At 46.7% G+C, this 288,358-nt stretch overlaps 1 protein-coding gene across 1 annotated transcript; it reads right to left on the bottom strand.

The window, feature by feature from the left end:
• Nucleotides 1-59,393: 59,393 nt before the first annotated feature.
• On the bottom strand, nucleotides 59,394-266,082 carry CPLX2 (complexin 2). The gene is made up of 5 exons (XM_086931742.1): nucleotides 265,957-266,082; nucleotides 239,722-239,806; nucleotides 197,953-198,065; nucleotides 142,408-142,583; nucleotides 59,394-68,900 (listed from the first exon to the last, which is right to left on the bottom strand). The coding sequence occupies exons 3-5, from the start codon at nucleotides 197,981-197,983 to the stop codon at nucleotides 68,703-68,705; spliced, it is 405 nt and encodes a 134-aa protein (XP_086787868.1). The 5' UTR covers nucleotides 197,984-198,065; nucleotides 239,722-239,806; nucleotides 265,957-266,082; the 3' UTR covers nucleotides 59,394-68,702.
• Nucleotides 266,083-288,358: the final 22,276 nt, after the last annotated feature.

Below are 288,358 nucleotides of genomic sequence, written 5' to 3'. Positions count from 1 at the left end.
GCCATAAGGGAGCATAGCGCTGGAGGTCCAAGGTTCATCCCGAGAAGGGGAAGGAAACCCTTCAACCACGCAAGCAAGCGGGCCAGGAGAGAGGCAAGCCCCAGGGAGTCCACCAGGAGTTGCCACACAGCAGGTTACTGCCCAACGCAACAGGGGAAAAATGTGCGCGCAGTCATCTTCACTCACCAACCTAGTCCCCTTCTTACCCAAGAGGGGCGAGCCAGCAATGCCATGGGAAGACTGGAAGCGGTATTTCCTGAACTACCTAGCTGCTCTGGAGGAAGAAGGTGAAGGGGCGTTCTCCAGTTCAAGAAGGAAGAAAATACTTCTGCACAACCTAGGTCCCGAAGGCATCAGAGTGTATGACAAGTTGGTGAAGAAGGCCAGACTCCCAAATGAAACGGACGAGTTCCAACATGCGCTGGAAGATCTAGACTCCCACTACCGCCCAGTAGTGTGCACAGCCATTGACAGGTGCAATTTCTTCCAAAGGAAACAAAGCAGCGGAGAATCGATAGATGAGTATGTGGCAGCACTACAGAAGTTGGCTGTGACGTGCAAATTCGGCACACTGCACGATGAACTCGTCAGAGATCAGATCATAAGGCACACCGCCAACACAGCGATCCAAGAGAAATTGTGGGTCAATGGAGACGCAACCCTCAAAGAAGTCGTGGCACTTGTGAAGAAAGCAGAACTATCAAAAAGGTGCGCAGAAGCGGCAAAAAGGGAGAGCATCAACAGAACTCCAGTATGCAAGATATCAGACAAAAACATGCCAGAAGCAACACAGCAACAAACACCGCCAAACTCAAGGTACCAGAAGAAATACCCTCAGAGGCCCACGAGAACTCGGAGACCACAAGGAGAAAGCAGAAACACATGCTACAGGTGTGGTAGCCAAACACATGCAAGCAACGACAAGAGATGCCCAGCGTTCAGAGCCAAGTGTTCTTTCTGCGGAATAATGGGACACTATGAAAAGGTATGCCGGCGTAAGCTCAGAAGAACAGAAGTGAAGTACGTCACCCAGGAATTGGACGGAGATGAGGAAGCCCCTGAAGAAGAAGATGAAGAGGACGAAGTCTTGTGTATAGATGACCAAGTTCTTGGAGTAAACTGCAAAAGATCCAGGAAATCCGTGTTACAAATGTCGATCGGAGGAGTACCGGTGAACATGGTGGCTGATTCAGGCTCCGCGTAAACAATAATTCAACGAACCATATGGATAGATCAAGGAGCTGTAGGAAGCCAACTCAACCCCGGTGGGGTCACTCAATTGTTGATGACAGACACAGTCCAAGCATACGAAGAATCTGCGTGGAAGAAGGAATGCCCAGATGTCTTCAAGGGGATGACAGGTCGGATGACTAAATTCACGCACAAGATATGCCTTAAGGCCGGAGTGAAACCAGTAAGCCACAGGGTTCACAACATTCCCTTCAGAAGCAGGGAGGAGGTCCAGAAAGAACTTCAACGCCTGGAAAGAAACATAGTCATAGAAGCCATCGAAAGTGCAGAGTGGCTCGCACCATTAGTGGTCACACAGAAACCCAATGGGAAGGTGCGCCTGTGCGTGGACCTGAGGGAGCTAAACAAGAACATCATGGTGGACAAGTTCCCGCTTCCCCGGATAAACGAAATGCTGGTGAAAACAAAGGGAGTCCAGTGGTTCTCAATGGTGGATCTTACCTCTGCGTACCATCAAATCGCCTTGCACCCATCATGCAATCACCTGACGTCGTTCATCACGCCTTTTGGATGCTATAAATTCCTTAGGATACCATTCGGATTAGCATCTGCCACCGCAGTATTCTAAAAGCTCATGCACCGATTGTTCCAGAAGGTAGATGGAGTGCAATAGTTTCAGGACGACATCCTCGTCATGGGGAAATCAAAGGAAGACCATGATGCCAAACTGCACGCTGTTTTGACCATACTTGCACAAAATGGTCTGACCGCAGAATGGGAAAAATGCAAGTTCGGTGTGGGATCAGTGACATACCTAGGCCACGAGATCAGCGGAAGGGGAATAGAAACGAAATGAGCCAACGTGGCAGCCATCAAAGGTGCGCCCACACCCAAGAGAAAGGAAGATGTCCGTTCCTTCTTAGGCATGGCAGAGTTTTACAGCAAATTTGTCCCTCACTTTGCGTCCAAAACACACCATTTGAAGCAACTCCTGAAGGAGAAGAACACCTTCAAATGGGCAGATGAAGAGCAAAAGGAATTTGATCTGTTAAAGCAAGACATCTGTGCTGCCCTCCCTCTCAAGGGATTCGACCAAGCAGCCCTGTCCATACTAACCACCGATGCCAGCGACAAGGGACAGGGAGCGGTGCTAATGCCGAGATTCCAGGAAGGAGAGGTTACCACGATCAGCTTTGCCTTGCGGTCTCTAGCACCCAACGAGGAGAAATTCAGTGTGATAGAAAAGGAGATGTTGGTGACAGTCTGGGCCATGGAACGGTTCAGACAGTACTTGTGGGGTTCGAAATTCCTACTCCGCACTGATCACAAACCACTGGTGAGAGTCCTCACATCTTGTCGGCATGCACACGCGACTCCCCGTATAGCGAAGATGACCCTCAGACTACTTGATTATGTGTATGAGATGGAATACCTTCCCAGCACCAAAAACAAAGTAGGCGATTTTTTGAGCAGAGCAGCAGCGATGGAGCCGGCAGCAGAGCAATAGCCCTCGGAATGGGAAGGCTACATGGTAGCATTCACACAAGACCATGAAGGAGTGATCAGTGCACAGGAGTGGGAGGAAGCGTACACTAATGATGATACCTTAAAAGTCATGAAGAGTTAAGTAACACAAGGGTGGCCGGACAAGAAGCACCTAGATAGCAATTTAAGGAAGTACTGGGAAGTCCGGGAGGAATTATCCATTGGAGACAATCCAGTGTTCCTACTAAGAGGAGACAAGGTGGTTCCCCCACAGCCCTTAGTGAATCATCTCCTAACCATCCTACATGAAGGGCACCATGGAATCATGAAGACCAAGGCACGGGCAAAGCAGGTGTATTGGTGGCCAGCCATGGACAGTCAACTGGAGAAACATGTCAGAATGTGCGAACAATGCAACCGGGTAGACAAAACCCAAGTACTACTATGCCCGCCGCTAGGAAGATTCGCCTGTCCCTCCAGTCCGTGGGAAATGCTTTCGGTGGACATATTGGGTCCCATTCTGGATACCAATGGCGTGCCCAAATACGCCATAGTACTGGTAGATAGGTACTCTAAGTGGCCGGAAGTAGATGTGTGTGAAGTGGCTGACACAGAGGCGCTGCTATCTTTCCTCACGTCTACATTCTTGAGGGAAAGGATCCCAAAAGTGGTTACATGTGACAATGGACCGCAGTTCATTTCAGCTAAATGGAACACATTCATGGACCGAAATGGAATAGAAGTCAAACACACTCCAGTGTACCACTCGGCGGGAAATGGACTAGCAGAGAGATTCAATTGAGTAAATATGGGATCTGGGCAGGCAGAGATAAGTGCTGGACAAGACTGGGAAAAGGAGCTCCAACGTATGCTATGGGCTTATCGCATCACCCAGCAAACACTGGCCCTATCAAAATACTCTGAGGACGTGACCCCTTCACGAGGGACAATCTAGCGTGGAAACAACTAATTGCCTAAAGCAGGTGGTCTCCGGCTGAGGTGCGTCGCAGCATCGGCAGGGCGCAAGCCTTATACACTGAGTACTACAACAAACGTCGAAATGTCAAGGAAGTAACTCTTGACACCTTTTCATTCAACTTTCTAAAAGTGTTTTGTCAGAATTGTGACTATTTTCCCAGCTCGAGAACGCCAACTTTAAGTTGGCGAGCGTGGAAAACCTTACTCCAGACCAACTCCTGGTGAGATTTCTCAACATGGGCGGTCGCAGGTGGTTGTGACCGCTCGCGTTGAGAAACATTCTGTATGTGTTGAGTAAGCTGCTGCTCGAGAAGAATACCTACTTGAGTGGCAAAAAGAAGCAGTGTCCTCATGGTAGACAAACACCCGGCTCTAAAAATCAGCATGAATGGCGCAACTTAAGACACTTCTCCACTTGTGGAACTCCGGGTAGCGCGCCAGAGTTTTTAGAAACCAGAACTCCGTGAACTTCACCCAGGCCTAGTTATAATGGGACTCTAGTCAAGCCCTGTAGAATATTGTTCTCAGTACAAAAACAATACATTATTGATTGTAGCAGGTAACACGAATATCCAGGAGAGCCAAAACATATTGCCACAAATATAAGATGTTCATTAACAAATATTCAGGGATTAAACGGTCAATTTAATAACAAATATCTGGGTTTAATTAGAGCAATTATTTGAAATAACTATTAGAACAATCAAATCTACTTATATCACTTCCTTTTCATCTGATTTCCCACAACATGTAAAAGATATGTTGGAAATTATTATTGACTCTTTAGACACAAACTTAACTGATGTCTAAAACAAATTTTCAGATAGGTGTTACACTAGTGATATAACAATGATATTACGAATGTGGGTTTTAAAGTAAATCAATGACATGTAATACAACTAGGTATTTATATTCCATAAGCAGTAGATGAAACAATCAATATTAATAAAATAAATACATCTATGATAAATTAAATCCTGAATCTCCATTCCAAATTAGTCCTTGTCACATTTTGTAGTGATATCTCCTTTGTTTTTTTCGCTTTCTGGTAATGCTCCACTTATTCATCTCCCAAAAATTATGGAAAAAACATGCAAGTTGCTTTAATTGCTTTGAACAGCCTGCATCAGTGTAGCACAGTTACAGAAGCTCAAGAGGGGAGGTAGGGTTAATATGTGAAGTGCTTATTGAGGGGGCTTCAGATTGGCTCACAGCAAATGTGCGCCATCTTGTATTTGGTCAAATAGATTAACACTGGACAATTGTTTAGAGCCATAGTTTGAATTCGGTAATTGCTAGGCAATCACATTTTCACTGGTACACTTTTAATTGTGTTGTCTACTACTTTAGTAAGGAATAAATAATTTTTAAAGACATTGGCTGGACATTGCTCTTAGACACAGTCTACAGAAAACCTTTGTTGTCTAATACGCCTCATGTAATGCAAAAAATCGAATAAATATCTATATATCAATATCTATATAGGTGCATATGGAGGGAGCTTTGGATTGGCCCTTAACATTCATTGGTCTGTTCAATTGTAAATTATCTTTATTTCCTTCCACTACAGCACGAGGCAATGGCACAGCCCACTTCAGTCATGGTTCTGCCTCTGTCCATGGCAACACCAATATGCCTGATCACATGTGCAGATCTGTCTAAATAGTGCATTTTAGCACTGTGCTGTTCGGCCAGTATTTTACTCTACCAATGCCTTTTTAATATTTCCATTTTTTATTTTGATTTAAGTCATTATTGTTATCTTTATGTTACAGTAATTAAAAGCCAATAGCACCTTATCTTTGTGCCAGTAACAATAGGGCATATTATCAAGAACAACGTTAAAAATTATCGCCAGTTCAGCAGCAGAAAACTGCTCCTAAATCGACAATAATGAGCTTCATAATATGCCCTTGAGAATTCCAATAAAAGCCTGTGTTCTGGTGTGAACATGGGCTTCTATTGGAATTCTCCAGGGCATATTATCAAGGCCATTATCACCGCTTCAGCAGCAGTTTCTGCCCCTAAACCGGCGATAATTTTTACGCCGCCCTTGATAATATGCCCCATCTTTTTTTTTCTTTCATGTTCATTAAAACAAAAAAGGGTTTGTACACCTATTGTTAAGTCCCCATGCATGTTTGGAAGCACCCAATCTGCTCTATCAAAATTACTTACAATGGTTACATTCTTTTTTAATTAAAACATTTTATTGAAAGCACATGGCTACTACCTTTAGGCAATGGCATCTTTAATTTGTGTTCTTTTTATTTTTGTAGAGTAACCAAAGATGGAGAGCAAGGGTTTGAAGGGGCGAGTCCTTACCCCTGAGGTATAATCAAATAAACAACGAGGACTACCCCACTGGATTGAAGAGATGGGAACTAGTTAGTGTCCCATGTCACCTGTGAGTGTGGCTATATCAGCTAGGCACAAAACGTCTTTGTTTAGTAACCCCTCACACACCAACATGGTTGGTGTCATTCTTCATCATCGGGGTCCAACCAGGCAGCAGACTGCCGCCTGGTTGTGCTTCGACGCCTGACTACAGCGGAGCAGGTGTTGTGCAATAGTGTGAAGTAGGTGAAAGTGAATGTTAAAATACACCTCTGGGGATCCTTGCCTAATTATTTATTAGTGGCGGCCCAGGGTGTGGATAAAAAACTATGTGATGCAACTAGTAGTAAAAAAATTATGATTACTCAGTTGTCTTTTGGTCGCGGTCTACATGTTTCAGTCCCTGTGGGATCTGGACGGGACTTTCTTCAGGACCAGAATGAGTGAGTGGCAAAAAGGAAGGCCACGTGTTTTGATATCCAACACACGCGCTAAGGTGTGTGGAAAAAGGAAGTAAGCGCGTCTGCCAATTACAGGCGCCTTGGTTGAAGCGAAAAAATCATCACTAGATATGAAGGTCCAGAGAATCGGGGCACAGGGGGGAGTCACTCCTGTCACAATTTGTGTCTGAAGAATGCTCCGCTGGGATCCTATATCGTGTCCCTCCGTGGCCCGGCTGGTTATTTTTGTGGCATATGCTCACAATAAAATTAAATAAAAATTACCTACCGTACCAGCTTTCTAAGGCTAGGTCTATAGCTTTGCCAACGCTTGTTTCAGGTTGAAAACGTGTGCGTCATTTTGCATCTAACACTAAATCAAAAGAACCTCCTGGGATAGATTTTGACAGCTCTACCACGGCTACTCTTGAAAGACTCGGGGAAACAAAGGGGCATATTAGCAAGAACTTCGTTAAAATTATCACAGTTTTAGCGGCAAGAAACTGCAGCTAAAACGGCGATAATGGGCTTGCTAATATGCGTTATAGAATTCCAATAGAAGCCCAAGTTAGATGTGCAGGACATCTAACCTGGGCTTCTATTGGAATTCTATAACGCATATTAGCAAGCCCATTATCGCCGTTTTAGCGACAGTTTCCTGCCGCTAAAACGGCCATAATTTAACGAGGTTCTTGCTAATATGCCCCAAAGTGTGTCTTGGCAAATCATTTCAGGAAGCAGCATGGAGGGTCATTTGGCAGTGAGGAGCAGCAACAACAATACCAAAGAATGACACTGTGGAGCGATCTACCTCTCCAAGACTTGGAGAAAAGGCATGACACTTAAATTTCCAGTTAACATTTATATTTGTGCATTACTGTATTCAGATACTTTCTGTTTTGTCGCTGCAATTAAACTAAAAAATATAGAATAGCATATAAAAAAATGTGATTTCAACTTTGGAATTATGGATTAAACGCCAGGCCACCTGTTTTCTTCAGCGACTGCTTAACCACGAGATCAAACCGCCTCCCACAGCCCTTTCTTCCTGTTGATTTAGAAAAATGAAACGAGCTGCGTTTAGCAGTGACAGCCGAACTAATGCGGGAGGCCCCTCTGCTGAGCACGTATTAATTATGTATTAGAAAGACTTCCACGTGCGTCGTGCGACGCAGGCAATTAGCAGGCGAAGATTTCATTAAACACAACTCGGAAGCTTAGTCCGTTCTGTGGCTGACCTACAAAGTCGGCTAATTGGCGACCACGTCTAAAGCTCCTACCCTACTGAGCCGGCCGAGGCCCAGCCTGGACGGGCAAGTGGCCACTTGGGTGGTAGTGCTGGCAAAAAGGGCCCGTTGGGCATGGAAGGCATCTTCGCATGCTACACATCAGTGCTTAATTTGTAATAAAAATAAGTGCCAGGGGTCTTGTTAGGGAGCCACTGTATCTTGCACCATCCCTGGCCCCTGCCAGCACTGCCAATGACAGTACCAACACAACTACTAACCATCACACTCCTACAAGTGTGACAATTCGGACCATTTCAAACGGCCGGGGGTCGTGAGACCCAGTGCCTTCCAAAGAAAACTCCTCGCATCGGCTAATTACTTTAAGGGTTGATGTGGTGGTGCACACGACAGGGAGGGGGTGGTCGGTAGTCCCAGACCATATTGATTGGGTGGCAGGTAAAAGTCATTTAAAATGTATATTCAGTTAATAATCCACTGTTGTTGTGTACATCTCTTCATTGGCCAGACAGTGCCAGCTTGTGGCAGACTGTGACAAGTGCCGGTGTGTCAATTAATTGGCAGTGCCGAGCACCGGAAACCACTGGCTCAAATTAAGCACTGCCCAACACGGGGTGAGGTCTCTGGGGCATCAGATTGCCTTATCCAACCCGTCTAGGATAAAGTTTCGCGGGGAGAAGTGGTAGCAGAGAGGAGCCAGCATGACACACACCTGACAACTCACACAATGACACCGTGTTTCACACAGATGAAGTGCCCATATCAGACAGGGTGCACAAAGTGTGCTGGAAACCCCCACAGCAACTCGTGTTAGGAAGCTCAGGCTACTGGTATTCGATGTCCATCAGGGCTTCTTCAACCTGTCCAGGACGTCAGTGGCAGCCTCAGAAGCCGTTGTTATTTGTTTTTGGGGAGGCTGGGAGGTTTAGCTTGTGCAATGCTGGGAGCTAAGCTCCGCCCCTCCATGCTTTGCCCTGTGGCAATGAGCTCGAAGACTCAACCCAACCTTTTTATTGTTTAAATGTGTTTATCAATTTTTGGTCGGAGTAAAGAGGAAAAAAATACATGGACATTATACACGTGCACTTATCAACAGAATATTTTGTCAGATCACATTCCCATTTTAAATTGAAATAAGGGAAAGAGACAGGACATATAGCATCTACAGTGACTGACTAGTTATTCTGTGAATTGAAGCGTTTATTGTTCCGTGGTGTGTCCAACAGGAATGACACTACATTCTGGTTCCAGTAATGTTCGGGCAAATGTACAAGCCCCTATTGCCACCACAAAGTCACTTTTACGGACGTTGTGGTGGCGATAGGGGCTGCGCCTTATGTATAAGGCAGCGTTAAGTCACTTAATGTGGCTTAAGGCAGCGTTAAGCCACTTAATGTGGCTTAAGGCAGCGTTAAGCCACTTAATGTGGCTTAAGGCAGCGTTAAGCCACTTAATGTGGCTTAACGCTGCCTTGTACATAAGGCACCCTTTCACGCCTGAGCGTTCCCGCGAACCAGTGCTAACACATTCGGAATTCTCTATTATCTTCTCCACACATGCTCCCAGATGAAGGGCATCAGCCTGAAATGCATTGGAGCTGGAGGAAATAATTAATGATTTCAAAATTTAAAATGAGTATGTGAAAAAACATACTTTAATGCTTGTATGGGATTACAACATTATCCACAAACTTGAATAAGTTCACGAAGATTGTTTTTTCAAAAATGGGAGGTATAAAATCCTCCGACACAAGAGTGCCCTAAGGGATGCAATCAATTTTCAATTGACCGTACTTTGTTTTTTAACGCTGCCTTGTACATAAGGCACCCTTTCACGCTATGGTTGGCGTGAAAGGGGCTTTCAGTGGGTGTTGCGGTGGGCGTTCCACCACAACACCCATTGTATTTGACGCTGCCCCCTATGAACAAGGGTGGTGTACATAGGAGCAGCGCCAAAATTAAGACCAGGAAAATCCTGGTTTTAAGTTGGCGAAACAAGGAGAAATGCATTTTTTCTCCTGTTTTTTTGCTTTTTCCATGTTTGCTCCCTTTTGTAGCAATCATGGAAAAAGCAAAATGCCATGGTTTGTTTATGTACAGGAAGGTGTCCCAGCCGGTACATGAACAAACCTTTTAAAAAAATGCAATTTTGTAACTTTCAAATGTGCTGCATTAAGCGGCACACATGAAAGTTATAAAATGGCATTTTAGGATTGTTTATGTGTAGGAAGGGACACCTTTATACACATGACCAATCCTCCCCTGCACACAGACACCCTATGCAAGGGTGCCTGCTTTGGCGCTAAGTTGTTAAAATTAGCGCCATTGCAGGGAGAATTGCAAGGCTGCACCACATTCTTGTGAATATGGTGCAGCGTTGCGTTTCCGAAGTGCCAGAGCTTGTCGTTAAGCCAAGGAGTCTAACGAAACGCTCCGCCACTTCATTGTAAATATCCCCCTTTGTGTCTACGTGCAACATGTGTGGTATAAGCAAGGGAGAGTAGCTGAGGGGCTGTGAAAGGTCAAATGGAAGGGAGGCGGGGTTGAGAGGTAAACAATATTAACTTTGCCCAACTTGGTTTTCTATTGTTCCCCAGCGCCTACAGCTCATTTTAGTGGTTGGGTCAGGTTTATGTCCCTCTTTGCTTCAAAAGATGTTGTGCCTTCGGGGTGTATAATGGGTTGTCTATTGAGTCGCATTTATGCTTCTACTGTGTTACTTGACTTATGGTGGCTGATTTATCACCATCGTCCATGCTGAGCGCCTGGGGCTCTGTTATTGTCTGCCAGGCAGTTCGGAAGTCCAGGAGAAAAGACTCCTCTAACCTTAGACTTTGTCCTTTCCAGGCCCCATGGCCTCTCACACAGTAAATATATTTTCAAAGGTAGCAGGTCTGATGACAGGCTCTACACTGGTTTCTGGACCAGGGTCAGCGGACTCGATAATTCTCTCGCCTCGGTGCCCACTCTGATCAGCGATCACACTCGGCAACTCTGGGCATTAGCTTGCCTCATCTTCACTAACGGCCCCACCAGACCGCCGGGGATGCCTGGTCTCACCCTGGAGATACCCATGAAGGGACCATCTCTCAGGGAAGCCAGGAAGGGTTTCGCAGCGGTCGAAGCGCCTTGGGACCCTACGGGTAAGTAGTGCGCTATATAAATGCCAATACATTTACATTTACACAGTCCGGGTACATCGGGGCACTATGTTCCACAGAGAGATGTATAGCGGGCTGGAGCAAGGCCTAGCTGGAACACCAAAGTGGGCAGTTTGGTCGACTGTGCCAGAGTGCACTTTGCTGGTGTGGCAGCCTGGTAAATCAAATGTGATAGTGCAAATGCAGAGTGGCACTAGGAGCTGTGGCGCACTTCCTGTACTAGAGCAGGTCCTGCCTTGCCAATGCTAAAAATACCTGACAGGCCTGTAGGAAAAGGTGTCACTACTGGCAAGCTCTGTTGGAGATCCTGACCCCGCCCTGGCACAGTCTGATAGGACACAGAGAGGTGCTCAGTGTCCATTGCATTATGAGCCTGGAGGAGATAGTGTATTATCATTGCTAACATTGCAAGGCAGGACTGCGGAAGTGGCAACTCTGGTGGCGTGTGACTGTTCTGCAGTGTTATGTTATATTATATGGTTTGTAAAGCACGCTAATGCCATAAGGCATCTTCAGCTGATGTCAGTGAAACATAGAAATACGGTTAAAAGATGTATTAGGCTTAGGAACTTAGAAAGCTTGTGCCAAGAAGAGGGTGTGTATATGTTTAAGAAAAGCCAGGTTTTTTTAGACTTTTCCTACATTTTAACAGATTGGGTTGGCCTCTTAAATGATTAGGTAGGGCGTTCCACCACTTGGATGCTGAGTTCAGTCCTTGAACATGTGCAGTCAATAGAGGAAAGGGCTTGGGATAATACAGTAAAGAGGCTGTCTGACAAGGACAACTCTCGTCGTGGTCAAGAACAAAATACAGCAGATGCAGGACCTCTTATACTTGGTTCAACAAGAAAGACCCCAACCATTTTACGACATGCCCTCAAGCACCCTCAGCCACAAATCCGCCCATTGGGATAGCAGTGAAGATGGTGTGAAATGCCCTTGACATATTTATAACAATCAGGGCACCGACCTCATCCGCTGCTATCCTGAAGTCACCCAAAACTGCAAACAAAATGGATTCTGTCCTACTGGGGAGACCATAAACCCATCTGTCCCTCTTCTCTAATCCCAGGCTGCTTCAGCAAGTCTGACAGATAATTTGTCACAAAGTTATCAAGGTCGTTTGTAACAACAGGTACCAATGAGCCAGGCATTACAAATGCTTGGACTTTAGATGTCCACGGTGGTTTCTTGTTTTGTTTTTAAAGAGAAGTCCAGGGCAAACCTTACCACTTTCCCTTCGCCCATGTCTCCAATTTTCTCTAACCCCTATTTCCCCCCGGGATGGACAAGAGCGTAGGCGCGCGTTGGGTGGAGGGAGGTTGTAAGCGGCTGGGACAGGTGTTTGACCTGCGGGGCCAAATTCCCTTTAAGGAGCTCTGGGAGGACTATGGCCTTGCGGAGTCAGACCTTTTCCTACACACGCAAATTTTGCATTGGACCTCTAGCCCCCTCATGCGTCCAATGATCAGCAGACAGATGCTACCAGTTGAGAAGTTGCTTTTTCTGAAAAAGGATGACCGCAGGCTTATCACCAAATTGTACACCTTCCTCGCACGAGGAGTTAAAAGTGCTTGCTCCATAGGACAGACGCGGTGGGGGCAGAAATAGGTTGCACCCTTTCAGACAAAGAGTGGGTGGATATTTTTTATAGCTCACACCATTTTGCACACTCCATGGATCCCACAGAGGCTGCATTTGAAATTGTATCCTACTGGTGTTATACCCCGGCTCAAATAACTAAGTGGAGCTCTCAGAGCGACGGCCTCTGCTGGCGTGGTTGCGGGCGTCCGGGTACCCTCCATTATTTGCTGTGGAACTGTGGAAAGCTTACAACATACTGGGACCAAATTGACAGGGCCTTTGACACAACTATCCCTAGATCTCCCGCCTACACTATTTTAGGACTCCCCAATGCTCTGACCTTCCCTTTGCGCTCAGTCAAGGGCAAGCAAATCACCTTGGCTTTGAATGCTTCACACCGGGTTATTCTAGCGGGCTGGAAGATCCACAGGATCCCAGACCACTCTCAATGGCTACTCCAATTATTGTCCCTCCTGGGCAAGGAGTGACTGTCTATGGGACAAGTCTGAATACCCTAAGGTCTGGACTCCCTTCATCACAATCTTATCTTCTGAGTTCCAGGAACTAACATGCCCTGCCTACCTATGGCTCCTAAAGTTGATCCCTGAGAGTCAGGAGGGAAGCTAGGGTGGGCAACCCCTAATGTTTTCAAATATTCTCTGGTGGACTAGCATCCTTCATGTAGGTCCATATGTGTATGTCTGAGTTTATTTGGGGGCTCACTGAGTGAGAGGAGGGATGGGGGTGGGGGAGGGTCTGTGTTTTATATGTTTGGAAATTTGGTTTGTTCTTTCCTCTTTTTTTTTGATTTGTTAAAAGCAGACTTACTTGCTTCAAATGAGCCACAGTGTGCCCTTGTAGCACCGTCATATGTACACGAGTGGTGCTACAGAATTTTCTATTGTTCCCTTCAATTAGTAATAAGATTATCTCATGTTCTACGATATTGAACACGGCCGGCTCGAGATGGGTTGTAGGCGACATTTTGTGTTACTTACTAGTTAGTCGACTCATGAAAGCTCTGTTTCCTGTCCTTTGCTTGTGAGGTCGCCGGCCCAGTGGGTTGTAGGAAAAGACAAACTGTATTTTCTTATCATGTGTTCTGCCAATAAAAATTGATTTAATTCTAAAGAGGAATCCAGCATCCTTAAAAACTGCATTTACCAATGCTTTTGAAAGTAAATCATTGAGGATACATAGGAGTTGATCCCTTTCCAAAGGCTCCAGGGTCTAGCCAGACACAGATTAAAATGAAAACCTTATTTGCGGGTGACAGTAACTGTGCTGAGGTATTCTGGGTTTACTAAACTGTTAGAAAACTAAAGATTTAACTCAGAGGTCTGGTTTCTAGCTGGAACTGCTAAGGCCAACCATTCAAAGTTGTATCTTAAATGAGTGATCTCAGAGTTATAAGGTCCTCCCCAACCCAGTAGCATGTGTATGAATTACGCCAGCCACACAGAGCTTGGTATTACATGTCTTTATTCTGTAGGGCGTAAAAAATAACTGGTGCCTATCTTGTCACACCACCATAGCCAGGAAATCTGCAAAGAGCAGGTGAGTTGGGAGCATGGCCCCCCTTATATTTTTATATCGCCAGTCACCGCTTTGTCTGCGACCCTTTTCTCAACCTTTTCCAGGTAAGTTGGGATGTTCTTAGCACTGTCAGCATACCTTTTAGTCACCTAAGACGATTTCTATTTGTCGGATTCTCTTCTATTTTTTCCCTTTCTGTTTGTGTAACTTAAAGAAATCTTACTTCTCCCTGTATATATGTTTGACATCTTGCCTTTGACAGCTCACTACAATCACCTTGCAGTGGGATCACCTAGAAAAAGGGTAATGCCACCTCTTGTTTCCCCATCACCACTTGGGAAACATCACAGATAATGGCGAGTGTGCCCAGATTAGCTAGCCTAGATAAGCCGGCCCACACCGCTGCTGCCCAGAGGTTCCTTCACATCACTGGAAAGCTGGGAGCTAACAGCCATGCCAGGGTCTGCCCAAGACCCAGGTGCCTCCTCCTCCTCTTCAGGGCCACCATCTTGGTCAGTCTATTAAAGGCATGCAGGTGACCTCCAGTGCCTCCTAATGGGCCAGCCACAGGTCTTCACTTTAAACTAATGGTATCAGCTGTTTCATCATCAGTTAGAGCTCTTGTCTGCAACGGTCAGAGACCTGCAGACCACTGCAGTGGCAGATAACTTGGTACAGCAACTGGAACACTGGAAAGAGCGGCTAATATTGCCACTTTCAGGCTCCAGCGCCTCTATTTCATTTTTACATGTGATGTGCAATGAAGCCTGTGTAATTCATGGCAAATATAGTGTGATTTATACATTCTCTAAGGGGCTATAGTTCATCGTTTAGCCATTGGCTTATTTGGCTGAGGAACCTTCAGCTACTGGCTTAAAACATTGCCAATCACATCTTGAATCAGTCCACAAGAGAATGTAGCCTCACATTCTTTCTATTGTCTGTTTAGTTGCGTCCTGTCGCCTACTCTGGAATGCACTAGGAACTATTTTACATCTGAAAAGTACACTCTATCATACATTTAATTATTTGTCTCCTCCATGGATTGTATAATCAGAGCAATCATTTTGTAGGAGTTTGGCATTGCAGAAGACATGTTCCTTTGCTTTTCATCTGTGCAAGTGAGTTTGATAACAATGATAACATCTCTAACCTCATTAGTCCCCCAAACCAGCCTGTAAATTCTTAACCCAGAGAAAATAGCTTCTGCAATAGCAGGATGATAGTGTTCCCAAAGGCAGTTTTCAGAGACCCGGAAGATGTGCAGTTTCTCGTCCATAAGGAGATTGCAGATTTCTGCGGCCAAATTTGTGCAGTGAACTTCTGCTAAAAGACTGATATTTTTTGACTATACTTCATGATGGTTAGATACCAGTGACAATCTCACAAATGTGACAATTTTTTTATAGAATGGATGTATTGAGACCAGGTTTAATGAAGACCTCAGCCTCCTTCAGCAAATCAGGTAGGCAAGGCTGAGATCTCAGGGAGTTTGGGAGGCGTGAAAGGCCTGGTATCCATCTGGCCCCTGCCACGCCCCAACAGACTTTTCTTTGGCAAAATTGCTGGGGACAGCATTTGCACAGATGTGCAGCTGATGCCCTTAACTGCCCATTGCATGAACTGGAGGAGGAAACCACAGGGTAGTCAGGAAGTGTATCTGAATTAAAGAAAAGGGCTTCTGCTAGAGAACAGTAAGAGCAAAAAAACAAAGGTATAACTACCCAAAACACTAATTATCCAAAGTAACAAGAATGTTTAATAAACAGTAATTAAACTTGTCAAAATTAAAATATGAAGATTCTTTTTGTTTCCTCTCTGTATGATATTTAATGTTCTTTTCTGATGCATCAAAGGGTAATCTTGCTTAGTGTTCCTTCATTTGAAACAGTGCCTACTTCCAGATGTTCTTCAGGGCTAGAGCTTTTCCTAAGATCAGAAGTTCGGCAGATTAACCTGTAAATGTGTTTTGGATCCATGACACTACATTGCTGCCCATGATGCTCTTTGATCAGTGCTTAATTTGAGCCGGAGCTTTCCGGTGCTGAGCACCGGCACCTAATTGGTTTCCGGTGCTCGGCACCAACACCTAATTATCAACACCACACTTAGGGCAGTCTGCCACAAGGTGAGAGATGGTTAGCAGTTGTTTTGGCAGCGAAGACAAGGGCGACGGGTATTGCAAGCTGCAGTGGACTCCTGGTCAGAGTCCTGGCAATTAATATTTTACAAATTAAGCACTGTCTTTGATAAATGAAGTGGGACTTCAAGCGTTTCGGGTGGCTACAAAGACGTGCACCAGACCAAGCTTCCAAAACACACCTCTCCCTGCAGGAGATATTTATGGCCTCTGCCAAGAGCCTGCACGTGCTTTGCCTTCGCAGCTCCTTCTTGTCTTTGATATGCAACACGTGAAAGAAGGAATCGTGAAAAGCCCTTGAAACGTTCGCTTTAAGGGCCGATACTAGCCTTGGAAACGTTTCCTAGCGTGTGTCGCGCTCGCTGGCCTTGGTCCTGGAGAAGCATTATGCCATGATTGTATGTGGTACTTTCGGATTAACAGCATTGACACCTTCTTTGGAATGCCGAATTCTTTCTGTGACGGGCTAAGCACCTCTTACCCTGAGGCGGGCTATTATACTGCATTCCGCTGGCGCTGCGCGCGCACCGCGGCGAACTCCCGCCCTTTCTTCCTCGCCGTTGATAAACGCGCGCGCGCAGGCTCGCGCCATTGTCCCGCTCCCCGCGCACTCGCTGCCACGCTCCCGCCTTTCAGCATAATTACAGCTCTTACCTTCCCATTCTCCAGCAGCAATCAGACTGCATTGTTTTCTAATTTCTTTCTTCCGCCGCCCGATGAATTTGAAGTTGAGTGCTGCAGCATAATGTTTCCCTTTGTCTACACAGATGTCTTTCATTTCGAGAAGCAATAATAATTTACAAAGGCAGTGGTAGCGGCGGGCTAGGAGGAGGCCTGCCATTCATCTCGGTCTGAAGAAATGATGAGGGGCTTTTCTTCAGCCCTCTGAGAGTTGGCTGGGTGGGCGGCGGTGGGGGCACGCTGGGATGGAGTTCGTATACAAAAAGATCCGTTAGTTACATTACAGAAACGTTTATTGTGAGAGGGTGCACTAACTCTGGCACGAGGGAAGCAGCCTTGGAATAATTTCAATTGTGTGATTGCACAAGGAAGTAGGTGGTGTCCTGGAAGTATAGGGCCCTGGCATGGGAGCAGAGAGGTATGGGAACTTTGATATGCCCAAAGGGGGGGGTTGGGTGAGAAGGTGGAGGTGGGCTCAAAGAAAAACCCACAAAATATTCTGTAACTTTTTTTCGGTCTTTCATATTTGGCTAGCTACATATATCTCACACCTTAAATAAAAAATAAATGCAAGTTAAGTTAATCAGTGGGAAATGCACTTTCGTACATTATGAAACCTCTACTGGTTAATGCACTACTGTGTCTGTCAGTAGCGTAACAAAACGTGAGACCCTCCCTTGCAAGATCTGCTGAAGGGGCCCCTCACACTCACATCAGATGGGGCAGTGGGACCAACTTCAGTATGGGTAAGCCTGCCCCCGCACTGTAGAGGCTACGGGGGCCTTTGTTACACCCCTGGTGTCTGTAACTTGAGAGCCACAGAAGTGAATCCTGGTTGGTGCAGTGGAGAATAGTGACTTGGGTATGTGAAGTCTGTGACAGAAAGCACTGTGAATAAGTAAGTCATTATTTTAAACGTGCTTTTCGCACACAATAAGAAAGGCGGCTGCAAATGTATGAAACGGTTTGCGATAAAGTGCTTCCAAAACAAAGATTTCAGTAATACCCAGACTGTACATAGTGCTTTTTTATATAATTGTCCATTAAAAGCACACACTTCACAGCTCAGCTGGTAACTCCCTTCCAATACCACTCAAAAGTAATTGTTCTGTGTCATCAGAAAGCTTCAAGTGATTCCATCAATTAAAGCCAATACTGGATTCCAGGCACCTTTTACATCTGCAAATTAGCCAGTTGTGCACATTTCTCTCAAGCAAGCTTGCACCCTGGCAAGAAGGTTTGTTTAGTTGTCTGCCTCTCTCTTGGTTTCACAGCACAGGACACTCCCTGCCTTACATGTCAGCTGAAGCATTTCAACCCTTGGAATTAACCTTCCCAAAACGGTTCTCTTTTCACAAAAAGTAGAACGTTTTTTAACCCCGTGCGGAGACCTCCACTCCGCCCGCGGAATGTGTGGAAATGTGCCTTCTCCGTGTTCCGCAGAGAATGCAGAGAAGGCAAATCTGCACACACTCTGCAGCGGAGCGGAGGGGCCCAGCCCCCACCTCCACCCCCCATTTTAAAAAGTAACTAAACATTATTAAAAAACTAATTTAAAACCACTTACCTGGCAGGCGACATACCCGGTCAGCCCTCCTCCTCTTATTCGCCCTATCGGTAATCCTTGTGAAAACTGAGCATGTGCATTTCCCGCAAGAAATGTGCATGCACGGGTGCACGCGCATGCGCAGTTCTCACATGGATTAGCGAGACAGCGAAGAAGAGTAGGAGGGCAGCCCGGGGACACCGCATGCCAGGTAAGTGGTTTTAAATTTATTTTTTAATAAAGTTTAATTACTTTTTATAATGGGGGAGTGAAGGCGAGTGGTGGAGAGGAGTTCCACTGAGTTTGTTTTCACACACTATGCCTGGGTTACTGTTTTTCTTAACTTAGAAAGGTATTGACACGCTATGTCCCTCACATCCTGCCCACTTCGACACTGCATGGGAGTTCGGGGGTGAGGGGCTTTGAACTCTGCATTGGTTGAACAACCACAGCTGCCCAACTCCACAGCAAAAGCAATCATCTGGAGCAGACTTCCACATTCGCAAGTAGTTTTAAAAGATTGGGGCCCTCATTGCAGCTGACAATATTCCACTGGAGCGTTGATTCTGGATGTGCATGGGGTGGGAGGCATACCACTGAAGAACATTACAAGTATGCTGACGTCAGAGACAAATCACAGTGCATGGTTGCGCACATGTCATAATCACTTCAGGGACGAGTTTGTGAGCAGGAGTACAGGCCAGCTCCCATACGAGCCCTGCAGCTTCACAGGGAAGCTTATAGTACCCCCCCATTCCTAACTCTACCCCGCTCTGACCTCCTCAGCCCATGCGCACCTGCTCAGGCTCCCGCTGGCCCTTCCGCTGAACTGAGCAGGCAGAAATTGTCAGTGGATTTGTCCTACAAATTGGGGAAAAATTGATGAGAAAGATCAGGTATTCCCAGCTCTTTGTTTTTATTCCCCATTCTGGTGACACATATCGAAATTGTCATATTGTGATGAGAGGATGCCAGCCACAATCAGAGATTCTGACCTTCCAGTATCCGACAGCAGGTTGCTTCCTCAGTCCCTGAGTCTGTCACTGACTCTTGCAAGAGGGAAGCAGCTGAGTCATGCCCAAGGCCCACAGCTTTACTCTGTTTCAATTCACAGAGCTCTGCTTCAATTGAAAAGGTGAGATACTAATCTAACTCTCTGAGTCAGCTGCTGTACACAGGGAGTGGCAGTAGGTACTAGGACAATGAGACCCTCAGGTCTTTAACAGAACTAGGAACTTTGGAGGGAACTAACCAAACTCAAGTCTATGTCCCATGCTCTGTAGTGCAGTCCAGTAACATATCTCAAAATATTAACAGTTACTTGGAATCCATGGGGGTGGTCAGCATCCCATAATATTCACAGGGGGTGTCAATGTACTCTAGACAGGCCTCAGCCAATCCGAGGTTGTTGATGGGGCTGTAGCTCCTATTCGTGAACTGGACCCTCTGCACAGGGATAGGAAGAGGACACAATTCTTTTTTGCAGACGAGAGCAGTGACTTCTTCCTATGGGCACACGTTTATTCTTGTATGCCGTTGGCAGTACTGTTTGAAGTTTTTTTTTTAATAAAGAACAGTTTATTGCTCCATTTAATGTGTTCTCTATTCAAATTAGGCACAGATAACGTCATCTGCAGTGGCCAGCACACAGAAGGCGAGAGTAGTGAGCAGCTTAGTGATTCCCAAGGCAAGCGCCGAGATGCCCTAGGGTAAGTCGAGCGCCATATAAGGACACACATACATACATACATACATGCAAGGAAAAAAGGGAAGACATGGACCAGACACCCACAGGTGTCTCAATGGCAAACAATTAAGTTGAGGCTAAGGACATACATGAGACGCCCCACCCGCAGTAACAAAACATTTAAAATGCACACACACACATGCCTCACACATACATCTCACACTTGGGAGTGAGGAAGGTAGATGTTCCAATAATGACAGAATGTTAGCCTCCTAAACCTGGGGTGCAGGTAAAAAAAGACTGTCCCCCTGACACTACTGATCAACTCCTCCCAACATTAATTAGCATCAACAAAGCGATGGTTATAAGACAAGTTGATGGAAAGTTTACTTTTGGTTAGCCCCAACCCCCAGGAGAACTGAGCACTCTCTCCAGGAGCAGCAGAGGCATCAAAAGAGCCCCTTCACAGTGGAACACCTGCCAGAAGACTTGGGATTGGGCTCCTGAGCAACGAAATCATTTTGATCTCGTAGTAACATCACATATTCTGCGAAAACAACCCAGGGCACGGACAGTTCCATACCCGATGACCCCTTCCCTCCAGCACTGGGAGCAGGGCACGAGTCCTAAAAAGCGAAGTGGGGGGACGCTGGCACCGGCAGTGACGCCACGACAGGAAGTGACGTCACAAAAGGTGCACTCCGATCTCGTCACAGAGAGGCCAAAGAGTGAAGTCCAGCTGTTTGACAGGGGGGACGGCGTCCACCCGGTAAAATAAGTGGGGGGACGCCGTCCACCCGCGTGGTACCCCGACTCGAGCCCTGACTGGGAGAGGGATTTCCATGTTGTCCAAGGCACAGGCAGTCATGTAGGTGGCTTTTTCTACACCACACAAGAAGAGGCCTGAGTTAATCTTGCGTTGTAGGGCTACTCATGCAGGTCCTGCCTTCACAGGTTTTTTTTCGGGCTCTGTAGGACGGGGAAGAAGAGAGCTAGGAGAAAAGCCAAAAGCTGCAGGTCTTTTTCAGTTAGGCAAGAAACAATTTGAACCCCAAGGGCTATTATTTCCTGAAAGAAATCGGGATAATGCAGTCAAATTGGTCCTTCACTTCCTCTTGAAGCCCTTTTCAAAGCAATGTAAACAGGGGTTGTTCAGCAAGCCAGACTCTGAAGTGATGGCCTTGTTCTTTGTTCTCACTGGGACTATTTATTTATTTCTCATTTCTGGAGTGCAACTGGACCGAGTAGGCATTAGCGTGCTGTACAACAGAGCAACAGGCGGGATGGGTTTCCCCCTTAGATATAGCCGACAAGCAACTAATGGAGGCATAAAGGCAAAAAGATAATAACAGCAATTCAAGCACATCTCAGTATGGTGAGAACATTGAGTAAAAAGAAGAGTAAAGAAGTGTAAATACTGCAGGTTTATGAGAGCAGAGGAAAAAGAAGGAGAGAAAGTTTAGGAAATAGGTCATGAGGGAAAGAGCAAGGGACAGGGTTTAGGAAAATGTACCAAGAGAGAAAACTTGAGGTGAAGTGACCTCAATTTGAGCATAGCCAAGAGTTATGTGAAGAATCAGGGTAGAAGAAAAGTGGGATTCGAAGACAGCAAAAGATAAATTGATGGAGGGTTCAACAATGGAATTCAAGGGCAATGAAGGGCTGCAAGGGGAGACAGAGGGAGAAAAAATAACAAGAAAGAAAATAGTTTATTGAGAACTTTGAGTGAGAAACTTCAAGTACAAAGGAGTTAATAGTTTGCGATAGGAGAAAGGGAGACATAGAGTAGGATGTGAAGACAAGCCAAGATGGAAGGATGGGAGGCAAAGTCTGTGGCCCAGGAGATGATAAGGAGGTGGTTAAAGAACCTCTTATTTAATGCTGCAAGAGGAATGGTCATGCAATTTATACACAAAGATTAAATGAGGCCCTATCGGCACTTTTGCACCCCCTGAAGGTCACTTTTTTGACGTTCCGGCGGCGCAGTGTGCCATCGCATATTTATAATACCACGTAATGTCACTTTACGTGGCTTTTCTCGGCCTTATAAATATGTGCCCCTTTCACGCAGAAAACTGTGTGAAAGGGGCGTTCTATGGGTGTTACAGTGGATATTCCCATACAACATCCATGGAACCTGACACATTCCCAGATTTACGAGGCATTGTCGTTAGGGAGGCGCAACGAAGAGAAATGACTTTCATTTTCCTATGTGTGCTGCATTCTGCAGCACACATAGAATAAGGAAAGTGCCTCAATGGATTGATTTTGTGCTGGGAGGGTCCCTTTCTGCACAAAATCAATCATCCCCGCAACACAGACACCCTTGCACCATGGTACAAAGGTGCCTACGTTGGTGCACGGCATCCCATTGTGCGCGGGTGCAGGGGAAAAGGACAGGAATGCACCGTATCATATAGATACGGCACATTCCTGCCCTTTTGTTTTGCCGTAGGACAGCTCAACAGTGAGGCATGCGGCGCTGGCAAAAGCCCACAAATAAGGCCCTAAATGTCATTAAATTATCAAAAAATAAATCGAAGTTGATGAGAAGTTCCGAAATATCATAAAACCACATATAAAGACGATTGAGGCACATTTCTGCCTGTATTCAGCAGTACCCAAGTGGACTACCCCTTGATTTCAAGGAGTATCTTTATTATCTCCCCAAGCAGTATCCAAAGTCAGAGGATACTCCTCAGAAGCACACTCCCAACCAATAGTCTTTTTGGCACATGTGGTGGGGATCATTGTTATATTATTTTATATACTGGCAAACTCTTTTATCGACATACACGAGCTACAGTATTTCTGAGCAACCTTACTACCTCTGCTCAGCAGCTCAGCACTCCAAGCAGCATTGTTCAGTGGTGCTGCTCAATCACAGACCGGTTGAACCTGGATGCAGAGATCACAGCTGCGTTCACTTTGACTACAAAAAGACCACTACCCACAACCACCCTCAACCTACTCAAAGAAGAAACTGGAACAAAATCACCTTCGACCAGATCTCCACATCGCTTCTTCAAAACCCCCTGCCTATTCATCGAACCCTAACCAAGCTGCCATTAATCTCACACAATGGTTAACCAACAGCGCTGACAACCTAGCACCCTTGAAAACACGTCAAATCAAACTTGGCAGCAAAAACGCCCCCTGGTTCAATGATGATCTTAAGAAATCCAAGAAACTCTGTCGCTCCCTTGAAAAGGCCTGGAAAAAAGATCCTAACACTAGCACCAAGGACGCCTTCAAAAACGCCACCCGGATACACCACCAGCTGATCCGGACAGCCACGAAAACAGCATTCAAAAACAGACTTGACAACAACGCCCACAACAGCAAGGAATTATTTAACATCGTCAAAGAATTCACCAACCCCACTGCCAACTCCAACGACATCACTCCCTCCCAAACTCTCTGCGTCTCCTTAGCTTCTTTCTTCCATGACAAAATCGCAAACATCCACAACAGCTTTGACAACCAACCCAGAGACCAACCCACCCAACCTTCTGCCCAACCTTCACCCCCCTCAAACATCCTTTATGACTGGAACCCTATCTCCACTGAGGACACTATACGCCTGATGAACTCCATCCACTCAGGATCTCCCACAGATCCATGCCCTCATCACATCTTCAACAAAGCTGACTCCATCATAGCACCACACCTCCGTGACGTCATCAACTCCTCCCTCAGCTCCGCCACATTCCCGGAAAGCTGGAAACACGCCGAACTCAGCGCCCTCCTGAAAAAACCCACAGCAGACCCCACCGAACTCAAAAACTACCGCCCCATCTCGCTCCTACCATTCCCGGCCAAAGTCAACCAAAAGTCCGTTAACAACCAGCTCGCCGCCTTCCTCGAAATCAACAAATCCCTCGACCCCTCACAGTCCGGCTTCCGAGCCAAACATAGCACTGAGACCGCCCTTATCGCAGCAACAGATGACATCCAAACATTACTGGACAATGGAGACACAGTTGCCCTTATCCTTCTCGACCTCTCCGCAGCATTCGACACTGTCTGCCACAGCACCCTTATACAATGCCTCAACAACATCGGAATCCAAGGAAAAGCACTGGACTGGATCACCTCGTTCCTCGCCGGAAGAACTCAGCGAGTCCGCCTCCCTCCGTTCAAGTCAGCAGCCACCGAAGTCATTTGCGGCGGATCACAAGGATCTTCTCTTAGCCCCACCCTATTCAACGTATACATGAGTCCCCTCGCGACCATCGCACGCCAACACAACCTCAACATCATCTCCTACGCAGATGACACCCAACTGATCCTCTCCCTCACCAAAGACCCTAACACCGCCAAAACCAACCTACATGAAGGAATGAAAGAAGTAGCAGAGTGGATGAAGCACAGCCGTCTTAAACTGAATTCAGACAAAACAGAAGTCCTCATCTTAGGTACTTCCCCCTCCGCCTGGGACGACTCTTGGTGGCCAGCCGCCCTAGGAAAAGCACCCATCCCAACGGACCACGCACGAAACCTGGGCGTCATCCTGGACTCCTCACTCTCGATGACCAAACAATTCAACGCCGTCTCCTCATCTTGCTTCAACAATTTTCGCATGCTCAAAAAAACATTTCACTGGATCCCCACCGAAACCAGAAAAACGGTCACCCACGCACTGGTTACAAGTCGCCTGGACTACGGAAACACCCTATACGCCGGCACCACCGCAAAATTACAGAAAAACTCCAACGCATCCAAAACGCTTCAGCCAGACTCATACTAGACATCCCACGCAAAGACCACATTTCTGATCACCTGAAAGACCTCCACTGGCTCCCCGTCAACAAGAGAATAAATTTCCGCCTCCTAACCCACGCACACAAAGCACTTTACAAACTTGGACCCGATTGCCTCAACACACGACTTTCATTCTACACCCCCACCCGCCAGCTACGCTCTTCCAACCAAGCCCTTGCTGCTGTTCCGCGCGTCAACAAAACCACCATGGGAGGAAGATCTTTCTCCTACCTGGCGGCAAAAACCTGGAACTCCCTTCCCATTCACCTCTGCCACACGCAAAACCACCTAGCCTTCAGAAAACACCTCAAAACCTGGATATTCGACAAGTAATTCCCCACCCTTCCTCAAGCGCCTTGAGACCCTATGGGTATGTAGCGCGCTATATAAATTATTTGACTTGACTTGACTTGACTAAATCCACACATGTACCCAAACGTCTCAGCTAGAAGTCTCCTGTCCAAACAGCCAGGATTCCATCTTTAGTTATTAATATTCTCCATCGGGGTGCGTATGGATTAGTTCTAACACTTTCACTGATCAGGAAAGTCTTAGTACCCTGAAGCTGCCAGTAGGCAGCAAGCACTTAACAAACACTGTTAAATAAAATACTAAGGGGCCCATTAGGATGTCTGGCGGATCGCCACCGCCATGCGGGCGGTGGCGATCCACCAGACATCCTTACCCGCCCGCCACCCATTTCCCCCTGCCATAATACTATGGCAGGGGGACCACAGCAGACGGAAAGACCGTCCGCCGCTTTGTGGCGGGCGGTGCTGAGAGCACCGCCTACCACAATGTTAAAAATGCAGGATGTGCCCGCCACTGTGGCAGGCGCATCCTAATACCCCCCTAAGGGACCCCCGCCCTTATGGCAGGCGGTCCCATTGTCCTAAGTTTTCTTCATAAAATATGGTCTATTAGGCGTTTACAAAATAGTTTGGGGGAAAGGCCAACTTTATTCTCAAAGAGGCTAGTCAAATTTCATGGTATGGCTACACTGGTAGAAAATACAGTGCTAGTGCACATATTACGGCTTGGATGCTTTAGTGGCGTGCGCATCATTAAAATATATTTGTGCCAAAGGAGAAGCAGTGACCATCTGATGCAGTGTACCCCACTGAATAAAGACAAAGCTGACATCCTACCACAGAGGACATAACAGCAAGTTTAAATACTGTGACGACACAGTGTCAAGGAACTTGTGACATCTGAGAACTACTGAAATAACAGATGGTTCCATTTTTTTGACCTGATGGGTATTTGCACCTAGCTATTGAGACTGTGGAAAAGAAAGCTAGGTATCCAGTGCTTAATTTAAGCCGGTGGTTGCAGGTGGGGCCCATCCACATTGCAATAGGAGGACCAGGACCTATTTTTCATCATCAAACTTTGACCTAGAACAAGACACTATAAGGCACAAAAAGAGGAAAGAAGGGATAAGAGAAAGACGAGGAAAGAGTGGAAAAAGAAGAAAGTTGGGATGCAAAAAAGAACTGTGATAAGCCGAAGACAAGGAGTAACATGTTTGCTGATGAAAAAAACATGAGGTTGAATTGAACAGGCAGCCTTGAAATTTGATAACCCCGACATTTGGCTGCACCACAATGGGGATCTCATGGAAAACTTTGGGCACTGGCACCTATCATTTTACAGATGAAACACTGTACATGTCAGACCCCTTCTTTCAATACTGTATACTCTGAAGCCAGTTCATTATTGTGTTCCATTTTCAATGTTGTCTCCTGGCCTGATGTAGGGGTTAGTTTAGAACTGCAGTTGGTGTTAGGCAATTACCGCCTCAAAGAACCCCATGAAAATAGTGAACAGCTGATGAAGGGTGAGAATGGAAAGCTCGCTTAATGGGGGAGAGGGGGGTCCCCAGCCCTGCAGCTCCACACTCTCCACCTGCTGTGGCTTTGAGCCAGGGCCGGACTGGGAACAGAAATCGGCCCTGGCACACTGCTCAGCCAGCCCCTCCCCGGGTTGAGGGGGAGTGCAGCGGAGCAGTTTTCGAGGGCCGGTTTCGGCTGATTTTGTTACAGGGGGCCGATATTGCTAACCCCCAGTAACAAAACCGGCTCCCCAGGGGCCCAAAATCGTCCTCCACTCTAGCGGCCTACCGGGGAAATGCCCGGTGCTCGCTTTGGCCAGTCCGGCCCTGCTTTGAGCGCAGTATTAGAACTCAACTTGGGTGTGATGTCCTGTTCTCAATGCTGCACCCAGAGAACTTCTGCTACTTTTAGATTCCACTAAGAATTGAGTGACGTCTCTTGTTCTGGGGCCCCTACTAAATTGATGTGTCCAATTTTGGAAACCTCATTTGGAGTTCTGTGGCCAGTTCTGGAGAATGTGAGTTTAACACTGATATTCAGGTGTAACATAACTGTGGAAGCTAGGAAGGCAGCCCAGGATTGCAAACACAGCACTTGGGAATATTACGGATATGATGTAGCCTCACACTGAAAACAGGTCAATGCTCAGTTTGTAATATTTTATGTGCGTCGCATCATTCAGTCAACCAATTTACCATCCATCTTAATTTTGCTACTCAAGGAAACAGGGCTTAGCAATTGCTTAGCTCTGTGCAGAGATTGTGGCAAATAAATAAATCCCTATATTTGCTGCTGAGTAGCCATCCAAAGTGTGAAATATAAATTTCATATGCAAAAAAACGGAGGTGTCAAGAAAGAAAACGTAAGAGGCTCTCACGATATAGAAATGTGGATATTGAAGCTGAGTATTATGTTGAAACCCTCACACTTGAAACTGTAAAAATGAAGAAACAAGAATATGAATACATGAGGTAAGGAATTAGTGCGAAAGAGTGGAGGTGATGAAGGCAAGGAGTGAAAGAAGCTGAATGAGGGTTAGTTCAGTTGAGGTTGAGGAAGAGCTGTGGTTCAAATAAGATTGGCATGTTGGGTGAGGCTGAGGTGATAAAGGACAAAGCTGAGGACTGAGGTGCCATGACAGTGAGAGGAGGTTTAAGGTGACCTGATGTGAGGCTGAGGTAAGATCTAGGTTAGGTCAATGTAGGCAGATGGTGAAGTTGCTGTGATACTAGGTGCTACTGGGGTGGGGTGAGACTCAGGTTGGGAAAACAATAGGATGAAAAGAGTGAGGTTTAGGTGAGGTTAAGGCAAGGGTGTATTTGAGAAGAAAATCGGTTGAGGTGAGGTGGATGAAATGTGGAGGTAATGTTACGTTTATTGTAATGTTGAGGTTAACGGGAATTTGTTGAGGGGATGTTGGGGTGAAATGAGGTTGGGGTGAGGTGACATTAACATTAAAGCAGAAATTAGGGGAAATAATACTTGAGGTGAGGAGAGTGTAAAGTTGGGTCAAAACAGAGGAGAAGCTAAGGTACGTGAGTTTGGGTTATGGGTGGGGTGAGATAGAGCAGGATAGTGTTTCACTGGGGTCAGCTAGTCCAAATGGCCAGTACTGGGTACAACAAGGGCAGACTTGCACCAGGAACAGGTGAATAGGGGCAGATTGGCAAGAAAGTGATGCATCTGTAGAGATGTGTCACTTTCCCTGCGCCACCCTGAGAAACCCTTGCACCACCATGGAAGCACCATATTTACAATACAGCACACCATGGCGCAAGGATTGACAGATGCTTCAGTAATTCTGATGCATCTGTTGGAGCAAAAGTCACGCATTGCTGGAGCCGTGTCGCCTGCACGACACAACTCCGTCAATGCACAGGGATGCCCATCCTTATTGTGCTGCGCCACTCCGTACATCTGCTCCAAGCAGGCATAAGGTTTTGACGCAGTGGCATCCTAGACGTGGTGCAGTGAAATCTTGTAGATTTCACTGCGTCACTTCTACGAGGCTTTTTTGCATGAGAACGCCCGCCCTGCATACATTATACCTGACACAGGTTGTTGGACTTGGCCCTTCTGGCAGGTTCACCCCTGAACTTTTTGCCTAGTGATTTCTGGTCTTTGAGCACTTTGATACTGTGGCGCAGTGTAAAGTGCGTCCTCTCCCTGAGTGCGTGTGTGAGATTGGCCTGCTCTCCCATAGGAATGCATGGGGAATGTCTGTGTCCCTGGTAGTTCCTGATGCGTGAGGCGTGCATGGTCAAGCTTGGTATGTGCGAACTCGTGAGAGTGAATGCTGCGCAATGGTATGTGCAGCGTGTATGTGTCTTGTGCGGAAGCGCCACTTCTAGACATGGCTGTGAAGGTGCTGGCGTGTGATTGGCTGGAGCTGGCTGGGATGCCAGGCTCCAGGAAGTCTGTGTGGGTCTGCCCCGGTGGTGAATGGAGAGATTAGCATGCTGATGTGAGGGAGGGGCTGCGCCTGTGTCCTGAATGAGGCTGGGTTTCCCCCAAACAATGCTGGCTCCGCCCCCTGTGGTGCGACTGATGACCCTAGCCTGCCTGATGAATGAAAGGGGTGGTTGAGCCATCAACAGTGCTCACAGACCGGCTGCGACTGGTTCCGCCCCCACCCTGCACCTACAGACAAAGGAAAAGGTGTATAAAAGAGGGGCTGTGACCCCATGAAAATGTTCTTGTTTACTGCTTGAATCTGCCAGGGGCATGCTGCTGCTTGGGCCCAGGGGAAGGCTTGCCTCCCCTGGGCTCTGCCCAGCCCCTGGACTCCTGAGGACCTTTTGCTGGACTTTTGGGTCAACTAGTGCTGGGGAGCGCGTTCTCTGGACCCTTTCCTGATTTATAGTGCTGGGAGCGCTGTATTCACTTGCCTAGCGCCTGGGAGCGCTTTATTTCACTTATTACGCTTGAGAGCGCTTTATTTTATGCCCCTAGCGCTTGGGAGCGCTCGTTGTGCAGCCGGTGCCCACCCGGCGTCTGCCCGTTTAATTGTGCCGATTTTCCGACAAGCGAGTGCCCACCTCGCTTTATATCTTCATTGGACGCCGGTGCCCACCCGGCATTGCCCCGTCCTGGGATTGTAATTGATCACGGGGGAGCCCACTCCTCGGATCAAGGGACCCCGCCTGCCTATCTGAGGCGAGCCGCCGCGCTGCCCGTGGCGACCCGGAAGTGCTTGGCCGGCCGGCCAATCACAGCGCGGCCAGCCGGAAGTCCCGCCCCCGGAGCCCGAGGAAAGCAGGAAGAAGGACGGGAGCTCACCCCGCCTCCCTCCGACATGCAGCATGAAGAGTGAGGCTGGGCGCAAGGTTCCACAGGGCAAGAGAGCCCCGGAGAGCGAGAGGAGTCCCGCCCGCGGCCCCAGAGCGACCGCCGGAGAAGTGCTGCAGGGAGCGAGGCTCTCGTGGGAGGAGGAGAGCCCCACCCGCCAGGAGGAAGCCGGTGAGTGGGGCCCCGGGGGCATTCCTTCTTTGAGCTGGTCGAGGCTCCAACATCCAGGCAGCTTTGTTCATAGAGCCACGAGGGCTCTAGTGCCTCCCTGTTACGCCGGGTCCCCTGAGAGGGACCCCACGACCCGCATTTGTTTCCTGAGCCCTGAGAAAGGCTCGAAGTGCCGATTTGCTTTGCGAGCCCAGAGAGGCTCTTCAAGTGCTCCTAGGTCCCCCGTGAGGGATCCCACTGCCCAGTAAGGCGGCAGTCTTGTTCGAGAGCCTGTGAGAGGCTCAAGGGGACATTTTTGATTTACTGAGAGCCCACGAGGGGCTCAGGCGCCACCAGTATCTTTGAGAGCCCAGCGAGGCTCCCCCATTGTTGTTCTTGAGCCCTGGAAGGCTCAAACATTGTTGCACCAGTTGCCCAGCACTTTGTGGGCAACTGCCACGTTTAGGTTTTGGCGCAGTGGCGCAACCTGGACCCTGGACTTTGATGTAAGTTCTGGCTAATGTGATTCTGGCGCATTTATGATTTATGTGCTAATGTGATTTATGCGAAGTGTTCTTTGCTGCACCTCTGAATGTGTTGTAGATGCATCATGTGCCTTGTTCCTTACACCGCTGAACGTGTGTTGATGCGTCATGTGTTCCTTACACCGCTGAATGTGGTGTTGATACATCATGTGTTTTGTCCCCAGGTCTATACCCCTAAATGTATGTTGATATTTAGTTGGTTGTTCTTGCTAGTGCAGGTGGTGCTAGTAAGGTCCTGGTTCCCTGCGTGACCTGTTCCTAGGGGCTTTACAACGTGAAGCATCTCCCTAGACTCTCAGGCCTGAAGGCGTGTTAGCAGCCTCGGCCTCGAGGGCTTGCCTGGCCCGACTCCTGTGTCTTCAGTGGGCTATACGAAGACTGAGGCTGCCCCCTGTGCCTCGAGGCGCCTCCATGACTGCAGTCACTGCCCCCCCGCTCCGGTACTGTCGCCTGGGGAGCAGCCTAGCAATGTGCCCTCAACCCCGAGTGACTGCCCAGGCCCATCTACACACCTAACGCTGTAAGTCTGAAGACGGAGTTGCTCCTTGAGCTTGGTGGCACCCGCCGCTGTGGAGACTGCCTCCCCTCCGCTCCGGTAGCACTGCCATGTCTGGGGAATGTGCTGAGGGGACGGCAGATCAATGGATGATTTCTGGGCCCAGAGGTGTGCCTTCAACCTTGGCCTAGAATATCTGCCCAACCCCACCTACTAACCCAGCAGGGGTAAACGGCTAAGCTGGTACTGTCCCGGCGTCTGGTGGCATCCTACACTACGCTACAGCACAGATTATTTTCACCCTGGCGAGGGAAGGGCGCCACTTGCGTTTTCAGGCACCCCCCCAGCTTACAGTAGTGCCTGCACCATAGCCCCTTTTCCTTGTGAGTTGGAGGGGAGAGACAGAAGCAGTGAATGCCTACTGGAGGTACAGGAGTACCCTCTTCACAACCCAGCAAAGTACTGTCTTCAGTCCTCCACACGCTTATAGAAGTCTGCCCACCAACAACAGTGAGTGCACTATAGATGGCCCGGCCCACTCCCTACGCAGCCAGCAGGAACCTGAGGCACCTGGTGCGCGGCAACAACTCCGGGGGTGGTATCACCATACTTGCTCCCCTCCCCGCCCCAGCGACAATAACATCATCCCGGGGTGGACCCTGATTAGCAGCCTAGCTCCGCCTATCATATTAGAACCCTCAGCCTCCGGTGGCCAGCACCAGTGAGGACGGCGTAGCCTCTCTCTGGCTTCCATCTAATACGTCCCCCTAGGGTGGTAAGGGTGAATCTTGGTACTGGGGCATGAATGACCATGGCAAAACAGGAGAGCAAGACCTCCAGGCAGCTCTTATTCATGGAGGCGCTGAAGCAACACCCACGTACAATGACCATGAAAGCTTATGACCAACTGGCAAGAGGCTCCCTGGCCCCCTCAACGGTCCTGGAAGCAGGAGTTACTATGGACCGCATCCTACAGGAGATCTCCTCCGTCAGTCAAAGATTGGAGGGGATGAATTCTAATATTTCCAAACTGGCGGATGAAGCTAAATCGATACGAGCGGACCTGGCTGGGTTCCACTTCCGTGCGGAGGGGCTGTATCAGGGGCTGGCGGCGGTGGAAGGACGACTGAATACAATACCAGACAGAGATCGTGAATTCCTCCTCTTGTGCAGCAAGCTCGTTGACTTGGAGAACCGCAGCTGCAGAGACAACGTCCACACTTTTGGATTTCTGGAATCTGTTGAGGGTCCAAATGCCTCCGTGTTCTTGAAGGACATCCTCCTGAAGCTTGTTGGTGCCACCTTCGATCCACCCCTGGAGATACAAAGGGCCCACCGCATAGGACCACACCACAAGGACTTCAACGCATGGCCACAGCTGCTCATTGCCTGTTTCCTGTGCCACGACCAGACTAGGCCAATCCTAGCAGCAGCGCGTACACTGTTCATTTGCCCGCGATGGCTACAACATCCGGATGCCTGGCAATTTCTTTAAGGAAACAAATGACCGCCGCAAAGCTTTCCTGTCTTTCAGACCCGGGATCCAGCAGCGAAACCTTAAATATGGTCTCTTTGAACCAGCGAGATTTCACATGACCAAGGAAGGTAATTCCAAGGACTTCTATGACCTGGAGGACCTACGCCTGTTTCTGGACAATGTGATGGGACAGAATATGGACACATCTAAGGGCGACTCAGAACCCTCCCCAATGTCGGACCCAGCTCTGTTGATGGAGAGAAGAAAAAGGATCTCTAGAGGACTGTGGCAACGTGGTAGAGAACAGGACAGATTGGCACGTATGCAACAGGACAGAGCCTCCGCGCTCCATGCTGCGGCCGCCTAGCCCAGGAGTCACCGAGGGGCAAATCTCGTTCACCTTTGAAACCAACACATGGGCCGACTCAGAGGTATGGAGATCCCGTACTGGAGGGCTCTAGCTGAGGACCCCCACTACAGCTGCCTCTGCAGCCGGTGATGCAGTGGGACGGTGTTTGATCAACGGACAGCTGAGTATTCTATGCACTGTATTGTATTGACGGGTGTTTTAAACCTCGAAGGGTTATACTGTTTCACCATATTCTTTTATATTGTTCACGTGAGTCACAGAAGTTTTTTAGATGTGTCTAGGTTTTGCATCAAGGCAAAAGTAGATTTAATTGTTCGAATAATAGCATTGTGTGGTAGTACAGCTCCCATTCACATATGTTGGTCCCTCCCACTGCCCGACTGACTAGTTCAGCTTCACTTCCATCCTCCTCCTGCGTACATGTACATATAGGCACATGAAAAGGGCCTGCGGTCCCACACATGGCACAAACGCCCCTCTAGGGAGCCACATTATTATTAGTATACATCATTATCCAATGCTATGCACCTCAACTCACATATTTACATGATGGGCGGACTTTTTGGCCCCCTCATGCGTCACCACATGTAGGAGTTGAGGGATGCCCCTTCGTGCGTTGGATGTCTTACACCCTCTTTACCCCAGCCATCGGGCCCACCGCTCGTTCACCTTTTCTCCCTTAAATCCCTCCTCTATATACCATGATGAGATTCTTCACAGCACCAGCCCACCCCGCTACAGGAGGTTGGTGCCCGCTCGGAGCGGCGCTCCGCCAAGTGTAGACCCGTGGTAGACAGATAAGCGCTCCTGTTGAGCAGAAACGGAGATGGTACCCTACTTCCGGTGTCCTATTGTTTCCCTCCCCCTTACTCTTTACCTTTTCTCGGTTGTCCTGCTCCCCTACCCCTTTTTTCTTTTTTCTATAGCGCATCCAATTCAGGAACCACATACTCCCCTGTGGTAAAATGGAAACTTTCTGCTGTGCCTCCCCACCGATTGAGGCACCCTAACAATACAAGCTACCCTATAGGTCTCCTTATAGCCCGACAACAGCCCCAGCGACCTAATAGATCTAGACCATCAGGGATGTGCCAGAGGGTTCCCGCACACTCACCCCCCATCCCTTCCCTTTTGTGTTGTTCCTTTTGTCTCTTGTTTCTTTTTTCTGGTTTGGTTGTACTGTTTTGCAGTTTCCCTGTCTCTTCCCATTCTTCTCATCTTCTACCCTCTTCTTGATATTCTCCTTTCTCTCACTCTCGCTCTCACTCTTCTTCCTTTGGATTTCTGGAATCGGGTCACTACTCCCTCTCGTCTTGAAACATCCCCCTGCCAGTACCTCCGCACAGTACGATTTGTAATACTTTGGGAGACCCGAAACCTCTCCCTCTCGGTTGACTCCACTCTTTCATTGCACCCACCAGCAGGGCTCACCACACACTACACAGCGCCAAACTCCCGGATCCGCACTTGCTACATTGAACACTATGACTTCTCCGCGCCCACTACGAGCGATCACTTGAAACGTCCATGGTCTCACACACTACATGAAGCGAAAAAAGATTTTGGTGTATCTGCAATCCAAATGCGCGGACATTGCCCTACTGCAGGAAACACACCTAGACGCTGTAGAATCAGATAAGCTGCAGCAAGATTGGATAGGGAGGGTGATACACAGCAGTGTGCAGGTTGAGGCCTCTGGGAATGAGGGTCCACCCCGCAAGTGCGGAGTGGCGATTCTTCTCTGAAAATCCCTTCCAGCGACAGTGAAAAAGACTTGGACGGACACTGATGGCCGATACGTTTTCGCACGGCTCAAGATAGGTGATAATCATATATGCGTGGGGTCGGTATACGCTCCAACAGGGGTGCAAAAAACATTCCTCTTGCAGTTAAATAGATTTCTGTTGGAAATTGGTGCTACCCAACTCCTTATAGGTGGGGATTGGAATCTAGCGAGGGGACCGATCCTGGATAGGACCGGACCACTAGACAGGAAAAATGCAGCTGACAGGGCATTGCTGGAAGATGTGATGCAATATAACGGACTGATAGATCATTGGCGCTTGAGTCACCCCACAGATACGGAATACACTTTTACCTCTCAGGTACACAGTACATTACCCCGCTTGACTTACTTTCTTACCTAACACAGAGTAGTACAGCTAACCTAAGAATCCCAAATCTTGGAGGCGGCTCTCTCGGACCACTCCCCCGTCCTCCTCTCACTGGAAGTAGGACTATCCAGTCCTGGGTGCAAACCCTGGTGACTGAATATCCAGCGCTAACAGGCCCGATCTGGTAAATCTCTCTCACAGACTCACGCCACAGAGTTTTTAACGGGCAATCAGGGATCAGTTGACTCCAGCCGAACTCTCTGGGTGGCAGCAAAGGCCACCATACCTGGCAGACATATGAGGGACTCAGCTCAAGCCAACAAGCAGAACCGAGACAAACAGAAAGTGCTGGAAGCCCAAATATGGAAGTATGCTCGCCTACATTCAACACGTCCCACGCCACAGCACCGCAAAGCTCTGGAGCAGGCAAAGATGGCTTTGAATAGCCTCTTCACAACCAAAGCGGAATATGCTCTACAGAGAATGAAGGGGAGGCACTATGAACACAGGGAAAAAGCAGGGAGGCTTCTGGTAGCTCAACTTCGCCAACGCAAGGCGTCCATGGCTATTCCGGCTATTAGGTCAGCGGTGGGAGATACTTTAACTCAACCTCAAGATATAACAAACAAATTTGCTTCCTTCTACAAGACCCTGTACACTCCAGGCCTGCCAATAGAGATGGACAGACTGACTTTATTTCTGCAGGAGGCGAAACTCCCTTGCCTCTTGGATAAAGGAAGGGAGCTGTTGGAAGGGGGGATCAGCAAAGAGGAAATCTCCTCAGTAATAGCAAAACTTCCCTATCATAAAGCTCCTGGTGAAGATTGATACCCGGTGGAGTTTTACCGCTGGGCGGGGGAAGAGGTGATCACTAAGTTGCAGGTGGCATTTTGCGAAGCAGAACAGTCAGCCTCCCTGGGCCTAATTTCCAATAATGCTGTCATAGCTGTTATACCCAAATCCGGGAAGGACCCCGTGGAGTGCGGGAGCTTCCGACTTATTTCGCTATTAAATTGTGATATAAAGATACGGGCAAGTATACTAGCTGCACGACTCCGCATAGTTCTGCCATCCATGGTACGCGCCTCGCAAGTGGACTCAGTCCCAGGCCAATCCTCCAGGAACCATTTGCGCACTCCCGACCATGCTCTGTGGGCATCCAAGGAACTCCCTGTGAACGCCATTGCCCTCTTCCTTGATGCAGAGAAGGCATTTAACCATATTGAGTGGGAATACCTTTTCTGTGTGATGGAACAATGTATAGCTAAAGTACGCCTCCTCTATGGGACTCCCATGACACAAGTGAACTGTGGTGGATTTGTATCCGACCCCTTCCAAATACGTAGAGGGATGCGTCAAGGATGCCATTCTGTCGCCACTCCTCTTCCTATTGGCCATGGAATCACTAGCCACCACCATGCGCAATTCAGCTGCCATCGCGGGAGTTCCACTCCCAATAGGGGAATCCAACCTGTATCTATATGCGGATGACATCTTGTTTACCCTCATGGACTTACCCCACTCCCTCCCATCCCTGCTCCAGATTATCGATGACTTTTCCTCTCTCAACGGGTATAAGATCAACTGGAGCAAAAGTGAAGCACTCCCCTTCTCGGCGGGGACCACGAAAGCGGCAATACTCGGATTCCCCTTCCGATGGCAAAACTGGCGCCTTAAGTATCTGGGAGTTCTGTTCAATAAAGGCCTAGCAAACATGGTCCAGAACAACCTTAACCCGCTTATAGCCCAGATGCAACGAGACTTCCAAAATGGAAGGTCTTGGGACTCTTGTTGTGGGGTAGAGTGTAGACAGTCCGCATGGTAACACTACCGCGTTTCAACTATACCTTGGGGATGCTGCCAATGCAGGTGTCTCTCACACTCTTGTGGCCGATAGATTCCAAGATACGGTCGTTTGTGTGAGGCTTCGCAAAGCCGTGCATTGCTGCATCCAAGCTGCATGCCCGCCACACTCACGGGGGACATGGCCTCCAATCAGTAGAACTTTATGCATAGGCATTACACCTCTCCCAACTGGCGTACTTCCTACCAGGTTTTTCAGAACCATCGCAATGGGTTCCGCTAGAACGACACTTAGTTTCGGCCGAGGAGGGACTCTCTGTATTATACATGTCGAAACCCGGGAACAGAGGTACAATGCCTCCGATTGTGTCTGGCTCGTGCAAGGCCTGGGATCAGGCCCACAAGCCATTGGGGGAGCATCCAAGTCTGCATGAGAAGGCCTCATTTTGGGGAAATTAAGCTATTTGGATCGGAGGGAAGGGTTTGAGATGGCGGGTGTGGCAGGCAGTGGGTATAAATTCCATTGATCAGATTATCTGCAATGGTTCCCTGAAACCGCTGGCACAACTTGGAGAGGAGTATTGTCTCCCCACGACACAGTCTTCGAGATACACCCAGCTACAACACTGTCTGTGGGAATGCCTGGGGGCTCCCACCTGGAACTTGGCCCCATCTCCTGTAGCTCCATTTCTTCTTGTCTGGGGATGGTACAAGGGGGTGATGTCTGGACTGTATGGGGTGCCAGCGTCGCACCACTTCTCGACCCCCTTAGGCACAGATGCTACGCGCCAGGTGGCAGGAACAGCTGGTGATCCCGTATGAAGACGACAAATGGGGGGACATACTAGAATCTCTAGATAAAGGAGCAAGGGAGTCATGGATGAAATGCTGCCTCTTCATAGTCTTACAGGACTGGTACTGGACACCCACGAAACTGCACAGGGCGGACATACTCCCCCACGTGAACTGTTGGAGATGTCCCAACTCCCGGTGCGACATAACACATATCATTTGTGACTGACCCTCAGTGCAGGCTTTTGGGTGTATGTGGGACGGACCCTGAGTGCTACCATGACACTTTATTTACCGCGTATGCCCCCCTGAAGTACTGCTGCATAATCTACAGCGGTTCCCAGACCTATCCAGACCACAACACCGCCTCTTTCATACAGCTGTAGCCATGGCGAAGCTTTGCATACTGCGCCAATGGAGGGCTGTGACCCTCCCCGACACAAGAGTCCTGTTGGAGAGTTTTGATCCAAGCGGCTTCCCATGAGAGGATCATATATAATCTACAAAACCAGTCAGAGATTTTTCTAGAGGCATGGACATCCTTTCTGCTTGCAGAGGCACCAGACGTGGATGGAGATGGGTCAGCAGTGGACCCCAGTGATTAAATGAATAGCACGTTGCAGCTGCTCCACAGACCATCACATCCCCCCAACCCTCACCTGCACCCCTCGGCATACTCTCTTCTCGCTCCTTCTCTTTTTCTTCTTTCTTTTCCATTTTTCACTATTTGATAAATTGTCTATTCTCAATGTTCCTTCCTCATCAGTACTTTCTCTAGTTCCCTTTCTCCCCTTCCCCCCTCCACCTCTCCCATAATAAGTGCTTTCCTGAAAAGAAAATAATCAGAGCATGCCGAATATGAAGTGGCAGTGCATTTCATTAAAGAGGGGCTAGGTAAGAGAACGGCCTGCCACCAGAGTGGAACTTTCTGACCCGTGGACAGTTAACAGTGATTTATCACTAGATCTGAGGAGTCTGGAAGGGCAATAGTAGATACGTTTCGAAGCTAGGTACCTGGCACATTTTCCTGTCAGAGCATTGTGAGTGAGGCAGCAAATTGTCTTCAACAACGGTGGCCAATGCAGGGAGCGCAGGAGGGGAGCATATTCCGCCCCGGATGGAAGATCGCAAATGAAGTGGGCTGCGCTGTTCTGAAGAACTTGTAGTTTTTATAACAACATCTCATTTGCCAAGGTCAGTCGGGCATTATCATTGTCCAATCAGCAAGTAACCAGAACCTGAAAAAGGGGTTTCCTTGCTGTGAGTAGGAGGAATGGAAAGGCTCTTCTAAAACAATGCCAAGTTTGAAAGGAGGAGCCAGGGAGGTACAGAACCTGTTCTTCCAAGGTAAGAGGTTGGTAAAGATGGTCTCCCAAGTTATTGACTACCCGTTTGGGCGAAGGTGCCAAGTTCTGAGGGCCATCAATCAGAGGCACATAACTGTTGGGATTTCCCAAACAGCGTAATCTCTGTTTTTCCGGCATTCAACTGGAGACAGTTCTCTGTCATCAGGCAGCAATTGCTATGATCCCAGCTGAAAAGCTTTCTTTCACTTTGACCAAATCTTTGTCAAAGGGGGTTATAAGCTGTGTGCTAACAGTGTATGATATTAGCTCAAACCCAAAGCCTTTTACTGGCTTGGCGAGGGGTGCAACATGTATGTTGAAAAGCTAGGGGCTGAGGCAAGAGCCCCTGGGCATCTCCTTGTCCAACATCTTGGTGTGAGACGTATAAGAATCCAGAGTGATGGTTTGGGTTCTGTTGGAGAGGAAATCGCCAAGCCAGTTTCGCTCTGTTCCATGTATTTAGGTTTAAAGTATTTTATTGAAGGAGTATACAGATAGAAAAAACATTCAAGCAATGCCATCCGTGCTGTAGACCCGGGAGCCCCTCTTAAAGGAGTGTCAAACACCCCGCGACTGTAGTAAAGCTGTGTGTGCTCCGCACCCATATGCATAACATTAAACAACACCCTGAGGTAGAAAAAGGCTCTCTGTACACACCCCATTTCCTAGAAACTGTTCCCCCCAACTCCCCCCCACCCTGCCCCTCCCTCCCTCCCCGGCCCCCCGTCCAGTGCCCTGCTCAACTAAATGTACTTAAATCCGCCCGACCCTCCCCTCTCACTCCCCCAGGTTCCATGGCTGCTAGGCAGTGTAGTCGATCGGTGGTGTGATTCTCAATAATCTCAAGTATCTTGGTTAATTCCTTGAACTCGGTGGCTAATAGTGCTTGGAAGGGCTGCCAGAGTTCTTCAAATTGTTCCACCTCCCCGGCCATCATAAGTGACAGTTTCTCCATGCCCAGGACATGCCACAATCTGTGCAGCCAACCTGTAATGGACGGGACAGTGGTAGTGCGCCAGTGTATTAGGATGTTTTGAATCGCCGATCCTAGTGCTATGGCAATTTGTCTGCCCCTACGTTATTTCAGTGGATACATCAACCCATTAGGTAATCCCAAGAGGACATATGCTGGGAAGCGGGGCAACTCTATCGCAAAATGGGCATTGATCTCTTCAAGCACCTCCTTCCAGTAAGGAAGCAATATCGGGCAGTCCCACAGAACATGTGTCAGAGTGCCAAGTTGTCCACACTCCCGCCAACAGGTTTTATCAATATGCCTATTCATCTCGTGTAACCGTTCCGGGGTATAGTACCAATAGGTAGATACCTTGGTGAAGGTTTCAGTCAGTCCTACATGGAAAGCGGAGTGTCGTGTACGATACGAGACCTGGTCCCACTCCTTGTGTCTCAATGTCCTACCCAGCTCCCTGTTCCAGCGTTCCCTGCCAGGATTATGAAAGTGGGTGGGGTGGGGGGGGGGGGGGGGGGTTGCAACATCTTATAAAGATCCGTGATTAGTTTTGCATCCGAGGTGCGTGTCGCCAACCATTTCTCGTACGGCAGTAGCTTCCTGTCAGCCAGGTCTCATACCTGTGGCTGTAAAGCCCAGTGTCGCACCTGCCAGTAGCGCATCCTGTCCGTCTCTAATAACCGATATTCCTCTTTGAGACTCTGAAAAGGGAGGACCCCTTCCGATCCGTACAGATGGAAAAGAGCCCTGCATCCAGCCGCCCGCCAGTGTGTAAAGGCACCCGGGGTAGTCCCCGGCGTGAAGTCAGGGTTGTCCACAATAGGCGTGAACGGGGAGGGAAACCTGGTGAGCTCGTGTGTCTGATTGGTAGCATCCCACACTCTCAGTGGGACCCGCGTAACAAAAGATGCATAGAGGTTCGGAGGACGATGCGTTCTGCGCAGGAAGGGCACTTCCTGCAAGGGACGGCCCGCCACCGCCTGGTCCTGCAAGAGCCAGTGCTTGTCCAACTCCCACCGACTCCATTCCACCAGGTATCTCAGCTGCGCCGCCTGAAAGTATTTGCGCAAGTCTGGGACTCCCAGTCCCCCCGACTCCGGCGCCAACATGGAGAGAGCCCTCTTCATCCGAGGTCTGCGGCCCTGCCAAACGAAGTGGGATAAGGCCGACTGCGTCTGCTGGATCCAGCCTTTGGGTGGTTGCAGCGGCAGCGCCCGGAACAGATATAAAATCAGTGGGAGGACCGTCATCTTAACCGCCGCCACTCTCCCAAGCCAGGATATCATGCCTTTACTCCATCTCCCCAGTTCCTCTTTAATCTTTCTAGCCAGAGTTGCATAATTAGCCGTCACCATTGCCTGCAGCGTGGGCGCCAGCAGAATACCCAAGTACTGGACCTGACTGGCCGACCACTGCATGGGGAAGAGGTCTTGTAATCCCAGTCGCGTTGCAGGCATAAGAGAGCGATCCAGGGCCGCCGATTTCCCCATGTTCATCCTGAACCCCGCCACCCGGGAGAAGGCCTCTAGTTCGTCAACGCACGCAGGCAAAGCACACCTCGGCTCCTCTAAGGTCAGTATCACAACGTCGGCGTAGAGGCTGACCGTGTGTATATATCCTCCCATTTTCACGCTGATCGCGTCTGGGTTCTGCCGTATTCTCTGGGCAAAAGGCTCCATATACAGAGCGAAGAGGAGTGGGGACAACGGGCATTCCTGTCTGGTGCCTCGCTCAATATTAAACCTCTGAGAGTTGCAGCCGTTCACCCGCACCACCGCCGACGGGAACCGGTAGCAATTAAACACCCACGAGCGAAATTTCCCGCCGATGCTGATCTTCTCCAGCACCCGCTCCAAATAAGGCCAGTGCACCCGGTCAAACGCTTTTTCCGCGTCAACCGCAACGCCTTTTCCAAGATGTGTACCACTCTCTTGGTGTTATCCACCGTCTGCCTCCCGGGCACAAAGCCGGCCTGATCCGATTCCACCAGACCCGGCAGATAGAGCGCCAAACGGGCCGCCAAAATTCCGGTGTACAGTTTGAGGTCAACGTTTACAAGGGAGATCGGACGGTACAAGCTGCACTGGGCCCTGTCCTTCCCAGGTTTGGGAATGACCGACACCGTGGCTTGTAAAAGATCCGGCGGGATCGCACCCAGTTTGGAGAAGGAGTTAAATAGTTTCGTCAGAATAGGCGCCAGCGTGGCACTAAACGTCTTGTAAAAGAGCGCTGTATAACCATTTGGACCAGGGGCCTTACCGTGTTTAAGCTTAGAAATGGCGGTAATAACCTCCTCAGTCCGGATCTCTCTTTCAAGATATTCCGTTTGGGACGGTGCTAGGGACGGTAGGGTAACCGAGTCTAGGTAGTCCTCCGTCTCCTGCGCCATCAGGCCCTCCCCTGTATACAAGTCGGCATAGAAACGGCGGAAAGTTTCTCCTATCTGTGCGTCTTCCGAGACCAACCTGCCATTCCCCACCGCGATCTCCTTCACCCGCTGGCGTTCGTGGGTCACCCTGAGTTTGCTCGCCAGGAGGCGACCACACCTGTCCCCCGTATAATAAGCATGTTTCAGCTGCAGCGCCGCATATTCCGCCCTATCCATATCTAAAGAGGACAGCAGTTTCCTCGCTGCCTTCAGCTGCTTCCAGATCCTGGGGGCCCTTGTGCGACGATGCACCTCTTCAAGTTCCTTGACATTTTGCGTAAGTTCGTCCCGTTTCTGCCTCCGATCCCTATTCTCTGCCGAGGAGATTGCGATGAATTCCCCTCCTTAAGTGCAGCCCACTGAGTTGCTACTGAAGTGTCTGTGTTGTCATTGTGTGTTTGGAAGTCCCTGATTGCCTCCATAACGCGCTGCACAACAATTTTCCTATGTAAGAGAGCGTCTCTAAGGCGCCAGACCCCGCGAATAGCCCGATCAGCTGGCAAAGAGAAAGACCCCGAGACCGGCGCATGATCCGATAAGGAAATGACCCCCATCTCCGATGTCGTGGCCAAAGCACGGACCGGGCCAGTGACCAGTAGGTGGGGCAGCCAGGCGTATGTCTTATGCGCGTGAGAGTAGAAAGAGTAGTCCCGGCCTGCAGGGTGCAAGCTGCGCCAAAGGTCGTGAAAATCCAGGTCTACTATTTGGGATTTTGTCAGCTGTGATAGTTCCCCCGACTGTGGGGACCGCTGGGCTGACCTGTCTGTAGCTGAGTCAAACACCATATTTAAGTCACCACCCAAAATAATGTGTCTGTCTGGAGATGCTGTTATGTCTATTAGTGCTGAGCGCAGGAAGCTATCTTGTTGTTCATTCGGACAGTATATCGTCCCGATGGTAAATGTCAGGGTCCCCAGTTTAAACCTGTGCGCTAAGAGTCTCCCCTTCTGCTCTGCGAATTCGTGTAATACCCCCCCCTAAACGAAGCAGACACTAAAATCGCTACCCCAGCTGTTTTGGTGGTGTTTGAGGAGAAAAACTGTGTGGGGAATTTGCGTGACCGTAATCTATGGCAATCCCGTGTGAGCAAGTGAGTCTTCTGGAGGAGACAAATGTCAGACTGAGTGTTCTCTAACAAGGACAGGACCGCCCTCCTCTTAACCGGGTTGTTAAGCCCTTTGACATTGAGGGTCACAACCTTAAGGGACGCCATGAGAAGTCAGAACAGAGTGACATACGCAGCGAATCCACATTAGGGAGGGTCGGTGTGTGAGCCTGCACAGCGACATGACCCTCACCGGGTCCTCGCGGAAACAACAAGAGCACTGAACGGACTGAACCCACCCCACCCCCCACCCAACACCCAACCCCCCTGTCCCCCAACTCCCCAACTCTCCCTCCTCCTGCACCCCTCCCGTACCCCCAACTGCCCCCAACTCCCTCCCCTACCAGGACCCCCAACACCTTCTGAAGAATTGTCCCAGCCATGTCCCTGCGGACAAGTCCGTGGTAAAGTATCGAAGTGGACGTCCAGCCACACCCTTCCACCCTCCGCTCCCTCTCCGCCCTACAGAATCCCAAGCCTGCGATAACTGCAATGCTATGTCGTTCTCCCCCGGAGCAATCTCACGCTGTCAGCGCGACACCATCACTCATCGTAGTGTCTCCAGCAGCCGCTTGGATGGCGCTTGCCATTTCGGCCCTGATGGTGGGCGAACTGGGACGTTGAGGCGCCGCCAATGTTCTACGTCTCGAGATCCTGCGCCATCCGTCTTCCGAGGTGCGTCTTCTGCGCGGCGTAGCGGACTCCTCCTCCTCCGCGGTGATCCCCAATACCTCACATGTGTCCTGCAGGGACCTCAGCTGATGTACCTCCCCGTTCCACTTAAAAATAAGGTGGAAAGGATGACCCCATGAATAAGGCGTTTCGTGTTGCTTGATGAAGTCTGTTGCGATCTTAAACGCTTTACGTTTTTGTAGGGTGATCGCGGACAGGTCCTGGTACAAGGCCACCGGATGCCCTCGGAAGGCCAGTGAGGGAGTCTTCCGGGCCTCCACCATGATTCGTTCTTTCAGTGGGAAATCAGGAAGAAAGGCCAAAATATCCGGGGGTGGGGCATTAGCACGTCTCCGGGGTCCCACTCTATGAGCCCTATCAATCCTTATTGGGAAATCATCCGCTTCGCCCAGGATGTCTCTGAAGAGTTCCCGCAGGTATCCCACCACATCCGATCCCTCTTCCGCTGATGGAATTCCTCGGACCCTTATGTTATTCCGCTGGGAGCGGTTTTCCAAATCCTCATTCTGGGCCTGGAGGTCCATCTGCTGGTCCCTCAAGCTCAGCACTTCTTGCTGTAGCTGCATGATTTCCTCGTCCTGCCTTTGCGTAGAGCATTCTGTCGCGGCTACTCTCTCCCCCAGGCCATCCACCTCTCTCCGGATTTCACGGACTTCCCCGGCAACTTCCTGCTTTAGCGTTTGAAAGTCATCACGCAACGTGCCGATTGAGAGCCACTCGCTGCATTCGGTGATGGCTGATGTCTGTCCCCCCTGTTCTGGGACCTACCAAGCAGTTCTGGGAGCGTGTGCTCATTCTTCTTACTACCTTTCTGGTTCATCATTCCTCCTGCCAGGCAGCACCGCCGCCCACCGCCTCCGCTGTCAACCAGGCCTCCGATCTGTGACCACACGCGGCTCCACTTGATGGGGTCGTAGGGATTCGCTCGCTCCCTGTCCAGTTGTGCCACCCCAGAAGGCCCACGCCAGCGTCCGTCCGCTCCCCCGAAGCGCCCAAAGTCTCCGGCCACGTGGCTGGCCGTCCAGGGCCCCAACGGCTACAATGTCCAGAGGCACACTCTATGCGGTAGCTGAGGAGCCAGGCGTCTGTGCAGTCCGTTCAGGCCCTCGTGCCCAATGGATCCGGGAGACCCCCTCACTCCCAGGCCAGACCCCTCGACAGCTGCGGGTCCGGTCTCCTCCAGCTGCTCTCAGTAGCCAAACCACGAGTGTTTACAGGTGACGCCCCTTACCCCTCTCTCCTGGGGGAACCGTCTCAGTGGGCCTCCCGTTGCCATCGTACCACGTTGTCCGCCACGGAGGAGCACTGCTGCCGGGCCACCAAGGCTATGGGGCCGCCCTCCTTGGTCCAGACCCCACCTACAGTCCACGGGGGTGTAGCGAGCAAGCGCAAGGCCCGAAGCCCGACCAACGGCCTCGTGGTGCAGGCCCCACACTGCCAGGATCGCCTCCTCCCCCTGCCTCCTCACTTGTGGGTGTTCCATGTATTTAAATCTCCTGCAGCCTGCGAAGTAACCTAGTATGAGACACAGTATCAAATGTTGCGGGCAAGTCCAGCAGCACAAGCATGGATGGTAGACTAGCATCTAGAGAGCATCTAATCTGGTCAGTGACCACTACCAAAGCTGTCTCTGTACTATCAAAAGCCAGACTGAGACTCCTTGCCTTCACCTCCTCCACTCTTTCCCACTAAGTCCTTACCTCATGTTTTCATATTCTTGTTTCTTAATTTTTAGTTTCAAGTGTGAGGGGTTCAACATAATACTCAGCTTCCATATCCACATTTCTATATTTCGTGGGATGCTCTTACGTTTTCTTTCTTGACACCTCAGTTTTTTTACATATGAAATTTGGATTTCACACTTTGGATGGGTACTCAGCAGCAAATATAGTGACTTATTAATTTGCCACAATCCTGGCACAGAGATAAGCAATTGTGAAGCCTTGTTCCCTTGAGTAGCAAATTAAGATGGCTGGTACATTGGTTGAATGTATGATGCGATGCACATATAATATTACTAACAGGATACTAATTGAGAATCTTATACATTTTTAGTTAATTTTAGGTACTGTGAGTTTTTTATTTATTAGTCTCTCGAGTAACTTGCCCAGTGAAGGAAGCAGCAAGATTGACAGATAGTTGGTAAGGTTGATCAGAGCCAAGTTATATTTTATTTTAATTGATATGACCCGAGCAACCTTCCAAGTTGATGGGGTTTTCCTGGGGTTAACTGATAGATTGAATAAAGAACAGATAGCTGGGGTGAGCTGCTTGGAGAGAGCAGCAGAAATCTTAGGAGGACAGATATCTAAAGGGGAGCCTGATTTGGCTGATGCAAGAGCTTTCTGAATTTCCTCTGGATAAAAAGCATTAACCTTTCCTAGGCTTGTGGCACTGTCAGAGGAGGGCGAGATGAGATTAATCTCCTCAGAGGGGCTAGGGAAGTCCTGGTAAATATTGTAAATCTTGTCTTCAAAGTGATTGGCCAGCGAATCAGAGAGTGCTTGTGATGCTTGTATTTCTTGAGAGCAGGCTCTAGGGTTTATGAAATCGTTGAACACTTTAAATAGCACTTTAGATACATTTCTGGCCTGGGAGATTTGGCTTAAGATGTAGGTTTTTCAAGTAGTTTTTATTTTGTAGTGGTAAGGTGTTAAGACTGCTCTGTAAACCTTATTATCAATTGAGTTTCTGGTTCGTCACCACCGCCTTTAACATTTTTTACAAGACCCTTTCTCATTGGATTAGTCCGAGCAGTCCTGGGTGTGAGTTCAGGTTTTGTTCCTGAGATCCCCCAAGTGTCCCTACCACCACTGGCCTGTAATCATCCAAGACGGAACTAGACCAAGTCATGTGTAGGAAAGGCCCTGGGGTGGCGTTACATCCCAGGCATCCGACGTGCTGGGTGAGGAATAGCCTGTGGAGTGTCTGGGGCATGAGGTATGTTTGGTGTAGGAAGTGGAATTGTATTCATTTAAATCTGGCATTGCATGCCGCTTCCGTCATTTGGGTGCAGGCTCTGCCCCATTCCCTGTCTGTTAACGGATCCTCTAGGTCCATATCTATTGGTGTTGTGCCCCTATCGGGTTGCTGCTGTGATCTCCTTTTAGAGCAGTGTCGATGTGCAGGATCATGCCCCTGCTGGACCTGATGTGCAGCATTATCTGCAGTGTCTGAGATTCTGGAGTTTCTATCAGAAATTTAGATGGCTGGCGTTTGACCATTTATTTCGCTGTCTCGTGTTGTTACAGCGCCGGGACACCTCCTTTGGGAGGTAGCTGTTTGCGCTTTACAAATGGCTGTATTATTATTGTATTATTATGTGCGGGAAGTTCCTTGGGACCTGTGAGCCCCGCATCAGGTATCATTGGGGTACTGTCTCCTTGAGTATTCTACTCAACAACCTTTTCTCCTAGTTCTGATCCTCATCGCATCCTAGAGCTGCATTTTCACTACGGGCTGCTTTATATAATTATACTAAATATGGTATTCCCAGTCCCCCGTTGTCTAACTCTAACTTCAGAACGTCCATTTCCAGACCATATCAACGATGTCAGGAGGCTGTACCACAGTGCAGGGTACAGCCCAGATGGTTTTTTGTATGGTATAAAGGCATTTTCGTAGCAGCACAATCTTACTCAGTGCCACCCTGCCTATGATAGATATCGGCAGGGTGTTCCAGAATGCGACGGAACCCTTGAGACTGCACAGCACCCTACCCATATTATATTCATATTGCTGTTCCAGGTTGTGGGCCACCTGGAGACCCAAGCAATGAAACACACGCACTTTCCAGTTACCCATATCTGGTAGCGCCTCTTGGCTCCTGTCCACCAGAACTCCCAGGAAATAAACAACTGGTTTTCATTTGTACACTCGGAACCTGCAATAGTATGGGCTCTGAAGTATCCGGCTGCCTTAGGTACACAAGGGTGTCATCCGCATACATCAAGACAACATGTGTTTCTGTGGCCCACCTGTATATCCCCATCAGGCCATCTGGGTTCTTAGGAAGTTTGCCAATAGCTCCACTTTCAGTGCAAGTATCAGCGATGACAGCGGGCAGCCTTGTCTAGTGGGCCGTACCATCTCTATCGTTTTGGACACAACATTTTTCTTGGATGCACTCTAGCCAATGGCGCCTTGTAGAGGAGTTTTACCCTTCATGTAACCGTGGCCTGAATTTCATCCTTCGGAGGGCCTTCCACAGGTACTCACAGTTCAGGGAATCAAACGCTTATTCTATTTCAAAGGCCACCAGTGCCCCCTTTATCTGTTCTTCCCTGATTATACGCATTATATGGGACAATCGTCGGAGATTCCTATGCGTTCCCCTGCCTGGGATCAACCTAAATTGGTCTTTGTGCACCAAATGTGTAACCACATCAAGTAGTCTAGTGGCCAGGGCTTTTGATAGGATTTTTATGTCAACATTCATCATTATAAAGGCCGGTAGGACCCTGGATCCATAGGATCCTTATCCAGTTTCAAGATGATCACTACAATCAGTGCTTACCGCATAGATCCAAGTAATATACCTGTGTGGTTTACATCTTGGAACATCTCAAAGAGCCTGGAGATCAGTATTATTGATATCATTTTACTGGTAGGCCATCGGGGTGCACAGACATAATAACGAGTCCAAAATATCGATAGGACATAATATCGAGTTTTTAATATAGACTGGACTAAATATCGACAGGACATAATATAGATAACAAAAATATCGTTTTTAAGGTAAGTGAAGTAATATCGACTGTTAAAAATATAGATAGTTAAAATATCGAAGTATATAATATAGATAGTTAAAAATATCGAATTTTTAATAATATATCATTTTGTATAGTGTATTTTTATGTTATAATATGTGTGAAAAGTGTGTATTTATGTTATAAATAATTCTATTTAATGAATTTTGTTTTCATAATTATTGCGTAATTTAATTCTGTAGCGGGTTCTGGGTTTATAGGGGAATAGGGTGGGAAATAATTTAATTATAATTAATTAAATATGTAAATTTATTTATTGATAGTAATTTGTAATTAATTGTTAATTAATTTATATGTGTTAATTAATTTAATTGTAATTGGAAAATAATTATTATTAATTGATTAATTGGTAATTATGTACATTTTACTAATTTAATTCTGTAGCGGGTTGTGGGTTTATAGGGGAATAGGGTGTGAAGTAATTTAAATATAATTAATTAAATATGTAACTTTATTTATTGATAGTAATTAGTAATTAATTGTTAATTAATTTATATTTGTGAATTATTTCATTATAATTGTTAATTAATTTTTATTAATTGATTAATTGGTGATTATGTAAATTTTACTAATTTAATTTCTGTAGCGGGTTGTGGGTTTATAGGGGAATAGAGTGGGAAGTAATTTATTCTTAATTAATAAAATAATAAAATTAATTAAAATTTATGTTTTCGGAAATATTTGTAAAATAATTTTTAATTATTAAATAATTAATTGTTAATGTTTAATTAATTTGTATTAATCGATGATTAATAGAAATAATTATTGTCAATTAGTAATTTTAAAATATTAATTATTATATTATATAACATTTTTATATATTTTTAATTAATTATTAATAGATATTCATTTTTAGATTTTTGAATAATATATGAAATATTTACTTTCCCTAATGTTGTATTCTCTGGAATAGGAATAGTAATTTTAACCCCTACGCTATCCAATGCTTTCCCTACTGTTGCGCCCACTGGAGTGGGAATAGTAATTTTAACCCCTACGCTATCCAACGCTTTCCCTACTGTTGCACCCACTGGAGTGGGAATAGTAATTTCAACCCCTACGCTATCCAACGCTTTCCCTACTGTTGCACCCACTGGTGTGGGAATAGTAATTTTAACCCCTACGCTTTCCAACACTTTCCCTACTGTTGCACCCACTGGAGTGGGAATAGTAATTTTAACCCCTACGCTATCCAACGCTTTCCCTATTGTTGCACTCTTTGGAGTGGAAATAGTAATTTTTACCCGTACGCTATCCAACGCTTTCCCTACTGTTGCACCCACTGGAGTGGGAACAGTAATTTTAACCCCTACGCTATCCAATGCTTTCCCTTCTGTTGCACCCACTGGAGTGGGAATAGTAATTTTACCCCTACGCTATCCAATGCTTTCCCTACTGTTGCACCCACTAGAGTGGGAATAGTAATTTTAACCCCTACGCTATCAAACACTTTCCCTACTGTTGCACTCTTTGGAGTGGGAATAGTAATTTTTACCCCTACGCTATCCAACGCTTTCCCTACTGTTGCACCCTCTGGAGTGGGAATAGTAATTTTAACCCCTACGCTATCCAACGCTTTCCCTACTGTTGCACCCACTGGAGTGGGAATAGTAATTTTAACCCCTACGCTATCCAACGCTTTCCCTACTGTTGCACCCACTGGAGTGGGAATAGTAATTTAAACCCCTACGCTATCCAACACTTTCCCTACTGTTGCACCCACTGGAGTGGGATTAGTAATTTTAACCCCTACGCTATCCAACGCTTTCCCTACTGTTGCACCCACTGGAGTGGGAATAGCAATTTTAACCCCTACGCTATCCAACGCTTTCCCTACTGTTGCACTCACTGGAGTGGGAATAGTAATGTTAACCCCTACGCTATCCAACGCTTTCCCTACTGTTGCACCCACTGGAGTGGAATAGTAATTTTTACCCCTAGGCTATCCAACGCTTTCCCTACTGTTGCACCCACTGGAGTGGGAATAGTAATTCTAACCCCTACGCTATCCAACGCTTACCCTATGCTTGCACTCTTTGGAGTGGGAATAGTAATTTTTACAGTTTTGTTATTGTACGTTAATAATATTGGCTATTTTTTAATTATATTTTGTTGCTATATATATATGTTTTAAGAAATATGAATTAAAAATATTTTTTTACATTCATTAATTATTTAATTATTATAAGTTAATTTAAGTATTTTTAAGTATATTTTAGTAATTAATTTTTAATATTAATTTAATTTAACATTGTTTTTAGTAAAGTCAATATTTTTTATAACTATATTTTTGTAAACGATATTTTTAACTCAATATTTTTGTACTTACCTGTTTGTAGATAGAAACTCGATATTTTGTCAGTCGATATTTTGTCAACGATATTCTTGATGGTCGATATTCTGTCTGTCGATATTATTTCAGTGATCCGGCCATCGGACCACAGAGCTTGCACCTAGGCATTTTCTCTACAACCTCCTCTAGTTCTTCCCAAAGGTCCACTTCTAGCTGTCCATATTCTGCACCAGTTAGAATGGGCATCGCCACTTGGTTAAAAAACTCCTCTATCCCGGTAGGGGTGGCAGGCCTGGGCTCCAGGAATATATATCTCTCAAGTCTTTGTGTAGTAGCGTGCTCATGTTCATTTGTGTGCATGCTGCTGGGCCATCAGAATAATAAAGGCACAATATCATGTAGTGGAACGCTCCCTCTTTAGTAGCCAGTGTTCCCGGCTTGTCTCCTTCCCTATGCAATTTCTGCCCAAAGTCTTTCGGTATGAAGCTATCTAGCCTGTTCCCCTTGTGCTACCCGCTTGACCTGCAATATTTGGGTGTCCCCCATCCTGCTCTGTGGCACTGCTATGCAGTGTCACCAGTCATTTTTTTCTCTTCACCAAGTCATCTTCTAGCTGGTGACGTGTTACACATATTTTGGAGAGGCACTCCCCTCGGGCGTCCACCTTGAGAGTGTCCCATTCCGTTCTGCGTGTACCCACAGAAATCCAGTTCACCTCAAAGTACCCAGTGAATGTTTCCTCTAAGCTCTCCTCAAATGCTTTATCTTGAAGTTTTTCAGTTTGAAGTCACAAAAGTGAGACTTTAGGTCTTGGCATTCTCCCCCCCTTCTCCAGCAAGAGCGGGGCATTATACGAGAGGAATCTCACTAGGTTCTGTGTCTCCCTCACATCGTGCGCCACAGCCCCCGTCACTAGAAACCTGTCTAGCCTACTGTAGGTGTCATGTACCTGTGTGTGGCAGGAGAACTCATTCTGTGTGAGTTGCTGGACTCTTCAAATGTCTATGCAATTGAGGTATGCCATAGTATCCTGCAGTTCAACTGTCATCTGCAGATTCGTACCTATTTTGGGATGGTGTCTGTCCTTCTGTCCATCTAGGATATAGTTAAAGTCTCCTGCCATAGTGTGGGTGTGCCTATATAAGTAGTAATAGGGCTCTAATCATGGCATGGAACTCCCTATCATCAATTATTGGGGGTGTATACGTCCAGCATGCAGATCTCGCTGCCTTCCAGTGACCCCTGGAGTAGAACATACCTCCCCTCTATGTCAGCCTTGCAATAAGTCATCCTAAATGAGACTCCAGGGGCTATTTAAATGTCCATCCCCTCGCATTGCATGAATAGGTGGAGGAGCACACTTGACCTTCCAATTGCTTCCCCAGCTTTTGGGCTTCTTCATTTAGCAGTTGAGTTTCCTGTACTAATGCATTGCTTATATTCTGGCATCTAAGCAATATGTGTATTCTGTATCTCTTTACAAATGTTTTAGGGCCCCACACATTCCATGGGATCATTCTTAATGGGTTTGCCATGTTGAGCTATACTTCATTCTCCCCTCCCTCTTCAGTTTTGACTGGGATGGTCACCCCTGCCCGCCCTCTCAGACCTCAGCTTCATGTTGCTCTCAATAGCCACTGTCAACTGTCTCTTGTTGTGCTGCACTGCCTCAAACTAATCATACTCCCCATTCCTCCCTCCACCCCTTAGGTAAACACTTCAGCCTCCCAATCGTGTCTTTATAAGCATGTAGCTATGCATTCGAAACCCTCCCCGTCTAACTGTCCCACAAACAAATGTTGTGGTGTTTAAGTCCTTTCTAAGCTATGTTATTTCTTTGTTGTGGTCACTGCTCACACCTGTCCCTGTAGCTGGAGAGCTTGCAGCAGCGAGGTTTGGAGTCACCCCATAAACAACTTAAACTAAATCTCAACCCCTCAATGTCTGCAACATGCTGTATCGTTAAGAAAATTTGAACAGTATAGAAAGCTGGAAATAGAAGTATACCAGCCAGTCATCCCAGAAGAAGGCGTGAAGTGTAGAAGTTTGGAAATTAGCTCAACAAGTGGGGGCCTGGCAGATGCAAATGGAGAAGGGGCTCCCACTCACTGGCCACGTGGCAGGTAGGAGCTGCAGAAGTCCCTACTTCTGCAGGGGCCCGTGTGTTTCCAGCTACTGGATGGCCGGTAGGCCTGACAGAAGGCCCAAAGGTTCTGTGGAGCCACAGTTCCATACTGTCCAGGAAGTGTCTCTGTTAGGCGCCTACAAGGGTCTCGTCCCTAGGTGGGGTGGGGGGATGTCTTCCGTTGCTCCCGTTGTCACCGCCATCACCAGGGCCCTGGCCTCATCCCTTTCTACATTCTGCTGTTCGATGTCAAGTGTGCCATCCTGGCATGCAATGATTAACTCAGTGGCTTTAGTGTCCTTACGGTTCACCCGGGCAAGCCACCCCCTTGATCTGGTCCTGCATCCTCTCAGCCTTCATGTCATGGGGGAGCCCTCCGCAGTGGCTGGGATGCGCACTCCCAGGTTTGCCTCCTCGCAGTGCCACTCTCATCTGGAGTAATAAAGAGGTAGGCTTGCCTCCCACAAATTACCTACAGACAGGCAGGGAACAATGGCACATAACGCAGGACCAGGATTCTCAATTGTTTTACTGTGGTGAAGAACTGCTGGAAGAGCTGCACCCTCTGGATGTAATCTGGGGAGATGCGAATGGTGTGCTTTTTGTATTTGCGGTTGCCTGTAGAATTGCGTGTCTGTCATGATAATTAAGGACTTTTGCTGTCATTGCTCTTGATTGTGCTCGGGGGGGTGGCCTAGGGGTTAGGGCATTGAGAGCTCTCTTTATGACGAAGAAAGGCAACGAGGTGGTCAAAGCTATAGTTCCCATGTTCCATTTCTCCAGAAACACCTGAGATGACAGCCTTTACACCCTCAGGATATCCCACAAATCTCAGGTTCCTACCTCTTGACCTGATCTCCGTGTTCTTGGCTCAATCCTCTAGATGTCTGACAGTGCCAAAACCGTGGCCGTGAGGTTTTTCATTTATTCTATCAGGGCTAACACTGTCTGTTCCATTTCCTGTGACCTCTCTGCTACTTTGCATAGGTCTGTCCACAGGAGGTTACCATCAAGGGCTATAGTACCAATCTAATTTTCAAGCGAGGATCTAGAGCGGTCTATTGCTACAAGAATTTGGACCTCGAGTAGCCTTGTGACACTGCTTCCTTTTCCCCGCATTTGTCTCAGACGGCGGGTCACCTTTATCCAGTTCAGGGTCAGTGTATTGATCCATTTTGGTCTGTTGAGTGCTTCTGAGTTGTACATGGTTATCAAGAGACTGAAAGGTTTGGTTCTTTCCACAAAGGCACTTCCTCCCATGGTAGCGCAGGACAGGGAGTCCCCTGAGACTCGGCCTCCTGGCCCTGGGCCTTGCTGCACCCCTTCCCTGCATCTGGAGAGCTTTTGCTATTAGGTGCTGCATCTCTCAGCCAGGCCAGGTCAGTAGTGCATGTCGTACCACCACGGCAGAGGGTGAGGCACTCTCGCCCAGGTCACCTGGCATCTTAGCAGGGCTTTTCCTCAGGGTCCAGTAGTTGGAGGGGTGGATTCCTCCATCCCCTGCCCTTCTCCCATGCTTCCTTCTCCTTGATTGTCCAGCACTGCATGCTAGTGGGGGCCCCACGACTCTCAGCAGTTATCGCCTCTCAGGGTCCTATTTTGGGGGCATTGGCTCCTGGGGCCTCTATTTGGGGGCCGCCGCTACCGACTGCAGGGTAGGTTGGTTCCAGCATTGTACCCTTGTCTCTGGAAGCTCACATCTGTCCCCACTTGAATCCTGATTTGATCACGGTTCACCAGTTGTCACGCCCACTGTCTGTCAGGCCGGCTCTCCCTTCTCAGTCATCCTCTGATATTGTGCTTGGTCAGTCGCTGCTCTGCACCCAGCTTTCTCAACAGAGTGCTCCCCAGGGTCCGTCGTAGGGGTCAAACTCCTTCATCCACGAGCGTTCTCCTCACCTAGCTAGACAGCACTGTCCTAAGGGGAGGGGGTCCGCACAGCTCCCATCCCTCGGGGCCTTTTTGTAGGGGCTGTCGTCTCCGATTGCACTCACCGAGAGTCGCTGCAACTGTCAGCTGTAATGCAGTGTGGTGCTAGAGTAAGGTGACCAGGAGTCCTTGATTTGCCCTGACGGTCTCAGTTTTTCACCTGCTGTCCAGGCAGATTTCAGGAAATGCAGTTTCTGTCCCGGTTTTTAGAGAGTGGTGACTGAAAACTGTGGGAGGTGCTTTTTTATATTATACAAAGCAGGGATAGTTAGCAGTTGTTTCAAGAAAGCAATTTAATTACCAGGCAAACTACCGGTTTTAAAAATTGCATTTTATATATGTTCTAACTGCCTGTTCTGTAATTCTCTGCTGAGGAGCTGTCACTCTGTGCGCTGGGTTGAAGTAAAACTGTAGCCCTTCTTCTATTTTTGTGAAATGTCTCGGTTTTTGGCTTTAAAATTCCGGTCACCCTATGCTCGAGGGCTTGCCACCACTGTTAGCTGTAATGCAGTGCGGTGCTAGCGGGTCTCCCCTCTAAAATGGGGCAGGGTCGAGCTTTCCCTCTGCTTCGCTTGTCACCCGTATGTTGTGCGGCCTGTCGGCAGTCGCGACATCTGTCAGGGCCCCCTCTCTGCTTCTCCCTCAGGTCCCCTCAGACTGTGGGCTCAGTCAGGCTTTCTCCACCACTCTGCTCCCACAGCAGGCTGCCGAAGCAGGACCGTGCAGGCTTACCACCGGGGGCTCGGGATCCTGAGGCTAGTACATATTGTTGGTCATCTAGCCAGCCATGCCCCGAATATTCGTGTTCTAATATTTTTGTAGTGCGATATTTAGGCGTCAATAATCCTGTAGTATACCACACCTGGCCCTAGTCACAATACGATTAGTCTTGGCCACTAAACGGAAAAAAAAGAACAAATACAGAAACAAAAACTGTGATGGGAGGGCTATGCTTGGTCACAGAAAAAGGGCTGTTCATTTACAAAAAACAGATGGAGCACAAAAGCATATCCTTTGTTAGTAAATTATTTTTTAGTAGATGATTGTGCAATCTTAATGTAAATAGTCGATATATATGTCAGATTATAATCAAGTTCTTGCAGGTAAGAGTGTTATATCGTTTCTAATAATGCCAATTTTAGGTATAAAAAAGGTAAAGTGGATGCAACTGCTCTACTCCCCATTCTACTTCCAGATGTAGAACAAATTAAAGGGAGAAATATGGAATGGAAATGTGAGTGTGGTTTTATCTAATAGTGTAACATAGCACATCTTGTTGTGGGTACAGCACGCATTACCTCTGGTTGTGCACAGAAGTATTGTCTCTGCCTGAGAAAAATATGCGTTATGCGTTGTGTGAGCGTGTGTGTTATGCGTTGTTTCGGAGTGTGTTGATGTGTATTACACCTGCGTACACTGCAGTGTCTCATCTGTATCAGAGAAGCTGCATCAGTGTGGCAGGTTAGCATTCTTATAATGCCTACATTCAATTTGATGTCTCTCTGGGGATTTCTAGCTCAGGCAAATTCAGTTTCTGGGACTCCGATTGACTAGAGTAAAGGTGTTCTGCTGACCTGGGGCAAGGTTTACTAAGCCGTTGCATCAACCTTGCGACACGCAAGGCGAAGCATGGCAACACAAAGGCTTATTTGGGATTTACAAAGAAACGCAGTGCCTAACGTGCGTGGCTTTGTAAAGAAATGTAACACAACTCAGCTGCTTGTGCTGCCTTGCGTTATATTTCTTAGTGGTAGGCATTTCATGGGTGAAGCAAGGGCACTCATGTACATCCACCCATGGATTTTATGCAATTCTAGATTTACTAAGGTTTGTAAAGCTGGAATTGTATCATATCGGTACGCCTACCACAGAGAGGTGTAACGAGGAAAAATCTCTTTATTTCTTCTCATTATTTCCACTTTCTATGCGTGGTGCATTCAGCATCAAACATAGAAAAAGGAACATGTCTCTCTGTATTGTTTTTGTCTGTTTTTGTGCAGGAAGGTATCCCGTCTAATCCTGCCCTAATGCAGGCACCCTTGCAGCATGGCTCAAGTGTGCCTGCATTGGTGCTAGGCAGCCACAAGTGGGCCAGCCCTGAAAGAGAGCTTACGAGTGTCATGTCTTTGTAAATATGTTGTTCTTTATCTCTTGTCCATTCAGGCAACACAGTAAAGCAACTTGACTTGCTGCTCTGTGTTATGTGAATTCTTAGCTGCCCCTTGGTATTTTGGTGGTTTGCAGTGATTGAAGATACAGATACTTTAGGGCATATTTGAAGAGAGTGGCAACATTAAAATACCCACTACTTTGATCCAAAGGTCTGATGGCTCCAAGCAAGGAAAACAAGTGAGTCCAAACCTGCCAGCAGAGTTCCCTTATCTCTTCCATTTAAGCATCTATCCATTCACCCTTCCACCCCTCCATTGCCCCGCTGGTACCCACCATTTCATCTTTACATTCTGTCAAACATTCATTCTATCATCCAACTTTCAATCTTTCATCATTGGCTATTTCATCCACCTGTTCACACATCCATCCTCTACGCATGCATCCATACATACATCCATCCTTCCATGCATCCACCATTGGACTTACCCATCCATCAATAAAACATTGTATCCATCAATTGATCCTTTTGCCCATCTATACATCTATCCTTCCTTTCAGATTTCCATTTACTCTGCCATCCACCAATCCAGCCATCCTCTCTGATTTCCATTTACCCTGCCATGCTTTCATTGGGCCATCTACCCAACCTCTCATCCACTCATCCACCCATCCTTTTACCCACTCATCCACCCATCCTTTCACCAAACCATTCATCCATTCTTTTACCTTCTCATCCATCCATCCTTTTGCCCACTCATCTAACAATCTTTCTACCCACCTATCCTTCTTACTCATACACCTTTTCACCTACCCATCCTTCCACTCGCTCATCCACCCATTCTTTCACCCACTAATCCATCCTTTCACTCACTCATGCATCCTAAGTTACAGGTAGAAGAGGTGCGGTTCACAACGCACCTGGCATATGTACTAATCTTTCATGCAATGCCGGGAAGCAAGGAAAGTTGCAGTGGCACATTGCATGATAAGGAGAAAGCCGAAAAGCTCCATATTTACAAAGATATGAAGCACTTCTGCTGCCTCCTTGTGCTGGCCCAAGGTTTATTGTCTAGTGTCAATGAAGGCCCCCTTGCACCATTGTGAAAGAGTGCCTGTATTAGGGGCAGGGTGTATTTTGTGCAGCAAGGAATATCTTCCTGCACAAAAACAAATCTTAGATGCATACCCACCACACATAGAAAAAGAAAGTAACAAGGAGAAATTAAGATACTTCTCATTACGCCTCGCTTTTGATGGTGTAGCATTCTGACACACTCCCCGGTTTACACGTTTTAGTAAGACCGGGAATGTGCCAAAATCCGGCTGGGTGCATAGGAAAGCCCATGCTCCACCAGGGGAACGCCTCTCTGCTTGAAATGTAACATAATGCAGGGAAGCTGCTGCGTTGCGATAGATTGCTGTACAAAACCACGCAAGGCAGTGCAAATCACCCCCGCGTGGCTTTGAAAATATTACTGAAGCCTTTACGTTGTCCTTGCTTCGCCTAATGAAAAGGCTTGATAAACCTAGGGCTATGAGTCTGTTCTGTCTCTGATTGTGTATTATATGCACAGCTTACATTGAATATACCCTTGAGGTATTTAAAAGGGCAGGTTATTTCAAAAGGTGTGAAGTGCCGAAGTAGGCGTTGTGTGTGTGTGTGTGCAACAGGACCCCTTTGTGGGGGTGTAAAGCAAATAATGCCTAAATGCACAAGCTCTAACTTTGCGTAATAGAGGCCTTCTGATAGTGAAATAAAGAATGGACACTGAGTGAGTGTGTGTGTGCGTGTATGAGGCGCTGAAGTATACAACTATATTGCTCATGTGGGGGTCGCTTCATGAAGCATTTATGAGCACGCCAAATAGTACTCACAGTGCCTTGGTGAATCAGCCCCAAAGGGTTTGGAGTAGATCTTTCAAATTTGTCGTGTGTTAATTTTAATATTAAATTCATTTAGTCACAGAATTACACACATCAGGAAACCAAAGGCCTTTATTTTATACAATTAAAAGTGTCTGTACTTGCTCACTCACACATGCGCAGTCCAGTTACATGTAGACAACGTTTCCAAGTGTGTTTTTCCAGACATTGGAGCACTTGGAAAAGTAATGATTGCAAACACAAAACAATCGACAAATGCTTTTTTTTTCCTTAGATCAAAAAACAAGTTGCGAGGATAGTCACCACAACCTGGAATCACCAGAACGCCCCTGTCATTATGTGCTAGAATTGTATTCCCTTATCCTAATGGCTGTTCCTACTGACAGGCTGGACGCTGGCAAAATAGATGAGGGACATTTGTTAAAGTGAAGGGCCACCAGGAAACTATACTCAGCAGCAGCCACCACTCTGGCCTCTGAAGGTGCAGACTCCACTCCAACATGGCGCTGCTCTCCAGTGGTGAGGCTGCCACTCTTGCCCCTGAATAGTGCCTATGGTTTGATAGCATCTAGGCAACAGTGTAGACAGAGATCTCAAGGAGACTTTTTCTTGGTCCATGTTGAGTTGACTAATAATTCAGAAATCTATATTTTGGTTTAATGTGCTCCATGAAACCATGGCCAAAGGTGGGCGCTATAACACTTACACATCGCAGACAAGTAGGTCTAAGGGAGTTTCAAGGCCTACCACTTATTCAATAGGCACCCCAGTGCATATCACTAAGTCTATACATGGGTGAGTGATTGTCACCCTGTTTTTCCTAATGTACATCTGCCTGTAAAAAACGCATATAATATAATCTTGTTTTGCTCAGCCCATATAATCTTATATACAACGGTGCAAATAACATTGTATAGACCAATGTATGTAACTTTGCATGGCCCAATGCTTTCACAGGTTGTAAAGCCGAAGGTAGGGACCATTGATAAGCAAGCAGTGTGTAATACTGTATAGCTTACAAGCTAAACTTAGTCCAGGGTACCGGTTTCATGCCAGAACTTCAGGGCATCCACACAAGATAAATTAACTTACATCTAAATATAATTAATTTACATTGTTAGTGGTTATTGGCTTATGATAAACAACCCTGTTTTAAAAACACACTCTATGAAACAATATCTCATTTTCCTCCTCTCCTCAGGCAAATAAATTTGGGTTAAAAAAAATAATCGATGAAAATACTGTTTTTAAAAAAAGTGATCCTAGTGTAATATAACTTTCACAGCGCAGCCATTTCCACTACTTTGTGCAGTTCGCATCAGGCACGAAACATGAAGATTCTCACAGTAAAGTACACTTACAATCACTTTTGTATACAAATACACATGCAGACGTAGAAAGAAACAGACACGCCCACTGAGTGCACATGCATTCGCACGCTCACACAATAACTGGTCTTCTGAAAGCCCTTTTAGTTGCAACAAAGTCTACCCTTCCTTTCCAACAGTTTTCTGTCCACCATCTTGTCTCGCTCTCAGTTCCACAGATGTGTGCTCACCCCCACCGTTCTCCATGTTTTGAGGCATGGCACATGTGCTGGCCCTAAGGATGAGGGACGTTTTCTGGCTATGTGGGAAATAAACAATTCCCCTTTGCAGCATCCTCATGGCTGCATTTAATGCAAGGACTGTTGCACTTAAATTCCACCGTTCCATGGTGTAATTCCAGTGCCCTCGCTTTACAGCTACTTCAGTGTTTCCTCACCTTCACCAGTCGCCATCTTTTTACAAACCTTCACCACCAAACCCCCAAACTTCTCCTTCATTGATACTGGTGACTTTCTGTTGTTCACCCTTTGTCTCCCTCCACACAAGAGCGCTCCCTTACATGGAGGGCCTCTGTCCTCTGACCCACGGCACTTTCCCCCGACATCATTTCTCTTGGAACTTCATGCCCCCCCTTTGTCTCACAATCAAATTACACCTTTCTTTTTAGCCCACTCATACCCCCCTCAACTTCCTCCCAATCGCTACTGGTACTTCTCTAGTACGTCCTGGTGACCATCTTGCTCCTCGTGGACAAGGAGTATTCACGGACGTAAAGAGCTGAACTGAGTGCACACTCCGAGAGCATTCCCTGCTACTGGGGGAAGCATACGTGACTCCCTCAAACATAAATACCCGCATGGCCAAACACTGGAACACACCCCAGTCAGAGACAGGGTTAACAACTACTCATGACACACAAGGACAGGATGGTAGAATGACACAATGGCTGGAGTCCGAACCTTGACCAATTCTTCACATCACTCTTCACCACCACATGCTTTTTTTTATGTATTGCCCCTGACTTTTATGGCTTTAGTGGTTTGAAAAATGCACAGGGGGGGTGGACAGACTCGAATCAGTGACTGAGAGTAAAAATGCGAGGTGCACAGAAAAAAGCAGACGGAACCTGGTGGGAGCTTCCAGAACATTCTAGGGCAGATTTACAAGAAACTGATGCATCTGTAGAGATTCATCAGTTTCTCTGCGCCAGCCTGCGAAACTTGCGCCACCATGGATGCGCCGTATGTAGAATACGGGGCACCATGGCTCAAGGATTGGCGCAAAAGTCATGCATTGCTGGAGTTGTGTCGCAAGCATGACGCATCTCCAGCAATGCATGCTGAGGCGTATTCTCACTACACTGGGTCACTCCTTACACCTGCTTCACGCAGACGTAAGGTTTTGATGCAGAGGCGTCCTAGAAGTGGTGCAGTGAAATCTTGTAGATTTCACTGCGCCACTTTTACGAGGCGTTCCTAGGTGGGAACGCTCACCCTGCATACATTATTCCAGACGCAGGTATAATGTGATGCAGGGCTTTACAACATGACACATCTCCCTAGATGCGTCACGTTGAAAATTGGCTGCATTTTTTATGCTGCCGCTGGGTCACAAAAGTGATGCAACGGCGGCGCAAAAGTGTTGCAAGGGACTTTTAAATCAGCCCCCTCTGTAGGGAAAAATAAGCAAAGAACCAAGAGCATGGCTTGGAGATGAGAGACGTGACAGGGCTAGACAATTCTGTAACACGCACTAGCTAAAAACAGAGCACAGCGACCATGATGCCAAAAAGCTGTTGCTTGTGAGTAAAAGAAAAGCATTTTGACAAGGATAGGATTTGGAGCATGTTATAAATGCAGCACAATTTGTTCTGCTTCTTACTTGTGCTTAAAATAAGGTTTGCATTGCAACTGCATTTGTACAATGCTTCATACAAGGTTCCAAAGTGCTTTATCAACTCAACCACCGCAGATAAATTGAAGCACAGTCAGACCTTGATTTAACGTTTATATAGTCAGGTAGATTCCAGAGGAAACGGAAACAATGTGTGTGCTCTTCGTGGTTTTTAATACCTTTCATCTGAAACCAATGGCAAATAATCATTCAATGAAAAGACATAATTAAAATCAACCGAGAACTGAGCTTTTGGAAGCAACAAAAATGGCATAAAGTCGATAGACTCCAATTTTTCGAAAAAGAGATCATCTTGGTGCCACGAAGTGCTTCTGTATTCGCACAAGCTGCTTTTGTGCGGCCACAGAAACACCGGACACAGCAGAAAACAACATGTAACTGGAAAGGCCTTGTGATTTCAGACCCTTGTCAAGATGTCAACCATCACAGTGTTTCATTCTGAAGGTTCTGTCTACAGATCCAGTCACATGAAATGTGATTTGGGGCATTTAACTTAAATTATAGTAAGAAAGCCAGTGCTACTACAAGTGAAGGCTAGCATGGCTTCCATCTTATTCGTGGCAGCCAATCAAATTCAGCTTAATCATCCCTGCTCTGATAGTGTGCATGCTTGTGTGCTTTCGTGTGCCTTTCTATATGTATTAGTGTGCCCGGTTGTGTACGTAAGTTGCCTGTATGTATGGGAACAGGTGTATGTACTTGTATATCGGCCAGTGTGTGTTCACTGACCGTGGCTGTACAGGGAACAGCAATGTGCTTGACCGGCCCCAGGAGCGGGGGTTGGGGGGCTAGTGAGAAGCACCACTCATGGGCAATGGGTCCAAAACCAGCCCTCACCCTTCTGGCCCAACTGGAAAATTCCTGGTGCCCGAGATGGCCAGTCCGGCCCTGTAACTGACTAGCATTTGCAAATTGCACAACATATCTTTGCTGGGCACTACATATCCACACAAGGGACGTTGTGCTTGTGTTTAAGTGAGTGGTTGTATGCGCAGTTTAAGGACACACCACTGGCAGTGAGATTACTAGTTGTACCCTGTCGTATAGCCTGGAAAAGACATACATTTCCCTTCACACTAACACAAGCAATTAGCTCAAGTGCATAGTGGTAGAAAAATATTGCAAACCAATACCTGAGATTTCTTTCATTAGCCACCCCCTCTGTGTATCTAATGGCAGCATGGGGCAACCACAACTAGATATTGGATGGCACAAGGCTCCCAGCCACAGAGAAACAACATTACTTTGGTTCAATAGGAAACAAGAGCACACAGAACCTGAAACAGAGTGCAACAAAAAAAGCAGACGAATGGTCACCAAAGGTTTTGGCCTTCAAAATGACAGGCGAGTGAACAAAACGTTTGTATACATATATTCCACCCCTCAACCCTTAGAAAAATCTATACATGATTAAAGTGAATACAATGGCACAGATGGAGGGTGTGAATTTGTAAGCAAGCAACGTTGCTGTTCCAATGTGGCACAAGATGCCGCAGGACATGGGACTGGTGAACATCATTCAGTGTACGAAAGCTCTGGTAGGGCCTTGTGTGGTCAATATATTTACATGAAGGACCGCTCTAGGAACTTCCGCAACAACTCATAATATAAACACCTTTTTTTTAAGTATACAGCAAGCATGCAATCAGCTTTACAGTCATCGGCATGTACAATAGAGACTATTCTGGCAGATACTACAGGTCATCCTGTTTAACTCATGTGGTTTTTGGTCCCTGGACCAGCATGTTGGACAGAACAGCATCCTTTTTTTTTCTTACAAAATCTTATTCTTGTTTGGTTTGCCAGTTAGGCGCAGAATCGGAATGTGTAGAGAATAAAACAAGTGGACTGCTTCCGGTTTCTTTCTGTCAGTCCCCCGGGAAGCCATCTTTAAAAATAGTCTTTCCTCCTCGCCAGTTGCTTGACACTTTCATGGCTGGCCAAGTGCCTGCATTTTGTTGGATATTTTTGATGACGTCATCTGCCCTGACTCATGTCTATCAGTTCAATATCAGTTCACAAGGCAGTACCTCGGGGACGTTTCCATCTCTATTGCGACTGGTCTTGGGTAAGGGTGGTCTGCAGAACCATTAGAAAGTTGAAGTGGCACCAGCTTCAGAAATATCAATGGGCAGTGGGGCAGCCTTTGCTTTCCGTCAACATCTGGTTGGAAAAAAAACTCATACAAACAAGTGCTGATTTGAAGTTATGCAGATAAACCATCACCAACTTGCCAACGCCCTTGGAATGATGGTGGCAATGTGCAGGCCCTGGATAGATGGCAGCTCTGTTGCTCTGACTCACAGCTTCAATGGCACAACAAGAAGCACTTAGTCACTAGGCCACTTTCCAATGCACACTGGTACCCAGCCTGGCAGTCTTTTAGACAATCACCATCTGGAGTTGGCAGGGGTGCAAAAGGCGGTTACATTTCCAGAACTTTGGTCCTGTGTCAAAGCCTTACAAGAAAGGCCATAGGAGGAATGTTTGAAGTTTAAAAAATGTTGAAGTTGTGAACGGATGTGGCCCATGGGAGGTTGGTGTATAGGTGGCATTGGTAACATGCCGCTACATGCAACTGTGTTTAACCACAAGCTAGTAATGCAAATAATATATGATTTTGAAGTGTGAGTTTCCTGGGCTCATGAATCTTCTGTCCTCTATGCCTTGAGTTTTGACTTCCGAATCGAAACATAGGTAGCAGATGTGGGAGTGTCAGTGTTCACAAAGAAATATAAAGCAGTGCCAACATCCACATTACGCGTGGCTCTGCTGGGCACAGATAGATGTGTTTCAATGTTATTCACCTATTTCGTATGTTTTGCTTGGTTGTATGACATAACCACGCTCTCCTTTCCCACCCGTTCCTTAACAATGCGGGCGGAACAACGAATGTGTCTGAAGCACGAATTCAATTTACAATGCAAGTCGTTACAATGACTTGCCATAGAGGGGCGCTGGACCGTGGAATAGTATAATTTACTACTCCAACTCAGGTCCCAGCAACAGTAGGGAACGCTTTGGACTTTAAAGTCCAACAACGGTTTACTTAACGCATGTCGTTGTAATGACTTGCATTGTAAATGGAATGCATGGTTCAGATGCATTAGTTGTTTCTCCCGCATTGCAAAGGCAACGCATTGTTCAGCAATTGTGGTATTTGCTTTTTCCCGTTTTGCTCTACTTGTCATTTATCAGTGTGCTGTCGTTGACATGACCTCAGAGCAACAATGATGCTTACAAGATAGATATTTGCATTACTGGGTTAATGGTTTCTGACCGTTCGAGCTTCCTTGGCGTGAAAGCACTCAACTTCACCGCAGTAAAGAAACCTCTAACAGGTAAGACAAGTGTGTGCTTGTTGGATACTATTAAAACTGCCTTGCCTTGTCTAACAAAGTCTCCATAAATATAATATTGTCTTACAACTGTGTAGTTTTCAGCTGTCTCTGTTGATTTTGATTCAAATAATGGATGCATTCATTTGTGGTAGTGTAATAGACATGGACACACAGAATGTGTATTCTTTGGTTCTGGGATGGCGTCTATGAAGGAACATAAATGTCCCTTTTAAAGACCACAGCACTACAGTCTCCTACTTAGACATACTTGGCTGGTGTACACCGCGTCATAGGCATTTCAGTCGTTTAGTTTGAGGTCACAGTATCAGGCAATCAGAAGCATTGGTTAGTTGGGACTTCTGTACAGGGATGCAAGGTACGGGGAGTGAAAGACGAAAGGCTACCTATAGATTAGGTTGGGCAACAGTAATACCTTGGTGTATGGTCTTGTCTTCTGAGTGCTGGGACCTTCATCAAATAGCACATTTGTCTTTAAGAAAGAGAAAATAAGTGTCTTCTTTTGGCGTTGGAACTAGTAAATACTAATAGAGTCGACCTTGGAGAACAGAGACAGGTCCAGTAGGATTTTATTGGTTAAAGTAATTTCCAATCTCACCTTTAGTTGTGAGAAACCAGCATAAGGTAAGGAATTGTAGCTTTGCTAATGTGCAGTTTCTCAGGAGAAGCTAGGCGAGGCCCCCATTGGAGAGACAAACAGAAACAAGGTCACTCAGTGTCCACCGGTCAACATAGGGAAGGGTGATTATTCTCGAGGAGGCTTGCTAAGCCACAGGGAATGGTCCTCTCATGCATGCCACCACATGTGACCTGACAGCCCCACATCACAGCTTCATGGAACGAGGCACACAGAACAACATCTATCTAAGATGGATGTCTGGGGTGAAACTGCCCCGACAGAGAGAGGGTAGCAGGGAGACCCTAATTCTTACACCCACCATACGTGGTGTATGTTGTTGCTAAGTCGTAGCAGAGGTGGTGGAATCAACTTCCTAAAAGAGTTTCCATAAATATTTGTCCCTTTGACACAAATTAAAAGGCACACTCAGAACCTACATAGCAAGATGAGACTAATAATTTGGGGCTAACAAGTTTATCTATGAAGGAGATTCAAGTAAAGTGCATTAGTTAACCAAGGCTTGTAGGGAGAAAGGTTAAACTGTATTGTCATTGGGGCTGATTCACAGAACTAATCTGAGATAAAATCTTAAACTTACTACTTTTGGTATTCACAGAAGGCATTTAGTAGTAGTAAAGTTTGGACTCCTAACTTTACTACTACTACTAAACTGAGACAAAATCCTAACTTTATGACTTTCAGTATTCACAAAAGGCATTTAGAAGTAGTAAAGTTAGGATTCCTAACTTTACTACTACTAAATGCCTTCTGTGAATACCAAAAGTAGTAAAATAAGGATTTTATCTCAGATTAGTTCTGTGAATCTGCTCCTAAATGTTAAGTTAAGCAAAGATGTGCATGGGAGTAGCTCCACTGAAGTGTAAGGTGGTTAGCAAGCCTGACAATGAATCAGACTAGACCTTTGTTTATGGGGTTAGTAAGAATACCCATGATTAACAAGCTTGTCAGTGAGTAAGACTCCAATGCAGTGTATTGATTAGTAAGACTATTAGTGAGTGAGAATGCAGTTTAGTGTATAGGTTAGCACGGTTGTCACTGAGCGACGCAGCATTTCAGTCTGAAGTGGTACCAAGACGTTTAGTGAGAGGGAATCCAGTTTTGTCTAAGAGTTAATAAGGCTGTCACTAAGAGCACACTTCGACTCTACTACAGATGATTCTGTTAGGAAGGGGCTCAGCAAGCAAAGCCCACTGCAGTCATCTGGTCCACAAAGACTGCAATGAGTAATGCTCTTTTTAAGTCTACTGGGATTGTAAAGGCTGTCAGTGAGTAAAGATGCCACCCAAAGAGCGAGACTTCTACTTATCAAGGATCCCTCAGGAAGTGTGGATTTTCCAGTGATCCCTGGTAATTTAATATCTTGTGTTCTCTTAATGTGATTTTTTTGTTCCCAAATAAAGGCTTTTGGGTTTTGATTCAAAATTACTGCCAAACAGGGTAGCTCCTAACTGGGCACTGTTCACTTATTCTTGGCGAGTGAAGATGACAATTTAGGAAAAGCAGCGTTTGGTGTCAGAAGTGGGATTACTCATCATGAGATGCTCAGCTAAAGCCTTGTAAGGTATTGTTGAGCCTTGTTGAGCCTTGTAGGGAGATTGTATTGTAAGGTATTGTTGAGCCTTGTAGAGAGATTGTATTGTTGAGCCGTGTAGAGAGAGTTTTGAGAAAGTTTAAATGCATGTATGCACGTGCGCATGCTTAAGTGGTGGGGGAATGCCATATGGATTTTGTATGCAGTAAAAAAAAATATGAAAGTAAAGCTGGCTCTGTCTTGTTTCTGAAAGAGATGTGCTGGCAGTGAAGAAACAAAGTCAAGAAACAAAAAAATATTCGGCTCTTGTAAAAAAAAGCAGTCCAGGCTGGGGACAGACTTACACCATTTCTAGGTTGTGAGAACAGATTTGTGTCTTTTCATTTGCTGAGCAGAGATAAAAATTTAGAAACAGGCACCGGATATAACAGTGAAGCGTGTCCTTCAAAGTATTCTCCATAGTTGCAGAGTTGGTAGACAGAGACTTTTGGAGTCCTCAGTCAAATAAACAGCAACTTAAAAAAGGTAGATCATGGGTGTTTGTCAAAGTCTGAGGGATTCCATAGATTGGGTACGGCTTCCCTGTTTGTTGTGGGAGAACAAACAAGTGGGTCTGACACCATGCCATCTTTACTTTTTGAACATGTCCTGCAGAGGTCCTGGCAGGTACTTGAGCACGGTGTCCAGGATGCTTTCCTCCTCTTCATCGTCCTCGTCGCCGCAGCCCGCTGGGATAGCTTTCTTGGGGCGTGTGAGACTGCCTTCGCATGCCTGCTCCATGGCAGCCTTCTCCTCCGCCTCCTTTTCCTCCTTCTTCTTCAGACCGTACTGCAGCAAGGATGAGAGCAAAACAAAGTGAGGACAGTGGAATGTTACATGTGGTGAATAAAGCACTCTAGCCATTAACTCAAACTAAACTGAAAGTGTCAAGACCTATATAGGCAATATCCTGGGAAGTGTAGGGAGAAAGCCATGCCTGCAACTTACCACTGCAAGGGGATAATGACACACCCAGCCTAGGACTATACTGATCAACCCAATAATTGGACCTAAACTGAGTGGAAATAACCAAACACTTAACTTGCAACTGCCTGGGGGGCGTAATGCATTCAAACCAATACTTCATTTGCAAAATAATAAGGGCTGGGGCCCAAGGTTTTGCAGAAAGGCCTACGAATGGCACTTTCGAAGGTCGGGGTACCAAATACCAAGGTTGTGTAGTCTTGATTGCACCTCATGCCTCTTCCACCCATGACCAGCTACTCACTGCTTCTTTACCTCACTTCTCCCGGTTCTTTTTCATCCCTGCTATCTTTCTTTTACACTTTTTTACAGTCTTTCTCTTCCACCTTCTTTGCCCCTTTTGTGTTTTTTCTCTCCACTGCTTTTGGTTCAAAGTCCGATGAGGAATAATAAGTGTCAGCCAGTAAAAAGTGAGCGTTGGACGGTCCCACCTGAATCTACGGGCGCAAATTACGCACTGACCGAAACTACATGTGCACGGAGCCATCCAAGAATTCAACATAGAACATTCAACCACGCACTCAACATGACCTACATAACGCTAGCCAGGAACTCAAAGTAGAAGCCCATGGAACTAACCAATAACTCAAGCTAGAACTATACAGAGTCATCCAGTGTTTCAGCTTAGAGCTCATTAGGGCTAACCAGACTCGCATACTACATGCCATACTCCCACCTGTTGTTTTTGCAAACTCGCTATAAGTGTACTGGGGATGCCCAGACGTGGGTCCCAGGCACTCCACACCACTGGAGTCAAGCTAGCCGGGCTGATGAGAGGTGTTACCTCGAAACCGGTCCGGTCCTCGGATGCTTGATTCCGTTCTGGGAAGGACATGGCTTTTGTAGTTCGGACTGGACTGTTCCCATGGGGCACAGGGTCAGAGCTGATTTGCATATCGCCATTGTCTAACCCAGGGTGGTGTGGAGTGCAAAAAAACGATGGATTAGGACCCAGATCTTTTGACTGGGTTGAATGTGTGACATTGATCCTCATTCGGTCCATCACCTGTTGTTTTTGCATACTCCCATCCTAGACAACATATAGCGCGATCTACACTCAGCACTCAACACTAGCTGCATGCAGCTAGCCATGTACTCAACCAAGAACTTCAAGGAACAAATTAATAACTCCTTGGAATGATTCCTGAACTCAAACTGGAATTACGTATAGGAACCAATGACACGGTCTAGAACTGAACAGAACTACTGCATACTCAGAATGGAATTGAATAATACCAGTCAGGAACTGAAAATAGAATTGCATTGAATCATCCAACCTCGAACTGGACAAAACTAATAACATATTCAATCTGGAATCACATTTAAATAGCCTTGAACTCACGGCAGAACCACATGGAGTCAACCGATAACTCGATCCCCAGCAGTATAGAGTAACCCACACACTGAGCATAGAACTCTATGATACTAGCTTTGGAATGACTGAAATTACAGTGCATTGTGGGATTCTGGAGGAGCCTCACTCCTTTAGAGTGGCAGAGTCCGATTCCTTCCCCTAGCTTTATCGGCCTTTGTATTTCCTATACATTCTATTAAAACCATTTAAAATACATGCAGTGGAGCTTGGCTTTAGAATATAAGTTTCACAAAGTTTCATATCAATTTCATGTTAATTAAAAACAGTAAAGCTAATTGATATGAAAGCACCGAAAAGAGAAATTGCTGGCGGGTAAAAATGTTCGTGATTTCACAGATAGGCAAATACATTTAGTGATGTAAATTAATAGGGAGTCCATGCTTGAGAAAGTTACTAATGCACAAAATACTTCAGCAAATGTCGCTTTCAGAAGCCATCAAGACCCGAGCGTTTGATGCAGAATCCATTTCACTGGAACTTTTATTTGGGACTTCAGCTGCAGCCACTCTGCATATTAAGAAATGGAAGACTTATGGATGTTTCCCTTGTACCATTGGTCCAGACAAAGACTAGAAAATAAGGGCTATACAGTTACTGCATAGTATCCTGTCATTTCACTGGCCGACTCCATTTTACTAAGGGTCCAACTAGTAACCGTATAGTAATAACCAGTGATTCAGAGACCAAATGCAGCTAATTAACCAAGATTTCCCAATGTTATTGCATGGTAATAACCAAGGATTCCCGGCGTTAACGCATGAAACTACCCTATGACGCACACAGTAAACACATGAGAATTACTACGGGTTCACAATGTATCTACATGAAAATAACCAAGAATTTACTGTGTAACCGACAGGCAATAAAGGAGCATTCACAATGTATCTGCACAAAACTAACCCAATACTTACCCCGAAGCTGACAGGTGTCGACGGAGCATTCACAATCAAACTAACCAAGTATTTACCCTGTAACTGACAAGCAATAGCAGAGCATTCACAATGTAGCTGCACATAACTAATCAAGTAATTGTTCAGCAACCCACAGGCAATAACTGAGCTTTCACAATGTACCTGCATGAAACTAACCGAGTACTTACCTCATAATTGACAGGCTTTAGCGGAGCATTCACAATTAAACTAACCGAGTATTTACCCTGTAACTGACAGGCAATTACGGAACATTCACAATGTATCTGCACAAAACTATCCAAGTATTTACCCCGTAGCGGACAGGTGTTGACGGAGCATTCACAATTAAACTAACCATGACAGGCAATAACAGAGCATTCACAATGTAGCTGCACAAAACTAACCAAGTATTTATCCCATAACCCACAGGCAATAATTGAGCTTTCACAAAGTACCTGCATGAAACTAACCAAGTATTTACCCCATAATCGACAGGCATTAGCGGAGCATTCACAATTAAACTAACCGAGTATTTACCGTGTAACCAACAGGCAATAACGGAGCATTCACAATATATCTGCACAAAACTAAGCAAGTATTTACCCTGTAACTGACAGGAATAACAGAGCATTCACTATGTATCTGAATGAAACTAACAAATTTTGTAACCAACAGGCAATAACGGAGCATTTACAATGTATCTGCATGAAACTAACCAAGTATTTACCCCGTAACGGACAGGCAATAACAGAGCATTCACAATGTATCTGAATCAAACGAACCAAGTTTGTAACCTACGAGCAATAATGGAGGATTCACAATGTATCTGAATGAAACCAACAAAGATGTACCCTGTTACCAGCAGGCAATAACGGAGCATTCACAATGTATCTGCACAAAATTAATCAAGTATTCACTCCGTAAACCACAGGCAATAATGGAGCATTCACAATGTATCTGCACGAAACTAAGCAAGTATTTACCCTGTAACTGACAGGCAATAACAGAGAATTCACAATGTATCTGATTGAAACTAACCAAGTTTGTAACCAACAGGCAATAACGGAGCATTTACAATGTATCTGCATGAAACTAACCAAGTTTGTAACCAACAGGCAATAACGGAGCATTTACAATGTATCTGCATGAAACTAACCAAGTATTTATCCCGTAACCCACAGGCAATAACAGAGCATTTACAATGTATCTGCATGAAACTAAGCAAGTATTTACCCCGTAACTGACAGACAGTAACAGAGCATTCACAATGTATCTGAATCCAACTAACCAAGGGGCATATTATCAAGGGGGTTTATCTCCGCTTTTTTGGCTTTAAAAGCCAAAAAAGCGGAGATAAAATTATCTCCCTATTACCAAGCTGTCGCTAACACCAGTTAGTGACAGCTAATAGGAGATAGCGACCATCTTGGGCCCCGCTTTGCATGTCAGTGATATTTATCACTAATGACATGCAAAGTCTAAGCGCGAATATCTCCAAAAGCTAACACCCGCCCTGAGCAGTTCTTAGCCATGTTATCCAATGGGAGGTGGATAACATGGCTAAGAGCATTAGCTCGGTAATGCATGAATATCGCTGACTTTCCAGTGATATTCATGCATTGCGGCCGTTTTTTATCGCATTTGCGATAAACCTTGCTAATAGCAAGGTTTATCTGCGATAAAAATCGTCGATGTGCACGAGCAATAATGGAGGATTCACAATGTATCTGAATGAAACCAACAAAGAATTTACCATGTTACCAGCAGGCAATAAAGGAGCATTCACAATGTATCTGCACGAAACTAAGCAAGTATTTACCCTGTAACTGACAGGTAATAACAGAGCATTCACAATATATCTGAATCAAACTAACCAAGTTTGTAACCAACAGGTAATAACGGAGCATTCACAATGTATCTGATTGAAACTAACCAAGTATTTACCCGGTAACAGATAGGCAATAACAAAGCATTCACAATGTATCTGCACGAAACTAAGCAAGTATTTACCCTGTAACTGACAGGCAATAACAGAGCATTCACAATGTATCTGCACGAAACTAAGCAAGTATTTACCCTGTAACTGACAGGTAATAACAGAGCATTCACAATATATCTGAATCAAACTAACCAAGTTTGTAACCAACAGGTAATAACGGAGCATTCACAATGTATCTGATTGAAACTAACCAAGTATTTACCCGGTAACAGATAGGCAATAACAAAGCATTCACAATGTATCTGCGCGTAACTAACCAAGTATTTACCCTGTAACTGACAGACAGTAACAGAGCATTCACAATGTATCTGAATCAAACTAACCAAGTGTGTACCCTAATGGAGGATTCAAAATGTATCTGCACACAACTATTTACCCTGTAGCCGACAGGCAGTAACAGAGCATTCACAACATATCTGAATCACCAAGTTTGTAACCTACAAGCAATACACAATGTATCTGAATGAAACTAACAAATAATTTACTCTGTAACTGACAGGCAATAACGGAGCATTCACAGTGTATCTGACTGAAATCAACCAAGTTTGTAACCTACAGGCAAAAATGGAGGATTCACAATGTATCTGAAGGAAACTAACAAAGTAAATACTCTGTTAATGACAGGCAATATCAGAGCATTCATGGTGTAACTGCATGAACCTACTCAAAGCGTCACCCAGTAAATGCATTACAATAAGCAAGGATTCGCAGTAAAACTGCCAAAGATTCGCCCTGTAACTGAGTGGCAAATTCCAAAGACCCACAGAGTAATTACATGAAAATTACCAGAGAGTCAGTCAGTAACTGAAATGCATGAAATAAATGGAGGGGGTTCACACTGTAAGTGCCAGGCTACGATAGGGATTCACATTAACCCCTTAGCTGCAGGGCGTTTTCACCTGCTGTGCGCGGGGGAGGGGGGCTGCGCGCGGCGCCGCCGTGCTTGTGACGAGCCCAGCTCGTCATGAGGCGCAGTGGAGCTGCACTCATGACGAGCTGAGCTTGTCACGACCACACCCGCTTTGGAACGTTCAGCACAGCGGGGAAATTATCCCCGCGTGTGGACGTTCCAACGGTCATGACGAGCTCAGCTCGTCATGAGTGCAGCTCAACCGTGCCTCATGACGAGCTCAGCTCGTCATGAGCATGCAACGGGTGAAACTAGCCAAGGATGCACACGTACCCTTAGGGCAGCAAACAAGGATTCACAGTACAACTGTATATAAAATAATCACCCTTGTGCTATGAGGGACCATCAGTGATTGATAGTGGAAATGTATGGAGTGAACCATGCATTGACCAGGAAACTGCACAAAGGTGAACAAAACCACTACCTTCCACTTCATGGAAAGAACCAAAGTCTCATCTTGGAACTACATGGAGCTTATCATTGGCTGATCCGGGAACTGAACCGAATTAACTAACGACTGACCCAAGGGCTTCATTAACCCCTTACCTGCGGTCGGAATTCCGCTCCTGTACGGCACATTCCGATCGTGGGCGTGGTCGTGACGGGTCCCGGCCGTCATCAGCACACGAGCACTGTGTGCCATGACGGACGGGAGCCGTCACCAGCATGCAAGGGGTTAAGCTAGTTGTGACAAAGGACTTCCAAGAACTCAATGAAGCTTTCCGGGCAGAAACCCAGGAATGATGTATGAGGCACAACAAAGACTAGTTTTTGAAATGCAAAAGAACTGTTCAAAATCTCAACTTGGAACTGCATAGACTTATTTGGCGAACCTTCCAGAAAATGCATGGAGCCAACCATGGACGCATCTAATCCTGTAAGAAGTTACCCAAGAACTCACCGCTGCACAGATCAAACCATAAAGAGCACAAAATACAAGAAGATAACTGAGCAGTCATGCTGGAAGGGTGTAGAAATAGACAATGATTCATCCACGTACTGCATGGTGGTAATCAAGCACTTACTCTACAACTACACAATATAACCAATGACTCATCCTCAGAATGCGTAAACCTAACCAAGGACCCGCTCCAGCACTGTGTGGTGCTAGCCAAGTACTTACCATGTGAGTGTCTAGAGATAATGACAGACTCCCCCGGACATGTATGGAGGAAATCAAGGACCCACTCCAGTTTTGTGTAGAACTAACCAAATGCTTACAGTGGGAATGTTTAGAAATTGACAAATACCCCCTCAGAAGGGCATAGGGTGACCCAAGGGCCCACTCCAGCACTGTGTGGCGCTAACTAAGTACTTCCCATGGCAGTGTTTAGAATTAACGAAAGAGTCCCTCGGAAGGGCATAGAGTGACCCAAGGACCCATTCCAGCACTGTGTGGCCCTAACCAAGTTCTTACCGTGAGAGTGTCTAGAATTAATGACAGACTCCCCCAGAAGGGCATGGAGCGACCCAAGGACCAACTCCAGCACTGTTCCGTGCTAGCCAAGTGCTTACCACAGGAGTGTCAATAATTAATGAAAGACCCCCCCTCCTCCCAGAAGGGCATGGAGCAACCCAAGGACCCACTCCAGCACTGTGTGGCACTAACCAAGTACTTACAGTGGAAGTGTAACTGCAGGCTCCCCCAGACAGGCATGGAGCGACCCATGGACCCACTTCAGTATTGTGTGGACCTAACCAAGTGCCTAACCTGGGAGTGTCTAGAGACAGTGGAAAGCTCACCGCAGGACGGCAAGGTGTAAAGAAAAGACTCCCCTTGTACCTTATTCTTCCAGCAGATCTTAGCCTTGTTATCCAGGGCCCAGCAACCTTTTTCCCATCGCCCGTCATGATGAAGAAGGTAAAGGCACTTTATTGGGCACTTTATTGCACATGGCCCATCTTCCCAGCCTCTGTTTTTCAGGACTCGTCTTTTGAAGAAGGTAGGGCTGGGTGAAAAAAAGTGAGGGATTGTATTTGCTAATCGCAGAGTGCCCTAAACTTTCCGAATTACCATCTCATTTCACTTCTCATTCAATCCTCCCACAATGAAAAGGTATCATCATAAAATGACACTCTCTGCTTTGAAAGGAAGAGCAGGTTATTGCCGAGATCCGAAGTGACTCATCCTCTTTGTCTGGCCCGCCGGGAGCGCGAGATATCTCCGAGGCGGGCGGCGAGCGGCGCGCGCTCCCGCAGATTAAAGATGATACCTCCAGATCAATAAGCAAATGCAGGCGGCGCGGGGAGGTCTGGGCCGCGATAACCAGCTTATTAAAGATCGCTGATAGCGCCACCTTTCTCCCCCAGAAACGGAGGGGTCAGAGTGTGTGGCCGCCTCGCAGAACCCAAAGGGTCTGTAAAGGGAAGTGTTTACGTTGGCTGCCTAATAACGAAAGTACATACGCGTAAAAGCGAAAAGGCTGCATGGAACTGAGTGGTTACTGGGCTGGCTGGTTGCTGAGGGCTACTGACGTGTCATGGCGGTGGGTGGGTGCAAAGCCAGAGAAGCTTGGCTAGCTGGTAACAGCCACAGCCAGTGTGCTCCTTTTAGAACACTGCAAGCAATTGTCCGAGACAACATCACAAATGCAACAAGAGGAAACACAAGTATTTACTAGCATTGGCCTTACCACTATCTGACTCTGCTAATCTGCTTCTGTGGGGACCTGTCTGCCCATATGTCTGCATACCCGCGGATACAGAGGAAGACAGCCTCATCACCATGCCTCTGGGGTGGAGTACTTCCGGCTTGTGCGTTCTCTGTTCCTCTAAGTACCAACATCGACATCTGTGTATGTGGGGAGGGGGGAAGGGGGTAGACTGGAATGGACAGATAGACATTCTCCATGTTAGGGATTTCTGTAACCCGGGGCTGCCTTCCTTTGTGCAAAAATTATTGCAGTAAGACATAATGGTAGTCCTTGTCAAGTAGGACAACATCTCCTGATACTCACAACAAGGCAGTGCGCCCTGTCCGTCAGAGGCGACGCAGACACTGGATTTGTTCTAATGGGTGAGGTTCAACCTTATATCAATTGCCCAACATCTGACCTCTTTCAAGTTTTACAGCTGTGAGGTACTCCAGCACTGTGTGGCACTAACCAAGTACTTACCGTGGGAGTGTCTAGAGTTAACAACAGACTCCCCTGGAAAGGAATGGAGCAACCCAAGGCCCCCCTCCAGCACTGTGTTGCACTAACCAAGTACTTACCGTGGGAGTGTCTATAATTAACAACAGACTCCCCTGGAATGGCATGGAGCAGCCCAAGGCCCCCCTCCAGCACTGTGTGGCACTAACCAACACCGTGGGAGTGTCTATAATTAACAACAGACTCCCCTGGAACGGCATGGAGCAACCCAAGGCCCCCCTCAAGCACTATGTGGCACCAACCAAGTACTTACCGTGGGAGTGTCTATAATTAACAACAGACTCCCCTGGAACGGCATGGAGCAACCCAAGGCCCCCCTCAAGCACTATGTGGCACTAACCAAGTACTTACCGTGGGAGTGTCTAGAGTTAATAACAGAATCTCCATAAGGGCATGGAGGGACCCAAGGATCCACTATATATCATATCCTGACATAGTATCATGCCCTAAATACTTTCTGTGAAATATCAAACCTAAAGGAGTTAATAAAAGAACATTTAGACCCTAAGGCATGATATTTTTGTACACAATAATTAGGACATGATATTTATATTAGATTATATTTTTCTGCATGATATTCTTAGCTACACCCCATAACTGCGATAAAGGGTTCCAAGCTTGTAGAGAATAAGGGGTTTTGTTAAGCACTCCTAACATTTACCTTTTGCTATTTAACAACTTGCAGTTCGGGACTTTATTCACCCATCTACAAAGAACAGTTCTGTCATTTCATTATTCAATTTGAATTATTTTTATGTTAAAATATTCCTTAATGGTTAAGTTTTATCAATGTAGCTTTAGCAGAAAATCCTGCCTCAGTTGACATGTGTTTCGCTCTGCAGCACAGTAACCATGAAACTTTTTCAAGGTGGAAAAGGATCAGCAACAAAAAAGTGGCTGGAAATTTCCTCCAGAAAATAACAATAATCTACCACCCCGCCGGAAGATGAAGATGCTCTGGTCAAGACCAACACATAAGAGAGTGAGTTTTCAGCCAAGCCGCCTTTTCTTTTGGAGGCATATTTGTCATTCGATGTGGCTATGTTGCTGTTCTCCCTGGTTCTTCTGTCGAGCACGTTCATATGTAAAACTTTGTGTTTAAGTGTCCAGGGCAAAGAAGGGAGGGACAAAGAGAACCGTCCATCACCAGCCAGACGGCTTTATAATAAAAAACAGGACAGGTATTTAATGAAACAAAGAAGAGATTCCCTCTGGTATCAGAATAATCTGGAGTGGCTGAGGCTGTCTGATGAAAGCTCACACTGGAGGTCTCTCCTACCTCTGGCAGGGCCCAGCTGGAAGAAAAACTACATAGCGGACGTTCTGTTGATCTGCCTGGAAATGTACAGAGAAAAAACAAATGGCTGAGAAAGGCAGACAGCATCCAGTGCTGGGTGCTGTTGACTAGAAGGTGCAGGAGAAAGATAACCCTGGGTGGAGCTGACTGAGCGGGACTACGGGGAGGTCCACGGAGTTGAGAACAAACTCTGTGGAACTCCTCTCCGCCGCCCGCATCCACCCCCCTTACTAGTAATTAATTAAAAATACATTGAAAGGTAAAAGAAAAAAGACTTAACTTGACTGTGGCATCCCCGGGCTGCCGTCCTCCTCTTCCTCGTGTCTCAGGGTGATCTGCACATCCACGAGCGCCTGCGGATTCCTTGCGCAAAATGCGCGGGGGCGCATGTATGTGCAGATCATCCTGAGACGCGAGGAAGAGGAGGGCGGCCGCCCCGGGACACCGCAGTCAAGGTACGTCTTTTTTCTTTTACCTTTACAACCTTTAAATGTATTTTTTATTAATTCTTATGAGGGGGAGCTGGAGGTGTCCTGTCCTGAAGAAGACCCTACTAAGACGCACTACTCGCTCCGCTATAATTCGGGTCGAAACTTCGACGCACACAATATGTCTTTACAATGCCCATGTATAGAATGAAACAATTGAATTGAGTCTGGGCTTTATGTACAGAATTGTTAAGACAAAGCAGAAATTACTCTCCCTGTTCACTGCACTGCATTTGTGTACTGTATATAGTGTGTTTTTCCTTTCACCTATCACCACAAGTCACCACAGTCACTTGATTACCTTTTGTGCTTAACTAAATATATTGTTCTAACCTTTAATATTTGATATGAAACTCAAATATATAACTTGAAACTTGTTTCCCGGTGTGTGTTACATTGTTCTTTCACTTAAAGATTTTTTATTGTGATTACATGCCAGTAATTTTTGAATCTACAAAGAAATTGTCATAGCCGACAGGACCACCATATATCTCTTATATAATCCTAATCCCAGGTCCCGAGGGACACCGGGCAACCCCATTGTTATTTTCTAACGCTCCTAGAGAAAGACAATGCTGGAGGGTCTGAGAAGTTATGAAGATTGAAAGATACTAGAGTAATGTAGGTCCGACGGTGGACTACAGTGGAGAAGAACGCTGCTCTCACACAGCTGGTCCTACAGCACTGCTATGGGAAGCTGCCACTGGTGGAAGGGGAGCCATGTTGGGGAGGCAGTTCAGGTTGGCAGAGTCGTGTGCAGGGTGCATGAGAGAGGGAGACAATGCGAGAGAGTGCGAGAGGGCAAGAGCAAAAAGGAGAGCAAGAGAGAATGAGAGAGAGAAAAGAGATAGAGGCAGGGTGAGCCGAAAGACAGACGGAGAAAAGAATGAGCAAGAGCGAGTGCGAGAGAGAAATGCTAAAAAAACAGAGGCAGCCTTGTAGCCTCCAACCGCCCGCTTCCATCATCGCCACAAACACCACTCACACTGAGTAGCACTTTACAGGTTATTCATTCACAGGCCTTTCATACACCAATATCAGTTTCACTCTGTCTCTTTCTCAAAGACTCACCACTTCAAGGCACACATCAATCACAAATACATCATTCATACTCACACACTATTACACTATCCACACACATGTGCACACACACAGAATATAACCAGCCCAGATGTGCTGCACTATTCTCAATTTTGTTGGAGTAAACACATTCTGTGGAGTGGGCATCAATCCCTTTCTTCACTAGCCTGATTTAGATTTTGAGTATGGGTTACCCCCAGTAGCGCTGCTACCAAGCACGGGTGGGAAGGCAAGGGGGGGGGGGGGAGCAGAGGGGGAATACAAAAAATAAATAAACTGACTTACCTTGGATTCGCCAAGTGCTGCCGCCTCAGCTCCGTCTCCTCTGCGCCGAAACAGGAAGCTTCCCGCTTCCCAAAACCCCCTGTCCAATCACAAAGCTGCCTTAACCAGCTTTGTAATTGGTCTGAGCGCCGTGGACCAGCACTCGAGCAGGGGCTTTGAGGCTTTACATGGTCCTCACCAGGCTGTGTAATACAGCCTGGTGGGGAAGATGCAAAGTGCGCATGACAGTTTGGCCGACCAAATCGTCATGCCCACTTTAGAGTGTGCTTTACACTCCTCCCTCTGCCTCTGCACTGGCCAGCCTGGCCCACCTGCCCCACCCCTTACCCGAGCAGGAAGGAAAACGAAAATAACGTTAGTTATTATTGTTTTAGTTTTCCTTTTTACACTGCTCGCAGAGCAGTGGGGCGACGCTCCTCTGCCTTAGAGGAGGAGCCGCCGCTGGTTACTCCGTCACAACGGTGACGGATAGCCCATCCGCCGAAATATAAATCCCATTATATCCTATGGGTCTTTATATTTTGGCGGACGGGGTATCCGTCACCGTTGTGACGGGGTAACCGTCCGCCAAGATTTAAATCAGGCCTAAGCATTGAATCTCTTACTTTAACCTTATAATTATCATATTTGAGCATACATAACCAGGTCGGTTGTGTTTTAATAATATACATTTGTGCTCATTCGTTATCTGATTTTTGCATTCTCAGACCAGGAAAATGTGCTTAATAATGTACGTCTTTCTTCAGTTTTTGGTTAAAAAGTATTTGAGGAGTGCAGAGGGAGATCCCCTTCCAGAAAATGTTTATTAAACATCAAAAGACTTTTACACACATTTGTATCCAGTGGCGCTTTAAAAATTACCAGTTTTGCTATTTCTTCCTGAAAATTCCCTCTATAGATCAAACAACCTCCTTTTGGAAGTGTTTATTTGGATCGGTCAATATTCACAGGGACACACTACCACACCCTGGTCCCACATGATTTTAGCATTTGTGGCCTGCATCGAAGTACAGAGAATTGGGCTTATCTGAAAGAGAAATCCGAGCACTGCGCGTGATTCCATACAGAGGGGCGTGGCCTCGCCCTAGCACTTTAGTGACGACTGTCCAAGGGCCCATACTAATTTGTGTATCCATAGTACCTGTCGGTAGAGCCACAGTGAGCTAAGGACTGAGTGTGGCCCATATCAATTAACCGAGATTCAGTCAACCCTTCCTTGATTCAATTGTTTTGTTTTTGCTCATCAAGAAACTGGGCCGTTGCAAGGAAGAACGCCTCGCTGTGCACCCAAGGAAAGGCCGAGGCGTCTTCACGGGAAAAAGTGCAGAGGTCACAAGTGGGACTTAACAGCTCTTGGCGTATCACACCCAGTCTGGTGACATTGCCCATTTGACATCATGCAATACTCTGCGTGCCTAGAACTATTGTTGAGCCTGCGTTCTTGTTAGGGTTTAATGAGGAAAGTACCCGTTAATCCACAGGCTTACAGATTTTACCAACAGCGATTGTCTCAAAGGAATGAATTTACATAGGGGCAGTGTTAACGGTCCCACGCCCTATCTTCAAAAGATCTCCCCGCAGGGAATGCCTGAAGATCAGATGCAGGCAGGACTTTCAGCACCTGGACAGCTCCCAGCTCGAAAGTGTCGGAATTGTGCAAAGGGCTTTGAAGAAGAGAAGTGTGGCTCAATGATTAGAGCGGCAGACCCTGATGCAGAGGTCTAGCCCGGGACCAGGGTTCAATTCCCCACCTCGGCGGGTCTTGGGCTCAAAAATTCCAAGGACCTGATAATTCTCGCCTCGGTGCCTATTCCAATCATGGAGTCCCAATCTGCAACTCTGGGCAATAGCTTGCTTAATCTCCACAAAGGCCCCCACAACGCTAAGGATGCCTGCCCTCCACCTTGGGGGTGCCCAGGAGTGGACGCCTCACAGGGAAATCCAGGATGGGTTCCACAGCGGTATTTGTACAAGCGCCTTGAGACCCTTGCGGGTGAGTAGTGCGCTATACAAGTATCAATTTACATTTTGTCAGCTCTACCTCGCCCCGCCCCGCCCTCAAGCTCCGAGACAACTCCCCGTGTAGGTAAAGGCTGGGAGTCATGCTTACAGAGCCTACTGCACCCGGAACACTCAATTTCCGGAAGGATGTTAAGACCCTACGGAAATGACGGACAGACTGAGATCCATTCCATCAATGGGCAGTTCCCTATAAAGGGACAGGTCGAAAAAAGTGTACAACACAACTCTCCGCAGAGCTTACAAGTTTACGTAATTCCAGCTCATTCAAAAATACCAAGGGACTTATTTACAAGCCTCTTGCGTCACTTTTACGTAATTTTTAACATGGGAAAGGTGACGTATGGGTGGCACAAGAGGCTTATAAATAAGCCCCCAAATTTCCAAGCATTGCTTGCAATGACTGAAGCTCAGAAGCGTATGTTCTCGAGCGAGAACGTTCATAATCTCAGTTTCGGACTCAATTTTGGGTGAAATGTCTCCATGAATTGTAATGTGGTGTTTGAGATGAATTCTGGGATTCTTTCTTTCCTACTTTCTATTGCACATAGAGTAAATGCTTCCCCGAAGAAGCCGACCCCTGCCCGCCATCTTGTATGATCACAATAGGCAGCTGTATTGGAAATGTCTGGCTTTAGGCTAGAATACACAGTTTTCAGTTTTATTTTCAGTTTTAGTTTATTTGATTCAGTTCTCTTAAAAATGATACACTTTGATACACACAAATTCATTGGGTGGAGCATTGCATAGGATAATCACATTCTGAACAGAATTTATATTACATTTGATTTTGATCAGTGTTATGTATCTGTTCCTGGCAGCCACAATAATCGGATTTGGACAGGCAAAGAGAACATGTTCCACATCTTGACTGCCCAATCCAATTTACCACTGGGGATGAAAAAATCTAGCCTCCCCTGAGTGACTAGCTGCGTAAATATACATCTTTGTGGACTCTCTACTTCCACCTCCAGTTTTCAGGGGCATAGTTCCCTTCATTACCCTATGAATTGGTCCTTTTCTAGCCACAGGCCTCACAATTTGAGATCAGATTAATCCGGGAGACCAACAAAAACTGTTTTGCAAGCCTCCCTCATCGCTTTTCAAGCAGGAACATCAAGGTTCTGCTACTCCGCAGCTCGCAGGAGCACAGGTGCCAGCGCATTCACCACTAACAGGCCTGTGGGGGAAAAAAAGGCAAAGCGTGGAATGCCTCTCCCAAATCCTTTTGAAAAGTGAGCATTAAAAGGATGCTGATGCATTAAATATACATTAACAAAAACCCAGCTTGCTTTAATGAGCTTGCTTGTGAGCTGGGGGATTGTTCTGGCTGCGGGGAAATCTGCATCAATTTTGCAGCATTGTGTCTGTCAAAAGCTGCTGATTGATCAGGCCCGGGGCTGAAGGGAGCGTCGCTTTGTTGCTTGGGGCCTGGGGAGCATAGAGCATTCTGGGAGAGCTGCAGCAGGTCTTGATCTGGTAATTCTCTTGGTCGCCTAATTCTAGCTGGATGGCGATCTATTGAATACTCACGCAAAAACCACAGTTGATGGACAGAATGCAGAACAATGTCATACATTCACCCCAGTACAGAGATCTGGGCCTAAATCCATCGTTTTTTTGCACTCCACACCACCCCAGTTCAGTTTTTAGTCATATGCAAATCAGTCTGACCCTGTGCCTCATGGGAACAGTCCAGCCCGAACTGCCAAGCCATGCCTTCCCTGGACCGGAAACAAGCTTCCGAGGACCGGTTTCTGGCATTCCAGGCGTCTTCAGCCCGGCTTGCTTAAATCCAGTGGTGTGGAGTGCATGGGACTCACGTCTGAGCATACCCATCCTTCTCGGGGTGACAAATGCAAAATATTGCAAAGTATTGAATACTCAGTCATCAGTATAGATCGTACTTGCATATATTAATTCACCTAAGCGCTGCCGGTAGTGGCCTACCCACACTTTGGGCTCTGATGTGATCACACAGTTGACCCTTCACCCCACCGTTAGTTGAGCAACAGGCTCCTATTAGCAGCTTGGGAGCTTTGGAAAAAACACATTGTCAAATCTAGAAAGGTAAACATGGTTTGAATGCTGAGGGGATAAGGTGCCCAAGGCCCTTATTACATTATATGCCTTGGTTAGCAACGGGCATGTGCACCCACTTCTCTGCCCGGGACACTTTTGTATTACACAAGTGTCACCAATGCTTCTGCGGCCCCTTCTGTGATACAGATCGAACTGACGATACATGTGGAGTGCTGTCATGCAGGTGAGGAATCATTTTGCCTCTCTGCCAGTACCATATCACAGACGCGTGTGCAGAGGCAAAGAAGCTGTCATTCATGCCTGATTGCGCCCCACATACAGATGACATGCAGACAGACCCATGAAAGGCGGTCCCGGGGACCCCCATCCAGATGGTTGCAGTCCCTCCTTGCACCGGTCTGCAGTGGGATCCCTGCCCCTCTTAAAAATGTAGGCTGAGTTGCCACCTGCACAGTGAAAGACAGACCAGCAGCTTCAAACAACCAGTCCGACTTTCACTAATGCAATGTTCCCAGAGCAGGGGCAGCTTTGTGCCTGCACTGGGAAAAGAACATCTGTGCGCTAGGTGCAGAGTGGGACAGCCCGTCACACCCATAATACACTCCCAGATGTTGCAGCTTTGCTGGGACAGTCCTGGCGTTCAGTTGTCAGGCACAGCAACCTGACATTTTTCAGTTTATTAAATAAATTTCAAGGTTTGGTCAAGTAAGTGTACACATTAGCCACTAAAATGTTGTGCAGGGTCACATTTCCGCCAGGCATCTCTCCTTGTGCCGCAGCACGGCAAGAAAGCAGCATTTCTAGAGACTCAGCTGATGCAGTATTGCATCCCCCTTCATGAAGCTTACATTTTTTAAGGAAGGGACAGCACCAGCTGAGGAGAAATTCAGGAGGTCAACTAGAGTTTGGAGTAGAGGGAGCACCCCCCTTAATCAAAGGTGCTCTTGCCACACCAAACTCACAGTTTCCACACTCTCTTAAGGGACTGGGAAGCACTTAGTTTCTAAGTGCAGGGTCTCATATAGGAATGACGCCGACTTTGCTTAATTTGTAAAGAAATAAGTGCTTGGGCTCGCGTAAAATGGCCACTGCAGCTTGTACGGCCATTTGCCCCAGCCATGGTGCCAATGACAGTAACAACACAACTACTAACCATCACACTCTTACAAGTGTGACAATTCAGATAATTTCAGGCCCCCACAGCTATACGATTTGCTTGGGCAACAGGTAATAGTTATTTTTTTAAATATATATTGAATTAATAATTAACTACTGTCGTGGTCACCTCTGAATTGGTCAGACAGCACCACCTTTTCGCAGGCTGTCATAGCACCGGCTGCTGGATAGTTAAGTGCCGGTGCTGAGCATCGGAAACTAGGGCTCAAATTAAGCACTGCATGTTATAAACCTTTGACTGGACAGCCCATATGCCACTGGTCATAGTGATGGCCGCCCCCTTCTATTTAAGGCAGGGCGTCCATGACCAGTTTTCCACATCAGCTACATCTAGTCTGAAGGCCTGAATCTTTTTCTTTTGCTATGGAATTCAACTACTTATCATTGGAGATGCAAGTGCCCTCACCACCACCTGCCCATCTCATGACTACCAGAACCACAAAATGATGTCTCAAGCTTTTTTAAACAGCACACTTCACCTCAGTTAAGTAACGTTTGTATTTTACCTTGGCTGACCACTTCAGGCTCGCTCTATGTCAAATCACTTCAGGCCCATTCTGCCTCACATATATCTGGAGATGAAAAATCAATGAGGTAAGCGAGCAACATGGACTCATTGAAATTCTATCACTTTTAGCCAGCAGTGTGAGCTCCCCCAACAATGCCCTGCCACATAATTACCATCAAAGATTATGTCACTACTTTGAAGATGTTTCATGTCAGGGGTAGACGCTTATCCTATCACAAATGTATCATTTGTGAGACGGAATTCTATTTTTTTGCCAAAATAAATGCACAAGCACATGTCCCAAAGTGCAAAGAAAAGCAGGATTGTATGAGCTATTGATGTATGACATGGAGCAACTTCAGATCTCCTAAACCTTGTCTTAGCTAAGTCGACACTTGCTAAACCTCAGGATCACCAGGCTTCTTTGTCTTTCTTCTATTTTTGTCTTTTGGGTCTTTGGGACGTGCCCCTGTATCCTTAGTTTATGTCAATGAAGGTTGTTACTGTACTTCACCTGCCTCCTTTATTACTGTCAACAAAGGGCCTAGTTTACAAGAAAATGAGGCAACGCAATGCTGTAAGCCATTTTGCTGCACCGAGCTGCGTCATTTTCAAAGCACACGGGTGAATTTTATTAACAGCAATACGACGCATCTGTGTGCTTTCCCCTGCACTGGCACACAATTGGCTGCTTTGCTCCAGTGCAGGCAGCCTTGTGTCGTTTTGCAAGGTTGCCTGCGTTGCAGAGATTATTGTTTTTTGCACAGAAAGGAACATCTTCTGGTACTAAAATAATCACTTGTGGCATTTTGCTCTTTCGGTATGTGCTGCGGAATGCAGAATGCATCACACATAGAAAGAGGGAAAAACAAGGAGAAATCAAAGTTTTTCTTCTTGTGGCGCCACTCCTACACCTCCCCTGGGGAGTCTTAGGATTTTGACACATTCCCAGGTTTACAAAACGTTGTAAATCTGGGAATGTGCCAGGATCCATGGATGTTGTGTGGGAACACCCACAGCAACACCCACGGAATGCTCCTTTCATGCAGAGTAATGCGTGAAAGGGGCCTATATTTACAAGGCCTTAAAAAGTCATGCACAGTGACTGTACATGGCCTTGTAAATATGGGCAAACTCATTGTGCCACGGGTGCGTCAAACAAAGTGACGCACCGGCGGCGCAATGGGCTTGTAAATAAGGCCCGAAATGTCCTTCTTTTATGTCTGTGACTTGTCCTGGTTTTTGCCATTCGAAACCTGGTCACTGTAGTTGTTTACTTTATGTCCTTGCACGTGCAGTGCCAGTTGTGACAAAGTCAAGCCAGGGGTTCAGTTGCTCCCATTGGCTACCCCTAATTATTATCCATCATTGAAGTTCCCCCGTGAGCTTGATGGCCCTCGACAGATGTGCTTCCTGGTGCAGCAGCACAAACTATGGTGGCTGTGACTGGACTGCATTCTTGTATGCTTGGATAGCTTACAACATAGGCACCGGGCCACCACCATAATTGAAAGTGTTCATCAGCCCCTATTAGGTAGGCTTTTGTTGTTAAACATAGGTACAGTAGATATTAAGTGGTCTAAAATAGGATGTCGAATTACAACAAGCTAGCGAGATAGCTCAGTGTGCTAAGCACACTCTGCTGAGGGAAAACTGCAAACGGCGTGGCACTATATCGAAGTCCATAGCGCAGGTACTGTTAATCCTTAACTGCTGAAGTTTGCTCGGAGTGGGAGGGCGTGACGGAAGGCGTCATGCATAATGTCAATGTTATAATAATTATTATTATAAGTATATGACTCAGTGCAGGGGCGCAACACCCATTGGGCTCAGGGGGCTTCAGCCCCCCCCCCCCCGTCGTGTGTGTCAGCCCGGGCGGAGACAGCTTCACGGGCTGGCGAGCATCTAATTGCAGCCACACCTGAGTACTTTACAGGTCTTTAACCCGTTGGCTGCGGGTGTTATTCTCCTGCTCTGCTGGGTGACGCGCACAGCGCCCCGTGCTCATGATGAGCTCAGCTCGTCATGAGCCACGGTGCTCGTGTGCTCATGACGAGCTGAGCTCGTCACGGCCACACCCGTTTCCTTAGAACGCTCAGCACAGCATGGGAATTATCCCCGCGTGTGAGCGTTCTAACGGCCGTGACGAGCTCAGCTCGTCATGAGCACAGGAGCACCGTGGCTCATGACGAGCTCAGCTCGTCATGAGCATGGGAGGAGTTAAAAGACCATTTACTTGTAAACAAGGCTTTTATTGTGTGTCACCCCTTCTTAGAGCCACTCTGACCGTGGTTGGAAGAATTAGCCCCCCCCCCCCCGAAATATTTTCCAGCCCCTCCCCGAAATTTGGCTCTAGTTGCCCGCCTGACTCAGAGCCCAAGTCACATCTGCAGTCATGTCATACAGGTACCTTCTACCGTTTAATGTAGACTTGCAGTGGATGCAGTGGATGTCGGGTAGACTTCCCCGGGGCAGTGGAAAAGGGATTCAGTTGGTCAATACAGAGACTTTGGAACCAGGAGCACGAGGGCAGCTGCAGTCAGAGCTCGAAAGCACCGCAGGTTATGCTGTGGGTCTGAAATGCAACCAGTGCTTGGAACTGCTCAACGCAGTACAAACCCTGGCAGTGTGCCCAAGATGTGTTGTGCAAATGCGACTGCCTGGGTTGTAAATCACTCTTCGAGCGCACTTTAGAAATGGCGGCTGGGCCGCCTTTTTCAAGAGTCTGTGACAGGAAAAAGCAGAACACGTGCGGTTGTCCAGGTACACACCGTAGCTGCTTTGAATGTCTCGGTGACATTAGAGGACCGGAAGCTGTGACCCGGGAGGACTTCATGTCAGGGCCTAGATTAACTAACAATCCAGCAGCGTTGTTTGAAAACTAGTATTGCGTTCAGAGAGTGGGACAACATTGTCCTCGACAGACTCAGCACGTCTTGGGCATCGGTGATGCCACGTCACACTCATGCTACAATGGCGTTTAGCCCTTGCTAAGAACTGCGCAAGGCAACTCCGCGGTGCCTCCGGTGCATCATTCAATGCGAGAACAACTCCCTAAGGGTAAGCCCTAAACGATGACAAATACAAGTTGACACCTAAAAACTTGGAGCCAGTTAAACATAGGTGAATGGCATCTTGTGGCGACAAAGTACTGGAAGCCTCAAATACAGAAAAGGAACTGTTTGTCTGACTACCCACATTATTTTCCCTATATGTGTTTTAGAGACATTGGGGCAGATTTACAATGACTGGCGCATCCCCGCATATCAGTAGAGATGCGCCAGTTATTTTGTGTAATGGTAGAAACCCCTTGCGCCACCATGGATGTGCCACCCCTTTTTTGTAAACATTTACAATGTGGCACACCGTGGGGCAAGTTTAGACAGATGCGGGATGCGTCTGTCGGCGTAAAGGTGACGCAGTGCTGGAATTGTGTAGACAGCGTGACGCAACTCCAGCACTTCTCAGGGGCATCCTATACTTGCTGTGCTGTGTCACTCCTTACGCCTGCTACAAGCAGGCGTAAGGTTTTGACCCAGCGGGGACATAAAAGTGACTCAGTGAAATCTTGTAGATTTCACTGCGTCACTTTTACGGGGCTTCTTTGCGTGGGGACGCCCACCCTGCATATATTATACCTGACGCAGGTATAATGTAGCGCAGGGCTTTACAACAGGACGCATCTCCCTAGATGCGTCACGTTGTAAATATGTTGCATAGTGGCGCATTGTTTAAGCCGCCGCTGCATCACAAAAGTGACGTAATGGCGTCATAAAAAATTTGCAAGGGGTTTGTAAATCTGCCCCACTGTATGTGCACCGACCCCTGAATATTCCTTACCATGAAGAATGCTTGACATGGAGACATAGTCAAAAGGTGGAAGGAGCCGAAGGTGGGAATGGAAATACTCTGGTTACACTGGAAGTGTTCATGACCTGTCCATGATGGGCCAGTATCTGCCTACAACAGTTGATTCCCCACCTGGAAATGTACAAGAGGGCAGGATTATTTACTATAATCAATAATCCAGACTTGGGCCTGGTAGCATAACCCAGTTATTTGATAATTGTAAGGATGTTACTTCTTTTAACGAAAGGTAACCAAGGCGCACACAGGACATCATGGCAAAGTTAGGCCTCTAGCGGCAGTCACATCAGGATTACACCAGTCTTCAATATGCAAGAAAGAAAGGCTTGCTGCATACCTGGGCAATTTTCCATTAATGTGTGGTTGGTTTTCCATAGGGGATGGGAAGGGGAATGGAGATCAAAGACATACCTTGGAGGTCTGTGTTGGACACATTTAGCCTTGCATGATTCAGAGCTGACTCCAACTGAATAAGGCAAAACCAGCCAGTATCCTTTATGACCCTCTAAAACAGGGAATAAAGGTGATCCGAATAATCTCCCTGAGAAGGGCCTCGTGTATTATCCAAGCAGATAATACTGGCAGTGGGGGAAAGTGACAGGATTTCTACTATTTTTCTTGCTAATAAGGAGCACCTTTCAGTAGGGAAAATGCTTAATAACCGACTGCAATATTGCAATGCCTGACATCAAAAAATTTCCAAGAACTATCTTGAAGATGTTAAACAAAGAAGCACGGCTGCTGACGGATCGGGGTAAAATAGACGATGCTGCTGAGTCTAGGTGTCAACTCCAACGGCAGCCTGTTTCTGAGCAAGACATCATTAAGACTCTAAATTTGATCCGCTGACTCAATCAAGGGTGGCCCCACTTTATTTATCCTAGGAAGCAAGCTTGTGCTCTCACTGTCAGACCCTAAGATGTGTAAAAGGAGACTTCTCATTATACTCATGGCTTGATGTGTCACCCATACGATGGCTAAGGAAGGCTTCTGATTATCCTCATGGCTTGACGTGTCCCCGAGGTGACGCGAGATCTCCCCGATAGTGGATGATGCTCTTGAATGCCATACTTTCGACTATTTAGGAAATTACTTCAACCCCCTCACTTTAGAAAGGAATGTCTCCAAATGCAGTGAGTGGCACCCATACATTTCAAAGGATAAGCACAGTGCATAGAAGTGATCAATTTCATTAAGGCACTTTACAAATGTAACCAAATACTTTTCTATGATAGGTTTGCTAAGAGGGCTGTTAAACTATTTATGAACATGCTGAAGGGCTCGGCTCATGAACGGGCTCTAATATCTGAGTCGGACCCTTGGCTTGGCTATCCCTGTTAATTTGTTGGCTCGCCCACCTCTAAGAGGTAAGACAGTTGTCATGTAAACCCTCTATGTGGCCCAGATAATTATAGAGCAACATTATACTCTAAAAATCTAACGCGAACTATCAGAACGGGCGATAGAGCATTCTCCAAACTCGGTCCAGAAACGTGGAACTCTCTTCCTATCCAGCTACGCAATGAACACAATCACAAAAGGTTTTGCAAACTCCTGAAAACGTGGCTCTTCCGGCATGAGTCGATCAGCCACTACATCCCATTTACACCTGCTGGCGCTGTGAGACCTAAGAGTGATACATGCGACTAACAAATAACAAATACCATACCATACCATACCATACCAATACAATAGATTTTTGTACAACTGGTATTCTGAACTCACGTTCTTGTAAGTGCTCTCATACGTGTTAATGAAGAAAAAGGAGTTTTTGTGAAATAAAATATTGTCTAGGATCACACAATTTAGGAAGGGAAGCCACCATTTATCCAGGGTTTCTGTTTCACGCTGTATAAATTAGCTAGTACATGGGTACATAGTCTCCCCCTATGCTGACTCTTTGTTTCTACCTCTTGTGCATTGTTCTGCAGTTTTAATAAAGCGCACACTCCATCAAAGGTTTTGAAGCACTTTACAGTACACAAGGTCACATTCATTTTTTACAGTCACAGGGGTAAGAAGTGATTTTCAACACTCACAGGATGTTGAGCCAACTCCAGGGCTCAAAAGTGGTTTCCCAGTTCCAAAATCTACAACTATGGTCGTAACACCACATCCTGGGCAGAGGAAGCGATGCAGGTAAAATACACATTAAACGGCTCAAGGTTCAAACAGGACCTCGATCTGAGCCAGAGCCAGGCTTCAGGCTCAAGCTGTCAGTGGCTCGCCACCTCTATTGAGTGTGTGACCGGGATTACTTCTATCTCCATAGCCAGGGTAAGAGAGACTAGATTGGTTGAGACGGAACTTGTTGCAGAGATTAAAGACCTAGAACGCCAGGACCATGCCACCCCATCCCAGCGCCATTATTGCCAGCTGACTCTCTTGTGGGGTCAACAGTGGACTCACCACACGAACAAGGTGAAACATACTCTCTTTGCGCTCAAACAAAAGTACTGTGAGGGGGTAATAAGGTAGGGACCCTTTTGGCACGACTGCATCAACAACATCGTGCCCATGCCCATTTCCCAGGGATCCAGACAGCGTCAGGGATCTCGGCCACCACTAAGGCACTAAACAACAAGCCTTTCACATTTTCTACCAGGTCCTATACACAAATTAAGAGGGTCCTCCTGCTGCTATTAGGGCCAAGTCCAACAGTCGATTACCAAGCGGTGTGTCAATAGGACCATCTTGATGCCTCCCACACGGAACTGCTAGAAGCCCCCATCTCTTTGGAAGAGCTCCAGTGAGCCCTGAGAAGCCTTCCACTTGGCAAGACCACCGCGCCAGATGGCCTGCCTGTAGCTTTTTACATAAAGTTCCTCCGCGATTACAAGGCCAACTACTGGTCCTGTTCAACATCTTCACAGCAGCCTCGGAGCTCACTCCTACTATTCCCGAGGTGGAGATTTCTTTGGTCCTGAAACCAGGCAAAGACCTACGCTGTGTGCCCCGTACCCTCCTACTGTGTTTTTGAACACTGACCCCAAATTATATACTAAAATCTTAGCTAACAAACTTGAGTTGCATCTCCCGGGTCTTATAGACCTGTACCAGGTAAGCTTCATCCACAATAGTCAGGGAGAGGACAACATCTGCCACCTGGCCCACTTGGTGGTGACATCTTATCACCATGCCATCCTGGCAGGCCTTTTCTCGCTTGATGCAGAGAAGGTGTTTGATAGGGTCAAATGGTCCTTCTTAAAGGCTGTTGCTCCAAATTATAGGACTAGGTCCTAGATTGATTGATAGGACCACGGCCTCATGTGCCTCCCCGACTGCAAGAATTCATGTCAATGGAGGCCTATCCCAGGCTATTTATCTCCACTGGGGCACTAGACAGGGCTGCCCCCTTTCGCTCCTCCTGTTTGCCTTACAGGTGGAACCTCTGGCAGCCACTGTTCAGCAATTGGAGGATATCATAGGGATACCCTATGGGGGACGCGCCCACAAGATCACTCTATTTGCTGACGACCTCATTATGACTCTCACCCAGCAATGAAAATCACTTCCGGCGCTGGCTCACAGGCTTTTGAAGTCATCTCGGGCTTCAAGGTCAATCTGGCCAAGTACGAAGGTCTGCATTTAACTAGCCCCCAGCAGACCTCCCTGGGCTTCAGTCCCTCCCACCCTTCCAGAGGGGTCCCAAATCCATTCAATACCTATGCCTTTGGCTCACTCCAACTCTATCTACCTGGCCAATGGCCTATTGGCCAGACTGTCGGATGTCTATCCTGAAAAATCACCACTGGTGAAAGCCCCTGCAGGTCTCATGGTTGGACTGTTTAAATGCGGTCAAGATGTACCTCTTACCCAAAATATTATATCTCTTCCAAGGCTTACCCACACTGATCCCTCATAAGGAGATCTTATGCCTCCAATGGGACATCCGCTTCTTTATCTGGTGGGGGGGGGGGGGCACCCCCGCTTCTCCAGTATAGTGTTGATGCTCCCTCTGGATCGAGGAGGGTTGGGATGCTCTAATCTCCTTGAATCCTATTGGGACTCCCATCTTCGTTTCATCTCAGAGTGGGTGGTAAGTGAATGCAACAATCATTGCTTCTATATTGAACGTGCTGTGACCTGCTACCCTCTCTGGGACCTGGCCTGGCTCCCCAGACCTGCGTGGCCCGCAACTCCTATATAGCCACTCCCACAAAAACAATCTTAACCCTTTCGATGCTGATGACGAGCTCAGCTCGTCATCACCCACGGGTGTCGTGTGCTGATGACGAGCTGAGCTCGTCATAGTGCCAGCAAAAGTGCAAAATCCAGCACAGGGGGGGAAAATGGCCAGCAGTCATGTGGTTAAAATATGGGACGAAGTTGCGAAGAGACGAGGCCCTATTACCTTTCCCTCACCCAACACCCCTGGAATGTAATCTTGATTTTACCCCTGCTCCACAGCCCTCTGCTTATAGCCATTGGAGGAAGGGCAACTGCTGCACTCTCTGGGACCTCTTTGAGGTGGACTCCTTTAAGCAATTCAAAGAATGTCATCAGGAATTCCGGCTTCCCGAGTCCATCAGACTGCAATATTACCAGCTCAGCCACTGGCTCCTAACTCCATCAAATACACAGGGGACACCCGTCAACTAACAGCTTTCGAAAAACCGGTCAGGTCGTACAATGGATCCAGTGGGCTCATCTCGCGCACATATCAGGTCCTGTAACACTCCACCCCCATAAAGACACATCCCTATTAAACACAATGGCATACTGACATTGGGGATGAGCTGCCCTCATAACAATGGGGGAGTTAATGGTGCAATGTTCCAGGGAAATTGAAAAGTATACCCCAACAAGAGACTGTGTACAAGGTAATGATGCACTGACTTCACACTATTTTTCCCTCAGCCTCTCACATGTGCTGGTGATGCACCTCGGTGCCAGGAGACCTATTACACATATGGTGGTCATGCCCCAGCATGACCACCTTTTGGAAGAAGATCCTTATCCACATTAGGGGGGACTGTAGGTTACCCAATCCAGGACGTATATTCAACAGTGTTGCTTGGTACTTATCCAGCATTTGCAGGCCATGGCACACGCGGAGTGGCATTTAATCTCCCACATTTTGGGAGCAGCCAATCAACTTATTGCATCACATTGGAAACAACCTGCTGCCCCCACAACAACCCGATGGTGCACACACCTGTGGCAAGGACTGGCCATGGTATTGATTTTTCACAGACTAACCCACACAGAGAGTACGTTTAACTGCATTTGGCAACCTCTCCTATAATTTTTCTCCTGTTTAGAATCACCTTGGCTCTCACCAACTAGACTTAAAGCTCTCCAGTTTTTTGAGTGATTCTAGGTCCTTACTGCAATCCTGGTCTTCTCGCACCTCCCCCCCCTTCCCTTATACCCCACCGTTGGCCCCTCCAGAGGTATATATATGTACACCGCCCGCCTTCTTACATGTTGTGCAATGTACAACTGCCTTTCCTAGCTGTGGTGATGCCTGTCTACCTTCTAGCACTGAATCATTGTGGCCCTGACATATTGTTCCTAGATATATTGGTCTGTGATACAATTTTTTCTCTGTTTACAAAAATGATGTGATAATTAGACAACTGTATTTTTTAAAGACACGTTTTGATTAAAACGCATTGTGATAATCAGATGAAATGCTATGATGGCATTTAACAAATTTTAAATATCGAAAACATCTTTTGTGTTTTGTATGAAAAAAAATGCATTTTATTCAAATAGACTTGTTAGACATTGAGTGTTGGATTGTGGGATTTGGTTCACTGTATACTACTTGAGGTCAGTACCACGGCCCATAAGAGAATCTTGTTTTTTATAAGCTCTAACTACCCGGTCCCTTTTTGGTCTAACTGGGGTAAATCTCTCTTTTTTTGTGGCCTGCTGCGTCCAAGGCATCATGCCGTTTTCACTGCAAACTTTCAATACAGTGATGTTTTACAAATACATGAAGCCTTGGTACTCGGCAATCCAGACATTCGGTAGTGCCCTGACAGGCTCTGAAGGAAAAGATTTGCACCCTGCATTGTGCCAACTTTAGGATTTTTGGGTGGTTCTTGACAAGACATATTTTGGGCCTCCCGTATTTGCAACAACATTACATCTTCACTCATTCTCAGCTAATTCAAACCTACATGATGCCAACAAAAACGGAATTGTAGTTACATTTTCAGAAAAAAGATCTGAAAGCTTAAACTCTATCTAAGAGAAAGATTGAACAATTATTTCCTAGGGCCCTTTCTTTTTGTGCTTGTTCCACGGATATTGTTTTATTGCCATATTTTACATGCAATTCAATGTACAAGAAGCCTATTTCTCCCATTGTGGGAAAGATAAAATAAGGGTAACCTACTGGATGTTTAGTAGACTTGTCCATAAATAACAAGCATTAGCACAGCCAACAGGTCTTGGCAATGTAAGAGCTATTGGCTTTGACAATGTGGATGTCTTTCAGCCATGTTATATAGTAGCGTCATAGAGCTTCCTTACCCTACTTTTAGCCATACTGAACAGCAGCCATGCGGCTATAAAACATGGCTAAAAGACATTGACAAAGACAATTGCCCTCGCATTGCATTTTTTAAAAACTCAGTTTTAGCCTTTCTGCACAGCATCTGCGCTGCTGTACAGCATGGCTGCAAAGCATTGCTAAAGCCAATAGCTCTCATAAGCGAGACCTATTGGCTTTGCCAATGTTTGTTGAGGTCTGGGGCTTACTTTTCATCCTCAGGCATTGACACAGGGCAGGAGCAAGAAAGACAGAAAAGTAAAAAAAAAAGGACAAAGATAAAAAGAGAAAACCAGTGACAAAGGAAGAAAGCAAAGATGAAAAAGAACCTAGAGAGTAACATAAACAGGTAGGAATTGCGGTGGTAGAAGAAAGAGGAATACAATTAGATTAAAAACAGGCATTCTTGGTACATGGTACCCCAGAATTCTGCAGCGGTAGCAATGGCCATCTGCCAAAAATAAATGGCCCTCAAATTATTATTTTATTTATTTATGTATGTATTTAAGTGGGTCGAATCTCCCCAGGTCAGACCTGGCAGTTTTTAGAGCAGACATTGAAAAGGGTCCCTGTGGGAAAAATATTCACGTCCTTTATTTTACAGGGAAAAATAATTATGATTTCAGTACAATTGATGAAACTGTAATAAATGTTCAGGTAATGCATATCAGTGATTTTGTTCCCATTTGTTTTTCACATTTTAAAGAATTTTGCACTCCAGTAGTGTTTTAGCTATTGCCTGGATGTTGAGTGTTTCTATTTTTAGGTTGTTTGCTCATCTTACTGATCTTATATAGTGCATGCTTTAAGATGAGTCGCCTTCAGGTGTTTATAACGGGCACGATTAAGAGGTCAAGAGCTGAGGCTGAAGGCAGTGTGAGTTTCACTGGGTCAAAAAGGTGGTGACAAGACATGGGGCCATATGTATCAAGCCTTTTTTGATTCGCAAAGGCCCGAATTCGCCGAATTTCGGCCTTTGCGAATCGCAAAAGGCTGTTTTGTATTTTTTGATATGTATCAAAAAATCGCATCTTAAGGAATCGCAAATATTTGCGATTCCTTATTTTGCTATAGCATTTAAGGAATCGCAATTTTGCGATTCCTTAAATGCTATGTATGAAGCATTTTACTGTAGCGAATTTAGCTTAAGAAATCGCAATTTACCACCAACTTTCAGTTGGTGGTAAATTGCGATTTCTTTTCAAAATAAACTAATTGGCATTTTTGAATGTGGCATGTGACGCACATACATGCCCATAGGGCATGTATGTGCGCCATATGCACACACATGCTGATTTCAGGGGTGCAGCAGGGTGTCCTTGAGTCACCCCGGCACCCTTGAAATCAATCTCATTTTGCGATTAGCAAATTGCGAATCGCAAAATGAAATGCATTTCACAATCATTCCTATGGGCCTCCTGGCCCATAGGAATGAATGGGAAATTATTCCTTATTTGCGAATTCGCAACTTGCGAATTCGCAAATAAGGAAGATTAAGGAATCGCAAAAAAAATGCGATTTTTTTTCATACATACCGTTTTGCGATTTCTAAATAGCGATTCCTTAAAAATCGCTATTTAGAAATCACAAAACGGAACTATGATACATATGGCCCTAAGTCATCTAATCCTTGGCTTTTCTCCAGACAGAGAGCACACACACAGCTATTGACAAAGTCAATAGTCCTGGCTGGTTTTAGGTGCACCTCAGTTGCTGTGTTATTACCAGAGCCACTGGAATTATGGGGAAGGGGAGCACCAACGTATACGTCAGGGTTGACTGAATTATATGGCAAGAAAAGGCAATTGTGCTGCATAATGAGTCACATTTTTTGATAGTATGATTTGATTATTTTGTGATATTTATACATGGTGATACTGTCTGGGTAAAGATTTCACCTCATTAGTACCAATGTAAGAACCAAATACAAAAAAAGTAGCTGAAAGGTGACCGGTTAACCTTTGAGCAGGGCCTTTCACTACACGCAATAGCGTCACCATATTTTTAGTAACTTTTGATGTGTTTGAGCTAAAAACAAATTATGTTGGGGATAAAATCTGCAGATTATGCAGCAGGTGATGGATAATATGGCAAATGTGGAGAATCCATAATTCTGTCAAAAAATGTGCTGCCTCAGAATCACATAATGCTAGTGGTCCTGGTTATTGTTGCTGATTCTGCAGATTATGCAGCAGATGACTGGTTATGTGGCAAATGTGGCGAATCCATAATTATGTGGAAAAAGTTGCAGCTGCAGAATCACATAATACTAGTGGTCCTGGATATTGTTGCTGGATGCAATAACAGAAAGCTCAGAGAGCCACTAAAATACTGGTTGAGTGCCACACTATGGGAATCACAAATTTAGTTTACCTGGTTAAGCCACGCCTATAACTACAAAGGCCACACCCTTTTATGGACTCCCCACTTTTTTCATACCACTCAAAGCCCGGAATATATGTGCTTATTTATTTATTCACATGTTAAGCAATATATTTAACACTGTACTCAGATACATTTTTGTTGTATGTCCATCGTCCTTCTTTCCCTTTCCTTTCTCTAGTAAAGCAGCATTCCTGGGTATTTGGTTTGAAAACCATGTTACCACGTACAGCCATTTGCTTGGGATTTAACAAGCAGTACAGCTTATTTTTTCCCACAAGCCTGTTAATGATGGTTATCTCTAGACACTAGCAACATGCTATTTTTGAGGTGGAAGCAAGAGATCGGAAGGCTCATTTCACCATGGCTCAAGATGCTTCCTTCTTACATGACCGGACTGGCTGCAGTAAACACAGGGCGTTTCCCTGGTGGGTCGGAGGAGTGGGGCCCAGTTTTGTCACCAGTGGCGGCTCGTGTAGGGTGTGCTGTAGGGCGGTGGGGGGGCACGGTGGGAGGGCGGTAAACTCAGACATACAACGGAACGAAGGATAGTAATCATTACTTTCCTCCTGCCTGTCGTATGTCCGAGTTTACTACCCCCCTACCCTGCCCCTACCCCACCTCACCGCCCCTCAGCACGCCCTATACGAGCCGCCACTGTTTGTGAATAGGGGCCTGTTTTGCACAGTGCGTCATACTAGCACCCTCTCTCACATCTCCCGGGGACGGTCGAGCAGCAATATGCCTGGGCTGGTTGCTGTTCCCAGTCCGGCCCTGCCTTCTAAGATAATTCCTTGGCACAAATGCGTTAATATTGTAAAACAGTTTTCTGATCTATTGCCTAGGAGTTGGTTTGCACACATTACGAAAGCTCCACAACACGCGAAGTCCTCCCAGAACAGCTTGCAGTAGCTTGTGGCATTAATGAGTTAGTTGGAGAGGTACACTTACAAACAACTTGAACCTTTGAAACAATCGCTGACTTTTGTTTACTTTTTTTTGTAATGTAATGTTACAACCTGTGTAAACATTGAAGCATAAGTACCTTTATTGTGCTGTTCTTACTGTGCATACACAAAATGTGGTAGAGGTGCCAAGATAACAGAGAGAGAGGTTAAAAACAGACATGTAGGGAAGATTTCTCATGGCGGGGAAGGTGCCGGCGTAAAGAGGGCATGGAAGTGACAAGTCCATTTTTAGTTTTACTTATAAGGTCAAGTTCACACAAAAAACGGCAACGTTCACAGATACAACATGAATGAGGGCGGGTGGGGGAAGTTTATGAAACAGGGAGTGGGTGGTTGAGGGTTTAGAAGTAATAGACCGGGGCATGGGGGAAAACACTAGCATTCATATGGAGTGCTGAAACATAAAAAAAGTACCTCCAAAAACGGGAGCAGTAGAAGGAAGCAAGTACTTGGTCCATTATCTAGGGGAGGGCCAAACACAAGAAGAGTGCATGATACAGGCATGCCTTGACAAACCAGCACAAGGGAAATGAGAGTGATGCTGAAGCAAACCAATGATAAGCATTGGGTGGGCTGTAAGCCCACTGTGTGTAGACAACATGTCTCAAAGAGAAAGTGCATACGCTATGTAGCCGAGACCTTAAATGTAAAACAAATGTGTATAAACAGACAATGGTTCGACAGCTGTCCAACAGGATCACATCAAAATGGTGACAGCGTTTAGTAAATTCACGCTAAGGAGCAGAATACATAGGGAATTTATACAATATTCATTTATTTATAATTTAATTACTTCGTAAAAAAAGTTCCAGGTGCTCATATAAGTGACAGTGTGCAGGACGTGACATAAGTGAACAAAGTGAAACCAGACATCACAAAACAACAAGGTAAATCCACATAAATATATACAATAGAACAGGGGAATTTTCTTGTATGAGTCGACGGCGTTTCGATCTATATGATTCTAGATCATCATCAGGACGGAAAAGGAGCTTCCTGAAATCAGAGTCTTAATCCTATTATGTACTGTTCTTAATGAATAATTTACAGTGACTGCCGGAATTTTGGCACAAGAGAATTGGAGACTGCCCTGGTTTTTCAATATGTTCACAAGGGAGCAGATCGTTTTCTTAGTTGTGGCTTGCTTTGTTTCGTGCAAGTCTGAAAAACGGAGCCATAGTCCTCCGGAAACTGAGCTTCCCTTAGCGAGGGCAGTACTTGGGGGTCTCAATGTGGAGGCGTCTCGCCTCCGTAGTACGTGACGCCGTACGTGAGGCGTCACGTACTACGGAGGCGAGACGCCTCCACATTGAGACCCCCAAGTACTGCCCTCGCTAAGGGAAGCTCAGTTTCCGGAGGACTATGGCTCCGTTTTTCAGACTTGCACGAAACAAAGCAAGCCACAACTAAGAAAACGATCTGCTCCCTTGTGAACATATTGAAAAACCAGGGCAGTCTCCAATTCTCTTGTGCCAAAATTCCGGCAGTCACTGTAAATTATTCATTAAGAACAGTACATAATAGGATTAAGACTCTGATTTCAGGAAGCTCCTTTTCCGTCCTGATGATGATCTAGAATCATATAGATCGAAACGCCGTCGACTCATACAAGAAAATTCCCCTGTTCTATTGTATATATTTATGTGGATTTACCTTGTTGTTTTGTGATGTCTGGTTTCACTTTGTTCACTTATGTCACGTCCTGCACACTGTCACTTATATGAGCACCTGGAACTTTTTTTACGAAGTAATTAAATTATAAATAAATGAATATTGTATAAATTCCCTATGTATTCTGCTCCTTAGCGTGAATTTACTAAACGCTGTCACCATTTTGATGTGATCCTGTTGGACAGCTGTCGAACCATTGTCTGTTTATACACATTTGTTCACCCCTGGTTCAATTAATGGGGTACCCTTGTTCTTAGAACTTAAATGTAAAACATGCACACAAAATATATCTTTAATTGATGTAAAATTATAATCACAAATAAATCCCCCATCACAATTAGATTTATTGCTGTGACAGGGAAAATCAAAACATTGCTTCCTGGAATTTCTCCAGTTCATTGGGTGAAATCTGAATATTTGTTTTTTAAATCTCTTCCCCTGGCTTGTCCCTTCCCAACTCTTTCAATATGTACACTTTTCCGACTAAACAATGATATCTGGCAGAACAGTTCTGCGTATGAGAAATGGGAGCTGGAAGGAGACAGGTAGGGAGAAGGTCAAGTAAAGAGTGTTGAGGTAGAGAGAGGGTTGAGAGACAGAGTTAGAGATAGATAGAGATAGAGGGGTAGGGAATATAATGAGATGGACCGAGACATAGAGAAGTTAGGTAATGGAAGACGAGGTTGAAAGAGTCGAGGTAGATGGAGGAGAGTTACAGGAAGGTGAAATTGAAACAGCAGTGTGGAGACGAGAGAGGGGTGAGGTAGAAAGAGATGCGATAGACAGAAGAGGTAGAGGTAGGCACAAAGACTGGTAAAGAGACAGGTGAGATAAGAAAAGGCTGGAAGAGAGACCTGAGGCACAGAGGTGATGTAGAGAGAGAGAGAGGAGGGATAGGTGCATGGATATGTAGAAAAAGAGAGAGAAGGGTGAGTTAGAAGAGGTGAGGTGAAGGAGAGCGATGGAATGGAAAGAGAATTTATATAGCGCAATGGCTACCCAGGGGCGTCCCAGCGCTGCAGAGGAAAGTAGGTTGAGCAGAAGAGGCTGGATTTTGAGGAGCTGAGGGAAGATATGAGACAGAAAGACATTTAAGGCAGAGAGAGCGATAGAGGGTGGCAGAAAGAAATGACTTGTGTTTTCAGAGAGAAGGGGCAATAGAGAAATGCAGGGCATTTGTTATTGGTGAGGTAGAGAGTTTTTTTATACAACCAGATAGAGTGGTACAGAGGGTTGATGTACAGAAACATGAGCTGGACAATGGAAAAGTAGATAGAGAACCAAAACAGACAGAGTGAGGTAGTAAGTTAGAGGGAGGTCGGCAGAAGTACAAAGAGTTAAAGAGGGGCAATCAAGGTGAGGCGAGAGAGACAAGGAAGAGATAGGCGACATAGAGAGAGCATGTCAGATAGAACATAGAGGCTGGATTGGTCTGGGTAGATAGCGAGAAAGTCAGAGGAAGATGAATCAGAAGAGAGGCTGAGAAAGAGGAGAGAGTTTTTTACTCTCCTAATCACTGAACCAATAGGGGAGGGGGGCTCCTGTAAGTTGAGGTCCTTGAGCTTTTTCCCACTTTGTCCAGGCCTTAAAACTTCCATGAATGGCCCTGCACTTTCCTTTTTAGAATATTAAGCAATAAAGCTTCCTCTTACACACTTAAGACCTTTGGTGCCTGGCCTCACTTTGATTGGAAGTCATTATGCCCACCTACTATTCCTGGGCCAAAAGCAGCAGACAAAATATGGAAAAGATGAACTGTATACATTATGCTTCGTGTGACAACTGGTTACTGCTGAGGAATGTATGACGTATACATCTGGCACGTCACAAGTTGGAATCCTGTTGTCTTTGCTTTACCTTCCTTTGAGTTGGGTAATACTAGCATCTCTATCTGTGTGCACTGAGACTTTGCTGCGCCTCAACACACTGAAGGAAACATATAGCATCGCTCTTTGGGGTTTTTGTTCTTGTGCAGGAAGGTTCACGATGGCCATATTTGGCTAACCAGTCTCCATAAAAGTCCTGGTCCAAGGGCAAACACTGGAGAACTCCTCCCTCTGCCCACTCCCCAGAGAGCCGCACATTGTGCTAAATGGGAAACGTGATAGACCCAATGAACTAGTTTTCAAAAAGGCAACTTGCTCCGCCTCTTGGAAAAAGTCAAGATCAAGATCCTGATGGGAGGTCAATTCCGGGAAGTTTGATCCAGTCCATACAGTCTGCAACTATGTCACAGGTCTTCCTGCCCCTCATTGATAAGTGCTGTTCCTTGCAGTGTCACCAGTTTCAACTTTTCAATTGGGAATTGTCTTTTCACATGTACTGTAATTTTATCTGATGCCATTTTGCAAAGTTTAAATACATATGGCTCACCTAAACAAGGATGAGTTGAGATTTAAGGAGATCTATGGAAGTTCATAGTACCCCACCTCCTGTTGCTTTAATGTTAGAAACCAAGGCAGACATTGCTTAATTTGAGCCGGTGGTTTCCGGGGCTCGGCACCGGCACTTAATTGGTTTCCGGTGCTCAGCATCGGCACTTAACTGTCATCACACACTTATGACACTCTGCCACATGGTGACGCTGCTCATCTAATTTAGAAATGAGCAGAACATTGGTTGTTTATGAATACATAATACAGTAACAAATACTAATTCCTGCCTCCCCAGTCATTCCTTTAGCTCTGGTGACTCTGAAGAATAATCTGAACTGCCTCACTTGAAGGTGAAAGAGCTGGTTAGCAGTTGCTTTGGTACCGTCCTTGGCAGCGATGATGGGGCAATCGGTGGTGCAAGCTGTAGTGGCCTCCTGGTCAGAGCCCCAGCACTTATTATTTGTACAAAATAAGCACTGGACTGGAGGCAGAGAACATGATGTCTGACTCTCCTTCTATTTTATGGGAAGAAAAGTTAACCATAATCTAAATTCTCAAACATGGTCTCTTTAAAAAAGAAAAATGTTTTACCCTTAACCCATTTAAAAGGAATATTTTCATAAACAACAAAAGAAAAGAAGCAACTACAATATATACGAAGGGTAAGCGATCTATTGAATTGACATCATTTTTTAATTTCTCCTTTTCCTAAAAGGGAAAACAAAACAGGAAGATGCCTAATTAAAAAGGAATTTTGTACTGTCACTTCAAGACAGCATTTTACCATAGCACCCCCGCAGGCCGGGCAGCAACCGTGAAATGTACTTCCTTTGAGAACCAATAAGCAGTGATTGACTCTTTTTTGGCACATTATGCAGAGTCTACCCTTTTCCTCCACTACAAAAATTCACTTCAAAGTACTGTACTTCATCTTCGGCGACTACACTCCGCCTCCCTCACACTTGCCCATACTCCCCGCATCTTCCGAAGCAGAAGTGAATGACACTCCTTCTCCCACATTGCCGTAAAGATCTGGAAGAGCCTCCCCACGCACCTCCGGTCCATCACCTCACTTCTGGAATTCCGAAAGGCCTCAAGTCCTGGCTGTTCGAATAAGCCTCGGGGACCTGCAAGCGCCTGGATACCCTATTGGTGATTACCCGCGCTTTATAAATACAGATTCATTGATTGGTTCATGTTCAAAATGTATAATACACCTGCACCCTGAGAACTGTACTCAACTGTGTTTTATTATTAGCCAAAATTAAAACCTCACTTCCTTATCTCGTTAAGTTTGTCCCTACAAAACCCAGAACAGATGGAAGTAAACTGATGGAATTTAAACATATGTAGATTTGGGATCCTCTTCCTTGAGTCAGTTCTCACCTTGGCCCACATTCTGAATATTGCTTCTAATCTCAGCTTTCCTCCTATTATTGATCTGCCTTTTATGCTACAATTATAGTTATCTTCTTTCCCATGATTGTATTTAGACCCCCTGCTTAGCACTCCCAAATTTCTCACTATTGATGCTGTCCTTGAGGTCCAATTTGTTGTTGTTGGTGTGCAGCAAAGAATCAATAAATACATTGATGAAAAGAAGAAAACTTGCTGATTCAATATAACCTCGCAGGCTGTACCGGGGAGGATGATGGGCGTTGTGTACATTTAACGAACACACACGTTTTGGAATAATAACGTTACCTTCTTGGTGACTCTGTTATTCCAAATTAATAGGCTCTTTCCTTTTTTCCAACTTTGTGGATGCTTTGTCACATAGGAATGGAAACTGCTCCCAAAGCTGTGCAATCTGAGCTCACTCTTCTAGGGTGTACACATTCCCCTTGCTCTTCTCATTTTCAAGAAGGAGCCAAGAGTGGGGTGTTGTGGCTGATGGCTGAAGAGTCAACTAGAGTGTTCTGAAAATGGGAAAGATCCTACGAACTAAGAACAGTACTTTATCCTACTCTCATGGCGGGGCTCTTACCTTGTCGTCCCAACTTTATGGATATATTGAACAGGAACTGAGAATGAGAAATGGAGGGGGGAAAGGCAGAGTATGGCAGGGTGGACTAAGAGGCTGTTCAACAAGTCCTGGACAAACTTAGCTTTGCTCTTGAGGTAATATAAATTTTCTGGTCAAGTTGTGTTCCCTAGCGAGTACCCCACCGACTCCGTGTACGAGTTAAAGTGCATGTAACTTCCCTCCTGTGTCAGCTATGAAGACGCAAATACATTTGCGTCCAACGTTAACATGTCCTCTTTCAGACCCACCATGAATGGGTTGAATGGTCCGCTCCTAAGTATGCTATGCCAACGTCTTTTTGTAGTGTACTCCTATGTTTTTCAGCCCTGGCTGAAGTAGGCCCTGAATCTCTGCCACCGAGCCTCTTTTCTGGCTTCTGACTCCGAGAAATCTCTGCCCAGGCAGCCCCCGTACCCGTGAACTCTGACTTACTTCTAGCGCGGCCCTCCGTGCTTGGCTCAGCCTGCTGCCTGCCAAGATTGACTATAACCTTCGAGTTATCTGTTTCCCTCCCCGAAAATACATTCCTTCCTGCTAGCTTCAGTAAACATCCTTCCTCAGCTGCAGGGCTAAAGGGCCGACCTGTCTCTGTGCAAGTAATTCATAGCTTCGTTGCCATGCTTCCATGGAAGGCCCCATGCCCCACGCCTCTCATACAGACACTCAGGCGCTTATACACGCACTCACAGCAAGTATAGAATAGCTTCTGCTCTAGAGACCTTTCTGCCCAGATAGCTTAGTTCCTAAACATCAGATATCAGATATGATAGAAGCACAAGTTGATCTGACATGCCAGACTTCTGTCTCTTTCCGTCAGTGTAAATGTCAAGTCCCCTGCACCCCTCCAATTACACGTCATACAGCTGCGCACGCATCCAAGCTTCCGATTTCTGCTGACATTGCCACATTTTCTGTTAGTGCCACCCCTTTGTGACACCTATCAGTGACGTTTCCAGAACACACCTCTAGTTCACGCCTCTTGATTACGCACATGTACCACGTGTATACTATTATCTTGCCTTCTCTCAGCTGTTACGCCTTCTATACTGTTTCCAATGATGCAAAATAAGTATATAAGCTATGTACTGTTAATAAAATGTAGCGCTCTATCCCTTCTGACACCCTGTGTGGTGGTCAGAACATGATATCTTGGCCAAGACCATTCCTTTTTAAGGAATAAAACCCCTTAGAACTCTCACACCACGGACTCTGTCTTTTTTCATCCGATCTGAGTTATTATTGATTAAGTACTTACCTGCATAGAAATTAAGAGAGTAAATTAATTATTTACGTCATTTTGGCGCCCGAATAGGGACCCCTCCCCCACCTCACGCGCCGGTTGGCGCATTGCAAGCTCTGTCCCCTGCCATCAGTTGGAAGGAACATACGCGTACCGGCAGGATTTCCTGCATCTCCCTCTGACCCACGGAGGTGACGAAGACTGCGATCAGTGCCCAGACGAGGCGGTGAGGAGTGCGGAGGATCCCGACCAGAGCCTAGCCGAAAGAAGCAAGGTCCGAGGTGTCAAGAGGCCCACCAGGTTTCCGAAGTTTTCCGAAAATTTCCGAAGTTTTCCGAAGTTTTCCGAAGTATCGAGTCGAGTCCAGTCGAGTTTTCCGAGGCCTTCTGTTTCCGTGCTTCCCGGTGAGTACCATTGCTGGGTCGTATCTAGACGGGTTTGGGTACGCAAGTCCGGTCTGCACTGTTTTTAGGCAGTGTATCTGTACTGTTTAGCAGTATATCTAGTATTCCGAATTTCTGAATTTTTGCACTGTTACAACAGTGTATCTGTACTGTTTAGCAGTACATCTAGTATAGTGGGGTAGTCATCTATGTTTTAAATGTTTTTGTGATTAATGTCGTGGTATGAATGTGATTGTTTTCCTTGTGCATTATTGTGTTTTCTTGCATAAATAGTTACATTCAGAATTAAGTATCAAGGATCGAGCATTTCAGTATCAAGTAGGCACAATGCCGTTTTTCAACAAGTTAAAGCAGATAGGAACTAGGAAAGGGATGTTAGAGGAAGAAATTCCAATCCCCCCTAGGGACACTCCAGGTAATTTCATGTATAACAAACATGGCATAGACGCCATATTGTATCTAGAGTTATGGACCGATTATACCAAGCACCTAGAGGAAAGATACCGATGGCCAGTTAACGGAACATGGGATGCCGAGTGCATCATAAAGGTAGAAGAAGCATTACGGAAAAAGAAAGCCAGACAATCGCAGAAAGACGCCATAGAATTTTGGCGTAAGGAATCACATAAACGTGCTGAAAGGGCACTCCGTAGAAAAGACAGACTTAAAGAATCAGAAAAGGCCCAAGAAAATGAATTAGTTATTGAAGGAATTCGGATAAAATCAGAACAAATAGATCGCATCCGAAATAGCCAAGTGAACAACATGTATCTTTTGGCCGAAGGTACACCTGACGCCATTTCAGAAATACCGAAAAATTTACCGTCACCATTAGTTCCAACTAAAGTAATGCACAAGACTACTAAAGACATATTCCTAAATTCATACTTAGACGATGTAGCACCAGCTTACACCAATCTGCCAGTTCGTGCCCTGCCTATTGACAGGGACGGGGGTGGCACTCCACCCCCAGGTCACGTTCCGCCGGTACCGCAACAGACCTCCCCCGTTCCGCCAGCCCCGCCACTTCCCGTACTCAAAACTGACCTACCGAAACCACGTTTGCCTGATCCACCTAAACGACAAGTTCAAGTTCAGATACAGACTCCACAGGGAGGTAATGTACAAGCGTCCGCTTCAGGAGGTGCGACCGCGGGTCCTCAGACCCCGCCACCAACTCACAGATTCAATCTCAGAGATATGCAGAGTCCTCTCACGTACAGGTCTCCCCACTCCTCTAATTCATCCCGCCTTGACGCATTAAAAGAAAACATGTCAGTTTGCAGATATGATCCAGTACCCGGAAAAGACGATTTAATGATATTGGCATCATTACGGTTAAGATCCGCTACTGATAGCTTGTTATGCTATGCAGGAATGAAGGATCGTCTAGACAGAATATATGAGTTCGTTCAGACAGGAAAGGACTCTGACAGTATTAAGGATGCCATGGAGAAACAGAAAGTTGGCATGCAAGCACTGATACTACGATTTTTCATAAATTGTCTAATAAGAGAACGAGACAGGCCCGGAACAGATCAGAGTGAATTAGACGCATTGAACAAGTGGGGTCAAAATATAGCTGATGGAAGACATGACAGACAGAATTGCATAGACTCTATGTACAAGAAGATTAAGAAAGCAGTGATAGCAGTACACCAGAAAGAGAAAGAAAAGGCTTCCTCCGAGGAGGAAGAAGTACAGGAAGAATCCGAAAGAAATATAGGCACCATAGCATATGTAGGTAAGGGAACTTACCTTAGGAAGGGTATCCGTCCAGAGAGCAAGAGAGTTTTTTTCTCTGCCTTAACAAACCCGAATTCTGCTGAGCATCAGTTCCAGGAAACTGATAAAAGGCTTCGAGATCGAGTTGGGTACCATGTACTCAATTCTATGGATGAACAAGAACTAGCCCGATCAGCTGTATCATGGGCCGAAAATGCAGACATATATAATGATGACACAGTAGCGCAGACATTTCTGAACCTCTCCCCCGACGAACAGAAATTAGCAGGTGTATACATGATTCAGCACCTTCTCATTAAATACAGAAAACATTATTCCGATCCGGGTCCCTTACACGAGACACTAGAAGCACTACTGATGGATAGATGGAGAGGTCTAAGCACTAAATTAATTCAAATAATTCTAGAACAACGACACAGATATGATACCTTTGTAAGCTCTGAATATGTTCCCGCCCCACCTCCAGAAAGGAAAATGTACCACATGCAATGCGGGGGTGGTATTGAAAGTCAGAACCCCTTACGAGAAGTGCACCCTGTTATGGGTGAGGATAAAACTTTGAAACGCGTGTATGTACACACGCCTCTGACTAAATTAGAACTGTTAGAAATGAAGAAACTAGTACCATGCCATGATAAAGACCCTGCAGGGTTCCATAGAGAGCTTAAAGACATGTTATTAATGGGGGACTACACATATGATGATATCATGAAAATGTTGAAAGTATTATTGCCTACGGGTATATTCGAGAAATTAAAGGAAAAGGAATGGGAGGTGGGAGACACAAAAATTGCCTGGGCAGAAATAGAGGAAGAAGAAAAGAAACGGGTCCCAGGGTTAGGCCTTGGGGACAAAACTAAAGCATTACCAGGTTTGATAGTACAGGTCCTGCCCAGATTATTGACAACTAGAAAGGAGGATTGGGATGCAATCTCGTCCTGTAAACAGAAACATGATGAAGATACTAGTGACTTCTATTCAAGATTCGAGAAATGTTTTATTATTAATAGTGGCCTCCAGCCAAGTAGCGAGTCGTACCCACATCTTTTTGTATCAAAGTTAGTCGAGAATTCCCTACCGTTAGTTAAAAATAGAGTGTACAAGGTCGAGAGTACATGGCAAGCAAATACGCCATCCCAGATGTTACAAATGTTACAATATCATCAGAACAGAATTAGAGAAGAACAAGATCAGGAACAAAAACGCATGAAAGACACAAAGATGAAAATGTTAGTAGCTCAGACAGTCCCATCCGACGGACACAGAAAGGGTACGACCCAGACAAGTCACACTGCAGCTCCCGTTAAAGGGACATGCAATTATTGCAAGCAGCCAGGTCACTACGTACACGAATGCCCAGTTCTGAAACATAACATAGCGACCGGTAAAACTAAAGAAAGACCGCATCCGCCTAGACAAGACCATAACCAGCATCAGTCTACACAGAATACACAGCCTATGCATGCTTCCTCGACTCCAGCACAGACCGTAGCAGTACCACAGCCACAGCCCATTGCCGCAACTCAGCAAGTTTCACAGCAGATGTACCAGTATGCCCAGTCTGCTTACCCCGAATATTCCCGATATACATGAAACAGCCTAGAGAGGGAAGGTGGCTTGCCTCTTATTGAGATTCCTGTAGATCAAGAAGGTCCTTATGTACACAGTCAAGTATTGGGAAAAGACAGAAAGTTTTTAATTGACACAGGGGCAAGTCGCACTACAATAAGTCATGATGAAGTTCCAGGGGCACCCCTCTCAGGCTCACAGAATGTTTCCCTGGGTTTTTCAGGACAGCCTATTGTAAATGAAGTATCCGAACCAGTCCCCCTGGCTGTGGGTCCATTATCACGTGTTACAGACCTGTTACTCACGAAATCATGTCCAGAAAATCTGTTAGGAATTAAAACATTGAAGGCTCTAGGAGCTATAATATGCTGTTCCCCGGAGGGAGTTAGACTCTTTCTGCGGGATTTCAAGGGTCATTATGTTTTGCGTGAATTTGATGTCAGATTAAAAAATGTACCTGATTACTTGTGGGCAAAAGGCCCAACTGATGTAGGTTGTATGCACATTACACCATACCGCGTTACACTCAAGGCAGGTGTTGTATTACCCAGAATCAGACAATATAAGTTACCACCCGATGCTGTAGTGGCTTTACTGAAAATCATTGAAGAGCTCATTGCCCAAGGAGTGGTCGTCGAGACCGACTCCAATATCTGTAATTCACCCATCATTCCGATTCTTAAACGTACTGATCCCAATGCACCGCCAGTATATCGGCTGGTGATTGATCTTCGAGAATTGAATAAATGCATTATTCCACAGTATTCTGTGGTCCCCGATATCTCCTCTCTATTGACTGCTATTGATTCAGAAGCAACGTTCTTTACTGTAATTGATCTCAAGAACGCCTTCTTCAGCGTGCCTATTGATCCAGAGAGCCAATATCTCTTCGGATTCAGTTTAAATGGACGCAGTTTCAAATTTTCGCGCGCACCTCAAGGATTCACAGAAAGCCCCAGCATCTATAGTCAAGCACTGAAAAGACAACTAGATTGTATTCAAATGCCAGTTAACACCGCTTTACTGCAATACGTCGATGATCTGCTGATCACCGCACGAAGTGAGCCCGACTGTGAAAAAGCATCACTGACAGTCCTACACTTTCTGGCCGACAAGGGACACAAGGTGTCTCCTTCGAAGCTACAATTCTGTGTTCAGCAAGTTGTGTACTTGGGTCACTTGCTGTCCAAAGTGGGGAGACAGCTCACTCCCGATCGCATCCAGTTAATTGCAAATATGCCACAACCCCAGACACAAAAGGAAGTGCGGGCCTTCATAGGCCTCACCTCGTACTGCAGACAATGGATTCCCCAGTATGCATTTCTAGCAAAGCCACTCATCCAGTTAACGACACAGGAGGCAGCGACTTCGACTGCCCTCCCTTGGACTCAAGAACACACACAAGCTTTTGAAGACTTAAAGAAAGCCTTATGTCAAGCACCAGTTTTAGCAACACCATGTTACAGCAAACCGTTTACACTTTTTGTTACAGAACGTGACGGTACAGCGTTGTCTGTCCTCACTCAAGATCAAGCAGGTTCACATAAGCCTTGTGCTTATTTTTCTAGTACATTGGATTCAGTAGCCCAAGCACTCCCTGCGTGCTTAAAGTCAGTAGCAGCAACAGCGTTAGCAATAAGACAAAGTGATTCAATTGTTTTAGGTCATCAGTTAACAGTTCAAGTACCACATTCTGTAGAGGTTTTGTTAAACAGAACCCAGACTCAACACTTGACTATAGCACGACTGACAGGTTATGAATTAACACTATTCCAGCCACACATAGAAATCAGACGCTGCAGTATCCTGAACCCCGCAACACTATTACCAACAGTTATGACAGATCCAGCCCCACATGATTGTATAGAAATCATTAATGCAGTAACAAAGCCTAGACGAGATTTAACAGATGTCCCATTGACAAATCCAGACCTGACACTTTATGTGGACGGTTCATGCATGAGAACAAGTACAGGAGAATTAGTGGCCGCGTATGCCGTGACCACTGAAACTGAAGTTAAAGAAACACATCGTATTGATACACTGTCTGCTCAAGCAGCAGAGCTCATCGCTCTGACCCGAGCTTGTATACTAGCCAAGAACAGAAATGTTAACATATACACTGATTCCCGTTATGCCTTCGGAGTTGTACACGACTTCGGAGTCCTCTGGCAAGAACGAGGTTTCCTGACCTCTCATGGGGCCAAGATTCAACACGGTCCCCTCATTCAAGCACTGTTAGAAGCAATACATTTGCCCTCGGGCATATCAGTCATGAAGTGTAAAGCACATACTAAAGTTACAGATTCTGTTTCCCAGGGTAACGACCTGGCAGACCAGACAGCAAAACATACAGCACTGACTCACATCCAGATTACTGATGTGACAAAGACAATAGTACCGACAAAGTGTATGACAGTTAGAGATCCCGCCCTAGACGTAATTGACATTCAGACACATGCTACTCCAGATGAAATAAAGAAATGGACTGAACTAGGAGGGATTCAGACAGATCAAGGTTGGGTGACGAAGGGAAAATCTATATGGTTTCTCCCTGACTCAATGGTTCAAGTCATGATAAATACAGCACACAGCCCGGCACATCTAGGAGAGAAGGCGATGTTAGACAGTTTACAGAATCTCTGGTACAACAAACACTTACGAGCAGCAGCAAAACAGAAAGTGCGTACTTGCATGATCTGTTGTCAGTTCAATCCAGGTAAAAGCGTCCCTGTAGAGCAAGGAGGATTTCATCCTCCCGATCACCCTTTTGAAATCCTCCAGATGGATTATATCCAGATGAACAGTTGTCGAGGTTTTAAATATGTCCTTGTAATCGTTTGTGCTCTGTCCCGCTGGACCGAAGCATACCCAGTCCCAGACTACACTGCTCCGACCACTGCCAGACAGTTGGTTCGTGAATTCTTCCCACGGTACGGTTTGCCCCGTGTCGTGTATTCAGATAACGGACAGCCGTTCTCGTCCGAGTTGATGAAACAGGTTTCCCTTTTGCTAGGATATCAGTGGAGGTTCCACTGTGTCCGACATCCCGAAGCAGCCGGCCTTGTAGAAAGGCATAATCAGACACTAAAAATCCGCCTTGCCAAAATCTGTCAGGAAAAAGGGGTCGACTGGATAGTCGCCCTGCCCGTGGCACTATTCTACATGAGAATGGTCGCCCATTCAAGATCAGGGCTATCCCCGTACGAAGTGGTCTTTGGCAGACCACCGAATATGTGGGGGACGCCCATTCCGAAGAAAATAACTGATGTTGATTGCAATATGTTGACAGATTACCTTGCCTCCTTGATGTCTGCACTCCAATCATGTCGTTCACAGGTTGCCGCAGCCTTCCCTGACAACACCGATGTAAAGGCGCATGAGGTCCGTCCTGGGGACCTGGTACTCGTCCGGAATTTCGACCGGAAAAGTCCGCTGGAACCCCGTTGGAAGTCTCCGAAGACCGTCCTCCTTACAACCAGGACCGCCGTGAAGATAGAGGGGAGAAAGGGGTGGGTCCATACGAGTCACATCAAACTTTGCAATGAACTAAAAAACGGACTAAAACAGGACTCTGACTCGTCCACCCCCACCAAAGACTGTGTTGAGGAAAAGGACTTTACCGTTACCGAACGAGAAAAGACTCCCCAAGAACTGTACCGTATGAAGCTCCGATCTAGCAAGTCAGACAGTTTAATTGTTTAAGTCCTCCCCTAGGTGAATCGGTTAAATAGTTTCTGACATGTATCCCCTAGATCGAGATAGAGAGAGAGAGAGAGAAGCAAAGAAACGTACATACTGTAAATCACTGCGTAGTCACTGTATAGTGACGTTGTTAATAATGTTTTTTCTAAGTATTCTAATTATTATTGCCAGCATTCTGCTACCTATATATTGGCCTATTTTCAGGCGTGAACAATCTGTTTACAATGTCTCTGCTGAACACACTTTTAGTGAACTTCCTGCACATGAACTCTCTTACAGACTTGCGCTGCGCAACAATACATTCATTAGTATGTTACACCACTCCCATCAGACAAATAATGCTACAGACTGCTGGATATGTGGCCGACTCCCTCCCTACCAGAATTACAAGGGAGCTCTGCCCCTCTTTCCGTACCCGTTCACTCACAATGGCTCCTGTGGAGCATGGTTTAAAATAATTAATTCCTTAGATCCTGATATTGCTGTTTTCGATGGGGGCTGGGTTTGGGGAAACTTGAACTTAGTCCTGCTCAACGTCTGTTACCCTGATAAAGAGGGACTTCCCACTCGAATAGGAACTGATCTAGAAAATGAAGTATATGGATTAGGTAATTACACAATTAGCCTTATGATCCTTACTGTTGAATCCGAAGCTGCTCCAGTTCTGCCCCATATGTTAGTATTACCAGTCACAGGTGAACTATGTGTTAGCAAGAAAGGTTCAGTACACGTAGGTCATAGTAAATGCACTACTGTGGTCGAATTCAGTGACCATGGTAAATCGTCCTTTAAAGCTACCAGTCACTCCTATTTTGTTTGTGGTCATACCGCATACATACGTTTGCCTCCAGATTGGGATGGTACCTGTTATATTGCATTCCTTCTGCCACCTGTTTTTCTAGCTCCCCCAGATTACCATAGAAATACGAATCTAGTACAGAATAGACCCAAAAGAGATATTCCACTTGTCGACTACACAGAAACGGCATGGGAACAGTACACTGATTTCAATAAAGGATTCTTTTTCTTTCTAGGACCTGTCCAAAACAGTAAATTAATACGTAGATTAACTAGAACACTCGAAGCAGTAGTACATGAAACTGCCTCCGCCTTAGGTAACTTAACAGAGGAGCAATCTGCTATACGGGTTGTTGTCCTTCAAAATCGTCTTGTAATTGACGTCATCTTGGCAGATAGAGGTGGAGCCTGTAAGGTCATCGGGTCAAGTTGCTGCGTTTTCATCCCACAAAACGCACCATCTGTCTATCAAGCTATTACCCGTCTGCATAAAATTGCAAAACAGATACATCAGAATCCAGGCACCTGGACTTGGTCCGGTTGGTTCTGGACTACGTTAACAGCTTGGGGATGGAAGATCTTATCATTCCTAGGCATTGGCCTTGTTATAGTATTCAGCTGCTGCCTGTGCCTACAGTGTGGGCCAGCGATATGTGGACTGTGTGCCACATCGTGCATTGAACATTCCAGTTGTCTCTCGAACAGTCAAAGAAAGAAAGATGAACATATAATGTTACAAGAACAAACCGATCGATTTATGAGGATCGATATATCATGAAGGGTCCGTAGGGAACAAGGAGGGAATGAGGTAATATAAATTTTCTGGTCAAGTTGTGTTCCCTAGCGAGTACCCCACCGACTCAGTGTACGAGTTAAAGTGCATGTAACTTCCCTCCTGTGTCAGCTATGAAGACGCAAATACATTTGCGTCCAACGTTAACATGTCCTCTTTCAGACCCACCATGAATGGGTTGAATGGTCCGCTCCTAAGTATGCTATGCCAACGTCTTTTTGTAGTGTACTCCTATGTTTTTCAGCCCTGGCTGAAGTAGGCCCTGAATCTCTGCCACCGAGCCTCTTTTCTGTCTTCTGACTCCGAGAAATCTCTGCCCAGGCAGCCCCCGTACCCGTGAACTCTGACTTACTTCTAGCGCGGCCCTCCGTGCTTGGCTCAGCCTGCTGCCTGCCAAGATTGACTATAACCTTCGAGTTATCTGTTTCCCTCCCCGAAAATACATTCCTTCCTGCTAGCTTCAGTAAACATCCTTCCTCAGCTGCAGGGCTAAAGGGCCGACCTGTCTCTGTGCAAGTAATTCATAGCTTCGTTGCCATGCTTCCATGGAAGGCCCCATGCCCCACGCCTCTCATACAGACACTCAGGCGCTTATACACGCACTCACAGCAAGTATAGAATAGCTTCTGCTCTAGAGACCTTTCTGCCCAGATAGCTTAGTTCCTAAACATCAGATATCAGATATGATAGAAGCACAAGTTGATCTGACATGCCAGACTTCTGTCTCTTTCCGTCAGTGTAAATGTCAAGTCCCCTGCACCCCTCCAATTACACGTCATACAGCTGCGCACGCATCCAAGCTTCCGATTTCTGCTGACATTGCCACATTTTCTGTTAGTGCCACCCCTTTGTGACACCTATCAGTGACGTTTCCAGAACACACCTCTAGTTCACGCCTCTTGATTACGCACATGTACCACGTGTATACTATTATCTTGCCTTCTCTCAGCTGTTACGCCTTCTATACTGTTTCCAATGATGCAAAATAAGTATATAAGCTATGTACTGTTAATAAAATGTAGCGCTCTATCCCTTCTGACACCCTGTGTGGTGGTCAGAACATGATATCTTGGCCAAGACCATTCCTTTTTAAGGAATAAAACCCCTTAGAACTCTCACACCACGGACTCTGTCTTTTTTCATCCGATCTGAGTTATTATTGATTAAGTACTTACCTGCATAGAAATTAAGAGAGTAAATTAATTATTTACGTCACTCTGGGCGGAAGTCTTGAGGGTAATGTTGGAAAATGTGTGTGGGGCAGACCATGGTAATACCTGGCATGTGTTTCTGGCACCTGAGGGAGGCTGGGCCTCATTCATTGTGTAGGGCACAGCATGTGACTGGTTAGGCAATGAGGCCTTGGCAGCTGCTGAGCCGATATCATTGTCTTCAAATGTCAATAATAGTTGCTCAGTGGTATGAGGTCTGTTTTAGTAACAAGATAAAAATGCTTCCGCAACTGACATGAGGATTTGGAAGGGTCTCCTGTGTCTTGGAGACATGTGGACATGGAAGCACCTGTTGAAAGAACAAAGTATAGATTCAAATAGAATTTTAGAAATATCTTTGGTACAAAGGTGAAATGAGCTCTAAGGTCATGGTGAAATACTGTGAACTGCTTGGGGTGCAATGGACTTGCAGCTCACTATATGCAACTGATCACTGCCATGGCCCAGAAGAAAGAGATCTTTCACGTAATGCCTATGGCTGAAATGATGCATGGAATAGCGTGACCATAACCACGTTGAGGCCACAAAAGACCATGGGTCACTTCTCCAGAGCAAACAAAGGCATCCGGCCATCCAGTGTTAATTGATGACCACAATGTCTTTGGAGAAAGACTCCCCTAGCCTCTCCCAATACACCCAATGGCATTAATGGTAAGTTTTGAAGGTGTCCATTTGTGCACCACCTTCAGCCAGATGAGTTTTTGACACTGCCCAGTAGTGAAATTCCAGCCATTGCCCCTGTACTAAATGCTGATGAAGGACTTCCTTGCAGCTGACAGGGCATTCAGTATCTCTGCAAACATGTCTGGGTGAACAATGAACAATGTAGGCAAGTTGAGTGATGGTGGAGAGGGATGAAACGTACTCCCTCCATCCATGGACAAAAATATTCACCTTCAGAAGAGGCAGATGTGGTCAATTTGACATATACGGATCATGTCACAGACCCAAACATGGGCGAAGGCAACAAGGTACAACTTGGATGACCAATTACTCTTCTGTTTAACATTGGGCCATCCTAACAAATTCAGTCCCTATGCGTCTTATGCACTCGTAAAGATATTACTCGTAAATCCCTTTGTGAATAGCAAACAATCGTAAACTTATACGTAAGTGTAGTTTAAAATGTGAATTATGCTCTCTGGCCTCTACGAGTTTGGAGTCTCTGTAAGTAAAAACATAGGACTTTTTATGTGGGGTGACTCTGCACTTGCAGATACTACTCGTAAATCCCTCTGTGAATAGCAAGCACTCGTAAACGTGCACAAAAGTGTAAGATTGCTTTTGTGAATCAGACACTCTGTGTCCAGCTCCCAGGGTTAATGGCAGTAGACAAAGTGAGAGTGACAGGAGGAGAGTGAAAAAGAAAGACAGAGAGAGAAAAGAGTGAAAGAAGTCAAGAGAAAGGAAAGAGACAGGAAGGGCGGAGTGACTGTTTTGAGCATTTTTCACATGCTTTTGGTTCCCTGTCCATCTCTGGTGAAAACCCGGTTCCCAGCTGATTGGTAAGGGTGCTGGTAGTCACGTTGGCTGGATGGCTGCTGGGTGCTTGACCAAACGTATTTGAGATCGGGCAGAGAGGCAATGTGCCACATACCAACCCCTGGCACCCTGCAGCCACCCACCTGGACTGCACCGCAACGCTGTATTCTTCTCTGTTATCCAGATTTTCCACTCAGCCGCCTTCGCCTATGTTTGCTGGCTGTTGGGGGAGTTTCTTGCTATGCACATGTGGATAAACCTTTGGAAGGCCATAGTGAATTCCCTCAGGCGGGAGTGGCATGACGCTCAGGATGATACAGGCTGCCTTGGGTATAATTATCACAGAAAAAAATGAACATCTTTTCACACTGGGCTGCAAGACGAAGAACCAAATCAGAGAATCTAAACCGTAGAAAGATTTTTAGATTTGCATTTGAACTGTCAGTCCAATGTACAAAAACCTGAATTTTTGCAAATGTGAAAGAAATTAACGTCCAAACTAGCTTTGTTTTCTCCTGAAAACTGCAAAACTACACAACAGCCATCTGGAGAGGACTTTGGGGAATTCAAAAAAGCTAATTATTTATTCAATTTATTTATTAATTTATGAGGATTTGCCTTGCACATATCTGCATAAAGCCTTGAAGAAAGTTCCTTTTGAAAAACAATGGAGGTGGATTTTTAAAAAAGCTGTTTACAGGCGGCGGAGGGCCGACCATATTTATGGAACGGGAGAAAGAAGATTTGAGTTAAAAAAAAAAAAAACATCCTCTGCATTTAGGATTTTACGGTATCCGCATGCTGAAGATGGCGCTGACTCCCACACATCCGGTGGCAGAACGTGCTGTGCAGACGCTCAAACATTGTTGCACTCTGGCCACAAACAGTTGGAGGATAAAGAAAAGCCCTCACCCACAGGAGCAGTGCCTGGGTGCATAGCCGCCATTTTCCCTCCTAAACTGACAATTAATGTTTGAAAAGTTTATCCTTATGCTGAAGCTATCAGTTTTTCAAAACGCTACCATCTTAATTGAGCATGCAACCATGCTGACACCTATAAAACACACTTCCTCGAATATTGGAAACCAGGATGGAGGTCAAAATATTGCAGAATGATAATATTGCATCCGTAACAGCACCTTTTGCTGCACTGTAAGGTAAATCTATACTGTTATTGTTTTTAACTCCACTTACACTAACCTGCAGAGCTAAATGTCAGAGGAGTCAAGAATAGTAATATCCACTGAAAAAATAAAGGTTAACCCCTCCCACGCTGGAGACGGAACCGTTCCGTCACGCCCCTCAGGTGGGCTGTGCTGGTGACGGAACGGTTCCATCACGGCCCGCTCGCCGCGCCTGCGCGGTGCTCATTTCGCGTCTGCCCGGCACGTTCTATTGAGCGGGCGGGGCCGTGACGGAACCGTGACGGAACCGTTCTGTCACAAGCACAGCTCACCCGAGGGGCGTGACGGAGCGGTTCCGTCACCAGCGTGGGAGCGCCGCGCGGCCCCCCCCCACCCCTTAGCACTGCGGCGGAATAGCCGCCGCAGCGAAAGGGTTAAAGTGACGTTAACGAAAAGTGTTAAAATGAGACAAGAACTAACATTAAAAATCCAAAAAACACAGAAATATGTCAGTTATAGTTTTGTCAATTATGCATAATTTGAGCCCCTATCATGCTCTGCTTATAGTCTCACATATTACATTGGAGACCTTGGTACTCGTTAGTATTTTAAACAAAAATTTTCTATAAATCTCATTAATTATGTCATCAATAATGTCATTTAACGGCATGAGTGATGTAATATATGAGGTCATAAGTAGTGCCTGATGGGGGGACAAGGTATATCTGATATAGTTATAGAACTGGGTAATGTACTTCTCCATGTGAGTATTGATGTTAAAATCATGAACTTCGTGCCCCATTTGAGTTGCTTTGAAAAAAGAAGATTACTAAAATCCATCATGTTTCGTAATCATGAGACAAATGTTTTTAGTTACTAGGACGTAGAAGAGGAGCTTGTGTGTAGGTACAGCCCAATTAGGGGTAGAGCTACTAACGTGTAGACTGTAGGCTGTCTGGCTACTAAGATGCAGACTGTGGTAGAGCCGCTAAGGCATAGGTTAGTGTAGCAGCACAGGGGTATAACCAGGGGAAGTGATACTATAGTATTTGTAAAGGTAGCATTCATTAAAACTGTAGGGATAATGATATGCACATTATGTTATAGGCATGAGTTGAGGTACCATAGCATGGGTAGGAATGGGGGACCAGGGTACTGATACACTGATGTAGAGGTACAGAGATATGAGCAGGGGTCCGAGGGTAGAGGTAGATGTGTGAGGTCTTAAGTAGGGGACCAGGTAGTAGGATACAGACATTAGTAGGGATGCTGTGGTACAGGAGGAGGAACTAGGGTATTGATATGGATAGAGATAATAGGATACAGGTAGGGTAGAGGAACAAGGGTATCGGTAGGGGAAAATAACTATGATATAAAAAGATGTCCTAGGTTATAGGCTAGGGCAGAGATACTGGGGTATAGGTAGGAGTAGAGGACAGGGGGAAAGAAAATAACATAGTTGAGGGAGATGGGGCAACTGGGGTATGGGGAGAGTGATATAAAGATAGGGGTGGCTCTAGGCTCATGGCGGCCCGGGGCAGGGAGCGTAGGTTTACCTACGCTCCCTGCCCCGGGCCGCCATGAGCCTAGAGCAGCCCCTGTCTTTATATCACTCTCCCCAGGCCCCGGAAGAGGGAGTCCGGGCTGGGCAAAGCACAGAGGCCAGTGAAGAGGGGAGGGGTCGGGGTGTTTGGAAGTGGAACAGAGCAGGAGGCCGCCAAATCCCTGCCAGGGGCTGCCACGCAAATATGTATCTATCCTCAGAGGATTATTATATTAAGGATATAAATTGGCGTGGTGGCCCCTGGGGTTTGATGGCCCTGTGCAGGTGCACAGCTTGCACATGCCTAAGGCCGCCCCTGAGAAAGAGGACAAAACAAAAGACAGGTTCCACAGGGGAGAGGAAAAGAAAGAGCAAACAGGAAGTGGGATGAAACAAACTTAAGGGAAATATTTAGGCATGAAGGGCTTTCAACAGGATGGATTCGACATCTTGGGGTTGGTATTCATTAGAGAAACATGTGAACACTCCTCTGGATTTCGTTCAGTTTCCTTAAGTGTGAATATCTCTGGATTCACATACAATTGAGAAACAAGCAGATCCATTTTTAGCATAAACGTGCAGGTAACATTGGCAGTTTTTGGGGAACACCTATGCCAGGCTATAAATGTAGGAAAAGCAGGAAACTCTGTGAACTACAAATAGGCCAATAATCATGACTACTGCAAGACTTTGCTTTCTTAATAAAAACTTTGCATATTGCAAAAACCACGGTTAGTTCAAGTGAATGTTTCTATATACCCACCAAACTTTCCACATAGAAGCACAATGACTTTAAATTTCTTAATAATTTAAAGTTGGGGTACTTTATTCCATTTATAATACTCAAATAAATAGGAGGACTATATTCGGCAAAAACTTTCAGCTATACTGTGAAAATAATTTTGAAAAGCCTCAATGCAGATATTATTGGTCACCTCCTAAACTCAGCTATAAAAATAAAATGTTGGAGGCAGTACCATAACTCATATTTTTGATCTCCTAGGCTCACCCTTAGCAAGAAAAGTACATAGGATGGATTTGTCGTGATATTTTTGGGCACTTGCGACTCAGAGGAGTGACCAGCTGACTACAAGAGAGGCAGTGGTCATTTTTCAGAGGTCTTGGGATGGGGGCAAAGTTATACCATCTGGCCAATAGCTCTGCCCTTCGACAGCAAGGAGACTATGAAGCTGTCCATGTGTCGCAAGCAGTGAGACATTTAAAGGAGCCAATTTAGTGTTGCTTTGAGGGTACATTGGAACGCCAGTGATATCTGCAGACCTCTCGGGCTGAATAAAGGGATTCCAAGGGATGTTTGGAAGAAATACCACAGCCATGCTGTGGGAGGACCTCAGTAGAGACTAAAAGATGCCTGACACTGGGAAACTGGCTTATTTGTGCAATAGAGCTGCAAATCTTACCCCACGCTGCCTTTCATTGTTTTGTCAGTGTTATTTGTTGATTTCCACTAGATATTCATGTATTCTCAGGGAAAGTCTAAGGCAACATAGAGCTGTAAGAAGCCCCATCACCTAATAAAGGGTCTACAAGATTAGTAGCCAGGATTTCCTAAAGTGGGCCCAAGATATGAATGTAAATGCACTCAATTTCCTTCAGATCAGCTAAAATCCTGAAGGCATGTGGGGTTAGCTGAGTAACACTGTTGTAAATAGGTTACGTAGGAAGCAGGACACGACTTCAGGATATTAAGTTAGGTTTATTAAGTTACATAGGATAAGGCAGCAGAGCAGTAAAACCCCACAGCTGACCAGACCAACTGCCAACTGCCAAGGTTGGAATCCACACACACCAGATAGAACACACTTAGGTACTGTGGGAGATAGAGAAGGTAGGAACACTAAGAAAGGACTAACGACCCCAAGTAGTCATATTGAACCAAGTAAGAATATACAACAAACACACTGTCAGACATAGCGAGTAAGAAAGCCGGCCGAAGCGTTATGGAGATGTGGCAAGACTTGTTATGCGACACTAGAAATGGCACTACACCTGGTTGCGTTTGTTCACTCTGGAAAGTAAATCAGCTTACTTTAACTGGTTGTTTTGCTGGCTACTCCCTGGATCATCTGTAAGTTAACCAAAACTTGTGTTAAATAAACTTGTAACTTGATGTTTTCTTTCAAACCATAGCAGGTTCACTTTTTTGGTTGCTGAATTCGCTCAATTATTAGAACCTACTGGGGCAAGTCTAGCTTTGTTGTAGGAACCCTATGCGAGGAAAATGGCCAACGCTGAGATTGGCCAAGAATCACCACCTGCTCCTCAACATGGAGACGAAGCCAGCCCACATCATGACTAAACTAAATAGGACAAAGTAACATGTACATGGACAAGCATGATTAGAGGGGAACACACGATGACGCTTTAGAGCACATGGCATATCATGTCACTAGGTTTTAATTTGCGCAAATCACCTGAGACAAAGAGCAAAAACACCATTATACGGAAGGCCTACGGTACAACGCGACATCACTGTTTGAACATCCGGCCTTTTAACTTTCCACAGATGGTGTTCTTCTGCTAGGCTGCAGAGATGTAGGGACTCACAGATTCAGGCCAAATACATACCATTGTCCTGCAATATACAGGTGTAGGAAAACCTGAGATTGTTGGACCATTTGTAGAAGACTTTGGAAAAATATATAAAATGTAAGGATGTGCAATTGTTTTATTATGCCATTGAGGTCTCGCATAGATCGTGATTATTAAGTTACCCATAGTTCATTTCTGTTGTTGTTAAATTTAAATATTCCAAGCCGGGATAAAATTAAATAAAAGGAATACATTTATCACAAAAAAAAAGTTACCCATAGTTCATTGAATTACCTGTTTCACCTATCTTTAGGCACGGGCATGATTTTTCGCCTCACAAGCTTGAAATATTTCATTATTATCGCCAGATGGCAGAGAAAATGCATTGTGGAAACAGTGTGGGTGTAATGTCTGTTTCGTGCACATTACCAAATGCAGTTTGGAACTACCCTGTACATCAGAGTGCACGTGCATCTTTCCACCACAGGCAGGCAGAACCTGAAGCAGTGTTTTTCAGTATTTGCCTCGGAGCCCATTTGATTTGTAAAGCTGTAGGGTTAAAGGGACACACTCAGACATTTCAAATGTTTCTCGCTTGACAAAATAATCTATACGTGTGTGAGAAAGGTTCAACCAGGGCAATGTTTTGACGCGTTAAGTTGCACCTCTGCTCAAATTGTGGCTACGGAATAGTTCTCTCCTGAAGGTTGACAGGAGGGCTGTGATTTGATCTCTGGGGCAGAGTTCTCCTGTGGATAGATGGCTGCCCTGGAACAGCTTGGGCGGTTTTGCAGCGAATAGAAGAGCGCGCGCTATACGCTCACGTTGCCCGGGCCGTGACCTTGAGCGTGTGCCGTGCAGCCCGGAGTCCCGGACATAAAGCAGAGGGACTGCGACTCGGAAGAGCGCGCGCGGTGCAGGAGGTCAGGCATGTCAGACTTCAGCCTGCACTCGAGCAGGGGGAGGGAGAGAAGCCTGGGGTGTGCCTGTGAGTGGTGTCCGTCCGTTTTAGGAGAGGCAGTTCCAGATTACCAAATAGGCAAAGTAGGCAGCGGCCTAATGGACCACTGTTTTTAGGGGCCCTGCGACAACGGATAAAAATACAATTTAAAGTACATAAACAAGAGACATCAGTGTCACTTAACCTCATCCGTGCGGTGCAGATTTACCGCCGGTGCTGGGCCCTAATGAAAATGGGTGTGCTCATGACGGAACCGTTCCGTCATGAGCATCGAAGGGGTTAACAGGTTGTCTCTTAAAAGCTCATCTTCTGGCAGCTGGCAGTTTGTAAAAAACAGTCCGATGCATTGGGTATTAGGAGATAATTTGCGGGGGAGGCAAATATCAACTGCCTAGGGGTCTCCACAGGGTTTAATGCGGCACTGACAAGAGGTTAGAGTTGGACAGGAGGGCTGTTTTAACATTTTTATGGCATTACATGGATCTGGTATGTCAGGTGTCTCACATAATAGCAGTGCACTTTGATGCGTAGAAGGTGGAAGAATTGTTTTCTTCTGTACCAGGGACACCTGGGTTAGATCACATTGTTGAACCTAAATAGTCCTGCTTGGCACGCTACTGTATCATGCCCGGCCCATTATGCGGGCGGGCTTTGTAGTCAGTGTTGACCAAGCTCCGTGGCAATTGTGTATTTGGCTAGAAGGCACGCCTTCCGGTCACTGGTAACCACTGCAAATCATGATCTCTGCATAGTGAGGGCAGGAGTACTGGGCAAGAGCTGGGGCCAAAGGGAATGTGTTCTGCTGGGCAGGAGATAGTGTCCAGCCAGAGTCTTTTAGCAGACAGGGCACTGGGGGCAAAATGGGAGTATGAGCCCGTTTTTTTGCCCCAGGGGCACTGTGCAATAACAGAGGGGGCTGCAGATACTTGTGCTGCTCCTTCTGTAATAGAAATGTAAAAGTAAATGTGGGTGTACTTGTAAAGCGCACTGCGACTCCATGGAGTATCCTGGCGCTAAAGACCGCTGGGGAACCCGTCCTGGTTTTCCCTGTGAGATGGTCCCTTTCTGGGTATCTCCAAGGTGAAACCAGGCATCCCCACAGTCTGTGGGGGGCCGTTGTAGAGATGAGGCAAGCTTAATGCCCAGAGTTGCCGAGTGTGTTCCCTGATTAGAGTAGGCACCGAGGCGAGAATTATCAAGTTTGTTTTGACCCTGGTCCACGACACTGCCGCGTCGGGAATTGAACCCTGGTCCCAGGCTGTTCTCTGCTTACGGGTCTGCCACCTCTAACCAGTGAGTCACACCACTCCAGAAATTGTGCTGGCTCATATGCAGCACCAACACTGACTTAAGCAGGCATTCCCTCATTTGCTTGGAGGTGTGGCACAGTATTATGGACGGCAACAGCCTGCAGAGGCAAACCGACTGTGAGGCGGTGCACTGATTGAGCACCACAAACAGGTGGCAAATTGTCAACGTGCCCCATGGGCTACCAGATATGGCTATCGGATAGTGGAAAGAGGGGCTCCCATCCAGAGTCACCCACTGCAACTGCCCACACAGGGATCTCTGACTCCCTTGAAAGTGCAGGCCAGGTGCTGCCTGCACTGTGAAAGACAGACCGGTTGCTTCAATCAGTAAATCAGTCAGTAAAAGGGTACACTATCCCTGTTTGGGCCCACATCATCTAGGTAAAGTGCAAAAAGGGTAAGTCAGCCCTCACTGTCATACGGCCCCTGATAAATATAGGAAGAACCTGTAAACATCAATCTGCCAAGAGATTCTCAAAGGCTTTCAGGTTCAATCGATTTGCGGGACATGTAGATTTCCTTGTTTTATAGGCTTTGACTTAATAAACATTCTATCGAATTATTTGCCTCCATCATTTTATTTATTTTGTCTCCAGGTGATCACTATGTAAATTTCTATAGACAGTCAGTCGAACTGCAGTCTTACATCACTCTTTAATCATTCTGAGAAGATCTGTCATCAGTATAACTACAGCTTTGTGGTTCCATGTAATCTCTGTGGGGGCATCACTTGACTGCAGAGGAAAGGCAGCTGCTTGTCTAAAAGGGTTTTGCTGTGAGGACAACTGGCGGCTTTCTGGTGAAAGGCCACTTTTGCCTAAATGCATTCCCCGTGAAGTCATATGCTTGACAGTGGAGCAGCAGGTTTTTGGCAACCTTTTATTTTTGTGAGGATACCTATTGGCTGTTTTGGATCTGCAGTATTTCCTCAGCAAGTTTCTGTTGTATGGAAAGCCATATCAGGGTTTTAATTGACGATGTCATTGATGAGTTCACCTGGGAGGTAATAAAGGCCTCACTGGGTGTTATGATTGCATTGCTCATCATAATTGCAAATGTATGTGCTTGAGGGTTTTGTAGCCATACTGTCAATTGGACCAATGATCCCAAAGATGATCTCATGTGGGGGGTCATCACTGTAATTTATGTAATGTGAGGAACAAAGCATGGGGTTTATGATTGCACAGTTCACCATTACCTGTGGATTTTAGTAGGTTTTGAATTTTAACCATAATGCCCTTTCAAGTGGAGATTATAGGGAAATGATTGTACGTTTTTTGTAACATATGCTAATTAGCTATTTTCTGAAATGAATAAACATCCATAACCTCGTTTTAAGAGAGTTTTTGTTTTTTAGTGTATGTCTTTAATTTTGCTCTGATATATGTACTTTGGCCCCTGCCCAAAGTATCCACTGAGTGTGGCCTGTCATTATTTCCAACAGTATAGGATGAAGTCTTTTGCGATGCTCATTGCTCATTTCACTTGCCCCCCAAGACTGGCAACACAAGTCCCATGGCCGGTATCAACCACACTTTGCATCTAGCGTCCCTCCCACCGCTCTCTCTGGGAACAGACTTCGGCAAAGCCCAATAGTCCTTTTTCTTGGCTAATCCCTGTATCCAGTCAATCTAGGCACAAAGCTCAGAGAACATGGTCTTCCTGTTTGCCCAACAGGATGCTAACGATTGGGTGTACCCTTTGACCATGCCCTGAGCCCATGCCTTACACCACCAGTGTCTTCTGTCCTTTGGCATGCCCAGAGGGCTCTTGGTACATCACTTGCCCCTAGACTTTGATCGGCACAAAGTCCCTTGGGTGTCAGTGCCCGGTCAGCTGCGGCCCATGCAGGTAAAAGCGGTGGGGCAGTGGGGCCGGGTGAGGGGGATTTCGACAGACGAGGAGGAGGGAAAATTAACTATTTATTTAATTTTCCTTTGTGGTCGTCTGTCAAATTACCCCCCTCAATCCGGCCCCACCGCTCTTACCTGCACGGGGTGCAGCTGTGCCCGGCAAGAATCATCCTATCCCCTGCACCCCGTCCCTCTGCCATCAGTTCCTGCTGCCCAAATAATTCAGACCCTCCTTCTTGCCAACTTGTGACATAGAGCTGCAGATTCACAAATTATGGCTGTTTGTTTGCGGCTCATGAGTCGGAATAGCAGACTTGTGAGTTGACCTGCGGCTTTGATCACAGTACTGGATATAAATATGTTCGTTGTTTTGTGAATCAGCTTTCCTGGCTCTTTTTCACTGCATGCTTTTGATATGTTTTCCTAGAAGGTAAGGGTGTAATGCACCCATCTGATGTATGACTTGGTTACATCTGTGTTTGGCTTTTGTCAGTCAACTCAACAACTGGCGAGATCGCTTTGCTGACTCACAAGTAAATATCTGAATTATCTGGTCTTCGGATTGTTGCCCATGTGTTGGAAATCTGATTCCTGATGATTTTAAGAATGCATACCAAACCAAAAAAGTGCATAAAAGGCAGTGGCATCTGTCCTTAACCCTTTCGATGCTGATGACGGAACGGTTCCGTCATGAGCATCGGTAAGGCTGTGCTGATGACGGAACCGTTCCGTCATGACCATGCCCGTTTTCATTAGGGCCCAGCACCGGCGGTAAATCGTGGCCGCACGGAAGGTGTTAAGCCAAATTTGGTATCATTTCACCTAGTGATTTCAATTTTTTTCCCCATGTTTTCCTATGAGACGTTGAACAAAAAACAAAAATGACAAGAGCCTCAAATGTTTTGACTCATTGACCAACCCCATCAAGCTTTCCAAAATCACACGCATGTGGAAGTGCTCTTAATTGGGAAATTTTGTGCAGCTTCATTAATATATTTCCCATAGAACATTTACATAGCTACGAGTTTCTATATGAAACATAAGTTGGGTGGCTGTGTATTGCGGTGATAATACATCACTGTGTCCATGTCTGAGGACATGCTAATACTGGAGCAAGAAAACACGTGCATTGCATCAGGGACACACAGATAAAGGGACATGAAGAAATGATACAGTGAAGTGAAAGTGATGGAGCAAGGATACAAGAAAACGAAACTTGTTAGGAGAAATCCCTCATTAACTTTTACTAACAGTTAAAATCTGTAGAATGAGACGAAACTACTTCACACCAGACACAGAAACGCCGGAGAAAAGCTTTATGCCAGTTTAATTAACATGGAATAAAAGCAACGCAACTAAAACTCGCTTTAACTTAGAAAAAGGCTTTGCTCCTGTGCAAACCTGAATTACGTAGAAGTAACATGACTAACCCGCTTTGAGAGGGAAAAACTTTCACGTATGTGCAAGAAGGACTAAAATATGGTTGTGAGGTACCACATGTCCGGCATCTGCTTGCTTGATTTAAAAAGAAAGCTGCTAATATTAATGCTTTTGCTCAAGAGAATAATAGTCACATGGTATAGAGTAGAAGTGGGTGGTGAACAGTGAGAACTATATATTTGAGAAATTAACTTCTGTTTATAATTCCTTTATTGGTAGTGCACATGTGGGCCTGCTATCGTGTATGAACAAAAGAAAATGGCGCTGGATGAAATGGGAGAAGCGCATGCTCAGTGGATTTGCAACGTGACCTAATTACCACCAAGTTGAATGCCTGCCAAAGAACAAGGACAGAAGTCGTGGGGAAGAGGATATGCGAATCCCTCATCCACGGAGCCTGTATTAAATGTCAATAAATATTCTAACAATACAGATATGAGAATTAAAGTGGTGAATGAGCTAAAGGGGAGGGGTTTATAGGACAATAAAATATTAATAAAATGAATATGCCAGCATGGTGTGATGAAAACTCCCATGGCCCCTTTCAATCATATTCAGAATCTCATCAATATTTGCAACTTTTGAGGGTGGGACATGTAGAAATCAAGACTATAACTAGAGTGACTTAAGTTAGGAAGAGGGACATTGATGCTGAGAGAGAGAGAGAGAGAGAGAGAGAGAGAGAGAGAGAGAGAGAGTTAGAGGCAAGAGCTACTAGAAGAAAAGGAGAGAGAGCAGACTGGGAAGATTCAGATCCAAATGACAGCCTGATTAGATTCAAAATTTCAGGAAGAACATCGAGGAGGTAGAGAGTAAAAGAGAGGGATGCGCCCTGGTGCGTCGGTTTATAGAGCAGTCTAGTAAGTATCTGTCCTGTCCTGATCCTGTCCCATAGTCTTTGTCTCCCGATCCTAATTCAGGGGACCCCAACTGTCCTTTGGCCAGAGGGGGGGTTTCAGCATTTCTTTAGGTAATTATCATTTTGTCTCAGATTTGAATATTTCTTTGCAAATGTATTTTATCTATATGCCTTTTGTCTCTACATCTATCCACTCCTTTTGCATTTTGATTTGTTGAATGATTTCTGTGTTAATCAATGTTCTTGCTAAATTCATTTTTCTCTCCCATGATATGAATGATGGTTCTTGCACTGTGAATTTGTAAATGAGCGTTCAATTTTATGACAGAATTCTTAGATAAAGCTTATGAACCTTACCCAGAGTCTGTGGTTATTTCACTGAGATATGTGGATTTGTTAAATATTTCTTAATATCACCATCAACTAACTCAATAATTGGTCCATTGACCAGAGAAAACAGTCTTGATTTGTGAAGATTAGCTAGGCATTGAGTTTTATTTTCAAACTATTATGTTTCACAGAGAACTAACTAATCAGAACTTAAGCAAAATATACAACTCGACCCCCAGTGGATTGGCCAGGGAGTTTGAATGAAACATTCGGATAAATTAGTATGGGCCCATTGAAATATTTGGTTTAGTGAATTTTCCAACCTTGGCCTTCCGCTAGATCATAGGTACTGACAATGGTTGAGGGACAGCGCTGGGAGAAGGACATACAGTTTCAGCAGCCCAGCGATTTTCTATTGCTCTGTACTTAAACTCTACCAGTGTTAGCCGATCGTGTTTTCATATATGTAATCCACATGATTCTTATTTCATGGTCGTTGCTTACCACTCTACATCATTCTCACCCCACTGTCCCTTTAATGGGCAGAGGCTGGTGTTGTGCAGTCTTCCTCTGCTCCTGCTAACATTGTGCTTTATCCCCCCCAAGTGTCTATCCGTCAATCTATCTATCTATCTATCTATCGATCTGTCTAATAGTCTATTTATCTTTCTGTCAGTCTATTTATGACATCTGCAATATGTAATTAAAAATCTAGTGCCTGATTATCCATGCAGCAACTCTGTCCATTCCTTACCTGTGCTCAGCAGAGGCAGTAATAAAATGCACATGCAGACTGCGAACCTTATGCTGGGAATAAGGGGCAGGGGCCAAACCGAAAGTGAGATCATGGGTGAGGAATATTTTTCTGATGTGCTATGGCTGTGAGAGGTAGTGAGGGGAAGGGAGATCATTGCATTCCAGGTGTTGTCTGAACGGCTGGAGACCGAGAAGGGGAGAGGTGGTGGTAGTGATGGACCATGGCTGACGGGAACCATTATCCGAGGAGGTGTCTGCTTTTTGCAGGCTTTGCAGCTCTTTGAAGCCCTGGAAGTCTATTGATGATGAAGCTCTAAACTTATGGCAGGGTTCAGGAAACATTGTGGTGGGCTTGGTGTTGTAAAATTCACACTCCTGGTGGAAGGGGGTGAAAGGGTCAGCTGGGGGCACTTGTGATGTGTGGCATGTTGTAGAAAATACTGTGGAGGGAGGGGGATTTAGTACTACTGATCATCAGCTTGTGGCAGTGTGTGCGTTGGGGGTAAATAGGTCTCCCCGGTGCACCAGAGACGAGCCCTATGTTTTGGGAGATGCCCTGAATGTGAGGGAGGTCCTTGGGTGCACTCATGATAAGTGACCAGCTCTACTTGTACGTTGAGGGTGAAGGAGGCTCTTGGATGATCTAACAAGCTCTTAGGTGCAGGAAATGCACTGCAGGTGAATGAGCCCTAGGAAGTACTACTGACGACCTCCATTTTGTTGAAGATGCAGTCAGCATCAAATGAAACCTTGGATTTAGGAATTACAAGGCCACTGGAATTTTGTGATTTTGAAGCGGCAGCTTTTTTCGCAATAACTATGAATTTGCCAGATTTGACACCTAATCCCTATCTGCTGCATACTCTGCATATTTTAACAAATAAATGTTTCTGTTTCTAGCTCAAACAGAACCGACATTTCTACAAACGTTGTAACATGTGTTGCCAGGCAGTGGAAGGCCCCCCGGCAGAGGTTCACTGGCCACATTTCTGTTGCTTATTGCTCTCCTTAGGGGTCAAACTGGTACTTATGATGGGAAAACTTTGCACTGACAATGTAAAAATGGTAAAATAATGAGGTAATACTATCACAAAATGTGACGCATTATGCAGCATAATACTCTTTTCCTTGCTGCATAATTTAGTCAGCCCTGCTGCATAATAGGATCCTCCGCCACATAATTCTAGCGACCCTAAGTAACGATGAGCTCTGTTGTAGAAGAGATATGAAGAGGTCTTTGGAGGGATTAGTTGTGAGCTTTCAGTTGCAGATGATGTACTGAGGGTGAAGGTTATCCTTGGTCTGGTGCACTGAACTATACAGCAAGAAAAGGTCAATTATGCAGCGTAACACAACACATTTTGAAGCAGTATTACTTCACTATATACGCATTTCTGCAAGTTAACATTGTATAGGCAAAGATTTCACCCAGGGCCAAACCGGAAACCGAAAACGGTTCTAGCAAACTGCTCGGTTGGCCCCCGGTGGGAAGGGTGCTGCTGAGCTGTTTGCTAGGGCCGATTTCAACTGATTTTGTTACAGGTGGCTGATATCGCTGGCCCCGGTAACAAAAACTGCCCCCCAGAGGTCTAAAACCGGCCCCCATCCTGGCGGCCCACCGGGAAAATGCCTGGTGCCCGCTACGGCCAGTCTGGCCCTGGTTTCACCTCATTCACATCAGTTTAACATATAACGCACCAATCAGCAACTGAACGGTGACCTACCGCTGAGTGACAAAAGGCCTGTGGCTGCGTGTCAACACATGTGGTAGCATTTTTTGGTACCATTTGATCCATTTGAGCCAGAAGCAAACTTCTCAAAAAAAATCTACAAACAGTCCGGAAGATGAAGGGTTATGTGGCAAGTACAGCAACATCAGATTATGCTGAAAACACCACAGCCGCACAATTGCATAATGCCGGTGGGCCTGCCCTTGGCTGTTCAAGTGATGAGCTCTATGTTGTAGAAAATGTATAGAAGATTTTGGCGGCTCCTGGATCTACGAATAGGTTCCATGTTGTAGAAGAGACACTCGGCAAGAAGGGGGTCCTCCCAGATGTACTGTTGACGAGCGCCAGACTGATCGCTGGATCCTGGCATGAATGTCCGATGAAATCAGCGCCAAAGAAATCATTGAACACAATGGGAACCTCATTCTTGTACCATGGCTCCCATTTTATTCAAATGAATCCTAGAACGCAGCAATTGTCCACAGGCTGTAATGTCCATGGGGAGTCCAGGCAGGCATCTGTAAAGAACCACTCACACAGCAGGATTTTGGTCAGACAGTCTCTATCCACAGCTGTCCTCAGGACAGATGTGAACCAGGGCTATTGATTCTCCCCCTCTTTCTAGAAAAGTATGGTTAATGCATGCAGCTACACACTTCAAACACTTTAACAGTAGCAAAGGAGAGGAGTCTGTCCAATAAGTAACGTCCATCCTTAGGCCCCTCCTTTCTGCTACCGTAAATATTGGAGCAGACGTCACCACTGATCCTGGAGTTACAGGCTTTGGTGCTACTCCGCACCTCCTGGCTTCACATGTCCAAACCATGCATCACTGGACACATGAGCCCATTATAACCGTTCTAAGACGTTGGTATGTTGCCCAGGCTTCCGACACTCCTCCTACAACATTAATTAGGGGACACATTTATCAAAGCAGGTGCAAAGTTTTTTAGTGTTCCTGGAAAAAATGCTATTTTGCACGAGAACTCTTCATACACTGAAAAACTGACTTTTCCTATTACATGGCTCTGTATGTAGGTGGCGCCCTTAGGCTGCAGTCTTACAGTGACTTTAGGAAGAGCAGGGCCTGGCTATTGGCCTTTCCGGCCCTGATTATGGTCAGGCGGAGTGGAATTCAGGCCCTGTTTATGGTCAGGCAGAGTGAAATTACCTTATAAAATTACAGTCTGCCTGATTCAGAGTGTGATAGTGTTCCCTTACCTAGTGTTGCAAGGTGTGGGAACACCAGACCCGATTTTTCCAGGAATTCATTTTATCCAGAAAAATCTCATGAGATTTTGGCTGCAGCATTGCAATGTGGGAGCATGTACTGCACCCTGCTGCCAAAGCTTACCTTTCACTTCTTTCCCCTACTTCTCACTCCTTCTCACTCCTTCTCTTTCACTCTCACCCAACCCTGAAGCAGAGGCATACCAGCGGCCATATTCTAGAGAGTACCCTTGGGGTGCATCGGGCATGTGCACCCGCTTTGTGCACCGAGGCACTTTGGTATTACAAAGGGACTGCAGACGCTTGTGCGACCTCTACTGTAAGACAGATAGTGCTTGTGCTACATGTGCACCAGCCCTAACATTAGAGGGCGTTCCCTCATTTGCATGGGGGCGAGACCCCATGCAAATGAGAGAATCACTTTGCCTCTGCACCTGCTCCGAATCATGGACGCGAGTGCAGAGGCAAACATGCCTTTCTCCTGGAGGGGAGAAAGGGGGACCCATGGACCCCACAGACATCTCTTTGCAGGCAGCTACAGTCACTCACTGCACCTGCTTGCAAGGAGAATCTCTCTCCCCTCTTCAAAATGTGGAACACGGAGCAACTTTGAAGCAGCTGCTCCGTACTTCACCTGAATATGCTATCCCAAGGGCAGTGCGAGTTCAGGGCTGCCCTGGGGGTAGCGCATTCTACATGATTTAGAAAGGTACACAGTGGCGCAAGCAGGGAAAGTGCGCCATATATATACACGGTGGTAAATGTATGCATTAAACCCTACAGATTTGGGAATTCCTTGAGGTTTTACAACCAGTAAACTTAGACCCATGTTGCAATTCCTTTTGTATTTACACAGTACTGGAGTAGTTTTGCTGCATGGCAATGGTAAATTCACATGCATGTTTACTGCCCCACCAGTACCGAATACATCAAAATCAGGGGGATGTATGTCGTTACAACGCATACTTTTACAACGCATACCTTTACAACACATTTTTTACACCGCAACATCCATTACAACGCATTCCATTACAATGCATGCCATTACAACGAATTCTTTGAAACTACCTTTACAACGCATTCCACTACAACGCATACTACATTTACAACGCATACCATTACAACGCATACCATTGCATTGCATATATGGTAAGTATTGGATAGTGTAGGGGTAAAAATTACTATTCTAACTCCAGGGGGTGCAACAGTAGGGTAAGTGTTGGATAGTGTAGGGGCAAAAATTACTATTCTAACTCCAGGGGGTGCAACAGTAGGGTAAGTGTTGGATAGTGTAGGGGTAAAAATTACTATTCTAACTCCAGGGGGTGCAACAGTAGGGTAAGTGTTGGATAGTGTAGGGGCAAACATTACTATTCTAACTCCAGGGGGTGCAACAGTAGGGGAATTATTGGATAGTGTAGGGGTAAAAATAACTATTCTAACTCCAGGTGGTGCAACAGTAGGGTAAGTGTTGGATAGTGTAGGTATGTGTTGTAATGGTATGTGTTGTAATGACTGCGTTGTAATGACATGCGTTGTAGTGGTATGCTTTGTAGTGACATGCGTTGTAATGGTTGCGTTGTAATGGCATGCGTTGTAATGGATGTTGCGTTGTAAAAGTTTCGTTGTAAAGGTAGTGCATTGTAAAAGTTGCGTTGTAAGTGTTGTTTCCCAAATCAGGGCCTCGGAGTGACAAGGAATGTTGCCAGCTTTCATTTACCTGACCCAGTCCGGCTTCCTTCCAATGCCTGTAATATGTGGGCGCAAACTGCAACATCTGCCACAAACAGACTGAAACCCCCCTCCCACTTAGAAGTCAGGGTTTCCCTCCACTATAAAGGAAGACGCCTGTGCTCCTGGAAATCTGAACCTTTGGCACCGTTCTTAGCAGTGGTTTCTTATTGTACTGAGATTTATTAAAATGTATATGACTTTTTATGTTAAAAACCACATGATATGTTATGTTAGGAAAAATTATACAGCGCACAGCTACTCACAAGAGTGTCCCAATGCTAGAGACGTACGGCAACAGATTATGAACCTATACAGACTGTATGAAAAGCCAGGTTTTCATATTCTTTTTAAAGGCGGGAAGGTCACATAAACAGGGGCAGAAGGAAAAAACATACATGAGACTTATAAACATGTTTCTGTGTAGCAGCTTGCCAGAATGAGCCATGGGTGAATTCATGGGTTGCCATTGTCAAAGAATGCGAAATGGAACACCCACTCCTGATGCAGGCAGGGGTATTATATAGTGACACTGTTTTTTATGTCGTCACTTCCAATTACAATATTGCACATTCTGTGTCATAAGTAGCTCCTACTTGATTATTTTAGGAATTGCATCATTCTTGTACAATGTACTTATTTGTACATAGGATGGCCCCCAGACTGGAAGACTGCTGCTTGCCCTAGAAACTGAGAAAAGGAGTTTGCCATCCCCCATACCCTGTGACAAACTTTAGATATATACTGTTCACTAGTTATGGGACTGGGCATTATTAAGAATTATTGTCTTGAAAAAAAGGAAAAGGACATGCTGTTAACTAATGCAAACACGTAGCCTTATCTCAAAATGTCAGTTTAATCCTCATTGGATGCAAAGGACAAATCCAATTAAGAAAGAAGCACTGACTCCAGTACAGAGTGAGCAGCTCAGGAAAAGTCTGGTCAAAGCACTCCTTATCCCAGTGTATATAGTACAAAAGGAGCTCTTTAAAGACAACTACACACACCGCATTGTCCCTTCTTGTGACTTTAGAGGCAGAATAGATACGTCTTGAGGATGCACTGTACGTGTGTAACTGTGAAACCTAGCTTCATATCCCAGAATCCCCACTTGGCTAAATCATGTGAACGTGGGCAAACCATTTTACCTGAATGCATATCATTTTCGACATCTTCGTCTGGTTTTGTGCTTTCATATCTGAACAATGTTCCATGGTGTTTTTTCAGTCGTTGTTTGACGCTTTTTAACCCCTCCCATGCTATAAGCCTCAGTTGCTGTGTGCTCATGACGAGCTGAGCTCGTCATAACAGCTCCAACGCTCGCACGCGGGGCTAATTCCCCTGCTGTGCGAGCTTTCCACGGAAATGGGTGTGGCCGTGATGAGCTCAGCTCGTCATGAGCACACGGCCGCCGTGGCTCATGTCGAGCTGAGCTCATCACGAGCACCGGGGCGCTGTGCGCGCCCCCCGCCCCCAGCACCGCGGGGAATGACCCCCGCGGCCAAGGGGTTAAGAGCATTGGGTTGGCCTCACATTTGACTGCGAATAGTAGCCTCGTTGCGGGATCTCTTGCCAATGCCTATCACAGAGTATATTTCCTGCCTTCCCAGTGTTAACCACGGGGCTACATGTAAAGTGCAGTGATGTCACTTCCGGTAACTTCACATTCTCGTGATGTCAGAAGACTAAAGTTAAGCCACTTCTCAATCCCACTTTAGGAAGCTGGCACCACGCTCGCTCTTTTGTAACTGGTCAGATGTGTTCTCGGCACCTGACCGGTGACCTCTTCACCTGGTCCGTGACCTCTTCCACTCAGTGACTTCATGGGCTCACCGTTCTCTTCTGGAAAAATGGCGCTCACAGTTTACTGTTTTTGTAGGACTAACCTAGAGACAGCTCTACAGTTCGCCAGAGCTTTTTATTGCGTCATGATTGCTACGGTTTTTCTTTATCGCTGTCACAACTACCTATGCTTTATTTTCTGCAGAAACTCTCCCTGACATTATTATTGTCGAGGTAATTCCATGATTCATTATTGTGAATAGAGGCCAGAGACTTTAAACAGTAATTTATGGATGGAAGACACTGTCAGAAATATTATTGCAGAGAAACCTAGTTGGTCTTGATTGATGCCACAACCGTCCAAGGGTTTATGACTGTATTCCATTACTATGGTTAGGGCTGGCTCAGGCTTGTCTGCTGCTAGAAACCTGGCTGCGGGCATCGTCCTTGCAAAGTGTCCACCCTCATTAGCGTCCACCTGCTCAGCAACTCTGGGTCCTCTCTCGGTGCCTTCATATACATGAAGTGACAGGCTGTGCCCGTAGGCAGTTCCCACGGGGACTCCTGGTGGTGTCCACTCAAGAGTAATGCGAAATGTGCATTAGGAGCTATACGCGAGTCTTTCCCCCTCCAAGCCAGGAGCGGGCAGGCCCACACGCTGTTTTCAATGTCCTGTTTTGCTGGCAGCACTCACGCTTTCTGTGGTCGTGCACCTGCAGAAGCAAGCCCAATCGGGCCGCGAGGAAGTTTATCACGGGGTCAGTTATCCAAACGAATGAGAACGCATCCCTTCCAGTTTCAGCGACCCAGGCTCCTGGCTCCAGTTCTAGCCCATTTCCAGGAGCCATATGGATCCTCGGGCCATGATCTCAGTGATGCTGGCAGGCCACCTCCATTACCATTGCCATCAGCGTTCAGCAACTTTACCCTCCACATTACATCATGAGAAGGGATGGTGGGTAGGGGGGACTTTTCTGAAGCACCAACTGTATAAAGGGCAAATACACCTTTCTGCCACTCAATCTCATTTTTTTCGCAGGGGTCTCTATCCTTTTCTGTACTGAGAGCTACTTATGTTCAATGAAACGCATTGAGAGCTACTAATATTATTAGTCTTGTATGATATCAATGTTTGCTAGGAATATGTATATTGATTCAACCAAGTAAAAGATTTCTAATTTAATAAGGTGAGCTACTCAGGTGTAGCTTGAGAGCTACAGTAGCTCACAAGCTACTGTTTGGAGACCACTGGTTTACAGTATCTTTTAGAGTTATCACAAGTCATCAACAGAGCCTTTCTAGCTCTTGTACCTTTACTCTCCCACCATGGGACTAAACCCTAGGCTATATAAGTTTGCAACATGCTTTTCAATAACAAGTGAATTAGAACCATAAAGCAATTAATTCATAAAAACACACACCCCTTTCACAAAACCTCCTATGGAAAAGAAGGCTTGTCCAAGTTTGACAACACTAATACTAGGGTAAAAAATACAAATACATCATCTCAAGTCGGGGCGTGGCATCCAGTGCATTGCTTGCCACATTTTACGCACCTCTAGAACTAGTGGAGAAACACGAGTCTGCCACATTTCCAAATTCATTGATGCAGTGCCACGCAATCTGTCGGTCTCATTATTATGAATAAGCCAGGCATCTTTGCTTTGGGATATTATTCCACACAAAGGGGTGTGCACCTAGACGTAAAGCTCTCATGCACCAGAGCAGGGCCGGCCTTAGGCATGTGCAAGCTGTGCACCTGCACAGGGCCACCAAACCCCAGGGGCCACCACGCCAATATATATCCTTAATATAATAATCCTCTGAGGATGGATACGTATTTGTGTGGCGGCCCCTGGCAGGAATTTGGCGGCCTCCAGCTCTTTTCCACTTCCAAATACCCTAACCCCCCTCCCTTCACTGGCCCTCGCACTCTGCCCCGCCCAGACCCCCTCTTCCGGGGCCCCCTACCTACGCTCCTTGCCCAGGGCCGCCATGAGCCTAGAGCCGCCCCTGACCAGAGGAATGTGGTACAATTAGGCTCATGGTGACTTCCAACTCTTAAAGACACTGAAGTGGCTAAGCAGATTGTCCTATTTAGGCCTAATAATCATAGGGAAATGAATCAATAGTGATTAATTCCCCTATGATTATTAACTTCCTATCTCCTTCGTAATGATGTAATACTGATAGGGCCCGTAACATAAGATATTGGCCTCATCAGAGTACAGATATCTGCAGGATCACTATGGAACTGGTGAATTTCACTTTGAGATAAGAAGGGGACTTGAGCGTGGTGTTACTGATTCCCATGGTCATTCCTCATTTCTAAGAGGACCCCAGGGTTCCCCTTATAATGCCCAGTAATACCATCCCACAGAGTTACCAATGCACCCAGTATTACAGGTCAAACTGCAGGGTACTCACAATCAGGCACTTAGTGAAAACCCGAGGGGGGAGGAGAGAGAGAGAGAGAGGGGGAAGGAGAGGGAGAGGGAGGAAAAGGGAGTGGGAGAGGAAGAGGGAGAGGGGGAGAGGGAGAGGGAGAGAGAGGGAGGGAGAGAGAGGGAGAGGGAGGATAATGGAGTGGGAGAGGAAGAGGGAGAGGGAGAGGGGAGAGGGATAGGGATAGAGAGGGAGGGAGAGAGAGGGAGAGGAAGAGGGAGAGGGAGAGGGAGGAAAAGGGAGTGGGAGAGGAAGAGGGAGAGGGGGAGAGGGAGAGGGATAGAGAGGGAGGGAGAGAGAGGGAGGGGGGAGGGAGAGGGAGAGGGAAACTGTCTCTAGGGAGCAGGCTCAATCACAGGGCAACAATGTGTCTTGGTATTAGGTCAGGTCTCATGTCTCCTCCACAGCTTGCCTTCTGCTTTAGAGGCCACACAACCACCTCACCTGTCCTGTAGGCCAAGACAGTTCCACCATACTACATCTTCCACCCTTTCAAAATGCACCTTTGAACCAGACCACACTTCCCGAATAACAAACCTTCTCTAAATCCCACTGCATCCAGACCAGACATTTTCACTAAACCCACCTTCTCCTCTTGGTAACATCCACTCCTCAAGAGAACACACATGTGTTCATACTTCTTGAATTGCCTTTGTTGACACCACACTTCCTCCCTTAGATCACACCTCCACCTTAATTTCACACCATTTTTATCCAGACGCAATTGTCTAGGAAACATCATCTCTTGCAGACCACACATCCAGCTGTAGGCCACATCTTGTCAACTAGACTTCCTCAGGGCATAGGAGATGCCTCTGGGTAACTTTGGTCTTGCAACGAGGGAGGAAAGATGTACTCTGATAGATAGAGAGAGTGGGGTCATATGATCACAGAGTGAAACATATAATAATGTTTGCATCACACTTCAGACACTGGAGCTTTCCTCTTCCTAAAAGATTATTCCGAGCATTGTGGTCTTTCATTTTATCATTTGTTCCCAGAATGTAGCAAACTCAAGCACATGACGTATATAGCATAAGTGTTTGTGCCAGTTCACAGATTGTGCATTTGCCACAAAACATCCAGTCCTACACCAGAGAAAAAAAGAAATGCACATCGGCTTCTTGTAAAATGTTTTTGTGCAAATAAGGAACAGATGTACCCCCATGCATGTGCTCGTTCTGCAATCTGCACCCCAAACACATCTTTCTGCTTTGGAACTCATCCAATGGCACACCAGGCGCGTACTCTGATAGGTGCACTTCTGGCTGCTCCTCACCGGCCAAGCAAACACAGGTCGCTTGCCTGGCTGTCCGATGTTTGTGCTGGTCACACCATGAGCAGTGGCCCACGTGCATAACAGGGTTTGTCCGAAGGGATAAAGAACATCTGATTTCAAGAGCACATCAAATCCATGTCAACATCTGGGCAAAATGTTTGAATGGCACTCATCAAGTCCCCTGTCAGCTCTATCAGAAGGCAGATGTTGGTACCGAAGAGCTGTGAATACCCTCTACTGATCCCTCAGGCTCCAGAGCATGAGGGTCCTAGACAAACCTGCATAGGGATGATTATTACTGCGTATAGAATCCTTCTCTCAACATGCGATCTCCTGTGATTGATAAAGGTGGTGCAGGTTTGATACTCCGGAGCACTTACCTTATCTCTGATCTGTTGCCGGACCTTTTCCCGTTCGGCCTCCATCCGTGCATGCTTGGCCTTACGCTCCTCCTCCTGCTGGCGAAGGGCTTCCTGCCTTTCCTCCTCCTTCTTCTGAGCATCAGGGTCCTTCTCCTCCTCGCCTCCCAGCATCTTCCCCATGTCCTTGGTGGCACCTTAGAAGATGAAAGGCATGATCACAATGAAGAGAGGCAATCCCTTCATGGGCAGCTAGGCACTGAACCTCACCCTTGGCAGGATAATGCAGGCACCAGAAGAACATGAACAAACAGAAAATATTGTATGTTTGATGACATATTCATCTAGCACTGGGTATATTTGCACATGCGATCTCACCAGAAGCCCAGAATTGGGAGAATATGTCCTGGAAGCAGAAGTCACACATTCTCTACCAGAAATTATTGACTTCTGGGGTGGGTTGGCAAACGAAGATAAGCAAGAAAACCACATACAGGACAAATCTCCCCCATTGGATGACTCAGACCTACTGGCATTCAGACTCCTATCTTTTAATGACAGATTCCAGCAAAAAATGTCAACAAAATGGTTGTGATTGAGAAACCATGTGCATCTGAGAACCTTCATGCATATGAGATTCAGGCACCCTGGTGGATTCATACAATCCTCCTATGTCCATCTCGTTGTTAGAGATGCTAACACACAAATATTTTAAATAGATTTTTGTTTGGGAGTGTAAAACAAAAGTTACTAACCTGAAACATTGGTTCTCAAGTGTGTGTACCTCCACTACAGTTGAATGCTTGATTATAAACCCCAGCAGGTCCCTGGTGAGCTGTGGTTATGTTTGGGGACCAAGAGCCTTCCCTAGGTTTTGCTTCAAAAGTCTCTAGCAGGCGCTTTGTGTATGATTTTAGAGGTGGAATCGCTGGGGGAGCTCGTTTATGCATTTGTAGCTCACATAGACGGGTTTTCAATACAAAGAGGTCTCTGACTTTTGACTGGGTGGCAGGAAAAGCATGACATGCCGAGGAGGGTAGTTTTCCAGAAAATCACATTTTAAATATTCTGTTACAAAAATAACATAGATGGAATGGTACATAAACGTGGAGTTAAGAATAGTAAATGTATACTTTTACCTTCCGGAATTGAGTTAGTTTATAGTTTGGCATCGATATTTTTGTAGGATATTTGTTTTTTTTATAAGCAGTGTTCTGACATGGAACCACTGGGGAGATCTGGCCTCTACAAGGGACAAAAAGTGCCTTAACTGCTGCCTTTTGTGGTTTTTAACATGGGTCCATAAGGTTACTAGGAATTCCCCAGAACGTGCGAGACAATAAAACAGCCGAGCATTAACCACAGCACCAACCCCCAATTAGGGTGACCAACTGGCATTGGTGCATATTCAGGACGGTGAGTGTAAAAATTCAGGACAAAGGGTCAAAATTCAGGACACAAATTCAGGACAGGAGGTCAAAATTCAGGACAAAACTTCAGGACAATTGTATAGGTTTTACAGACACATCAGAGGTCGTGCAATTGTATATAAATAAGCCCAGCCATATCTAGACATATTCAGCCACTTGCAAACCTATCCATCATGTATCCTTCTATCTTTCATTTCACTCATCCATCCCTTCATCCATCCTTTCACTCATCCATCCATTATCCATCCATCCGCCCTTTCACCCTATCCATCTGTATACTCAGCCATTCACTCTTCTACCCATCCATCCATTCACTCATCCATCCAGCGATTTACCTTTTCACCCATCCAGCCATCCTTTCACTTACTCATCCATCCACCCAGTCACTGATCCTTCCGCCCATCCACCCTTTTAGTCATCCATCATCCTCCCTTTCTCTCTCCGCCGACTCTTTCACTTAGCAATCCTTCCTTCCTTCCATCCATCCATCCATCCACCCACCCTCCTTCCATCCATCCATCTACCCACCCACCCATACATCTACTCATCCACTCATGAATCCATCCATTGACCCTATCACTCATTCATCCTTTCTCTCGTCCATTTATCCTTTCACCCCTTCACTGGTCAATACATCATTTTGTCCATCTACCTTCCCGTTCACTCACTCATCCATCCTTACATCCACCCTTTCACTCATCCGTCCATCCATTCACCCTTGCACTTATCAATTCATCAATCCATCCATCATTTCACTCATCCATCCACCCATTCATCATCCACCTTTTCACTCATCCATCCTTTCACTCATCCATACACCCTTTTACCCATCCAGCTACCCTTCCACCCATACATCCAGCTATTTCCGTTTTCTCTCCTCCATCCTTCCACTCACTCAACAATCCATCCATCCTCTCTCATTATCCATCTATTCAATCTTTCATTCATCCATTCACCCTTTCACTAATTCATCCAGCCATCCCTTCACTTACTCACTCGCCCACCTTTTCATATTAATTTTGAGCTGAGCCTTTTTGAGAAGTGGCCCATCAAGAACTTCACCCTCGCTGCAGGAGACATTCTAGGACTGGGACAGAAGCCACCCAGGGCAGAGACAGGATCCACTACAGGAGGGGACAGGAGCCATCACAGGCGGGGGGGGGGACAGGAGCCACCACATGGGGGGACAAGAGCCATCACCGGAGGGGGGGGTGGACACTGGGGTGGGTATGCAGTATTCTAGTATCATCTTGGTCTCTTCCAGGGTGGGGGAGGGCTCCTTACCCCCACCTGGACAAGACAACGAGAAGACAGGCTCTGTTTCCAAAATGTTAGTTTTGCCCCCCTCCCCCCACACTGATGTACAGTACTGAAAGGAGATACTCCAAGAGAACTGATTTAACTGATTGTCCTCCATAGTTTGTTAATCAGTGTGGGTGTGATTGTGCCATTTCTCTATTTTATTACAATATAGACTGCATGTTTGAAGAATCGAGGTTTGTTTACAATTTAGTGACATTAGCTCTGTGAAGTGAACCACATGCTGCCTTGGTGTAATCAGGGCCGGTTCTAGGATATTTGGAACCCTGGACAGAAAGGGAATGTCTCACACCAATTGAAGATACAAGACGCATTCAGTGCTGTTTGCATCTGAATAGATGCCCCTGCTCCGAAGCTGCCGCCTCTCCCTCTGTCACCTTCAAGCACCTCTTAACAGCTCATCAAGGTCTGAAGGTGTGAGGGTTGCCATCCCGCTGTGCCTCGCCAATGCTGATGGGTATCTGAGCTTTTGTACTGCCTCGGAGTCTGTTACACCCGACCTCAGCAGCATCGCAGTGAAGAAGGGAGGTGGGGGCCAGCTGTGCCGGTAGTGCGACCAGTTAAAATTAGGGACAAATGGCATCCGTTAAAGAATCCTTCACGGACAACGGACAGACGGACGAAATTACGGACTGTCCGTGAAATTTACGGACGGTTGGTCACCCTACCCACAATGCACAGCCCTAATGACATACGCTGTGCCACAAACCTCCCTTTGCCAGCCACAGATACATCAATGCCGTTAGAACAGCAGCGTGTTATGCCCTGCTTTTAAAGGCCTGTCACTGGAGCAGCTTTCACACAAGCCAAGAACCTGTAATGACTGCATTTAAAGGCGCCCTCTCAATGTCACCTTCCATAAATCCACATTTGACTCTTTCTGATGCCCTCTGAGGTGATTTAATCCCATTACTTATGTTTGACCTGTGGAATGCCTGGGAGGTACGGGCTGCACAGTTTGAATTTCCCACCTAATCCCTGCACCCCCTGGGCCTAGCATCCGTGCTTCGGATTAATTATCCAGTACAGCTCTGGGGGAGCCGCTGTCGACAGTGAAGAAGGACAAGGGAAAGCACCGATCGCGCCATAGGCGAGCAGTAGAACCCAGGGCTGAACGGAAAATACTGCATTTATGTAGCGATTACTACCCCTGACGAGGCATCGAAATACCAAAGAGGCATAGAGAGGCAGCGTTTGATTGGCAACGCGGGCACTCAGGCAATGCCCGTGGGGACAGTATCCGAATTCCAGCTGTGGGCTGCCTTTTTGAGCAGCCTGGGGGCCAATTTGGGCAGTTTCTGCGTTGTTCAATGCCGCCAGCGGCTCAGTGGGTGCCTGAGTGGCCTTTCTGAAGGCAGATGGGCGTCCACTACCTTCCTTTTATCAACGTGCAGAGGTGTCACTCCCTTTCTGTCACTGGGCCGGCCCATTAATATATGCATATTGAGCGGAGGCAGGGGCCTGAGCAAAAGTGGCCTCACTTGTTTTCAGGTGTATTTCACCAGTGTAAACTAATCTGTGCATTTTTTTTAATGCCCCCCCCCCCTTTATAAACTTTCGCCAAAGTAATGTTTTGCGGTAAGGCAATATGCAAATCTGGGACTCTTTTTTTTTAGCGTACCCGGGCCGATTTGTAATCCCAATCCAACCCTGCAGAGAGGAGAAGGAGAGATTGATAAGAAGAGAGAGAAAAAAAACTGTAAACAGATAACCAATCAATGAATTAAAGTAAAAAAACCAAGATAACCAGAATAGAGCAATAAATGAAAGAGGCAGCGAAGCAGGCAAAATAGCGAAGGCTAATAAGATAAGGAAAGAAATGGTAACCATGGAGAGGGCAGGAAGCGAGAACTAAGAGAAACTGTTAGACTGATAGACTGGGAGAACAAAGAACTAGAGGGTATAGAAAACTGTGAGAAGGAAACCAATGCCTTAGACGCGGCAGTGGCATTAATAGCTAAAGACATCTGAGGTAAGTGCCAGGTGAGAGTCTGGCACGTGCCAGGTGCACCAGGATGGTCTTTTCGCGCATGCCAGGGTCCCACAGGTATGGTATTTGGCAGGTCCCTGCTGCACCTGGCTGGGGCTTGCCCTGCGCCAGACACACAGTGGGGCACCACTGTATTTTGGCATAATCCAGGTGCACTGAGGCGTTTGTCTTCTAAGCGCCAGGCCTGCAGTCCAGTGAGTGCAGGTGGCTGCTGAGTCACTGCAGACCTGGTGGTGGCAGAGAGAGTGCACAGTTTGCCCAGATGTACTCTTCACTGGAGCTCTTTCCGTCTCCACTGACCCAGCAACCAGCCATCTGCCTGCGGGCACACAGTGCCCACCCGCAGGAACATCACGCAGCTCCCCCGCCTGCACCTGCTGATGAGGAAAGCTGACAAAGAACACTCCGACCGCTCAAACCTCTTCTTCATGCCTTCCCCTCTGGCCTGCATACCCCGGGCAGCCCTACTTTCGGCATCCTGGGGCCACAAAGAATGAATATAAAGCCTGCAGCCCTAGGACAAGGCAACAAAAGGACCAGACCAATGTGGATGTTGATGACAACCCTCTAAAGGGGGGGAAATCCTATGGAAGCCCCAGACATTCCCTTGCAGGTGGGTGCAGACACTCACCGTCCTGTCTGCAAATGGATCTCTAATCCCTCCTCAAAATGCAGGCGTGTTGCCGCCTGCACAGTGAAACACGGCACGGTTCTGAAGCATTGAAGCATTTCGCTCGAATGCGCTGCCCACAGGGCAGCACATGTTCGCGGATGCCCTGAGGGCTGCGCATTCACCATAATAGGGCGCGCTCTCCCTGTTTGCGCACTGTGCACTTATTTAACCCCTTCGCTGCTGATGACGAGCTCATCAGCCACGGTGGTCGTGTGCGGATGATGAGCTCAGCTCGTCATGTAATGCGGCTTTTAGAAAAAAGCCGCACAGCAGAAAAATAACCGCCGCAGCGATGCGGTTAAAGAGGTGCACCGAGGCACAAACAGGAAATGTACGACCGATCTGCAATAGGGCCCCTGATCTCTATTTATGAGGTGTACAGCCCCACGTCTTGGTACCCCAATTTCTGTTAAATAGGAAGGGAATGAAGCAAGGAATACGAGGCCTTCCCACTTCCATAGTCAAGTCATGGGCCGCCCCATGAAGCCCACTCTTGGCCTGCACGGCCAAACCTCTCCAATGAGCTCTAAATTGTTGGAAGAGAATCGTCTTTCTAAAACTCCTCCTCCAAGTGGTATAAACAATATTCATCTTCATAAACGAAAAAGAAGTAAAGCTGAAAGCTGAGACGACTCTATGTATGTTGGCACCCTTGGCAAGAAACATTTTTGATTCTGTTATTTTGCTTTACAGGGAGGAAGAAGCTTTGTGCTGGGTACCACCAAACTCTGGTATGAACTACCCCCTCCCATCAGCACCATGCCTAGCCTACTGGTATTCAGGAAGGCACTCAAAACCTGGCTTTTTGCATAAATCAGCTGTTAATCCTATCCTGCTGTTAGGAGCTAGCGCCTTGACACCTCAGGGTATTCGTGCGCTTAAGAAATGTATTAACATAACATAAAATAACATAACATTTTACCCATGTGCAAAATATACCATGCTCCTCCTTTCCTAATGGATAGATAAAGCGGTAATATTGATTTACTGTATGAGCTTATTTATGCTGTCGATAAAAATGCAAAAAAAATGTACTCTGAATCAATAAACCAACAAGTGAATTTGTATCAGTGAGGCAAAGGTTAAATCATTCTACAATGTGCACTATAGAAGCAATCAATATTATTATTATTACATGTGGTGAAATATTATAGTCCCCTGAAACATATTTATACAGGGTTTTTGCTTGCAATGCACATTCTTCGAACGGAATCGTTTCTGCTCCCAATTTTGACATTTAGAGCATATGAGACACAGAAGAAAGGTGATTTACCAGGGCCGAATAAAGAAATCGGAGGTTTCAGCCCATGTTTCTAATTTCACAGTACGCATTTTAGACTCTGAACTGTATGCCCACCAGCGTTTACCTTTTCACATATGTACCATCTTTATACTGTCTTGTCTTTTTGGAACTTAGTCAAAATTTAACAGGAGGTTCTCCTATGTTGTCATCACCACGTTTTCTGCGCTGTTCTACAATACATTAACATAAATGGTTTTGGAAAAGAAATACTTTTTTAGATGTTTTTCTAGGAAATATTATGTGGAAAAGTCACTAATAAATATAAATAACATTGCCGAAAATAAGTTATTTAAATTGTAACACCTTCGCTGCGGCGGCTATTCCGCCGCAGCGCTAACTGTCGCGGGGGGGTGCGCGGCTCACCTGCGTGGGTGACAGAACCGTTCCGTCACGGCTCGCGGGTGAGCTGTGCTTGTGACGGAACGGGTCCGTCACGGCCCCGCCCGCTTAATGAAACACGCCGCGCAGGTGCAAAATCAGCGCCGCGCAGGCGCGGCGAGCGGGCCGTGACAGAACCGTTCCGTCATGAGCACAGCCCACCCGAGGGGCGTGACGGAACGGTTCCGTCAATAGCGCCGAAAGGGTTAATATTCGTGTTTCTTTTTGTAAACAGCGCAGGGAGAATATGAATGATTTGACTACATGGCAATAAACAAACTTGAGAAATAATGAAAACGCCTGATCAACCACCTAAACACCTTGTTAGGCTGTGGACAACCAGGCCAGGGGCATGATGTCAGGTCTACAATGGAAATAAAAACAAGCATTTGCAATGCAATAGGTCTCATAATTTGTGAGAGTTTAAGCTTTATGCATTGTAAATGATAATGCCTTTTATTTATCTGTTTTGCCAATTAACACATAAATAAAGGGCATTGTCACTTACAGTGCAATAGCTCAAACTCTTGTATATGCAAGACCTATAAGTGGCCACCATTGTCCCAGGCTGCTCCGAAAGTGAAATCGTGCATGGCGCACTGAATGTTGCAAGAAAGCATGCCGTGCCTGCAGTAGGAGAAACTCATTAAAGAAAATAGTGCTTACAGACTAAAAAAAGATGTACTGTGTAACAGCCGAAGTAAAAGGCCAGTCCTCATGTGAGGTTCCAAATGAAGACAAAGCAGTGCTAAGGAGGGACTAACAAGCCTAGGAATGAATCAGAAGCCAGCATTTACGAAGGTCAATGACACAAGCCAATGACAAATATGGGTGGAGAGTGGGCAGGGCTTCTATTCCATACTCCAATACAGCGTGGCACGCTGAGCAGCGCATGCGCTGCCCAGGCTTGACCTAAAAAGGCTCACTGAAAAGTCAGAAGCTCAACATCTCCAGTGCCGTCTCTTTCTGTTTGGGCTCTTTCAAATTTATTAGGATCCACAGGGCAGCACTCAGTCAAAATCACGGCAGGAGTACAAATAAGAGAGCCGCTCCTTCAGGACTTCTCATTTGGGCACTGATGCGCCCTGGAAGGGAGACTCCGGAGGCGACTGTGCTGCCTTTGCCTAGGAAAGACCCTAGCTGAAGGCAAAGGTGAATTGGAGACAACACTGCTCCTCTTTCTGGAATCACCAATGACTTACTCTTGACGTCAATATTTATAAACAAACAAGCACTGCTGGAAATCCACACTGGGCTGCATATGAAATGCAGGGACTGGAAACCAATTGCTGGCAAGATCCTGTTGGTGTTCTACAAAATTATTGATGTATTTAACACCAACCTGTACTTACACATACTCTTACACAGACTCTACAATGTTGAACTACAACATACCATAAATAGTAGTAAATGTGGATGTAGGAGTAGTTAATCCAGCCTTCTCTCTGTGTGCTTACTATCGCGATATGTTGGCAGTCGATGTTCTTGAGTGGAACGAGTGTAGGTTGATATAGAAAAAACTTGATATTTTGACACACAGCAACTTCTTTAACACTCCAGAAACATGCAGTCGCCATGATAGTTCTAGGCTACCAAGCTCAGGGTTGACAGAAGGGAAATTATTCCATGTTACGATCCATTTGTTCCTCGTACCTACACTACCAATATGTGGAGTGAGCAGCCATCCCAATGTATGGACACCACAAGGGCATAGTAGCATTTCTTATTTTAATGCCCTAAATGATAAACGTATTTTCTTAAGCCATTTCTTAGAGAAACTGTGTTGGAACGAAGAAAAGAGTTGTCCCCTCACTCTGATCGTGGCGTATACCCATTGGAGAGTGCCTTTTAACCGCGGTCCGGGGAGAGACAGACGCTATGAGTCCCGCGCGTTAAAAGTAGAAACTAGCAATGAAGGCAATGAGACTAGAGTCTATAACAGTACCTGGGAAAGGCTCTTAAGCCAATGGACATATTGACTCGTGTTTAAGGTACACATCACTATACTGAGTTTTTACGATAACCCCTATGTCCCGAATGCTCTGATTTCAATTGTGTGGCTTTAATTATTTTTTTAACAACACCTTTTATTCAGTTATTCCAGTGAATTTTGGGCTGCAGCCCTACAAAAACCTGTAGGAAATAAAACCTGTATACAGTTTTGTGGAAAATGCTACAAAAATAACACTGTTAGGGAACACCACACCAGTGGGGTGTGGGAGGAGGCTGGCCTGCATGGCAAGGGAAACAGAGAATGATGAAAATAAGGGCAAAGGCAGGGACAAGGGTGAATAGAATAAACAAACATCCAAGAGAATGATAAGATAGACAAAAATGAAGATGAGACAAAAGATGGCTAGATTGTAACAGGAAGGAAAGAACTGGATGAGAAATTATGGTTGGAAGGAAGGAAGGAAATGTGAAAGGAAACAAGGAAGAAACAATGAATGGTAGGATGGAAGGGTGAACAGAAGGAGGAAAGAATGAATGGATGGAAGAATAAAAGGATGGATATGAAGAGTAAAAAGACAAATCGGTAAATGGGTGAATTGATGAATGAATGAGGAATGTCCAGAAGGGGAAGCATGAAAGAATAGATGATGAAAGGGTGGATATATGGACACAAGTATGTTGATGGGTGCATGGGTGAAAAGATGGTGAGATAGATACTGGTTACATAGATACATGGGTATATTGATAGGCTGGGTACATGAGTGAAAGGATGGAAATGTATAAGAAAGGATTGATGGATGAAAATGTGAAGGCCTGGTCAGATGAATTAATAGATCAAAGGATGAAAGGATGAACGGCTAGATGGATGTGAAGAGAATGAAAGGGTGAAGGGAATCCTAAGGAGTGATGAGTTGAATCACTTGGTGTCTTGGTGTGATTAGAGGAATGGTTCAAGTAGGGGTATTTTCATTTCCTGGCTACTCAAACAGGCCTCATTTACAAGCCCATTGCACCACTGGTGCATCACTTTTTTGAGGAACCAGCTGCGCAATGGGCTTGTCCATATTTACAAGGCCAGCAAAAGTCACACACATGACTTTTCATGGCCTTGTAAATATGGGACCCTTTCAAGCATTACTCTGCGTGAAAAGGGAGTTCCATTGGTGATGCTGTGGCTGTTCTCATGCAACATCCATGGAACCAGACACATTCCCAGATTTACATCATTTTGTAGAGCTGGGAATGTGTCAGAAGAGGTAAAACGAGGAGAAATACATTTATTTCTCCTTGTGTTTTCCTCTTTCTATGCCTGCTGCAGAATGCCATCAATATTGGATTGTTTTGCAGGAAAGCGTCCCTTCCTGCACAAAAACAATCATCCCCGCAACGCAGGCAGCCTTGCACCATGCCACAAGGGCGTCTGTGTTGGAGCACAGCTGATGTTTGTGCGGGGGAGAAGGACAGGAATGCCCCGTATCTCGTAGATAAGGTCCATTCCTGCCCTTTTATTTTGACACACGGCAGCGCAGCAGGAAGGTTTTCGGCGTTGCCGTACATCAAAATATAGTAAATAAGGCTGGTGAGTGATAGATCCTCGATATCATTAGGGGAGAGGATGTAGCCTTACGACTAGAGCAGTCGACATCGAAGATGGGGAACCGGGATCGAGTCTCGGCAATGACGCTAAACATCCTGTGATTCTGGGCAAATCACTTAATCTCTCCGTGCCTAACAAAAATGAATGTGTCGACATGTAACGAAACTAGTGCTCTTGTAAAGCGCTCTGATACCCGATGTCTCGGGTCTAGTTCGCACTATATAAAACTCTAAAAAAAAAATTGTTAACATCTGACGAACATTGCTTCATAATCAGTTTAACAGTAAGTCCCATCACTGGGACGGCATTTTGATGAATCATTCTTTGGAGGGGCAGCCTCAGTTCCTTTTTAACATACTCATTTGCTTTGCTAACCCCAGGAGCCTCGCCTCAGGGCAGGCATTTGCCTAGATTTGAGCTTCTTCCAGAGATCATTACCTTTAGGATTTTAGTAGAGCATGGAAAACGGGTCGTGCTGTGTTTTTATTAAATCCTGAGGGATCCGCGGGAAGCTTGAACGATTCCACCTTGTAAGGCTAAAGTGAGAGGAAGGAGGAAAGGAGGTCAGGCCCCCCACTTCCAGTCCCATACCTTACAGGCAAGGGGAGTGTGGGAGAGCTGAAAACAACCCCTGACAACCATGGCAGCAGAGAGCAGGCAACACTTCCGGGTTACATTGAAACTTCCAAGGCAATACCCTTGTCTTTGACAGGAAACAAAACAAAGCAAATGGTTCCATTGAGGTGGAAGTAGGGTCCGCTAATGCACTGTGTTTAAAAATAAACAGAGTGAGGGAGACCGCCCCCTTTAAACCAGATCAATAGCACTGCAATAATGATGATTAAATATGTATAGAGTGGACGGAAGGGGGAGGGACATGTATAAGAGCTACTTGAAATAGCTCTGGGCTTTAAATGGAGCTCACTGAGACAAGCAAATCACAGCAGACGCCTGGCTTTCATCAAGAGAATGGGGTGGCAACATTAGGCTTGTGTGTGGGAAAGTGAATGTGGGTGGGCTCCAGAACAAAACTTCTTCACGAAAAGTGTGGTAAATGCATGGACCTGTCTTCTGGCAGGAATAAAGCTTGGGAGACGAGTAAAATTCAGCAACAATCGAAAGTGCCTTGAAACAGACAGAGGTGAGCAATTGTTGGGAGTGAAACAGTCCCCACATGGCGCTAGTGAGTGTGTGCCTCTGACTTGACTTTCCCATAACGAGATCTGCAGCGCTTCAACTTTTTGTGTCAGCGTACACGACAACCACAAGTGTGCAGAGGGTGCTCTCTGACCAGCAGCGGCTTCTCCGCTAAGGCGGAGGAGCGTCGCCCCACTGCTCTCAGAGCAGTGGAAAAAGGAAAAATGAAATGATAATAATAAAGTTGTGATTTTATTTTTAGTATGGGCTACAGGGCCAGGTTAGGGTGGGCGGGGCTGGTGTCACAGGCAGGAGGAGTGGTTGGTGCACCATAATTGCGCATATGGCTGGCCAAACATTCATGCGCACTTAGCATTTCTCCACCAGGCTGTGTTGCACAGCTGGGTGGAGAACAGTCCCAAGGCCCCCAGGCACTGTCACTGCCTCAGCGGCCAAACAGGTCGCTCAGACCAATCACAACGCTGCTGTCATGCTGGTGACATGCTGGTGTCATGATTGGCTTAGGAGAGCTTGTGTGCTGCTGGGAGCCAGGAAGGGAAGAGGACGGAGGAGAAGCTGCGGCCATAATCGGGTAAGTGATATAATATATATATATTTTATTAATCCTCCGCTCCCCCCCCCCCCCCCACCCCCGTTCTGCAGAAGCTGTCAATGTCTCTGACATGGAAAACAACCCAGATTGGTGATCTGTGGTTCAGAGGGGCACTCCATGAGCACCTTTCTATGCCTAAACGTGAGTACCATCGCGTTGAGGACTGAGATTGGTGGTAGTGAAAGATTAAACAGGTCAACTGTCAGGAAGAATCACCTCCTGGCCTCTCAAGTGTTTATAAATTGGCCTGCCAGTCCACTGCAAATGGGTCCATCGCTGCATCCACTGGGATGTGTGCACGTGCAACTTCTGTGAGTGCTGCACACTGTGAGTGGAGTGTGTCTGTTACGTATTGCTGTGGATATAGAGGAATTAATTTCATTCATTTACTTTAGTATTTGTAAAGTGCTGACAAACACCAAACATACCTAGGCGCTAATATGCCCTGGGTGTAGAACGTACCGTAAAAACTTAATAAAATACTTCAACGAGACATTAGAATGTGGAAAATTATCACAGAGTCAGTAATTTCCTAAACTTTGGAAGAAAGAATTCCTTCCTCAGCTGTAGAGGCATCTCCTTCCAAAGCTTGCCCACTGAAAATAGGAATGCTTGGGATCTATTTCCACTTACAGAACCAAGGCGGATTGAGATTGTAAATGCACTCTGTTAAACTATGTATCTCAGGGGTATGAACTGGCAGCTTTCTTTCACTTCTTGCAGTATTATCGGCACTGGTGTACCAATAATGCCACGGGCCCAAATGCAAGCCAGGAATTTGCGCGCTTTACCCCATGTTTGGTGATAAAAAGAGACTAATTGGGGTGCAGTGGGTCCTTCAAATCCCTTGGCCCTGGTGTACCTGCACCTCCTGTACTATTGATAACTGTGCTCTCAGTCGTCAGTTGGAATACCTGGGACCCTACTTATATGTCAACGTCTTTCCGAAAGAGATACAAGTTCATAGTGCGCTGACAACGTTGAAGTCTCGGAGTGTCACCCAGACACAACCTCCTCAATACTGAGACGAGTGAGAGACATACTCAGAGTGTGTGGTATTACAAAGACGTGGTTATTTAATCAAGCAAAACACCATCAGAAAACAAAATGGCAGTCCTATAGGATTAAGATATGATATGCAGAGAAATACGGAAGGCAGCACCCACATTGTACAGCATGCGTCTCTTGAGATAAATAAACCAAAAATATATTTTGCCATGATTCCTCAGTCCAGTTATAAACAACTCACAAATGCATTAATTGCAGCCAGCAGATTTGTTCTATTTACATACCCTGCAGGGGCAGGCACCTAGTGCCAACAATTCTCTTTCACTACTAAGGGTTCTTGAGCAAATAATGTCATCAACATCCATTTATACAACACTTCACCTCTGACTTGGCAACAGATGAAAAATACACACAATTTGATACAAAACACAGAACTCCAGGGCACTGCATAAAGCACCATCCCTGCAGTATGACCAGGCTCCTTGCGAAGCCCCATCTACAATCAACTCCAGACAATCCAGGGCATGGCTGAAACGTCAAGGACCACCAACAGGTCAGTCCCCAGCTCTCCCACAAGCCAGCCCCATGCCCGCCAACATCATTAACCCGTTACAGGGTCAAAACCAGATTTCAGTCTAAAGTATCTGGTAGGCCCATTCTCTTCTGACCAAATCTCCACCTTGTGGTCTTGGTGCTGTTTGCATTAAGCATGGGTGGAATTTGCGAATTTGCGATACGTGAATTCGTGCGAATTCATAATCGCGATTCGCAAAAATCCGCGAGCTTGGGAATTTGTTTTTCAGGAGTTCGCTAATTTTTTTTTACTAGTTCGGGAAAGAGAACTTGAGCATGCAGTCACAAGGGTCGCAAACATGTTGTTTCCACTTAATCAGCCTGCTTGTGATGCCTTTTTCCTGTTTCGGGTCGCAATGACGTGTTCGCAATTTCCTGTTTCGGGTCGCAATGACGTGTTCACAATCGCAGCGTCACTCGGCCAGCTAACAAAATCTCGCAGCGCACACAAATAGAGCGGAAAACTCATCAGCGAACGCAGAATCATGGTAAGTCAATGCCGCGCGCGCGAGATTGTATTTTTGAAGCTCGAACAAGAACAAAAAATCTCCAACTCGCAAATTGCGGATTTTTGGGAAATTTCGTGTGATTCGCGGATCGCGAAATTGCCAAACATTCGCAAATTCCGCCCATACTTAGTTTGCATCCGATGAGGCCCCTGTTGCAGGTCCTGATCCTTTGGAGGTGTTGACTGCCTTGGTGCAAAAGAGCCAGTTCCCCAGGTCAGGAGAGCTCTCGAGATGCGTCACACGCATTGAGAGAACGGGAAGCCACCTGAGACCCTCCTGCAAGCTTCCGCCCGTGGCCTGACAAATGGCGGTCCTCTGCTATGTGCCGGGGTGTCAACCCATTAATCTTGCTTTTGGAAAGATCTTTATTTTTCAAAAAACCATTGGAAGGCAAACGTAAAGTCTTTTGCTCCTGATTCTTACAGACTGTAAACTTCAAAGCCTGCCACCAGGAAAGAGGGGTCATCAGCTTTTTTAGGAAGGATTCATGGCTACGGAAAGGGACCAGATGCGTGCTGGGTAGCATGCATAATATTGTTATTCAGCTAAGAACTGGTAAATAAACACCATTATGGATTGAATGCCCCCAGCAGCTGTCATTTACCGCTTCCGGAGTCACCATACTACCGGAATCTAACCTCTGTGCTCCAAACATCCGCCCTTTCTACACGTGCGTCTGCGTCTCCACTGCCTCATTTAAGAGGTGATTTCCCGGGGGCCTCTGAGAGGTTGGATTGGGGGGAGGGGTTTGGATCACGGGCTTTTGACCTTCTCCACCTCTGCTGTCAGAGTGAGCACTGAATTGGCGGGAGCACAGGGTCAGCAGCCTGACTGCACACTGGAAGATAAGCCTAACGGGCAGGTTGCACTCTTGTTAGAGGGTTTTTACAGGTTAATCAATATCTGATGGGGCGGTGGAGGTGGTCAGCTACATTATTCACAGAATGACCTTTCCTCCATGCTCTCTCAAGCCTCCCGGCTCTCACCGCGGTCACTGCACAGCACGCTCCATTATCTTAAAGGAAACGCTCTCTTTCTTTTATTGCATGACCTTCCCCCTAAAAAAATCCAGCACAGGTTCCTTGATAACCTCATCTCAATATGTTCATACCATGTTTGATAATATGTGGTTTAGATTATACCTCGGACGCAAGGTAAGTGGTTTTATTTATTTATTTATTTATTTATTTGGGGAGAGGAGTTGGACTAACGGCTAGGGCGGTCGACCTCGAATCTGGAGAACTGGATTTGAGTCTCGGCAATGACGCTGAACATCCTGTGATTCTGGGCAAATCACTTAATCTCCCAGTGCCTAACAAAAAATGAATGTGTCCTCATGTAATGTAACTGGTGCTATGTAAAGCGCTCTGATACCCGATTTGGGTCAAGTTGGTGCTATATAAAACTCTGTATGATACCCGATTTGGGTCAAGTTTACGCTATTTAAAACTGCAAAATAAAAAATAAAAATTGAATATTACTTAACCCGTAGTCTGTCGGCTTCCACCACCCCACCCCCCTGCTCATACCTCTGCGAGCCGCTAGTGGGTCTAACTTGTGATGCCGCAGTACATCCACATCAGGCAAACCACTGCAGGAGTCCTATTACTCTTGTACGTTGAGCCTGTGAATAATTCTTATTTTGGCCTGAGTTTTCTCTCTTTCGGATTTCCAGGAAAAGTGTCATTTTTGCAAGAGCAGTACCGAAGGTGTCCTCGACGAGCGGCCTCATCTATCAGACTTTGCTTCTCCATCTTGGACAAGTATAGTTATAAGATTTGGGTAGTTGCTTCCAGAACATGTTCTTTGTTTTTTTCTTTGTATATATCAGCCCAGACCCGAACTAAAATAAAATCCCGGAACACAGTTCTCAGATGCCGCTGAAGGAAAGACACTCTTGTCAATGGCCGACTATAGTTATCACGAGGTGTCTCCGCTATTTGTAGAAAGAAGGGTGTAGTGAAGACCAGAACATCGGAATCTGTAGTGCCGTGTACTAGTTTTCTGCCCGCCCGACGACGTGAAGGACGGACTTCTCGCTACTAATAGTTATGGCGGTAGTATCAATGTGTAAGAAACCACATCTGTGATCCTGCCCGCATGATAACGCGACTGAGAACTGTGTTCCGGGATTTTGTTTTAGTTCGGGTCTGGGCTGATATATAAATTTTCGTGCCTATCACTAGGCCCTCTTTATGAGAATTACGGTACTCCTGCTTCAGTACTACCTCCCCTGGTGTTACCAATGCTGTGGAACAGTCGCACACCATTTCCGAGAAACTGCGAATTTTGGAAACGGGATGTGGTATAACATTTGGCAATTTGTGTTACCACATCTATTTATACAGAGGATTCCCGAATTCCCCAAAAATGTTAAATGTTGAACATGGCCTCATAAAAATATTGGGCATTACTGCATGTCCAATCCACTGTATGACAGTTTGGCCGAATCTGGATTTATGGGGCTTCTATTTTAAGGGGTTACCAAGAATGGGCATTATTGCCTTTTTTTGCAGTTTTTAAACCGAGCGAACTCGACCAAAGGCAAGCAGCAGTTACATTACACAAGAACACATTCGTTTTTGTTGGCACAGGGCGATTAAATGATTTGCCCAGAATCAAAGGAAGTTGAGCCGATGCCGAGACTCGGATCAGGTTTCCTAGTTCCAACATCAGCAGCCCTGGCCTAGGCCATCCCCTCTCCCTTTTTTGTAGGCTGAACAATAATGGAGTGAAAAACCCAAACAATGATAGCAGGGTGGTAAACTACTTAAACAGAGTTAAGTATGCCTACATCTGCATCGTGCTGTGAGCTGCTTAGGAAGCAGGAAGGGAGCTTACACATCAAATTGCCGAACTTGCTGCCTATTCCAGCAGTAGGCATTCCTACTTCTGACTTATTAGATCACACCAGTGGCGCAACTAGAGCCAAATTTCGGGAGGGGGACCTAAGTCTTCCAGCAATAGGCAGAGTGGAGCTGCAGGGGCTCTAAGAAGATGTAAAAACACAACAAAGCCTCCTTAACAAGCAAATGGTCTTTTAACCCCTTCCGTGCTCGCGTCGGCCAACGGCCGTCGCGAGCACTACATCGCTAGTGCTGCGCAAGTCCGTTGGCCTACGCAGCCCCGCCCAATCATTAGAACTCCCACACCACTGCGGAATTTGCGCCACGGTTAAGTAGTTAAAGACCTGTGAAGTACTCGGGTGCGTCTGCAATAAGATGCTCGCCAGCCCGGGCTGACACACACGAAGGGGGGGCTGAAGCCCTTTGAGCCTAATGGGAGTTGCGTGCCTGGCTAACACCCATTATGAGAATTGTTGCTTAGACTCACAAACATTGTGCCCTGGGAGAGCTGCTTCCGACGCTTGCCCCAGTGTTTTCATTGTGTTAGCAGCAGCTGTTGCTGCTCGATGATAGCCCTCTGCTTCCCCACACCGTTCGCCTGCAGAGGTTTTGCAGGGGCAGCAGTGGCTGGCAGACGCCATTCATCAATCTACGTGTCACTGCTCAGCTGATCAGCCATTCTGATCATCGAAGCAGGCACTTTCAGAGATGGAGGTCATGTGGTCAACCCCTTCGGGTGTCACAGCCGAGAGGATCCAAGCCCCCCTCAGGAGAGCAGACAGCAAAGCGAGAGAATTGGTCGCCGGATGCATTGGGGGACGGGAAATCTGTGAAAATGGAAAGACGAGCAAAAGGATTCTGGGTGTGGAGGACATCTTTCTTCTTGTGCAGTGTTAGCATCTGGAAAGAATGCCTTCTTGCACAAGAGGTAATGGTGGTGCGGCCTTGTCAAGCACCCAGTTCTTTTATGATGGAGGCGTACCTATGGTCCCCATCACAACTTGATCATTAATAAGGTTCCAGTTTTTAGATTCTACTGATAAATGCATACAAAAAACAATGCGTTTCCTGTGTGTCTTTTTTAACGCCTTAACCGCCGCGGTTTTTCTGCCACGGTGCGGGCGTTCTAAAGGGTGGGCGGGGCTGCATCGGCCGTTGGCCGACGGCAGCACTAGGGATGTAGTGCTGCCGTCGGCCAACGGCAGCACGGAACGGGTTAAATGCGGAAAATACTGAAAATTGTGCTTCTTGTGAATGACTTTCCCTGCTGTCTTTCGTGAATTCCAGGACAGCAGCTGAACAGATAGACAGCACTGGGAGTTAAAAACATTATGAGATTTCCTTAAATAGAGGAACATGTTAATACAGGTATTGAAGTATAATGCTGATATTTGCCTGCGGGTGTGGTGTTTTGCTATATTTGGCTGTTTAATTTGCCAAAACGCAACAGGCAGAAAAATATGAGCACATGTTTATCAGTTAAACAAATGTGGAACTATACCATTGTATGACTCTATTTATTCACAAAATACAAAATAAATATGAATAAATACTAATTAGATGGTCACAAAATTAATACGAATAAATGCAGATGGATATGTTAAAAAAGAAATACCATTAAACCGGGAGCCCTTATCATGAACAGATACACATGTGCGGGTCCTACGTTGGAACGGAAGAGCGTTGCCCCACTTAAATTACTTGCAAAGCCCCAGAGATGAAAAACGGAATTGTAATTCATCACCATTTTATTTTTCATCCCCTGTCTTGAACAGAGCGTCAGCAAGTGGGCGGGGCAACTGCTGATTGACAACAACAGGGAGCAGGGTCGACTGTCAATGCACTGTTTAAAGCGGGCATGTCTTTTTGGCCAGCTATCTTGTGACAGCCTGCCACACATGAGCACTGAAACATCTCTAACCACACCTGGGTTAGAGCACGTGCAGACCTCCAGAGCGCCGTAGAGCGGCGAGTGAGGCCGCTGCCTCCTATCAGGGCGCTGTTCTCATGGTATGAGAGCAGCACCAAGATTGGTCAAGGGAATTCCCTGGTGACCAGACTGCAGAAGAAGAAAGAAGAGGAAGACGTATGGTGCGTCTCGGTAAGTGTGTCATTTTATTTATTTATTTTCAATTGTATTGATTTTGTATTGTATGTGCGCTCGCGTGCGCCTGCCCCCCCCCCATAAATGCCAGCTGCCATTGTAGATACATACATTTCTGACTCTGTGACATGGGGTTTGGGAGTGAGACCTCAATTTCAGTATTTTAACGTTTCATGGAACGAATGCCGAAGAACACACAAAATATGGTTATATTAAGGGGGCTGCCAACAAAGGGCACCTCTGTTTCATAATTGTAGTTGTGAGATATCATTTAAATATTTTACTATAAATGCCTGTTTGATCATTCTAGGTTACATAAAAGGGGGACATATGCAGTGATTAGGGTACTGACTCCCAAAAGGGTGGCAATGGAGAATCTGCCAAAAGATGGACGATCCTCCTCGGCACCCTATGAATATTTTGCTAGATGGCCAGCTGACCACCAGCCGAGGTGCCTCGGCATCCATCATCAGCTCGAGTGGTGGTACTGCTTCCCAGTCTTCTGCGGCTGATGACCCAGAATCAAGTCTGGCAGAGTTAGCTTAATTAAAGACAGCATGAAAATGATGGTGGACTTTCAAAGGAAGTTAAACATGATGTTCTTAACCTAAAGGGAATACAAGTCACAATATTAGGCAGAACAGACATGTAGGCACTGACAATTTAATCCAGTTTTGTGGCTGTACATCTCCTACCCCACATTTGGTGGTCGAAATTCCAAAGCAGTGAAATATATTGTATTGTTCCTACCTGCCATACAGGCAACTTTTGGGTAGGGACTGTAAAACTTTGGGACAAAGGGTGAACATCCAGGAGAAAATGTTAATTGAATGGACACATCTTTGTAAGTCAAGCCATAATGTAACAATAAGTAAAAATCCTCAGATCCTTCTGCCCATCCTCCATTGTTAACTTACTCCACAAGCCCCTCCCACTCACCCTCCATTGTCAGCTTGCTCCCCCAGCCTCTCCTGCCCACCCTAAATTGTGAGCTTTCTGCCTTGGCCCCTCTGGTCTAACATGGTTTGGCTAGTCTCTCCCACCCTCGTTAGCTTGCGGACCATCCTCTCCCACTCACCCTCCGATGTCTGTTTGCTTCCCCAGTGCATGCTGCCTTCCTTCTGATGTCCTGATACCTCTGCAGCGCCTTCCGCCCACCCTCCGTTGTCCATGTGCTTCCACATGATCTCGTGCATGTCCTCTCCCTCACCTGTGTCCTTCTCTACCGTCCTTCCTCCCTCCCTAAACATAACATATGTATTTGTAAAGCGCACGTTCACCCAAGGGTATATTGACTCCGAATAACAGATGTTTATTGTTACCCAACTCAAAGGCACTCAATTTATCGACCCCAGAAGGATGAAAGGCTGAGTGAACCCACTGGGATTGAACCTGTAACCAATAGGTCCAACTCAGGGCCCTAGAGTGGGTGCATTAGTCCACTAAGCCATAGGACCAGCCTCATGTTTGTATATTAATAAAAAAAGAAGCACATTAGCTCTGACCATGTCCTGGCACACTTTCTCTTAGGCGCCCTGTCTTTTTATAATTTTTTCTTATTAACGCACAGTATCCGCACTGCTGTACAGCATAGCTCAATCTCGCTGTCAAAGCCAATAGCTCTCACAGGTGACCTAATAGCTTTGCCAATGCTTGTCTTCCTGTAGTAGTCAAAGGTTATACAGCTCATTGCAGGAGAGGGCATAGCTAGTCTTTCAAATATAAATATGATAATCTCACCCCTAATAGCCTATCATTAACACCCCTTGTAAAAACAGTGTTCTAAATCAGTGGTTTTAGGGTTGTGGATAACAGAGTTTTTATCCAGATACAGGGTCTTCAGAAGGCAGATGCAGGCACTTGGGGAGAGCCCACCCGCCCTTTTTGAGCCCTCTAAATAAGATAGATTTTCTACCTCTGCTTTGTACGACTACGCTTGATTTCCTTCGCTAGCATGTCCAACCCCTCACTGCTGCACTCATTCTCTTTCCTGGCAGGTAGCAATCAATTTGAAGGTAAACGCAAATTGTGTTATTTCTCCTGTCCTTTTTTTCTGGCACACCACTGAACTGATTAGAGGTGAGATTCGATTTTCCCCGCTTCTTGCCTTTTGCATGAAAAATATTGGTGCATATGGTTTAATTAGAATTAGCTTTTTCAGCATACTACCTAAAATATTTAATCTAGGGGAAATCTATTTAGGTGCTTTCTTCACAGCTACGCATTTTCGAAAGCATGCTTAGCAAACTTCTCCCACGGCCCCTATTTGTATATATATATATAGTGACCCCTGTTTTGTCTTGTTTACAACAATCAGTCAGTATTTGCACTTTAAATATTATTATTTGTATTTTATGCAAATATGGGCCGAGTTCAGGGATTTTCCCGTGATGTGTCTTGCTCACAAACTGTCGTCTATGTCTATGACTCTGTATGACATGTGACCGTAACCTACCAATGTGATTGTATTTCACTGAGCACTAGCACTTTAAAAATTGCCTCTTCCCTAGCGTGCGTTATGTGATCAAGGCCTCTGTGAAGGCCGAAACGTCATGCTGTGGTGTGCTGCTTCCTCGAGGAAATAAAAATTATCGCTCACTGCACCTGAGGTCTCCTCTCTTCTTCCTGCGCAGCGGTATCCAGGACTGGGCTCCGGGCGAGAGGTAGCAGGGATTGTTACATATATATAAATATATATATATATATATATATATATATATATATATATATATATAGCAACACAGGGCTCTTTAAGTGGGATAAAAAAAACTGGGGGGTCTCTCAAAGGGGCGTGGCAGTGTAATTAGGGGCGTGGCTTTAAAACACTTATGCAAAAAATCTGTGTTTAGCATACTGTGCCGTCCGACTTGTATATTGCTGTTTCTGCCATTGCATCCAGGTATGTGATACAACAAGTAGCAACTTACCTACAACAAGTAAGGACTATTGGCTTTGTCAATTGTTATTCGTTGCATAAGATAAATAAGCTGCAACTATGGCTTGTTACATATAATATTGAAAACGCTTCCAATTAAAGCCCTGGTGAATCTACCACAATGTTGCTGCCCTTGCGTTTCAGAAAGAGAATGGAAATCTAGAAAGAAAATGACTCTTTAAAAGGATTTCCGTTCCCCCACAACCCTCACCTGGCATGACGTCATGCCGTAACTTCTCTGCTAGTGAGAAGTGAGCAGTGTGGGTAGCACACATCGAGGTGCCTGCTCTCTCGTAGCGGGTCTCTATTGGGCTGTTTTGCGCCCTGGCTCTTTTTTCCTGACTGCAGTGACAGCAAACTGCAGTCACTGCAGTCCGGAAAAAAACGGACCGTCTGTGCCAGGGCACAAAACAGATCCCGATAGAGACCCGTTTCGAGGCCCCTTTTAAAAAACTGCCGGTGCTCAGACCCCTGGAGACCCGGCCCACTTAAAGCCCTGCAGCAACAGCAGTTTCCAAAGCTCCGCATATACAACGACCCAGTAAAACCACACGAATCCAGCGTAAATAAAGGCACAGAGTTTATTAAAAGCTTGAGTCCAACAGAATCTGACGAGTTTCGGGCATCCGCCCTATGTGTGTGTGTAGGTCCCCTTAGACTCCACACTGCACACAGGGGTAGGCATCCTTCTTTTTGGATTTTAGAACATCACATTTTCTTCAAGAGACAGCTGATGAGGTCAATTGTAATATAAGGCTTTCTTCGACTCTTAGAACGCGTGTGAGCACCCATGGAGACACTTCTTGGCTCACTTTGGAAAATATACTGTTTTTTTTCTTTCAGACCTTATAGTGGAGGTCTGTACATATATTTCCCCTGACTGACTGAGAATAGAACTTTTATTCGAGAGATGCTATCTGGTTGACCCTTCACAACTCTCCTGATGATGACTTTATATATTTGGGACAAAAGGGGATGAAACTGTGACTTTTAACATTTTTAGACTTTTAATGGACCTCAAATACCCCTGCAACCCTGGTCAATTGAATGACACAGTCCCCTTAGTTACTATAACACATATGTGGTATGTATACAAATAAGTAAGGAGACAGTTAGCTACTTTTCACTTCACTCTGTCAGCCTTTTAGTAGCCCCTCCCTTTCCCACCCTTCATAATGGTGAGTTCCCAGAGTACTTTTTTTTCCATTTCTAACACTGATCCTCTGCAATTATATGTTCATGTATTTTGCTGTCCTGTAAAGAGAACATATCCGCTATACGTATATAGCAGTTATGATTATTGACTGTCAACAGCATGCCTGTTAGAGTGGGGTCCAAACTGCTGACAGCATGATTGGATTTGCTGTCAATAAACAGATGCAGCCCAGGCAGTTCAACTGTGTGATACCCATCACTTCTGTGGGCATTCATGTTTTCTGTGCCACATGAATCATAGCAACTTTGTTTTATATTTCAAGTTCCTGTCTATGCTAAAGATTCAGTGGCACAGGCCCTACTGGTGGCTGTCGTTATGCACAAGGGAAGAGTGTTCAGGTGAGAATGCTATTATGGCAGTGACTGGAGCAGCAGTTTAAGACAGAGGCTGAGCACAGAGGCTGGCCTGATCCTAATGGGAGGGTACAGTATTACATGTATGTACTTTAACTCATTTATTAGTGAACATGTACAAGTAACCAGTGTGTGTCCAACATCCATGTACCATGCCAGAGTGTTTAATTGAGTTGGTGATGAGGCGTGATAGACTTCATACAAGAAACAGAATATGGTCTTTACACCACCACCAGGGTCAATTTCCAGTTGACAATATTTAATTTATTAATGAGTAGTGGACCTCCTGAAAGTGAAGCAGGGCTACAGTAGCACAGGCAAGGTCATTTCATGCACACCATGTCAGTGGGTCCTCTTGGGAGAGAACAGAAGTGCTGCAGTGGCACTCTTCAGTCTGAGGAGGAGTGTCAGTGAGAGCTGTTGTAAATTAATCAGGAGCCTGCCAGGGCACTGGGCATCCTGATCATAAGCCCCTTTGGATTCTTTAACAAGAAGCTAATGGTTGAAAGCATTAAAGGACTGCAGAGCTTGTTTATTGGATTAGCAGGGATTACCATCATTCAAACCACCTCCTTTAGATCGTAAACCTCGAACTGCTGTGTTACATGGTGTGGTGTCAACCACTCCGAAGGAGCCTCAAGGATTGGGGCTATGGTCTTAGATCTCTACGGAGCGGAGGAAGTCAGCAAAGAGGAGACATGTTCTTTCTTCCTCATTCTTTCTCTGATGAGGAGGGTACTATTCCTGCCAGGCACTCCAGAATGGAGGCGGTCCTACAAACGATATCCCATCTCTCGTGACGAAGGATGAAATAATAGCCCGGAATAAGGCAGCTGTCTCAAAAGCTATGGCAGCAAAGCCAAACCAAGATTTAATGGGATCTGTCCATGACTTCTGTATTTGATAGTGATCAGGGAACTTCAGACGTGACCTGTCAACATTATCTGGCATATGTGTAAAGAGAGAGGAGATGTGGGCAGCCCTCTCTCTGGTAAGGAATAATTTAGGGTTTTCTATATTCCAGATTCACGAGGGAGGTGCAGGCCTGTTCCCCCAATATGTGAAAGAGTCTATGTTGTCAATGCTCTTCCATGGAGGATTAAAGACGAGGTTATGGGCTAGTGGAATAGTCTGTACAAAGCTGCAGTCCCGTGCTTCTTGCTAAAGCTCTACTTACCGAAGAGAGATGATGTTTTGCCCCATGCTGTCAAGATGGATGCAATTCTTGCCGCCTTAATTGGAAATACCTCAATTAACCCAGAGAACTGTACTCCCTATGATCCTACCGACAAGAAGGTGGGTTCGGGATTGAAAAACGCTTCCACTGAAGAGAATCTGGTCTTGAAAGCATGGATGCCTTTAGCTTATTCTTTCCAGTCCAGGATACTAGACTTAGAAAATTGGCGGTTGCTATCCAGGAGGGACAGGAATGTTCAGATTTCCTATAGCGATGGAGCAACAGGCCAGGCTATTGGCTGATATTTCATCGGACATTATTAGAACTACAGCTATGTCATCTTGCATTGATGGTGGCCAGAAGAAGCCTCTAGGCGAGGGAGGGGAGAGCGGATCCAGCAGAGAAAGCTGTTCTCATTAAAATGCCCTTTGAGGGACAGATGCTATTCGGAGATCCGTTGAATGTTGTGATTTTGAAGGAGTTCAAGGACTGCAAGCACACCCTACTATATAAAGGAAAATCCAGTAGCAAAACATTTAGGGAGAGTTCCTCAAAGACGTCCCTAAAGAAAGAATCATATACGCCATCCTTCAGTAAGGATGTCATCAAGCAAAAGGAGTCAAATAAAAAAAGGTCCCAACAATTAGGGTTCATCCGATCTAATTCCAGTGGGTGGAAGAATTCAGCACTTTCGTCAGGCATGGAAAAAGAATGTCATAGTTGGACAGACTTTAAAATTGTATAAAGAGGTTATACAATTGATTTGTTTTGATTGACCGCCGGAAACTACTGATCTGACAATTGCTGGATAATTAACGCCAGGCTGGTTGACAACTAGACATTGAGGCCTAGAAAACCTCACTTGATTGGATGCAGATTTGTTAGAGAACCAAGCAGCGCTGAGAGGACAGCCATGCCATGCTGGATACACCACCATATTTTGATCAATTTGGAGCATTAAGCATACGCACCGTGGAAAGACAAAATGGTTCACAGTATGGCGGAAATTAACAAAGACCCGCAAAAACTAGAGTAGAAGTAGAGGTAAAAAGTTGACCAGTGAACAGGATGAAACTTGGGGTTAAGGGTCAGAAGAACCACTGAGGTATGTAGAGGCCTGACAACTACAGCTCGCACCAGCAAGCCTTGTCAAACACATTACTTCATTCATTAAATGGCCTCTCGCAGAAGAGTCAATATCACACGATGAACTGGAAACCCTTGCACTCAATAGGTTTCCAGGTCAGGGTTGAATGTTCCGCGCAGCTGACCTCCATTTTAAAACCTCCCTGGACATGGGAGATGGCTAAAGGGGATTTTGTTCTCACTGGGGTTAGGTGTGGATGATAAGGTGGTGCACAGACTCCAAAACCCACTCTACATGGCCCCTGCCCCCTCCAAAGTTCCGCACCTTCCTCCTGTAGTGTGACACTATGAAAATGTTTCTAAAGTTGGAAGGTTTGGGTATAGCATATGATGTTTCTGACTTTGCCAGAAAATACTTAGAGTTTTAACGGTATATCTGAGGGTAGAGTGCGAATATCGACTGTCAATCAAGGCCTTGTCCTAGCGTCCCATTCGCCTTTCAGGCTCCCCAACTTCAAAGGCCTGCTCGCTCTCAGTGTATTTCATGCAAATCTTTTAATAAATGTTTAATGCTAATTTGCAAGAGGAATGTTGCTTTTCAGATAAACTCCACTGGAATATTTGATAAGGATGGATGCGGGGAACATGCCTGCTCAGCCATTCGGATGTCAGGACGGGCGGGATTGGCAAGTGGGGCATCAGATGCCGCCCTAAATAATTCAAGAACTGTTCCTGAGGCCAAGCAGATAACAGGCTCGGGGAGGGCACATCTCCTCTGTGGGAGTAAAGATGTAGAGTGGGAGGGGCTGCAGGGGCGACTGTGGTGAAAAGCTGAATACAGGGGTTTGTGGAAATCCACTTTAAGTCATGCTGTTCTAAGGGATCTTCTCTCCATCTGCTAAGATAATATTCAGATTCACTCTCTCCTCGACCCATTCTACATCGGCTTGCCCTTAAGTTATTTCTTCTTTCCTTCACATTTGTGCCAACTTTTAACCATTATCCTATTTCACTGCATCTCACGATTTATCTTTTTAGCATTCCTCTTCTTTTCACTTGTTCTCCTTTTCACTTTCCTTTTCTTCCTTTCCTCTTCCCCTTTAACCCAACCCTAGTCTCATCTCATCTTTCTCCTTCACATTTTTAATACTCCTCACCTTTCCTCTTTTATCCCAAACTTCACACCCCTTCCCCTCCACTTTTCTTCCTGCTTTTCGCTAGTTGCCTTATTTTATACCTACTTCTCTTTCCATTCCTGCTTGTCTCTTTTCTGTCCCCTTATCACACTTAAAACGTCACATATTTATTGTCTACAATCCTTCTGGCCCCGTCCTCTCTCTTATTTATTGGCAATTTCTTTCCACTATTTTCTACTCCCTCTCCCTTTCTTCTCCCCCACCTACTCATCTCTTTATCTCTCGCATTCGAAATCGGGTTGCAAAGCTTTCCTTCATTTCCCTGTCTTTTCCCACTCCCACAACGCCCTCCTCTTCCATTCCATCTCCCATTCCTACCACTTCCTCCCCTTACCCCTCCCTTGTCTTCTCTTCTCTTTCCTGTTTCTCTCCTACTGCCTCTTTTTTCTCCTCAGGCCCCTGCCCCCCCCCCCCCCACACACACACACTGTCTCTCTCACATAAGCTTTTCAAAACGTGGCCTAAAGAATGTTCCAGTGTGTGTACAGCCAACAGCTCCTCTGGGTCCTACACCAAGGCCTTTTATTGAACAGCTTACTTTTTACTTATCCTGAGCTAAACTACTCCGGCGAAGCTCTCCCACACAACAGCCAGAGGCTACCAATGACCCTCGGTGCGAAAGTAAGACACATGTTGATGATACAAAATCAATTTATAGACTTAGCAGTCCTACACAGAAACGTAAACAGAACGAATCCAGCGAAGAAAGCTTTGCCCCGCTGCGTTGTGTTTTTCCCGCCTCTTTGGTTGCTTCTGCCAGGCGTTTCTCTCTCTCTCTCTCTCTCTCTCTTTCTGCTTCTCCCCAGCGACTCTTCAGTGCAGCTCCGAACACAGAAAATCATCCCCATACAAACAGACACTAGAGAGGCGCCCAGAGAAGTGAGGCGGCTTATGATGAAAGGCGGGGGCTGGAGGGAGACAGGAGGCTCCCACTGAGGGCTTCTCCAGACGCTCCTGGTCCTCCGACTCAAGACTATCTGCAGAATCTCTGCAAGGAAAGGGCGGGAGGCAGGGCAGAGGTTCAATGCACTTTTATTTAGATTGAACCGTTGTTCTTTGGCGCTTGTTCCTCAGCTCCTGAATTGGAGACGCTGATGGGAAAAACAATTTAACATTGTGATTCGCAAAATCACAGGGTCTGCGACCACAAAAGGTGTTTTGACTGAATAAGAAGGTGTTGTGCAGGGCACAAGTCGTAAAAAAAGAAGTGGGGGGGGGGGCTGTCGCCGGAAGTGACATCACGACAGGAAGCGACATCACGAAAGGTTCCGAGCTCCTCTCCTTGAGAGGCCAAAGAGTGAAGTCCAGCTGTTTGGCAGGTGGGACGGCGTCCCCCCCGGTAAAATAAGTGGGGGGATGCCGTCCACCCACGTGGTACCCCGACTCGAGCCCTGGTGTTATGTCGCAAAAGTCCTTCATGCTCATAAAAGGGGTTTAGCAAACTCATTATGAATCACAAATGGGATTGGGCGTGATAGGGGTGCGCTCATGCCGTGAAAGTAGCAACAGAATGTATCGATGCTTGGTGATTGCAAATGCGGTCGCAAACTACTGATTAGATACAGACACCTCAAAGAGAATTAGTTAAGGGGAAACTGTACTTATGGGACAGCTTTCCATCTATGAACTGAACTGGGCGGATGCGGGGGGGGGGGGGGCAGGCCAGTGCACAGTGGCGGCTGGTGAATTTTGAAAGGGGTAAGGCATAAACCACTGCCCACATTTCTCACACAACTGAGTGCAGCAAGCAATGCAGTGCAGAGAGTGCAGTGAGTGGCTGGCCCATATAAAGTGGCTTCTGTGATATTTTTCAATGGGAAACACGTGGACATGCAGGCATTGTACAGCACTTTGGACATTGATTGACCAAATAGCGCTAGGTTGTACAAGGAATTTGAAATGACAACCTTTGACTATTCCAGTACACCATATTTTATTACGAGGAATGCTGGTGGTGTCTTACCACACCCACCAATAAATGAAAACAATGGATGGAAACTGCACAATTTCTCTAATACAAAAGATAAAACGCTATATTAGTTGCTCATTTTCTGACAGCAGCGAAGCAAGCTTTACTGAACACACAGGTACAGTACGTGCAGCAATAAATCCAGTATCTTTCACATACACAATTTCTAGGCAAAGTCAGTAACAATTCAAGCTTCCCTTATACACAGTACAAAGGCCACACACGCATCAGCAGTGCTCCACTCACGAATACAAAAAGTTTCACGAAGGCAAAAGCAGTGTACTCTTAACTAGTCTTGCAAAGAGAAAGGTAGTGTTCAAGCAGCGGTGTAAGGGTACCTAATAATCACAGAAGAAATGCAGTACTGGAAGCACAGGTGCATGCAAGCTTCCATCATAAGCTGCAATCTAACCTGCTCCTTCAACATACACACAGCAGGGTTGTCACAGACGTGGTGCATGCTTCTGACTCACACAAAGAACAGATGCTGCTGGGGAACCAGTACAGCGAGCTGGCCTAACCCACAGCGAGCAAAAGCAACAAAGGCAGAATAGAATAGCTGATGCAATTTATAGAGCAAAATACAAACTGATGGCAAGATGTGCAAAGTGTAAAAATACAGCAAACGATATTTCTGTAAAATGTAATCTTAGCTGGAAAGTCTCCCCACTTGCCCTGATGCTTGACTTCTTCAGATAGCCCTATTTTGTAGTTAATAGTCACTTTCCTGCTGTACCGTAAATATTGAGTCCATACCTATAGCATTATAAGCAAAACTATATGTCCCAGAACGTAACTTGTGTAACTAGCTAAAAAGGCAAGACGGGCTGAAAGGGCCACTGATGATAGATCAACCTCTCATTTTCAGGCTTTCCTGGAGGGGGGGGGGGGGATTTTGACAGACGACGACGGGGGAAAGTTAATAATTAATTTAATTTTCCCTTGCGATCATCTGTCGAATCCAGGGCACCAGTCCTAAAAAAAGAAGTGGGGGGACGCTGACGTCACGAAAGAAAGTGACGTCACGAAAGGTGGCTTGCACCATCAGACTCATTGCCTCACATCGCTCACCCCTTAGATGCGATTGCATAAGAGAAGCCAGCACGTGAGCAGCAATCTGTATGGGCTCTGATCTCGCCCGAGAGAGGCCAAAAGGTGAATGTGTGGCTTAATTTGCTCCAGTTAATCGATCTCCCCGTAAAATAAGTGGGAGGACGGCGTCCGCCTGCGTGGTACCCCGACTCGAGCCCTGGTCGAATCCACCCCAACCCGGCCCCGCCGCTCTTACCTGCATGGGCCGCTCCTGCCTCATGCACGTTTACATTCGAAACAGTGAGGCCTCGGTGTAGTTACTCGTACTTACAAGAAGGAAAATTAACACTGACTGTGACCACAGAAAATCTTTCTGAAAGTGCCCTTTATTTTTACTAAAGCGATACCAAAGGATCCGTCCATCATCCCCTTTGATATCGCTTTATTTTTACCAGGCCCTTCACCCATCTCTAGCAACGAGGAGTCACTCACCAAAGTTTTAACTCGAATGCCCTTGCAAGACCATTATTTGGGACACCCTAAAAATGAGTGCACTCCGGACGACAGATTAGGCCAGCTCCATTGGACAGAATAAGAAATTAGGCCAGCTGCTTTGGTCGATGACGTCGGCAGGGAATTGGGTTTCGGAAAGTTCCAGATTTTTGAGAAGCCTTGTGGAGGTCGGGAGGCAAGTTTACCCAACTGTTTCCCACAGTGTCATAGGGTGGAATCTGTGATGCTTATGGAACCAACCCCCTCCCTATGATGATTTTGGGAAGAGTGAGGTTGGGAGGCAATAATAATTGGCATGCAGCCACGCCCCGGGCTGATGCTCATGCAGCCCGGGGCTGCTGGAAAAAGTGACGCTACAGCGCGTCATCTAGGGGAGGATACTAAAGACCCCAGATGATGCAGGCCAGGGCTGTAATGACTTAAGCCCTTGGATCTCCATGATGGCTGGCACATGCGCACTAACACATGTGTCTGTGGAAGTGCCTGCCTGCCTGACCCTAACGGTATGACGCCAGTACTAGTCTGGGAGCACTCAGCAGTCACTGGCAATATGACATCGGCATTGGGTGTCTTCAAGATACGTTTTCCTGTTTTATGTGTACTCACACTAATAATTAAGCCCCTGGCAGGCAGAGGTCCAGATAACTGCTGCTTGTTCCCTTAATGCATTCCAATATGGTTATTTCTTTTTGAAGCAGCACATGTCCCCTTAATAGAACCAGACAACTTAAAACAAAAAAACTGTTTGGGACAGCAAATGCAAGAAAGGTGGCCTGCTGTCTTTGACAGGCCACCATCCCTGCATTCACAACCATTCACAGGGGGCAGCTAACTGCGATCTACATACTTAATATACATTTGGCAAATAATTTTATGACCACTTGGGAATGTACAATGTGCAATGCGACCTATTATTGTATAGGCTCGCACTGAAATTTGCATAGCAAGACCTGTTTCAGCCTCCACCCTGGAGCCTATACAGGCCTAGGGCTCTTGTTAGTACATAGCTCCTGTCGGAACTGCATAAAAATGAAGTACTGGGAGATGTTTGATATCTGGCAGGTGGTAAGTGAAGAATAAATACCAATAAAACACAATCAATCAATCAATCAATCAATCAAAGACATTTATAGAGCGCACTACTTACCCGTAGGGTCTCAAGGCGCTTGGGGGGGGGGGGGGGGGTGCCGTTACTGCTCGAACAGCCAGGTCTTCAGCTTCTTCCTGAAGGAGAGGTGGTCTTGGGTCAGGCGCAGGTCGGTCGGCAGGGAGTTCCAGGTCTTGGCGGCCAGGTAGGAGAAGGACCTTCCTCCTGTTGTCGCTCTTCAGATGCGGGGGACGGCGGCGATGGCGTGGATGGCTGATCGGAGGTGGCGTTTGGGAGCATAGAAGTTGATTCGGTTGTTGAGGTAGCTCGGGCCTTGGTCGTGAAGGGCTTTGTGTGCGTGGGTGAGGAGACGGAAGGTGATTCTTTTGTTGATGGGGAGCCAATGCAGGTCTCTCAGGTGTCTGGAGATGTGGCTGTTTCGTGGGATGTCGAGGATGAGTCTGGCTGAGGCGTTCTGGATCCGCTGGAGTCTCTTCTGGAGCTTGGCGGTGGTGCCGGCGTAGAGGGCGTTGCCGTAGTCCAGTCGGCTGGTGACGAGGGCCTGGGTGACGGTCTTCCTGGTCTCGGTGGGGATCCACGAGAATATCTTCCGTAGCATGCGTAGGATGTTGAAGCACGCCGAGGAGACGGCGTTGACTTGCCTGGTCATGGAGAGGGAGGAGTCCAGGATGAAGCCCAGGTTGCGTGCGTGGTCTGTCGGTTTGGGTGCGGTGCCAAGGGCGGGGGGCCACCAGGAGTCGTACCAGGCGGAGGGCGAGGGGCCCAGGATGAGGACCTCCGTCTTGTCTGAGTTCAGTTTCAGGCGGCTGGTCGTCATCCACTCGGCTACATCTTTCATCCCTTCGTGCAGATTGGCTCTGGCGGCGGCGGGGTCATTGGTCAGGGAGAGGACCAGCTGGGTGTCGTCGGCGTAGGAGATTATGTTGAGGTTGTGTTGGCGTGCGATGGCCGCGAGGGGGCTCATGTAGACGTTGAAGAGGGTGGGGCTCAGCGAGGATCCTTGAGGGACGCCGCAGATGACTTTGGTGGCCTCTGACTTGTACGGTGGTAGGCGGACTCTCTGTGTCCTTCCGTCGCGGTAGGAGATGATCCATTCCAGTGCCTTCTCCTGGATTCCGACGTTGCTGAGGCGCTGCACTAGGGTGCGGTGGCAGACCGTGTCGAATGCCGCGGAGAGGTCTAGGAGGATGAGGGCCGCTGTGTCTCCGTTGTCCATCAGGGCTCGGATGTCGTCGGTGGCAGCAATGAGGGCGGTCTCGGTGCTGTGGTTGGCTCGGAAGCCAGACTGTGAGGGGTCGAGGGATCCATTCGTCTCGAGGAAGGCGGCCAGCTGCTTGTTGACGGTCTTCTCGATGACTTTGGCTGGAAACGGGAGGAGCGAGATGGGGCGGTAATTCTTGAGTTCGGTGGGGTCCGCTGTGGGTTTCTTGAGTAGAGCGCTGAGTTCGGCGTGCTTCCAGCTCTCAGGGAAGGTGGCGGTGTCGAAGGAGGTGTTGATAATGTCCCGCAGGTGGGGTGCGATGACAGCGTCTGCCTTGTTGAAGACGTGGTGAGGGCAGGGGTCGGTCGGAGATCCGGAGTGGACGGAGTTCATCATGCGGACGGTGTCTTCGGTGCTGATCGGAGTCCAGGCGCGGAGGGTGGTGGTGGGCGGCGTTGCTGTGGTCGTGGCGTGCGTCGGATGAATGCTGAAGCTGTTGTGTATGTCTGCGATCTTGTTGTGGAAGCTGGAGGCGAGGGAGTTGCAGAGGTCTCGCGATGGGGTGATGTCGTTGTTTCCTGCGCTGGGGTTGGAGAGCTCTTTCACGATGTTGAAGAGTTCCTTGCAGTTGTGTGCGTTGTTGTCCAGCCGGTCCTTGAATGCAGTTTTCTTGGCGGCGCGGATCAGTTGGTGGTTATTCCGGGTGGCGAGCTTGAGGGTGGTCATGTTGTACGGTGTTGGTTCCCTTCTCCAGACTTTCTCGAGGGCTCGGCAGTTCTTCTTGGAGCTCTTGAGTTCGTCGGTGAACCATGGGGCTTTCTTGCTGCCGGGTCTGCTGGGCGGGGTCCTCAGAGGGGCGAGTTCGTCCGCGCAGTTGCTGATCCACTTTGTGAGGTTGTCGGCGGCCTGGCTGGGGTTCGCTGAGCTGGCAGGAGGGTGCTGGCTCTGGGAGGCGGCGAGCTGGTCGGCTGTGATCTTGTTCCAGCTTCTACGGGCAACCTGTTGCTGGTGGTGGTGGATCGTCGTTCTTTTGAAGGTGAAGTGGACACAGCTGTGGTCCGTCCAGTGAAGTTCTGTGGCGTGGCTGAAGGCGATGTCTGTGCTGGATGAGAAGACGGCGTCGAGTGTGTGTCCGGCGAGGTGGGTGGGGGTGGACACCAGCTGCTTGAGTCCAAGGTTGGCGAGGATGTCGAGCAGGGTGCTGGTGTTGCGGTCGTTGTTGTTCTCCAGGTGGAAGTTGAGGTCCCCCAGGAGGATGTAGTCAGCGGAGGGGGGGCATGCGGGCTGACGAAGTCAGCGAAGTCCTCGCTGAATTGGGTGCGTGGTCCTGGGGGTCGGTAGATCAGGGTGCCTCTGAGGGTGGTCTTCGGTTCGGTGTGGATCTGGAAGTGCAGGTGTTTGGCGGTGGTTAGGGAGTTGTCGGTGCTGGTCGTGATACGGATGGTGTTCCTGTGGATGATGGCGATGCCTCCTCCCATCTGGTTGGCGGTGCGGTCCCTCCGGGTGATCTTGTAGCCCTCAGGGATGGCGATGGCGATGTCGGGCGCTGAAGAGGCGTTCATCCAGGTCTCCGTGAGGAAGGCAACGTCCGGGGCTGTGGTGTCTAGGAGGTTCCAGAGTTCGATGGCGTGTCTGTGGACGGAGCGGGTGTTGAGGAGGATGCACTTGAGGTGGTTGCTGCTGGTGTTCGGCTTGCCAGGTGTTGGTGGCGGGCAGTTGAAAGGAAAAATGGTTTTTAGAAGTCAGAGAATTGGCGCGCTGCCAGTATGGAAGCACTATAGGATATAATAGAAGGTGGTGCAACTGGGTGAGTGGACAACCATATAACCACTCAATGGAGAAGTCAGCAAGCTGTACTAGTCCAAAGCTACGAAAAAAGACATACCCTATGCACACACTCGGTAAGTATAAGAAGGTCACAATGTGATCATAAACAATTTTACAATTAAGTGCAGAGAAACAATAGTGAAATACAAGGTAATATACAGTTGGTACAAATAAATAGACAAAAAAGTCTTGGTCTCCTTGTTTAATATATTACAGCTTTAGAACAACCAGCCGACACGTGTTTCATCGCATCTCGCGAATCTTCAGGGCTGGAAACAATACAGAAAAATAGGGCTATTCTTGGGAATATATACAAATGTACATGGCAATTGAAATCCTCAATACCACTTTGGGCCGGCTATCGAGACAAGCATCAAGTGAAATAACTTCATGCATGGGTCTATATTCTTGAGAAGGTATGTGGAAGACATCCTTTGGTGTGCTCAGGTGCTCTCAGTTTCATCATTCACTATATACCGGCATTGTGTACATTCCATGCGGATGATTGAGCACTCGTGCACATTGACACCCCAACAAATTGTGTTCGGTTTATGTGCAGTAATCTGTGATTCTATGTAGAAACTGTATTAAGTGAAGTGCTATACTTAGTTCGAGGGTAGTGTGAGAGATCATGCGTATAAACAGTGCACCGTAATTTGATGAAAAGCATTCCAACACATACCTGTTGGTGGCGGGCAGGTCCGGATGCAGGTGAACTTGCAGGCGTGACAGCTGAAGGGTCCGTGGGAGCGTCGTGGGGTGGCTCGGTAGCATCCTGGGAATCGGCCGGTGTTGAGTGCGATGAGGGTGGCGGTGGTGTACGTCAGGCGGGTTGGCCGGGGTCCTCGTGGGCCAGGGGTCCTGGCGCTGGGCGCGGTCCGGTCGCGGACGGGCTTACCTTTGGCGCGCCTTCGGCGCACAATAGGCGCGCCCGCTGCGCGTTCGCACGGTCGCCATATATGGCCAAGTGAGCGGGGGGCGGAGCAGCTGGGAGGCGGGAGCGGGGAGGGTACAAAAGGAAAAAAGGGGCGGGGTTTAGCGGCGGTGGCGGGAAGCGGGGAGCGGGGAGGGAAGACGGAGGGCAGCTACTGACAGCAAACGGCAAACAGCAAAACAGGCAATACAGGCAATACAGAAGTAAAGATAATACAATTCAAAACAGTTCTAAACAATGATGACACCAGGGTGAGAAGCGGCGAGCACGGACCACGCCGCTCGATGGAGGGGGCGTGGTCACGCGGCGGCAGCCGGGCAGCGAGGCAGTTAGGCGGGGAGGCACACGCAGCAGCTGGTGGCCGTGCGGCGCGGTGGTGTCCTAGAACTAGGTCACACTCACCTGCGTCGCACGGTCGCCATATATGGCCAAGTGCGCGGGGGGCGGAGCAGCTGGGAGGCGGGAGCGGGGAGGGTACAGAAGGAAAAAAGGGGCGGGGTTTAGCAGCGGTGGCGGGAAGCGGGGAGGGAAGACGGAGGGCAGCTACTGACAGCAAACGGCAAACAGCAAAACAGGCAATACAGGCAATACAGAAGTAAAGATAATACAATTCAAAACAGTTCTAAACAATGATGACACCAGGGTGAGAAGCGGCGAGCACGGACCACGCCGCTCGATGGAGGGGGCGTGGCCACGCGGCGGCAGCCGGGCAGCGAGGCAGTTAGGTGGGGAGGCACACGCAGCAGCTGGTGGCCGTGCGGCACGGGGGTGTCCTAGAACTAGGTCAGTGTGGCACGGTTACATCATTGAGCCAGGGCACAGGAGATGGAGAGACTTTCTTCTTGGCTTGCTGACCCCCAACTATGGGTAAAGTGAAGCCCATTGGGGTATAGTAGAGTGGAAAGCAGATGAGGTCTGAGCAGGAGGAACAGCTATGGCGGTGCCAGTGGTGGCTTATCGGTTTATAGAGATGTTCCTGGTAAGAAGCCTCCTCTACCGCTTCAATATGGAACACCGTCTTCAGCAGGAACAGTCCTTTACCAAGAAAGCAAGATAGCTCCTGGGTACGGTAAGTGGTTAAGAGCTGTACTTTGCAATATGACAAAGCTTAATTTGAGCCGGTGGTTTCAGGTGCTGAGCACCGGCCCTTAATCATCAACACTTTTCATGAGCACCAACTAAGGACAGATTCTTTTATGGTAGGCACGGGGAGATTAAGTGATTTGCCCAGAATCACAGGATGTTGAGCCGACGCTGAGACTCGAACCTGGTTCCCCAGCTCCGAAGTCGGCAGCTCTGGCCCTTGCACCACATCCTCTCCCCACTTTCATGGTTAGTAGTTGGTTCTGTTTTAGGCGGCGCTGACAGGAGAAATGGGCTGGTGCAAGCTGCCTCCTGACGAGAGTCCCAGCACTTAGTTTTTTTTTTACAAATTAACCACTACAATAGGATCTCGCTACGTAATTAGTTTCACTTTAAACCTTTGTGTGAGCAATGGTGGCTGTGGTGTCCACTCTCTTCTAGTACAATGTGACATCAAGTATAACTTGGCTAAGATGGTGCTTGAAACTCCTCAGTAAGTTCCTTTCTAAAATGTCTTCTGTGGTCCTTTCTGAGGAAGAGCTCTTCTCTGCTTGGTGATTGGCTGTCAGCCGGTTTAAAGAGTCTTCCTTGAGGGGCCGCTCCTAATATCCATATATGTTTCCACTAATGAATGGCTGGGAGGGATCCGAAGGTGGTGGTCTTACAATGAGTTTCTTTCCTGTCAAATCCAGATCTTTTTTATAACCTAAACAGCAAAAACGAGCCTTACATTAAATAAAACAAGTAGAAGATTAGCAGCTTAGGGTTTGCGCCCAGGAGAAGCTGCCTCTGTTTGACTCATATTTTTGGGTGATCTGTGTAGACTTTACGATTTATAAAATGTATCAAAACTGAGGTTTTGGAACAAAAACTTTCTGACACATTTATCGATATCGCATTCAGTCCCCCGTACCCTAAAGCTACTGGTATTTAATTTATGTTTTCATGAAAGTGGCATTTTATTCAGATGAAAGGTTGAAGCTTTGCCTTGAGATACTGCTAGTGAGGGTATTTCTCAGCACTAGTCCAGACATTGAGTTAATGTACCGCAGTGCCAGGAATTCTCCAGTGCCAAGGTAAACTAAGAAAGCAGTCGTTTAATGTAAAACTGATTGAAGATACTTTAGAATTGAAGGAACAGAGAAACATCATTTAATGAAATCTGTTCCTATGACTACATTGCTGATGGCAGCTGCGTGGCAGGATAAGCATTGGCAAAGCCAATAGGTCTCAGAAGGAAGGGTGGGAGGGAATGCGCAACGGGCAACTGGATGGTAAAACAAAATCGCTATGCCATGGAAACACAGGAGGAAGCACCACAGGTGAACTATGTAGAAGCAACAAGGGGATGGAGGACGAAAAAATAGAACCTCAAGCTCAGTGGGAAAGGCTGAAGCAATCAGTACTTGTTCCATGCCACACATAAAAGAAGAGGAAGTGAAGCCGGCCTGCGCTGAACAATTAAGAGGCAGCAAATAAGAGTGACAATGAAGCCAACAAATGTGAAGCAATGGGTGGGCTCCAAGCCCCTTGTTGTATACAATAGCTCCTGCAAGCGACCGTGCATGGCCCTAAGGCGAGACCTAAAAATGATTCAGACTCCTGCTGCTTTGTGTTCTGCAGGTCCCTTTGGCCATGCAGTCAGATCGGCAACAATGGATGCATTGGAGTTATGTTGGTTAAGTGCCTACAGTGGAGAAAGATAAGGGTCAATCATGGCTAGTACCTATTTTGTTTCCCTGTCGGAACCTACTCCTGGCTTGCAGAGATCACCGATATGAGAAGGCAGAGCCAGACACCATTGAGTCACTGCAATTTTCTCAAACAGTTGAACATCGGGCTGATAAAGTGCAAACTAATGAAATCCTCAGGCCGGGTGAAATTTCATTTACGACCGCTTAGTGACATTTAATTTCTAGAATTTCACATTATGATTGTTACATAAAATGCGTGAGATTGATGTAAAACATTATTTTGCTCCAAAATATTGTGCACAATGCTGAAGCCAACATTTTGTGGAAGAATGTGTAATTTAGTGTCACTTTTTTGGCCATTTTGGGTAATTTCCATAAAGGAAATGACACAAATTCCATTCCATTTTTCTCACCCCCACACAAGATAAGGATGCGTTGAATGTTTTTTTTGGTAACATATGGTGGCATTAATTATATATTCAACAGAATAGCATCAAGACTGTTCACATGTGTAAAATATTATTGAGCATTTTTCATCAATAAAATGAACAATTACAAGGAACCCCCCTATTGTGATGTATGGCTCACCTTTGCCCCCATTGTATCCCATAAACGTAAGAGGTCAAATGAGGTCAAGTGCTATATTTCTATCAATATCTGCAAAGCCATTCCTTATGAACGCGTATAATACATATATATATATATTTTTTTTCCTGCTGCCCGGTACAAAAAGTACAGCACTCACGGGAAACTGTTTACCCCGATTTTATTTGGGTATCCAAGCACACAAAAGACGTATTTTGGCGACTGCCTTTGTCAATATATATATATATGAGCAATACGTGGTTTTTAAACCTTGTTTGAGACGGTCAACCCTTTTTTTGCATGTAAGATTGATGATGTTAATAGAACGCAACATTAGTTTAGTTATGACATTTGTCGTGGATTAAATTCATGTTGCATTTTTTGGTGTTGGTGTGTTGGGAGCTGTCAAGGTTAGAATCTCAGCCTCCACCAAGGGATTCATTTTTCATCACCGGAAAATTGTATTAATCATGCAAAGCATTGTGCCCCATATTTATCCATGTGACGTAAGGGGTGAGGGTCTAGTCCGCTATGTCAGCCCTGGGGCGATTAGTCTGCTTTTGTACGGTATATATATATCTGTCTTGCCAATTAAAGAATACCTTGATTTTCTACCAGAGGTGTAGAAGTCCTGTACATTTGTGAGTGTGTGTATGTATATATATATATATATATATATATATATATATATATATATATATATATATATATATAGATACAAATATATATTCACTGAAAAAAACATAGGTTTCAGAGGCGTTATAGTCAGTTGGACATTTCACTTGTACACAACCATAGAAATTCCCCCGTTATAGTTAGTTCAGCTAACTATAACTTGCACGTCCGCAATGCACTGCTGATGACGTCACATATTACATCACTCATGACATGGTCAGTGACATCACTCATGACCTCACTGATGACATCTCAAATGACATCACTGATGACATCATCCAGTGAATGTGTGTTTTTCTTAAATAAATATGTTTTACATATGTATATCTCATGGTTGATGGAACAATAAATGGGTATATAAGTGTCTAAATTGATGATTTTTTTGTTGTAAAATTGATTGTATAGCGGACTGATTAAGTGTATCTTAGTGGATACATGGGTTAGTGACTAATGTTTAAATATCTGTATCAGTCTCTCACTTTGTGTTTAAGTGACTGCATGGGTTGGTAAGTAGCTACATGAGTGTCTATATAAGTTATTACTTGTTGTTTTTTTAGTATCAGTATGAGTGTTTGAGTGTCTGTACGGTTCAGTGGGGGGTATTACTTAGTGCATAGATGCATGAATGAGTGAGTCACTGTTTGTATGTGTTGAAAACAGCATGTGTTCAGGACTGTATGGGTGGATGAGTGTGTGTATGGGTGTGTTAGTGAGTGAATGACTGTCTCAATAGTGTCTTTATAAGTAACTACATATATTTTAAACTAGTATATGTGAGTATTGGTGTATATAAGTGAGTATATGTGAGAGTGAGAGATTGGAAGAGTTTCTGTATGAATAAGTATATGTTTCTCTAAGTGGTTGTTTAAAAGTGTACGAATGTGTACGTTTCTGTATAACTAAGTGTGGTGGTGTGTGTATACCTGTATATGCAAGTAAATGGATGTTTGATACTTTGTTAGCATGTGTGACTATGTGTGTGAGTAACTCTATGGATGAGTGGCGGTGTGTAACAGGATGTATAGGTGTATGAGTACATATGATGAGTGAGTACATGTATGAGTGACTGTATAGGACTGTTGGTGAATGAGTGGATGTGTATGTAGATCTTGGAATTACTGAATAGGTTGTTGTAACTGGTATTGGTATGTCAATTTTTCTGAAAAATGAAGTTTCTATTTTTGAGTGTGTGTATCAAAGGTTATATTAGGGTGAGAGGAGGTCTGCCACTTTATCACAAGGATGATGTCATCAGCGATGTCATTTGAAATGTCATCAGTGATGTCATGAGTGATGTCACTGCCCATGTCATGAGTGATGTAATATGTGACGATATCAGCAGGGCATTGCGGGCGCGCGAGTTATAGTTAGTTGAACTAACTATAACTGGGAAATGTCTATGGTTTTGTACGAGTGAAATGTCCAACTGACTACAATGCTCCTGAAACCTATGGCTTTTCAGTGAATTTCTATGGTTTTTTAAATGCTAATTTCCAACTATAATGTGCCTGCAACCTATGGTTTTTTCATTGACTTTCAAAGGTTTTTTAAATGCTAATTTCTAACAATAACATGACTAAACCTATGGTTTTTTAAGTGAATTTCAAAGGTTTTTTAAATGTTAGTTTCTAACTATGCCTACAGAGGTAGGACATATGAAGAAAGAAGAAATATGCACAGAAAAAAAAGAAATGTAGAAAGAAGCAACAGAAGTCCTCAAAGATGAAGGAAAGTGCAGGACGAAGAAAGACTTGCAGAAAGAACAAACAGAGGAGCAGAAAGAGACCTTGTTGCAAAATCATCCTGTACCCTCAACTTTTCAGATGGGTACTGGTGGTAACTGACTCTGACTAACCAGTCCTAGCGCCAGTGCTATGCCAAAAGACATTTAGAATACAGTGAAAACACCTACATACACTAGGGAACACTATGCGTTGAGGTACCCCTGTGCTTACCATGGCCTCCGCTGTAAGACCCTAGTACATAATAGGGCAGGGGATTAAAACTACCTCTTAAAACGCACCACAGGGCGCATTTGCACACTGGTGAATGGAGGGAGGGGCCTGAGGTGACATGTGTGCAAACACCCCCAGGCCATTTTAATTTTGGGGATAAAGTCCCCTTGAATCCTGGGTGCCCCTTGGGTCCAACTAGCCCACCAGCCTCAGGGCTTGTTTGCACATGTCACCTCAGGCCCCATCCCTTCCCTTCACCACTGTGTAAACACGTCCTGTGGACATTTTAAGTTGGAAGATTAAGTTCCTTTGAATCCTGAGGCTCCCTAGGGTCCAACTAGCCCACTAGGTACCTCCAGTAAGCGCCACAGAGCTGCGTTGCAGAGAGGTGTAAAAAGGGGCACAGTCCAGGACCACCTCTCTGCAACGCTGCTCATTGGCGCTTACTGGAAGCACCTGGTGGGCTAGTTAGCCCCCAGGGGCCCTCAGGATTGAAGGGGAATTATTTCCCCAACTTAAAACACGCCACAGGACATGTTTGCACACATCACCTCAGGCCCGTCCCCTACCTTCCCCACTGTGTAAACACTCCCTGTGGCTGTTTTAAGTAGGGAAATTAAGTCCCCTTAAATCCGGAGAGTTCCTAGGGTAAAACTAGCCCACCAGGTACCACCAGTAAGCGCTGTTGCTGAGAGATTTAAATAGGGGCACTGCCTGGACCACCTCTCTGCAACGCAGCGCAGTGGCACTTACTGGAAGCACCTGGTGGGTTAGTTGGCCCCCAGGGGCCCTCTGGATTGAAGGGAAATTATTTCCCTAACTTAAAACACACCACAGGGCGTGTTTGTACATGTCACCTCAGGCCCCGTCCCCTCCCTTCACCACTGTGTAAACACGCCCTGTGGCAGTTTTAAGTTGGGAAATTCAGTCCCCTTGTATCCTGAGGGTCCCTAGGGTCAAACTAGCCCACTAGGTACCTCCAGTAAGCGCCACAGAGCTGCGTTGCAGAGAGGTGTAAAAAGGGGTGTGGCCTCTGAACACCTCTCTGCAGCGCAGCTGCCTGGCGCATACTGGAGGTACCTGGTGGGCTAGTTGGCCATCAGGGACCCTCAGTATTGAAGGGGAATTAATTTCCTAACTTACAACTCGCCAGGAGGAGTGTTTGCACAATGGTGAAGAAAGGGGGCGGGGCATAAGATGACATGTCTGCAAACACGCCCTGTGGCGCTTTTTAGGTTGGGATATTAATTCCTCTTCAATCCTGAGGGTCCTTGGGGGCCAACTAGCCCACCAGGTACCTCCAGGATGCGCCAGAGAGCTGCGTTGCAGAGAGATGTTAAGAGGCCATGACTCTTTTTACAAGACTCCACAACGCAGCTCCGTGGCACTTACTGGAGGTACAAGGTGACTAATTGGCCCTCAGGGACCCGCCGGATTGAAGATAAATTAATTCCCCAACTTAAAACACGCTACAGGGCGTGTTTGCACACATGTCACCTTAGGCCCCGCCCCCTCCCTTTACCACTGTGCAAACGCAAAACGTGGCACGTTTTATGTTGGGGGATTAACTCCTCTTGAATCTTGAGGGTCCGTGGAGTGCAACTACCGCACCATCTACCTCCATTAAGCGCCAAAGAGCTGCGTTGCAGAGTGATAAGGGGCGTGGCCTCAGAACACCTCTCTGCAACACAGCACCCTGGCGCTTACTGGATGTTCCTGGTGGGCTAGTTGGCCCCCAGGGACCCCCAGTATTCAAGGGGAATTAGTTCCCCTTCTGCAAACGCGCCAGGGGGCGCGTTTGCAGAGTGTTGCAGGGAGGGGGCGGGACCTCCAGCGCGATGCCGGTCTTTTAAAAAAAAAAAAAAATTAAGAAGGGGGGCTGTGTAGCCCCCCTTCTTTTCCTAATTTATTGGCCCTGGAGACCCTATCCCCCTTGAAGGGAATATTTTCTGTGTTGTTTCAAATATTTTAAGGATTGTCTAATGTGAAATAATTGTCATGTATTATATGTAAAAAGTATTTGTACAAAAAAAACAAAAAGGTGTTGATATATGTATAATTAATAGAAATGAAATAAGAGTAAAAAGAAAAAAACAACAGAAAGATGAAATATAAATAAAAATGCATAACAGAAGCTATCTGGTAGAATATTGATTTATCCAAATACAACGTCTAGTTTACTCAAAAAGTATAAGTGTACATAACCCGAATAACTCTTTACAAAAAAATTACTAGACCTTGCTAGGGTTTATCCTTTTAGGCAGGGGCCCCAATCTTCCAAAACAAAAAGACCCTATCCCCCTGGCCCTGACCCCTTTTTCATTTATTTTCTATAAAAATTTGGAAGGGGGCCATGTGGCCCCCATCCCGAGACCCTAATTGGCCCCGGGGACCCCATCCCCGGGGCCTGGCCATTTTTTAAATTTAAATTATTTATTGGAGGGGGCTGCGTAGTCCCCCTCCTAAGGCCATTTATGGCCCCAGTGACCCCATTCCTAGGGCTGTTCGTTCATTTTTATTACAATTGGGGAGGGGGGCCGCATGGCCCCCCTCCCAGGCCACTTATGGCCCAGGTGACCCCATCTTCTGGGGCTGGCCCTCTCCATTGGGGACCATGGGGGGTCCCCAATCCCACACGGTCCTTCCGGCTCCCCACGTCCTGCGGGAGCCGGCATTGCTTTTCCACATGGGGAGCTGCTAAGATGCTGCTCCCCATGTGGAAAAGCAATCAGCTTTGGTTTTTGGAAGAGAGATCATGTTTCCTGCTCTCTCTTCCAAAAACTAAAGCAGAGATTGCTATGGCCATAGCAAACTACAGTGTCCTGGGGGTGGGCACCCCGGGACACAGCAGAAGCCAGCCCTGGGGGGTGGCGGTCCCCTGGGCCATCAAGGGCTCCAGGAGGGGGGCAGTGCAGCAGCATTTACAAAGCCCAGAGGGGTGGTGGTTCCCGGGGCTTAGGGGTCCGTAACGGACCCCCAAATTTAAATACTTAGTGCCCTGGGGAGGCGGCAGTCCCCCGGGCAGTGAAGGGGGCTCTAGCCCCCCGACACAGGTATTTTTTCTTAAAACAAGCCCCAGTGGGTGGCGGTCCCTGGGGCAGCGGGGGGGCCGTGTGCCCCCGAAGAATAATTTCAGAAAGCCTCAGAAGGTGGCGGTCCCCGGGGCATGGGGGGGCTTTGAGGCCCGCATAAAATTTTAAAAAGAAGCCCCGGGGGGTGGCGGTCCCTGAGGCTGCGGGGGTCCCCCTGGGCCTTGCAAATATTTTTGGTTATGCCCCCGGGACTTGGCCCACCTGGGGTCTAATTAATACCGAAGCACAGGAGTCCCTGCTTCATTTTTTTTTTTTTTTTGCCGGATCCGCAGATCCTCTGCGGATTTTGCCGTTTTAAAAAAATAATAATTTTTTGGGGACCTCGGGGTCCTTGTGGGACCCCCTGAACAGGCCTAGGGGGTCAGGGTGTTTCTACCCTGCCCCCTTTTCTTTTTTTTTGCGTTTGTTTTCCTGATTTTTTGCCAACACTTCCTGGTTTGGAGTGTTGACAGCCAATTAGCAGGAAGCTTGTGATAGGGAGGATGCCCGGATCCTCCGTGGCCATAGATATCACTATATTTTCTATATGTATATCTCAGCAACTACTGAATGGATTTACACCATTTAACAAAAAAAGTTCTTTCTGAACCAAGGGCTACCGTTTTGCCAAATTTGGTGTAATTCCGTTCAGCAGTTCGGGCTGTAGCCGCGGCGAAAGTTTCCTATGGAAAATTGCATAGGGAAAACACGTTTTGGGACCCCCCCTATTTTCTTGGCCCCCGCTTGCCGAATTACCCCGAAACTTTTAAGATAGGAGCGGACCGGAGCGCCCCACAAGTTTTGAAAATTTTGCGAAGATTCATCGATCGGCGACAAAGCTATTGGGAATTGAATGTTGCGATTTTCCTATGGTAACTAGGTCCTAACTATAACTACCTAATATATATATATATGCAAATGTATGTGTGTGTGTGTATATATATATATATACATATATATATATATATATATATATATATATATATATACATACATATAAAATACATGGGATTCGGTAATTCCTGTATAAACGGTAGTCTCTGATTTCTGTATAATCAGCAACTTGTGACACACAGAGTGGCCGATTATAAAGATAAGATGTTAGAACTCGGCTGTTATAAGTTATGACAGTCGACTTCTTGTAATGCCTGCTACCAAGGCCATCAGCCAAGGTGAAAGGCAGGGGAGGTCATGGAGCATAACTGAAGCAGCTGTTTAAAACAACAAAACAGAACTCATTTTCTTTCTTCTACTCTATTTTTCAAGTTTACAATGACAGGAGGAGCGAACATGTTTATTTTTTGCACTCCTTGGATAGTTAGAGAAAAGCTAGAATCTTTAAGCATGTTTCTGTACATTCCGAGCTACTGCAGCTTTTTCTTATTGTTAAACTAAGTTGAATTGAACTGTTTCTAATATCCGTTTGCAACATATATCGACCAGGTTTTTGATGTGTTTCTTATGCACTAGAGGCTTTTATCTCTATTCTTCATATTTGTAAACATGCTCGCTCTTTCATATGAAAGAGCTACATGCCAAGGTTTTAAGTGGTCAGTAGAAAAGGTGATGGTGTGACCATGTATCATGTGCGATAACGTACCCCCTGGTGTACATGATAAGGATATTGCAAGTCACCTCGGAGTTCCATGACCTTATAAAGTAACTCAGCCTTAGGCCTTGTTCTCTCTTTGGTTATGGAACTCCTTGGTGACTTGCAATATCCTTAAGAGAGAGAAAGGTTATTATTGTTTTCCAGCATTTTTAAAAGGATTCTTAATTGTATGAGATAAAGGAAGAGACAATGAGACATAGTTCTCAAGTGACCTTCATTTTGAGTCTAAAATTGGTAAATCCCCTGCTGCTGTGTCCCATATCAACGATCCAATTCATTGCATTCAAATATGTCCTATCAAGACCGGCACTTACATGTCATTTGACTTTCACTGCTGCAGTGACAGATTTTGGGCAATGTAGGTCCCATGCATATGAAGCGGTATTCGCCACAATAGCCATCTTGACTTGGCGAAGAGGAAGGTTTTCAATGCTTCTTGAGGGAGATGATACTTGGGGGAGAGCTGACTAGTCGGACGGTCTGTTCCAGACTCGGGTGCTTACCCCGTGAAGGGTCTATCTTCCCAGATTTCGCGCTTAGATTAGGGGATGTAGTGATTGAATTTGCTGATGCAATAAGGAAATATCCCTTTAAAAAAAAGTCAATGTATGTTCAACTTTACTCTGACTGTAAAAGAAAGCCTGTGTAGTCTTTGGAGAATGAGGGGCTCTCTTGCCTCCTTTTTTCGGTTAGGATCCAAACTTGCAGAGGCATATTGTACTTTGTGTCTCCTCTTGGGCTCTTTCAGTGCTGGTCTAATCCAATTTGGAGTTGAAGACAATGCATCCTACTGCATTATGAACTATTGGGCTCTGTAGCAAGGCTTCTTTATGTAGCCACGGCTAGTGCAGGTAAGAGCGGCTGCGCCAGGTTGGGGGGATGCAACAGATAACCATGAGGGAAAATTAAATAAATAACACATTTTCCCTCGTCGTCATCTGTCGAAATCACCCCCCCCCGCCTCCTCCGCCTGGCTCCACCGCTCTTACCTGCACGGGCCGGTGCTGTCTTTATGAGTCTCCTAGCTGAAACAAAGCTCTTTTTTGCACTACTCAGACCTGAGAGGATATAGTAGGGATGTAGTCCATGTTAAGGACCAGTTCATTCGGGAAAGGTGATTCGTGGGCTGGGAAGGCTTGAGGTGGTGGTTAATCATAGATGAGGGCATGTGCTGCAGGTCTAGTAAAAGGCCATGTTTGTATACATTTTGGATTGACTGACTTTACGGCCGCCTCTTCCAGCCATGCTGTGATGAGGTACAGGTCTTTATTGAGGTGAGTGAACTGCTCTCAAGCTCTAGACCCGTAGGTAAATCACAGAACCATTCTCATAAGTGCAGGAGGCAAAGTTGTTATGGGGCACGTTATAAGAGGATGATATGTGTGTTGAACACTACGGACTCGAGAAGAGGAACGCCTAGGGGTGCTACTTGAGAGACTGATGCATCTGGTGAGCAACAGCTGTATTTGACTTGCGGACCCATTCCCTTAGCGGCAGCCTGAAAAATCCAGTCTTTACACTGGACATGCCAGAGTGATACTTCTATCTTCGAATGTGCTGGGAAAGAAGGTTTAGAAAATTGGGCAGAGCTCAGGAGAAAGATCATGATAACAGAATCAGTGGAGGAAGACCATGAATGAATGAATAAATGCAAATTTATATAGCCCAACAGCTGTCCGGCAAGGGTGTCCCAGTGCCAGGTAAGTAGGGCAGATGCTAAAGTGGACACAATGATGTTAAACGGTTTGGAAGTTGTTTTTAAAGTAAAGTTCAGACGGAAATGATACTCATTCCACAGCCTGGCTGCAAGGAAGGAAAACAAGCCCCCCCCTAGCATGTCAATGGAATCTGTGATGGCTTATGGGAGGACGGTACCACAAATTTCACATGGGTTGGTTTGGTATTCTGTCGGGAATACAATTGTAAGGGATGTCAAGAAACTTTCTAAATGTGATATTTTAATATTTTCAGCGATCCATGCTTGGGAGGCTTCCATGGCGGCAGTAGTTCTCACACTCCACTGGTTCCAGAAACAGCTTTTTAAAGATGAGTCTGAGACATGGTGCCCTGGGCTGGGGGCTATTGATGCTGAGAAATGTGGAGATGATCAGGTTGGTTTTAACCCATGGTGGTAGCATTGCCATATAGGTAGGTAAGCCACTGAAGGCTCGAACCAGGTGATTGGGTCTGGCTCAGTCTGAGGTTCTGAACCAAGCTGTGGGTGACTGACTTTCCCAGCACATGGTGTGAGTCAGAGAGGGATCATGTGAGATTGGAGTGGAAGAAACAGGAAAGAGTAGAAAAGTGAGACATAAAGGTGAAGGTGGATGATGGTTAGGAAGAGGCAGGGCAGAGAGGGAGATCAGGTGACAGTCTGCTAAGGAACACATGAGGAAGAAAGGAGAGGAAATTTGACCTTTGGAGTGGAGAGAAATGAGAAAGAACAGGAGGAAGAAGGACATGCCATAGTAGAGAGGTGAGACTGTGACGAGCTGATGTGACAAACAGGTAGGTCTGAGGCAGGCAATGGTGTGACATGTGACTGACAGTAACAGCGCGCAATCCCAGCCTCACAGAGGCTTCAGCCTGTCACAGCATGCATATCTCCATCATAGGGTCAGTCCACCGCGGCCTTCCCTCCGCGCCTCTCCGCCCCCTCCCCCTACCATCACAGGCTTTCTCAGCATGACTATGATTTTGCTGGCTCGGTTCTTTGGCTCCTAGTGGCAAACTCGACCCCTGGCTCTGACCTTCCCGTACATTTTCTGGCTTCTCACCTCTACATAGTCATGACCCGTAAGTTCTAATGGTCAAATCATTCAAAGACGCCCTATATCTCATCTAAGACGCTAGGAGTGAAGCCGATGTGGGTTGCTGAGCTAGTTGGATGGCAGTGCCTTTTTGAATTTTTTATATTTAATCTCTCAATCACATCCAGTCCATTAGACCGAAACGAATCGCCCCCCTTACCCCCACCTGCCCCCCCCCCCGCTTGAAGGAACTTGATGGGTCCGGCAGATCGTTCCTTTGTGTAGGTCGGGGGTCTTAGTGTTTGTTTTAGGGGGAGCTTTTTGTTGCATTTATCTGCCTCCCACTGCGCTGCGAATCAATATCTATGCGCAGTGGGTGGGATTTGCGCATCAAAGAATCATTGATCATGTGATTGAGTGAAAGCGCTTTGAAGGAGGCCTGGGAAGGAGTGGGGGATTCCACTGTAGTGGGATGTGTTTTTACCCGGGTTGTAAAGAGATCCAAGGTCAGAGACGGATCTGGTGCCTCTGGGAAGGGGAAGGAGGGGAAGGAGAAGGAGAAGGAGACTTACGAGCTCAGCTCGTCATGAGCACAGCGCGACAGTGCCTCATGACGAGCTCAGCTCGTCATGAGCACGGAATGGGTTAAATCAGGGAAGTTATACACATTCGAAGTAAACAAGGTGTGTGCAATGAAACTGAAGACACTGTCATCCCTATAGTGTTGCATGTAGGGGGGAAACCATACACAGGAACAAGACAAAATGTTTCAGAGCACCCCCCACAAAAAAACACAGCATTAAGGTCAGTTGTTCTGATGGGTCATGACGAGCTCAGCTCATCATGACCGTTGCGCAGCGCCCACGCAGGGATAATTCCCCTGCTGTGCTGGGCGTTCCATTGGAACGGGTGTGGTTTTGACAAGCTCAGCTCGTCATGAGCACAGCGCCACCGTGCTGCATGATGAGCCAAGCTCATCCTGAACACTGCGGAGCTGCGTGAACCACCCCTCGCCCCAGCACAGCAGGGGCATTAGCCCTGCGGGGGTGGGGTTAACGTATGTGCTAGCATCTTGTTTACCATTGTCATCCTTTTGCTTGTAGGAGCAAAATATGTTGTATGGTTGACCAGATCATGCAACAGGAACAGGCAAACAATGTGCCAGAATGGGTACATACAGTAGTATGTCTCTATTTTGCCATTTTAAAACACATTGATGCTGTCTGGACATATTTTTCACTGCATTATTAGCAGTTTAACACCTAAATGCAGCCATCAGAAAACATCAGAAAACAAAAGATGACAAGTTAAGCTTTGCGCAGGGTCTGCGGTGCCATTATGCAGCACCGCATGCAGATGATTGGCTATGTGACAACTTCGGAAAATCCATAACTGCACAGAAAGTGCAGCAGCTGCAGAATCGCATAATTCCAGTGACCCTCAGTATAGTCCCTTAAATAACCAATCCAGTCCGTGGTCAATTAATTTGGACTGGTCTCTTATTAGGAATGATACCGCTGCTACGACCTGATGTTATTAAGAATGTGATACTCACCCACTGCTCAGTAAAAGCTAAATGTCTGCAGGTGGGCTCATTCTGAGGCACTGGTCTGGGTCAGTGCAGTTTCTAAACTGGGGTTAAAATCTTTCACTGGGCTCCTTGGTCAGCAGCATGCATCGAAGTACTGAGGGCAGGTTCAAAGGCAGCAAGATCAAATGGTTTACCGATTTAAAATTTGGCTTTGGGTTTCTTCGCTCGAACTAGTGGCCAAGACAGGGTTAATATCTCGGCACTCTGTAAATTAGTTTATAGATCACAGGCTCTGACGGGCAATTGCAACTACCTCGTGCATCTAGAGAGGAAGAGTGGGCATCCATGTTGCAGTTCCAAAATTGAGTCCTCAAAGAAGTTAGGCCTAAATTTAATCGTAGGAACATTTTACGTTGTCGGTACTAAATCCAGCACAAATGCCAAAAGGTTGGCTTAGTGGGATAAGTCCTGTTGGGCATGCCACTAACCGACACCTACTCTTATCATACCCTGTCCCGGATCCATATCAGTCCCAATCTGGTGAACGATGGCTAGGTCCAGCAGAGTTTTTAACCTTCAGCAAGGTTGTTTTCTGTGCAGGGTGTGTAAGACGCCGAAAGGTCCCCTGCACCGATGGATTGCGACACAATCCTGGTAGTCAATAGGTGCGGCCAGTACAGGTAAGAGCAGTGGGGTGGCGGGGCAGGGGGAGTCAACATACATACAGGAAAAAATACATAGATAAATACATACCACTTACCTTGCGCTTACCGCCTCGCTGAGTCGTATGTCCACTCCCCCAACCCAACCCAGCCCCTGCCCTGCCCCACCACTCTTACCTTTATTGGGCACACCTGGTAGCCATGATTTGCATCTTCATACTTTTGAGGACCATATATGGCCCATCTTAGGGTCAACGGCTGTCACAGGTGGTAGGAATGGTGTAACGTGAGAGAACTACAGAGAAAGTGCAGGACCAGATATCTATTTTTGCACATGCATGGGATCCGCGTCTTGGTTTCTGTTGCACTCACCAGGTATACAAGTTTCAACTGTTATTGCAGTTGCTCAGACACACCTATCCACAAAGGAGGACCCGCCTGATAATACTTTGAGGGGCACATGTCTTTGGCATTGGTTGTGCTAACAATCCTTTATGGCTGTTCTGATTGCTACACTTAAACTGCTACTACAGGGAAGCCAAGCTTCTACCTCAAAGACAAAGAGCAATCATTTTATTGTTTTGGTTTATAGGGGATCCCCAATCTTCCCTTTCTTCTCATCCACTTGTCTTTCGAAGGGACTCTTGATATTCTCAATTTTCCCTCAGACCCCCAAGTTCTATTCTACTGCCCCCTCCTCCCGGGATGCTACCCCCTTCCTATTTACTTTCCCCTTTTCCTTCCATCCTTTAACTCCTCTTTGACAGTTCACCATCTTTTTATATGTCACCTGGTACCTACAAACATCACAATGTCGATTTTACTGTACCATTTTGTATTTGTGTGAACTTACATTGGTATCTTGACTGCTTCCGCCTCTGTATCTACTCTGCGTTTAATAAATAAATAAATTAAGATTTGTTTCAAAGAAAAGGACATATGGGAACACACTCACTATTCGTCCTGCAGTGTAGAAGCTGTTTTTAAGTTACATTACAGACAGTGCTCTATGCTCTAGAAGCCTTGTGCTGTAGTGTAAAATATACTCATTGTATGCTGCAGTGTAAATGCTGCCTTACAGTTGCAGGGTAGAATCTACCTCTTTGCTGCAGCATAGATGCTGGTCATGCTGCAGTGTAGATGCTCACCCTGATGTAAGTTAGAAGAGAGAGGGAGACTCTGATGTGCTGGGGGAGGTTGTTCCAGGCTTTGGGGACCAGTTACAAAAAGACTAGACCTACTCCTTTTCTTTTGTGTATATGTGGGGTGTGTGCTAGTGAGAGACCAGCAGAGCGGAAATGTCTGGAAGGTGGAAGAGATTGCGGATGTTCATCTAGGCAGCGTCAGTGCTGTGGAAAGCTTTGTAGGTGTGGGTGAGGAGCTTAAAGAATCTGCGCTTGTGTTTCGGGAGCCAGGGTAGTTCCCTAAGGTGTTGTGTGATGTGGGCTTGGCGTGGTAAGTTAATGACTAGTTTTGCTTTTGCATTTTGAATAGTTTGCAGTATCCTTTTGAGCTGGCTGTTTAACCCTGCATACAAGGTGTTTCCATAGTCTAGTCTGCTAATGATGAGTGCTTGGGTGATTGTTTTCCTGGTGCTGTCTGGTAGCCATTTGAAGATTTTCTTCAGCATCCTTTGTGTGTTGAAGCAGGCCGATACCACTGCATTGGCTTGGGTGGTCATGTCCAGTTTGTTGTCTATGATTATTCTGTGGTTTCTTGCTTACAAGCAGGTCGTGGGTCTAGGTCAGTGGGATACCAGGTGAAGTTCCCTGGTGAGCCGTTCTTACAGAAGACTACCACCTATGTCTTGTCCAAGTTGAATTTGAGGCAACTGGATTTCATCCAGATAGCTACTTCTGTCATGCATGTGGTGAACTTTTTCCTGGTTTTGCGCGTTTTGTCCGAGAGGGGCAGCATCAGTTGTGTGTTGTTGAAATAAGTGAGGATGTTTATGTTGTGAGCTCGTATGCTGTCAACCAGCGGGGTCATGTAGATGTTGAAGAGCATTGGGCTGAGCGAGGAGCCTAGCAGGACTCTTCAATAAGATCGTGTACTTCAAAGGCTTCCTGTGGAATGTCAATGGTGTTCTTCAGGTGAGAAAGGAGCAAACCCATTCAAGTCCCTAGATGGCTGGTTCTTGAAGTCGTTGGATTAGGATGGGGTGGGAGACGGTGCCACAGGCTGCTGATAGGTCTAGAATGAGGAGTGTTGTGGTTCCCCCTTGTCAAGGAAACCATTATAAGGGCATTTTCCATGCTGTGGTTGGGTCTGAATCCTGATTGTGTGGTGCAATCCTTTGTCCTGTAGTGGGAACTGTAGCTTTGTGCTTCAGCTTAAATGCTAGCTTTGTGCTGCAGTCTAAATGCTCACTTTGTGGCACAGTGTAAACACTGCCTTTTGGGTGTAGCATGAGCACCAGTTTTGTCTTAACCCCTTGTATGCTCATGACGGAGCCGCTCCGTCATGAGCATCAGCTGAGCTGTGCTCATGACGGAGCGGTTCCATCATGGCCCAGCCACCGCGCCTGCGCGGCTCTGATTTCGCGCCTGCGCGGCGCGTTCTATTAAGCGGGCGGGGCCATGACGGAACCGCTCCGTCATGAGCACAGCGCAACGGCGGCTCGTGACGGAGCGGCTCCGTCACGAACATGCGGGGCCATGACGGAATCGCTCCGTCATGAGCACAGCGCAACTGCGGCTCGTGACGGAGCGGCTCCGTCACGAGCATGCGAGCGCCGCTCGGGCCCCCCTAGCGCTGCGGCAAAATTGCCGCCGCAGCGAAGGTGTTAAACTTTACATGCTAGCTTTGTGCTGCAGCTTCATTACTAGCTATGTGGTGCAATTAAACACCGCCTTTGCGCTGCAGCATGAACACTATTTGTGTCCTACAATGTAATTGCTAGTGTTATCCTCCAACATCAGCTGTAGCTTTGTGATGTGGCGTAAGAGCTGCAGTGTTTTCCTGGCAGTGTAAACATTGCCTTTCTGCTAGAATGTATGCAGAGCCACAGTGCTGTAGGGTTGAAGCTGCCCTTTGCCCTGGATTGTAGAAGCTGCCTTTGTGGCGAAGTAGGAAAGCTGCCATTTTGGTTTGTGGCAGATTCTCTTTCTGTGCTGTGGAATAGAAGAATAATGTGCTGTGTTTCCAAGTATGAATGGGTCTATCTCATATCTCTTATGTGATATGGACCAGAGCTCAGATTTCAGCGAGCGAGGCGAATAGTTGTCAGTGAACCAGGGCCGTCTAAACAGCATTACAGGCCCCCACGCAAAGCAGTGCACTGGGCCTTGCCTGTACAACCACTCACAGGTATAAAAATATTTAACCGAAAACGTGTGTTATATTCTGGCCTGCATGGGGCCCCTATGCTCGTGGGGCCCCCGGGCAACTGCCCTGTGTGCCCATGTGCTAAGATGGAACTGCAGTGAACCAGCTTTTACACATACACAAAGTGCAAATTTATCCTGAGTGCTGACACGCCACCAATAAATATTTACCCCCAGTGAAGACGTGGCCTCTATAAAGGTGTATGACAGTATATCAAAGACAGTAATATTAACCTATATCACGTTCTGTATATTGCCTACCGCTACACTGCCAAAATGTATTATAATGTTTACATCTATGGCATCTACTTGACAACATCAACTATTATAGTCACCTATAGTAGCTAGGTCAATATAGTGGATGTGATAATATTGCCATGTGATATAATGCATGTGACACAGTGGGTGTATACTATCTCCTGGTACAAAGTTGCCCTCCAGTGGAGATTCACCTTGCTGCGGATGCTCTCCTATGCAGATTTGCTCTAGTACAGATTGCCTTCAGTGTAAATTTATCCCATTACAGAGGTACATTCAACACACTTACCCCTTTTCACATTTACCCCAAAGTGCAGAATTAATCTCACTCCAGAAGTGCCTCCATCGCAGAATGAACCTGCACTACCCCCAGCCAGACTTACCCCCCAGAGCCTGCTTCATCACAAAGTCCATGGCTGCTCTTGGATCTCCTCGCGGTACAGGTGGTACGTGCTCTCATCCAGGGAACTGCAGGGATTCTTTACAAATGGCCACTCTGGAAAGAGACAGAGGGTGTCAAGATGGGCGTCGACTGTGGATGCAGAAGGCATATACTACCAAAAGTAGGACGTGCTAAATTGGGCTTTGGACACCTCTGTGACTTTATCTACAAATGTCAGTGTTCCCAATGTCATAAGGATATATATATAACCACCCTATACACAAGCATCCATCATACGGACGGTATTAGGGCTACTCAACATTTTCTAAACAAAAGACCAGTGAAATACAGTGAACATTCCAAGATGATTATTGCTATGATCTCCATGTGTTTAGATAACAATGTGTTTTTATTCTCAAACCAGTTGTTCATGCAGACTAGAGGTGTGGCTATGGGGGCCAGCTTTTCTCCCAGTTATGCCTGTCTACACATGGGCTACTGGGAGGAGCAGGTCCTCATGCCCAACCACACCGCTGTCATGAACACACAGGTCAAATGCTGGCTCAGGTATATTGATGACCTCTTTTTTATATGGGATGGCTCTACAAGTGAAGTGACCATGTTTATTGAACGACTGAATATTAATGACTCAAACCTTCAGTTTACAAGTACTATCAGTGCTCAGTCGGTGGTGTTTCTGGATGTTGAAATGGTTGTTGAAAATAACAAACTACAGACCAGGCTTTATAGAAAGCCTACGGCTGGCAACACGGTGTTGCACACCACCAGCCACCACCCAGCCCATCTGATAAAGAGCATCCCCTACGGGGAAATGCTCCGCATCAGGAGAATCTGCAGTGATGAAATAGGGTGTTTTCACTCCCAAAATGAGAGCAAGATCAGATTCCTAGCCAGAGGTTACAACAGGGCTACTATTGATGAGGCCATTAGTAGAGCCAACAGGCAGGAAAGAAAGCAGCTCCTGAGCCCTGCGGATGATTGTGTTAAAATCTCTAAAGTTACAACCGCCAATGAAACACATTTTATCATTGGCTGTAGTAATCAAGACAAATCAATTTGCAAGATATTCAAAGAGAACTGGTCATTTTTTACCAGTGACCCAATAGTGGGTAAGATGGTTACTAAATCGCCTAGTATAACATACAGGAAAGCCAGGTCAATGCAGGATAGTTTGGTCTCAAGCAGCCCTGAAATAGTCACGGGCTCGTGGCTAGGTGGAAGTAGGGGCTTTTTGAGGTGTGCTTCCTGCAAAGCCTTCTAAGAATGGTGTTAGCAGAACTGAGTACAAGACACCGCTTTCCCCCAAATCCATGAAAATCAGAGAGAAATTAAATTGCAGGTCAGAATACGCAGTGTATGTTTTAGAATGTCCTTGCGGCCTAAGATATGTAGGGAGCTCAAGACCACAAGTGCATAAAAGAATACTGCAGCATTTAAGAGCAATTAGCAATGCAGACCCTACATACCCCGTAGCTAGGCACTTTGAAAAAGTACATAGGAAAAATCCAACAGGACTAGTTTATTTTGTAATAGACTGTGTGCCCCCTCAGAGGAGAGGTGGCGACAGAGAATCCCTACTACGCAAACTAGAAACCAGGTACATCATTATGCTAGATACTAAGATGCCTAACGGGCTCAATACTAGTGAGGATTGTCACACTTACCTGTAAATCGTATAACCTGTCATTATATATGTACTCAGCCTATGGATCTGAAGCTGTATCCGAAATACTCATAGAACTACCCTGGTCCTCCACACTATGTATATAACTTTTTGAAACATGAGATATTTTATCTATTTCACTTATATTTATATACACATTTTTTCCTTATAGGTAGCACATTGATTTTACTGTTGCATATTTTGCACATTCAGCAAATTTGCACATCAAGATTGTATATTTTGCACAAGAAGTAGGAGTAGCCCACATGGGCATGATCACCTTCACGGCTTATATCCATGAAATGTACTATCCACATTGCATGTTTTGCACTAATGCCCCTGCTGCTAATTATAGCATACAGTGGGTTTTATTAAGCATTATTATATACCGTGACTATTAGATATTCATTAAGATATTAGTACAGATTAGTAATATTTATACGTTTTAAAACATTTTTACTATTTATGTTTTATCGTGTTTACTCTGTATTACTAACATCGTTTTTATCCTCAATTGTGCAATATATTTATTCTGATTTTAGCGTAATGAGGTGTTATTAATGTATTATACAGTTATAAAAGCATCAGAATAAGCATGTACCACCATTTACGTATTACGCTATATGCATTTATGCAATGACTCATGTAGTATTTCTATATCTATCTATCTATATTTCTATATCTATTATGCAACAGGCACTCTTGCACTTTAAAAATGGGTGGCAGGCCCCCACGACGGTGTCATGTGATCAAGGCTTTTGGTAGCCGAAACGCGTCATGGCTGACTGGTGTTGGGCAATAAAATAATATAATTCACACCGAACAATTGGGTCTCGCTTCATCCTTCTGCTCGTCTGAGTAGGCTGTGTTTGGACGACTACGTACCGAATATATATATATATATATATATATATATATATATATATATATATATATATATATATATATATATATATATATATATATATATATATATATATATATATATATATATATATATATTTTGTTCCCAAATGTTCCCGTAGCAGAGGGAACTGCTTGCGTTGGTGCCCGCGTTTGGAGACCGGGAGCGTGTCTCCTAGTTATCCGAAAACAAAGGCAAGGACACGGCACTCTTCTTTTCACGGTAGATTTATTTTTAGGTCTCAAGCAAAACTCCTACGCGTTTCGAACAAACGTTCTTGGTCACGGCAGTGTTCTACAAATGTCCCTTTTCTCTTTCCACATTTTATACTTTCTCACTTATTCATACCAAGTGAGGGATTGTGGGCCTTGTAGTTTTTTTACATTAAGTGCATGTTAATTCACATTTTTTAACATTTTTAACATTTCTCATTTGAAAAGGGTAATCGTGTGGGTAACATTTCGTAGAGGAGCTTATCATAAGATGTATCACCAGAATGAAACATGCATTCAAATACATAAATGATTCTTACTGTCCTATTAGTGCTTATGGTTAGGCACAACATTATGGACTCATCAACATTTTGATTTATCTGTTGCTTGTTTTACGGGCTGAGTGCCCTATGCCCCACATTTTACCCATATTAAAGTCACATAGGCCTTATTTTCGATATTCAGTCACACAGAATTCAATACCAAGGTCATCATTTTCAGTCTTTATAAGTGTACATGCATCTCCTCGTCTGCATTCAGCCCTCTATGCTGTTTAGTTTTAAACTTGATTATCAATTTGGACTCCAGTCGTCTCAATTTCAACAGTCTATCACCCCCCCTTTCCTGTGTGGGGATGGACGCTAGTCCCAAATATTTAATATCTTGCCATGTTTTTCCCATATGTGTTTTAAGATGTTTCGCCATGGCATATGTGGTGTCGCTGTTTTGTATTGCCCGTATATGCTCTAGGATTCTTTTCTTTAGAGCGCATTTCGTACTTCCTATGTACTCTTTTCCACACTGACATCTCAGCATGTATACAACAAATGAAGATTCACAAGTTATTTTTGTTTTGATCGTGAAGGTTTTTCCAGACGGATCAGATAGGACCGTTGTGTTTTGTCCTATTTTACATGCTTTGGACGTCATGCATTTTGTGAAGCCGAGGAGATGCATGTACACTTATAAAGACTGAAAATGATGACCTTGGTATTGAATTCTGTGTGACTGAATATCGAAAATAAGGCCTATGTGACTTTAATATGGGTAAAATGTGGGGCATAGGGCACTCAGCCCGTAAAACAAGCAACAGATAAATCAAAATGTTGATGAGTCCATAATGTTGTGCCTAACCATAAGCACCAATAGGACAGTAAGAATCATTTATGTATTTGAATGCATGTTTCATTCTGGTGATACATCTTATGATAAGCTCCTCTACGAAATGTTACCCACACGATTACCCTTTTCAAATGAGAAATGTTAAAAATGAAAAAAAATGTGAATTAACATGCACTTAATGTAAAAAAACTACAAGGCCCACAATCCCTCACTTGGTATGAATAAGTGAGAAAGTATAAAATGTGGAAAGAGAAAAGGGACATTTGTAGAACACTGCCGTGACCAAGAACGTTTGTTCGAAACGCGTAGGAGTTTTGCTTGAGACCTAAAAATAAATCTACCGTGAAAAGAAGAGTGCCGCGTCCTTGCCTTTGTTTTCGGATATATATATATATATATATATATATATATATATATATATATATATATTCATAAGCAAATAAACCTTCATTCAAGAAGACGCCGCACACCGCTACAAAGATTATTTCAGTTTATTTATTTCATGTAGGTATTCCCCACCTACGCGTTCCGGACATTAACTGTCCCTGGTCACGGTTAAACATATATATTTATAGACACACACACCAGTTGAAAATATTCCACAAGATGCTTTTGTGAGACCTGTAAAAATGACTCCTTAAGATAAGATATCACTCAAATAACAGTTATGGATAGCTTTTCAACAAAAAAATTTGGGGGGAAATTTGGTGAACATTTGTGTAGGTGATACATTTTGCAGTGCTAAAAGTATAATTTAATGCATGCCTACAACACATCTACTTCAAGGACAGCAATTCAGTGTACAATAATAAAAAAAATAACACGTTAAAATAACGATACAACCGACAAACACATTACACGCAAAAGATAGGGAAGACTATGCCTTGCAGGCATAATGAAAGAGCAAGGGCATATTGAGAGTTGGCACTAATGGAAATGTTAAATTGTACCTTTCTGTAAGTAAAACCCAAAAAATAAGCATTTTAGATGCAGAATAGAGGTTTTCCCCATGGAATGGGTTTGTCGTATGTGACAGTAATTGGTGCTCCAGACTTTAGCTCCTGCCTGGGCTTTTAGAAACATGTATCTGAAGTCTCTGGGGATGCTGCATTAAAAGGCTTTATTGATTCCCTTTGAATTAAAAAAAAATGCATAAAGCGTCTACTCTATATCCCCTCTGAGTCTCTTATCGTCAGGCCACTTCCGTCTTACATAACACTGGCTATCAGTTACTTCGTAACAGAATCATTTTTCCCCTACCATACTACACTCTTCTTATCACTTCTATCTCACTCACTAACATTCTCTTCCATTTCTAGACCTCATCCTCCTTCTCCAACCTTACCACTTCCTACTCTCCTTCCCTCACTTTCTGTACCTTACTGTCCATTCTCTAGTTTGCTCGAAGCCCTGCTCAGTCCCCAAATTGTGGCTTTCATCTCACACCATAGCTACTCCCCTTGCTCTCAACTTACATCTTTTGCTCACTGTTTCCTTTTCCTCCACCCACTTCTCTTGCATACCCCTTTCTCGCCTTTTTTCATCTGTCTTCTACTTTCACTTTTTTATTATTTGCTCTCTTTTGTCTCCATCTCTCCCCCACACCGCTCTCCTCCTTGCTATCGCTTTTGGTCCTTTCCTATAAACTCCTTGTGCGCTCTCTTGCGCTTCAGGTGTTTGTCTTTAAACCTACAACAATTTTATTTTAATTTCAAAGGACCTTCCATCACTATGTGTATGCAACAGTCTCTTCCATACATCTTCCTTTCCCTCAACACCCTCCTTTCCCTCTTTTACTTCTCCCTCCATTCTCTCACCTTTTCTTTTCTTCATCTACTCTCCATTTTTTCATTTCTCTGTCCCACTTTTTTCCATCGCTCTCCTATTTCTCTTATCCTTTATTTATCACCTACAAAGTCCCTCCACCGAGTGGCTGTGGCTCTTGCTTTGTTCTCTCCTCCTTTTTCCTCTGCCTTACCTCCCCATTTTCTTATTCCACCCTCCCCCTCCTTTACATTGTTACTCGTTGCACTGAGCTCGCGTTTATCCATCAATCTTACTCACATGTGGAAACATGAATTATTTACAACCACCCTCCCCCTCTTAACCTTGATCTGACCTGGGCAAAGGTAGGAAATGAGAATAAATATTGCTTTTCGACTCCCATAGCTCGCCTGCCTCTCTCTGTAAATTATACATTAATGCCCACATATGTTTGTTGAAGTACAAAGAGTTACCCTTTTAAATATGAAATAACATTTATTTTCTTTGCCGGAATTATTGAAATCACTCAAGAACGTCTGCAGCACTTTTGTTTCATCTTCCAGATCAGATGTGCGTCCGTTTTACTCCTTCAAGGTGCCCACCCATTCACACTTGTTTTTTCCCGTGCCTGTTTTCTGACTCTTTTTTATCACTAATTGTCCTGACTGTCATTGTGTCATTTCGGGTTAGGATTTCATACCATAATCCTTTATTAATTTGTTTACTTGCCACTTCAACGACTCGAACTGAACTTCAATTAGTGACAGGAATTAACTGAAGAAAATTGCAGGGGTGGGAAATAAAATATCAGAAAAGAGACAGCTAATGAGTCACGGAGGCGAAGTGTTAACATTTTGGATGGAAAGAGGGAAAGAAGTCACAGAGTAGGAACTAAACGTACTAGACAAGAAGGGGGGTGCATTTCAGAGAAGGGACTCAAGAAAGGAAACAGGGGTCTTTGTACAAAACAATAGAAATACATAGGATATATTTGAATACAGGGAAGTCGGAAGATTTGTCGGCCGGCAGATGCCTCTGAAAGGAATATAAGGTTAAGGTTAGAGGTCAATCACGTCAAAAGTGTGCCTCTAAAGGGTCTGCATGGATGAGGGCTTATAAAACCCACCTATGCAAACTGAAGCGCCACAATGCATTTAGTATTGGAGGACTGGGTACATAAAAGGAGTGTGTTGTTTAAAATACATTAAGAGTTGCGACACAGTCAGTCATATATAACATCACGGACTAAGAGATGGCTTTCAGCAATGAGGTGTCATTTGCAAGACAGGCCAAAGCTTTTGAAAGGCCTTAAGGCAGAGGTCTTCAAACTTTTTGATGCCGAGACCCCCTTGTAAAACCTTTTTAGGGGTAAGGACCCCCTTCCGACAAAAGTTTCTAGAAACTGATACTCATCAACATCTTTTGACAACCATAAATGCGCCTGTTAGACCTCATCACATCCATCCATCATTCATCCACCCACACTTTCACGCATCCATCCATCCTTTCATCCTTCCATCCATCCTTCATCCATCCACCCTTTCATCTTTCCATCCATACATCCATTCTTTACCCATCCACCCTTCCATCCATCCACCCATCATTCATCCACCCACCTTTACACACATCCATCCATCATTCATCCATGCAACCTTTTATCCATCCATACATCCATCCACCCTTTCATCCCCCCATTCTCCCATCCATACATCCATACATCCTTCATCCATCTTTTCATCCATCCATCCATCCACCCACCCTTTCATCCATCCATCCACCCATCATTCATCCCCCCACCTTTTCACACATCCATCCATGCATCATTCATCCATGCAACCTTTTATCCATCCATCCATCCATCCATCCTTCATCCATCTACCCTTTCATCCTTCCATCCATTCACCCTTTCATCCATCCATCCTTTCATCCATCCATCCACCCTTTCATCCATCCATTCATCATTCAGCCACCCACCTTTTCACACATCATCCATCCTTCATCCTTACATCCATCCATCCACCCATCATTCATCCACCCACCTTTTTCTCTGCCTCTCTCATGGGGGGGACGGAGGGGGGGGGGGGGCAGTATCTCTCTGTCTTCTTCCTTCTGGGGGACGTGTCAGGGAACCCACAGCTCCAGGCGCGCAATATCCATTGACCTCAAAGGGCTACACTACAGCCTGCTCCCCCACCCCCCCTCCGCCCCCCCCCCCCCACTTCCCCTACTCCCCAGCTCGAAATGGCTTCAGGGACACACACACAGCCACACCCGAGTACTTGACGGGTCTTTAAAAGACCTTTTACTTCTTAATGAGGCTTTGATGTTTTTCACACCTCGGTGTGAATTAGGCCTCCACCGTGAGCACCCTCGATCATCTGACAGAATCTGCGACCCCCTTGCAAGGACTCCACGACCCCCCTGGGGATCGCGCCCCACAGATTGAAGACCTCTGCCTTAAGGTCTTGGGAAGAGACAGTGACATGTTGTTTGCGAATGGTAGGATGTTTTCTCCTTCCATCACTGAAACTGCCTTTGTTCACAATTCCCTTTTTAAGATTTCGGAATGTGTATATTTAAAACAAAACACTTTCAAACATCGTAATTAAATTAGGGAGAATGTAGATTTCTTGCTGACATATTACTACTGCAAAAACAACAGTTGAAGGACAGAATGCAGAACAATATCATACATTCTCCCCAGTACAGAGATCTGGGCCTAAATCCCTCGTTTTTTTGCTCACCATGCCATTTCAGTTTGAACCCAACCATATGCAAATCAGTCTTGACCCTGTGCCCCATGGGAACAGTGCTGCCCGAACTGCCAAGCCAGGTCCTCCCTGGACTGGAAACAAGCATCCTAGGACCGGTTTCGGGCATTCAGCCCTCATCAGCCAGGATAGCTTGATTCCAGTGGCATGGAGAGCACGGGACTCACGTCCGAGCATACCTGTCCCACTGGGGGTGACAAATGCAAAAACAACAGTTAATGGACAGAATGCAGAACATTGTCATACATTCACCCCAGTACAGAGCAGTGGGCCTAAATCCATCGTTTTTTTTGCTCACCATGCCATTCCTGTTTGAACCCAGCCATATGCAAATCAGTCTTGACCCTGTGTCCCATGGGAACAGTTCAGCCCAAACTGCCAAGCCAGGTCCTCTCTGGACAGGAAACAAGCATCTAAGGACCGGTTTCGGGCATTCAGCCCTCATCAGCCAGGATAGCTTGATTCCAGTGGCATGGAGAGCACAGGACTCACATTTGAGCATACCCGTCCCACTCAGGATGACAAATGCAAAAACAACAGTTGATGGACAGAATGCAGAACAATGTCATACATTCACCCCAGTACAGAGATCTGGGCCTAGATCCATCGTTTTTGTGCTCACCATGCCATTCCAGTTTGAACCCAGCCATATGCAAATCAGTCTTGACCCTGTGCCCCATGGGAACAGTCCAGCCCGAACTGCCAAGCCAGGTCCTCCCTGGACTGGAAACAAGCATCCTAGGACCGGTTTCGGGCTGTCAGCCCTCATCAGCCAGGGTAGCTTGATGCCAGTGGCACGGAGATCCCGGGACTCACGTCTGAGCATACCCTTCCCACTCGGGGTGACGAATGCAAAAAAACAGTTGATGGAAGGAATGCAGAACAATGTCATACATTCACCCCAGTATGGATATCTGGGCCTAAATCCATCGTTTTTTTGCTCACCATGCCATTCAGTTTGTACCCAGCCATTTGCAAATCAGTCTTGACCCTGTGCCCCATTGGAACAGTCCAGCCCGAACTGCCAAGGCAGGTCCTCCCTGGACTGGAAACAAGCATCCTAGGACAGGTTTCTGGCTTTCAGGCCTCCTCAGCCAAGGTAGCCTGATTCCAGTGGCATGGAGAGCACGGGACTCACGTCTGAGCATACCTGTCCCACTCGGGGTGACAAATGCAAAAACAACAGTTGATGGACAGAATGCAGAACAATGTCATACATTCACCCCAGTACAGAGATCTGGGCCTAAATCCATCGTTTTTGTGCTCACCATGCCATTCCAGTTTGAACCCAGCCATATGCAAATCAGTCTTGACCCTGTGCCCCATGGGAACAGTCCAGCCCGAACTGCGAAGGCAGGTCCTCCCTGGACTGGAAACAAGCATCCTAGGACCGGTTTCGGGCTTTCAGCCCTCATCAGACTGGATAGCTTGAATCCAGTGGCATTGAGAGCACAGGACTCCCGTCTGAGCATACCCATCCCACTCAGGTGACAAATGCAAAAACAACAGTTGATGGACAGAATGCAGAACAATGTCGTACATTCACCCCAGTACAGAGATCTAGGCCTAATTCCATTGTTTTTTTTGTTCACCATGCCATTCCAGTTTGAACCCATCCATATGCAAATCAGTCTTGACCCTGTGCCCCTTGGGAACAGACCAGCCCGAACTGCCAAGCCTGGTCCTCCCTGGGCTGGAAACAAGCATCCTAAGACCGGTTTCGGGCTTTCAGCCCTCATCAGCCAGGATAGCCTGATTCCGGTGGAATGGAGAACTCGGGACTCATGTCTGAGCATACCCACCCCACTTGGGGTGACAAATGCAATAACAACAGCTGATGGACAGAATGCAGAACAATGTCATACGCTCATCAAAGTACAGAGATCTGGGCCTAAATCCATCATTTTTTTGCTCACCATGCCATTCCAGTTTGAACCCAGCCCTATGCAAATCAGTCCTGACCCTGTGCCCCATGGGAACATTCCAGCCCGAACTGCCAAGCCAGGTCCTCCCTGGACTGGAAACAAGCGTCCTAGTACAAGTTTCAGGCTTTCAGCCCTCATCAGCCAGGATAGCTTGATTCCAGTGGCATGGAGAGCACAGGACTCACGTCTTAGCATACCCGTCCCACACGGGGTGACAAATGCAAAAACAACAGTTGATGGACAGAATGCAGAACAATGTCATACATTCACCCCAGTACAGAGATCTGGGCCTGAATCCATCGTTTTATTTGCTCACCATGCCATTCCAGTTTGAACCCAGCCATATGCAAATCAGTCTTGACCCTGAGCCCCATGGGAACAGTCCAGCCCGAACTGCGAAGGCAGGTCCTCCCTGGACCGGAAACAACCATCCTAGGACCGGTTTGGGGCTTTCAGCCCTCATCAGCCAGGATAGCTTGAATCCAGTGGCATAGAGAGCATAGGACTCCCGTCTGAGCATACCCGTCCCACTCAGGTGACAAATGCAAAAACAACAGTTGATGGACAGAATGCAGAACAATGTCATACATTCACCCCAGTACAGAGATCTGGGCCTAATTCCATTGGTTTTTTTGCTCACCATGCCATTCCAGTTTGAACCCAGTCATATGCAAATCAGTCTTGACCCTGTGCCCCATGGGAACAGTCCAGCCCGAACTGTCAAGCCAGGTCCTTCTTGGACTGGAAACAAGCATCCTAGGACCGGTTTCGGGCTTTCAGCCCTCATCAGCCAGGATAGCTTGATTCCAGTGGCATGGAGAGCACGGGACTCACGTCTGAGCATACCCGTCTCACTCAGGATGATAAATGTAAAAACAAAAGTTGATGGACAGAATGCAGAACAATGTCATCCATTCACCCCAGTACAGAGATCTGGGCCTAATCCATTGTTTTGTTGCCCACCATGCCATTCCAGTTTCAACCCAGCCATAATCAAATCAGTCATGACCCTGTGCCCCATGGGAACAGTCCAGCCAGAACTGCCAAGCCAGGTCCTCCCTGGACTGGAAACAGGCATCCTAGGACCGGTTTCCGGCTTTCAGCCTTCATCAGCCAGGATAGCTTGATTCCAGTGGCATGGAGAGCACAGGACTCACGTCTGAGCATACCTGTCCCACTCGGGTTGATAAATGCAAAAACAACAGTTGATGGACAGAATGCAGAACAATGTCATACATTCACCCCAGTACAGAGATCTTTGTCCCGTGGTCACTACACCACTAGAGTCAAGCTATACTGGCTAATGACGGCTGATAGCCAGAAACCGGTCCTAGGATGCTTGATTCCGGTCCAGGGAAGACATGGTTTGGCAGTTCGGGCTGGACTATTTCCATGAGGAACAGGGTCAAGACTGATTTGCAAATGGCCATGTCTGAACTGGGGTGGCGTGCGGAGCAAAATAACAATGGATTAAACTCAGATCTGTGACTGGGGGTGAATGTTTTTCCACTGTGCAACATTCCGTCCATCACCTTGTGTTTTGCTGTTCGCCCTGTGTGGGAAGGGTATGCTCAGACGTGGGTCCTGTGCTCACTACGCCATTGGAGTCAAGCTATCCTGGCTGATGACGGCTGATAGCCAGAAACCGGTCCTAAGATGCTTGATTCCGGTCCAGGAAAGACATGGCTTGGCAGTTCGGGCTGGACTGTTCCCATGAGGCACAGGCTCAAGACTGATTTGCATATGGCCATGTCTGAACTGGGGTTGGTTGGTTACAGCCAGGTTCTGAAACTGGGCTGGTGCAGTGAGCTAAAAAACGGTGTTGGATCTAGCCCTGATCTCTTGACTGGGTGAGAGCTTTCTGCTTAATTCAGAGACTCTGTCCCTCACCACCCCTTGTTGTAAATATTTTTGTCCACCCTAAGCGTGGAAGGGTATTCTCAGATGTGAGACCCTTGCTCATTGCACCATCAGGATTCAAGCAAACCGGGCCGAAGACGGCTGTAATGCCAGAAACCGGTCCCCGGGAGCTTGTTTCCTTCCCAGTGTAAGAATTGGCTTTTGTAGTTTGGTTTGCCCTGTTCCCATCATGCACTGGGACAGGAACAGACTAATTTGCATACAGCCAGGTTCTGAAACTGGGATGGTGCAGTGAGCTAAAAAACTGTGTTGGATCTAGCCCTGATCTCTTGACTGGGTGAGAGCTTTCTGCTTAATTCAGAGACTCTGTCCCTCACCACCGCTTGTTGTAAATATTTTTGTCCACCCTAAGCGTGGAAGGGTATTCTCAGATGTGAGACCCTTGCTCATTGCACCATCAGGATTCAAGCAAACCGGGCCGAAGACGGCTGTAATGCCAGAAACCGGTCCCCGGGAGCTTGTTTCCTTCCCAGTGTAAGAATTGGCTTTTGTAGTTTGGTTTGCCCTGTTCCCATCATGCACTGGGACAGGAACAGACTAATTTGCATACAGCCAGGTTCTGAAACTGGGATGGTGCAGTGAGCTAAAAAACGGTGTTGGATCTAGCCCTGATCTCTTGACTGGGTGAGAGCTTTCTGCTTAATTCAGAGACTCTGTCCCTCACCACCCCTTGTTGTAAATATTTTTGTCCACCCTAAGCGTGGAAGGGTATTCTCAGATGTGAGACCCTTGCTCATTGCACCATCAGGATTCAAGCAAACCGGGCCGAAGACGGCTGTAATGCCAGAAACCGGTCCCCGGGAGCTTGTTTCCTTCCCAGTGTAAGAATTGGCTTTTGTAGTTTGGTTTGCCCTGTTCCCATCATGCACTGGGACAGGAACAGACTAATTTGCATACAGCCAGGTTCTGAAACTGGGATGGTGCAGTGAGCTAAAAAACGGTGTTGGATCTAGCCCTGATCTCTTGACTGGGTGAGAGCTTTCTGCTTAATTCAGAGACTCTGTCCCTCACCACCCCTTGTTGTAAATATTGGGGTTGGTTGGTGAGCAAAATAATGATGGATTCATCCCAGGTCAGTGCCTGTGGAAGAATTTTTTGCCAATGTGCAACATTCCGTCCATCCCCTTGTGTGTTTTGCTGTTCGCCCTGTGTGGGAAGGGTATGCCCAGAAGTGGGTCCCGTGCTCACATCGCCACTGGAGTCAAGATATCCTGGCTGATGACGGCTGATAGCCAGAAACCGGTCCTAGGATGCTTGATTCCGGTCCATGTAATGGCAGTTCAGGCTGGACTGTTCCCATGAGGCACAGGGTCAAGACTGATTTGCATATGGCCATGTCTGAACTGGGGTGGCGTAGTGAGCAAAATAACAATGGAGTAAACCCAGATCTGTGACTGGGGGTGAATATTTTGCCAATGTGCAACATTCCGTCCATCACCTTGTGTGTTTTGACATTTTACTCCTGGCAGATGCTTTCTAGTAAATGTTCCTGGCTTGGTTGAGTTTGAGCGTGGAGACTGCATTCTAGACAGTATGCTGGAGAGACCTCCCTATACTGCTCTTGAAATGTTAACAGCATTTTTGTTGGAATCCAGGTGGGAAATGTTCCAGGATCTGCAGATCGAAAATAACTTTGCAATGGAACATAAAAGCAAAAACTTGCTTCATTCTAATTTCCAGTGACTTCCTCGTACTGCGTGTAGTCATTACTAACAACAAATGTTGTGTGTAATTTCTAGAATTTTGCGAAATTGCCCATTATGCTATATCGGTAGGTTCAAGTAAATAACACTATCGCAGGAGCACAGGAACAATGTGAATTATCAGAACGCGAGCGGCGGTTGCTTGCAGTGTTGCCATGTTTTCAGCTCATGTAATAGTACTCAATTTTCTGATATTTCATGTTAATTCCGCAAAAGAAATTCACACATCCCTCGTCCCTGCACCCAGTTCCATAGGCCAAGGTCTCCAGCATTGTATCGGAGCAGGTGAATGGGGGGCAGCTCTAGCCAATAGGACACCTCCCGGAAGTCCTACTACCGACACTCTGGACGCAAGGTAATTACATCTGTGGTTTCTTTCCGATGGCAGGAGAGCGCGGTGCTGTCCAGGTCGTGGCAGATAATGGCTCATTAGCGTGATGAGAGAGCTCTCTTCCCTGACAGTCGGTAATGCCTTCACACTCGCCACTTATTCCTTTTTGAACGCCGGCTGATGGGTAATTTGTATGTAATTTGCATTTGTCTTTTTTCCTTTTTCCTCTTATGATTTAAATTCTTTCCTTTGGATTTAGAGGGCTGCTGGCGGGTTATCCATCCTAGATCTAGGAGGACTGTATCCGTACCAGGTTTTCCGAATGCCCACCAGTTCGAACAGCATTGCATACATTTCAATGGAAATAATTGACATAACCAGTGGGTATCTCTGCCATGGATCCGCCACTCTTGGACCTGCAATGACCACCTCGTGACCATAAAAAGATGCCCCCCCCCCCTGCAAAAGATGATAAGGCGCCCCTGAGTCTCCCATATCTCACAGATATTAATGGATCCTGGCTGAATGGGGCACCCTTGAAGAGTTGGGGTCCTCTCAAGGTTGGGATCCCCTTCCACCACAGGGGCTTTAGGGGTCCCTGTTGCGCCCCTGCCCGGGGCAAAAGAAAGGAAAGGAACACATGCAGAGGTTTTCCTGAAAGGACACGTCTGAAATATCCTTTTCTCTCACTGCAACAACCACAAATGTGACAGCCTATTGGCTAGGAAAAGAGGGTGCAAAGTTGCAAATTTGAGCGGCTTGCAGCTTTGTGATTTTTTTTTCAAACTTCAGAACCTTCATGAAGAGTAGATGTCGTAAAGGTGCAAAAAACAGAAGGGACAGCTACTGCGGAGTCAGGCAGGTTGATAAACACATCATCAAAATGCAAGCTTTCATAACATAAGAATAAATGATGCTACAACCCATAATATGCCCCCTGCCAAAGTGCAGAGCTCAAAGGTAATACAAATAAAAGTAAAACCTCTCCCCAGCCACTGAAGAAAGATTTTCTTTTTTTTTATTTCAGAGAGGACAAAGAAACAGTGGGCACTCCAGACGGGGTAAGAATGAGTTCTTACCCCGAAGATGAAATATATATTTTTTCTTTTTAAGGTGCACCCCAGTTGAAATTGCAGTTGAACTTGCCTCATATATCCAAACTCTGCTTTTTCATCTGCAAAGTTCACATTTGATTTCATGTATAGTAGACATTCTCTGTCACCATTGTCCATATTCAGGTGGATCCCAATATTTCCAATATTTTGAAATGATCAATTTGGCTACTGTGGTTGCCACAAAGCATAAGTGTACGAATAAAGATCTGCATGGTGAGTGTAAATGTAAATGTATTGGCATTTATATAGCGCACTACTTACCCGTAGGGTCCCAAGGTGCTTCGACCGCTGCGAAACCCTTCCTGGCTTCCCTGAGAGATGGTCCCTTAATGGGTATCTCCAGGGTGAGACCAGGCATCCCCGGCGGTCTGGTGGGGCCGTTAGTGAAGATGAGGCAAGCTAATGCCCAGAGTTGCCGAGTGTGATCGCTGATCAGAGTGGGCACCGAGGCGAGAGAATTATCGAGTCCGCTGACCCTGGTCCAGAAACCTGCCGCGCCGGCAATCGAACCCTGGTCCCGGGCCGTCCTCTGCTCTCGGGTCTGCCGCCTCTAACCAGTGAGCCACACTACTTCACTGCAGACCCTTTGATCATAATGCAGAGAAATATAAAGATATATTGTAAAGTGTACTAAAATAATGTATGATCAGCAGGTGAATCTGGATAAGCTAAATAAAAAAAGTTAAATGTACAAAAGACACTGGGAGAGGTGAGGCGCAGCGGCCAGGGCAGCTGACTCCGGAGCGCTGGGCTCACGGTTCGATCCCCGGCGGCAGCTCAGCTCAGCACCATGTGACTCTGGGCGATAGCTCACTTAATCTCCACGACAGCCCCCAGCGCCTTGAGACTCTTAGGGGTGAGTAGTTCACGCTCTACAAATATTGGATTTAATTTTAACAATTACAATGAAAAGACAGTGAGCACTATTGGTACAATATGGACGAGGGCTGTGAACACTGCAGACTGATGGGTCCACAACAAGCTAGAAAATAAAGCAGGATTTTATTAGACTGCTCAAATAAAAAAGATATGTAGATACACGCCTGCGTGTTCCTTAGTTCCAGCATTAGGGATGTGCAATCAGGGGCCGCTTCACAGGGTTCCAAGCTTAAGGGGGCGCTCCTAGCATGACAGGCTGAAGCGAGATAAGAGCAGTTTGCTGAGATCTTTGTGTGCCTGGCATTTTTCAGTGGATTATAACAACAGCATGAAACTGCTAGTGTAGAATTCACTAGACAAAGAGACCTGTGATTTCTATGGTCATAGTTTTGACTCATAATAAAGTAGCATAGAGGGTTAATGTTCCCACTGCAAAGCACAACGTGTAACATGCAGATCACAGATTTATATTCTATGTCGATAACTCAGCGGCTACTGCTTTTGTCACAGGGGTCCTTACTTGGAGTTCATGAGTTATGTTCCTTCCACTATAGAACATTGAGCAATGAACAGCCGGAGATCGGATGCTTAAAGAAATGCTAAAAGAAAAGTGAAGTCATTCAACCAGACGGATGGAGCATCTTGATTTATTCATGCCAATCTCACCCAAACCATTGGATTAAGCCATAGATGTCTACATACAATATAAAGAATCTGTAACTCTCTGCATTTGGAGCCTTCAGGCCCAAGCTTGTTCTCTCCACCACATGGCTAGGTGGACTAAGGGTGCCCCTATAGTCCTGATGAAGACCCTCTTGTAAGGAGTGAACTTGCCTACACCGACCCTGGGTCGAAACGTCGCCAGCTCTGTGTTCTCTGTATTAAATGTGGACAAGAGTGATAGATTCACTGGGTTCTATTTTGACATTCTGTTCTTGTAAATAATTTATCCTTGGTTAAGGCTGGTTAGGCCTTTTTATGCGTCTTTGATGTACACAATGTTCACTGCCCTCCCTCCATCGCTCACCCTCACTTTTGCACATTGATGCACCTATTCCTCCCTTTCCCTTTCTGGGGCACCTATGCAGAAAACCATGCGATAAATGTGCTATGTTTGAACATGAGGCATTATATGTTCAATGTGATTAAATATTTTCAATATGCTTAAAAATTGGTTATAATTGATTTATCAGGTGACGTTGATGTCCATTCAATATTGCATTACCACTGGGACCACCTCCCTTATTGTACTGCAAATTGCAAGGCATAGGTTTAGAACCTTATTGTTTTTTAAGTCTCACCTACTCAGTGCATGTGCTGTGCTGGGAGACGCAATGATTTCAATTCAGTGGGCTTACAACCCACCCACAGCATACCATTAGATGTTTTCATTGTCACTCTCATTTGCAATTTTGTGATTGCTTAGCTCCTGTTGGCTTCCCTTCCTTTCTTGTGTTACTTAGCTCCGTCCTGGAGCATGAACCAAGTGCATATGTTCTTCCTCGTCTTACTTCTTCCTTGTCATTTTGCAACTATTATGCACTATTATTTTTTATTTAATAAGCATTTCTATATTATTTCTGGACGTGCAATATGCTTTCCTACTTTTAACAAAGCCATACAGCTTCCTATTTATGTTGCTTTCATTCTATCTGCCATCTCTAGTGACGCTTCAGTCACTTATATCTACAACTGTACTACTTTACATCACTCTCCCCTACACTATTGCACTCTACACCACTCCACCCCACTCCTCGTAACTCTAAACAATTCCACTCTATGTCACTCTACTCTGTGCCACTCCACTCTACACCACTCCACTCTATGCCACTCTATGCTACACCACTCCACTCTACTCTTTGCCTGTCCAGTCTATGCAATTCCACTCTACACCACTCCTTTCTACTCTATGCAACTTCACTATATTCAAAGCCACTCCAATCTATATCACTCCAATTTATACCACTCCACTCTACGCCACGCCACTCTACACCACTTCACTCTATGCTACACCACTCCACTTTACTCTTCGCCTCTCCACTCTATGCAATTCCACTACACCACTCCTTTCTACTCTATGCCACTTCACTATACTCAAAGCCATTCCACTCTATATCACTCCAATCTATACCTCTCCACTCTACGCCAAGCCGCTCTACTCTATTCCACTCCACTCAATTCCACTTACTCTATGCAGCTCCACTGTACTCCACTCAACTGTACTCTATGCCACTCTACACTAGTGCCAGTCTACAACACTCTATGCCACAAAATTCTGTGCCACTCTATTCCATTCCACTCCACTGTGTTCTACGCCACTCCATTCTACACCAGTAACCACTATACCACTCCAGTCTGCACCACTCTATTCTACATGCCACTCTACTCCACTCTACTTGATGCCATTCTTTGCCATGGCACTCTAATCTACACCACTGTAATTCTATGTCAATCTACTCTACACCACTCCACTCCAAGCAAGGCCACTCTATGTAACTCTCCACCACTTTGCTCTATGCCACTCCACTCAATGTCACTCCACTCCGCTCTATGTATTCCTACTTTACACCATGACAATCTCTGCCACTCTATGCCACTCCATGCTGCTGTATAATATGACACTCTACACCACTCTACTCTATGCCGCTCTACTTCAAGTCTATCTACTCCATGCCACTCCATTCCACTCTACTCTACGCCACTCCACTTTGTGCTACTCCACTGTAAGCCACTCTGCTCCACGTCACTCTACCACCCCACTCTATGCCAGTCTATTACATGCCACTCTAGCCTACTCCATGCCACACCGATCCATGCCATGCCACTATATGCCACCACTCTACTCTATTCCACTCTACTCTACACCACTCCACTCTAAGCCACTCCACTCTACTCTACGCTACTCTATACCACTCTACTCTACACCACTCTATGCCACTCTACACTCACCTCCTGTGTATGCCATTCCACTCTACATCACTCCACATAATGCCACTCTATACCATTCCACTCTCTACCACTCTACTAACACCAGCCTTCGCCACTCTACTCTATGCCATTCTATTCTTCATTACTTCATTCGACGCCTCTCTGCTGTCCACCACTCCATTCCACTCTATGTCACTCTACACCACTCTACGCCACTCTACTCTATGACTATCCACCTTACGTCATGCCAAACTTTGCCACTCTACTCTAAGCAGCTGTACTCCAAACAACTCCATGCCTCTCTATTCTATGCCACTCCAATCCATGCCACTTTACCCTAAGCCACTCTACTCTACGCCCGCCACTCTACTGTATGCCACGCTACTCTACTCTATGTCGCTCTACTGTACACCACAACACTCCACTTCAATCCCCTCCACTTTACACCACTCTACGCCACTCCACTCCATGCCAACCTACTCTACGTCATGCCACTAACTTTTAGCGATGCTGAACAGCAGCCATGCTGCTGTATAACATGGCTTAAGGTCATTGGCAAAGCTAATAGCTCTCACATAGGCAAGACTGATTGACTTTGCCAATGCTTGTTTCCTGAATGTTTGTTATTCCAAGGTAGCTAAAAAGGGTTGATTAGTGCAGTTATATATTTGTATTATTATGACACCCCCATTGACTGTTATGTTTCAAATCTGGAGTTTAAGGGGCGGATTTACTAACATTTAACACCAGGTTTGCACACAAAATTGATGCACACCTGGTGCGAAGTGTTTTTTTGGAGATTACTTTCCAGAGAAAATCCTGAATTGCTTTGGAAAGTAGCCCTAAAGTAAAACAAAAGCCAAGGAGGTGTACCATGAGTGCTGCATCAACGTTTCCATTCACCCACCCATGGATTTTGACGCTAATCTCTACCTACAGACTTTGGCGAAAAGGGATTTGCATGATAAAATTATGCCTCCTTGAGGCAGGCGTAAAGCTGGAGAAAACATTTATTTTCTCCAAACCTTGTATGTATGCTGCATCGTACAGCACACATACAAAGTTGAAAAGTGTTGTCAAAGCATGGAATTTTGCGCTGGAAGGGTGCCCTTCCAGTAGAAAACCCATACCACCCCAAAGCCAATGAATATCTGTAAAGTATAGGAGATTCAGGGTCAGCTTCACATTGAGCAGGAGAGGCTCCACAATTGTATGTTATGCCAATGCTTCAGTCCGAATGGCATAGTGCCAATGAGATAATACCGTCTTTAAGACAAACACTGCTTCACATGGCCGGACTGGCTTTTTATACCCTCACCCATTTCCATGGTGTGCTCGAGCCAATTCTAAAAGCCCAGAGCTGCTGCTGATTCTTCTGTCAGGCACAGGGGGCTTCAAGCTTCAAAAAAGAGGGAGAGACAGGGAGAGGGAGATATCAGAGAGGTAGAGGAGTGAGTGAGAAGGGTATATGGAAAGAGAGACATTGCCTGAGGAGGACAAAGGGAAAGGGCTGGTTTGACCATTTCTACTAGGGCTGGTTTTGGTTTCCCAGTCCGGCCCTGTGGCTCTTGTACCCCTGAGGACCATCTGGTTCACAACAGTAATTATTACCTGGAGCAGCCCCATGCACAGTTATAGTGACCAACTACCCCTGGCAACAGTGATTGCACTGAATAGCACCGCCTCTTGGTTTTCTGACGGTGCATTGTTTCCAAATTTACCATGTGCTTATTTGCTACAGGTTGCTATGGTTCTTTTTTAGGGGGGAGTTTAATATACTGCAAACTCGACCCGAAGATATAAGGTATCAGAGAGCTTCAGATGAGCACCCGTTTCGTTACAGATCGACACATTCATTTTATGTTAGGCACAGGGAGATTAAGTGATTTGCCCAGAATTACAGGATGCTGAGCATCATTGCCGAGACTCAAACCTGGTTCCCCAGCTTCGAGGTCGACCGCTCTAGCCGTTAGGCCACATCCTCTCCAGAAACTTCCTTTACAAAGTAAATACCTCTGACTGGACAGTCATACTCATTGGCTTTGGGAGTGCCTGTATAGTTTTGTATGTTATACCATCTGGCTTTGAAATCCATGTATTCACTGCTCTGATGTCACTACAGTTAGTTTGGGTCCGCTTTGTGCTCCATAAATGCAGCAAGGGTCTGGGGAAAAAGGTTACACCCTCTCTACCTTTTCCCTGTCCCCAGGCTTTGATTTTTGTTCCCAGATTTATATATTTTTTGTAATGTAAAGAGACATGATACTAGCGGTGTCTGGGTGGATCTTTTGGATGGTGGAAGCATTTGAGCGGTATACAACGTTTAGCACGCATTTTTTACAACGCACTACCATTACAACGCAGGCATTACCACGCATACCATTACAACGCATTGCGCTGGGGGGCGCTCTAGGATAGGGAATAAGTTTAATTTTATATCCAACACCTTCCCTAGTGTCCACGGGGACTGGAGTTGGAATATAAAATTATACTTATCACTATCCAGCACCTCAAAGCGCTGTGCGTTGTAACGGTATTCGTTGTAAATACCGCGTTGTAAAGGTATGCGTGGTAATAGTATGCGTGCTAACGTCATACATCCCATTTGAGCATATCATAGAGTCTAGAAGCACGAGGGGGCGCTCTGGGCCAGAATGCCCCTTTTCTATGCTCTTGTATTTGGCATCCATTTTGTCATCATGATCACATAGATTTTCTCTATGAAAATGTAGGTAATCGTGGCTGTTCCCTGCCTGTCGAGCAGAGACCACCCACCGAGTGGTCAGTAGGTGTCTGAATGAACTGACTGACAGCTAACTAATTAATCCATCTGATTGCCTGTCCGCTAGGAATGATCCTCTAATCTCCAGGATGGCTCCTCTGTTCTGCCTCCACCCCATTCATTTGGCACTAACTTTAGGCAAACAGATGGCTTTTCAGTCTTTCCTTTGAAACACAATCTGGGGCCCTTTTACTCCACATTCATGGCTTCTGGATGTTTTCCACCAGGTTTCAGACTGTCTGAAGACTTGTTTGTACCAATTTAGACGATAAAAGTCCAGGCAGTGCAGCCAGATTGGAGGGAGCGCGAGGAAGACATCACATCATTTCACAGCCACTCAGTGCATTCATCACATTTTACGACCAGCCAGCACTTTAGTCATATTTCATATCTGCTCAGTACTTGAGTCACATTTTAGGAAGAGAGTTTTTTTATGAGTTCTGATGAAAAGTCAGACCTAAAGACCCCTAGACTCGCAAGAAATGAATAAGCCTTAAGGTTTCTACTGAGTAAAAATGTGAACGGAGACATTGGTTTCCAAGTGTCCTTACTGGGGAGGATTTATGGTGTTTGCTGCAGTGTGCTGTGGGGTGTGATGAGTTATCTGCTCGGGTGTACTGTGAGAACAAACGAAAAATGTGCTCACTGTGTCTCTGGATTCAAGCTAGCCTGGCTGATGTGGGGTGATACCCCGAAACCGGTCCTAGGATGCTTGTTTCCAGTCCAGGGCATAGGTGCCTTGGCAGTTCGAGCTGGACTGTTCCCATGAGGCACAGGGTCAAGACTGATTTGCATATGGTGTTAGAATTTGGCAATTTATGTACTTACATGGTCTGGGTTTATGTTATGTTATGTTAGCATTTAGAAGGCTATGATTAGCAGTAACCGCTAAACATAAAATGTACCCCACCGAGCTACCTTTATAATACAAGCTTAGTGTAGTATTTGGGGCTCCATTTAATAGTTTGTAGGTCATGTTAGGTGGTGACTGATTCAAGCTCCGCTATCTGTATTTCTTACTTCAGTGAAATACTGTGTTCATCTATTTTTTTCTCTTGTGTTCAAGGTTCCATTTTGACTCACTAATGGATAGGCCATTCTGCCTTTGCGTGGCTATCCTTCCTCGTAGCCCTGCTCCCACATTAGGAGAAGTCAGGCTCCGCATGGCAACCTTAAAATAGTGATAGTGTGTACCCATAGTGTGTACCCACCGTGCAGGTGGCAGCCCATCCTTCTGTGCCTTCTTTGTTCATATACGGCTCAAGCTGGTAACTTTCTACTGGGGGGCGTGGTTGGGGGGTTGTTAGAAGAATGAATATGCTTTACCAAGTGTTGGAGAACCAGTCCCCTCGACAGTCATCTTCGGGTGATGATCAGATTGGGCTCCGCTGCAGTGTATTTTACTAATAAATGATTGTTTGTATTCTCTGCTGTCTGACGGACTCTTCACTTGTTTGGAAGGCTATGAGGTGGTCATAAGTGACCCGGTGGCCCAAATCCGGTCACTTCCTTCAATGGCCAGGTCTAAACTGGGGTGGCATGGTGAGCAAAAGAACGAAGGATTTAACCCAGATCTCTTGACTGGGGTGAATGTTTTGATTTGTTCTGCATTCCATTCATCAATTGTGTGTCTTTTGCTTTCTTGCCCTAAGTGCGCCGGGTATGCCCAGGCGTGGGTCCCGTGCTCACTGTGCCACTGGATTCAAGCTATCCTGGCTGATGAGGGGTAAAACTCCGAAACAGGACCTAGGATGCTTGTTTCCAGTCCAGGGAGGACCTGGCTTGGCAGTTCGGGCTGGACTGTTCACATGAGGCACATGGTCAAGACTGATTTGCATATGGCCAGGTCTAAACTGGTGTGGCATGGTGAGCAAAAGAATGATGGATTTAACCCAGATCTCTTGACTGGGGTTAAATGTTTTGATTTGCTCTGCATTCCATCCATCAATTGTGTGTCTTTTGTGATCCCAGTATTGAGCATCACTGCAGCAACATGGCAGCTGGGACTAGACACTGGAGCTGTGTTTAAAGGCAGGCAGAGGCAACATATGGAGAAACCATTAGTCCCAAACGTACGCCACTCGGGAGTCAGGTAAAAAGAAGGAACCCTCCAACATGGTGAGATTTCTTGAGGGGGGGCTGGATATACATCCATCTCTCAAACACACCACCTTCACTTGGAAATAGGGAGAGTCAGCAGGAAATATCACATTGTTATGGCACAATATAGAAACAGGAATATTGGTGCTGGCAAAGAGACTGTACTGGTTGTATTGTATAAAGAAATTTTGTCTGAAAGAAGTGCTGTGTCCTAAATGTTTCACAAAAATATTATCCCATTGGACGTATATTTTTTCTATTATTAATTTTAGTGCAGCAATATTTTTGTAGACAATATTTATGGAATACTGTTTATTTCAAATGATATTCTGATAACCACATTCTGTACCACACTGCTGGACTGTTGTGTGCAATCTGAGCATTAGAAAGAGAAAGAGGACCAAAATCAGAGGAAACAGAATGAGGGAACAAATCAGCAGAGTATAGAAGTGGGTCCTTCAAAAAGGTAGCTGATAAAATGTCCTTGGTCAGTATGCCCAACAGTGTGTCCTCGCAATGTCGCAATCTGAATTGAATCACAAATAAGGAATTGAAGGGCGAGAATAGAGGCAAAAAAATATGGCGCTATAAACCCCCAGGTTCTGCAGCACCAGCATGAAACTCTAAGCCCCACTCGACCATTGAGATTGTCAATAACCTACTGGAGTACAGTTTTCAGGAAGTTTCCAAACTTGCCCAAACAGAAGACTGACTATGAACCTGGACACAGTCGTGAATGAGTGGCAGTCCTCTTGCTGACATATAGATGACAGTGCTCAATAGAAGTCTAAAGAAGAAAATTTTGGAGCAGTTAGCACAGTTTGCAAACCCTGGAAACGGGGAATCAAGACAAGCAGGCAATGATGGCGGCCATGAATAGCGGCCAAGAATGGGGGTAGACATGCAGACAGAGTCTCTTGAGGCACATCCTGAAGCAGCTGGGCAAGATCCACAACCACCATACTGAAGAGCTTTGAATGATGGGGTGGTGAGAAAATGGGCCAGGCAACGTTGTCCTCAAATACACCCTCAAAAGCTAAAAAGAACCATGAAAGGAGCGTGAGGACTGTTTTGAATGTCATCACAATCCAAGTTGCTCAATCACAAACTTGAGAAGATATACACCTCAAGCACCGCCTGTGTTAACAGGAACACATGGAGGGTTAGAGTTTGAGTTATACCATCCTCCACTAACTGCAAAGAGGTACTGATCTGCTCCTCTTAATGTAATTCCATTACTTCTTTCTCTAAACTCAACTGACACTTAGAACTTTCCTTCACTGGCTTAACACTTCCTGAAAAACCAGTAGCCCTCACAAACACTACCAGGTAAGACAAATGCCTTCCGCTTCGTAGGGGTAGGGGCATAGGTTAGCCAGTGAGATTTGGAGGGTGTGAATCTCCAGTTCCCTAACCAAAAAAGCAGTGGTCTGAGGAGTGGAGGGGTGAGAAGTCCAAGGTTCGGTTGGACTGTTTCCATAAGGAGCAGGGTCAGTACAGATGTGCATTAGGTGGGGCTCTGTCTACAATGGGCAGTGGGAGAAAAACAATGACTGGAACGGTACCCGAGCAAAAGCCATGAGGCATGTTGGCGGGGCTCCATGTTTTTAGTACCTCTCTTTTACAAATCATTTTATCAAGTGACTGATGGCCCCATGTGTAAGCCCAAGTCACAAATAGAGGAAGACACATAGGCAATTAATGGGGCAATCCAATCTCTGTGTCTGGCTGGGCTCTAAGAGTCTGTGCACAAGTCGAGCCAAGAAAACCTGTAGAAAGTATATTGTGCAACAAATATAATGTAAAAATAGGATACAATCTCTTCAAGAATCGAAAAAAGTGTATTTCTTCCAAATGTGGAAGCACTGCACATTAGTATATCAGGTTGTATCACATCATAGACATTTTTTAGATGTGACAGTTTTTAGAAACATCGTGCCTTGCCACCCGACAATGCCATTAGTGAACTAAGAAGCAAATCAGCAGCCATTTAAACCCTAAACGTGGCCAAGATTCTTAAATATAGATGGAGCAATATTATAGTCTATTAAATCATAGGGCCTAATTCACAAAGGGCCTTGGCACTCGTGTCGGAGGCCCTGCAGTTGTGGGGAGTGTCTGCACTTGGGACGGAATCTCTGCAATGAGAATTCTTCCTTGAGTGCGGAGGCCCTTTGTGAATGAGGTCCATAGTATTTAAAAGTGCGCTCATACGTGATAATACGAAAAAGAATACTGTAAAATATATATTTTAGCCTAGGATCATTTAGTTTGGACAAGCAGGGAAGTCGATATTGATCCCAGGTTATCTGGTTACACATTTTGTAATTCAACTACCAGATGAGTCAGATGAGTCTCTCTCGCCCTCTCGTTTACTCAGTGTTCACTATTCTGTCTTTAATTCTTGGTTCAGGCCAAAAAAAAAAAACCCTGCGATAGCAAACCCGACTCAGGGCGCCTGACCCAACTTCCAAGACAAGCATGCATTTATTTTGGGTGTATCACACCCCAGCACTCCCCATGAAGCTACGCCCATGCATAGGGGACACGAGTGCTCCAGGGGAAGGCAGAATGCTGAGGTTTTAATAACCAAAGTGCTGTGTGTTTGATGTCATTAATGATGTGCACTATGTGTGTTTGACGATATAAGTCCTTTAAAGGGGGTGGGGGTGAAAAATTAAAGTTTAAAGCTCCTGAATAAATTCTCATAACATTTCACTTTGATAAACATGTCTCCTGTGGGATGACATAGGGCGTCTGCTGTTGGATGAGATGTCCTCTCTGGGACGAGGTGTTTCCCCCAAAGGCCAGATAAGCTGAGCTATCGAAATCAAAACAAACCAGCGTAACGCCTGTGACAACACTTACGGCCTGACGTCGGCACGCGCGCTCCCCGACGCTGCCTGGCGGCCGCAGCCCCAGGTGTGTAATTATCTCCTCAGCTGTCTCTGTTGGGAGACGCAGGCCGCGCGCTGTCTCCATAGTGACCCTGGGGTGGCACCTGGACTGCCAGGAAGGCACGTGGTTCTGCTGCGCTCGAGCCACGCAGCCAGAGCACCCGGTGAATCTATCATTTCCCGGTAGTGGCTGATCGGAGTGAGCCCCTCCCGTGGGAGACAGATGGCCACCACCAGCCCGTGGCCAACTCCTCCAGGGCCTCCCGTACCGAGACTTTGAATTCATGGAAGCACTCGCCTAGGCCCCATGACGTCCAGTGACGCGCAGGCCAGGCAGAACAAGAGTCAGCTATGTTAGGGTGAAGTATCGATACTGCCTCGGGGGACTAGCCGCGATGCAGTCAGTGCACATCCAAGGATTCAATAAAACAATGCTCCCACCTAGAGAGGCCAAGTCTCGAACAGTGGCCTAACACATAATGATGGAGTTCCCTGCAATATGTGACGAGAGGCACCTGCGTCGCCCACCTCTCAAAGATATTCATTGGCATTGTCCTAAATCGGGTGCCCTGGTAGTTTGAGTGGGCCCTCAAATATTATATACAACGACTGAGAATGTGCAGGTAGATTTTGTAAACTGTATTGCCGTTTAGGCTGAGATCTTCATACACAAGCCTCTCTCTCTCTTCCTGGATATATGTAGGTGCAGGCGTAAAGACACAGTCTGTCCACCTCACAGCAGTGTTGACTTCTCTGTTTCCTAGGATCTCACTGGTATTGTGTCACACAGACCTCAAAGCACTTTTGGAAGCACTTCAGCAGCAGATAGGACAACACACCAGTCAGTGTACCCCGCTAATTTCAACGATAACATTTAGGCGGATGGTTGTCCAACTCTGAGCATCAAGTTCATTCAAACAGATGCGCTAACACAACCGAGAAATGGTTTCTGATGGTGCGTTTTCCATATTAAAGTGCATCAGTCCTAATCTGTCCGGCTCTGCAATTACTCAAACCTATTTTGCAGCAACGTGCTATTACCTCAAATAATTTATTGTGGCCTTCATGTGTCTTATTATAGTTTCAAAATGTCAGAGTGCTCAGGGTGAGGGCATGAGCCCCTCTGTCCTTTATTGTCATCCCTTATTCTGAAGGTGAAGGCCAAATTATAAAGCAGAGCAGAGGGCGCTGCCCAAGCTGGGACTGGAGACAGCAGAGGTGCCTTTGGGGAGAGGATGTGGAATAGCGGCCAGAGCTGCCGACTCAGGAGCTGGTGATCCGGGTTCGAGTCTGGTGGCAGCACAGTATCCTGCGATTATGGGCAAATCACCTAATCTCCCAGTGCCCATGGACAGCGCCTGGATACCCGCTATATAAATCTTATAAATCTACAAACTTACTTGACCCAAGGAGCACATGACCCAAACACCATAACTGAGATGAATAATCAACTATGGGGCATATTAGAAAGAGCGTGAGATAACTATCGCGCTTAGCATATTTTTTTTATCGCTGTCTATCGCTGGATCTTATCGTGGAGATAGCGTGTTATTACTAACGTTTTTCTCCAATGCGATCAAATATCCAGCGATAGCGGCGAAAAACACAAGTAAAACAGTGATGAAAATGTTATCGCTAACGTAAAGCTTGCTAATAGGCAGGGGAGGATTCTGCCTTAGAATCCACCTCTTATTGAGAATAATGGCTAAGTCAGGATTTTAGCAGGTGTAAAAATTCCTGCGATAACCCCGGTTAGGCCTTTTTACATCGCTAACCGGGGCAGGGGCCTCATTGCTAATAGGCATTAGGTCTGTTAACGGCTGTTTCCATGGTCTTTTGGTCGGGAACGCCTACTTTGCATGCCATTAGCGATAAATATCGCTGACATGCAAAGCGGCCCCCAAAACTGTCGCTTTCGCCAGAAAGCTGTCGCTAACAGCTGTTAGCGACAGCGGGCTGAAAGAAAGATTAAAATATTTCGGCTTTAGCGGCAAAAAGTGCCGTTGCTTATATGCCCCTATGTTTTTTCAGTGCTAGATAAACGATTGTGAAGGAGACATACAATTGAGTGAGGAAGCATATTTACCCTAATAAATCTAATATTTCCAGTCTATATATTGCTTTTTCTTACCAGGACCCAGTGCCCACCCAATGCTTCAACCTCTCAGTCACCAAGTACATTGTCTTCACAAAGGAGAATGGAGAACCAGTGATGCATGAGTCAGCGGCCCTTGAAGGAGGGTGCTTATGTGTTCTTTGCTGCCTTTTCATAAGACAAAGTTGACTAAACAGGGTTCTTAAAATTCACTTAAAGTTTCCCAAAAGTGAGTAATGTGAAGTGCCTTATGGACTAAATATGCAACAGAAAGTACAGTGAATATAATTTCTTAGCCAACCATGCATTAGTAAAGCTCTGAAGTCATTTGACTGGCGCTTTGGGCATGTTAGCACTTTTCTGCTACTGCTTAGCAGAAATTCAATGTGGTCATTTGCGTATGGTACATTTGGCCTGTCAAATCAAATGTAAATATTTTGCTTCCTCTTGCCTGTCCATCGCATCTTCAAAACCAGCTGTATCATCTACAAAGCCATCACAACCAACACTCCTGCCTCTCTTGCTGACAAGCTCACCATCCCCAGTGTCTTTCATCATTCCCAGAGCCAAGACACCATCCAACTGCAGACGAAGAAGTGCGGGGACGTAAAAAGAGCAACAGCCCATCTCCATATATACAGCCAGGGTCTGTAGAAGCATTCCTGTATCCACCATGAATGACTCAACCCTGCTTGAGTTTAGGAGACAACTGCAGATGCAACTCTTTAAAGAACACTACATCATGATGCAGTAACAGTCGCCTTTTGATCTTATAAAACAGTTACCTCTCCTATCACTGAGCGACTGTGTCTCTCCCATGGGCCCTGTATGGTGCTCCATTGCCTTTCATCTTGGGCGGGCGATATGAGAACGAGCAAATGGAGCAATCGGACGTGTTGGAGCCACGGGGCCAAGGGAGCATCAGCTAGAGAAGGTGAGAAGCAATTCTCACTTGGGCACAGAGGAGCTGCAGGGGCCTGGCCATTTTCAACAGCGATGACAAGAGGATGATGAGATATGTGGTGGTGTGGGAATTGACAATGAGACATGCAGGATGGATAGTGATGACTGAACCTGTGAGGGAGGAAACATCAAATTTATTAAAGTGGGGGAATGAAACATATGAGGATTAGGAGAAGAGCATCTAAGGTCAAACGTAGTGTAGTGTAAGACACTGGTACACCTGGCTTGTAACAGAAATTGCCCAATCTACACAACTGTGTATGGGGCATTTATTTGCTGGTAAATCTCCTGGTGTTTCTATAGGTATATCTGGTGTGTTATGTTTGCAGAGGTCTGAATAGCACTCGATCGCCACAGGGATGCTTGGCACTGGACAAGACCAGGCTGAAATACAGGTATCATTCATTGAACGTAGTAAAGCATCTGTCTAGCTAGGAGAGCTTGAATCTTTTTTTCTGAAAGGAAGTAGATGGTAAGCTCTGTGTAGTCCAGACAGAGAGCATTTTAAAGGCAGGGGGCTAATGCTATAATAAGGCGTAATGCTCTAGAAGGAAGATTTCTGATAAGACATTAGGGAAAACAAGCATTGGCAAAGCCAACATTTCTAATGTAGCCTGTCAGCCTTTTGACTTTGTCAATGCACGTTTTGTTTTTAAATGATTTTTGCAAAGTATTGTTGGGAAGGTAGATGGGCCCTTGTTAATCCAAAATAAACCAAAATGGCTAAAAAACTAAAATATTTTGGTTCTCAAAAAGCGCACATTTTCATAGTAGTAGGGAAACTACTTGATGTCTTCCTTGTGAAACAGCAGAATGCTGTCACTCAATGCAAACTCAGCCAGTGACTTATGGGGGGCTGATCCATGGCTCCATGTTGTTTGCTGTAGTGGGCGGAAGAAAATGTAAATGACACAATAATGGACCAATGGATGAAGAGGACTGTCAAATATCCCCTAAAAGTAAATATTTTAAACATCTAGTTTTAGTAACATGAAAAGGTGTTGGCTAAAGCCATATCTGAAGAAGACAGTGACCAGTCATAGAAGCATTGTACCAGGCAGAAAGCTGTAAAACAAATTCCGACTTGAATGGGCAGCCAGTGCAGCTGATTCAAGATGGGAGATGCTCTTCCAGACCTACGTATAGGGTTCCAGGCAGCATAGATTTGTATGATCTGAAGATGATCAGGAAAGGACATTTGAATTCAAATACATACAATCATATTAGGTTATGTCAGACCCAATGACTTTGATCATCGCAGAATGTCAACCATCAAAAGTAAGATAAGGAATTATATTTTTTTTCTCACAACTGAGAGATGCAAGAGAAACTACAGCAGGAATATTTACTGCTTCTGTAGTGACTCATGGACATCCAAAATCGGATTTCTGTGGGTACAAAGTCAAGTGCATGCTCTAATTTATTTATTTAAGCATCTGTAACACCTTATCAATGGAATCCTGTGACCGGCCAAACCGCGTCCCGATGAAGCCTCATCCTACTTCACACTACTCAAGAAGCACCCTAGTAAAGTGGATGAGAACAAGACTCTTTGTGGGTCAATGTCTGAGGCTAAAGGATGAAGACTCTCACCACATGGATGCTGGATCAATTCCTCCTTACATTAGCAATGCATTAAAGCAATTACTCTTCGAGAGCAATCTCCAGAACCCGACATATGAAACGAGATGGCACCACACTTGTCATGCATGGAATTCTCAGTAGGTGGCAAGATAAGTGGAGTTCAGAGAAGCTGTCATCACGTATAGCTCCGTGGAGCAAATACCCGCAGGGCAAAAGTGAAGCAAGCTGGGAGAAGAGCGTGTGGGGGAAATTGCATGGTTACTGACTGTATTATACCTGCTTTTCTGTGTGTGTGTGTGTGTGTGCGAAGGAGCAAGAGGAAAAGTTACATTGAAGTAGCATGTAGTTTACATATTCTGTGTGTGGGTTAAGCTGACTTTGATAGCTGTGGGAGGTACCCAGAACCACTTTCTCCACTGAACATGGCCAGGGCAGATCATGTTGGTGCTCATGATAGAAATCGACAACATAGGGAGAGAAAACAGCTACGTTGGAAACAATTCCATGTCTGAGGTTTGCTCGCCACTAACACATAATCTACTAAAGAAGTAGCTACTTGTTGATAGATTGCACACCTGCCTACACACACCTCTGTCAGCCTTGCTTCTCGGCCTACTTCACTTTTCCAACAGCCAGTGGGTTAGCAAGGGTGCCATGGGCTCTAATACACAAGGAACATGGGACCCTTATCCAGAAGCTGGGAAATAACCTGCTACCGTAATTAAGGTGCAGTGGGCACCTACACCACCTGAAACCTGTGCCACTGTACCTGTTGCATCACTGATAGCTGTGCCTTTGCTTACACCTCACCTAGTTGCATTAGATCATAATCCTTCCTCATCTCTGGCTCTCCTACGTCACAAAGCCTCCGCAAAAACATTATCTCATAGATAACACCACATCCTACATTACACCTCTTCCTAGGTTACTACCTCCTGGATGCACCATTCTGCTCCCTTTCCATCTTCTACCTACGTAACAGTTTCAGTGCTGTGAAGTGACCATCTAGCAGCACCGGTGCTGTCTATTTATATATATAAAAAATTCCACAAGTATTCTCCATTACACCTCCTCCAACAGCACACCTCGGTTCCGCCCACATCGAGTCTTATGACATAACCTTCCATCACCCATGCTTCAATTTATGAATTTATTTAATTTTAATAGCCACACATGCTACAATGATCAGTGAATGTTTTACTTAGACCACGTGTCTTCAATGACTATTGTCTCTAATAAGAGGTGTACTTATAACAGTGTAATATGTGGAGTCCAGTTGACACCAAGTTACAGAAATTAAGATTTCATGGGAAGGGGGTGACAGCATGAATTTGACACAGTCCGTGACAGTAAAGTACACCATTGATTTTGCAAAATAAATTACACAATTGTACACATGTTTATCACAGTAGACTACACACACTTATTATTTTCATTTCATGGAGCAAAAGAATTTGCCTAAGATTATCCGATTTTAGGTTAGGTGTCCGAGTCAGTAATTTACGCAGTACCTCGTGAGCCGAAACACAGAAAAGAAGCACTGGATCCGCAAATTTAAGGTGTGTTCTATGCCACTGCTTTGGACTGTCTGAGCTAGCTGAAAAGCTAGAGCAGGGGTATTTTACCACCCTAGACAGTGATAAATGGTTGTTTGTCGGTGGACAGATAAAGAAATGTGCTGATTTTTTCTAACATGCAGCGGAGGCTCCCCGCCCATCGCCCCACTGCTTTTTAGTAGTGAAAAATGGAAAAAAATAATAACAAAGGTTATTATCTTTTTATTTTTCCTCGCTCACTTCCTGGAGCTGAGTGGAGGAAGGGGCCTGTCCATTCTCACATGACACAGCTGTAGGAAGGAGAAGTGGTGGCACTCCTGCAAGTTTGCATGACAGTGTGGCCGGCCATCTAAGGCCAACCAAACTGTCATGCGCACTTCGATCTCTCCACCCGAGCTGTGCTGTACAGCCGGGTGGCGATCAAGCACAGGGTCGGAGTTCCTTAGTGAGTGCCTAACTAGGGTGCTCACACCAATCTCGGAGCTGCTCTCATGCTGGGTAATATTAGAATGTGACCAGTATCTGGACTGGCTTAGGGGAGTCTGTGGCATGCCAGGAGTCGAGGAGCAGAGGTCAGAAGAGCACCGATGGTGCAGATGGCAAGTATGCATTTTCTAAATTATCTTCCCTGTGTATGTCCTGCACTGCCCCCTATGCTGCCTCCCCTACAGGAACCCACCATTTTAATGCCACAGCAGCCACCAGTGCTAAAAAAAACATTATTTGTCAACATCTCTAAAGTAATGAAACAGAACAGCATTACAATAAAATGACATAACACAGAGCAAAGTAAAAAATAACAAAAGCATAAGCGGTCACAGTGAAGCAAAACAATCAATCAGAATGCAACAGAACAACCACAGTGCAATACAATAATAGAAAAGAGCAATATCACAGTTTGAAACACAACAATGCAAAAATATAAACACAAAAATCAGCGCCACAACAAAATTCAACACAACAAATATGCACAAATATTTGTGTCCCATATTTCCATCTCCACAAATCTACTTTCATGATACAGTGGTAAAATCTGTTTGCATTGAGTGCTGTCGCACTGCGTACCTGCCACCAAGGACATCAAATAGCACCAATCAAAAATGTTTCGAGTTTTAGCCCATTTTCTTCTTCCCTTGTCCAAAGCTTTCTACACTTCTACACTATCTCCTACCCACGAAAATCTTGCCCAATCCTAGTCCAAGATCTTCCAGCGATACTACAACTCCCATCCTAAACCACACCCCTTTTTCTTGACCCAACCCCCTCGTCCCAGTGTTTGTATAAACATTATCATTGGTCTGGTAGCAGGGGTGGCTCCTCCACCAAGGCAGAGAAGCGTTTTCCCTCTGCTCTCAGAGCTGAAACAAATGGAATGATTATAACTTTGTTATTATCATATTTTTTTTATGCTACCGGGCTGGTGCAGGGCTGGGTTCGCATTGGGAGGAGTTAAGTGCACATTCTAAGTGCGCATGAATGTTTGACCGGCCCTCTCGGGCTGGCCAAACAGTTATGCACACTTTGCATGTTCCCCGCAAGGCTGTAATACACAGCCTGGTGGGGAACATGCCCAGGCTCCCCGTCCCCCTCTGAGCACCAAACCACAGCGTTCAGAACAATCATAACACTGCACTGCATTTTGATTGGCTTCGGGAAGCCTGGGTGCTTCCTGGTTCCAGGACTGCCAAGAAGAGAAGCAACGTCGGAGAGAAGGCGACCGTGGAAAGGTAAGTGTATTTTTTTTTGGGCGGGGTTTCAACCGTCCTCGCTATTCCCATTCCCTGCCAGCCGCCACTGTCTGGTAGTATGATCAGCCTTTGGTGTTCTTAAAGCACAGAGGACCATTACACACTGGAATGCGAGATTTGTACTCCAGTGGTGGTGGTTCCATGCCTGACGTCATATTTTAGGAATGCTAATAATTAGGAGTGTCCAGGTGCTTTACCAGCTGCAACTGCCTTGGCCTCTAGTGCTTCTTGCCTTGTACTTGCTGCTCCTAGTCATAGGGATCAAAAGAAGCCATAGAGAGCTTGAACTGTCATGTTTAGTTTCGCCAGTTTCCACTTCCTGCCCTTCGCCTACCCTTCAGCAGCGGATAGGAGAAAGTGAGGGGCAACCGAATGACGTCATTGGGCGTGTGATGTCACTTCCACTACCCTGGTGAATCTACTTCTACGTACGTTATGAAGACCTAACAGTACCATGTGATGTGCTATACCCCACTGTGTCCCAATGGGATGGTGTGGGGCGGCAGAACATTGTGGGATTGATGACATAAAAAGGAGCAAGGTGCGTTCGGTACCAGGAGCACAAATTAATGCATCTTAACAACGGAGAAAGGCTCAGGAAACGGCCGACCACGTCCCTGCTTCCCGTCATCGCGGCTGGGGTGGGCTCAGTGCCGCATCACACCGGATCCCGGGCCCCTCTGATGCATTATTCACAGCGGATGCATTAGCGCGAGCACGCGAGAGATCTGAGAGCTGTGGTTAGACACAGCCGACGAGCAAAGAGAACCGTGAGCGCCGGCCGCGGCCACCACCACTTCAAGGCGGAAGGCGGAATACTACACAGGGACTATCCGCCTCCTCTCGGGGCGCCTTCATCGCACAGAGACAGGCTGATCACACGGAGACAGGCTGATCACACGGGGACAGGCTGATCACACGGGGACAGCCGAGTTACAGAGGGACAGTCTAGTCACAGAGCGACAGGCTGATCACACGGGGACAGGCTGATCACACGGGGACAGCCGAGTTACAGAGGGACAGTCTAGCCACAGAGCGATAGGCTGATCACACCGGGACAGGCTGATCACACGGGGACAGGCTGATCACACGGGGACAGCCGAGTTACAGGGGGACAGTCTAGTCACAGAGCGATAGGCTGATCACACCGGGACAGGCTGATCACACCGGGACAGGCTGATCACACGGGGACAGCCGAGTTACAGAGGGACAGTCTAGTCACGGAGCGACAGGCTGATCACACGGGGACAGCCGAGTTACAGAGGGACAGTCTAGTCACAGAGCGACAGGCTGATCACACGGGGACAGCCGAGTTACAGAGGGACAGTCTAGTCACAGAGCGACAGGCTGATCACACGGGGACAGCCGAGTTACAGAGGGGCAGTCTAGTCACAGAGCGACAGGCTGATCACACGGGGACAGGCTGATCACACGGGGACAGCCGAGTTACAGAGGGACAGTCTAGTCACAGAGCGACAGGCTGATCACACGGGGACAGGCTGATCACACGGGGACAGCCGAGTTACAGAGGGACAGTCTAGTCACAGAGCGATAGGCTGATCACACCGGGACAGGCTGATCACACCGGGACAGGCTGATCACACGGGGACAGCCGAGTTACAGGGGGACAGTCTAGTCACAGAGCGACAGGCTGATCACACGGGGACAGCCGAGTTACAGAGGGACAGTCTAGTCACGGAGCGACAGGCTGATCACACGGGGACAGCCGAGTTACAGAGGGACAGTCTAGTCACAGAGCGACAGGCTGATCACACGGGGACAGCCGAGTTACAGAGGGACAGTCTAGTCACAGAGCGACAGGCTGATCACACGGGGACAGGCTGATCACACGGGGACAGCCGAGTTACAGAGGGGCAGTCTAGTCACAGAGCGACAGGCTGATCACACGGGGACAGGCTGATCACACGGGGACAGCCGAGTTACAGAGGGACAGTCTAATCACAGAGCGACAGGCTGATCACACGGGGACAGGCTGATCACACGGGGACAGCCGAGTTACAGAGGGACAGTCTAGTCACAGAGCGATAGGCTGATCACACCGGGACAGGCTGATCACACGGGGACAGCCGAGTTACAGGGGGACAGTCTAGTCACAGAGCGACAGGCTGATCACACGGGGACAGCCGAGTTACAGAGGGATAGTCTAGTCACAGAGTGACAGGCTGATCACACAGGGACAGGCTGATCACACGGGGACAGGCTGATCACACGGGAACAGCCGAGTTACAGAGGGACAGTCTAGTCACAGAGCGACAGGCTGATCACACGGGGACAGGCTGCTCACACGGGGACAGCCGAGTTACAGAGGGACAGTCTAGTCACAGAGCGACAGGCTGATCACACAGGGACAGGCTAGTCACACCTGGCACTGAAGGCTGATCACACAGGGACAGACTGGTCACACGGCTGCAGGCTGATTACACGGGGACAGGCTAGTCACACGGGGTCAGGCTGATCACACGGGGACAGGCTGATCTCACAGGGGCCGGCTGGTCACACGGGGACAGGTTAGTCACCGCTGGCAGCCTGATCACACAGAGCCAGGCTGGTTCTCGCACACGGGCAGAGTGGTCGCATGTGGCAAGCTGATCGTAAGGGGATGGACAGATCATAGACAGGTCATAGAACCGATCGGCACAAGAAATGGACAGTCCGGTTTTCGAACACTGATAACATGGGCAGGCCGACCATTGAGGGACAGGCTGATTACGCTGGGCAGACCGACGTAGAGAGGTCACCTGGCCTCAAATCCCACATAGGGCAGTATTATCAGTGAGGGGCAGGCAGGTCACACGGGGTGAGACTGAGCATACTTCACAGACTAACTATAGAGGTGTTAAAGGAGTGATTATTGCAAGCGGCAAACTGATCACACAGGGACAGTCAGATGTTCACACTGGGACAGACTGATCCCTTGGGGTTCATCAGGTGTCGCAGGTGCACTGTCATTTCACGGGCACGAGCAGGATCGAAGGACGTCGCAGGAGCATTCTAGCTGGCAGACAACATGGGGCTGTCGCCTGAGTGCACACGAGCCCACTGGGACAGGGGAACCACGGGGAGCCAGGATGACTGTATGGGGACTCACTCATCACACAGGCACAGACTGATCACAAGCGAGTATTGAGATTCAAAGGGTAAGAGGCAACCGGTCACGGGGCAGAACGATCGCCACTCTGGGGGCAACGAGCACCACAAACGTTTCAAATGTGTTAATATATATTGATCCTTTACAGACCACGGAATTCTACGTCTGGAATGGACCGGTCGGGCTTTGCTCCATCACTGACCCTGAGTGGCATCATGTCATGTCAGGCACAGAGTGCCTATTTTATGTGTAAAAATCGGTACCAGACACATTATAGTACAATCAATCAAAGTGATTTTTCTCACAGAGGCACTGATTTTTAAACAGAAAACATGTATTTATTATAAAGACCTGCTCACGTGAGGCACAGCCGTGGAACAAAAATGTTTCCAGCAGAATCTTTACACAAGAGTTGAGATTCGTTAAGTCTCTGGTCCAAATGCTATTTTTCTCAAACGACCGAGTTGCATTTCGTGAACTCTCAGACAGGATTTGGCAGTAGTGGTGCCTAAGGGTCATTTCTTTAATTCCAAAGCTAACTTCCGGGAAGTCTTCAGCATTAGGCTCCCAAAGGCTTGAAAATCTCCACTCAGCCGACGATGGTTTACGCCCCAGGGAGCTGTCCTTGGTGCTGAAGTTGGTAATACCGCGAGTCGAAGGGACGGCATGGAGGACGAACGAGATATACCGCCTCATGGCCGCATCCATCCGACGCTTGACTTGAAGCATCAACCTCCCATAACACTGTGGCCTCCAAAGGCACCGACCAGAGGCGCAACTAGAGCCGAATTTCGGATGGGGCTAAGGAAAAATTTCGGTGGAAGCTGAACTTTTAATCAGTAGGCAGAGTGGAGCTGCAGGGGCTCTTAGAAGGGGGTGAAACAACTGCAAGGCCTAATTAACATTCAAATGGTCTTTTAAAGACCTGTGAAACGTTCGGGTGCGGCTGTCTGTGTGCCCGGGAACTGTCTCATCCCGGGCTGCCACACACAAGGGGGGGGGGGGGGGCGGGGGGGCTGAACTGAAGCCCGGTGAGTCCAATGGGTGTTGCGCGCCTGGCACCGACCCCCGTAGAAATGGCCGATGAGATAAATGGGATATATAACAGGAGAATACAGTTCCTTCCAAGACAGAAATAAAAAACATTATTTTTAGAGGACTCCTTAGTCCATTTTAAACACATAAATTCCCGTTGATAGGCACTTTCATCTACCAATCTACACAAAAAGACCCTACATTCACACTTCACATACCCCATTGGGAAAAAAAGATCTCTCACATAGTGCCCTTGCGGGTGCCCGTCGGGCATTGCAGCGCCGGTCCGACGAGGAGCAAAGCCCTATGATGAAGCATTACACTCATCTAGGCGTGTGAGGGCTCTTTTTCTTAAGGGAGGGGACCTCTGCCCACTCCCCTAGGAACTCTCCGACCACTTTATCTCTCTCTTGGAAGGATCTGCATACTCCTGTTATATATTGGACTATATAGGAGCGCATGTGCTGGACCTATAAAAGGCTCTAGGCCGCCCGCTGTTTTGTAAGACGATGAGATAAATGGCTAGTCTGACCATGCCTTTATTTGTCTCCTAACAGTCACAGTAATATTGTCAGCACTTTCCTTGTCTCCAAGAAATTCTGCAACCTGTGTCCAGAGACAGTGGCCTCAGACAACAATACTGACTGTATTTCAATCACAGTTGGTTTTCCTGTTCCGATTGGTACCCTGGACCATGGCCACCCAGCTGGTTGGGGCACCCAGGAAGTTGGGGGGCTCTTAGGAGGGACTATACTAGGCTTATCTAATTGCAATTAGACTTTTCTTTTGCATGGAGGTCTTCCTCTGTGGTTTTGCTGTTGTTGGCAGGGACTGTGCATGAGCTCAGAGGTTCTTCTTGTCAGTTGCGAAATGCTCGTGAACAATGGTGCTGAGGGATAGGGCACTGACATGGGACCTCAATGCTGCCCTGTGGAACTCATCACAATACAATGTTTTATATTGTATCTCATATCACTCCTGCTCCCTTTCGATGATCTACAACAGGGGTTAGAATCTATCACTTTTTATGGCACTTATTTTACCGACTTTGAATGACAGAAGGCTGAGTCAGCCTTGCTGTGATTCTAATTATGATCTACATTTCTTAGTGGTGAGTGCTAAGATTGATGAGCCATCTTACTGGAAACTAAAAAAAACCTGGGTGGAACTTCTGCTATGTAGTGCTTTGGATTTCGACTGTACAAGCATAATAGAAAGTGGTTAATTTGAGCCGGTGTTTGCCGGTGGGGAACACAGGCACTTTTTTTTGGGGACAGGTAATTATTTTTCTGCATCAGATATTTACCCAGAACAAGAGAGGGAAAAACACACACGTTGTGCAAAGAAAACAGAAAAACCGTCGCAAAGGGAGAAACCAGAAAATTGCAAAGGGAAAAGGGAATCTCTGGAGGTGGATGAAAGAGGCATGAGTTGGATTTAAGACTAATAACCTTGGTATCTGGCATGCCCACATATATTTGGACCAGCTGCAGGTTTCTGCATAAGCCTGGGCATAATTTCAATTGCTTTATTAAACAGCAAACATAGACATGGTGGTTTGCTGTCCCCAGCAGGCCACCATCCCTGTGTTATTGTCCCTTCCCAATGGGTCACAAAATGTGACCCACCTCATGAATAATGATGAAGCAGGTCTCTGGCGACCCATTTGGGAATTGCTAATGTGTCTGAGACACATTAGTACATTTCATTTTGCAAGTATCTTATTGTCGAAACAAATGCAATTAGAGACTCACAAAAGGAAATGTTCATAACCTGGCCCCTAATTACTAATGATTCGGCGATAACTCCTCCTTGCATAATTAAGAGTAATTTAGGGGTAAAAAAAAAGAAAGTGAGAACGCATTTAGCCAGCGGCTGCTCATGTTCGCTATTTGTGTTTCGTTGCATTTAAAGCTATTTTTTACCAGAAAATGAATCCTCACATTCATTTTGGACGCAAGGGGGCATTTTTGCAATAAGTAATAGCGCTAAATGCAGAATTTCTCTTCTTGCGTAATTCAAGCATAATCTTTTGGAATTGTTAGGTAATACGCCATCATTACGCTGCACTGAATTACACGAATTACGCCCACCCCTACATCTGAGCAGAACATAAGGCACCAGCACTCTTTCTTTTACAAATTAAGCACTAATAGAGAAACCGATCTAGTATTAAGTGCTTTGGGAAGGATTACTATGGGATTTTACTCACACTGACCTTGCAGAGACAGGAGCTCAAAAATGGCTGCCTATGCCCCAGGGCCAGCCTTGTGAGTGACTATATTCAACCATAATATCCTCTGACAGGTGACTATTGCTATGACATCTCCAGATTTGTCACCTGGCATGCCTGCATCTGTTCAAAAATTGAAAGTATCGCTGGTAAATTCACCATGGGCACCTTGAACGTCTGACCTTTTTAAGGTCCTAGTGGGTCAGAACTGGAGACCCGAACCTTTCCCAAGATTTGTTCTAAGAAATATTTAAAATTGATGTGGTGTATGTTACATGCCTCACTCCTCTTTTCACAAACACTAAAATCAGAGGGCCGCACTACATATATGAGCTCTGCTGTACTCCACACCCATCCAACCACCAAACAACAAAAACTGTGTAATTCACCAACTTCAATGAGAAACTCACATGTTGCCTCTGTCCCAGTCACTGAGCTATCCAAGCCTTGGCCTCACTTCTCATAGCCTTCTGTGGCTGGTGGGGCTAATTGGCACTGGGGAAAAAGAAAAAACAGGTGCAGTTAGGATAAAAAATAAGAACATACATCCCGGAATTTGGCTATCTTGAAGAACATAGGGGGTCGGGCTGTGTTTTATTAGCAAATTGAAAAGAGTTCAGACCAATAGCTTTCACCAGGTTGGAGCCACTTCAACAAGAGAATAATTGGAAACCACTGAACAGGAATGCCTTGCAATCAATCATCTGGGCACTGAAAACCTAAACATTCCATCGGTGACACACTTTTTGTTGCCTAGGCTGGTCATTGGCTCCCACAGTAACCAGTGAAAATCTAAAAATACAGAATAAATGTCTGTGGATGTTGATAGAGGGCCCACGGGCAAGCATCAAACTAGGATGGATCAAGCCCTTTGTTGATTTATAGACAAGATTTGCCTGGACAGGTTTTAGATTCCTCTTGTCCAACATTTTAGGGGGAAGTAGTGAAAACGCTTCCACAGACCATGTCCAGCCCATGGTTTTTTTGTGGCTGTCAATGTCTATCAGCCAACACAACAAGTTGATGGGCGGAGGGCTGAAACTTTTCAACCACTCACCCCCAGTCAAGAGATCTGGGCTTAATCAATCGCTCCTTTGCTATGTCTACCAGCCATCTCACTTGTTGATGCCGCGGCAGCTATGAAAAAGAACAATATATTAATGTCTGTTCTGAAACCAGTAATACCTCTCTTTTCAAGGTTTGTGCTTACCTGGTGCTTTTTTCATTGAGAATTTACAAACTGGCTCTTGGAGTAAAGATTCAAAGCAAAGAGCCAAGTTGTAGTCCTTGCTCTCTGGCCAGAAAATATCCCTTAGAGGAGGCTACAAGTAAAGACGAATACTGTCAGCATCAGCAACGAACAGATAGGGCTGCTCAAGCCTGGCTAGCGGGGAGCGGCCAGCTCAGCTCTCCATCCGTCGGAATGCCTGTTAGGATAAGACTCTCAGTATTTACATATTGGCAGAACGGCAACAGAGCAGAGATGGTGCCCAGAAGCAGGATTACCAGACATGTTACTGCTCTGTGCCATTCACAGATGTGTGCTAATTACCAGCAGGTGCGCGGGGAATGCTGCCATGCCTCCTAATGATTACCACAGATGTTTCCAGTGCCAGAGTGAGGATGCAGAAACGACTAGAAGTAACAATGTTACCAAGGGTTGTTCCCCATTTTTTTTACTTTATCCTAAAAATACAGTGGAAAGGAATGCCGATCACATAAATGTTGCCACAGCCATTGCCGCCTTGCTCAGTGGTAGGGCCTATTCGTGGCCATAGCTTAGGATCATGTTAAATGAATTTAGCGGGACACTATGAACAATTTTCGTTCAAGCTACACCATTCCTTTTGTTAACAAGGGGCTACATTTAAATCTCTTGAGCACGCAAACAGGAAATACAAAGTAGCTCACCATAGCACACACTATGCATGACCCTCACAAAAATGTGAGTGCAGTATGTTTATAGAGTACTGCACTATTTACACAGGCGTTTCACTACAGTGCTGATATTTACACCAATGTACACTACATTCTCAGAGCATTACACAGCATCGCCATGCATGAATCTGTACCCCCATACAGAGCGCAAGTCGAGGGTACATGCAGGTAGACGGCGCCTACCCGCTATTTTCACATAGGAGACCCCGTCTACCCTGCCAAGAAGTTTGGTCCCACAGAAATATGCTAAAGTTGTCCCGGCGTAATTTTCAGACACCGGGACACATTCTGCTTTCGTTCTGAGCAACAAAGTGCAGGCGGCGAGGGGGGTTATCAGTATTCTGGCTGGGAGCCATCTGGACCCTCGCACCTAATTGGATGGAGGGGAAACAAAGAACCCCGCTTGTTACTTCACATGTACTCAGGAGAGGCATGCTTTTGACTTTGTTCAGTTCCTGTATATAAGAGATATGCAACCACTGTAAGAATGTCAGATGTGTTGGTCTGTCCCAGTATATACACAAATAATTTAAATACCACTATTTTGTTTTATTTCTTTTATAGCGCTACTCATCCCAAATACAGGGTGCTAGAGTGATTTACATCATACGTACACATACACATTTGCTATAAATCATATGTGTGTAAATCATTGTGTAGGATGTGTTACATATAAGACAGTGAGGGGTACAGGGGGCAGGAGCCACATGTCTTTCATAGCTCACTGTGATATATTGGATGTAACCCACTTACCCATTTAAATAAAATAAAAATCTGGAACTAGACAAAACACAGGTCTTTCCAGCAAACGTGTTAAACTCCAAAGTTATCTTGCCATTATTATTCCCTGAGATTCAGTTGGCCAGAAAGATTTCTTCAGCAGGCTTCTTAAACCTTTGGGACATTTTAAAATGCAGACTTTGCAACCAATTAAGCAGAACGGAGTTAGTACCATGTTTCTCCTTGTTGCCAATTTCAGTGAGGCAGGGTTTTAGAAAATAAATGTATAAGTTGAAGCCCAGATTTTGCGTTGGTGTTGTGTCACTTTTTTGGCACAACCCCATCGCAATATCTTGTTTGTTAAATATTGTAAGGTGCTCAAATGTACTCATGATAGACCTGTTAAACATGTGTGAGGTCTTAAAGTCTGATGTCACTTCTTGTCATGTCAGTTCCTGTAAGGTCATGGGTTGTGATGCTACTTCCTGTGATGCCAGGTGCAATGTCACGCATTGTGATGTCACGCATTGTGATGTCACATACCATGATGTCACTTGCATACTGCCTAACATGGTTAGTCCCCCACTTCTTTTTAGATCTTGTGCCCTGCCTCCTTATGTGTGTATTCATTTACTGAGCCTGAGTGCACACATGGATACAACAATGTAAAGTGCACCTTTTTTCATAACATGACTTTCCCTGCCTATGTTATGAAAAGATGCCACGAGAATGCAAATAATTGGAGTCTACAAGAGATGTACGTGCAATATACACCAACAAATACAAGCACTCAGAGCACTCTACATCACACACTTAGAAGAAAAAACACACTATTAAGTACAATAACTTGCGTGCTCACGTGCAAACTCAGATGTTACAATAAGCAGAGCACTCATGAATGTAAATACTTAGTATATTACACATCTTATCACTTGTACAAACTTAGTGAGTACACTAAAATGAAAAGTGACATATGCCAGACCATGGAAGACCAGTTACAAAATCAAATCCAAACACCCAGCAGCGCAGTGGCGTAACGATGCCCCCCCAGTGCAGGGGGGCCCGAGCTCCAAAGGGCCACCTCCAGCACTGTGCACAGGCGGCAGCCGAGAGCTCCTGACTGGGCCAGGAGCATGGGAGGCCCCTCTAAGTACTTTGCAAGGGGGGACTCAAGTTTCATTACGCCGCTGCAGCAACGCACTCATCATCACACGTCTGAGCCCACCACAAGGGAGGGCGGTTGCTGATAGAATTAAGATGCTGAACTTTTTGACTGGCTCATGCATGGCATCATGAATGGAGATTGAGGGTCCGATTTACAAAGAACCTCTGCGCATGGCAGAGGCACCGCAGTCGTGGCGGGGTGGCTCACACTCGTTGAACAGACCTGCGGAATGAAAAACTGAAATGTGGAGGCCCGCCACGAGTGCAGAGCCTCCGCTACGACTGCAAGACCTCTGCCACGAGTGTGGTGCTCCCGTTATGACTGCGAGGCCTCTGCCATGAGTACAGAGCCCCCACTATGATTGCGAGGCCTCTGCCACGAGTGCAAAGCCCCTACTATGACTGCGAGGCCTCTGCCACGAGTGCAGAGCCCCTACTATGACTGCGAGGCGTCTGCCACGAGTGCAGAGCCTCCACTATGACTGCGAGGCCTCTGCCACGAGTGCAGAGCCCCCACTATGACTGCAAGGCGTCTGCCATGAGTGCAGAGCCCCCACTATGACTGCGAAGCGTCTGCCACGAGTGCAGAGCCTCCACTATGACTGCGAGGCGTCTGTCATGAGGGCAGAGCCCCCACTATGACTGCGAGGCCTCTGCCACGAGTGCAGAGCCCCCACTATGACTGCGAGGCGTCTGCCATGAGGGCAGAGCCCCCACTATGACTGCGAAGCATCTGCCACGAGTGCAGAGCCTCCACTATGACTGCGAGGTCTCTGCCACGAGTGCAGACCCCACTGCGACTGCAAGGCCTCTGCCACAAGTGCAGAGCCCCCACTATGACTGCGAGGCCTCTGCCACGAGTACAGAGCCCCTACTATGACTGCGAGGCCTCTGCCACGAGTGCAGAACCCCCACTGCGACTGCAAGGCCTCTGCCACAAGTGCATCGTCCTTTGTGAATCGGACACTGAGGGATTCTTTTGTCATCAAGGATTCAAAACATAGGAAGTTCTGAATTATGCGCAAGTCACATGACTTGCAACTGTTCTTCCTTCCCCACTCCATGGGAGACAACTAAATTCCACCTGAACAAGGAGGAGCTTGGGAAAGACTGTTGAAAATAACCTCTGCTGGTCGCTCTGTCCATTCCCGGTCAGTCTAATGGTAAACGGGGCGAATCACTAACGCCACCTCATTAAAAAGAGTCTCCTTTCTCTATTTAGATAAGGATTCTGACTTGGTAAGTTCAATAACCAGTATATTTACCACATTGCATCACTGGAGTCATTAGTTTAACAACGAGGAAGGCCCAGATACTAATGTGTCTGCTGTAATTAGCCCACCACTTCCAACCAGCAAGGTATTTCATAACAGAAGCATATATGAAGCAACAACGACAGACCAGATAAAAAAGTATGAGACTTGTCAACACCCATGCCTACAGCTACAGAATAATCCAGTGGAGCCACTCAATCCAACCCAGCTAACAGAAATCCAGGCACGGCTAAACCTTCAGGCAGGCCTTGAAATGATGTTTAGTCCCTCTGTCCCTCTCAGCCAGTTACCTGCCTCTTACTCTATAGAGTTGCCAACAACCAATTGTTAATTCCTGCAAACTGGATCTGACACTGAACTGCTACTACTTCCATAAAAAAAATATCCATATCTCGGCACCAGTTGGCTGGGATACTGCACCTCTAAACACGGGAATGAGATGACAGCTGCTTGGACAGGAACGTACCCTGCATGGTATAGACACATGTACCCCTGCCCTGAATTTCCAACTGCATTTGAAACGGGTATCCTGACTTTTTGAGGGGTCTGGCGACACACCAATCTAGAATGAGTGCAGAGACCTAGGCCTCCTGACTATTTGAGGCGATGGAAGGACTGCCCTGTCACCTGGAGGGATGCACCAGGCAGCTCCTTTAAGCAGACAGTGGAGCACTATCCCTGTTTTGGATGAATCATGTAAACTGATGGAGGCATTGTACAGTGTTTTGTGCTGTATACTGTGACCAAACCTTTTTATCTGTGTCAGTGAGAGTGTTGTCTGCTAACCCACCTTAAGTAAAGTTCTGATGTTATGTGAAACACTAAAACCTGGTGCTGACTTCTCGTGTGCACATCACGTGCAGCGGAAATGTATTGTGCGTATTCCTGTAGTCGGAGGCTGGAGACTCAGACGCTGACATGAGGAGACATGGCTGCCTGTAAAAATCCCACAGAGCCTGTGTGAACAGGGGGCTGCTAATTCGTTTTTGTGCACATTGCCATTTGACTGATGGGCGGGTGGGACTGCAGTTTCTGTTGTTAAGGTGAGTGAGTTTCTAAGCAGGGCTTGCCCTTTTGTCTGTCTCTGATCACTACTCCAGGAAGGCTAATGACAGCCAGGTGCCGAGATCTCACGCCTCTGTGTGCCATTGTTGTGCGTATTAGAGCGAGCCCAATCGCTACCTGCTGTGTGAGCCATCACTTTGCGCAAATAATCCTAGAGAGCAGCCTGGAAATGACATATGAAAAATAACCAACCCTAACCTGTTCTGAGTCCTCAGGCAGTGGATCAACATCCTGTGACTGAAAAATGTGTACAAAAGGGGGATTGAAACTGCCTCACGTGTTTGCAGTGCCAAGCTCTCCTTGATTGAGGAAGGGAGTGCTCTGCAGAATCCTAAAATGACTGTTGTGTATCCAGATCTGGTGTTTGTCTGACAGCAAGGCTCTAGGTGGTGTGAGTTTGTTACCTGAAGTCAGCATATTCCACTGGAAGAGCTGAGGATCTGCCTGAAGGGCTTAGAATCCTGCCAGCCTGTTGAGAGGGGGAAGGCATGTGTCTGGCCCTGCAGAAGGAGAGACTGTTCAGGAGGAGAGATCCCGTTTTTTCTCCAGAGTGAGATGAGAACTCAGAGGAAGCTGACTAACCTGTGTGAGTGAGCCAGGAGTGACCAGTATTACAAAGGGTCCCCCAGGACCGTCTGCAATTTTCAAGAGCATCTAAAAAATGGCAAGATGATGGAATAAACCCAGATCAGTTGACTGGGGGAGAGTGCTTGCAATGTTCAACACTCCGTTGATCATCCCCTTTGGTTTTACTTTGTTCGCCCTAAGTTGGCAGGGTATGCCCAGACGTGGGTAGCTTGCTCACTTTGCCACTGGATTCAAGCTAGCCTGGCTGATGACGGCTGATTAGCCAGAAACCGGACCCAGGATGCTTGTTTCTGGTCCAGGGAAGACATGGCTTGGCAGTTCGGGCTGGACTGTTCCCATGAGACACAGGGTCAGACTGTTTTGCAAATGGCCATGTCTGAACTGGGATGGCAGAATGAACTAAAGAATGATGATGGATTAAACCCAGATCAGTTGACTGGGGGTGAGTGCTTGCAATGTTCAACACTCCGTCCATCATTCCCTTTGGTTTTGTTTTGTTCGCCCTAAGTTTGCAGAGTATACCCAGACGTGGGTCCCTTGCTCACTTTGCCACTGAATTCAAGCTAGCCTGGCTGATGACGGCTGATTAGCCAGAAACCGGTCCCAGGATGCTTGTTTCTGATCCAGGGAAGACATGGCTTGGCAGTTCAGGCTGGACTGTTCCCACGAGGCACAGGGTCAGACTGATTTGCAAATGGCAATGTCTGAACTGGTGTGGCGGAGTGAGCTAAAGAATGACGATGGATTAAACCCAGATCAGTTGACTGGGGGTGAGTGCTTGCAATGTTCAACACTCCGTCCATCATTCCCTTTGGTTTTTATCTTGATTTGTCCAGCAGACTGTTGTGGGCTGAGCAACTGATGTTGCAGATACAGAAAAGAAGGAAATCAAATTACTGCTAAGGTGTGAAACCACAAACCAGCGTGGAGGCTGCAACTGCCCCAGATACCACAAAGAAGACTTAGCCTGAAGGCCGCAACTTGTAGAAATTGAAATGTATTCTGCATCTAACCAAGGAGGCCACCGATATCAAAGATTGGCGTCACCGCATAAGCCTGCCCCAAAGCCCGTCCTATGAAGATCATGAGTGGAGCATTCACTCTGGAGGAGTCCACCTCTGGAGGGCGGACCACCACCGAAGGCTGTTGTGCAGTCACCAACAATTAACTGTGGGGCTTAACTGCACCAGGGGATGAAACAGAGACTGAAACGTGCCGACAAATCTGCAGTACTCTCTTGTGACTTTTTGGTCCAAATGCCGCAATGAACATTGAACTGAGTTGCAAACTTAACTTAAGAGAACTTTTGGCTGATCCTCACCCGAGCCTAATCCTTGCCTATGACCTAACAAAGTACGGATGGTAATAGTGGGACCACGACCTAGCAGAAGGGAAGGCAGCTACCAGGGAAGGAAGGTGAAGTTCAGAGCCTCACGGTTGAAGCGCAACTAATGACAACCCTGTATGACATATTAATTGGATTGTGTAGTAATTAGTTCTTCTGTAGTACTTTCTTTCATAAAGATGGGCACTGGGCTGGGCTTCACGTTATAGTGTTGGTTGTTTGACTGTTGAGTTCTGAGCTCTTGCTTCCCTTCACTACCTCTATGAATAGCCTGTGACTACTCAACCCCGTTTCCCTGAGGGTCAAGGGTGGAACTCGTTCCACTTGCCCCACTTTGCAAAGACATAATAGAGACATTGCATCAGAGACGTGGAAAAGCCCCTCAACTACCATGGTTGAGGCCCATTAGCACTTGTCTGTCCCAAGGAGCTCCGAATGGGGTCTGACAACAGCTACCTAAAGCCGGCCATCAAAGGCTCCTACCTCACCCAGAGAACTCCTACATGGACCCAAAAAGCGGAACACGAGCCGTAAATGAAAGTGCAAACAAACCCCGGGCCTAATTTTAAGTTTTGGTGGAACTGAAATTCCTTCAATTTCTGGGAAAATACTAAATATGTAGGAGAGATGACCTCCCAGAATTTCGCCCACAATCTTATCCCTATGGTCAAGGCTTTAAGTGGGATAAAAAAAAACTGGGGGGTCTCACAAAGGGGCATGGCCTATGTAATTAAGGGTGTGGCTTAAAAACAACTGGGCTAAAAGCCTGTGCTTAGCATAATGTGCTGCCGACTAGTATTTTGCTGTTTCTATCAGTGCATCCAGATATATAATACAGCAAGTAACTTTACACCTACAACAAGCCAGAACTATTGGCTTTGTCAATGGTTGGTAGTTGCATAAGATAAATAAGCAACAACTATGGTTTCGTTGTATAGATTATTGAAAATGGTTCAGTTCTGAACTGATGAGATTGGGAAAGACCTAGAACAAGTCTCTTCGCACGTATATCAAATGCAGAAGGGTGGCACTGCTGCAAGTTGAGATTTTCTTTCGCCCCGAGGGTGAGGGTAAAAATGGAGAGGACCCGGCCCACTTAAAGCCCGGCCTCTGGTGGAGGAATTCTTGCCTGTGGGAAGTATTCAATATCTACAGTTTCCTCTTGAGGGTGAAGGATTTTCAGTTCCCTCCAGGTTGTAAATAATGGTCTAATAAAAGCTAAATATTAGAAATGTACTGGACTACAGCAACCTCTGCTCCCCTACTTTAAACCTAACTAGAAAGCACATTAAGCTGCTCAGTGGCATGTCCAGACACAGGCAGAGCTCAAAACACTCAAATACAGAATCACGCTTAAGGCATATATTCAACTGCATTCTAACAAGTCAACAGAGGCAGGGACCGGAAACTGCATTCATATGTCCAAACACACTGCATACACTTCTGCGGAAGCATGGCCTGAGCACACGAGAGTGCACGGTTGCACGTAGGCACCTATTGAAAGTGCACCTATTGAAAGTAGGAACACGTGTGCAAACACAGTAAATGCCACTTCCACATGCACTGACCCTGAAAGTAACACTGACTCGTGTCGTGCAGGGGTATGTGGCGCCCTTTCAGACCGTGTTGGTGGCCTTTAATGTCCCTAGGGTTGGCCGCCTTGGCTCGACACCGACCTTGGACCAGGTGCAGCAGTCTGCACTGCAAGGCCTCGGGGTCGGGGTTGCGTGCTGCACGGCTCTGTACGTGTGCGCGCGCGCTGTCGAGTAAAGCACCGGTCGCATTTGCAAACACGCGCATGGACGTTAAAATGTTCATGCACAACGTGTGCACGCAGCTGTTTAAGCAACATGTGTGCACATACCACATACAACCTTCCTCTCCTCACAGACAGAGACGTGCACAGAATGTTGGCACTGTACTCCACGCGCACACGCGCAATGCTGCCCCTCTGCATACGAGCAGCCAGCGCGCAGCTCGCACGCACACTGTACCGCACACTGTGTGTACACGTCCAGGCATATCTCAGCACACGCCCCCCCCCCCCCCCCCCCGCCCTAGAGGAGGTGGCAGCGCTCAGGGTGCCGCAGCTGGAGTTATTTGTGCAAATGTAGCGCACCAGTGTGATGTGCAGGAGCCCCCCCCCCCCCCCCCACGCAAACTCCCCCGCCCCACACCACCTCCCCTTTAAATCCTCCAGGCAGAGCTCTGCATCTCACCTCGGATACCCCGGGGCAGCCGCCCGCAGAGGCACTCACGCCCATATCTGCCTCGGAAGAGACACCCCGAGGCTAGCCAGGAGCAGACGCTCCGCCCATCCCTGTGCGTGAGGGGGAGGGCGGGGAGGCGCGTGGGGGATATGCGACCGGCGGTTTGTAAGAAGAAATACTACGCGGGGAGGGGTTTAGGTACCAGAGCAGGGGTCACGATCTCACGCTCGGACGGAGGGCTGCAGGACCATGGATGAAGCTCCTGAGACGCAGCCTATGCTGCTGAATCCCGGAAGCTGCGGGGTGTGGTGGCGCAGAGCACTACTGAGGCTTAAAATGCGCTGGGTGCTGCAGGTGTGCTGCTGATGCCCAGAAGGAGCTGGGGGGCTGTAGGTGTGCTGATGCAGCTCAGAAGCTGCAGAGGTGCTGCATGTGTGCTGCTGCAGCTCTGAAGGTGCAGTTGTGCTGCAGGCGTGCTGCTGATGCTCAGAAGCTGCAGTGGTGCTGCAGGTGTTCTGCTGAAGCTCAGAAGGTGGAGTTGTGCTGCATTAATACTGCCTAAGCTCTGAAGGTGCAGTTGTGCTGCAGGTGTGCTGCTGATGCTCAGAAGCTGCAGTGGTGCTGCAGGTGTTCTGCTGAAGCTCAGAAGGTGGAGTAGTGCTGCATTAATACTGCCTAAGCTCTGAAGGTGCAGTTGTGCTGCAGGTGTGCTGCTGCAGCCCAGAAGCTGCAGTGGTGCTGCAGGTGTGCTGCTGCAGCTCAGAAGCTGCAGAGGTACTGCATGTGTGCTACTGCAGCTCTGAAGGTGCAGTTGTGCTGCAGGTGTGCTGCTGATGCTCAGAAGCTGCAGTGGTGCTGCAGGTGTTCTGCTGAAGCTCAGAAGGTGGAGTAGTGCTGCATTAATACTGCCTAAGCTCTGAAGGCGCAGTTGTGCTGCAGGTGTGCTGCGGCAGCCCAGAAGCTGCAGTGGTGCTGCAGGTGTTCTGCTGAAGCTCAGAAGGTGGAGTAGTGCTGCATTAATACTGCTTAAGCTCTGAAGGTGCAGTTGTGCTGCAGGTGTGCTGCTGATGCTCAGAAGCTGCAGTGGTGCTGCAGGTGTTCTGCTGAAGCTCAGAAGGTGGAGTAGTGCTGCATTAATACTGCCTAAGCTCTGAAGGTGCAGTTGTGCTGCAGGTGTGCTGCTGCAGCACAGAAGCTGCAGTGGTGCTGCAGGTGTTCTGCTGCAGCTCAGAAGGTGGAGTAGTGCTGCATTAATACTGCTTAAGCTCTGAAGGTGCAGTTGTGCTGCAGGTGTACTTCTGAAGCTCAGAAGCTGCAGTGGCACTGCATGTGTGCTGCATTGGTGCTGCAGGTGTGCTGCTGAAGCTCAGAAGCTGCAGTGGCGCTGCATGTGTGCTGCATGTGTGCTGCATGTGTGCTGCATGTGTCCTGCATGTGTGCTGCTGAAGCTCAGAAGCTGCAGTGGCGCTGCATGTGTGCTGCATTGGTGCTGCAGGTGTGCTGCTTGAAGCTCAGAAGCTGCAGTGGCACTGCATGTGTGCTGCATTGGTGCTGCAGGTGTGCTGCTGAAGCTCAGAAGGTGAAGTAGTGCTGCAGACGTGCTGCTGAAGGTCTGAAGGCACTAAGTGCAGCAGCGACCTGTTGAATACCCTGAAGGCTCAATATTTGCTGCAGCTGTACCTCTAAAGCTCTGGAGGCGCATCCTGTGCTGCTGTGGATGTAGTGCTGCAGTTATAAAGGTGCATGGTGTACTGTACGAGTATTGCAGAATCTCTGAAGCCATGCCGCGAGCTACAGGAGAGTATTGCTGTATCTCTTAAACAGCAGGGTGTGCTGCACCGAGTGTAACAGTAAACCTCAAGGCATTCGGTGCTGCAGGTGTATTGCACAGTCTCTGCAGCAGCTGAATGTGCTCCTGCAGTTGTATTGCTGAACCTCGTACCGGGCAGGGTGTGCTGCTGGTGTATGGCTGAACGCATAGGGTGAGTTATTGCAGGTGCATTGCTGAAAGCCTAGGGTGAGTTATTGCAGGTGCATTGCTGACAGCCTAGGGTGAGTTATTGCAGGTGCATTGCTGAAAGCATTGGGTGAGTCATGTAGGAGCATTGCTGAAAGTACAGGGTGAGGTTTTGCAGGAGTATTGCTGAAAAGTGGTTTTGCAAGTGTATTGCAGAAAGCATAGGGTGAGTTATTGCAGGTGCATTGCTGAAAGCATAGGGTGAGTTATTGCAGGTGCATTGTTGAAAGCTTAGCGTGTGTTTTTGCAGCTGTATTGCTGAAAGCATAGGGTGAGTTTTTGCAGGTTCAATGCTTGAGACCATAGGGAGAGTTTTTGCAGGTGCATTGCTGAAAGCATAGGTTACGTTTTTGCAGGTGCAATGCTTGAGAGTATAGGGTGAGTTTTTGCAGGTTTATTGCTGAAACCACAGGGTGAGTTGTTGCAGATGCAGTCCTGAAAGCATATGGAAAGTTTTTGCAGGGGTATTTCTGAAATCATAGTCTGAGTTTTTGCAGGTGTATTGCTGAAGCATAGGGTGAGTTTTGCAGTAGCATTCCTGAAAGCAAAGGCTGAGTTTTTGCAGGTGTATTTCTGAAAGCGTAGGCTGAGTTTTTACAGGTGTTTTGCTCAAAGCACAGGGTGAGTCGTTGCAGGTGTATTGCTGAAAGAACAGGGTGAGTCGTTGCAGGTGTATTGCTGAAAGCGTAGGGTGAGTTGTTGCAGGTGCATGGCTAAAAGCATAGGGTGAGTTTTTGCAAGTGTATTGCTGAAAACATAGGGTGTGTTTTAGCAGGTGTATTGCTGAAAGCACAGGGTGAGTTTTTGCAGGTACAATGCTTGAGAGCATGGGGTGAGTATTTGGAGGTGTGTTGCTGAAAGCATAGGGTGAGGTTTTGCAGGTGCATTGCAGAAAGCATAGGGTGAGTTTTTTCAGGAGCATTTATTAATGCTTTGGCTGAGTGTTTTGCAGGTGTATAGCTGAAAGCACAGGGAGAGTTTATCAGGTATATTTCTGAAAGCATAGGGTACGTTTTTGCATGTGCTTTGCTGAAAGCACAAGGTGAGTTTTTGCAGGCGTATTACTGAAAGCTTAGGGTGAGCTTTGCAGTAGCATTCCTGAAAGCACAGGCTGAGTTCTTGAAGGTGCATTTTTTAAAGCATGGGCTGAGTTTTTGCAGGTGCATTCCTGAAAGCATAGGGTATGTTTTTGCAGGTCTGTTGCTGAAAGCACTGGGTGAGTTTTTGCAGGTGTATTGCTGAAAGCAAAGGGCGAGGTTTTGCAGGTGCAATGCCTGAGACCACAGGGTGAGTCTTTGCAGGTGTATTGCTGAAAGCATAGGGCAAGGTTTTGCAGGTGCAATGCCTGAGACCATGGGGTGAGTTTTTGCAGGTGTATTGCTGAAAGCATAGCATGAGTTTTTGCAGGTGCAATGCTTGAGAGTATAGGGTGAGTTTTTGCAGGTCTACTGCTGAAAGCAAGGGTGTTTATGCAGGTGTATTGCTGAAAGCACAAGGTAAGTTGTTGCAGATGCATTGCTAAAAGCATATGGAAATGTTTGCAGGTATATTTCTGAAAGCGTAGGCTGAGTTTTGCAAGTGTATTGCTGAAAGCATAGGCTGAGTTTTTGCAGGTGTATTGCTGAAAGTGCAGGGTGAGTCGTTGCAGGTGTGTTGCTGAAAGCACAGAGTGAGGTTTTGCAGGTGCAATGCTTGAGAGCATGAGGTGAGTATTTAGAGGTGTGTTGCTGAAAGCATAGGGTGAGTTTTTGCAGGTGTATTGCTGAACGCATAGGGCGAGTTTTGCAGGTGTATTGCTGAAAGCATAGGGTGAGTTTTTCAGGAGCATTTCTGAAAGAATAGGCTGAGTTTTTGAAGGTGTTGCTGAAAAGAGAGGGTGTGTTTATGGGGGTGTTTTGCTGACAGCACAGGGTGAGTTTTTGCAGGTGTATTGCTGAAAGGGGGTTTTTGCAGGTGTATTGCTGAAAGCATAGGGTGAGTCTTTGCAGGTGTATTGCTGAAAGCATAGGGTGGCTCGTTGCAGGTGCAATGCTGAAAGCATAGGGAGAGTTTTTGTAGGTGCATTTCAGAAAGCATAGACTGAGGTTTTGAAGGTGTATTGCTGAAAGATTAGGGTGTGTTTTGCTGAAAGCAAAGGGTGAGATTTTGCAGGTATATTGCTGAAAGGTGGGTATGCAAGTGTATTGCTGAAGGCATAGGGTGAGTCTTTGCAGGTGTATTGCTGAAAGCATCGGGTGAGTTTTGCAGGTGCATTGCTCAAAGCATAAGGTGAGTTTTTCAGGAGCATTCATGAATGCATTGGCTGAGTTTTTGCAGGTGTATTGCTGAAAGAACAGGGTGATTCGTTGCAGGTGCATTGTTGAAAGCATAAGGAGAGTTTTGCAAGTGCATTTCTGAAAAAATAGGCTGAGGTTTTGAAGGTGTAATGCTGAAAGGATAGGGTGTGTTTTTCCAGGTGTGTTGCTGAAAGCACAGGTTCAGTTCTTGCAGGTAAATTGCTGAAAGGGGTTTTTTGCATGTGTATTGCTGCAAGCATAGGGCGACTCGTTGCAGGTGCATTGCTGAAAGCACAGGGAGAGTTTTTGCAGGTGCATTTCAGAAAGCATAGACTGCGTTTTTGCAGGTGTATTGCTCAAAGCATAGGATGTGTTTTGCAGGTGTTTTGCTGAAAGCAAAGGGTGAGATTTTGCAGGTGTCTTGCTGAAAGGTGGTTTTGCAGGTGTATCGCTGAAAGCATAGGGTGAGTCCTTTCAGGTGTATTGCTAAAAGCATAAGGTGAGTTTTTCAGGAGCATTCATGAATGCATTGGCTGAGTTTTTGCAGGTGTATTGCTGAAAGAACAGGGTGACTCGTTGCAGGTGCATTGCTGAAAGCATAGGGAGAGTTTTGCAAGTGCATTTCTGAAAAAATAGGCTGAGGTTTTGCAGGTGTTTTGCTGAAAGCACAGGGTGAGTTTTTTTACAGGTGTATTGCTGAAAGGTGTTTTTTCCAGGTCTATTGCTGAAAGCATAGGGCGAGTCTTTGCAGGTGTATTGCTGAACGCATAGGGTGTGTTTTGGCAGATGCATTGCTGAAAGCATAGGGAGAGTTTTTGTAAGTGTATTTCTGAAAGCATAGACTGAGTTTTTGCAGGTGTCTTGCTGAAAGCATATGGTGTGTTTTTGCAGGTGTTTTGCTGAAAGCACAGGTTGAGTTTTTGCAGGTGCATTGCTGAAATCAAAGGCTGAGTTGTTGCAGGTGTAGTGCTGAAAGTGCAGAGTGTGATGCTGCAAGTGTGTAGATGAAGCTCCGAGGGCAAATTGTGTGCCGCAGATGCGCTTCTCAAATTCTGGAGCCACAGTATGCTAAAGTGATTCACGTTTGATCTGCCAGGAATAAGGGTAGAAATAGAGTATCACTGCGCCGACCAAACTCTGCAGCAGCAGTGCCACCCATTAACGGACACACAAAGTCAAACGCTGAAGACGTTTCATCTCTAGGTTTCTCAGACTGCGGGCAGATTGCAGTACTGTAGCAACTGGTAAATGATGACCCCGACTATGAATGGACTGGTTCGCGCACTTATGAAACCCGGGAGTTGTCCTTTCACCAACACAAGTTTTTTTGAGCAGCACTAATGTACCAAATGGTTTTGCGCTCTCAAACTCTCCGATTTTGAAAAACAGAGGGTTTGTGAACACTAAAACTCTTTTACCTCAATACGAAATCCATTCTGGTATGCGGATTCGGGATTCCAAATTCCCGATATGGCGATTCAGTATCTGGAAGGGCGTGATGTAGGAATCCATTCCAAATTCCGAAACAGCATCAAATGGATCAATGTTTTGTGACTGAAATCCTGACAGAAAACATTGATATTTAACTGACTGCCAAGTTGGGGTCGCAACCCATTTGTAAAAGGGAAGGGGTCCCCTTGGGACCCCTTCACCTCTGTGAATATACAAAAAAATGCACAAAAAAACTCTCTGTTAAATGCAGTCCCAATTCCTTTAAGAAAAATGGGCTACATTAAAAAATGACGAGCTGAGCTCGTCATGAACAATGGGGTATGATGAGGATCAGCACAGGAGGGGAACCATTAGCAACCAAGGTGTTAATATTCATGAGGTAGGTCAGATTGAGGCCCACTACAATATGGTATTTTGTAATCCAACCTATTAGCACATAGGTCACTTTGCAAAGTACTGCACTGGACACATAAATACTGGTCACAAATTGCGAATAGTATTTTACGAACAGTGCTTTGAACATCTGGCCCTTATTCCTTTAGCACCCTTGGCAAGGAACTTCACAGCATAACAGTTTAGCTATTATGACCTCCAACCACCCACCCACTGAGGTCAAGGCCAGATTTAGTTTGACAGACAAATACTCTGCCACAAACATTACGGATAGCCCATCCACCTTATTAAAAGTGCATTAAGTTATAGGCTCCCTGTTTTCCGTTTTTACTGATTTTTACAGAAAAATACAGACAAAAAGCAATGTGTTTCCTTTCTGTATTTATTTTTAAAAGCAGAAAAATACAGAAAATTGGGCACGTTTTGAGCGACTTTCTATGCTGCCATTTATAAATTCCAGGTGAACAGCTGAGCAGATTGATGGCATGGGGAGTTAAAGAACTGGGTGAGATTTCCTTAAATCAATGCAGATCTCATCATGTATTTGTTGGATAACGCTGCACTTTTCATATAGGTGATTTGTTGTATTATATTCGGCTATTTAACCACATGGCTGCTAGGCGTTTTCCCGTCCTGCGCTGAAGAACCAAAATGCCCATTATTCATGACGAGCTGGCCTTGTCATCCGCGCACGGCAGGTAAGCACCATGACGAGCAGGTAAGCACCATGACGAGCCCAGCTCGTCATTAGCTTCGAAGGGGTTAACGTGTTAAAATCCACAGACATCAAAGCATGGATGCATATTGATCAGTTAAATAAATGTGGAACTAAACATGTTCTGATACAATTTATTCACATAACAGAAAATAAATATGGATACATGCCAATAAAATGTCCAACAAATAAATATGGATAAATACTGACAGAGAGGTTCAAAAAATAAATACCATAAGACCGAAAGCCCTAATCCACTTGTAATAAGGCATACGGAATATCGTCAAATTCTAATTCAGGCACTTAGTTTCTCCTGAATCGCTCTCGGGGAACAAAAGAAGACGAGAGCATGGAGTACAACATCCAAAGAAGACAGGCCTGAGGCCCCTCTCAATGGAAGGGGACAGACTCACAAAGGCATGTAAAGGTATGAAAAAGGGTACTCTTTTTCTTACTCTTACATGCTTTTGCGATAGGGATCCATAGAAAAAAATATGAATATTCCAAACGTGTTCATATACAGTTAGTTTACAGAGAAAGAGGTGTGCCCTCTTTCTAATTTTATTAATGTTATTAGTACTCCTGTAACAGTGCTTCCCATTCTGATAAATGAGTATGTGAATCATCCCCAGTGTGTTTAATGAACACATGCATTTCCTTATATGGTAATAGTTTATAATACCTAAACTGTCATTCCTGAACTATTATACTGCATAAAATATGAGATTTAAACCCATGAAATATAACAACAGTAATCAACATACTCTTGATAAGAATCCCAAGATGCAAAAAAACACAATATGCGCACACTCTTTTCACCATTCCCAGCAGCTTCGCCTGTTTTCTATGTGACCACTTGTGAGTACCTATTGTTGGTGGCCACATCATATCTGCTTACAACTTTATTGCAGGGGTTAAAACCTACCCTTCCATCCCAAAAGCTGCATTCCCCAAAGCTGCAGAGTGTGCTGTTAGGAGCGTAATGCTTTCACTAGGATGGCACAGGAGTGTTGCAGGTGTACTGCTGAAGTCAGTGGCGGCTGGTGACATTTGAAAGTAGTGAGGCGTAAAAGTTCATGATGAGTGACCAGTAGTGAGCGTAGAGAGCTAGCCCAACCGCTATAAGAGGGGTTCGGTGGAGTTTCCCCTTTAGAAAATGTTTAAAAAAGAATGAGCAAATAGTGCATATTCAAGCAAATGTGAGATAGCAAGAAGGTTAAAAATGCAATTATGAAAGTGTAGTTATGGCATCAATAAAGATATTTAAATATTAATGATGTAGGAAGCTGATTATTCAGTATAACCACAGAACTTCATAGCAGACTTTGAGATAACAGTGCTGAGCACCTCTCAGATTTCCTTATTTACTGATGAGTGAATTTCATTATTATTATTTGTTTTCACTATGCACGGTCTGGGCCTGGCAACAAGGCGCAGAGTGGGCTGCAGGTGTAATGCTGAAGATCAGAAGGCTCAGGGTGGGCTGCAGGTGTAATGCTGAAGATCAGAAGGTACAGGGTGTGCTGTAGGTGTAGTGCTGAATATCAAAAGCTGCAGGGTAGGCTGGAGGTGCAGTGCTGGAAATCTGAAGGCGCAGGGTGGGCTGAAGGTGTAATGCTGAAGATCAGTAGGCGCAGGGTGGGATGCAGGTGTAATGCTGAAGATCAGAAGGCTCAGGGTGGGATGCAGGTGTAATGCTGAAGATCAGAAGGCAAAGGGGGTGCTGTAGGTGTAGTGCTGAATATCAAAAGCTGCATGGTGGGCTGGAGGTGCAGTGCTGGAAATCTGAAGGCGCAGGGTGGGCTGAAGGTGTAGTGCTGAAGATCAGTAGGCTCAGGGTGTGCTGCAGGTGTAGTGCTGAAGATCAGAAGGCGTAGGGCGGGCTGCAGGTGTAGTGCGTAATATCAGAAGCTGCAGGGTGTGCTGCAGGAGTAGTGATGTAGATCAGAAGGCGGAGGGTGGGGTGCAGGTGTAGTGCTGAGGATCAGATGGCGTAGGGCGGGCTGCAGGTGTAGTGCTTAATATCAGAAGCTGCAGGGTGTGCTGCAGGAGTAGTGATGTAGATCAGAAGGCGCAGGGTGGGCTGCAGGTGTAGTGCTGAAGATCAGAAGGCGCAGGGTGGGCTTCAGGTGTAGTGCTGAAGATCAGAAGCTGCAGGGTGCACTGCAGGTGTAGTGCTGAAGATCAGAAGGCTCAGGGTGTGCTGTAGGTGCAGTGCTGAATATCAAAAGCTGCAGGGTGGGCTGGAGGTGTAATGCTGAAGATCAAAAGGCGCAGGGTGGGCTGGAGGTGTAATGCTGAAGATCAAAAGGCGCAGGGTGGGCTGCAAGTGTAGTGCTGAAGATCAGAAGGCGCAGGGTGGGCTTCAGGTGTAATGCTGAAGATCAGAAGGCGCAGGGTGGGCTGCAGGTGTAGTGCTGAAGATCAGAAGGTGTAGGGTGGGCTTCAGGTGTAATGCTGAAGATCAGAAAGCGCAGGGTGGGCTGCAGGTGTAATGCTGAAGATCAGAAGGCACAGGGTGTGATGTAGGTGCAGTGCTGAATATCAAAAGCTGCAGGGTGGGCTGGAGGTGCAGTGCTGGAAACCTTAAGGCGCAGGGTGGGCTGAAGGTGTAGTGCTGAAGATCAGAAGGCTCAGGGTGTGCTGCAGGTGTAGTGCTGCAGATCAGAAGGCGTAGGGCGGGCTGCAGGTGTAGTGCTCAATATCAGAAGCTGCAGGGTGTGCTGCAGGAGTAGTGATGTAGATCAGAAGGCGCAGGGTGGGGTGGAGGTGTAGTGCTGAAGATCAGAAGGCGCTGGGTGTACTGCAGGTGTAGTGCTGAATATTAAAAGCTGTAGGGAGGGATGGAGGTGCAGTGCTGGAAATCTGAAGGCACAGGGTGTGCTGCAGGTGTAGGGCTAAAGATCAGACGGCGCAGGGTGGGCTGCAGGTGTAGTGCTGAATATCAAAAGCTGCAGGGAGGGATGGAGGTGCAGTGCTGGAAATCTGAAGGCACAGGGTGTGCTGCAGGTGTAGGGCTGAAGATCAGAAGGCGTGGGGCGGGCTGCAGGTGTAGTGCTCAATATCAGAAGCTGCAGGGTGTGCTGCAGGAGTAGTGCTGTAGATCATAAGGCATGGGGCGGACTGCAGGTGCAGTGCTGGAGCTCTGAAGGTGCAGAGTGGGTGCTATGGACGTATTGCTGATTTGAAAAGCAAGGAACCAATGTTCAAAAGCAGCAAATTGCTCTTATTCCCTGACCCCAGCCTTACCGTTAAACGTCACCATAGTCCTGAAACTGTGCCTAATGGTAACCCTAAAATCATCCGCAGCCTTGCGCTTTGGCCCTGTGGCTAACACCAACACAAACCCCCAACCGAAGCTAAGGTCGACTTAAGGCATTGAGCCTAACACTAACTTTAGCCTAATGCCAAACGTTATCAAGAAAGATGACGACCGGATTTCAATGTAAAGGGTTTCAAACTTTTGTTAACTCTCAATTTTTCTGTATTTCTGTTTTAGGTATTTATGACTGCATGACCTCTGGGTATCCAGAGAATCGTCACAGATGGCCTGGAACCTTGTCAGCCCCTAAAAAATGTAACTCAACATCAAACAGCGTTCATCTGCTACCCTCGGTCTCTCACACAAACACGCTTCCTCCAGCAGTAACACAGCTTAATTATTTAAAACTTTTCTTACAGCACAAAGACAGCTCTCTTCTCCTCTACGGGATGCAGAGTGTTGATGAAGTTTGCATCTCCCCTCGTCGGTCGGATGAATGTGGCGATGAAGGTAGCCTGTCTCTCATCTCTGGGATGCAGTGTGTTGGTGAAGGCAGCACCCCCCTCCTCTGTAGGATGCAGTGTGTTGAAGAAGGCAGCATCTCCCCTCCTTTGTGGCATGCAGTGTGTTAAGGCTGCATCTCCCCCTCTGTGGGGTGCAGTGTGTTGATGAAGGCAGCGTCTCCCCCTCCTCTGTGGAGTGCAGTGTGTTGATGGAGGCAGTCTCTCCTCTCCCCTCCTCTGTAGGGTGCAGTGTGTTGATGAAGGCAGTGTATCCCCCCTCTGTGGGGTGCAGTGTCTTGACAAAGGCAGTGTCTCCCCACTCTGTAGGGTGCAGTGTGTTGATGAAGGCTGCATCCCCCCCCCTCTGCAGGGTGCAGTGTGTTGATGAAGGCAGGGTCTCCCCCCTCTGCAGGGTGCAGTGTGTTGACGAAGGCAGGGTCTCCCCCCTCCGTAGGGGGCAGTGTGTTGACGAAGACAGGGTCTCCCCCCTCCGTAGGGTGCAGTGTGTTGATGAAGGCAGTGTCTCCCCCCCCCTCTATAGGGTGCAGTGTGTTGACGAAGGCTGCATCCCCCCTCTGTAGGGTGCAGTGTGTTGAAGAAGGCAGGGTCTCCCCCCTCTGCAGGGTGCAGTGTGTTGACGAAGGCAGGGTCTCCCCCCTCCGTAGGGGGCAGTGTGTTGACGAAGACAGGGTCTCCCCCCTCTGTAGGGGGCAGTGTGTTGATGAAGGCTGCATCCCCCCTCTGTATGGTACAGTGTGTTGATGAAGGCAGTGTCTCCCCCCTCTGTAGGGTGCAGTTTGTTGATGAAGGCAGTGTCTCTCCCCTCTGTAGGGTGCAGTGTGTTGATGAAGGCAGTGTTTCCCCCCTCTGTATGGTACAGTGTAATGATGAAGGCAGTGTCTCCCCCCTCTGTAGGGTGCAGTGTGTTGATGAAGGCAGGGTCTCCCCCCTCTGTAGGGTGCAGTGTGTTGACGAAGGCAGGGTCTCCCCCCTCCGTAGGGGGCAGTGTGTTGACGAAGACAGGGTCTCCCCCCTCTGTAGGGGGCAGTGTGTTGATGAAGGCTGCATCCCCCCCTCTGTATGGCACAGTGTGTTGATGAAGGCAGTGTCTCCCCCCTCTGTAGGGTGCAGTGTGTTTATGAAGGCAGTGTCTCTCCCCTCTGTAGGGTGCAGTGTGTTGATGAAGGCAGTGTTTCCCCCCCTCTGTATGGTACAGTGTAATGATGAAGGCAGTGTCTCCCCCCTCTGTAGGGTGCAGTGTGTTGATGAAGGCAGGGTCTCCCCCCTCTGTAGGGTGCAGTGTGTTGATGAAGGCAGTGTCTCCCCCCTCTGTAGGGTGCAGTGTGTTGAAGAAGGCAGGGTCTCCCCCCTCTGCAGGGTGCAGTGTGTTGACGAAGGCAGGGTCTCCCCCCTCCGTAGGGGGCAGTGTGTTGACGAAGACAGGGTCTCCCCCCCTTCTGTAGGGGGCAGTGTGTTGATGAAGGCTGCATCCCCCCTCTGTATGGTACAGTGTGTTGATGAAGGCAGTGTCTCCCCCCTCTGTAGGGTGCAGTGTGTTGATGAAGGTAGTGTCTCTCCCCTCTGTAGGGTGCAGTGTGTTGATGAAGGCAGAGTCTCCCCCTCTGTAGGGTGCAGTGTGTTGATGAAGGCAGTGTCTCCCCCCTCTGTAGGGTGCAGTGTGTTGATGAAGGCTGCATCCCCCTCTCTGTATGGTGCAGTGTGTTGATGAAGGCAGGGTCTCCCCCTCTGTAGGGTGCAGTGTGTTGATAAAGGCAGTGTCTCCCCCCTCTGTAGGGTGCAGTGTGTTGATGAAGGCTGCATCCCCCCTCTGTATGGTGCAGTGTGTTGATGAAGGCAGTGTCTCCCCTCTCTGTAGGGTGCAGTGTGTTGACGAAGGCAGGGTCTCTCCCTCCCCCCTCTGTAGGGTGCAGTGTGTTGACGAAGGCAGGGTCTCCCCCTCTGTAGGGTGCAGTGTGTTGATGAAGGCAGTGTCTCCCCCCCCCCTCTATAGGGTGCAGTGTGTTGACGAAGGCAGGATCTCCCCCTCTGTAGGGTGCAGTGTGTTGATGAAGGCAGTGTCTCCCCCCTCTGTAGGGTGCAGTGTGTTGATGAAGGCTGCATTCCCCCCTCTGTATGGTGCAGTGTGTTGATGAAGGCAGGGTCTCCCCCCTCTGTAGGGTGCAGTGTGTTGATGAAGGCTGCATTCCCCCCACTGTATGGTACAGTGTGTTGATGAAGGCAGTGTCTCCCCCCTCTGTAGGGTGCAGTGTGTTGATGAAGGCTGCATCCCCCCCTCTGTAGGGTGCAGTGTGTTGATGAAGGCAGTGTCTCCCCCCTCTGTAGGGTGCAGTGTGTTGAAGAAGGCAGGGTCTCCCCCCTCTGCAGGGTGCAGTGTGTTGACGAAGGCAGGGTCTCCCCCCTCCGTAGGGGGCAGTGTGTTGACGAAGGCTGCATCCCCCCTCTGTATGGTACAGTGTGTTTATGAAGGCAGTGTCTCTCCCTCTGTAGGGTGCAGTGTGTTGATGAAGGCAGTGTCTCCCCCCCTCTATAGGGTGCAGTGTTTTGATGAAGGCAGGGTCTCCCCCCTCTGTAGGGTGCAGTGTGTTGATGAAGGCAGTGTCTCCCCCCCTCTATAGGGTGCAGTGTTTTGATGAAGACAGGGTCTCCCCCCCTCTGTAGGGGGCAGTGTGTTGATGAAGGCTGCATCCCCCCCTCTGTATGGTACAGTGTGTTTATGAAGGCAGTGTCTCTCCCTCTGTAGGGTGCAGTGTGTTGATGAAGGCAGTGTCTCCCCCCCTCTATAGGGTGCAGTGTTTTGATGAAGGCAGGGTCTCCCCCCTCTGTAGGGTGCAGTGTGTTGATGAAGGCAGTGTCTCCCCCCTCTGTAGGGTGCAGTGTGTTGACGAAGGCAGGGTCTCCCCCCTCTGTAGGGTGAAGTGTGTTGATGAAGGCTGCATCCCCCCCTCTGTATGGTACACTGTGTTGATGAAGGCAGTGTCTCCCCCCCTCTGTAGGGTGCAGTGTGTTGATGAAGGCAGTGTCTCCCCCCTCTGTAGGGAGCAGTGTGTTGACGAAGGCAGGGTCTCCCCCCTCTGTAGGGTGCAGTGTGTTGACGAAGGCAGGGTCTCCCCCCCTCTGTAGGGGGCAGTGTGTTGATGAAGGCAGGGTCTACCCCCCTCTGTAGGGTGCAGTGTGTTGATGAAGGCAGTGTCTCCCCCCTCTGTAGGGTGCAGTGTGTTGATGAAGGCAGTGTCTCCCCCCCCCTCTGTAGGGTGCAGTGTGTTGATGAAGGCAGTGTCTCCCCCCTCTGTAGGGTGCAGTGTGTTGATGAAGGCAGGGTCTCCCCCTCTGTAGGGTGCAGTGTGTTGATGAAGGCAGGGTTTCCCCCCTCTGTAGGGTGCAGTGTGTTGATGAAGGCAGGGTTTCCCCCCTCTGTAGGGTGCAGTGTGTTGATGAAGGCAGTGTCTCCCCCCCTCTGTAGGGTGCAGTGTGTTGATGAAGGCAGTGTCTCCCCCCTCTGTAGGGTGCAGTGTGTTGATGAAGGCAGGGTCTCCCCCTCTGTAGGGTGCAGTGTGTTGATGAAGGCAGGGTTTCCCCCCTCTGTAGGGTGCAGTGTGTTGATGAAGGCAGGGTTTCCCCCCTCTGTAGGGTGCAGTGTGTTGGTGAAGGCAGGGTCTCCCCCTCTGTAGGGTGCAGTGTGTTGATGAAGGCAGGGTTTCCCCCCTCTGTAGGGTGCAGTGTGTTGATGAAGGCAGGGTTTCCCCCCTCTGTAGGGTGCAGTGTGTTGATGAAGGCAGTGTCTCCCCCCCCCTCTATAGGGTGCAGTGTGTTGATGAAGACCTCTGTGGGATGCACTGCGCTCATGAAGGCAGCATCCATAGTCCTGGGACAGGGCTGCCATAATTTATCAGGCTGTCTTGTATGTCCTGTTTCAAAACAAGGCGACCATGTGTGCTGAGGATCCTGGGGCAAGGCTGCCATGCTGGATCAGGCTCAGGGCTGCCATGGAAAGTTTGATGAAACAGAAGCCTACCATGCACGCCCAGCATAAAAGCGCAAGGCTAACATGTTTGACGGGGATGAAGCCTGCCCTGCACACCCTCTTCTGATACCCGGCTGCCCTGTGTGTCTGGGTGAAGCATGCCAAGACCAGGCTAACATATATGCTCGGCTCCAGGATAAGGCTTCTGTTGATGTTTTTCACCATGACTACGGTGTGACAAGAGTTTGACTCATATTGGATTTATTATCAAATGTAGCTCCCTAGTCCCTGTGAGTGTTGTGAGTCTAGCTGGTGAGCGCTTAGGTGTCGGCTTCTTAATCCATCCATGTCATTTGCAGCCACACAACTAACTGTACATGGACCATGTGCAACGATTGTCTCCATGAATACAGCGCCTGACTATGCCCACAAGAGCACATTTCAGCTACACACTATTGGATGACACAAATTCTTCAGCACTGAGGGGAGCACTACAGGTATCACTGCTGTTGGCTCATCAAATGCTTAGCAAATCCCACGAATGGGCAGCGTAGTTTGGCACAAATCCCACATGATGAAAGTTGTCAGAAATCTGGAAACCTACTACACACAACACAAATTAACACGTTCGCCACACCTGCCACAGACGGATGTCTTCAATAGCAGGCGTACAGACCAGAGTTCAGGTTTTAAATCTGCCCAGAAGTGAGCGGGGGACTGATCCCTCCAAAACGGGCACAGAAACGGATTCAAAGCGACCAAAGTCCGTCTTGTAAGAGAGTCAAGAAGTCACATTTGGTTTCAATGCAAGTCACAAGACACCGGTGTACTACAAAAAAGGCACAGAAACTGATTCTATTTCAATGCCAGGCTACACCTGGGAGGCTCCCACGATCGTTCTATCACCTCAAAGGGCTCTCAGAAAAAAAATTACATCCTACCTGCAGACAGTATAACCTGATACCATGCAACCAGGGCACAGAAAACACACAACTTCCATGCAAAGAAGGCAACTTTCCTATCTTTACAACGGATGCAAACAGCGCCCAGAAGCAGAAAAGCGTCGCAGATTATGTTTCTAAGGCTGCTTAACATAAAAGCGCAATATAATGTGGTTTATCCACTTTTACACCTAATAACCAGTTACTGTTCGCCCTGCAAAGCGTAAACTAAGAGCCAGTCATTATATGCTCGCTTAGGGGTGGCCCAGGGAGGGGCGCCACTCTTTCCAGAGCAGAGAAAGGAGAACTGTGCTTCCAAAAAGTTGGAGAGGTAACAGAACTCACAACGAGAGGTGGAACTCTGCTCCTCCGGGGACGCGCGCCTGTGCTCCGTGACAGATGGTGGGGATACGGTGTACCCCAGTATACTCTCTGTGAAGGAGGGAGGGAACCCGTGTTTGCTGAAACAGGGGTATGGAGGGTGTACTTGCAAAAAAGCGAGGGGGGAACCCTGCTTCCTGTGAGGGGAACATGCAAAGGGAATCAGTGGCTCGGACTGTGAGATGAAGGGAGCTGTTCTTTCAGCACCACATCCTGTGGCTCGGACACTGGGAGCTGTCCTTTCAGCACCACAACCAGTGGCTCAGACACTGGGAGCTGTCCTTTCAGCACCACAACTAGTGGCTCGGACACTGGGAGCTCTCCTTTCAGCAACACGGCATCCGTTCGCTTGCTCCACGCTCTCTGCTGATTCCCCGCACTGCAGCCCCCGCCCCCTGGAGGAGGATTGAAGCACTCACCGGTCCCGACTGCAGCCTGGCTCCTGCCTGCGCACTCTCTCACGGAGGACTGTTTGTGAAGTCACTTGTCAGTCCCGACCGGCATCTAGCAGCTCGAGAGTACAGTACCCTCTCCCCGAGGTTGGCTCATGAACACCGAGGCGCCCAATCACAGCTCAGCCCCTCGCCCTCCTCCCTTCAGGCCCTCCCTTATCCCCTCCCACAGCCGCTCCTCGGGTCGCCTCTCTTTTTCTCCATCCGCTCTCTCACCTTTCTCCCTTCCATCGCTTCTCCGCCTCCCCCCACTGCCCTCTCTCTCTCGCTCCTTCCCCCCCTGCCTTTCTCCTCCTCTTCTCATGTCCCCGTGCACTGCCTTTGCGCTTTGTACTAGAGGCGAAGGCCGGCGGCCTTGTTTTCAAAGTACTTGGAGGCAATACTTGGAAATCTGCCTTTCTTTGCACGCCGTCCGATCCCGGGGAGGGGTGGGGTGAGCTGGTTGGGGGGTAACACCACAGATTAGTGCGTAAACATTTAGAGGGCAACTTTTAACCACACACTACGACATCCCCGAGCTCGCTCTGTCACATCCATCGTACTCCCCACCAACAGGCGTGGAGGCTTGCGTTAACGGGCCCGGGAGGTCGCAGCCCTTGCCTTTCGTGACAGCGTTGTCCCTTCCCACCACCTGTCCCACTCGGCCTTTTTACAGGTGGGTAATAATATCTCACCCGTTGGCCATTGCCACCTGAATAGAGTGAATGAACAAATGAATGAATGAATGAACAGAGTGCTGTGTAGAGGGCGGGGACTTGGAAGGACCCCACAGATGCCCTGAATGTCCCCTGAACAAGTTCCCCACAGCCAGAGCTGGCCTTTGCTCACGGAGTCCATGGGCGAACCCACGTTTGCTCCACCCCCACCCCCTCTCCACTCAACCTCTTTAACTGTGTGTGTCTCGAATATTTTGCAGGAGGAGGAGGAGGAGGCAGCCGAAGGTAGCAAGGGTAAGGAGCGCCATGAAAAGAACGACACACAGAAGCAGACAAGAGCGCCAGAAGCTTTCTGAACAAGTGTTTAAGCACACTTTTGTTTTGGATCCAAGTCGCAGGAAGTCTCCTGCAGGGAGCCCCCGCACCCCTCTGGAGGTCTGCGCCCTGGGAGCAGAGGAGACTTAGCTCACAGATGCTAAAGGCCGGCCCTGCCCACCACACACACTAGCCCAGCTCTGTTCTCTCCCTTTATCGAGGTGAGGCGGTCCACGTGCCTTCATAAGGCACTGGTAATGCACTGCTCATCTAGTGTCACCCCTGGCTCCACACCCCCGAGTCAAGAAGCGGTGCTGCACACACAGATTAACACCAGACAACCCCAACCAAGCAAACCAGGAGGCATTGAAGGGATGTGTCTATGCTTGCGGCACCGGCCTCTCGAGCAACATGTGAAACGCATTCAGCACTGAGTGAGTGACTCTTTTGTTTGCTTCTTACAGGCAGGGCGTGTCAGTTTTTAAATGCCACCTGTGCGTATGTGCTCTGTAAACAAAGGAGGGAGCTATCCACTAAAAGGATATATTCATGCAGCTGGATGGCTGACCGCCAAATCAACCAGCCCGAGGGTTCGATGGAGTACACGGCAGACAGAACCAACTCTCTTTTTCTTACCTCATGCAGTTGTACATTTCGTGTATCAGTCTGTCTCCTAGCTTGCGCTTATTCTGCAATGCACGTAGGCCTATCTTACATCTAAAAAGCACCCTAAATTAGCACACATTGAGGGACACATTGACTATTTTGTCACACAACGGGGTGCAGCAAATTGGTGCGCTGTGCAGCGTTAGAGAAAGAGAGCCAAAATGGTCCATATCTACATATATATGGAGTATTTCTGCTCTCCCCCTGTGCGGGGGCACTGTGTGCTTCCTAGAACCAACTGAGGCACCCTTGCACCATAGTGTAACAGCGCCTGTGTTACGGGCAGGATTGTTTTTGTGCAGGAAGGGACGCCATGCTACACAAAAGCAATCCGTAAAGGCATTGTCCTCTTTCTATGTGTGCTGCTGAATCCAGCCCACAAGGAACGATGAAGCAACAAGGTGAAAAGAAGATATTTCTCCTTATTATGCCTGTCGGGTAGGTGCACCATTGAGGCACAAACCCAGGTTTAAAATGTAAATGTAAATGTGTTTGTATTTATATAGCACCTTCGACCCAGAGGTCTCGTAGCGCTGTATTCATACCGCCGTGGAACCCTTCCTGGCTTTCATGTGAGACTCCTGGGCACCCCCAAGGTGAAGCCAGGCATAAAAGCGCTGCTGGGGCCGTTGTGGAGATTAAGCAAGCTATTGCCCAGAGTCACAGAGTGGGACCCATGATTAGACTAGGCACAGAGGTGAGAATTATCAGGTCCGGAGAGATTGAGTCCAAGAGCCGTAGAGGCGGGAATTGAACCCTAGTCCCAGGCCAGACCTCTGCATCAGGGTCTGCCGCTCTAACCATTGAGCCAAGCTGCTCCAAAGTCTTTGTAAATCTAGGTTTGTGTCAAAATAAATGGATGGAAGGATGGGAATGCCACGCTCCACTTTTGTAATGTCTATCGATGCAAAGTAATGCAAGGTAGGGCTATGCACCATGTTGCATTACTTCGCATTTAGTAAACCACGAAAAGCCATGCAAAGCGTCTGTGTACGGCTTAGTAAATGCCAAATATTATTTTGCTTCGGGGCTGTGCCACAAAAGTGATGTACACAAAATCTTAGTAAAACTGGGGCTACATTCTTTAACTTATAAATGCATTGTGAACATACAGCATTTCTTTTTACTGCAGAAGGCTTGTTAATGTTATAATAGGACTCAGTAAGCAAGCCAGGCCTATTGGCTTTTCCAATGCTTGTTTTCCTATAGTAAAGCTAATACAAACAGTGGTTGCGTGAGAACAGATGGCCACCTTCCTCCCGTGTCTGCAGTAAGAACCAGCGAGACTCGGGCTTGTGTTTTCGGTCAGGGAGAGTGGGCTCAGGGCAGTGTAACCCCCCCCCCCCCCCCTCCCACCGCCTCTCACAGATTAATCAGGCCTGACTGCTTTGACAACAGCTCCAGAGCCTCTCGTTTGTCCCAGGAATAGCCACAGGAGTTCATAAATTAGTCATGGAAATGTCATGGTGCTAATAACTCGAGCTGTGTGCACTCCTTAGCGCTGTCTCTTGCCATCAGGCTGGTTATTCATTATTTCTGTCAATTTTCTGCCGCGGATAATAGATTCGGGCCGTTTGGGTTACCCCATTACACTCTGTCCTTGCGGTCACATGCTTGGGGACCTGGGCTCTGTCCCATTTTCACACAAAGGCCCGTGTTTGTTCAGATGTCACTCAACGCAGCGCAGCATCCAAATATGTTCCACCACGTTAAGTTGCGCAAAGGGGAAAACACAGCGCAACACAATATTTACATAAGCTGGCCTGCTGCTGGTATCATCTCCTGCACTGGTGCACAAATGCGCTGCCTTGCAGAGCACACAGCATTATGCACTGCACAGAGCACCGTGTACACTGTCTTGCATACTTTTTGTACTCGCGGCGCACTTTTACACTACAGATTCCTGTGCGCAGACCACCGCAGAAGAGTCAGACACATTGGATGTGTGCTGTGCAACGCAGCCCACATGCATCCATTTCGGGGGATTTAAATGCACCCCCCCCCCCCCCCCTAGTTTGCACCTGCTACAACGAGTAAGGTTTTGATGCAAAGTCTGGTCAGGCTGTCTTAGTTGATTGGACCTATGGATTTTTCTGCTCATCTGGCCCAGTAACGCCCTTGACACAAAGCGGTGCAAACCAGATTCCGCACTGTGCGCCTGCCCGAGGCCACGCAGTGGCCATTAGGAGGGCGGGCTCTTAGTCATGGAGGGCTGTCCCGCCCCCACATGACATAGTACTTCCTCACCCAGGGCAGTCTCCCCTGGTTGGTGGAGACTGTGTAGGTGATGCACGTCCGGGGCGGCTGGGAGGAGCCGGCGGGAGTATTTCTGTCCACTTCCCCGCTGGGGAGGCCTCTTTGCCGCTCCGGACGTCGTTGTAGTTCCATGTTGGGACACTCTTTTCCCGCCCTTCCTCTAACCCAGAGTGTCTGCTTGAGGGGGTTCAGGGGGGAGCATTTAATGTGTTCCTTTTTCGTTGCAGGCGGAGTTACTGGGCGATCCGGAAGAAGAGAGGTGCAAACGCTGGACGTCAGCGGGCACATAGGGGTGCCAGAGCATAACCTCAGAGCCTAACCTGGAACCTCATGGGAGGTGCAGGAATCCGTGTCGGCGCCCCAGTAGTCCTTCGGGCGGTTGTGGGCCTGTGCAACCGGGGGTTTGCCTAGTCACGCCCAGCAAATGGGCGTGTCAGTATAATTATGGTATTTGTACAACAGTTGGGTGGTTCGCCACTGTGTTGTTTGGCTCAACAGGCGGGCAGGTGGCGAGAATGCGGCCTGCCCTAGGATCGCCCGTAAGCTAACCCACCGTCATTACATATGTTGTATGTAATAAACCTGCAGCAATTTTTACCCAAACCTAACATTTGTGTCCTTGTGTTATTTGCGGGTTTGGGCATGTGGGGCGGGTGTTCATGTGGGCCCTGAGGTGACTATGAGAAGGGCGCTTTTCTAGTCCAAAACTCTTTTTGTGCTGGGAAGTAAATCATGGCTTCGTTGATGCACAGCTTTGCATTGTGCTGGTGACGGTGTAAAGCTGCGGCAAATCTGGCCAACGTCGGTGCTGCACTTGAAAAAGCCCCTGTACAGGCAAAGGAGAGACAGTGAGCTGTGCTGCTCATGAGTGGAGCGAAGGAGGCATGTGGACAGCTGAGCAGCAGGGTCCTATGAACCGTTTAGACATAACATCTGACATATAACTGACCTCTTCTCAGCCTTTCGAAAACAGACATTAACAGTTTACGGAAGATTGACCCATGAGCTCATTGCCCAAATTGACTCATGTGCTCATTGTCCGAAAGAGAATCCATAAGTTCTTCATAAGATGACTTGTACAAATTGTAAAGCGGCATATAGGTAGTATACGTGAACTAAGTAAAACCAGTGCTTAATTTGAGCCGGTGGATTCAGGTGCTGGCAATTAATTTCCAACATCAGCACTTGGCACTGCTTGTGTAATTTAAAGATGAGCAGCATAAAAATTGCTTATTAATTCAATATACATTAAAAACAACTAATACCTGCTATCTACGCCATTCTAATAACTTTGGGGCCTCGTACAGTCGGAATTATGCTCGGCCGGCGGCCCCCACTAGGAGGGGGGTGGGGGGGGGGGGGGGTTAGAGGTGCCGCCGAGCACTTTGCCGGTTTTCGGCCGATTTTGGTACAGGGTCGATTTTGCAGTTATGCTGCAAAAACGGCCTTGTAACAAAAACGGCCCCCAGGGGCCCAAAACCGGCCCCCACCCATGCGGCGCACCGGGGATTGCCCGGTGCCCGCTATGACCAGTCCGGCCCTGGGTGGCAATATGTGGTGCAAGCTGCGGCGGCCTCCTGACGAGGGCCCTGGACCTTTAAAAAAAAAAAACGAATTAGGCAATGGTTAAAACACAATATATTTTCTACCAGAGCCACCAACATCCTGATATGAATGCACACGATGTACCTAAACGTGGTGAAGCAACACAATGTTAAGCCTTCCACATACATCGTTCTAAAGTGTAGCCACCACATACAAACCCAACCAGCTATCTACAGGCAGCAGCCTGATGGGAAACTGACCCCACCACAGCCCTACTAGGCTTTCAGAGGGCCTGTCTGATGTGCAAGAGACTCCTACCGGCCCTACGGGATGCTCTGAGGTGGCCGCCTGATTGTAACTGACTACTCCCCATCCGTTCCCTTGTCCTGCTGTTCAGCCTGGCTCTGCCCCTTCCCCAGCTCCTGACAATGTGGCTTCCCAAGCAGCTCGCCATCTTACCCCTCTGGCAATCCGTAGCAGCTGCGTTCAGCTAAGAACCGGAACACAGGCCTCTCTGGCAGCAGTCATTTCATTCGCTAAGACGCAGAACTGTGCTGCAGTGCTTAATTTGTAAAACAAAAAGTGCCGGGGCTCTCGTTAGAAGGCCACTGCAGCTTGCACCACACTTAGCCCCTGGCAGAATTGCCAATGATAGTAACAACACAGGTACTAATCATCTCACTCCTACAAGTGTGACTATATCGGGCCCCAGAAGATATATGAATGGCTTGGGTGCATTGTAATACTAATTTATAATGTAGAATTTATTGTTAATTAACTGTTGTTGTCATCTCTAAAACATCCAGACTGCATTATCTTCTGGTACTGTCAAACCCGATGTCGACGATTTAGTGCTGGTGCGTAGCACCGGAAACCACCAGCACAAATTAAGCACTGCTCAGCCGTAATCTGCAGAAACTCCGAGCACTCAAAGTCGACCTCCAGCCATACAGTCGTGCAATCGAAAACTGTAGTTCATGCAATCACACAACCATGAACCGCGGAGTGCAGCTGAGAAGCGCATTGAGGAAGGGCGTGCATGGCAGAGGGCTTTGAAAGGCCCAGAGCCCTATGGCTCTACCTCCGGTGGAGAGATCCCCACCTCTGCTGTGGGGTCAAGGGCTCCATTTCTCTGGAGATTTCCCTGCATATTGCAATGGTTCCTGGGACGGAAAAAAGGTCTGGATGCCAAATATAAGTAACCCCCCCCCCAATGATTGCTGAAAAAGTGGCCCGTGTTTGTCAATCAAGGCTGTTTTGAACTTGCAAAGACACTGTGTATGAATGTTTTTCAAGGTATAGAAGGCTGCATGGAAATGTGTTTTAATATCAAGGAAATCAACAGTAAGCACAGACCCAGAGGACCATAAAGCAGGCCCACAAACAGCCTAAAAACTGGCCCACACACTAACCTGTCAGACCAGTTCATCGGACGCTGCCTGATTGCCCTATAGGCCAGTCCGACTCTGATGGTTAATCATAGGGCAATGGCAATTTGGGACCTGAACACTGTATATAGGGCCTGGCACGGTCAGGCTGGCGAGCGACCTGGTTGCTGGGGCCTCAATATGTCCACAACCCACGGGAGATCACGGGTAAAAAGGGTGTGCGGTAGGTGGTCCTTCGCACCTGAACAGGTTTGTCTGCCATATGCCTTACAGTTGCATGGACGAAACCTCTCTTGGCCCCACAACTCTTCAAAGCTCTCATCCTCATTGGCTGAGACAATACCTACTCCACAACAACATGTGGGGGAAACAATAGCACAAATTCATTACAGCAATAAGGACACGGCAGCCATATTGATGATTGAATTATCTACGACAATAGCACCTCAAACATTTTCAATGAGGGGCTTGGCTAACAAGGAAAACTGCACTGAAAGCTCTGTTTTTGGTGACTTTGACACTAGGCTCCTAGAGGAGGTGGAACATGCACTACGATGAAAAAAGGATGACGGGGGTTCTAAAAATATACAGAGAACATCCACTGACAACCTCCTTGTATCTACTAATTCAACCCTACTTACGGCCACAAACACTCTAAAATGGAGGTCACACAAACCGGAGCTTCAGGTGGACTTCCAACAATTTCTGGCCAACAGCATTACAAATTTAGATTTGAAAATTGATGAAATTAGAAGATAACAGCGGTAAACTCATCACCTCTAAAGTCACCTCTAATTGCACTCACACTCCAATGGTTGGCACATTTTGCACTCTTCCAGATTTGCTCACCCTCCTAGACTAAAATTTGAGAAAGATAAATGGCTTAAAATGAGAATCTTCTCCTTATGGTCACAATTCTGTATGGCTTCCAATAGTGATCAAGATCCCAAGCTAGCTGCTATACAAGCAGGCAACCCTATTTTAAATATCCGACTGCCTGTTGCCAAAACAGAAACCATAGTTCTGCCCTCAACTCTAAATGGAGGTAGTCACAGAGATAGTAATAAACAAATGGGGGGGGGGGACAGGTGGGCTTTCAAACCCAGCAGCGGCGGGTAGGTCACCGGGCATTTTGCAGATTATACAAATTACACAAGGAAGTTCCTTATGTATGACCTGCTGGGTATTGATGAAGCATTTACCACAACTTAAGTAGGCAGGTAGAACCAGCACTACCAGGTACTCCACACAATAGATACTTGGGTGGTTAGTAGTGTGAGTTTTCGCCACATCACTTTCATTGCTGTAGATAGATTATCATACCCTTTAGGTCCTGACGAATCACCCCCAGAGAAGTGATTAGGCGAAAAACATTTTGACCTTGCACACAAAAGAACGCCTCATCTGAGACATAAGCTCAGCCCTGCTCCTCTTGTTTTTCTTTTACTCAGGGTAGGAGACCCACTGATTACATTTGTTGTTTCTGGTACTCCCAATCCTGTTTTAACTCACATATTACACATTTTTTTGTCATCTACACTCACCAGGCCCTTCACCCCCACAGTACCAAGCTGCTATTGGAAAAAAAATCGTCGCCAAAGTGCCCCTCATTGGGAGTCTGTCGAGTATTGCAGCGCCGACCCAACGAGGAGCAGCCCGATGATAAAACATGACACCCACTTGGGTGTGTGAGGGCCCTAAATTCCAATAAAATGCATTTCCAACTCCGAACCATCCATGGTCGAGTAATCTGTGATTTCCATTCAACTGACTCTGTTTTTACTAATCAGGAACAGCATATCACCTTTTCTCTCTAGTCACAAAGATAGCCCGGATGATATCCAGGGACAAACAACATTTCCCTATTTTTTCCAGGGTTCTCTTGCACTTACACCAATATGCAAACCATTGAGAGGAAGAGACAAAAAAAGTTGAAAAAAACAAAAACAAGCTCAACAGAACTCCAACAACTAAGTAAGGCCATAAGGCGGTTCTCACAGAAAACAATAAAGTCAACAAACATTTTCCAATATTTCATGGCAAACAAGGTAATGACATGGTAACGCCCAAGCCCAACGAATGCACCAGAGTGAGATCTGACCACCCACTCAGTCATAGTGGAACTACCCACAGAGCTAATACAATTGCCTCCCTCTGCCCCAGAGACCAGCAGAAGCACGGGTTATGGGTCAGACTTGTTGTCAGGTCTAACAGGCGTTTAGAACAGGCGAGGGAACCAACAAGCACTCGTGTAATCAGGCTGACACTGCTCCATCAATCGCTCAGGAAAAGGTGGTTGGGAGACAGTTTAGCTCTTGCATCTGCCGGCAAAAGAGTAACTTGAACAAAGGTAGAAATATACCACCAAAAACAGACATTAGAGAGGACAACGCAAGTGCTAGATTGAGAGAATACAGGTGACCTATTCACAAAATTGTAGTCAAAGATGGCTGCTCAAATCCAGGTGCAACCCTGAGCAACATCATTCGCTTGAGCTGATTCTTGTCCAGCATCATCACTCAAGAGGTAGAGGAGGCACTCTAAAGAGGAGGATTATCCTGCGTCTTTTTCAACATACGAGACCCTGAAACATATATGATCAGGGTATATCGTCACCGTGAAGAGTGCCCTACCAGACTGCGTCCAGGGTATCTCTGCCAATGATGCAGCTGTACTGGGTCAAAGGACTGTCAATCTTCTGGTATTACTACCAACACCTCACGTCCGCAACCAATCTGGACAGATCTTCTCCTTCACGTACGAGGTGTCTCCATTCTCAATTACCTTTCCATCTCTGAGTCTCTCAGTTTCATCTGTGTTTAATTTTCAGTTTTGCAATGAAGTGAAAGGGATCTCCTGTGTGATGTGGGTGCATTATACAGCTTGGAAGCCCCATTAGAGAATGCTTAAAGATGACACTTCGCACCGTGACTCTGCCCTGAGAGGTTGCTACATTTCCTGGATTATCCCGCTGGGTTGCTCTTCTCGCTTTCAAAGCCAACAACTCGCGGAACCCGCTTCGCGGGTCCCGCATCGTGAAGGAGGACTGTGGGGGACTTGTTGTTTTAGTGGCGGACGCTACAACTGGGGAGCCTAGGGGCATAGCAGCAGGGCTGCGAGCGACAGTGCGGGGACTCCATCTCCCAGGAGTCCCTGTTTGGCCAACTCGCAACACCTGGCCCACTCTCCCTGCTAGCTCCGCCCCCTGCCCACAGGTCATCTATTAAACTTTTCCTGAACACCGCCTCTGTGGGACTCTTCGCACCGTGACTCTGCCCTGAGAGGTTGCTACATTTCCTGGATTATCCCGCTGGGTTGCTCTTCTCGCTTTCAAAGCCAACAACTCGCGGAACCCGCTTCGCGGGTCCCGCATTGTGAAGGAGGACTGCGGGGGACATGTTGTTGTTTTAGTGGCGGACGCTACAACTGGGGAGCCTAGGGGCGTAGCAGCAGGGCTGCGAGCGACAGTGCGGGGACTCCATCTCCCAGGAGTCCCTGCTTGGCCAACTCGCAACACCTGGCCCGCTCTCCCTGCTAGCCCCACCCCCTGGGTGGCCCATATACAATAATAGTAGAACCTACTGCTGCTGCATGGGAGCGTCCTGGGAGAAGCCTGAGACAAGGGCGGGGCCGTCTGTGGTCGTCCGTGGTCGAATAAGGTTGGGTTGGGCCATACCCCTTGGTCTGTTTGCATTTACCGGCCTATTGTTTTACTGTTTGACTTACGAGGTATTGTGATTCTTCCCTGGTTCATCATAGTTTTCCCCCTTCTCCTTCTCTATTATTGGTGCTAGATTCCACTAATCATGCCTCTACGTTCCGGAAAGGAACGAACTGTGCAGCTGCAAACCTCAAAGGGGGTGGTTTCAGGCCCCTTGGATGCCTTCCTAATCAAAGCTACTGGAATTCTGGAGAAAGAGATAGCGTTTGCAGAGAAACGGCTCTCACTAGATCTTGTCAGGGAGAAACGTTCCTCGTTAGGCCCCATTGCCGCAGCGTCCAGTCCTGAAGTATTATTAACAGGCACTAACCATTCCTTGGACCCTGTATTGGTGGATGTTCACCGCGATGCAGTGGGAGTTTCTCTGGTATCAAGTTGCAGTGACATAAACTCCAGCGATTCATCTGGTAGTGGGGTGGGGGGAAGCATGCTATTAGCAAGTCAACCTCAATTAGATCTATCCTCAGAAGAGGATTCCCCAAGGAACCATCCCTGCAAGAGGAAACGAAACACGGGTCGGCAGAGGGGGGGTGTCTCAAAAGTATCCAAAACAGCTCACACATCACTATTATCTACTAACCCTGAGGCTTCTAATGGTTCACAGTCCACCTTGGTTTCTAGTGTTCACGGGCTTCTCTCCCAAGTTGCATCTGGGTTGCCTAACTCCTGCCCTGCGAGCAATAGTAGCGACGATGGCCTTATGGCAAAGATTTATTTTATTTTAGGTGATTTGTTAAGCGCTCAATTACCCGTGGGTGTCTAGGCGCTGAGTGAAGAGCTGGTCCATGAGGAGTTATTGCGTGAACAGCCAGGATTTTATCTGCCTGCGGAAAGAGAGGAGAGAGGTGGAGGCTTTGATGTGATGTGGAAGACTGTTCCATAGTTTAGTAGTGGTAACTATGAAGGATCTGTCTCCCCAGGAGACTTTCTTGGTCCTGGGAACCTGCATGAGTCCAGCGGTTGAGGATCTTAAAGATCTGGCAGGTTTGTAGGAACAGAAGGAATCTTTCAAATACGCTGGACCTTGACCATGAATTGCTTTATAGGCAATACAGAGAGCCTTGAACTTCGTTCTCTTCTTTACAGGCAGCCAGTGAAGCTCTCGGAGTGTCCCAGAGATGGAGGCATACTTAGGACATCCCGTAATCAGTCTGGCCGCCGCATTCTGCACCAGCTGTAATTTCTTTACAACCCCTTCTTGAGCATTGACTAGCAGACCATTACAATAGTCAATGCGGGACATGATGAGTGCGCTGATCAGCGTTTTTGTCATATTCATGGGAAGATAAGGTAGAAGTTTTTTTATCATTCTCAAGGTATAGAATGAAGAGGATACTACCGCGTTGACGTGGTTCATGAAGGTGAGTTTGGTGTCCAGTATAACACCAAGATTTCTTGCCTTGGTCACAGGGGAGGGAGGTGGTCCCAGGGCATCAGGCCACCATGTGGGAGACCAAGCAGGGGAGAGATTGCCAAACAGCATCACCTCCGTTTTATCGGAGTTTAATTTCAGGCAGTTTCTTGCCATCCAATTACTTATTGCCAACATTCCCAGATTAAAGTTGGCAGCCACTTCATCTCCGTTTTTGTTTATGGCTAAGACGATCTGGGTATCGTCGGCGTAAGATGTAACCGCCAGGTGATGGAATTTTATGGTCCTCGCTAAGTCTGACACATAGATGTTGAATAATGTGGGACTTAGCGAGGACCCCTGGGGAACGCCACAAGGAAGAGTGAAGGGAGGTGAGTTGAAGTTGCCGAAGGCAACGGATTGAACTCGATCGGTAAGGAATGAGGCAATGAGTTCTTTAGCTGCACCCGTGATGCCTGCCGTTTCGACACGGTCGATCAAGGTGGAGTGATCGACCGTGTCGAAGGCCGCAGACAGGTCCAGTAGAATGAGCACTGCTGATCCTCCATTATCTAAGGACTTCCTGATTTCTTCTGTGGCTTTAATAAGCGCAGTTTCCGTCCCATGTCCCTTCCGGAAGCCAAATTGTGTTTCGTCCAGGCAGTTGTTTTGATCTATAAAATCTGAAATTTGTGTGTTCATTATTTTTTCCACAATTTTGGCAGGGAGTGGGAGGCAGGCGATAGGACGATAATTGGCAACTATCGTCGGATCAAGTGAGCTTTTTTTGATAAGAGGTTTGACAGTGGCTTTTTTCCAGATGGAAGGAAAGGTAGTGGACAAGAACATGGCATTAAAAATATCGGTGAGTTTAGGGCTTATAATTTCAGAGAAGTTTTTAAGAATGGCGGGGGGACATGGGTCTTCCGGAGATCCGGAATTCGTAGTGCGTAAAAGGTGAGATACAAGTTCAGAGGGGATCTGAGAAAATTCCTGGAAGGAACTGGGAGGGTTTGTTCGAGGGGGGTTAGTAGAATTCATGTCCGACAGAGTTTGGTCATAAGAGACGGAGTGAGGGTGTCCTGTACCATTAGCATGAGCTTTGAATTGGGAGAAGATGTCCGTGACTTTTTTTTGAAAATGGTTTGCCAGAGAGTTACATAATTCTTGGGTATATGTAATAGGAGTGGCTGCTGTTTGTCCAGAGAGATGCGTCACTACCTGGAAGAGTTGTTTGGTCGAGTCTTGAGCAAGATTAATTTGACTGCTATAGAACTTACTTTTCTCCTTCATGATTAGTTGTTTATAGTTAAGCAGCGTGGTTTTATAGAGGACTTTTAGCTCTGGGTCGTAGTCACGTCTCCATTTGCGTTCTTGGCGCCTACAGTGTTGTCTTTCCAGTCTAAGAGTATCATTGAACCAGGGTGAGGACTTGATGATTCTATTGGAGGATTGTTTCTTAAGAGGAACTGTTTGATCGACAGTGTTTCGGATCCAAGTGGTATAGTTATTTGCAGCTAGTTCAGGGTCAGCCTCAGTGGGTGGTAGGGAGGTCAATAGTGAAGATTGGGAAGCAGGATTGTCGATGCTTTTCCAGGCTCTAAAATTATTTAGGGGTGGGGAAGTGTGAATTCGGGGGGGAATGGGTTGTAGTGTAAAGTCAAAAAGAATAGCAGAATGGTCCGTCCAGGTAAAGGGAAGGAGATTCTTTATTACTAGGGATTTTTCGCTAGAGAATAGACCGTCCAGGAGATGGCCCGCAGTATGCGAGGATCCAGTGACCAATTGTGGGAGTCCTATAGTATTTAGTTCAGATAACAGAGCAGTGGTATCAGGAAGTATTAATTAAAACTCTCTTGCTGCCTGTACTCGAAAGAACCAGACTTATGAACTCAAAATTAGATGAGCTTGAGAATCTTGTTAATACAAACATCTGTATGTTAAAAAAGCTGGTTAATGTCCAAGTTGCACAGTCTAACTCCATCTCATCTAGTATTCCCAAATCTCAGGGAGGAGATACACTAAGTAACCAGTCCCAGTTAGTAATTGCTAGGCCCACCTCTGCCCCGACCGTCCTAAATAATCCCGACGGCATATGTCCCAGGGGCAGCATTTCAAATAATGTCCCCGTGCCTACTCTGGCTGCATTAGTACAGGCTTCGAAACCTAAGAAGGCCATTTCTAAATCAAATCCTACTCCCCAGCCTAGTACGTCCAAGACCACTGCTGTTACCATGGCACAGAATTCTGTGAAATGTGGTCCTAAACCACCTACTCAGCCCAAAGTAAGTTCCAGAGCAGTTGGGAGTGCAAATTGTAATTCTGTTAACTCCCCTTGGAAGGGCAAAAATTGGGGTCCCCCTGTACTGACCTACCTAATGATGCAACCCCATACACAATCGTCCTAACGGGTGTTTCACACATTAGGGAGGGCCAAACAGAATCTTATAGTGAACTCAAAAATAAAGCTGTTTATTGGTTAAGTAAAAACCGACTCCTCCTCAACCGAGATATTGAATGTGGGTGGGTCATTGTGAGAAGGACGTAGAAGGGGATTGTATCATCCTAAACTTTAGGGATCCCTGGGCGGTTCACTACATACGCAGGGAGGCACGGTTTGGGAGGATGGGGGATGTGCAGTCTTTGGGTTTGGGTTATTTTTACCCCAAAAGATATGGTGTTCCCTTTGCTAACTCCCTGATGCCTAGAAGACCCGTTGGTAGACCCCAGACGGATAGGATCCCTTATTCTCCTTTTTATCCACAATTGTTTAACTGCTTTGATTCCCTCTCAGGCCTGGAGGGTATTGATTGACTGTACCCAACATTTAGTAGAGGGTGTCATTTAAGAAACCATATAAATGGCAATAATAGAGTTTGCAATACAAGCTTGAGTTATGAGGGAAGACATTTGGAGAAGGCTGTGGAGAGGGTTGTTGAGACTAGTACAGATGTAAACCAGCCACCCAGCCCTCAATTATGCATGGTTAGTATTGCTGGGGAGGAGCTGTGTGATGTGGATCAAGCTACACCCCTTAGTCAGGTTGAGCGGCTTAAAGTTGCTTCATGGAACATCGCAGGGTTAAAGGGACGAATAGGTTCGGAGGATTGGGCTGATTTCATGGACACCTTTGATATTGTAATCTTTCAAGAGAGTTGGGCTCCTGATCCTATATATCGGGTAGGGTTTTTAAACTTTTATAAGCCAGCAATCAGGGGACCAAAAGGCAGAGCCTCAGGGGGCCTAATAATCTGGGTTAGGCAGTCTATTGGGTATAGACCAATTGAAATTGTAGTGGTTAACCCTGATCTCCTGGGCATTAAGCTTAGTAAGGCCAACTTCCAGGGCATTGTAGTTATCAATATTTATGCCCGAGGTCGCCCAGGAGGGCGCTATCCGGCTATTTTGGATGAATTGGACTCATACCTTGAGCAGATAGGAGGAGACAAATTAATCCTTATAGCAGGGGACCTCAACTGTACCCTGGAACCCCTGTTTAGTGAGGGTGATGATTTGGGGGCTGAGGAAGATGCAGTATGGAATATCCCGTCCCTATCTTTTTAAAAAAAAATATTTTTTACTGCAAAGTTAAATAGAATTTTCCATCACAGTACATAAATGCGCCTACAACCCTGAGGCCGGCTTGCAGTATGTTGTAGTAATGATCTAAACGAAGACCTTTTAGCCTTTTCTGGTTGTTGAGGTAGTGTTAGTTACTCAGGATATGCATTCATGCAGAACAAATGAAATTTGCAGTGAAGATACAATTTGCATTTTGTGTTTTTGTTTTCATGTTTCCTTTTTTAAACTTAACTAATAAACTTCACACATGAGTCAGTACGACAGTAATTTACACATGGTGTATTGTCCGGCATCGAAGCTGGCCTGCGAGAGAACATTTGTGCAATTCTCCCCAAGTCACATCCCGCCCGCACACCCCCCCTCTACCAAACCCCACTGCATTGGACCCAGCTCCGTTCCCTTCATGTGTGCTGCCTACAGTTGGTTTCGACCCCTATTCAGTTTCCCCCCTATCCTCAGAGCCTTCAAGATCCTCCTCCGACAACGGCTCACAAATATCCCCTCTATATGTGTTCCACGGTTGCCAAACCCCATTCCATTTGCGTGGGTTATCTCTCAGTTTGTAAACTGCCCTTTCTGTCAACATGACCATATCCATGTTCCTGCTCCATTGTGCCAATGTGGGGAGATCCGCTGTCCCCCATTTTTGTGCAATGTCTCGTTTGGCTGTCATAAGTCCTATCGTAGTCCACACTCTCTCATAAAATGTAATATCTGTAGGCCCCCATACATTCAATAGGCATACCCGTGGGTCCAGTGTGAGTGAGGTGTGAAGTGTTTGAGCGATAGTGCAGAGTACCCGCTGCCAGTAGCCGACAATACGTGTGCAGCCCCAGAGCTTGTGTATGAATGTGCCCTCTTCCCCGCAACCCCTGAGACAATATGGATGCTCTGCTCGCTGCAGTTTGTGTAGTGTAGTTCTTGTGTAGTATATCCTGTGCAAGATTTTTAGTTGTACCAGGCGGAATTTAGACGATATACCAGCCTCACGTGGAGATGCCATAGCGGCGTTCCATTCGGATTCATCGAGGCCTCCGACGTCGGCCACCCATTTGTCTTTTAGCCTCCCCAGCGGGTCAGCAAAGTTGCTGATCAACTTACGATACGTTAATGAGGTTGCGCCTTCCTGCAAGAAGTCTGTGAGCAGATGGTCCTCCAGCGGGGAGGACTCTGGTGGAGTCGTGTCCGGTGGGATCGCCGCCTGGAGGGCGTGTCTGATCTGAATATATCTATACAGCTCGCTATCTCCCAGTTCGTACTGTTCCTGAAGGGTCGCGAACGGAATCACTCCCTCCCTAGTCCACATGTCTCCCACAGTCGATATCCCAATGTTATCCCACTGGGTGAAGCCCTTAGTGCGCCGTAGATGTCCCAGTGCCTTGGTGTCCCACAGTGGTGTGAGCTTTGTGATGGTCCCATCCCAGTGTAGCTTCGCTTGCGCCTTGTACCATAGTTGTACGATGTGTTTGGTGTGTCCTATAAGTTTCGCCGCCGTGCCCCGGTGGTATAGAGGTGCTAGTAAGCTATTTGTACCTAATTGTGCCCTGTCTGCTTTGAATGCTGAGTCGTCCTGTGGGGCATGCACCCACTGGTTGAGGATCTTGAGTTGGGCCGCCCAATAATATAGTTGCATATTAGGCAGTGCAATTCCTCCATCATACCACTCCTATTAAGCTTCGTGTGGGAAATTCGGGCTGGCCGGTTTCCCCAGAGCAGACTCGAAATTTGTGCTGTTACTCTCTGGAGGAAGTTGGCGGGTATCAGGCGTGGGGCATTTTCAAGGACGTATAGAAAGCGCGGCAGGGCCATCATTTTAAATAATGCTGCTCTGCCCAGTAACGTTAGTGGGAGTTCTTTCCAGTGTTGCACATCGTTACGGAGCCGAGTCAAAGGGGGTTGCAGATTGAGCAGCGAGAACTCAGTCTCATCTCGAGTGATATGGATTCACAGATATTTAAAGGAAGACGGAGCTATCTCCAGCGGACAGGAGTCTGGCAGGGGCGGGATTGGCCCCTTGAGTTCAAAGAGTATCGACTTCGACCAATTGATAGTATAGCCTGACACTCGCCCATGTGAGGTGCAGATTGCAAGGAGGTTTGGAAGGCTATTTTCTAAGTCTGGAAGGTATATCAACATGTCGTCCGCGTATAGGGACACTCTGTCTTCCCACTGTGGATCCCATCTAATCCCCTTCAGAAGTTGTGTACTTCGGATAGTGACCGCCTAGCGGTTCTAGGACCAGTGCAAATAGGAGGGGCGAGAGTGGGCATCCCTGTCGCGTACCACGTCCCAGATGTATGGCACGCAACGTGTGTCCATTCGCTACTATCCTGGCCATGGGATCCTTGTAAAGCATCCTTATCCAGGAAATAAAGACGGGTCCAAAGCCCATGCGAGTGAGCACCGCAAAGAGATAGTTCCACTCCACCAGGTCAAACGCCATTTTGGCGTCCAATGATAATATCGCTGCTGGTTCCCTCAACATTGAGATTCGCGCCACAACTCCGTGCACTCTGCGAAGGTTTAAGGCGTGCTTCTATGTGGCGTAAAGCCGGATTGATCTGGATGGATCACCTGACTTAAGCATGGCATAAGCCTGTTCGCCAGTACTTTCGCTATTATTTTGGCCTCCGGGTTCAGGAGGGAGATAGGTCTATAGGATTTACAGTCGCAGGGCGGTTTACCCGGGTTCGGGATGGTGACTATAGTTGCCATCCGTTGATCTGGGGGCAATGTACAGTTTATCCTACTCTCTTCATACATTTGAAGAAGGGGCTTACTCAGGGCCTCAGACATGGTTTTAAACCACTCAATGGGCACCCCGTTGGGGCCCAGAGCCTTACCCGAGTGGAGGGAGTTAATGGCCGACTGAATTTCGTCAGTTGTTAAGGGGGCGTCGATGTCCTTCGCCGCCTCTTCCGTCAGCGTTGGCAGAGGCACACAGTCGAGGGTGGCTCGGGCTTCGTCCTCCGCCACCACTATTGTCGGAGTGTAGACTTCACTGAAGTGATCGGCCAGTGCTTCTACTATTTCCTTCGGCTGGGTGTGTACAGTGCCACACGAGTCCGTAATTTGCAGTATGTTCCTACCTCCCCCTTGTTTCTTGTCCAGCCACGCTAGGAGTTTACTAGCTTTGTCCCCAATGTCAAAACTCTGTGTTTAGTGGCGGCGATGTCCGCCATGGTCACACGCCTCAGATGGTCGTTGAGGCGGCGCTGGTGTATCTGTAAGTCATGAAGTGTGTCTTCTGATGGGTCCGACATATGGGCTGTGTTGGCCCTCTCGAGGCCCAACTCTAGTTTCAGTGCTTCCCTCCTTTGTGCTCTCTTGTGACTCGTTATCGCCGCAATAGCCTGTCCCCTGAACACTGTTTTGTAGGCTTCCCACAGTATTGAGGGGGAGTCTACCGAGGACTGATTCTCCTCAAAATACAGCCGGTCGCTTTCTTCAGGTCTTTACTGATCTGTGGGACTTTAAGGTACCCTGGAAAAATTGGATATATCCTCTTACGTTTGCTGCCTGTACTAGACACGGTCAGAGTGACCGGCGAGTGATCCGAAATACCCCTCGGCTGTATCTTTGCTTCGCTGATGTTGAGGAGACCGTTTCCCAATGTAAAAAACTAGTCTATCCTGGAAAGGCTATTGTGGGTTGCCGAGTAATAGGTGTATTGTTGCTGATCTTGGTGTAGCGTACGCCACACATCCACCAAACCCTGCGCTTCTAGAAAATTCTGGAGCTTGCTAGGGCCATCTGTGTGTGTTCGTGTGGGGAACCGATCAAGGGTGTGCGTGAGCGTCATGTTAAAGTCTCCACCAATAAGTAAATCCCCTTCAGGGAGTTCCAGCAGGAACTTGCCGAGATCCGGCAGCTCTACTGCTTGCAACGCCGGTGGGATATAAACGGAGACGACGTTTAGCAGTCTACCCTCCCACTGGCCATGTACCGCTGCAAAGCGGCCTTGCTCATCTACTTTTGTGGATTTCACTATGTATTGGGAAGACTTTCGCAGCAATATGCCTGTGCCACGTGACCCTGAGGTAAATTCAGCATGCACTATCAGATGGTATCCCCTCCTGTCCAGAGCTCGTGTGGCCGCCCCCACCAAGTGTGTTTCTTGTAAAAGAACTAGGGTGGGCCCCTGTCTCTTAATACCTTTCAGCACCAGACCCCTTTTGATCTTGTCGCCCAGGCCCCTAATGTTCCACGACATGATTTGCAGCGGGGCTGGTGGAGTGTGGCTATTTATCCTGGCCATAAGAATTGCTGGTGTTAGGGCCCGAAGGAGCCCGTAGGGTGCAGTCCCTCTCTAGTCTTACGGAGGGATCACTATATGCCGCGAGTGAGGTGTTGTATGGAGACATGCGCGAGGCAGGTGCGACTCTTCCGTACCTCCCGCCATCGGGCCTTCCCAGTGACTTACGGTGCTTTCCAAATGCTGAGTCATACCAATTAACATGTGTGTGTGCAAAACCAGAACTTGCAGGACCAAATGGTCCCAAACTTTAACCATCCCTGTACCCCTACCTACCCCCCTCCCTGCCCCCCTGCTACACGGACTCAAAACTGCCCACCCCCCAACTGAGTAGAGTGCATACCCAAACCCCAAAACAGTGTACTTGCGCGTCGGGGTGAGGGACTCTCCACAGCCAGCGGTCTCTCACTCACACTCCCAGAGGTCCATCACCCAGTGTCCAATGGCGGGTAGCGTGTGCGTAGCACAATAAGTCTAGTAAAGTGTGGAAACCTGGAGATCACAGTTCCTCGTTCTCCTCCTGACCGCCTTCTTCTCTTAAGGGCGAGCTGCTCTCTGGGCCCCCTCCCGATGCCTGGGAGTCCGGATGTCTTCCTGCATTTCGGCCCTTTGGGGGCCGGTTGGTGCGCCGAGGGTGGTGGCCCGGTCTCCATCCCTCCAGCCAGTCCTGCACCGCTTCAGGGGTGTCAAAGAACCAAGTTTTATTTTCTGCTACTACCCTGAGTCTTGCGGAGAAGAGCAGGGAGTACGGGATTTCTCGTGTCCTTAGTTCTTTTTTAACCTCAAAAAAGGTCCTTCGCCGGCGTGCGACGTCCGCCGTGTAGTCGGGGAAGAAGGCTATGGTGGAGTTCTGAAGTCTGATAGGAGGGGACGTCCTGGCCGCCTGTAAGATGGCATCCCGGTCTCGGAAATTGAATAGGCGGGCAACTATAGGCCGCGGAGACGCCCCCGGCTTCGGTTGACCGCCAGGTATGCGGTGGGCCCTCCGTACGGAGAAGAAAGTGGACAAACCCTTTGGCTTAAGTTCCTCTGTAATTAGGCTCTCCACATACAAGTCCATGGCTCTCGTGCCTTCCGACTCCGGTACTCCAATAATGCGGATGTTGTTCCGCCTAGAACGCCCTTCCTGCTCATCAAGTTTTTCACGCAGCATTTTATTGTCCTATGCCATCTTCCCCATTGCCTGCTGAAGTTCTGAGACGTCCTCCACGAGGGATTTTGTGACCACTTCCATGTCTTTGACTTTCTCCGACATTTTGTGGAGGTCGGCTCTAAGCAAAGTGACATCCGTGGAGATCGAGCCCACCGTTGTTTGTAGCTGAGCCAATGCCTGCATCACGTCTTCTAACGTTGCCTTCTTTCCTCCCGGGGCATCCGCAGTTTTGCCTCCCGTGTCTTTCCCCGTCATGGGGGAGGTAGTTGGCTTGTCGGATGTGTATCTTTCAATGCGAGTCTGTGTGGTGCCGCTCTTCGGTCCTTTCCCTGCCATGCCTTTGGGTTTCGTGGCTTTCGGGCCTCTCCGCTCCACCTTGTTCGGAGCGGCTCACCCACCTCGGCCACGGAGTGTTGGTGTTCTTGTCCGTACATGAGCGCGGCCAGGGAGCCTCTCAGATGTCCGCCGGTTCCAATGAGCTGTCCCCCCCCGACCCCCCAGGGGATCGTATCGTGCTTCCGAACCGGGTGTATTCTGCTGCGTGTGTTCTGGCTCACCAGCTGGGTATCTGTAGGGCGTTCCGCAGGGCAAGGTATGCTAACGGCTTATAATTGTGCAGTGTCTTTCTCCGCTTAGAAAATGGCGGCTGTCCTTCACCATCCTAGGCTCCCCTCCACCTGTGGCCGTCGGTCAATCAGCGAACTGGTCTGTGAGTGGCGGTCACAGTGCAATGGTGCCGCCACTCTTCCTTCGATCGTGGGCGGTGCCCAGTCTGTCGGCGTAGTTTCGGGTCTCGGCCGTCTTGCACGGCGTGCGGGCACTTCCGGCCCAGGTCCCCCGGAACAGCTGTACTTCCTGCCGGGCTATTCGATCAGGGAAGGTCCCGGTTCAAGTGGTCGAGGTAGGCCAAACCGCAGCTTCGACGGAGCTCGGTCCCCAGGCGCCGGATTTGAACGCCGCTCCCGCTACTTGCTCCGCCCGGTCCTAGGCTCCGGTTCCCTCCTGCAGGGCTTGAAAATTGTAGCGGATTATGAGCCGGATAGTCGAAGAGGCCGCTTTAGCCGCGGAGCTTGTCCCTTATGCTGCCGCCATGATCGGCTGCTAGCCACGCCCCTCCCGTCCCTATCTTTGATTAATTGTAAAAAGGCCACCGAGGCTGGTCTTCATTGGTTAGGGTTGTGTCTGGAGGGGGGCCTGAGAGCGGTAAATGGGCGAATGGCCTCTGAAAAGGCTGGCCAACCCACTTTTGACAATGGGATCAGTAAGAGCCGAATAGATTATATTCTGGTCAAAATGGAATATTGGTCACTCGTGGACGATATGGAAGTTGTGGTCCGTCCAGAGAGTTACCATAACCCATTGTCTTTAAGTCTAAGTTTACAACTTCCAGGTGGCCCCGGTAGGCCCCCATCAACATCTTGCTTAATGGCTGAGGCTGTCTTGTCCAATGATAGAAGAAGGGTTAAATGGTGTAGGGTTGT

This window comes from Lissotriton vulgaris, chromosome 7 (assembly GCF_964263255.1).
Source record: "Lissotriton vulgaris chromosome 7, aLisVul1.2, whole genome shotgun sequence".
Classification (NCBI taxonomy): Eukaryota; Metazoa; Chordata; class Amphibia; order Caudata; family Salamandridae; genus Lissotriton; species Lissotriton vulgaris.
This window is presented reverse-complemented; position numbering and strand designations above follow the sequence as displayed.

Bases quoted from the DNA above. Each gene is read 5' to 3' on its own strand.
- CPLX2 (XM_086931742.1), bottom strand. From the start codon at position 197,983: ATGGACTTTGTGATGAAGCAGGCTCTGGGGG. The intron at 142,584-197,952 runs GTAAGTCTGGCT...TCATCTTCTAAG, and splicing joins GATGAAGCAGGCTCTGGGGG to GTGCCACCAAGGACATGGGG. The intron at 68,901-142,407 runs GTAAGTGCTCCG...TCCTTGCTGCAG, and splicing joins GGCAACAGATCAGAGATAAG to TACGGTCTGAAGAAGAAGGA.